At 46.9% G+C, this 287,619-nt stretch overlaps 6 protein-coding genes across 10 annotated transcripts; 4 read left to right on the forward strand and 2 right to left on the reverse strand.

Moving 5' to 3' along the window:
• Nucleotides 1-4,989: 4,989 nt before the first annotated feature.
• On the reverse strand, nucleotides 4,990-25,821 carry ABRAXAS2 (abraxas 2, BRISC complex subunit). Its single transcript, XM_057417259.1, has 9 exons — nucleotides 25,701-25,821; nucleotides 24,415-24,505; nucleotides 21,116-21,152; nucleotides 18,680-18,746; nucleotides 16,275-16,465; nucleotides 15,438-15,557; nucleotides 14,694-14,778; nucleotides 12,567-12,681; nucleotides 4,990-7,228 (listed from the first exon to the last, which is right to left on the reverse strand). Exons 1-9 carry the CDS (start codon nucleotides 25,770-25,772, stop codon nucleotides 6,762-6,764), a joined length of 1,245 nt encoding a protein of 414 aa, XP_057273242.1. The 5' UTR covers nucleotides 25,773-25,821; the 3' UTR covers nucleotides 4,990-6,761.
• Nucleotides 25,822-26,651: 830 nt separating this feature from the next.
• Nucleotides 26,652-36,605, forward strand: EEF1AKMT2 (EEF1A lysine methyltransferase 2). The gene is given in 7 exon segments (XM_057417380.1): nucleotides 26,652-26,811; nucleotides 27,092-27,157; nucleotides 27,912-28,026; nucleotides 34,241-34,348; nucleotides 35,168-35,384; nucleotides 36,143-36,240; nucleotides 36,243-36,605. Coding segments are annotated over 7 exon segments (690 nt in total). The 5' UTR covers nucleotides 26,652-26,749; the 3' UTR covers nucleotides 36,267-36,605.
• Nucleotides 36,606-46,476: 9,871 nt separating this feature from the next.
• FAM53B (family with sequence similarity 53 member B) lies at nucleotides 46,477-94,035 on the forward strand. 4 transcript variants are annotated; one of them, XM_057417374.1, is made up of 5 exons: nucleotides 46,477-46,603; nucleotides 65,692-65,924; nucleotides 69,276-69,327; nucleotides 78,990-79,705; nucleotides 93,587-94,035. In XM_057417374.1, the coding sequence occupies exons 2-5, from the start codon at nucleotides 65,856-65,858 to the stop codon at nucleotides 93,893-93,895; spliced, it is 1,146 nt and encodes a 381-aa protein (XP_057273357.1). In that variant the 5' UTR covers nucleotides 46,477-46,603; nucleotides 65,692-65,855; the 3' UTR covers nucleotides 93,896-94,035. The 4 variants fall into 4 exon arrangements, with proteins under 4 accessions (XP_057273357.1, XP_057273358.1, XP_057273359.1 ...); XM_057417375.1 differs by lacking the exon at nucleotides 46,477-46,603 and adding an exon at nucleotides 53,800-54,280; XM_057417376.1 differs by lacking the exon at nucleotides 46,477-46,603 and adding an exon at nucleotides 61,675-61,874.
• Nucleotides 94,036-99,974: 5,939 nt separating this feature from the next.
• On the reverse strand, nucleotides 99,975-172,405 carry LHPP (phospholysine phosphohistidine inorganic pyrophosphate phosphatase). 2 transcript variants are annotated; one of them, XM_057417378.1, is made up of 7 exons: nucleotides 172,258-172,405; nucleotides 160,622-160,809; nucleotides 159,798-159,951; nucleotides 155,875-155,938; nucleotides 154,576-154,668; nucleotides 147,100-147,191; nucleotides 99,975-100,233 (listed from the first exon to the last, which is right to left on the reverse strand). In XM_057417378.1, the coding sequence occupies exons 1-7, from the start codon at nucleotides 172,374-172,376 to the stop codon at nucleotides 100,143-100,145; spliced, it is 801 nt and encodes a 266-aa protein (XP_057273361.1). In that variant the 5' UTR covers nucleotides 172,377-172,405; the 3' UTR covers nucleotides 99,975-100,142. The 2 variants fall into 2 exon arrangements, with proteins under 2 accessions (XP_057273361.1, XP_057273362.1); XM_057417379.1 differs by lacking the exon at nucleotides 99,975-100,233 and adding an exon at nucleotides 146,292-146,485.
• A 3,442-nt stretch (nucleotides 172,406-175,847) lies between these two features.
• Nucleotides 175,848-178,171, forward strand: NKX1-2 (NK1 homeobox 2; the record flags this gene model as incomplete). The annotated part of the gene is made up of 3 exons (XM_057417331.1): nucleotides 175,848-175,956; nucleotides 176,058-176,219; nucleotides 177,099-178,171. Coding segments are annotated over 3 exons (840 nt in total), but the record flags the coding sequence as incomplete, so codon positions are not given.
• Nucleotides 178,172-191,899: 13,728 nt separating this feature from the next.
• On the forward strand, nucleotides 191,900-203,621 carry OAT (ornithine aminotransferase). Its single transcript, XM_057417258.1, has 9 exons — nucleotides 191,900-192,152; nucleotides 193,103-193,327; nucleotides 193,455-193,550; nucleotides 196,067-196,194; nucleotides 197,843-197,965; nucleotides 199,040-199,168; nucleotides 200,729-200,842; nucleotides 201,619-201,763; nucleotides 202,690-203,621. Exons 1-9 carry the CDS (start codon nucleotides 191,948-191,950, stop codon nucleotides 202,848-202,850), a joined length of 1,326 nt encoding a protein of 441 aa, XP_057273241.1. The 5' UTR covers nucleotides 191,900-191,947; the 3' UTR covers nucleotides 202,851-203,621.
• Nucleotides 203,622-287,619: the final 83,998 nt, after the last annotated feature.

Here is a 287,619-nt window from a genome sequence, read left to right on the forward strand (position 1 = left end):
TGTTTGTAAGGTCAAGGGGCTGGTCCAGTGAAAAGCCACCAGCAAGGAGGCACTGTAGGGCTGCAGAAGAGATGGGCACTCGCTTGCACAGGGTGGATGGAACTCCGGTTGTACAGCTTCCATGGGCTGTGGGAGTAACCACAATGAACATACATTGACCTAAAGCCAAAAGTAATTCCGCATCTCGACAGGAAGTTGCACAAGTGAGATCATTCCAGCTTCATTTGCATTTACTTAATTAAAAAAGCTTCAGAGTGCTGCTGCTCTGCTGCTTCACAGCCACTGCACTCTGCTGGGGATAAAACCCTCCTCATTTCCATGGCCTCACTTTACAACAGAGAGAAACCCTCATTCACATTGCTGCAACCCCATTACCCTTTGCATTAACACTGAAAATGAAAGCCTGACATCTGTTTTATGCATTACAATACATAGCAAGGGCCTGCCCAGTTCAAGGCCTCATAAAGACAGAGATTTGAAGTTCTTCAAAGGAAGAACAGTCAAACAAAACAGGGGTGAAGGGACAGTAAAGCAGGGGATGGGTGGAGGGAATAAGAGCGCTTGTCCTGCAGATGCATTCAGCATCCCTTCATAGTGCCCTTAAATCAAACCCAGCCATGAAATGGGAAACCAAAATCAAACCAGTTGTACCTAATGACAAAGACATGAATGATAAAATAACATTCAAGCCAAGCAGAAAAGCCACATGCTATGAAATGATGGTTACCAGGGGCTTGATACGGACCTATTTCTTTTGCTGAGGAAGTACTTCTCAGATGTAATTCCCAAGGGATGAAATGAGCTATGGAGGAGTTTCTAGGACAACCAGATAAAGGGAATCACTTGGCTTTCCATGTGATGTTGGTATTACCAACATGGATTGCCATTGACACGGGTTGTAACCTGCACTGGCTTAAGCTGAAGATCACAGCAATCCTACTGCTCTGCCTCCTCCGCTGTGGTTGCTCCAGTGTTACAAAAGGTTTTACTCCCCAATCTGGTCTGGCACAGGGAGCTCCTGGTGTGTGGAAATCACCAGTTCAAAGGGGACAACCCCACTGGGGGTTAATTCAACACCAGGTTGTTTTCAGATTACCCTTCTCACACCACTGAAGGCCAAGGCTGTTGTTTTAAACCTCCCTAAATCAACTGCCTTCCTTTGGAAGGCCAGCACAGAAGTAATGGCAGAGATAAGCCCCATCCCCTGTCACCATCAACTGCACAAAAGCACCTGCACACGGAAGAGAAATGATCTCTTGCTCTTGGTACCCTTTTAGTGCTTCACCTGCTTTGAATTGCAAATGATAGATGAACTGAGGAGTTCCCCGGCTCCTCCGCTGCATGGGGAAGCAGCTCAGCATGAACTACCAAAGCTACAGAGCGATTTTGCACAGCAGTGCTCACTGAATCACTGTGGAAGCATCTGCGCCCTTTCCTACACCACAAACACCAGCATCTCCAATGCTTTCACCACCCATTTACACAAGCTTTAACAAGCTAAAAGCCCTAAAACCCCCAAACCCAGCTATAGCTAACACCACCCATCAGTTATCCTCAGATCTGACTGATTTAAGAAGCAATTGCTGGAGAGATAAACGTACATCTTCTCTAAGCATACTCATCACATTGAGTATGAGATGCTCAGACAACCTCACAGTGATGTACCACATGCTGAAGGAGTAAATTCTAACCTCTCTATAGGTTTACTTAAGACAAAAACTAGCCTAATAGAGCAAGCAGTACCTATTCAACCCACGCATCTTACTGCTCAGACTAGAAAGTTACAGCCACATTTAAGTGATACAATTCTGTTTAATAAACTTTTTTTTTCCATGAGATTGAGTAAGAACATTTTATTTGAGGCTCCATTCCTGGCTAAAATTAGCAGTTCCATATTGGTCCTACAGACCACCAGTGATCTCTGCTCACAGCTTAGGGATGGCAGCTATAGCAGCCTCTCGCTCCTGAAGAACGTGTTAGAAATCACAGACTGGCACGACAGAATTTGTTGGAGCAATCTCTGTGGTGGAAATGTGCCTTGTGAAGGGAAAACCCTTCACAGAACTCATTTTCCTGCTTTGGAAACAACCATTTGCCTAAAGAAAGACGCTGAGCAGGAAAATAACTCGGGTAAGAGTTATTAATACTGCTTAGAATGGAAGAATCTCAAAACATGTGTGTAATCTATTACTGACCTGTCTCTTGACGATTATCAGGTTTTTCCTTCCTAACATCTTCTCCAATAAAGGCAGAGGGGATAAATGTATGGTACACAAATGCACATGAGGGAAATGTGCAGCTCTTCTCCTTGGTAACAGGTGAATATGGAAAGCCTGGTGCCCCATAGGGACTCTGGAGAGCTACAGATAATGAATGCAAAGCCCCACAGTGACCTGTAAGTGCTGCAGAAGCAGAATGTTTCCCAGCCTCGGTGGCCTTGAGCTCCTTCTGCCCAGCTCTATCATCATCCTGTCCATCATAAAGGCTGAAAAAGACAGCAAGGTGTTTTCTTTTAATTGAATGATGCTTAGGGAAAGACAAGGAGTTGCAAGTTACGATCTTGTTTAAAGGTCAAAGAGGAAAGACCTTCCTCCCTAGATTTCCACTGCATGCAGCCTGCTGCAGGGTTTAATCCTGACCCAGCCACACCAATAAATGCTGATGGGTGTCCTTGCCTGGTGGCAGGGGTTGGGAACTGGATGAGCTCTAAGGTTCCTCCCAACACAAACCATTCTAGGACCTTGTGATTCTTCCATGATTCGGCAGATCTGCTTTAACATCCATCTTCATTTGCAGAACTTCCCCTGGGAAGTTGATCCTGAAATTCTCTCAAGGAGGTTGAGCTCCTAACACACACTTTACCAGGCCTGAAGCAGCTGGTGAGCTCTCCCAAACCTCTGCTTGCTCTCTCTGCCTTCCAAGCTGGTGGAGCACAGGAGCTGCTCCTGGAGAAGTGAGCTAACCCACACTGACCGTGGCAAAACCCTGCAGGGACCTGTGAGATGAGGTGTGAAATGTGAAACAGGCAAGAGCTTTGCAGCTGACAAAGGCAGAGTTGAGCAGCAGGATACTAGTGCCACTGCTCTGAGCACAGGCCAGGACAGGCAGCCAAGTATTAGTGATTCACTAATGAAACTCTAAATAAGCTTCAGTTATCTTCCTAAATCTGTAAGCTATAGAAAGGAGCAGTATAAAGGTGTATGTGCATGCCAATACACACAAGTGTATATGATAAAGAAATACTGCTGAACAAGCCTATCTCTCTCAGCCTGGCTCCAGAGCAGAGCTGTTTCATCCCTCACAGCATCTCCGTGGCCTCCTCTGGACTCAGATGCTGCTGTCAATTTGATCCAAGGCAACAATGCTTTCTCTAAACATTATCTATTGCTGTAACAAACAAAGGTTTTAAGTTTAAATAAAAGGAGCCAAACAACAGAATGAAGCGTGCTGATCTCAGTTACCTTAGGCATGGTCTGAAGCATCTTTCCACTTAAGAGGAAATCTAATCACTCTTCTCATAGCCTATATTGCTGCAACACAAAACAGCAACAGCTTCCATTCAAACTTTAACTGAGGTCAGGTCAGAGCCAGTGAACTGTCCCTGAGTAGTCAGTTGATGCTAGACAAGAACTCAGAACCTGCATAGTCACAAATATGCCAACATTAAAGATGCTCACACTTCTTTCTGCCAACATGCACCATTCCATAAGCAAACAGAGGACTTGGAGACTCCCCCAGTGTCAATCCTAATTTCAGAAATATTTGGTGATGCTTTCTCTTGTAAGCATATGGGATAGTTCTAACTGATTGAGAGGTTCCATATGGTACATTCCTCTTGTAGCTATAAACAATTAGGGAGGGGGGTCAAAATAAATTTAGAAATAAAGAAAACAGCAATTCTAGGTTTCTTACAACAATAAACCAGAAAATATTTCCTTGTACCAGAGAAACTACAGGATTTTGAACTGAAAGGCACAGAAGCCAGTTTTGAACAGCTTTTCTTCAATCTTCCATCCCTGACAGTGTCCAGGGCCAGGCTGGACAAAGCCTTCAGCAACACGGTCTATGGTGAGGTGTCCCTGACCATGGCAGGGGGTTGGAATTGGATGATCTTAAGGTACTTTCCAACCCAAACCAGCCTGTGATTCTATGCTGCCTACCTTTTAGTGATGGACATGGCTACAGGCCTGGTTGCTGGGTTCTGTGCTTCTGAGAATCACCAAAAGAAACTCTCCATCAATCAGACGTGGAAACCTGGCACCTCCTGGGTATGAAGCTCTGGTTTCCTTTACGGTTCAAGCTGCTCCCTATTGCCTTCAGGTGGATCACAACTCAACACTGTCATAAAAACAGGACTGTCATGAAAGCTGCAGAGTCTGGTCACATGTATTTTTACCAGAGTATTACCTGAATGTTTAAAACATTAAATAAAAGCACATCCTTTGCTCTTATGAGTAAACAGTTAAGAGTGAATGGAATTACTCTAACAATACTCTGCACCTGCAGATAAGTGCTGGCACAATTACATATTAATTTCTCCTCCCATCACCTACATGTTGTAGGTAAATCCAAGTAGAACTTAAGGCTAAAGAACTTGAAGTTCTTTACTGTGAGGGTGCTGAGACACTGGAATAGGCTTGCCCAGAGAAGTGGCAAACGCTCCACCCCTGGCAGTGTTCAGGCCAGGCTGAACAGAGCCTTGGGCAACACTGTCTAGTGTGAGGTGTCCCTGCCCATAGTAGGGGGTTGGAACGAGATGATGTTAAAGTCCTTTCCAACCCAAACCGTTCTAGGATTCTAATACATTTTTTGTTATTAAAAGCTTCAGAACTCAAGAATCTTTGTATTAACGTGATCACTTATGGCAGGAATGTAATACGCACGGTGTGGCGCTGCCCTCTCCCCCTTCCATCAAATCCCCGTCTGTGCTCTCCCAAACCATCCGTTTTGAGCTGTGCTCCAGCACGGAACCTGACAAAGAGTAAAATATAAGTTACAGGATTAAATAAGATTTTATTGTCACATTGAACTGCTTTGTCAGAGATGTACATTTTGCAGGTTTCTGTGCGGAATAAAACTTAAGAGACGGCAGCTGCCATCTTGTCAATCCTGATTTCAACACACACACGGACACCACCTGGACCACGGGCGCCAGCACAGAGCCAGTGGTAACAGCAGAGCAAGTTCTCTGTTCAATGGATTGCAACGCTCCAACAGAAAATGCATCAAGTTAAGGCTAATGAGAATAATGTCAAAGAGTTAAACCAGCCCACGAGATGTTTAAAGGTGGAAGCACTCGAGAGAAGAGCGGCAACTCGAACACCTCAGGTTTTCCATCTGCTTGATTTAGTACAGGTAAGAGAGGCTAATGGACAGACTTGTGCCTACATATACAATCCATACTGACATTGTAGGCTTTTGTAAATCCAATATATTGCAACTTTGAAGCAACTGCTTTGTTGTTCTGGGTGTAAACCAAAGAAGTGGCTATTTACCCCCCCCCCCAAGCAATAAATGCTTACATGACCTCATCTTAAAATGTGTGGTTTCCCATTGACAGATCAGGGATAGAGTCCAATAATACAAACATCTCAGTGGCACGATTTCACATGTTTTGGGCAACGTTAGCATACAAGCAGTACTTAAATAAAAGTAAGTGCATCCAAACATGAAAGTCTCTAAATATACCACACTTCATTTATCCCAATTTTCTGATAAGAGCTGTAATTCCAATCAAAATAGTCATTTACATGTTCCACCCAAAGGAAAAGAGGTAATAAACCCAGGGGACTCTCCACCCAACCGTCTCCTACCTGTCCCCTATGTATTACATAAAATAACTCATCTAGGAGCGTAAATCCAATACTCAGATGCACATAAAATGCGAGAAGCAGCCTCTGATGTTTGTAATTTGCAGACTCCAAAGTCCACTCCTGATGGAATTAACTACTTCTCTCAGTCATTTACTCCTGTATGTGCACTCGGTGTTGATGCTAATGTAACAAATGAGACAAGAAATGAGGCTTAGTGTGGCATAAAGTCACTGTAAACCCAGCAGAACCAGAGGAATTCTATTCATGACATTCATTTGGATGATTTACCAGTCGTCCCACCCCCCCAAAAAAACACCCTTTACAGGAAAAAAGGCAACCATCAGTTGAAGTGAGACACACATTCTGCTAGTAAAAAAAGTGGAAACAAACCCCTTCTCTGTTCAAAGAGCATGCCAATAAAAGAAGGTCGACCACATCTCCTCCCATCAGGCTTCTCAGGATTATCAGAACTTCTTTGCTTGCAAAGGCCAATTTGGCTTACCATAGAAAGCTATTCTGAAGGCGGCTGATACATGTATTCCCTTTCCAAACTGAAAATTCAAGGCATGATAGTGCAAGAGGTAAGTTTTGATTTGAGAACATTATTTGTAGACTAACTGTGCTTAGTTACTACATCCCAATTTATCGTCTTAAAGAAAATACGGCAACAAAAGCTACAAGATCTCTATAAATCTCATCAGTTTGCCTAAATTTACCAGTACATCCATGAAGCTCATCAGTATTAGTACAACTTGATTATCCTAATGATTCCATTATAAAACTTGCAAAATGTATCACAAGGTGAATAAACCCTCTAGTGCAAGTCTTCTACATGTTGTGTGCACAGTTAAATCCCGTGTAGTTCATTTCCTCCAGGTTAAATCCCCAAAATCTCTCGGTAACAACTGTGAAAAAACAGTGTCATGTGGATTTTTAACCCCCTCCCCATCAAATCTGAGATGTTTGAGTGTTCCTGGAGTCACCATCAGGATGTGGTGAAGGTCGGGAATCTCTTGTCTGTGAGTATTCACTGTCAGAGGACTCTGCAGGTTCAAGCAAGTTTTCATAATCACTGTCTTCTGATTCATCAACATTGTCACCAACCGCTCTTTGGGAAGATGGCATGGATGCTCCATTACCAGAATATTTCAATCCTGTGTTTGTGGAAACATAACTGGAAGAACCTACTGCTTGAGGTCGAGGCATAAAAACATTGCTTTCTAGGAGACTGGGACCCACAGTACTTTCTTGATTGCTTGCATTGAAATCGGAATAGGGAGGAGGAGGATCGGAGACATCCGGATCTTCAAGCGTGCAGCCTTCCACAGCAAACCCAGTGTAGGACATTCGTGGAACAAACATAGGTTCCAAGTTATCTGTTGGCATCTGCCTGCTTAAAATTGCTTGCTGCATTCCTACAAAAGCAAAGAACATTGGTGTACTTCATGCTTACTTTGCAATATGCTTTACATAATCTAGGTGTAACACAGCACACCCTGCCCTTAGCTGTTCTCTCTCTTGCTGGCTGGTTGTTGTTATTAAATGCTCATCCCTGGCATTGCTTTCAAACTCCAGCACTGGATATTTTCCTCTCAGTCTCCACTATTCATCCTTCACAATTCTGATTTCTACATTGATGACTACATAAGACACTAACCATCATCTTACATCTTGCTTCTTACTAACTACATTGTCCTTTGAGCTTGACAAAGAGTACCTTCCCTAAATTTAGCAGGGCACCCATGACACTCATCAATATTAGCACAACTTCATTATCCCAGTGATCCCATTTCAAAACCAAAAGATGACAGAAAGCAAATTCTACCCAAGAGCAACTGTGCTACATTGTTATGGGCACAGTCATCCTGTACAGTTCATTTCCTCCAGTTTAACTCCCCTGAAAGCACAGCTACAAGAAGTGTCCATAACCTGCTGCTCTTTCCACCTCATCCTCTCTCTGTATTTCTCTGTTCCTTCTCTCATCAAAAAGTAGCTCTGCCAGGTCTCACTGTGCTGCTTGTCCTGGTTTCAGCTGGCAGAGTTAATTCTCTTCCTAGTAGCTGCTGCAGTGCTGTGCTTGGGGTTTAGTCTGAGAACAATGCTGATAACACACCGATGGTTTAGTTGCTGTTAAGTAGTGCTGACCCTAATCAAGCATTTTTCAGTCTCTCATTCTCTGGGGGGGGGGGGGGGGGGCAGAAGAAGCTGGGAAGGAGCACAGCTAGGATCTAAGCTAGCCAAAGGGGTATTCCATACCACAGCATGTTATGCCCAGTATAGAAACTGGGGGGAGTTGGTCAGGAGGGGCTGATCACTGCTTGGGGACTAGAATGGGTCAGTGGGTGCTGAGCAACTGTATTGTGCATCACTTGTGATTTAGGTTATAAATGTTCATTTCTCCCTTTTTTTTTTGTTCCCTATTATCAATGATATTATTATTATTATTTCTATTATTATATTTTACTTTATTTCAATTATTAAATTGTTAAATTTCAATTATTAAACTCTTGAAACACACAGGTTTTACCTTCTTGCAATTCTCCTCCTCATCCTACCAGAGGTGAGGTTGAGCAAGTGGCTGTGTGGTACTTATTTGACACGTGGGCTTAAACCAGGTCACTGCTCCTCCCCACCTATATCTTACTCAGTACAGAAAGCTTGTTTCACTTTCAATCAGACCATAATCAGCTTCTGCTGCTGATGTTACATCTTGTAAATCACACTGTGTACTTTCTCTTACAATGCCCCTTGTGTGCTCATGAGCACCAGCAAAGAAGTTCCTTGTCATCTCCCCTCAAATCAGTGTATTAAAAGCTTGCCCTCCCAGTATCTGTGATGAGACTACCATGTATCATGCTTACCTTCTGATAGCATAAAAAAGTCTATACTCCCATAACTCAGATTTCCAATTAGCTAGCTTAGCAAGACTCATCCTTTGAAGCTGTGTTTCTATAGCCCTGGCACAGCAATCCACAATCAGGGCTCTGGCACTACTGTAACACTGCTATGTTGTTTGCTGTACCTGGAAAAGCTGGACACCATCACTGATATTTGCTCCCTATGAAAGGCCACACATAATGGGTAAAACTACCACTTCCACATTTTGATTTCTATTTAAGTAATTGTACAGTTAGACAGTGGCTATAAATATTGTTTTCCACTAAGGACAGGGGCTCTTTCCAAGCCATGTGATGTTAACAATTAAAGCAAGAGCAAAAGCCACAGGTATGTGTTGCCTTTAAGGATTTCACAGCACCTCCATGTTTCATAAGGAATAGACAGTAATATAAGCACTGTGAGGCTAAAAATAAATAGCTGAAGAACTGGTTAAAGAACAACTGCAATGGACTCATCAAGATGAAGCTCCCACAGCTCTGCACCAGAACTATACTCACATTAACCACCTAAATGATGGAATTTAATCAGTACATGCTTATTAAAATTGGATGGCACCATGCTAGTAATAGCTGCAAGTGTATCAGAGCAGGAATTTGAGCTTAAATGAGATGATTTAGACAATCATTTCAGGAAGACAAGCACAGGAATAATGAACTGCACGACCTGCAAGATGAGGAACTATGACATCCTTCTGCAGCTTTAGTGGTGATTTATGTATGCTATGAATCTCAACATGCATTAAGCGTGCTCAGTTGTTGAGAAACAGTATTATTTCAGTATGTACTGCAATGGTTAGGACTACAACTGGGATACTGCATCTCATTTTGAACAACACAATTTAGTAGGGAAAAGATGGAGGAACTCTATAAAAGAAAAGGACTCGTTAGAAGTCCAGATATCACAGAATCAGACCGCAGTTTGGGTTGGAAGGGACCCCCAAAGGGCATCTAGTCCAAGCCCCCTGCAATAAGCAGAGACATCTTCATCTAGATCATGACCTAAGAGGAAAGACTGCAATAAGAGGGATATTATGAGAAGACTGAGGAGGCAGTTTCAGTCTTCAAATGTATGTAAGAGGCTGCTGTGGAAAGGCAAGCAGAAAGCTGCTTGAATTAGAGGAGTATACATTAGACATAAGCAGAAACTTCCTTGTAGGAAGGTTTCTTCAGCACTAGGAGATACTGATGTTTTAGACTGGTTTCTGACTGGTTATTAACCTCCAAACATCTGTCAGAATTGACACCTGTATGTGTAAAGGTGCCTTGCAGATAGGGGATAGACTTACTGCAACACCATAGTTATGGAAAAGGCAAAAAACAAGGCTGAAGAGTTCCTTTAGTCAAGTCATTCCCTTCAGGAATAAAAATTCCCTCAAGTGGCTATGTAACAGCCTCCATTTCTGGTCCACAATACAGGAACTGGGAGATTTCCTGGCACCTGGGCAGTGCATGGCACATACTATCCCCTCAAACATGCTTACTACACACACAAAATCATTTCAGTGATGTGGCAAGTAAAGTCTAAGCTGCCTTTCATGCAGGAGTGTTAAAGTCATAACCTGGTAACCAAAAACTCAGAAGAATAACAAGCTTTCCCACACCACCACCACAGGAATTTGAATCCCTTTCCCTCCAGCTCAGGGAATGATTAAGTGGAAAATTAACTCCCTAAACCCAAGGAACCTGAGAAAAGGGAGAGAACAGAAGGCCAGCTTCAGTATTTAGCTACTCACAGCTAAAAATACTGCCAGGATCCAAGCTGCCTGTTTTCTTGGTTCAGCCCTCTCACATGATTTTCTGCTCTGGCATAAATTTTCAGTGCAGCATTTGCATCTTTGCTGGTAGCACCTAGAGGCTAGCACCGACTGCTCTTCCTCTTCCTCCCCCATCTTTTGCCATATGGGCTGGGATCAGCTCCAGTCACACTAAATACCCAGCTCTATTCCTCACTCGCACATGTAGTAGCAGTTCCCTGGCTGTTTTATCTACAGCCAAGCAGGAAACAGCAGTGACTCATGCCACTTCCACCTTTCACATGGGCTGTGGTTGATGCTGCCTCTTCACCTTATCTCTGAGGTTCAGAGAAGGAAGAACCTGGGCTGACAGGTCAAACTCTGCTCTGAAATGCTCGTGATCACAGGAGAAAACAGCCAGTTATAGCAGCAGAGGGGCCTACTGTACAGTTTAGGGTGTTAACCCATCTTTCAGTCTGAGATATATCTTTAGGTAACAAGATAAACAGATAAAAACCATCTTGTAGCTAAAATGTCAACGGTTATTTGCTTATCATTTCAACACAAGGAAGAAAGAGGCAGTGTTTGTTAAAGTTATGTGCTTTTTTGCCTTTTTTGCCTATCCTTTGCTTCTACTCTCCACCTTCAGCCTTCCCTTACACTCACAAATTAAAGTAGATCAGCAATACTTCCATGGCAAGGGCCAGGCTCTTCACAAAAACCTATCTACAAGCAAAAGTCCCTTGAAGCCACATTCCATTTCTAGGAAGGACAAAGCAACCAGCCAAGTATGTTCACTCAACAGGTCCCACTGATACAGAAAATCACGGAGCAGCAAAAGAGGGTGAATATACATCTAGTACTGCCTCTCCTTACCAGTCCTGAATGAATATTTTGAAAGCATGTATTGTTAATCCAAAATGCAGAATCAACCCTAATAAAACCATGGATTTTTAATGGGACTTACTTGCACCATGGAAACTTAAACCCAATCAACTTGATACTAACATAGGTCTTCAAAGCACAGCAGGAGTATAGTTTCTGCATTCAGACCTTCACTAGAATTACTGTACAGATTGTACTGCCTTGAATAAATTACTGCATACATATTATCTTGAATAAAAAATTACTCAATTCAGCTTCCCTCAACACACTGGCTATAGAGAGTAGCTATAAACCTGCAAGAAGGACATTATTTCTATAGTTTCATGGACTTAAAAGTACTATAGACTGAAATTCCTACCCATGATGATATGGTACTTGAAATAGGCAGGTGAAGTCCAACACTATTCTACATTTAAATAGTTTCTTCCGCTTTCTAGCAGATACTCCTGAAGACACAAATGACTTCAAAATAGACTTTTGGAAAGATTTAGCTTAACATTGAGAAGTGGTCATGTTCTTCACTAAGTCAGCAAATAATGCAAAAATGCTAAGTTAGGATTCAGTGACTATGAAGTGGGAGAAAAGGATAAAAATGCAGATGCTCTAAATCAGTGCTGAAAGACCCAATACAACCACTGACAGCTACAAGGTCAAAACGCAGCTAGACAGCACTTGAGATGACCTATACCAATGTTCATCACTCATGCACTCATTGTCCTTCATGCAGTTTGTCTGGTGTCCAGTAACAGAACTGATCTCTAACTTCATTAATGCTGGGCTCATATCTGGGGATAGGAAAAGGGAATAAAGATTTCAAAAAGCCACTGATAGCTGCTGGCCTGTGAACACAATACCCTGTTCTCCATGAAATACTGCAAATGGAATCTCTCCAGTGTTTAGCTTTGCTTTTTCCATTCATGGCTTTGCTCCACTTTTCCTTTCCTACAACTGATGTTTTCCTCTGTTAGTTCCAGAACTGACTTATTTGTTCTTTCTCTATAGCTCTCTCCTATGTTTAAAGTTTATTCACACTGGATGACTCCTACAGACACACCTGAAGTACACGTCCTTTCACACTTCAGTTATCACTCAGTGTAAATCCATCCTATACCCATCCCAATGTGATTTACTTTTCCTTTTGCTATGAGCTATCAAGAATACAACTCAAAATAATTCCACAAGATATTCTGTCCTTACAACATCTACTTCCGAAACAAAAGAAGTAAAAGGCAACTTACTTATTTCTTGCTCCTTTTCGCTTTTCTTCTGTGCGATTTGCCTTTTTAACTTGTCTACTTCAGCTTGAAAAGATTCAACCACACGTTCACTTTTCTCTACATCTATACATACTGCCTAGGAGAAAACATAAAGATATGCAAAGATATTGCAAAAATACAGGAAAGACTTTCATGACCACATTAATAAAGCTATTACCAGACAAGAAACCATTCAAAGCACAAAACTAAGAGCAGGAGATAACTATATCACAGCATAATACTCAACCTGAAGATGGGATTCTTCACTGGCTGTTGCCAATTCCCAACTGCTGCACAATAGGAAAAGCATTTCCAAATAATTCATCATTACAGGAAGATTTATAGCAAGATCCAAACTTAGTTCTTCCTGCTTAGTGCAAGAGACTTTTTAATACACTGTAGTTAGCACAATAACGATAACTATAGTAGCATGATCAAAATGTACTAGACCAAATTTGGACTGAGGTATGAAAAAGTGATTGAGGTATGAAAAAGTTGACTCAAGACAAGTGTTCCAAGCTCATCTCTTGGCTGATATCTCAGGTAAATAAACAAGACCATGGATTTTCAACAAGATTTCCCTATACTGGTTGGAAATTGATGTAAAATGCTCATAGAAGGAACTAAGTTTAAAACCAGCTCTGGATAATAGTGATTTCTAATCTAAACATGTTATAGTGAAGATTTAGTCTTCTGTGGAGATAATAGTTTACTTACTGCCTCAGAAATTCAGTACTGGTCATTATACATATGAACAGTTTTGAAGAGTACACAACTCTAAATGCACTGATGTGTCTTAAACCAGTGCATCTCTACCCATTTACCAGCTCTTCTCCAAAAGGTTACTAGTAGTGATCTTACCTACAAAGCTGAAACACATTAACCATGCTTTCTGCTCAACATCTAATTTTTATAGAAGATTATATAAACCCTCCCAAGTAATTCTTGATGAATATCACATTCCTTATACTAGAAATAAGCAAACTTGTTTGCAGTCTTGTCACATTCTCTGTGAAACAGTCACCTTAAAGATAAGAGTTCCTGGAGTTAGCTAACACCTAAGTTACTTTTAAGCCCTGCAAACAATGCAGAGCAGCACAATTTACACGGTGAAACACAACAAGGTCATAGTTTCAACAGGTAGAAGACAACTCCCTGATTGATGCTGCATTTTCCAGACACTAATGCAAACAGCAGCAAGAGCATGAAAGGATGTACGTGCTCTTGGCAAAAACAACCTTACAGAATGCCATTAGCTAATGGGACAGACCTCTGACAATAAACGTGCATGCCTCCTGAAGCTGGCACAAAAACTGTCTCCCTTCCTATTGCGAGCTGCTCACCTTACAAGGCAGGGTAGAAAGTAGCAACCTCCATCAATAAATAGTAGTTCTCCAGTGCAAGGTCAGGGGATGGTTGGAGGAATTACTATCTTGCTCTCTCCTACATGTGCCAACCAGCAAAGCTGGAGCAGAGACACAAATCCCTCCAGGGCAGATGCAAGGGGAAAGCCTGGAAATAAGCTGTGACTACAGCACAATTAGCAGATGTGTGTGCTCCTGAGGGAGCAGAGCTACGCTGCTCTTCACACAGGACAAGCTGTGAAGTGACAAGTTCACATTTAGTAGATTTGACACTCCAGGCACTTTCAGATGCTTTGCCACATTTGGAGCAGGATTCACTCATGTTCTACACAAAACATTCACAAGTTTTAACTAACAGATGGAGCTCTTTGCTGCATGCTACATACTAAGAGCCAGGAGTCATTTTTAAACTGAGACAGGCAAGCCTTTAAACCTGTGCAAATCCCCACAGCCTTCAGCAAGGCTTTTCTTCAACACATACTCTTAAAAATAGCTGATGTCTCCCAGAAATCCCTGAGCATTAAATCATTCTCACTTGCAAAAGAGAAAGAATTGGTGCTATTTAGATCAACCACTTCTACAGCAGCCTTTGCAAATGCACACATTAAATAGAACCTGACACATTTCATCATTAGTCAGACATTTTCCTACAGTTCACGATGAAGTATGAGCTCTAACCACTCCTGGTTTAGCCAAATAAAAGACACCACATCCAGAGTGAGCAATATTAACTGCAGGAAGTTACCTGTACTTTTTCCTGAAGTGCATTATAAACCTGATAGATAGCCCTGATGTCCTTCATCACTCCATCTTTGTCAAAAAAGTCAGTACTAAAAAAGAAGCAGAAATCATTAGTCAGAAAAGCCAACACAAGGTTCCAGCTCATGCTGCCTGTGAATTGCCTGTGAATATATATAGCTACATATAAAAAATGTATTTTATGTTACATTGCTAAAAAAATACCATACCCTCAAGAACCAAAATTGGACAGCAGCATATTCAACACCAAAAATTCCTTCTGGATCAAGAAAGTTCCATTTGATGAGACTGAACTTGTGCAGAAATCTTTAAGCTTGTATAATGTCACTGTTAACAGTCAGAAGAGCTACTTCAATGCTGCATTTACAGCATTTAGTTAGAACTACTTAAGAAAAAGAAGAAGATTTCAACACTCCCAAGTCAGAGTTCAAGTTTTAAACTGAGATTGCACACACAATTCTTTGGAGGGGGTGTGGGTGGAAATAAACCAAGGAACTCCCAACCACAAAGCCCACAGCATCAACTGGCCATAGGAACTCCACTTTTTAGATCAGTGCACTGAATCCTCTTTGTTCTAAAAGATTCAATTCTAAGCAGGAAAAAAGCACACTAGAGCTGACCATTTTCCTCCAGTACTATTTTTGTCCTGCTTGAAATGGGTATTTGTAGTGGATGGCACAGAAGGTAGAGCTTGATGCCTGCACTTCATTTGCAAAGGAAAAGTCCTTACCCGTGTTCCTTAATAACTTTGGCATAACTCTGAGAAGTATTTGGCACTGAAGAAACTTTGTATTCCTGTTGACTAGTGTTGCCTAGATTTGGAATAGTAAGTGACACTCTTTGATTATACCTGCAGAGAAAGTGCAGAAAGACTTCTTAATTCATATTCAAAAGATTATTTACAATAACCTTGGTATCATTATCCCACCTGTCTGATGATCACACGTCATCTACGTTTAAAGCTTCTGTGTTAGGTTTATTAGAAAAGCTGCTAAATATTACGTGTCATGGTCAAAATAAACACATGATCAGCTCCCTTGAGATGAACCTACCTCTGTGCCTTTTAAAACCTTTTAACTGTGCATTCAAACTACCACAGATACAAGAGTGAAGCTACAGTCAGGTCTATTATAATAAACATAGTACTGACACCTGATTTCTCTTAAGAATATTTTGTTACTGTTGTTGTCTGAAGATTTAAAGACTGAAAAGAATTTTTGCTCATCCCAAAACTTTAATTTATTACTTGCACAGGAAAAATAACTCAACTGTCTTAGAATCCCAGAATGGCTTGGGTTGGAAAGGACCTTATGCTCATCCAGTTGCAACCCCCTACCATGGGCAGGGATGCCACACACTAGACCATGCAGCTGAAGGCTCTGTCCAGCCTGGCCTTGAGCACTGCCAGGGATCCCTAACAATTGGACACCAAAACATCACTTGGCAAACACAAAGCCTTCTTTATGTGGAAAGAGACTGTACAAACTCCAAAACAGTTCAGAGTATAAAGAATAGCAAGAAAAAGCAGAGCAAAACATGAGGATTGGTTCATACACAGATTACTTACCTTCTGTTTGGTCTAAAAAGCACATATTCTAAAGCATGTGTTGAGTTATTTGCAGTGGAAATGAAGCTGAAGAGGAGGAAGACAAGATCAGGCACTCCAAGAATATGGGTCAGCTGTTTATGGATGATGTGTTCTCTATATGACATTTGCTGCTGAGTGTTTCTCCTAAATCTGTACCACCCAATAACGTTCTGTAATGAATTACATCAGAAATAAAACAAAGGATTAACTGAGAGACAGAGATTTACCTTCTGATGATGAAGTTGCTGAAACTCTGCTATCATGTGAATTAGCCAATAGCTTTATTACAACAAAATCAGCCTGAATTACTACAGGTTTGCACCTATTAACCTGAAACAAGTGACATCTTATTACAACATGCCTACTTACAGCTCCACCTTACTGTGCTACAAACACCCAAGTGCTATTCAAGATCCCACTGCCAATATCCTTCAACTGTCTCATTTTAGCAACAAAACCTTGGAGCATCTTCACCTTATTAGACTCAAGCTGTTTTCACACACAGCAGATGTGGGTTTTCTGTAGCACTACATATTTCAACTGCCTATTCACTTGTATTGATTTGTAAGGCATTTCCAGTGCTTCACAAACATGTTTGCAAACTCATGGCTGCTGATGAAACACATGGGACTAATCTGCTGTGTGCAATAAAATTATCTCCTTGTGTGTTGAATTGTGAAAGATTCTTACGCAGATCAGATAAGATCCATTCTAATTCCATGATTATATTGTATACAACACGTATTGAGCTCCTTTCCTTCATGCAAATTAACATTTAATTGAAGAGATTAATGAAAGCAGATACCTCATGAGCAATGTGGGTTAGGAAGAGTCCCAGGAATAGGTACTATCATGTAGTGATGTATTAAGACTGCATATATATATATATATATTCAGTGGAATAGAGCAGATTCTAGATCTTCTACATCTTGCCAGAGCCTCCCTGCAAGGTAGGTTCTACCACAGTAAAATTCAACTGAAAACTAGTGGGAGACAGTTTCTACTTGTCTTTTGCCTGGTCTCCTGAAATGGGAATTTAATATGGTGCTCTAGAATACAGTTATGGGGTTACAGAATTCGGGATCTGAGACTGGCAACTCACTCCATCATCAGCATATAGACATACATGTCTGTATGTATAAACAGACTCACAAACCACCTATGTACTCAGCATAAATGTTATTATACACAGAGGAGTTCATTCTGAGAGCACTTGCTGGAAGAAACAGACAAGAAAGCAGCATTACAATCATCCGTGTTGCAGAAGTTGCACAGATTGAGGACTTGCTTCCCTAAAGATCCCTCCTCCTTGTCTGCAAGCAAAAGTGAACAGAAAGTAGACTGCAAATGCAATTAGCAATTGAGCAATGCTTTGCATAACGATTTACACAGTAGGCATTCTCACTCAGAGGAGTAACAGTTACACTTGAGTCGCCTGTAGGGGACAGAAATCCCTAGAGTTGGCCATGCCTTGATAGTTTGCTACTACTGTAACACAACCAGCAGTGCTACGAGCAGATGGAACGATGTTGGTTTGCTGCTGCTTAGTAAAAATGAACTGAACAAGAACAAAGGTCTTGTTTTAATCCCCCTTACCTTGTACTAGCTGTGGCACTAACCAGACCTCATCAGCCAAACTCATGTACTAGATGCTTTCCTGCTGGGTCTAACAAGGTCCACAAGTTGCCATAAATTGAACCATGCAAGTTGTCATCCATCTTTTTACTGGTGGATTCACTTCACTGCCTGAGAAATCACATCTTCAGCTCTGCTCTTTGATGTATTAGTTCAGAACTTCTGAATCAGTTATTCAGTAAGCAGAAAGACAGTGCATTACAAGTGTGGAAGAAAACCTTGAAAAAAGGTTTGATTCTTCTCCATATAGCTCCTAAAATTGGATCTTCTTAATACTAGTTGTGCTACTAACAACATACACATGATGTAAAGCTATGACAGCACCCAGCATAACTGATAGAACAGTTTGGCCAGTTTAAACCTGACAGGGCAAGAACAGCAATTATCATTGCAACTCTTTAAAACAAATTATTTAGAGCAGGTTTTCAAGTCAGCTACATCTTGCTTGGTTTCAGCAGTGGAGGACACAATCACTATGCTCCATGTGTAGCTCAGAAATGAGTGGGTTATTACCAGCCCTTCACTTTTGGAAATACAAGCTTAAATCCTTTGCATTTCTTCAGGGAATTGAGACATTACCCCCACCCAAGTACCACAAATCCAACTGCCGTGCAGAATAAACCTTGGATCAAACTAAACCATTAAATTTGTGAATGAAGGTATTGCTTCTAGTTAGCTACCTTGGTTTTCCAAACCCATCTTCTAGTTATAGGCTCTACTGACCAGAAGGAGGAAAAGATAGAACTTACTTTTCTTCGGTCTTTAAGAATCCTGTCCAAACTCTCCTCATTAACCTTGCCTGCATAGTCATAAAAGCTTGAACCAAAAAGGAAGAGAGAAAGGTAGGTACATAGTTTACACACACATATTATACATAATTTATACTGTTCTTCAAAGAGATGACATTCTGTACATTGCAAAGCGGCTTCTATAGGTTCACCTTTATCAACATAGGTCAGTATTCACACCACCTACTTGGGACATCTGACTGGTGCCATATAGAGCACAGTTAGAAGCCTTGGTTTGAACAGAGACAGTTGCTTACAGAGGAAGGTGCAGAGCATTGCAATTAGATGCGTAAGAGTAGCTGGAGCAAAAACTCTAACCACTTTTAAACCACTAATAATGAAATACAAGAGGCCTGTAATTATTAGGTTTAAAATGCTTTCATTGCACACATTTGTTAGGTGCCCAGTATTTCCCTGGCAGTCCCTACAACAAGGAGCATGTACGTCATGGACTGTGTCATTTCATTTTGACCAGCATCCTGCTTTGAGAAGGAGGTCTCCCTGCCAAAGAAGAAAGGAAAGCAGAGCCATTTTCATGCAGTTACAGATCTATTTCTTGAGCTCCACTCCTGCAATTACACTCATATGACTGGACCCTTGTAGCCAAAGCAGCTATCCTGAGGTCAGCAAGAACCCAAAGTATCACCATCTATCCATATGGCTCTGCTTATGAACCCCAGACCCAACCCCTAAGGTGTTACTCTGAGGCCAAGAGAGATTTCAGAATTTATAAATCTATCTACACAGGTTTATAAATTCAAGTAGATCACACTTCCTGAGCAAAGGGAAAACACCTGAAAATCAGTTCCTCCCTCACTTACCTGCCAAGTCCTCAGTCTCTTTCAAGAGCTGATATCACTAACAGCTAAAGCAGTGCAGGAAAACACTCTGGTTTAGAGGTCTATGATCTCAACTCTTGAGTGTGGGGGATAAAAGAAACACAACAGAAAATCCTAAGCTCAGTACTTGGCTGGTAAACAAGGGTGGAAATAAGATTTGTTCCAAGTTCTTGTGAATCTTAAGGCTGCAATTAATTACTAATTTGAGATACTACATAACATTTGCATAACCTTTTCAATTCATGCTCACAGTATTTATGCATTGCAGTAAGCAGTGCATACCCAATTCTTCCCCTTCTTATGGGATGAGCAACTAGTACATAACAAAACACCTTCATTTCAGAACTGCACAGAGAAATCAGTCCTTTTAAAACCCTTCCTTCTTATTCAGCTCTCACGTGCTGGTAAAAGCACTGGAACCAAGCCTGTTATTCTCAACATCAGCAGTGCCAGTTTACAGGAACACAGTGGATGAGCATTAGGCCTCCTCAGACTGGCTACACTGAAGTCAAAAGGATGAAGCAGAAAGCCCCAAAATCAGCATCTGCTACAACTAACAGAAACCAACAGCCTGTTCCAGTGTTATAAAAGCTCTATGGGCTGTGAGAGTTTCCCCTATGCTCTGAAGTAAATGAATTCATCAGTTTTCTGGTGCAGAAAGCATGCAGTGAAATACAGACTCCTTCCTCCCTCAGCTCAGTTACTAACAACCAATTTCTTGACTGGGAAGAAGCAGTAAATGTGATGGGGTTTGATATGAGCTGCACAAAGGATCCCTGGGAACCACAAAGAGCCTAGGAGAGCCTGGGATGTTATCTTGATGTGGAGAGTCTAGCATTTAAATCACTAGGTTGAGAGTATCCTCTCTGTAATTATCAGACAGCAAATGATAGACTGCAGCTTTTCTTTCTAATGCAACCAATGTCAAGCCTAATATCTAAGGTACTGACTCTTAACTAGTCAGAAATCTCTAAAGAAAGGCAAGAGGAGAGTAATTGGAAGCTCCTTTCACAAAGATTAATTGGGAATCCCTTCTAAAAGGAATTTCTAGAGAGCAGTTTAGAAGCCATCACTGTATAACAGTGTACAGGAGATCAGAAGGCAGAAGTAATGAGTAAGCTGAAGGTTCCAGAGTATTAGTTGGTGCAAGTGAATACAACTAACTAGAAAGCAGTCTGTTAACCCAGCAAGTTACTAAGGTGTGTGCCAGGCCCAAGCACAGCTAAGCTAAGACTACAATGATTCAAACTGGTTTTGACATTCACCCTAATTATCAGAGTGGGATGATTTGATCTGATTGCTACACTAACTACATGAGGTGGAAATGCAGAGGGATAGAGCAAAAAGCCCATAGAGGCCACCTTGGCACCCTCTCTAACCTAAGTGCCACTAGAACTATAAACTCACACTTTTATTGCCAGGGTTGGTGCTATTTACATGTATTTCTGTAATACCATCAGATGAGTAAGCAATGCAATGATAGATACATTTCAAATGCTGATATATTTCAGTCTTTATATTCTGCAGGCACCCCAGGAAGACAACAGAAAATGCTTACCTAAAGAGTTTTGAACAAGGCTCATGGTTGTGGATTTCTGCAACAAACAAACAAAAAAGAGACATATGTCCAAGTGCTGAAGGTAAAGAGGAATTCCAGGGGCAAATCTTGCATGAACCTTCCACATCACAGCTACTGAGCAAATAAACATTTGTGTCACACCACACACTGCCCTTAATGTCTCAACAAGACCTGATGACACAGCACCAGACCTGGAAAACAAACTTCTCTTTCTAAGCTACTTTAACAGTGAGCAAGACAGACACTTGTTCAGATACACCCAGATCTATCTGAGCCTCAAATACACACTTTGGGTATTATTTTATACTTGTGAACTCCTCACAAAGACATTTATGATTTTTTTTTTTCTTTCTCATACACCTTTCCACAACAGTTTTCTTCCTTTTATATACACTGTTTATGACAACAGCAATGAATAAAAGGGATGGGGGGAAGGGAGCCACTGAAACATTATACACTGGAGTATTTATGAGGCAAAGCAAATAGAATCTATGATGAGAAAAGGGGCTAAACATCACTCCAAAAGAGCTGCAATTTCTGATGCTGTTATATGAAGATTTAAGAAGTCATTAAAAGGCAGAATATTTTACATTGAAGAGGTTGTAATAAATGCAAATATAATAAAATTAATAACATGTAATAATGTAATAATTCAGAGAATCCCAGACTGGTTTGGGCTGGAAGGGACCTTAAAGCTCATCCAGTTCCAACAGGAGCAAAGAGCCAATCCACATCATCTCTTTAACACCAAGCATGACTTACAGATATTTTGTGGTATTTAATACTTCTTTTAAGCTCTCTTCTACTCTTTTTACCAAATACAGTTTGTCATTTATTAGTTTATCATTTATTCTCATTAGTATACCTCAATCACATAACTTTTGTCTGAAACTGTATTTGCTCGGCCTGAACAGTACTTCTGTAGCAATATTACTTCAAGCTCTGATATTAGAACTCCACTGGAGTGTTTGGCAACAACTTTGTGTTCAGACTCTTCCTTCCTGGAGGGTGAGTCAACCACAAGCTGCTCTGAAAGGCAAAGCCTGCTCATCACTGCAGCCTCAGCACAGGCAGAATCACAGCTTCCAGGAACAACAGGATATACACGTGAGCATCTCAGCATATTTAGCCACTGTCAAAACAAGGCCCTGAACACCCATGGCAGGCGTACTGCTGATAAACTGCATTCCAACTGGCAAGAGCTCCTCATGATGCTGCTGTTGGAACTACTGACTGACTTTATTTAGTTGTTAGGAAGGAATTCTTCCCTGTGAGGGTGCTGAGGCACTGGCACAGAGTGCCCAGAGAAGCTGTGGCTGCCCCATCCCTGGCAGTGTTCAAGGCCAGGGTGGACACAGGGGCTTGGAGCAAGCTGCTCTAGTGGAAGGTGTCCCTGCCCGTGGCAGGGGGGTGGAACTGAATGAGCTTTAAGCTCCTTTCCAACACAAAACAGGTTGGGATTCTATGAAATGTTTCTAAGTGTAATCAACCCCATTACTTCCACACTGGCATCCAGGAACCTGTGGAAACAATCTGCTAAACAAAATCAGCAAGTGTAATACTCCAGCTTAGACCAACCCCTTCCAGCAAATACATTGACTACAACAACTGAGAGTACATACTTGAATCTTGGGCTATTATGTTGCTACACGGACCTTGTGCTTTGAAAAACAGGAAGCATGAAGCCTACTGCTCAGATTGCATGAAGCAGCTATCATTCAACATTAAAGTTTTGCATACTGATTTACTTTTATATACATATATAAAGTACATACATATTTTTATATACATCTGCTATATATATATATACACACATATGTACTCAAACAGCACCACTGAGCCTTGAGACAACAGACACATAAGGATATTAAAACTCATCTGTGTCAATGCCACAAAACTGTCAATCCCAGTTCACGAGTGGAACTGGGAATTCAGGAGTTAATGTCAATGGATAAATACTGAAGTAAAAATTTGGTAAACAAAAAACACAAGCAGCAGATCTGCTGGGTCAGACATTCCATTCCAGATATTAACTGTAACCAAGGATGTGACAAAAGTTATCTAACAAGGGAGTAACTTTTAACACCACAAACACTTGGTTTATGAAACCATACTGAGGCTGCCAGTCGTAAGAGTGCTGTATCACACTGCCAACAACTCAGAGCAGTTATCACTATGTCTGGTTTTGTCTGAGCAGAGCAGTCAGCTGCCTGCCCTTATACAAGGCTTTGATAGTGATTATATGCCCACAAAACAAATCCCAGGCCTCCGGGTTTTGTGATTTAGCTCAATTGTAACAAGTTGACACTTCACGCTGTCACTGTAGCACCCATGTTTCCTTAGGAATAACTGGAACAGAAAACTACTGCACCTATTGGATTCTTGGATCCACAACCATCACTAATTTAAGGTGGCAAGCATCTGGAGATGCAACAGTGTAGTACACACTGTCCATTAGTTCTGCATCAGAATAACATTGCAGAGTCCATTACGAGCCATTTGTGTATTAGCTCAGCTTTATGCAGACCCTGCTAGCTGGAATCAGATCCACACAGCCACGTACACACTCAGGTCTTTAAAGAAAGTATTTTAACATTGTGCTGTATATATGTAAACAAAAGGGGCATCTTCATTCAAGGGGTTCCTATTTTCTATAAACCACAGAGCTAAAAACATGCAACAGCTTTTCACTGATGTGTAAAAATATCTACTTCAATGAACAACACAACAGCAAGACCTTAGATCATCTTTTGCTTTTCACAACACCAACTGCATCAGCAATCAGCTGCACAGTCCCTGTATTTAGCAATAAACTACTTGACAATATTCCCTGGTGAATCTTGCTGGGACAGTGCAGGATGTCACCAACCACCAGACATCCATCCAAACCCTCCACTGGAAATCTGCCCTTTCAATGGCAGGAAATCAAGTAATGCATTTTTATATTGAGCACATAATTGTATTTAGGGAACTGACTCTAAGAGGCAACTCCCTGAAGAGCCAAAAGGCAAATGAATAATTTCTCCATCACAAAACACAGATAAATGTCTTCAGTGATTTTTTCTCCATAAAAGGAGACGCATAAAACCCTGTACGCAGCAAAGGACCATTTCCTTCCCTCACATCTCAACCACAAACACACAAATACCGTAGCAAACGTGATTCTGAAAGCCTGAAGCATCTTGGGCTGGTCTCACAAGTAAAATAATTCTCACTGAATTGTGCTGAATATTGAAAAACTGAACTTCTTTAGAGTTTCTCAAAGTTCTGTTACTTACCAATCACTTGCAGGAACTCAGTGTTGCTGATCTGCGAATCGCTAATGCTAAAGGTTTCTTCTTGCCTCACCTCTCCCAGCAGAAATCCTTCCTACAGTTTTAAAGGGAGAAAAAAAAAAGACTAAAGATAGAAAAAATACCCACTATCTACATTTGCTTGCTGTAACTTTCTTAGCATTCAATGGAAGAATTCAAACAAAGACTGAGTTTGAAATACATTTCTGAGCTGCAGTAGGTATAACCTGTCCTCAGATTTACAGACCGAGCTGCTTATTTACCAACATCCTTTCACAACAGCTTGTCCAAAACTAATGTTCCACAGAAAGCTTCCATACATAACACAACTCACAAAAGGCAAACACAGGTTATGTAAAGGAGAGCTCTGCCTCCAGTCCCAGCTACACAGGCATACACTGGATGAGGAAGGCACCTGAGCATCCTGCTGTAGTTGAAGATGTCCCTGCTCATTGCAGGGGGGTTAGATGAGTTAGATGGACCAGATGAGCTTTGAAGGTCCTTTCCAACCCAAACCATTCTGTGATGCACAGCACCACTGCTGCTCTGGACCTTCAAAGCTAACGGGAAGTGGTGTTTAGATTACTTATATTTACATCTAGAGATTGAGCTGGACATTGAATAACAGCAGGAATCATAAAACTCACAAGGTAACTCAAAGCCATCTTTTATCTTCCATCCCCACCCAAAATGAGGAAAGAGCGTAAGCGGGAATCGGGTCCTTTTGGCATAAGCATCGAAAGACAGGTGCATCGTTTCCTGGTGTAGCGATAAGGGAACAAGCTCAGACCGGAGATCTGTCACCTCCACAAGATTTAGCTTCCGCACTGTAAGCGGGGTGCGTTGCCTGTGCTGCAGAACCAGCGCTCTCACCACACACACTCACGCCGCTTTTCCACACACGTTTTCCTGCCTGGACCCGATTCCCTGCGCGTGAAACGAGAGCCCCGCACCCGCGGAGAGCCCCGCGTCCAGCCCAGAGCTGCCACAGCTGCGCAGGGCAGGCCCCGGCGGGTCTGCGAGTCACACCCCCAACACCCCACCTCCGAACAGGGGGCAGGCGACCCCCGCAGCACCTCCGCGGCGATGGGCACCGCTGTGCCACCGACAACACCACAGCGGGGCCGCTACCGCCAACCGGTACCCGCGGCTGGGGCCCAACCGGCGGCGGCCCGGCCCGGCCCGGCAGCGCTGGAAGGATGAAGCCGAACGCCGTAGCCCCAGAGACGCCCGCCCCGCCGCGCCGGGAAGCGGCAGCCCCCGGAACCTACGTGGTCGGCGCTGCTGTTGGCGCTGTAGTAGCAGACGGAACTGAACGTGTAGCCCGAGATGGAAGCCGCCATGATGGACACCGCCGCCGCCACCGCCGGGCCCACAAGCCACCGCGCGCGCTCGAGGGGCGTCACTTCCTGCAGCGGCGCGGGGCATCATGGGAAATGTAGTTCCTCCTGCAGCCTGAACTGGCTCGGGGCTGGCCGCGTCCACGCAGTGCTGGGGGCCTGCTAGCGACCGGGAATGTGGTGAGGAGTGAGTGAACACCCGCACGTGGTGAGTCCTGTGCAGAGCCTGTTAAAATGAGATCACAGAATCCCAGCCTGGTTCGTGTCGGAAGGGACCTTAAAGCTCATCCAGCTCCAACCCCTGCCATGGGCAGGGACACCTTCCACTAGAGCAGCTTGCTCCAAGCTCCTGTGTCCAACCTGGCCTTGAACACTGCCAGGGATGGGGCAGCCACAGCTTCTCTGGGCACCCTGTGCCAGCGCCTCAGCACCCTCCCAGGGAAGAGCTTCTGCCTAAGAGCTCATCTCAGTCTCCCCTCTGGCAGGTTAAAGCCATTCCCCTTGGCCTGTCCCTACAGGCCCTTGTCCCAAGCCCCTCTCCAGGTTTCCTGCAGCCCCTTTAGGCACTGGAGCTGCTCTGAGGTCTCCCCTTCAGGAGCCTTCTCTTCTCCAGGCTGCCCCAGCCCAGCTCTCTCAGCCTGGCTCCAGAGCAGAGCTGCTCCAGCCCTCGCAGCATCCCCATGGCCCTCACTTTCAAGAAGAGTTTTAATTTCAATTTTACCCTTTAAATGAAAACACTGCGCTGGTTCAGCTGACCCATACGGACTGCAGCCATGAAAACCCCGTCTTTCAGAGCGTCTCTCTCTCTTATAAATAAACCTACAAAGCACTCGGGTTGTTTTAAGGGACGTGACCCCCCCCACCCTCAGCTCCCCCGCGGGGCAGCGAGCACCAGTCCTCCAGGCGCCAGAGCGGCGCCCGCCGCCCCTCTCCCGGCTGTTCTCTATGGTGTGGACGTAGTTCCGTGTGCGGGGCCGGTGATGGCGGGGCCGGCGGTCGGGGAGGAGTCGTTCAGCCCCTCGGTGCTGGGCACCAGAGAGCAGTGAGTGGGGCGGGCGGTGGGGCGGAAGGGTTCCTTCACCCCCAAACCGGTATTGGTGGCCGGGAGCAGGAGGCCCGAGCTGGGCCCTGAACACTCGCTCGTAACCCGCAGTTCCCCTCAGCGCATCTCCCGGCTCACAGCGTGTCCCCGAGCAGTTAATCTGTACAGATGATACAATAAGTGGCGTTGCTGTATAGATACAGTGTCTCTCCCGTCTTTCATCTAGACCTTTTCCAGTATACATTGCAATATCTTCTCCTTTCTCTCCCCCGGACCCCAGCTGGGATGCTGCCTATGACAGAGAGCTGCAGACTTTTCAAGACACCGGAGATGCTGGGGAAGTTTGGTAAATAAAATAGCTAAATTAGTTATTAAAAGTAAATAAAATAGCGTGTTTCTATTATTTCTTTATAAATGTAGACATTGCAAAAACATGCAATGTCTGGATAATTCTGGATGTTGGGAAGATGGTGGGAACTTTAGTCTTGAAGCCACCAGTTCCTCTCTTGCCTGATTTTGCAATGGTGATTTCTCAGTTTCACATGGAAAACTGTCATTGTGCAGAGAGTGATGTGTGGTTGTGGTGTATGTGACTGATGGATGTGTTCTTTATCCCTGAGCTCAGGTTTAACTACACAAGTTGCTGGTGCTGATGCCTGTTTTAATATATAGAGTCATGGAATGGTTTCTGTTGGAAGAGACCTTAAAGCTCCTCCAGCTCCAACCCCTGCCACAGGCAGGGACACCTTCCACTAGAGCAGCTTGCTCCAAGCCCCTGTGTCCAACCTGGCCTTGAACACTGCCAGGGATGGGGCAGCCACAGCTTCTCTGGGCACCCTGTGCCAGTGCCTCAGCACCCTCACAGGGAAGAGCTTCTGCCTGATCTCTCATGTAAATCTACCCCGACTTGGTGTTTTGGTGAATTTTAGGGCCATGCAATTAATTTATACAAAGCAATCATGGAGCTGTGACAGTTGTTACCCAAGTGCTTCAGTAAAAGGTGCTTTGCAGATGCTGGAGGGAGGGAGTGATGAAGTCAGTTTGCTCTGCCTTTTGTACAGTTTTGCTGTCTGACTTACCTGAGCCCTTGTTTTTCATAGGTTTGGAGAAGAAAGCATGGCTCGCATCATCAGATGGCTGGAAAAGCAAAAGGTCCCCGTTGATAGCCCTGTGCTTGACATCGGAACTGGGAACGGTGTTTTACTGATTGAATTGGTTGGTATATTACAAACATTCTGCTTTTGATACAGAATTGATGCTTCAGATGGAGTAGTTTAAATACAGCACTTGCAAGTGACAGTAGTAATCATGGCAAGCTGAAACGTAGTTGAAAACCAAAAAGCAAGCAACCAGAAGTGAATCATAGAATCATAGAATCACAGAATAGTTAGGGTTGGAAAGGACCTTAAGATCATCCAGTTCCAACCCCCCTGCCATGGGCAGGGACACCTCACACTACACCCAAGGCTCTGTCCCACCTGGACTTGAACATGTTTTCTTCTTTCCCATCAACAGAACACTGGTTACTGTTCATCAGTTTTTATATTGTCATATGGTTTAAGAGTATGAGTGAAATTAACTTAGTGCTGTTGATACGCCTTGAAGAACATCCTGTCACAAAGACAAGTGGTTCTTAAACAGCCTGGGGGACTTCGGTGTGTAACTGCTTGAACAAGCAGCGCTGTTAGGGGGTGCAGACCTGGGACCAGAACTTGTCTGTTGCTCTACCAAATGGAGACAAGCTGCTTTTTTTTCCCCTAGACGTGCTCCAACTTGTCCTTTCTCAGTGCTGCTCAGAGTGTCAGCACTTCAGATTACAAAATATACAGTATTTCTTTACATCAGTCAGCCTGAGCACCCCATAGTTTATCTTTACCTATTTTCCTACATTTAAAATGCATTTCTTGCTGTTGTTGTGTAAACTACGCCCAGACAAGGAAATGAAGTGGATTAATGCACAGAGTATTCTCCTGTGCAAAGCCAGACCCTTTCTTTGCACTCGGTTCTGATAATAACTCTCACTGTCAATATAAAAAGTGGTTAAAATGAAGGGGTTTTCTTTATAAATCACTTAAAAATGACTTCTTTTCAAGAAGTGTCTGTATCTGTCAGGGTGGAAACCCCTTCCCAGACATACTCTGAAGTGATGTCATGTTTTTGCAGTGATACAATGTGTTTGGAAGTTCCCATTTTTTTTTTCTATTCTTTAGTAACTCCTTTGGTCTAATACTCAGGAGAGCTGGTAAGGGGAGGAGCTGTCATTCTGTCCTACATTCTCCACTGGCTCCACTAGTTACTGTAGAAATGGAAAGGGCTGGACGTCAAAGTCGGGTTCATAATGGAATATTTTAAAACCAACTTTGATTTTTTAAGAGTGTAAAGCCTTTGTAGGCACCAGCTGCCCCACTGCAGCACAGAAATTATATCCTCAGAAGTAGAAATGGCTCATCTCAGTAAGAGAAATGAGCCAAATAACAACGATTCCAGAGGGACCGTGATGCGCTTGTGAGGTGGCCGATGGCAACCTCATGAACTTCAACCATGCCAAGTGCAAGGTCCTACACCTGGCTTGAAGCAATCCCAGGCACAGCTACAGGTTGGGCAGGGAAGAGATTCAGAGCAGCCCTGCGGAGAAGGACTTGGGGGTGTTGGTTGATGAGAAAATTAACATGAGCCGGCTTCAGTGTGCGCTTGCAGCCCAGAAAGCAACCGTATCCTGGGCTGCATCCAAAGGAGCGTGACCAGCAGGTCGAAGGAGGTGATCCTGCCCCTCTACTCTGCTCTTGTGAGACCTCACCTGGAGCATTGTGTGCAGTTCTGGTGTCCTCAACATAAAAAGGACATGGAACTGTTGGAACAAGTCCAGAGGAGGCCACGAGGATGATCAGGGACTGGAGCACCTCCTGTATGAAGACAGGCTGAGGAAGTTGGGGCTGTTCAGCCTGGGGAAGAGAAGGCTGCGTGAAGACCTCATAGCAGCCTTCCAGTATCTGAAGGGGGCCTGTAAGGATGCTGGAGAGGGACTCTTCATCAGGGATTGCTAAATGCAGTGCTCACCAGCTCTATCACTGTGGAAACATCCAACAGAAAAATCTAATTTATAAGCTTTCAACTTTACACTGGCCCCACTTGCAAACCTGGAATTGATTTTCATCCTCTAATGGGAACATGACAACCTGTGAGCTTTTAAAAAATATTAAACTGCTTAAGAGCACCCTTACGTTAAGTACCTTAAAGCACTGCTTGCTTTAATAAGAAGCTTTCAGTCCAGTTCCCATCTGAAAAGTGGCTTCAAAAAAATCACATTGTTTATCGGTGCTAAATAATTCAGGATCTCCCTCTCCTAGCTGATGTAAAAAAAGAATTTTTGTGTTAGCTGCTAGGCTTTGAAAGTCATGTTGGGATTCTCTTGGCAAGCACATTGGTTGCTGTAGAGCAGTTCTGCCTTTGGAGCTGGACTTGCTAATGTGCTAGAAATGGCAACACTGGGAAAGGCAGTCAGACTTCAGCCATGTAGAGCATTAGTAGCACCTCCCTCAAAGGTAGATGCTTGGGGGATGAATTAGACCATGGTCAGAACAGGTAGAGGTGCTGTAGAGTACACTTAGTTGTGGAGCACTAGGCCCTGAGTACTGTTAACAGTAAAGAATATAAATGGGAGTAACAGTAAGAAAATGACATTAAATGCAGGTAGGTCCGGGTAAGACACTGTCAGATCCAGTAGGGAATATTGCACAAAAAGGAGGCTGAAAAGCCACCTGAAAAGCAGCTAATAAAGTGAAAACAGGAAAGACTTTTATACTGTGTAAACTGGCCTCAGTGTCCAGCTAGAAGGCAGAACATCCAGCACACTGCTAAATGTCTTCTACCTACACACTGCAGGGATCTGCCCAACAGTAAGCTTCACAAGAAAGGCTGCTGGAGGTTTCTTCTCTTCTTTCTGCTTGCTTTGGGGGTCTCACATACATAAGAGGGACCCTGTGCTGCGTTTGTAGGTGCAGACGGAGGTCCTACCCCTATCAACATCAGGAGTCTGGAAGGTTGCCCTGCTGACCTAATGTGTTTACCTTCCAAGAATTCCAGCTCTTAAGGAAATGTTCCTGCTGCCACATAGAGCTCTGACCTCTTTTTTATACCCTGAGTATTGTGGGAGCAGACAGTATTAGAAAACTTCTCTAAATGAAGGGTGTTCACCACCCAAGTAAGGGTGTCTACCTGGCTGCACCACAGGCCCAACCATAGCAGCTTTCCAGTACCTGAAGGGGGCTACAAGGATGCTGGAGAGGGACTGTAGTGATAGGACAAGGGGTGATGGGTTCAAACTGAAACAGGGGAAGTTCAGGTTAGATATAAGGCAGAAGTTCTTCCCTGTGAGGGTGCTGAGGCACTGGCACAGGATGCCCAGAGAAGCTGTGGCTGCCCCATCCCTGGCAGGGTTCAAGGCCAGGTTGGGCACAGAGGTTTGGGGCAAGCTGGGCTACTGGAAGGTGCCCCTGCCCATGGCAAGGGTTGGAGCTGGATGAGCTTTAAGGTCCCTTCCAACCCATAACCGGTCTGTGACTCTATGGGGCAGTGCTGATCACACTGCACACTCCCTTCTGCTATTTAATCTGTTAGAAATAGCAGAAGCGTGTTTATAAATAGCACCTTCAGGACAGGAGTCCAGTTGCAGGATGCAGTGTGGTCACGTTTGGCACTTGAGTGAATGATCCCTTCCTGTCCCTCCATAGTCAGGCCATGCAGGTTTAGCAGCATTTAATGTTGTTTATCCTTAAACTTTCCTTCTCTGCCCAGGAGACTATAGGAGTGAATGGGAACTCCCTGAAGTGACTCAAGCTCTTCCTTTTCCAACAGACGAGCTGTTGTGGGAACTCCTCTTCCACCCCCAGGTCTTCAGCACAGGCATCTCAGGAAGCTTGATTTGCTCTGGGGAGGAACGTGGGCAGAAGCCTGAGCAATCCTCTGTTGTTCATTAACTGCAAACAACAAGATCTTTGTGTTCAGATGAAATTACTCCTCAGTTTAGAACAGCTGGTGAGCACTGAGCTCACACAGGGAAAAGGGCTGTGGGAAGGAGGGAGGGTTGTCAAACTCTTGCTGTTGAGGTATCAGCCTTTGGAGCAAGTAGAAACTCAGCTGATTGCTTAATGATAGTTAAAGTCTGTGTATTGTTCACAACCAGACCAAACCTGAGCCTCCTCCCTGTCTCTGCTACTGTCTGCAGCTGGCCTTAAGATCAGAGCTCTTCCTGTTAGCTTTGCATCCAGCCAGACCCACTGACACACGTGATACCCGCATCTGGTCTCTTCAGCTTCTACCTCAGGGTAAAAATGTGTCGCTGCCACCTTCCCACCTGCTTTGCACAAGGGTTGTTGGGATCTCACTGCCTGAGTTTGCTGAACTGGGTTATCATTATCTGCTCTGAAGTTACATTAACAGAAAGTCTCTGTACACTCTTTTATGTGGTGCATAACCTGCCTGAAAGTTGCTGATACAAAGAGCTTGTAGCATGCAAATGATTGCATTCAAGTAGGCATTAGCATGAATAAATTAGAAACATGTAAAGTTTTTGCAGTGGATTTCTGTACTGATAAAATGGGTTACATATTTTAGCTCTTACCATTTGAGAGTTAGAAAACAATTGCTCAATCTCAGATGTTACGTGTCAGAGAAGTTTTCTTCTTATTTTGAAGCATCTGGCATTAGCACATGTTCTCCTCACTGGAAATTCCTGGTTTCTAGGTTACTTTTGGTGCAGATAATAGAGCCTGTTCCCCTCCAGGGTATTCCTTTTCACAGTTCTGCTCCATTTTCCACTTGTTGATCTAAGCCAGCTTTCAGTCAACAGTTCTTTTGAGGAGGTATTGGGCAGAATGGAGTTGTTTCAGCTCATTCCGCCAGCTGTTCAGCTCTTGTAATGCTAACAGGAATACAAATGAGTAAAAGAGGGGGGGGTTCAGTCATTAAGAGGAGGAGAATCATAGAATCAGCCAGGTTGGAAACGCCTTTAAGATGATCAGGTCCAAGCTTTACCCCAGCACTGCCAAGGCCACCACTAGCCCATTTCACTGAGGGCCTCGTCTACATGGTGTGTGAAAGCTTCCAGGGACGGTGACTCCAGCCCTGCCCTGGGCAGCCTGTTCCAATGCCTGAGCACCCTTTGGGGAAGGAATTGTTCCTCAGCTCCGTCTAAACCTCCACTGGTGAAGCTTGAACCCCGTTTCCTCTTGTCTCATCCCTTGTTCCAGGCAGCAGAGACCAGCGCCCTCCTGGCTCCATCTTCCTATCAGGCAGTTGTAGAGAGCAATAAGGTCCCCCCTGAGCCTTGTCTTAGAATCATAGAATAGTTAGGGTTGGAAAGGACCTTAAGATCACCCAGTTCCAACCCCCCTGCCATGGGCAGGGACACCTCACACTAAACCATATCACCCAAGGCTCTGTCCAACCTAGTCTTGAACACCTCCAGGGATGGAGCATTCACAACTTCCCTGGGCAACCCATTCCAGTGCCTCACCACCCTAACAGGAAAGAACTTCTTCCTTATATCCAGTCTAAACTTCCCCTGTTTAAGTTTTAACCCGTTACCCCTTGTCCTGTCACTACAGTCCCTAATGAAGAGTCCCTCCCCAGCATCCCTATAGGCCCCCTTCAGATACTGGAAGGCTGCTATGAGGTCTCCATGCAGCCTTCTCCAGGCTGAACAGCCCCAACTTTCTCAGCCTATCTTCATACAGGAGGTGCTCCAGCCCCTGATCATCCTTGTGGCCTCCTCTGGACTTGTTCCAACAGTTCCATGTCCTTTTTATGTTGAGGACGCCAGAACTGCACACAATACTCCAGGTGAGGTCTCACAAGAGCAAAGGGGCAGGATCACCCCCTTTGACCTGCTGGTCATGCTCCTTTTGATGCAACCCAGGATACGGTTGCTTTCTGGGCTGCAAGCGCACACTGAAGCCGGCTCATGTTCATTTTCTCACTGACCAACACCCCCAGGTCCTTCTCTGCAGGGCTGCTCTGAATCTCTTCTCTGCCCATCCTGTAGCTGTGCCTGGGATTGCTCTGATCCAGGTGTAGGACCTTGCACTTTGCTTGGTCTTTTCTCCAGACTAAACCCCCCCAGGTCCCTCAGCCGTTCCCCATCACAGTTGTGCTCCAGGCCCCGCACCAGCTCCGTTGCCCTTCTCTGGCCATGCTCCAGCACCTCAGTGTTCCTCTTATAGTGAGCAGCCCAGAGCTGAGCACAGGATTCCAGGTGCGGCCTCACCAGCACCCAATACAGGGGGACAATCACTGCCCTGGCCCTGGTGGCTACACTATTGCTGATACAGGCCAGGATGCTGTTGGAATGAGATGGATTATAGGTAGAGAGTACATTTGTTGGGTAAAAATACTGCTAGCACACTGATCAAGATTCTCTGCTTCTGTCCAGGCAAAGAATGGCTTCATGAACCTCACAGGGATTGATTACTCTCCTTCTGCAATACAGCTGTCAGAAAAAATAAGAGAGAAGGAAGGGATGTCCAGCATTAAATTAAAGGTAAGTTCAGAGAGAAAGCTGAGTGAGGAAATAGAAAGCAATTGAACCCAAGATTAAACAACCAAACTGCTACTCAGATGTACTCAGTGTACTATATTAGTGTTGTCTTTTGACGTTCATTTGTGGGAGAACTCTAATCTAATAAATCTCTATTTGCAAGAAGATTTTTGGTCCCTTTTTTATTGCTGTCTGTAACAGTCATTAGGGCTGACAAGATTTCCCTGCTTCTACAGGCAACATTTGGCAAGTTCTCTATTTTAGCTGCTATATTCTGAATGTCACATCTGAGACAGAGGTTGAAATCCTAAGGTGGTAGAATCCAAACAGTAGCTGTGCAGCAGGAGGTTTGGGAATCCCTGCTGGAGCAGGGGGTAGGACCAGAGGTTCCATCCCATGAATCAGCCTTTCATCCTGAGCTCTCTCTCTGCTGAGCTGTTTTACCCTCCAGCTCTGGATCTGCGTCCTGTCTCTGTTCTTGTATGTCAGTTGTAACCTCTTTGTAGCAGCCCTGTCTATTCTTCTCCATTTGTACAGCACCCAGCATGCAGCACCTGCACTTCAATTGCACTTCAATTACGTTAGTTTGAGTTTCAGATGGACAGGTATATACACAGGCTTTACCACAAATAGATCATCACATGATACGTAGAGAAGAAAGAAGCTGTCAGGACATTTTAAGTGTGAAAGGCTGTGAGTTATCCCTTTCCTAAGCACACCTATTGTCAAGTTTGAGGCTTTGTATTTTAAAGTGTTTGCATTAAAGATTCAGGAGCTGCTGAGTAGAAGATTTGTTTTCACAGTTGCAGACTTCTGGTTTAGGTAGAAGACTTCCTGGCTCCATCAGCTGAGCTGTCAGGATTTGAGATCTGTATTGACAAGGGGACTTTTGATGCCATAAGCCTCAATCCTGATAATGCGGTGGCAAAGAGGAAGCAGTACGTGAGATCCCTCTGCAGTGTGTTGAAACCAGAGGGCTTCTTCCTCATAACATCTTGCAACTGGACCAAGGAGGAGCTGTTGAATGAGTTCAGAGAAGGTAAGCAGGTGAACAGAACCATCTGTCCATGTATGGTTGTTTAAGGATGAGTAAATTTTAACGTCTGTGTTAGCATATTGACTCTTTTAGATCAGGGGTAGACAAGGTAAAGCGACCAGTAAATGCTTCAGCCTGTCTTCCCTCAGTTTTCCACAGAAATTAGAACTTCAGGGTTTGCCAGTGCCAACACACTGAGGAAGGACAGGTTTTGTTATACTTTGGAGGATGAGGATTTCAGCCTAGTTACACTGGGGAAGTGTGTACCTGGGTGACACTTCTCCTTTGGCCCTTTAGTACGAGCTCCAGTTCACCCGTCTGATGGCTTTGAAATCAGGACAACATTGCTACCCATATTTAGATGAGCTGGCAAGTCTGTGACCATGATCTTTCATGTCACCTCCTCAGAGACCTTTCTAAGGGTTTTTTCCATGACACTTAGCTCCTCAATCTCATGCCTGAGGCTTGAAGCTCAGTGTGGATCTAAACCAACCATCCCTTCTGGGGAACTAAAACCACTGGCAAATTCCCATCTTTTCTGCCATTAATTTGTGTGAGTCAGCCAGCTAAGAGTTTTATTATCCATGGAAGGCTTTCAGCTGTAGAAAGCAGTGGTGCAGTGTAACAACACAGTCCTATAAACTCCGAGTAACTGCCTTGCAAGTTTTCCAGAAGAATAAAGAATGGTTTGCAAAGGGTTATCCAGGAGGCGAATAAAATGACTTCCTTCTAATAAAAGCATTTTAATTTCTGTCTGGCAGGATTTGAGGTTCTGGAGGAGCTGCCAACACCCAAGTTTTGCTTTGGAGGAAGAATTGGGAACAGTGTAACAGCATTGGTTTTCCAAAGGAAAAAAAAGGGAGGCCATCCATCCTGGACAAATGAGATGAGAAAAGCCTGAACTTTAAACCTGACAGAAAACCTCAGGCGTGTATGTAAATAAATGCTCTTTGAATACACAGTAAAATACTACGTATGGGGCTCTAAGGGGCTGTAAAACATTGCCCTAGGAACATTTCAGCTTTGCATAACTTGCCTGTAAATTCTGTCCTTGCTACAACCTCACTTGTTGTAGGGAAGCTGCAGGTTTGGAAGAGAGAAACGAGGCATTTGGAGTACGGAGACTAACAGAAGTGGATGACATCTGTGTTTGGAACACAAAGATTAACTGTATTTAATGCCTGTATCTCTAATCAGTGACCAAAAGAGGTACAACAAAAACCTCATTTCTCTGTTGTGTGGTTTAGCATGGAGAAGAGAAGGCTCCTTAAGGGGAGACCTTAGAGCAGCTCCAGTGCCTAATGGGGCTGCAGGAAACCTGGAGAGGGGCTTGGGACAAGGGCCTGTAGGGACAGGCCAAGGGGAATGGCTTTAAGCTGCCAGAGGGGAGACTGAGATGAGCTCTTAGGCAGAAGCTCTTCCCTGGGAGGGTGCTGAGGCTGCCCCATCCCTGGCAGTGTTCAAGGCCAGGTTGGACACAGGGGCTTGGAGCAAGCTGCTCTAGTGGAAGGTGTCCCTGCAGGGGACACCAGTGAATGGTCAACCCCCCTTCCAGGCAGGGGGTTGGACCTGGATGAGCTTTAAGGTCCCTTCCAACCCAAACCATTCTAGGATTCTATGGTTCTGTTGTTCTGCATTTTCAGAACACTATTGCTTGCAAAGTAGGGAAATGAGATTTCTTTCTGCCTTTACAAACATGTGTGGGTGACAACAAACTTGTTCTTTCAAACAAAAAGGAGGCCCTATTAGGCAATCAAGTTTTGTTTCACAGGCAAGGTCATGTTTGCTTATCAGAGCATTGCTTCTGGTTTCCAGAGTTCCCCTAGTTCCCAGTGTTCAAGAGCTCTTTAAGCACCAAGGAATACTTTCAGCCCTTTCCTGTGATAGGAAGTAAGGGGTTATTTGCACAGTGATGAGCCTTTTCTCTGTGCTCCCTCTGGTGATGTCTTAAAGGTAGGAATCCTAAATTCTACATCTTTCTGCAAAATGGGATATACTGGTTCTGCTGGAAGGATGGTCTACCAGTGGTGGTGAGAGCATTTAGTCCCAGTGAGTAGCTCTTTGCATGTTTGGTCAGTTGGGTTCCTAACTCAAGCTCTTGCTATCATTTAGGTAACTAATGTAGTAAAATGTACAGTATCTGCCCAGCAAACTTCCAGCAGCCGACGGGAATGCTGTGACATGCGAATAGTGACTCAGACAGAGGATTTTTGATGGATTAGTACAAAGGATTCAAAGTAAACTACTGATAACCTCAATCAGAAGAGTACAGCATTTTTGTAGCCAAGTTGGCATCAGGTACAGTTAAACCAAGGAAATTGTAATTGGCAAGTGCTCTGGCAGGATACATTTAAGGCATCTGCTTTATTCCCATCTGTAATCTGTGCTAATGAAGGCACGGTATGTCTTTGATCATGGAATGAAAAGAAAGTCATAGCTTCTCCTTTAATCAATTAAGAGGAATTCAACTCCAGATTCACACTCCAGATACGTAAGGTTCAGGGCAAGTATTGTTTTCTCCTCTTTCTAGGATAGATGATTAATACATTTTCTTCCCTAGCTAATGTTTTTATATCATTTTTAAGGCTAAAAATAAGCTTCCTATAATGGTTCCACAGACATTTTAGCATCAGAAATCATGTCCATGCAAGTTGTATGATCAAGCATGGGTTTTAACAAGGCATTTGGAAGCAATGAGAGTAATTCACTGTTTTCTCTTGCCGTCATGTGGCTGTTCCTCAGATGTTCTGGAGAACTACTGTGTTTCTTTTTGCCATTATTTCCTCCTATATGAATACAGTTTCTATCAGGGAGGCTTCTTAGTGTGGGGAAAGAGAAGCAACCTTCTTTTGCAGCCTAACTCATGGTCATGGCTTATGGAGGGCTTCCACTTAAAGCATTTCCCCACCACATCTGGGCTACCTATAGCTCCATTGGCAGCAATTCTTCAGATATGTGGTTCTTCTGCTTTACATTTGGCATTACAGGATCCAGTGATAAGGTGGAGATACACACACTAATGTCACCACTAAAATGGAGTGGAAATGAGTGGAAAAATGGAGTGGCTTTCCCATGTGGAAAGGTTTTAATTCCTAAATTTGTCACAGACTCCAATAAGCACTCAAGTTATTGGTTGAAACCAAGGATTTCTGCATCTGGTCTATAGTTTGCATATTCTTTCACAGGCCAAAGCACTTTCAAGTATCACTTGAGAGTAGAGAAATGCTTGTAAAACATGTTACAGGAGATTTATTTTAAGGCAATAATAACCAAAGAGTTACTATTTAAAATCTGCCCTGTTGGAAACCTGATATTTGATGAATAAGGGAGTCAAGGTACAGCTCTGATACTGACCTAAGCAATGGCATTTTTTCTGACTAGTAGGGTTTGGAAATGACATGTTAAAGAATGTCCTTAATTTGGGGTGGTTCGTCATGGTAGATGGCTCTTTATGAAGGTATGATCTCTATATGGATGCTGGATGTGGCTGCCCCATCCCTGGCAGTGTTCAAGACTGGACACAGGGGCTTGGAGCAGCCTGCTCTTGTGGAAGGTGTCCCTGCCTGTGGCTGGGGTTTGGAACTGGATGAGCTTTAAGGTCCCTTCAACCCAAACCATTCCAGGGTTCTATGATAAATGTTAATGCTGTTCAGTGAAAAAAAACCTTAAAAAAGAGGCTTCATAGTAGTTCACAAAGGCTGGGATCTTCATGACTACCCAGTTGTGTGACTCTTGGTCTTAGCAGAATAAATGCAGTAATAGCAATACAGTTTACTCCTATTGTTTTGCTGCCTGAAAACTGTATATGTGATTTTACTGTCAAATATGAGATTTGTGGGTAGTAAAACTAATGTCTTCCATGGATCTCAACAGCGTTGAGCCCACAGGTTTTTCCCACAGTACTGGGTTTAGGGTGGGATGATGCTACAGAGCTGGCAGATCTTTCTGGATCTGGGTATAGTTTTGCCTCAAATATAGGCAGAGCACAAAGGGTTTGTGTTCCCTTCTTGATGGACAACATGCTGGAGGATATGATTCTCTCAGTGCCAGTGGGCTTTGCATCTGGTGTCGTGAGCCACATGCCAAACTCAATGAGATGCCTGGATAGACTGGAAAGGGAAGGCAGGTGTTAGCCAGTGTCCTCCAGAGGGATCCAGAGCCCTGGAATGAAATTTCTCCCTTTCTCCTTAAGAAATTAAACCTCAAGATCAGTTGCAGGCTAAATCTCACTTCAGTCAGGTTTGGTGGTAGTGTATGCAACTCCAGTGATACTTGAACCACTTGGTACTGGTAGATGTGAGCTGGCTTGGTGGATTGTGGTAGCCTCTCCCTCTGTACTGAAAAGATTGCTACTGAAAGTGCTTGGAGTATTCTACCCCGGATTTTATGGGGTGTATCAAGGAAGTGAACTGCCAGGATGAAATACCTGAAAGAGGAGACAAGTGAAATGAATGAAATAATTGGGGAAGTCAGATCTTGGGGATGTCAGATCTAGGGGAGTTTCTACACATGGGACTCTGCTGGAGTGGAGGGTAAATAGGTTCTCAAGACAAAAAGCCTTTGTCCTTTCAGCATCATTGTACCTTCTTCAAGCAAATACTTCTATAATCGCGTTATATAAATTAAAAAGTGAGAAATACCAGACACAACTGAATGAAATGGAAAATTCACAGGGAAGGATGTTCCTTTAGTCCTTGATTTCCCTTTTGGTGACTTCCTATCTGTGAGAAAGTAATGGTCCTTAAGAAGCAGGTATAGTGAAGTTCAGTGTTATCTATAGGCTGTTTTATGAATGTGTTTGGAAGGCTTAGAAGATGTGGAATTACTATTCTGTTCTTGAAGTTCAGTGTAGTTCTGTGCTGTAAAATGAAGAATATCCACAAGTTATGGGGTTTTCTTTGAAGAGCTGTTGGGTTCCATCAGAAACACCAATGGAATTATGGCAGCTGCTCTTTCAGGCAGGGCCGGCAATGATGGAGTACGTAACAACAGGTTTCCTGTCCCATAGGAGAATATTTCTTCAAATCATTATTGATATGAGAGCATCAAGTTGAAATAACTTTGCATTATGGGCTCACCCTCTCAACTTCAAATCCAGTGTTGCAGCACTATTTCTGAACACCAGGAATGGCACATGGATTATGTCACAGGATTTGGGGTATTTCAAAAGGACACTCTCAGCTTTTTTACTTTTTAATTTATCAATTAATAAATTTTAAAGAGGATTTTAAACTTTGGCTTTAACCTGCCAGAGGAGAGACTGAGATGAGCTCTTAGGCAGAAGCTCTTCCCTGTGAGGGTGCTGAGGCGCTGGCACAGGGTGCCCAGAGAAGCTGTGGCTGCCCCATCCCTGGCAGTGTTCAAGGCCAGGTTGGACACGGGCTTGGAGAAAGCTGCTCTAGTGGAAGGTGTCCCTGCCCGTGGCAGGGGTTGGAGCTGGATGAGCTTTAAGGTCTCTTCCAGCACAAACCAGTCTGGGATTCTGTGAACTGGCAAATGAGGCAATGAACTGAAACCTAGAACTTAGAACAACTGGGCTTTGTATCAGGTGTGCAGGGTGAAGCCATGTGTATCTATCCATATGTATATCTATCCATGCATATATCCGTGCATGTATCTATCCATGTGTGGATAGATACCTGTGAAGCTACAAAGCTGAGCTGACACAGCTTCTTCAGGGTTATTTTAATGTGAGGATGAGTTCTTGAGTAGCTTTTCTGGTACATTAGGCACAGCATGCTTTTCTTCATTGCTGACACTGGCTTCCATGTATTTCCATGTTCCAGGAATGCACTGGCAGCACTGGAGCCATTGTAAGGCAAATCTCTGTATATATATACTCCACTATGTCCGTTTTACTGTGTTCCAGGGTGCCTAGTAAAAGACTGCCAAAATGTATGTTATTTCATACCAGACAAAATCTTTAAGTACAGTATTTAGCAACATACAGCACATTTTTCAGTGTTTTGGCACTCACATTGCTTTCCTAATCTTGGCATGCCAAAAGGTAAAGAACACGACTTGTTACAACAAGAACTGCTTTATTTTATAGCCCCTCTAAGCACTGCTACATATCCAACCGTCTCCTGTGAAATATGTGGGGAGCACATAGAGAATAAATGGGCCAGGGCTTTGCATTGCCATGAGGAGATCTGCCACTGGGTTTCCATTGCTTGCTGCTTTTGGGGGGGGGGGGGGGGGGGGGATAAGAAAAGGGGAGAGCTCTGTCTTATGCCTTGGCTGGAATTACATTGAGCACAACCTGCCCCTCGTTGGTAGCAGCTAAACTGAAGAACAATTAATGGCTACCTAAGGCTTTCAGTGAAGATGAGGTGGTGTAGCCTCAAGACAAAAGAGGAAAAGGAACACTGGTGTATTTTAGTTGACACAAAGAAGGAGAAAGCAACCTGTGGCTTAATTTCCATTTGTTAGGTAACAACAGAGCTTCAAATGAGCCCATTTTAGGTTACTGGAAATTAAAGTGAGTGCTGTCAGGCAAACAAATGATGTAGCCACAAGGCAGCATATAAATTCAGGATAATCTCAAGTGCATAAACCCGTACTGGAGAGCCAGAGCTAATAAATGCTAGTGAGGGAGCACAAATGAACCTCAGCACAGTCACTCCAGCAGCCAGGTATTCATGGACAGTGTCATGTGTCAGAAGTGAGAAGAATGTGTATTTATTGAGTAGTTTGTAATGTTGGTAGGGTTGTGAACTGAAAGCTCTTATTAGTGGCACAGAGACATGCACACATGGTGTGATAAGCCCACATCCAGCCCCAAACAAGGAGTTTCAAGAAGGATCTAGGCTCTTTTGCCCCAATTTGCAGTGGTACTTCCCCTCACTGACTGCTGTCCTACCCAAGAGCACCTCAACTCCCTGGCTGCTGCATGCCCAAAGCATTGTGTGCTGCTTTTGGGGATGCCCACAGCTGCCTTGGGTTTTGTGAATGATGGACAACTCACTCTTGGCTTTTCTTAAGCTGATTCATGGCTGACAGAGTGATGAGCTCACTCAGGTGAGAGGTCTAGTTGTTTTATCCATCAACTGTTCCCAGGGCAGATGTAGCTCAGCAGTTGTGACCTCTGCCAAGGCACAGAGGGAGGCAGTCAGCAAGTGAAGGGGAGAGATGAAAGACAAAGCTGTTGTGTGTGCAGCAAATAACCTGTGAAAACCTTGTTCAGCCTGGAGAAGAGAAGGCTCCTGAAGGGGAGACCTGAGAGCAGCTCCAGTGCCTAAAGGGGCTGCAGGAAAGCTGGAGAGGGGCTTGGGACAAGGGCCTGTAGGGACAGGCCAAGGGGAATGGCTTGAACCTGCCAGAGGGGAGACTGAGATGAGCTCTTAGGCAGAAGCTCTTCCCTGGGAGGGTGCTGAGGCACTGGCACAGGGTGCCCAGAGAAGCTGTGGCTGCACCATCCCTGGCAGTGTTCAAGGCCAGGTTGGACACAGGGACTTGGAGCAAGCTGCTCTAGTGGAAGGTGTCCCTGCCCGTGGCAGGGGTTGGAGCTTAATGAGCTTTAAGGTCCCTTCCAACACAAACCATTCCAGGATTTCATGATTTTATGAAAGGATTTTAAAGTTTGGTGCAAATCCCATCGTATGCCAAGTGTAGTAAGAACTACAGTCCTCATATACCCCTCTCTGCACAGCAACACTTCACTTGTTTAGGGAATTGGGTCTCCTTGGTTCAGGTACTCCCTGACCTAGAATACACTGATCACAGTTCAGTTCAGACATGTGCTTGTTCCCTGGGTATGAAGTACTTGTTGAAGATACTTCTGCTTCCTGTTATGTAGGGTCTGCGGGTTTCAGGATTTCCCCTGAAACTGGAGTGTGGTGTCTGAAACTGGTCTGTGTTTTGTGCTGTTGGAGACCTTCAGTGGAGCCACAGTGTCCCTGTGAGTACAATACCAGGCAGAGTCAGGTGACTGGAACATCATCCTCGGAGCAGGACGCTCCGACTCTCTCCTTTGCCTTGGGCGAGTCCCTTGTGTGCATTCCTCACCTGGCAGAAGAAGGATAAAAGCATAAATAACTGGCATTGCAGAGGCGCTCAGAACAGCTCAGAGTTGAGGGTCATTGTGGAAAGGACACTTCTGAAATTACTAGCATTGTTCGTGTGACTTGAGTAACAACAAACTGGAGCAGACAGCAAAGCGTTAGAAAGGCTACACCAAAAGCAGCCAAATCCTGTCTGCTGGAAGGGAAGGAAATGGTGTCAGTCCACAGGGCCTAGCACCAAAACATCTAACTGTTTTAATGGCTTGGACCCCAGTATCATTTCAGAAGGCCCATGGGGATCTTGAGCTTTTTCTTCCCCATCTCTGTAAGGAAGGCTCCCAATCAGTGGGTAGCAAAGGCGCTGACATCTGAGACAAAAACACAAATTAAATCAGCTCAGCATTGAATTGCATTTGCTGTTTGCACTGACTAAACCCTCATGCACAGCTCCTTAATGCTTGAAAATGATTTCCACCTCTTCTGACAAGGACCTTCTGCACTGTCACCAGAGCAGGGACCAACCTTTACATTTAATTAATGTTACTGAAAATACTCTCTGTGGAAAACAGGCTTATGCTTTGGCATTGGTCTTTCACACACACTGGGAATGCTGCACAGCCAGATCATCTGTCAGGAAGCACAAGGATGAGAGGTAGAAAATGCTGGGTTTGGACCGAGCTGCGGAAGCAGACAGGAAGTAACTTTCTGCTTGGTTCTTGGAGCCCAAGCCTGCACTGCAGCCATGGGAATGGATTCAATTATGCTGCAAGCTTTATTACTGAAATATTCAGCAGGGAAACCAGAAGAAAACATTTTCAAACTTGATTCCCGAAGTTTCAGAAAAGGATTTTGCAAGCATTTTATTTCTCCCAGTTTCAGTATGTGGTAAAAAGGGCAAATATTGAGTGGGATGGAGGAACTTCATGCAAAAGCCCCTTCAGATCAATTAAGCCCTTCCTCCTGCTCATAGCACACTCACACCACACTCCTGTCTAATTTTATATGTACTGGCTATGGAGCCACTTTTGGTGGGATAAGTTCCGGCTACCCTGGCAGGAGCTCTTCCCCTGTTAAATTTTCTCCCACTGCTTGTGCTTGCCTACTTTCTCTATTACCTGAAATACTAACCAACAGTCTTCCTGCACATTTACTTCACAGAATCCCAGCCTGGTTTGGGTTGGAAGGGACCTTAAAGCTCATCCAGCTCCAACCCCTGCCACGGGCAGGGACACCTTCCACTAGAGCAGCTTGCTCCACGCCCCTGTGTCCAACCTGGCCTTGAACACTGCCAGGGATGGGGCAGCCACAGCTTCTCTGGGCACCCTGTGCCAGCGCCTCAGCACCCTCCCAGGGAAGAGCTTCTGCCTAAGAGCTCATCTCAGTCTCCCCTCTGGCAGGTTCAAGCCATTCCCCTTGGCCTGTCCCTACAGGCCCTTGTCCCAAGCCCCTCTCCAGCTTTCCTGCAGCCCCTTTAGGCACTGGAGCTGCTCTCAGGTCTCCCCTTCAGGAGCCTTCTCCAGGCTGACCCAGCCCAGCTCTCTCAGCCTGGCTCCAGAGCAGAGCTGCTCCAGCCCTCGCAGCATCTCCATGGCCTCCTCTGCACTCGCTCCAACAGGTATTTATCCGGTATCGTGGGCCATGGCTCAGCAGGGCAGGACATCCAGGGTGCTGCTGAGTGACACAGCTAAAGCCTCCCTTGCCACTCAGTGTGCACATGTCCTTACTTGTTCCTACTCCTCCCCAGCAGTGTGCCCGGTCATCCAGCTGGGTGGGTGAAATTTAGCCCCAGATTCATTCCCGTTGACATCTGTGCTGTCTGCTTGCATATGCTCAAGATTAATGTTTAGGCTCTGTTTTGTAATGAGCTCTAAATCTTCCTTCTAGCTGTCATGTAGTTTCCTTGTTCACTAATTACATTCACTCTTGGAAGAAGCCTACGTGCTGTGCGCAGCTCAGCTTGGATGGAAGATGTTATTGTCACAGCAGATTGCTTCTAAGGGCCGTCTCCCAAGTGAAGCTGAGCAGACGTGGCTCTAAATACCACAGAGGACCCATCGCCACCTTCAGTTCAGCCCGGCAGCATTTTGCAGAGCTTGTGTAATGTCAAATACACCTTCCAAAAAGAAATGCTGGAAAAGCGGTTGGAGCAAAGTGCAGAGGAGGCCATGGAGATGCTGCGAGGGCTGGAGGAGCTCTGCTCTGGAGCCAGGCTGAGAGAGCTGGGCTGGGTCAGCCTGGAGAAGAGAAGGCTCCTGAAGGGGAGACCTGAGAGCAGCTCCAGTGCCTGAAGGGGCTGCAGGAAACCTGGAGAGGGGCCTGGGACAAAGGCCTGTAGGGACAGGCCAAGGGGAATGGCTTTAACCTGCCAGAGGGGAGACTGAGATGAGCTCTTGGGCAGAAGCTCTTCCCTGTGAGGGTGCTGAGGCGCTGGCACAGGGTGCCCAGAGAAGCTGTGGCTGCCCCATCCCTGGCAGTGTTCAAGGCCAGGTTGGACACAGGGGCTTGGAGCAAGCTGCTCTAGTGGAAGGTGTCCCTGCCCATGGCAGGGGTTGGAGCTGGGTGAGCTTTAAGCTCCCTTCAACCCAAACCGTTCTCGGATTCTATGAACAATGGTGGAACATAACGGAGTGGGATCATTTGCCGACCCCCCCGGTGTGTCTGTGGCTGATGCTGTGCACCCGTGACGCCCTAAATCACCTCACTGCGGGGACCCGCCGTTCATGTCTGACAGAGCCCACCTCTGCTCCTCCCCGTCCCGGCCGTGCCACCAGGAGTCACTCTCGGCCTCCGCACGGGGCCGCGCTCCCCAGCCGTGTCCCCGCCGGTGCATGACCGGGCCGGGGATGGCCGAAGGCTGCATCTCAGGGCTCCCCTCACCCCACCGCTCCCCACATCGCTTGCTTCTATCATTTAGGGGATTTATTCCCCTCACACGCTGTGTCCGGGCGCTGTTCCCCACTGCGCTCTCCCGCTCCTCCCCTTTACCTCACACGGCCGCTCCTCAGCGTGGGTCCCCTCCGCGCTCCTCAGGTGCGGGCCGGGCCGGGCCCAGCCTCCGCCGGCGCCGCTCAGGAAGTGACAAGCGCATTTCCTCCTCCCTCCTTCCCTGCTCTCCCTCCCTCCGCCCGGCCCTGCGCCCGCCCCGCCCGCAGCACGGCGGCGGCGGCGGCAGAGCAGCTCCGAGAGCCGGCCCGGCCGGGCCGCGCCGCCGCCACCACGGTAAGAGCCCGTGCGGAGCGGGGCCAAGCGCGGAGCGGGGCCGGGCCGCGCTGACACTCGCGGTGCGGGGATGCGCGGGGGGTCCCGCTCGCAAGGAAGCACCCTTTGTCCGCACCATTCCGCGGCTGCCCTGCACGGGGGGCGGCTCGGACGGCACTGGGGGGGGGGGGCAGCCTCGAACCGGTTGCTGCGCATCCTCCGCCCGGGCGGAGCCGCCTTTGTGCCCCGGGGACAAGCGGGTCGCGGCGAGCCCCCCCCTGTGCTGCGCGGTTCGGGCGCGGAGGAGCCGCCCCAGCGCCCCGAGGGAGGGTGATGGGCAGCGGGTGTGTGTGTGCCCGGTGCGGGCGGAGCAGAGCCGGGGGAAGGTCCCGCTCTGCGAAGTTTCGCCTTTGGGGAGCGAGCGTTCCGCTCCCCCTGCGATGGCACTGCCCTTGCCTCTGTAATCTCTTCCTCCCGACGCTTCAACACGTGCTTTCCGTCCTCCGGGCACCGAGTGATGTTTAACGGGGCTGCGCCGCGGGTGTCGGTATAGAACACCCAGCATGAGGGGTCTGGCGGCCCAGGGGAGCGGTAGACGTGATTGAGCATCCCTGCAGAGATGCTCTCCGGGGCTGTCGGTGCCAAGCCATGCTCTTCGTGCCTGGCACATACAGCCGTAAGAGGAAACAGGCAGCGACGGAGGGGTGCAGCCCTGTGCCCCCCATGGGTCCCAGCATAGCGTCCTGGCTGCAGAGTTGTCCTATAAAGTCCATCGGTCTTGTTTGCCCGCTCCCTGACGCCAGGTTGTTCAAGTTGCACAGTGTCGAAGATTCCATGGATAAAGGTTTCATGAATACGGGTTTTCTCCTCAATAATCGCAATTCCTTGTTGGAAAGGGAGCTTGCAGCACCACGGTGCCTGTCCCGCGGTAGCGCCGCCGTCTCTCCCCGTGCCGTGCGGTCTCCACAGACGCTGGTGTACCTTGGCAGCTCATCCCCTCCTTAGGAAATCCTCTGGAGTATAAAGCGAGTGTAATTTGTTCTGAGCTCGGCTGATAGACGGAGCTTCGGCTGGCGATGGAAACCAGATGTGCATATTTTCCTTTTGAATCCTCAAACGATAACTAAAGTCTTATTTTGACAGATGAAAAACTCCTTGCAGACCGCAGAGGTAACACAGTGAAACCACGGAGGGCTCCGAGCACCTCCGCTCTCCTCTCACCAATACTCTGAGCTCAGGAGGTTGCTGCGACATTCCCCCCTATGGTAAAGCACAAGATTCCCTTGGCCTGCCTCTGACATGGGCAGAAATATGTACCAGGGGTTGGCTGAGGGCTGGAAAGAGAAACAAAGAAACCCCAAAACAACGCCGATGGTGTTTCTAGGGAAAATATTTAGGGTGGGTCATGAAACAGATTAATTGGAGAGATAGTGAAAAACCTGAATTTCAGAGCGGTTTGCCCTGTCCTTGCCTGTCCTGGCTCACTGTGGGTTTGAACAGAGCTTCTGGTTTATTTCTCTGTTTGTAAAAGTCCTCTGGAGGCTGAAGATGCTTGTGGTGGTGGGTGTGCTAGACTTGGCTCCAGCATGGCAGGCTCAGGAGTGCAGGATTAGGGCTGTGCATGGGATCATAGAATCATGGAGTGGTTTGTGTTGGAAGGGACCTTAAAGCTCACCCAGTTCCAACCCCTGCCATGGGCAGGGACATCTTCCACTAGAGCAGCTTGCTCCAAGCCCCTGTGTCCAACCTGGCCTTGAACACTGCCAGGAATGGTGCAGCCACAGCTTCTCTGGGCACCCTGTGCCAGCGCCTCAGCACCCTCCCAGGGAAGAGCTTCTGCCTAAGAGCTCATCTCAGTCTCCCCTCTGGCAGGTTAAAGCCATTCCCCTTGGCCTGTCCCTACATCCCTTGTCCCAAGCCCCTCTCCAGGTTTCCTGCAGTCCCTTCAGGCACTGGAGCTGCTCTAAGGTCTCCCCTTCAGGAGCCTTTTCTTCTCCAGGCTGACCCAGCCCAGCTCTCTCAGCCTCACAGCCTGTTCACCCCATGCTGGAGGCACTTTAATGGGAGAAGGACACAACCTCCTTGCTTTCAAAAGTGGGGGAAAAAACCCCAAGCAGACACCCCAGTCTAAACAAACTGCTGTGGAATCGTTTCCAGCTCTCCGCTTCAAAAGAGAAGAGGACTCCCCACCGAGCACAGCCACGTGGAGCATGGCCATGCGTGCTGGCGGCTCTGCAATAGAATCCCTGGATCCAGACTTCCTCACTTCCAGGTTAAACGCAGAGCAGGGAGGGAAATCTGGCGATTCCCAGCTCTGCACTGGGCCAAGGTGTCTAGAAACCACACCAGTTATAGAAAGCAGATGGCCTTTGGGAGAAAGATCAGGCTGTTGAATGCAGAACTTTGCATGGAAAATCAGGGAGAATTAATGCAGCAGATAATTGATTTGTGTGAGTGAGATCCAGATGTTTATCTATGGAGATCAGGCAGACTGTGGGGCAGAGCCAGTGCTGATGGAGGCTAATTTTCAGCTTTGGAAACCTGCATACATCAATACATGTGCATAAACATGCAAATAGAATCATAGAATCCCAGACTGGTTTGGGTTGGAAAGGACCTTAAGATCATCCAGTTCCAACCTGCCATGGGCAGGGACACCTCACACTAAACGATGTCACCCAAGGCTCTGTCCAACCTGGCCTTGAACACTGCCAGGGATGGAGCATAAACCACTTCTTTGGGCAACAATAGGTGGACATACACTGATATAATTCCCCAAATCTGCTTCAGTCAATTACATGTAATTCACTGTTTTTAGTATCACAGGCTTGCTTTGCTTGTGGACAGATTTAGATAGAATGAGACATACACCTTTTTGCCCGAACACCCATATTTCTGTGCAGAAATACGTGGCCTTAAGGCTGATGGAGAGGGGATGAGGTTTAATCCAGTTTGTCCATTTTATTATTACTGGTTGACTCCTGAATTCTCAAATGACAGCTGTGTGGTTTGAGGCTGTTCTTCCTTTTCACTTCCTTCTTATCATGTGCTGTAGAGTTTCTCGATCTTCATTGCGATGGACGCAGTTGGTCGTTCCCTTGTCAAATGTCAGGTAGAAAAGAGGATGCCCTGGGTTGAAAGGGTTGGTTTTGGGTTTGTTCCCTTCCCTTTTCACATGGTTTATAGAATGGTTTTGCTGGGAAATAGCCCCAGTGAAATGTTAATCTGTGGCAGAGCAGACTTTGGACCGACTGGCTGGGGCAGGGCTAGGTGCCAGAGATGCTCACAGCTCCTTGGAGAGCTCAGCCTGGAGGGCTTGGGTCTCCTTCCCACATTGCAGAAGAGCAAGAGGGGAAGCAGAACCTCTGCATCAGGTCTGCACTCAGCAGGACTCTCCCCTAGGGTGAAAACACCTCCAGAATGACAATCCACATTTATATCTGTGGCCATGGGGGGACCAGTCCATCAGAGGAGCTGAGGAGGTCACTCCTTTGAAGCTCCTCAAGCAAGTTCTCCTCTTGGCTGACTTATTTTTGCTCTTTTCTCCCCCAAAACGGGCAGGAGGAGGAAGAGGAAGCAAAGCTGCTGACTCGGGGAAACACAACGAGAAGGAGGAGGGCTGTTGAGCAGCAGAGGGCTGTGTCTACCCGTGGTCCTCCGTGCCTGGCCCGATGCAGTGGTGGAGCGTTGTAGCAATAGCCATCCACTGGCAGCCTCCCCTAGCACGCTGTAGGTTGTGTTGCAGGGGTCCCTGTGGGGCTGTGCTAAAACACCACCAAACCAACAGCTCCTCCAGCACGTCTGCTCCCCAGAGAGCTAAATATAAACTGATCAGGCAAAGGGAAGGGAATTTTCCATCCTGCTACTTACTCATCTGGGCCTGACGGGGCAATCAGTCTTCCTGGGCAAGGCTCCCTGCTTGAGCCCGCTCCCCAGCACAGCTCTCTATGGAGATGAGACCTTCCATAAATTCCTTGGAGGAGGTCAGAGCAACCCTGCTGCACTCAAGTATCCCTATGAGCAGTGTTGTAATGTGAAAAAGGACTTTTCCAAGGTCACAGTGCACCCGGCTGCCCACGACCCGGCTGGGTGTGCAGAGCAGCAGTGCAGAGCGTGGCTCTGGTGCGGTGAATCGGGGAGCAGATCCACGGGCTGGTTTGTTTTTCCAGACTTTATGAGTTGGCTGCCTCCAGAGAGACAAGAATTCCCAAGCAGGAGTTGTTTCTGAAGGCCTGCCAAGCTGGTGTGAGCTCTGATAGCGCAGGCTTGCATGTGGGAGCCTTTAGTCATCAACTGGCGAAGTGGGCATTGAGCATTAAGTGTCATCATGGAGTTAATTTAACGCAAGCGTTTGTTCTGGCTTCAGGTGGTTGATCCATGAGTCAAAGCCTGTGAAGTTTGATATGGTTCATATGTAAGATACCACATCTTATGCATCTATCTTGAGAGGGGCTTTGGACAAGGGCCTGTAGGGACAGGACAAGGGGAAGTGGCTTTAAGATGAAATAGGGTAGATTTGGATTAGACATTAGGAATAAATTCTTCAGTATGAGGGTGCTGAGGCGCTGGCACAGGGTGCCCAGAGAAGCTGTGGCTGCCCCATCCCTGGCAGTGTTCAAGGCCAGGTTGGACACAGGGGCTTGGAGCAAGCTGCTCTAGTGGAAGGTGTCCCTGCCTGTGGCAGGGGTTGGAGCTGGATGAGACTTAAGGTCCCTTCCAACACAAAGCAGCCTGGGATTCTGTGCTCTAGCATGTGCTATATAAGACAAATAAGATGAGATATGTTAAAAGTTGAAGTGCATGGAAGGAGGAGCCTGCATCAGACTGACCTGGAGGAGCCCCAAAGCCTGCATGAAGTGTGGCTGCTCCGGCACCACAGGCTGTGGGTCCCTGCACCCATGGGTAGGGGAGCACTCAGGCAAGTTTGTCTCCATAATTGCCATATTTGAGTAGTATTTTAAGAACTGGTTGAGCCAGTGCAAAAAAAAACTGTTCTGGTGCATTGAGTTTCTGTGCATTTTCCCTAAACCAAAAAGCACCCAAGAGAAACTTGGTCATGGTTTTTGCTTTTGGAGGATTAAATATAGCAGCATCATTGGTGTCACTCCTCTGTAGTCCATTTGAAGCATCCCTTGGGCTGTATCATTCCCTATATTCATGGATCTTGGCCATAGCTTTTGCTTTCAGCAGCCAAATTTCAGGGCTTGTGCTGTGCGGTAGGTATGGGACCGGAGCGAAAGAAGAGTTTCACTTTGTGGCTGTTTTGTGCTATATATCGTTACGTCTCCAAGGGTTTGTAAAGATGGAATCTGGCAAGCTCTGATCCAGCAGCTGGAAAGCCTGCTTTCCCTCACTGCTCAAAACCAGCCCTCAAAAGCAAGGACCAAAAAGCTTTCTGATGGCAGAGGAGAAAAGGGGCTTGGGGTGACGGTACAGGACATCGCTGCTGTCAAGGTGCATTGGTGTCTAGTCTGGACTGGGGGGTCAAGATATGCACCCTGCATCCTGCTTCTAAATGCAAGGGCTCCTCAGGGACAAATGGAAACACGTTATGCACTTAACTTGCGTTTAAGAAACTTCTTTTCTGTCCTTGATGCTCCTCTGCCTCAGTTGCCCCAGTTGTTCCACTGCTGTTATCGCTATTCTGCACCACTGGGAAATGTTAGGGAAGGAAAACTGTTAATGAAGACAACTGGTCATGTCTCTGCTTAGGACAGCTGGGGTTATTCAGCCTGGAGAGTCTTCTAACACCTAAAGGGGGCCTGCAGGAACTCTGGAGAGGGGCTTTTTGCAAGTGTATGTAGGGATAGGAAGAGGTGTGATGGCTTTAACCTGCCAGAGGGGAGATTGAGATGAGCTCTTAGGCAGAAGCTCTTCCCTGTGAGGGTGCTGAGGCGCTGGCACAGGGTGCCCAGAGAAGCTGTGGCTGCCCCATCCCTGGCAGTGTTCAAGACCAGGTTGGACACAGGGGCTTGGAGCAAGCTGCTCTAGTGGAAGGTGTCCCTGACCATGGCAGGGGATGGAGCTGGATGAGCTTTAAGGTCCCTTCCAACACAAATCAGGCTGGGATTCTAAGGCAGCCTAGCAGCACAGTTAGGCCGGGTGCTGGTAGCTATTTTTTGTTCCAAGTGATGTTGGAAAGTTGCAATGACTGAGTTTTGTATTTGTGTGCTTACATGTACGTTACTGAAAACAGCCTCCTGGTGTGCTGCATAATAGTGGTCGATGCTGTAAAATCACTTCAAGTATATATTAACCCCATTATCTCATGCTTTCTTTGTCCAAGCTGTTAGAAATGAATACTTTTGAAAGGGCAAGTTTTAATACTGTTCAATAGATGCCAAAAGCTACAATTGTGTGCCAAAACTGAAGATCCGTTGCAATTATAAAGATACAGAAAGTGCTAAAACCATCCACATTCAGTTTTGTTTCCTCTTCATTAATTTAGGTAAAGATTGGCTCACTATTGGGCTATCAGTTGTGTTATAATTGGAATACAGTGTGGTGGATGGTACTTCCTGGAGTAAAAGCATCATGGTTAATGAAGACTTAGTTACTATAGAATCATAAAATCCCAGCCTGGTTTGGGTTGGAAGGGACCTTAAAGCTCATCCAGCTCCAACCCCTGCCACAGGCAGGGACCCCTTCCACTAGAGCAGCTTGCTCCAAGCCCCTGTGTCCAACCTGGCCTTGAACACTGCCAGGGATGGGGCAGCCACAGCTTCTCTGGGCAAAAAGCTCCATTTAGAGACTCTCACCCACTTTTTCAGTTGCCCATGGTTCACGTTGTTGATAGGTTACTTTTCCCATGGAGGTTTTGGGTTAGTTATTAAGTGTTTTAAACTTAATTTAACAAAGAATCCAACTGTCCAATGTGATGGATTGTGCTGTCAGTGCCCTTCCTGTGCCTATCTTTTGTGTACCCCTTGGATACACCATGAAGGCGGCAGGTTTAAAAGGGGCTGTGTTAGATCCAAACCAAGATCCCATCCAGCCTGTGGAGGGGCTGCTTTGCAACCTCCCTTCTGGTCCTCACTGTGCCACCCCAGTGACTGTGCTGGGACATGATGGGAATGCAGCAACAAACTTAGACAAAGGGCATTGAGGCAGGAGAGTCACGCTCCTGGTGACTGCTCCATGTATCGTATCACCAGTTTTAGTAGTCCTCTGAATTAATTCTTGCTGGAGCATGTCTTCTAGAAAAGCCATCCAGTGCAGAGATGCAGACAGAGTGCTGATGGAGAACCCACCGCAGCCATTTGTTCTGCTGGTCATTTATTGCATGGGCTGTTCAGGAGCACGTTGCACTTTGCCCTCACTTGGAATCTGCGTAGTTCTGACTTCCCACAGCGCTGGGTGCTGTACTGCTGCTCTGCTCCCTCTGAAGGACCTGCTTGGACCTTCTTACTTCTCTGAAGGCAGCCAGGGTGTCCCTGAGCAGTTAACATTTCCCCCATGGAGCTGTACCTGTGTCTTAGGTGCTCCTCAGTTACTCCTGGGATCTTCAGACCTTAATCAGACTTTACTTAAGGCTCTAGTAGTGCCTGAGTGCAGTGCCTGTAATGGTTGTGGGGTGCAGAGCACACAGGCAATGCCATCTCTTATCCTCCTGGAGATCTCACATTTATCCAGCCCATGGTCCCATCTCCCACGTGCCTGTGCAGTGCTGGAGCCTGGGGATGTGCCCCTGTCTTTGAGGTTTGTGTCTTTTAAGCAATATGTTTCTTAAGCAGTATCTTTAATGGCTTTTAAGTTTTAAAGAGGGGAGACTGAGATGAGCTCTTAGGCAGAAGTTCTTCCCTGTGAGGGTGCTGAGGCGCTGGCACAGGGTGCCCAGAGAAGCTGTGGCTGCCCCATCCCTGGCAGTGTTCAAGGCCAGGTTGGACACAGGGGCTTGGAGCAAGCTGCTCTAGTGGAAGGAGTTGGAGGAAGGAGCTGCCTGTGGCAGGGGCTGGAACTGAATGAGCTTTAAGGTCCCTTCCAACACAAACCAAGGCTGGGATTCTAGGATCTTAACATCTCCATTAAAACCATGCTGCTTGTTTCTCTCCATTCTGTATTGTCACTTTGTTCTCTGCCAGTCTTGAGTCACTTACACAGCACTGATTTTCCCCTTTCCTACCCAATTGTTGCCAGAAATACTACATGGCAGAAGGTGAAAGCCCAGTTTCTGTTGAAGCCGGTTTATTTGCAGGCCTGTCTGAGATGTGTCAGTGAAGTAGTTATCGATAACTGTCACCCATGTCTGTGCGCTCTGATGAAGTCTGTTGTACCAGCACTCCCCTCTCCCAGCACAAAGGCATCAGTGAGCTGAGAGCTCATTTCCCTATGTTGGTAATTGTGCTTCCTGGCTCCCCGTCCTTGCACAGAAACCTGAGCTCTGCAGGGCTCCTTCTCAGGGCTGTGCCTGTCCTCTGGGAGCATCGGCGGTCACAGCTCCGGAGGGGTTTTGGCAGGATCTTATAAACTTTGAAGGTGTAAATTATTCGGAGCTATTGTTTAAGGAAGAGCTATATTTAGTGCCTGCTGTTTAATATCATCCCCAGTTACTCCTGACAAACCTGACCATATCATTCTACTTTCTCCTTAGCGTGGTGTTAAAGTATATATTGACTGTTTCTTGCTTTTCTGCTTCATGCATGGTGTTCCTGCCGTTCTTTCTGATTGAGCAATGTTGTCAGTATTGTCCTTAATGTCTAGAAAAGGATCTGTGCCTTGTTTCGTAGGATCCTAGCATGGTTTTGGGTTGGAAGGAGTCTTAAAGCTCATCCAGTTCCAACCCACTGCCATGGTTTCCTAACAGACTGATGTTTAACTTGCATCCCCATGCGTTTTAAGGTGGTGGTGTTATTTTAAGGGCTTCATAATGAGTGACAAACTCTAGGATCCATTAATTCCTTCACTCATTAGCGTAGGAAGTTGCTATGTATTTTTCCATGGGATGAAGGTGGACATTTTTGCTGCCCTGTTCGTACTGGGCAATCATTCATGTTTGTGCACTGGCGCTGTTCCCTTCCCGATAGCCCACTGGAAGCTCTGGAGCCAGGATGGGATGCAGCATGATTTAGGTCAGTTCTCCTCAGGATGCTTCCTGGTTCACACCACGCTGCTGCTGGGACCAGACCTCTCCGTCCTTTGGGCTTCTCATTTGCACAGCACAAAGGAATCTGTTTCTCCTCCTAATTTTCACCTTTGAGGTGGGAGAAAGAGGGATATATGGAGACTACCCAGAGATGGAGACTCTTGGGGTGGAAAATGAAGCTGGGTTTTTTTTCCCTGACTTTACTGCATGTTCACACTGCCATAAATGAGCTCGAGGAAGGCTGGGCAGGATGGTGTTTCTGCCAGCCCAAATAAAAGCAGGGACTGTTTTCATTTCCACTTACTTTATTATTTTTAACCCTTTTTTCCCCCATCTCCAAGATGAGCTGCAAAATCTGGGCTTTTATGGCTGCCAAGCTACAGTGGGGCTCATCCTGCCCTGCTCCTGCTGCATGGGAATTGGGCATCCCCAGGGAATAAAGCATACTAACACTGGGAATATTGTCTTCTGCAAGAATTACTTGTCTGCGCTGTGGGTACCTCTCTTTGGGGCACTGAGAGGCAGCTCATTGTACCCCATGGAATGGGGGAAGGCATTTCACTGCCCTTCCCTTGGCGGGCACCCGAAGGAGCCAAACCTGCAGGAGGTTTGGGCTCTACGTGCTGCTGACACCTCGCAGGAGTTCACAGTGTGTTAGAGCAACAGATTCTCGATTATTCCAGTCTCCCTGCTATATTAGAAGCTGAAACCCAAGTCCAAGCTCTCAATGAATGACTCCGTGGAAATGCTGTCGGGCACGTTTCGGTGCTGCTTTGGCTTTGATTTGAATGGGTAAACATGGTGAGAGGGTGTTTGCTTTGACTTCTTCCTTGTAGCGAAAGGCTTCTTTTGAGGGAAGGTGAAGCCTCCAGTGCTACTCCTCATCACAACATTCTGCCCATGGCTTGGTGTTGGCGATGCCTTCCTGGCATGCTTGGGCCCCAGGCTTGCCCAGCAGCAGTGAAAAACTCCAGTTTCAGGGATGCTTTGTGCCCAGGGCTCTGCTCACCAGTGTGAATAACCCTCACAGAATCCAGTTCTCCTGAATGGAGCATCATCATCCCAGTTTGGATGATGCTGCAGGGCATCCTTGGCTTTTGAAGGCATCTCCCTCTGCTTGTCTCACACTCTTAAGCTCTGTTCCCTTTGAAGCTTCCCAAAATTCTACAAGGATGCTGGGGAGGGACTCTTCATCAGGGACTGTAGCAATAGGACAAGGGGTGATGTGTTAAAACTGAAACAGGGCAAGTTTAGGTTAGATATAAGGCAGAAGTTCTTTACTGTGAGGGTGCTGAGGCGCTGGCACAGGGTGCCCAGAGAAGTGATAAATGCTCCATCCCTGGCAGTGTTTAAGGCCAGGTTGGACACGGGGGCTTGGATGACATGGTCTGGTGTGAGGTGTCCCTGCCCATGGCAGGGGGTTGGAACTGGATGATCTTAAGGTCCTTTCCAACTGAAACCATTTTTGATTCTGTGATTCTATGCATCAGGTTTACATGTCAGAGACAGCCTTTGCCTTGTGGTGGGCAGTTGCTGGAGGAGGCAGGGTGGATACAGCCCATCTTCTCCTTACCCTGCTGCCTTAGGAAGAGCCCTCCTCTCCTCCTCACACATTCCCCATCTCCACCAGCACTATGAAAACCAGCTCCTTGGCAGCCCATGCACATAGGAACTGTCTTGTGGTAACAGATTGTTATGTATTTAATGAACCCGAGGAAAACAAGAGATTCGAAGGCTGCGGGGTGATACAAGTTTGCTGTTCAGTCTGCCAGATTCACACTAATTCAGACAACTCACAGATGTTTGGCTCCTCGTTCCTTAAAGAGATTTATGGAAGATGCAGGCCTTGGAAATCCATTCCCAGTGTGCTGGAGAGATGGAGGTGGCAGCGTGGGCAAAGGTTTCCCAGCCCCAGAGGATTCCTTCCTTCCATGGCCGTGCCGCTGCTGTACCTTCCTCTTGCCAATGTTGATGGCAACGACTGGACAAACAGCAGGGAAATGTGCCTTGCAGTCGCTGGGAGGATTACTAAAGGCTTTAGGTTTGTCTTTCAGGAGCCAAGGAGCTCTTTGAAAGCTATTTCTCAGCTGAGGAATGAAACCCCAGAGGTTGCCCAAGAGCCAGAGTGCTTTTGTCTAATGCAAACAGCGGCCTCATAGGGTTTGCAGGCGGTGGCGGGTACGTGTTGTACCCTCTGTGGGCACAGAAGCTGTCTGGGGGAAGCATTTGGGACTCCTAAAGTGTTGCCTGCCTAGTTCAGGTAGATCACTTCAGGTTTGGAAGGTCCTAAGTGATCATTTTGCTGGGCTTCAAGTGATGGTTCTGCACTCTTGAGGTATTTATCCATGAAGGAGAAATGGTAGGAGATGATGTGAAGTCTGGCAATCAATGCATACACCCAGTAGTGCCCTGCTTTAAATTCGGGTCATTCTTTAGGGGCCTTCAGCCTTTACCAGCTCTCCATCTCAGCCTCAAAAAGGGAGAAACCTGACTTGCAAGCAGTATCCAAATCTATTCTGAGAGCAGTGATGTTCTTGCATTTGTCAAGGTTTCCTCAATTGCACTATGAGATGTCCCAGATCTTGCTCGTGCTTGGTCCATGCGATGGGCTTTTGGTGGTCAGTGATGAGCAAAAAGCATCACAGTCACTTTGCAGCCCCAAGATGTGCTTCTTACAGAGACCCCAAGAGCTCTGGAGCAAGGAGGGAAGCCCAGGCTGGCCAAGAAACCCCCTTAGCCCTCTGAGCATTATTACCTGGCTGTAAGTAGGTGAACATTGTGTTACAGAGGTAGGCATTAATGTGCTATTTGGAACTGTTTATGCTTGAGAAGTGAGTCAGTAGAAGTGGCATGGTGAGGCTGTGTTTGCTGTCTCCATCTCAGCCATTTCAGGTTGTATATGGGCAAAGAACATAAGGAAGAAACAAGAACTAGTGGGTTTTGTGTCTGTTTACTAGACAGCACGCTCTGAGAGGTAATTAAAAGTAAACTGGACTCTGCTGGCTTGTTCAGCATCCCTGGTTGTTGAGATTAAGCAGTAGAGCAATTCTCAATTCAGCAATTCCTCAGCTTTTGGGAGCGTGGCCAACACTCACAGTGTCTCACAGAGCACTGCAGATTCTTGTCGTAAATCTCACAACTTGGGGGGGAAGCAGAAAGGTGAGATGGTTTGCGAGACCTGCTGCTGCTACTTCAGCTGCTCTGCTTCACAGACAACCCTTGGTCCAGTATTTCCAGTATTCCTTGGAAATACTACTCAAAATTGGAGCAGATTAGGCAATGATTGCAGGTTTGCTTGAAGAGAATGTGCCATGTATACAGTTGTTTGGACTAAGAGCATCCTGTAGGATACTTTGTCCATATGGTGCCCTGCCAAAATACTGGCAGTGTGTGTCTCCAAACCAGTTGTGCTTCCTGGGAGGGCTGCATTCCCGTGGGGCCAGTCCTGCTGGGCTCATGGGGCTGAGCTTTGCTTTGTTTTGCTCCCAGTGCTACAGTGGGTCTGTGTTAAGTTGGCCCCAGCCTTGCTCCATGGCAGAGCGATGTGCTGAGAGTGCACCCTCAAGCTGGACATCAGTCCTGCATGTGGCCAAGGAGGGAGTGTTCAAGGCCAGGTTGGACACAGGGGCTTGGAGCAAGCTGCTCTAGTGGAAGGTGCTTCTGCCCATGGCGGGGGGCTGGAATTGGATGAGCTTTGAGGTCCCTTCCAACACAAACCATTTGATGAAGATCTGATGCTGGTCCTCCTGGAAAACGTGTGTGCAGGCTGGATGTGCAGCCAAGGGATATTGGAGTTAGTGCTCCAGATGTGTGTGCTCTTCTCTTTACCTACCATGCATGAGGTTTTGTGCAGCAAGCTGGGTCCTGTACAGCCTCTTTGCACATCTACTTGGCACCTCTCTGCTGGAGACTGGCCGTCTCCTCGCTCACACCTCTCGCTTCCCGGTTGCTGTTTTGCAATGACTAATTTTGCTCTCTTCTTTTCCTTTTCAGTTGCCAGGGAGGAAAAGGCAAAGTCACTGCCAGCACCATTTTCTTCAAGCTAAGATGTTGAGACAAAGCACCTCTGCCCCTTCCTTATCCTTTCACTCCCTTTCGCCCCTCCTATGTAAGGGAGTCTTCCCCCTGCCACTCCTATTCTCTGAGAGCACGGGGGCAATAAACCTGATGTGTTTTACTCAACTAGATGGTGTGTAATTTTCCTTAATTGCTCTTATTTTTGGTGAGAGCTTGCCTGTCCGTAAGGTCCAACCCAAACATGTAGATCTGGGTGTGAGCCTGGATTCCAGGCTCTCCATAAAGGCTAGGTAGGTTTGGATGTGTGGTTTGGGGTTCAGGGTGTTGGAGACCTGCTGCCTTTGTCGTCAGGTTGAAGCGATGCCCAGGCATTTGGAGCAAGGGATTGGATCGAAATAAGACTTCTATTTGCTTAGTAATTAATTGCTGGTGTAGGCAAGGCTTTTAGTTATTAAGTAAAGATGCTCAAAGTGCATCTTTATCTTGTTAGCCCTGGAAAAGTGTCATCGAGCTGCAAGCAGGAGGCAGAGGAAGACATTGCGTTATTCCTTGTCTTTGGCTGGTGACTTCTGAGTACCTGGAGCATGTGGTGAGCCTCAGTCCTTGCCAGGTTGGACGGGAGAGCCTTGCAGGATGCATGGTCTCCTGCACCAGAGCCCTTCTCCTCCAGGAGCTGGGGATGACACTGTGGAGCAGAAGGAGGTGACTGCAGGCTCAGGGTGAGACGGGGCAGGGCTGCAGCTTTTGTGCACCGATGGCTGGGCAGCCTGGGCAGCTCTTGCCTCTTGACAGGGTCCCAAGGGATGATCCTGACGCGGCTGCATCCGTGGAAATTCCAGTCCTTTGAAGTCCCGTGTGCTGACTCATGATCCTGTTTACTCAGGACCTGTCCACGAGGCATTTTCAGAGTGTGAAGGCTTCTTCTCAGGCTGTGAATGGCATCTTTCACTCTTACTGGAGGATTGTAACCCATCAATGAAAGCAGGATTCGCTGATGGTGTGACAGAGTGCTTGAGCAAGGGGAGCAAGCCTCCCAGAGCTGAGCACCTCATAGTCCTGGTGCAGAAGGCAAATTATTGCCTGAGTGAAGGAATGAACCCACATCTAGTTACCTGCAAATGACAGGCTTCCAGGATTTTTCCAGATTTATAACACAATAAACCAACAAGCTGAAGATTGACCTCTTGGCATTGTCCAAAGCATTGGTGGTGAGGCAGGCAGTGCAATGAGGAGACTCAATGTGGCCCCAAATCCCTCCTAAGAAGCAAAATGATGGGGAATGGGGGGAAGGTTTTTTGTTTGGATTAAGATTGTAACGTGATGCTGTAGAAAGCCTTAAACCCCACGATTTCCACTTGCAGTAACCAGTTTTGTCTATTTCTCCCACTTCCTTGTAGTCCCCTGTAGTGTTTGAAGGTGGGCTGATTGACTGTGGTGTGCTGGGTTCCACAGCCCTTTGTGCGCATGGAGAACTGGGGCTCTGCGTAGCAGGAGGGGAATTTGGATTTAATTGGTGTGAGGAGAGGGTGGTTAAGCCTTAGGACCATGCTCAGAGTCTGGCCTGGAGCGGTGAGGTTTGGTTCTTCAGACGTGTGGGTCTAAACTGCGTTAAACCAATACCGCAATCACAGCGGCTCTTTGCTCAGCCCCTTGTTTTCCGCTCGGAGGTTGGTGTTTTCCTCTGCCAAGCTGCATTTATTGCATCTCCTCTCAGAGAGCTGTGTAGATCAAACTGCTGTGTCTTCCCTCTCTCGTGTTTGTTGCTCCTTTGGTGGCATTTGAAACTTATGAACCGGCGTTACCAAACCCTCCTGCTCTGGGGTAAGCCTCAGGGCAGCGGCTGCTGGAAGACGCACTGAGCTGCGACACTTGGCTTGCTCCAGCCTTGCCTCCCGAAGTTCTGTGTGCCTGTGGATAGCATCAGCGTTGGCTCTCTAGAGCCAGACTTTATGGTGTGGAAATAGGAATATTTCTTGCTAAGCCAAAGCATTGCCCTAGGTTGTGCTGTAGTGTTTTGGAATGACGCTACTGGTGGTGATGGAGCCAAGTCCGCAGCTACGCCAGGGACGAAGGCTGGGCTTGGGTGTTTGTCCTTCCTCCTCTTTCAGTGCGTTTGGGAGCTCTTTGGAAGTGGCTGGGAATCCTCTGCCTGGAGACGGATGGGCACCTCTCGGTTTTATTCAGAAGGCAAAGGTGAGGAATGCTTCTCTTGTCCTCTCGCAGGAAGACTTTATGTGCAGTCCTGAAGGAATATTCAGGCGCAGCACAGGGATCAGTGCTGGAGCATGGGGTTGGGAGCAGGGTCCTGTATGGCTCGTGGCTTTTCACTGGAGGCTTTCAACAACATTAATAATTCACAGGGGCAGATGATTGATGTTCCGAGAGTGATCCTACTGTATGGCTCGCAAGGTGTATCGGCATGCAAAATACAGCTCAGGCTCCTCGTTCTTCTCATCCCTTTCTGCCTGTAAATAGATTTTATGTCAGTGTGTGTGTGTCTGGAGATGCACTATTAGAGGCTGAATGTTTTCTGTACAGGGGCTGGCGATCCCACAAGTGGAAATGTGTGATTCTGGTCTTCAGTCTTCATGAAGAGTACCACTGGGGTTGGATTGTGGGTTTATGATAGTGGTTACTGTTCAGGCTCCCTCCAGCCATGGCAGAGACCCAACAGCTTGCTAAATCCTGAGGTCTTTTCTTCTCAGACTGTATTTTGAAGCAATGCCCATGGAAAAATCACGGTTTGGGTGTTTCCATGCGCTAGAGCTGCTTGTGAGTGCTCCGTACAGCTCAGGAGATCCTGTTGATCCCAGTGGCCATGGCCCATGTCTGAACTTAACCTTGATGACAGGATGAAGATAGTTCCTTTATCTGATTGCAAGTGAGGAAATACATGTCTTAAAATAATGAATGGTCCCTGAAGAGCATCTTTTCATTAGCATATGTGTGTGTGTGAAAGCCTCCAGTCTATAAATACGCAGTAGTTTCCTCCTCTGAGTTGATGGGGAGCCCATCCTGGCTCTGCAGAAGTGTTTCTATCCCACAGCACTTGTTTGCATCCCAGGGACATGACGGGGCAGGAGTGTGCTGGGTCACACCATGTATCAGGAGCCCGGTGAAGCGGGATGAGGAGCCAAAGATCCCATTTTGCTGGAAACTTCTCCTTTTTATTGCACTTTCTCACTGGGGATGGTTTCAAACCCCAGCCAAGCGGTACTTAACAAGAGCCCAGACCTAAAAGTGCACCTCAGACCCAACATTGGGTGATGTTAACTGCTGATTTGTTATCACTAGGGCTGTGTTATTGCATTAGATGCAGTGGAACAGGGGGGTGTGAGTGGTGTGTGCTGCAGCCTGTCCGGCGCGGGCAGGGAGCATCTGCCTGTACTTGCTGCCATTCTTGCCCGCTGGCTGCCGCACGCCCGGGTGTGTGTAGGAGTCTGCAGCACCAACATTAACCATTACCCTAGGGAAAGGTAATTATTCCTGAGGAATCATACCCTGTTAACGAGGAGCTGTGCTTAACTGCTTTTGTGCTGTTCGGAAGGTTGTTTCATCTTCGCTCCCCACGCTGCCAACGCGCTGGGGATGGCCCCAGCATCATCCCAAGCACAGTGAGTCCAGCCCTGCAGCATGCATCCCTGTTTGGTGCTAGGATCAGGGACAGCCAAGATTGTGGCAGATAAAAATATAGACCTTGAGTGGTTTTAGTCCCTGTCCTGTGTTTTAGGCATCTACGCTATGGTGCAGGGAGCAGCAGGGCACCACTCTGGGGGTTTTCCTTAGTGCTGGAGGAAGGCTGGAGCCTCCCAGAGCCCCCTGCTCCTCATCTTCATCATGTCAAAAGGAGCGTGAGCATCAGCAGAAGGAAGGGATTCTCCCCTTCTACTGCACTCTGGGAAGACCTCCCCCTGCAGTCCTGGTCCAGCTCTGGGGCATCAGCACAAGAGGGACATGGAGCTGGTGAGCTTTAAGGTCCCTTCCAACACAAACCAATCTGAAGTTCTAGGATCTTTTCCCTCTTACATGCAGCTCTTTTTAGGGAGCAGCTCCTGGCCTTGTGTTTGCTCAGAGCCTGGTGTAAGAAGCTATGCCTCCTGAACAGGACCTGTAGGTCTTGCTGCATGCCAATAGGTTTGATGCAAGGACCATCAGAATGCAGCAATGTAGAAGTCCTGTGGAGCTTCTTAATGACCGTACAGTGGCCCTATCTACTTGTTGCTGTCAAAGAGCTTGATGTCCCCAGGCCATCCCCAGCAATGGGGGAGGCTCCTGAGCAGAACTTGGGGGTCCATCTGCTGTAACAGAGGTGCCTGAGCTGCCTCCAGCATCGCTGGGGGTGATGGGGACACGTTGCTGTGTTAGTCAACTGGTCCTTCGGCCACCCCATCCTCCCTTGCGTCATAATCTCCTCGCATGAGCCCGGGCTACCATAAATACCATATATACAATATATAAATAGCATAAACATGTGATCTGGGCTCACAGACTGTGTCATTTTGATGGTCTAAAAAGCTATACTTTTCCATTTGTCGGTTTCCATTTGGTCATTGGGCTGCCCAGAAGTTAATGATGAAGCTACCAATAAATTGCATATCATAAACCCACCAGGGTCTCATAAGAAGCTGCAGACTGTAGCAGGGGCCCTTGGGAAGGGTAAATCTTTGGGATATGTATTGATTCCCACTCCTGGCTTTGCACTCTGCATGAACTTTATCCTCACACAAGAATAGAAGGTGATTTTTCTTTACCAGCCAGCTGGCCTTCAAATGAGCTACTGATAACACCATCACAAGCTCTAATCCCAGTAAACACAGGGAAGATGATTTATGAGCTGGGAACAGAAGCCGTATCAGTTCACAATGAGGTTTAATACTTGTTTGAGGCATACTCTCAAATATTGTCCTTAAATGTCACAGTTGGGTTTTGACTGCATGGAGCAAGATCAGTGCAAACGGTGGTTTTGGTTGTTAACTGCAAGGCAAATAGCAAAACACGATTAGAGGAGTGATTTGGGGAAAACACTGTTTTCCATAATCAGATTTGAAGTGCAATCTGTCTGCTTTTACACAGAGTAAGTTAATGGGTGAGGATGGCAGGAGGTGAGGCAGAGCTGATGGTCAGGTTTGGGTGGTGCTCTGTAAGCCTGGCTTGCAGTTCTTGACATGTGCTCATTGTGCAGCCGTTAGCTTTTCCTACCTAAGGAATAGGTAAGGATCAGGAGGTCTGGTGTGGCCCTGAGGATGTCAGGGCTGGGAGCTCTCCGCTTCCTTGTAGACAGCTCTTTGCCTTGCTTTTTCCCCAAAGGGCTCTTCATGGTTTGGGAATCAGGGAGTAACTGGGATGGGATGGGGGCATCCAGGGGATTTCACAGTCCTGATAATGCTGGAAAGGCTTTTTCTGCTGGACATCTGCTCCCAGTTGGTGTGGGGGCAAGGGCTGCTGGGAGATCAACCCTGGGGCTTCAATGAGCCCTTCTTTCACAGCTTGGTATCTTCGGTATAGGAGATATGAGTTCCCTTTATTGAAGGGAAGATTCAGAAGAAACTTTATCTGTCTATCTATCTATTTGTCAGTCTGTCTATCCATCCATCTATCAATCAATCTGTTTATCTATTTATCTATCTATCTACCTACCTACCTGCCTACCTATGCATGTGCCTATCTGTTTATCTCTCTGTCTGTCTATCTATCTACCTACCTGCCTACCTATCCGTGTGCCTGTCTATCTATCTATCTGTCTGTCTACCTAAAATACTTCTGTACCTGCGGATCACCTCATGCACTTTACGTGCTTCCACCAGCTCGCGCCGTCACTCGTCCTGTGAAACAGCTCTGCACTGATGAGGTGCAGAGGATCACCAGCAATGTTTCATACTCTAACATAAATACTCGGGTGGAGGAGCCACCCTCGGGGTGTTTTTAGGTCAGCTCTCACCCCTTGCTCAGCGCACCCACCCTCCATCCCCCAGGCACGTCCCTTAAAGCTGTTCTCTCTGTATGCACACAGGGAGTTTTCCACGCCCAGAGGCTGTTCCTGCACATGCCCCAAGGAGCTGGTGGGGCTGAACCTTTCCTGGAGGAACATGGACTGAAAGAGGAGCTTCACCAGACCTCAGCTGCTGGTGCCCTTCGCCTGGACCCTGATGGACTCCACGTCAGGACTGCATTACCATGGTGATGATCTTAACCAAACCGCGGCAAAACAAAGGTGCTGACTCCGTAACAAGCAGGACTGAGCTGGTAAGCTTCCTGAGAGCTTTCTTCCAAACTCTGTTGCCACAGCTTTGCCATAGATTTATAATAAGGGCTTCTTGTGCTGCAGGGCTGGATCTTCACACTGTGGAATCCTGGAATGGTTTCTGTTGGAAGGGACCTTAAAGCTCATCCAGCTCCAACCCCTGCCACGGGCAGGGACACCTTCCATTAGAGCAGCTTGCTCCAAGCCCCTGTGTCCAACCTGGCCTTGAACCCTGCCAGGGATGGGGCAGCCACAGCTTCTCTGGGCACCCTGTGCCAGCGCCTCAGCACCCTCACAGGGAAGAGCTTCTGCCTAAGAGCTCATCTCAGCCTCCCCTCTGGCAGGTTAAAGCCATTCCCCTTGGCCTGTCCCTACAGGCCCTTGTCCCAAGCCCCTCTCCAGGTTTCCTGCAGCCCCTTCAGGCACTGGAGCTGCTCTCAGGTCTCCCCTTCAGGAGCCTTCTCTTCTCCAGGCTGACCCAGCCCAGCTCTCTCAGCCTGGCTGCAGAGCAGAGCTGCTTCAGCCCTTGCAGCATCTCCATGACCTCCTCTGCACTCACTCCAACAGCTCCTGTTGCCCCAAAGCTGAACACAGGAGATGGTTTATAGCACTGTTTTCTACCGAGCTGCATTAATATCCAAGGAGCAGGGGATTAGGGACTGATTGGAGTGCTGTGGCTGTTGCATATATGAATTTCAGTAAGCATGCAATGAAATAAACAATAGAAAAAACATTATATCAACACCTTGAATAACATGGGTGAGAAGTTGCTTCACCAACAGTGAACAGATGCTCATCATTAATAGATGGATGAGTAAGTGGGGAGCAGGATTGAGTGTGAGATGGCAAAGGGCAGTGCTGTAGTACATAACAGTTGCTGGCAGCCTGGACTGATGCAAATGCAACCACACTGGTTGAGCAGGCAACAAAAGAGCAAGTGAAGAGCAGCAGACAGACTAAATGATGCTGGAAGGGACAAGCAAGGCCATGGGGCTGAGAAAGCCCAGAGCTGATTGTGGATGTTTGCTCCTCTGTCCTCCAGGATAGATGGCCATAGCCAGAGAAGGAATTAGACCAAAAGGCTATTCTTGCACTGAGAGTCTCAGATAATGGTGTGCAGGAGCACAGCAGGAAGCATCTGGGAGGATTAGCCCTAAATGGGCATGTTGAGCATAAAAGATATATAAATATCTTAAGTTTGGTGAGGATGACAAACTCTCCAGCTGGGCTTCCTGGGCAGATAGTGCAGTGTGCTGGGTGAAGGGCAACCTGCCCTGGGAGCGCATGGTGGAAGAGAAGGCAAGCAAGGTGGAGGCAGCGTTAAATCCTGCCTTAAAAGGGGGAAATTTGGGAAGGAAGGATATTGATCTGTTGGAAAAATGCCCTTCTTTAGTGCTGGCTCCTGCTGGGAAGGCAGCATCTCCTGTGGCTGCTGCTCTGGGCACCAAGAGGCAGCATCTGGTGGTGGCTGTGTCCTGCAGGTGTGCAGGGCAAGAGGAGGGAAACTTGCTGCAGAGGCACATGAGAAATGGTTTCTTCTGCTCCTGCGGGAAGGGATGGGCACTGGGGCTGGCCGATGGCAGGGAGTGGAGGTGCAGAGCTGTAATGAGAAACTTTGCCCCCACGTGTTTGCCGAGTGCCTCCTGCAGCCCTGGAGCTGGGTCAATAGTGCAGTGATAGTTCTGGTTACACAAGGTGGATTGCTGGGTTGTCTGGGCTGTTGAACTGGGGCAAAAAGACTGGTCCTCCAAAGAAAGAAAGAGTTCTTCCATTGACTTCATGGGAAAGGCCAAAAAGCAAAGCCTAAAAGACATAAATGTCTGAGCAGTGGAGCACCTACCAAAATCTGGTCATAGAATCCCAGACTGGTTGGAAGGGACCTTAAAGCTCATCCAGTTCCAACCCCTGCCACAGGCAGGGACACCTTCCACTAGAGCAGCTTGCTCCAAGCCCCTGTGTCCAACCTGGCCTTGAACACTGCCAGGGATGGGGCAGCCACAGCTTCTCTGGGCACCCTGTGCCAGCTTTGCCCAAAGAGTTATACTCAATATGGGACATGTCACATAAAGTTGTTGGGCACTCTTTGGAGACAGCTGCTTGTCCTTGCTGTCTCCTGATTAATTCTAACCTGCTGCTTCCTAAGGTGGGGCTTGACAGCTGGAGATACCCTTATTACACATAGAAAAGTGGCACATGCTCCAAAGAAGATGATCAGCTCTTATTTACAGTATGTCTGGATCCCATCGTTGTTTTCTGCCTCCACATCCCTCTATATTCACTGTTTACAGTATTATGTGTATAAAGTGGGATCCTTTTATTGGATTGCTCTGTGGAAGCAGGTTCCAGCATTTATTATTATAATTATTATCATTATATATTACATTATTATTATCATCATCCTCATGTGAGCAAGCAACGTGTAAGATGTGGATGAGGAGAGAAGGTGCGAATGTGGTGGCCTAACGCCAGATAAACCGCAGCCGTGGTAGCACGGATGAACAGAGAGGTCATGCTGGTGCTTCCCTCAGATGATGTAAAGCCTTGCTCAGTGGTGTTGCCAGGAGACACTTCAGAAGCAGAATATGGATATTTTGGGGGATAATAAAAGAACAATTAGTATGGAAGTGATTTGCAGGCATAGCTGAAATGGCATGTAGCTGCAGATGACATTGATTTATTGCGTATAGAACTGTCCATGCCCATTTTTAGAAGTCTGATGATGTCTCTCACACTGTCAAGAGGAAAATTCTTGGGGAAAAAAAGAGCATATAAAACAACTGGGATTGTTTTGCACCCGTATAGTTGCATTTCCCCCTATTTTTAGTGCAAATCAGCACAATCTGAATGTGGACTCCCCAGAAGCGCTGTGGTGAGGGCCTTAGAAACGCTCTATGTTTAAAAACCTAAATAGAATCATAGAATAGTTTTGTACCTAGATGGGAGGACTTAATGGGCTTGGACGGGGTTCAGATGCCACTGCTGCTGCTTACTTGTCAGTGAATTCAGTACAGAACTGCCACTGAATTCCAGCTCCCAACTCAGTTTCTCCAGTGTTTTGGGTCCTGGGGCTGGGACCTCACTGCAGCTATTCCCATGGGTAAGGACTAGCTGCAGGACCCATAATCTGCAAGTTTGTGCCTCACCACCATCCCCAGAGTTAATGAAATTGGATTTCATTGATGGAAGATGACTGGGTCTGTCCCCTGGTCCCTTCTGAAACAGGACCATTGTGGGCACCCAAGGCTCTTCTCCCTCCTGGGTGCAATGTAGCATTGTCAGAGCTGGAGGCAGGGTGGTTTCTGGTGCCCCGTTCGAGTCTGCGGGAAGTGAACGGTTTCTCTGGTTGTTTGCAGCACACTCCAAAGATGAGTCAAGGACCTACCCTCTTCTCTTGTGGCGTGATGGGTAAGTAGGAGACACTTCTGTCTGTGTTTACTGCACCTCCGTTCCTGCTTTCATAGTATCATAGAATGGTTTGGGTTGGAAAGGACCTTAAAGCTCATCCAGTTTCAACTCTGTGCCATGGGCAGGGACACCTCACACTAGACCATATCACCCAAGTCCCATTCAACCTGGGCTTAAACACTGCCAGGGATGGAGCATTTATCACTTCTTTGGGCAACCTGTTCCAGTAAATAGCAACAGGTGGGAAGATGTCCTGAACAGTTCAGTCTCCCCCAAAACACTCCCCTGTAGCCCCTGGGGTGGGCATCACCCACCTGCCCAACACAGTGTGGATGGAGGGGCACCCATCCCACCACCCGCTAGTGGTGTCCATCCTGCTCATGCCACCCTCCTTCCCAGAGGTTCTGCCAGTTACCACTGCTGAGTGAATTGCTTATCTCCTTCCCCCTCCCCTTTGATACATCTGCTTATTTTTACAGTAACAGTTGAGATTATAAGCACTTTGGGTCTGAGGTTGTGTTCGAGTATCCAGCCCATGACCATGGCTCTTGAACTGTTGGCAGAGTGCAAGTAATATATATCAGTGTTATCACTAAAACGTTGTACCACTTGGCACAAAGTGTTTGGACAGGCCTCAAACAAGAAGGAAAATGTCTTAATTTTGCCTTTGATGGTAACCATGGTATAGGATGTTGAATAACTTTTATGTCAGAGCTTACTATCAATTTTTATGCTGAACAGCCCCCAAAACTGACGGGGGATTGGTGCCTTGGCCCATGATGCTGATAGTGCTGGAGGCTGTGCTGGTACATTGTGCTCTTTGGGCTTTGTAGGGGGAAGCAGTCACTCGGTTAAGTCTCAAAACCCCATTAAAACTTGCAGGTCAAGTTTTACTTTGAGCCAAGCTGCTTGCTGTGAAAGCCAGGACTTTACAGACAAAAGAGCTGCCCCTTTTCCTCATGGACACAACTCTCATTAGTGCTAATGGGACCTGAGCATTGACAGGAGATATTTCCCAAGCTCTCTGCTAACTCCGGGCACTTGGAGGCAGGGAAAGATGGAAAGCATTTGGAGTTTTTCAGATGGAAGTCACAAGCTTCTGAGTCAAGAAGGGGTAGAGACAGCCCGTTCCCTTTCTCCTGCCTGTCAAGCATGAGTGAGGAACAAAGAAACCCGATCAGATGGTTTTGTCTTGCACTGCGGCACTGGCAGGCTCTCCAGCAGATCTGATGAGTCTATGCCTAATTGAAAAGCAGCTTGTCTTAAAGAGCTTTTACAAAGCCTTCTGTGTCTTCCTAGCGCTGCTCTGATCTTCCTTGGCTGCCAAATGATCCTCTTTCCGAGGGGAACAAATGTCACCTCCTTGATCACAGCTTGCCATGTAATGGGCTTCATCATACCCAGTCCAGAGGAGCCAGTCTCTCCAGAATGCAAGGGCATCACTTAGCTTGGGTTTCATTTTAGGCATCCTTCCTGAGTGTTGTTCTTAATGTCTCTAAACGTGGCTCACAATCAGACTTGCTTGACTTTTTAAAGAAGACCTATGGTTATAGTGGCACCGAATGCAAAACTTAGGGAATGTTCCAGATCAAAGGGTAAAGTCCCTGTTGGTGGAAAGCACTGAGATAAATGAACACAGTGGAGTTTGGACTGGCAGCACAGCCAGCAGAAGGCAGAGACTTATAGTCCACTGGGTGATGTTGGTGGGATGGGGGGATATTGGCTTAATTTTCCAGGTTTTTACCTGGAAGAGGCTGAGGTTCTTGGCATGGGATCCTCCTGGCTGCCTTTGGAGCCAAGGGCAGCTTTGGCAGGAAGGCAGCTTGTGGCTGGTCCCAGTGGCCATGGGTCAGCAGGGCAGGCTGCTGGGAGAGCATCATCCAAACCTGGATGGTGGCTCAGGAGCACATTCTCCAGGAAGCAGAAGGAAGAAGCTGGGTCAAAGCCCCAAGGGGTGTGTAATGCACCATGACCAAGAAACCAGCTGGGGTCCTGCTTACCTGTGGCATAACATGGGGAAAAAGAGTAAACTGAAGCCCTTGCATCTTAGATGCACCTTACCTCATAAGGTTCTAAACAAATCAAGAGCCTGAAAATTGGTTATAGATTGGAATGTAACTCAATATATGAGTAGACATTATGAAAGACTTATACATCAGATGATGCAATGTTAGATCCACTTCTCAACGTGGCCTATATAACCTTCTGATTTTTAGATTTTAAAGAAATACTCCTGCCAGTGTGATGATAATACTAAAAAGATTGGATTTATCTTTATATAGCCCTTTGCTGGAAGGAAGATTAGAGGTGAAATGCCTGGAAACATAAATGCAACAACTTATTTTTTCCTTTCTCCTTGAAGCGTCTGGAAGTATAAGAATTGTCCTGTGGCATAAGGATCTTTTTCTCCTCCCCTTTTCTTCCCCTGCAGTCGCATGTGAATGGCTGTGCTAGAAAAAGAAGGTGACATAAAGTTGGGGCATTACTTTTGAGTTCCTCTGTTGAAATTGCTCAGCCTTTGAATGGATGGCAGAAGAAAATTTAGGCTATTTTAACAAGGCATTGGCAGCATCACCTTACCTTCCCCTAGTGGGTATATAAGAAGTGATCAGCACCAGAGGCTGCACTAGTCTGGTCCTGTATGAGAAGCTCAGCAGGAACATGCTGACAGCCTTGGCCTCCTGGTTTCTGCATAAGCAAGAAGTTATCTTTGAGGCAAGCTGCAGGCTGGGGTTTATTGAGGCTGTGACAAGGTGCTTGCAAGTGCAATCACTCTGGATGTAGGATGGGAGTCCCGGCGCAGAGAGTGTTGCACGCACAGTCCTGCTTGTAAAAGGGAGGAGGAGGATGGGTTTGAGCCCATTGGGAATGGATGCTGCATACATCTGTGAAATGCTCTTTTAATATAACCATCATATGCTTTTTCCTTGGAAAGCACCCCCAGAATTTGGCCTCATAGAGTGCTGCAGCAGAGCAGGATGATGGATGAAGCGCGTGGGTCAGTTCATACGTCCTTTGGAACACTCCACCACTGGCATGGCTTGGCAACACCTCTCATCCAAGGGGCAAGCATACCAGAGAGGTTGGAGCCTTGGTCCTTGTTGTTGCACATCTCTTCATGTGGAAGTGGCATTTCATCCTGCATGGGTGATGGAGGAAAACCAAGAAGCCAGAAGAAAGGCCAGCCCCTTGATTGTATCCCAAGAGCACCCACAGGGCTTGCACCCTTCTCGTTTCTGAACTGTGATTTTCAGGGATTTCAGGGGATTTTTGGAAAGGCCATTAATGTAGAGCAGTATCTTGGTGCATCTTCAAGCACAGTCAACCTGGAGACAGAAAAAGCCATGCAGGGAAATCCATTGAGGCTCCTCTGGAGCAGGGAGACCTCACCAGAGGCTCACGGTGAAGAGCAGGGCACGTTTTGCTGTTCAGATGGGGAATTTCCCTCTCCAATGCCAGCTGCTGGCACCAGGAGCCCACAGCACTGGTGTGTTTATTCTCCAGCGGTAGGTTTGGGGGTTGTTTTCATTTCCCATTGAAGCAAAGCTCTGCACATCATATTTTAATCTCATTTCTGCAATGGGAAGGCTCCACGGCACTGCCACCAGCTAATTACAACCAGTACATTTGTTCCACATTTATAGAATCATAGAATAGTTGGGGTTGGAAAGGACCTTAAGATCATCCAGTTCCAACCTCCCTGCAATGGGCAGGGACACCTTACACTAAACCGTGTCACCCAAGGCTCTGGCCAGCCTGACCTTGAGCACTGCCAGGGATGGAGCATTCACAACTTCCCTGGACAACCCATTCCAGTGCCTCACCACCCTCACAGTAAAGAATTTCCTCCTTATATCCAGTCTAAACTTGCCCTGTTTCACTTTTAACCCGTTACCTCTTGTCCTGTCACTCCATTCCCTAATGAAGAGTCCCTCCCCAGCATCCCTATAGGCCCCCTTCAGATACTGGAAGCTGCTCTGAGGTCTCCACGCAGCCTTCTCTTCTCCAGGCTGAACAGCCCCAACTTTCTCAGCCTGTCTTCATACAGGAGGTGCTCCAGCCCCTGATCATCCTCGTGGCCTCCTCTGGACTTGTTCCAACAGTTCCATGTCCTTTTTATGCTGAGGACACCGGAACTGCACACAATACTCCAGGTGAGGTCTCACAAGAGCAAAGGGGCAGGTTCACCTCCTTTGAGCTGCTGGTCACACTCCTTTTGATGCAGCCCAGATCAACTCCTGAACATAAACAGGGGGCAGTGGAAAATGCAGCCTGATTTTTCCCCCGTGAATGGGGACAAGGAGAGTGCAATGCAACTCGAACAACATGTAGACAAAGGGACTTGGCCACGCACCTGTGTGAAGAGAAATGTTTGGGTGAGGATCCAAACAGAATTCATCTGCCAAGGAAAGGAGAGAAGGAAAATGGGTTGAAACCTGTAATTGTTTTACAAGTTGCCATAATAAATAATGCATTCATGTAAATTATTTCACTGGAAAAGAACGTGGAGGGAACTTGAGCAGAAGGATCATGCATTATGCATAAAAGGGAACTGTAAAAATATTATAGCAGCAGATTTGTGTCACTGCAGTTAAAGTTGTGTCAGCTCTGTGGGTTTACATCCTCCTCTGTGGTTATAGATGCGGTCATTACAACTTACTCTGTGTCACCAGAGGAGCAGTCACTGAAAGAGGCCACCTGAAGCTGGAATGTGCCTGATGTTTCCATGAGCTGCTCCTGCAAAACCTGGAGCTCAGCATTTGGAAAGCTGCCTGTGATGCTCTGAGGATGGATCCTGTTCTCCATGGGGCTGTGCACAGCTCTCGGGGATGTTTGGAGGACAACACCCATCTCCTTGATTTTGGGATGTGCCCCGTCCCCTGGACCACTGGGTTTGTTTGATGTGGTGAGGGTTGCACAGGAAAACAGATGGATGTTGTTACAGGTTCATGCAAGTGCATGTCTTGGTTTTACTTGAAAGGAAACTCGGGAACAGATAGCGGTGCGGATGTGTTTGAGCATGCTGTCAGTGATCCCAGGGCAGGTTGGGCCCTGCTCACATGCAGGTGGCTTCTGGTTTGTCTCTGAAAATGGAGAGGAGAGAAAAACCAGGTGAGGTTTAATGCCAGGGCTTGTTGCTGCTTGCCCAGCCTGGTGAATCCTGCTGGGCAGTGGTGGCCACTCTTCACCTGCACCCCAAATGCTCCTGCTGTTGGACACCCAACATCTTCTTTATAGAGCATCCCTAGCAGGGCTGCTCCCCATCACCCCAGGGTAAATGGCCCTGCCACCAAACTATCCCCAAGGCTGGGCAGGACAGAGGGAATGCATGCAGGCTTAGGGGAGTGACACAAGAGCCAGGGCTCAGATCACCCTTTCTAGGGATGAATCAGAGCTAGCCATCACAGCCTTGCTTTGGAAAGCAGAAATGGTTTGGTTTTGGTTCCCCCTGGGGCTGGGCAGCCTGGGAGCTGGCAGCTCCAACCTGAACTGGATGGTGCTTCGTGCCTGTCTCTCTTTCCTGCTGCTTCATGCATGGTTTGCAAGAGGGTTCAGGCTCCTGCTGCCATGGCCAGAGGCCAGGTTGGATGGGTCTTGGAGCAACCTGCTCTAGTGGAAGGTGACCCTGCACATGGCAGGGGCTGGAACTGGATGAGCTTTAAGGTCCAACACAGACCATTCTGTGATCCTGTGAAAGGGCAGGACAAGAAACTCAGTTTTCCCCAGGCTGCTGATACCACCCCTCTGTGTCTTGGAAGCTGGAAAGCTGTTGCACAACCAAAGAGACGCCAGGAAATTCACTTTGTGTAGCCTCACCCTGGAAATACAGATCTACAGCTCAAAACATCTCGAAAGAAATGTGCTGGATGTGCTCTCTGGGTGATTTGAAGTTTTCGTCTTAGCAGTTCTAAGTTAAAATCCAAAAGGAAGATGCTGTTTCATCCAAGGGCACAAACAGGGGAAGAGCCCCTCATGCCCCACTTACATCATGCTCTGGTTGTATGGCTTCTCCTATCGTTTTTCCAGATGGCAAAGGAGGGTTTTCCAGAGAAGTGACTCACTTGTGAACCAGGAGGTTCTCGTGGTGGGTTTTATCCTGGAACAAATCACTGCCTTGGAGTAAACCAGGCTGAGGTTTGTAATGTGAAAAAATGAATACACGCTTATGTGCAGCAGTATTAATGGTTCCTCTGCAGCTGTCATTATCAGCCTGCTCAGGATATGAGTCTTAGTCACAGAATCATAGAATGGTTTGGGTCTGAAAGGACCTTAAGATCATCCAGTTCCAACCCCCCTGCCACGGGCAGGGACACCTCACACTAAACCATGGCACCCAAGGCTCTGTCCAGCTTGGCCTTGAGCACTGCCAGGGATGGAGCATTCACAACTTCCCTGGACAACCCATTCCAGTGCCTCACCACCCTCACAGTAAAGAATTTCCTCCTTATATCCAATCTAAACTTCCCCTGTTCAAGTTTTAACCCATTACCCCTTGTCCTGTCACTACAGTCCCTAATGAAGAGTCCCTCCCCAGCATCCCTATAGGCCCCCTTCAGATACTTGAAGGCTGCTCTGAGGTCTCCACGCAGCCTTCTCTTCTCCAGGCTGAACAGCCCCAACTTCCTCAGCCTGTCTTCATACAGGAGGTGCTCCAGTCCCTGATCATCCTCATGGCCTCCTCTGGGCTTGTTCCAACAGCTAAACAGCTGTTAGCTCACAGCTAAGTCTTAAAACCTGAAGAGAAACCAGCACCTTTTCCTCTGTGAGGCTTTGCTGAGGCTTTTCCCTCAATTACATGCTTACCTCTTGGACTGCCCCATGTCCAACTTGTTTCAGGCTGAAAAGTTTTCTATTTGCTCTAAAATCCCCATTTTCTGGGTTTTGTGGTAGCCTGGGACCCATCAGTGTTTCTGGCGGGGCTGTGCCATGGTCTTCTCCTGCCCTGCCAAAACCCAGCTCTCACAGTGCAAGGGGAAGAGCAAATAACCCCAAGCTGCTGCTGGGGATAACGGTGCAGTTCCCGCTGTCTTTGCAGGGTTTGGAAGATTTATGGCTGTTTGTGCTGCAGCAGGGGTGAAAGAGGAAGGTGTCCTGTATCCTCCTCACCAAGACCCTTTGTACAACGTGCCGCCTCCGGCTGGAGGATGGTGGCAGCTTGCCACGAAAACTTGGCGTCTATTTCTGTTCCTTTTGTCTGCTGACCTGACCTGAGGAATCTCTCTGCTGGCAGCATAATGCAGAGGGGAAGATAATCAAGATCTCACCATAGATGTAGTTGTTTAGCGCAGATTTCACACTTTCCATTGTGTTTATTCCAATGGGGACAGCAACTGTTGGAATGCTGTGTGGTTGCTGAGGGCAGAGCCAGGGAGGGATGGGGCTGGAGCTCTTCTGGTGGCAGCTGGATGCAGGGAGAAATGGGAATAGTGGCCAAGAGTGCGCTATGCACCTCAAATCTGACCTCCTGACTTGAAACCGAGCCTTGGTTGGAAATGTTCTGCACTGCTGCATCTTCCCTATCAGCCTGGTACCTACAGCTGTGGGCTGAGTACTGCTTTTACTTCATCCTTCACTTGCCAGAGTGGAAAACCCCAAAACCCCTACGAAGCCTTGCATGATTTAGATATGATCATATGAAACTTGGCAGCAACAGCAAGCACGGTGTGCTCTGTTCACAGCAGCAGTTACGGAGAACTGGTGACTGGTTTTGGTGATGACTTTTTTCCACTGCACAGCCGATGGGGTTGTCCTCTTCTATCATGGTTTTCCTGTTGAGTATCAATGCCTGCAGGGAGCCTGGGGAACCAGGCCTTGGTGCTACTTCTGTTATTGTCAGTGGGATGTGTGTGGGGCTGAGGTCATCACCCTTAATCCTCTCTTTGGACACAGTCATCAGTGGGATTTCTGGATACAGCTGCCTCTGGGTTTGCAGTCTTCCCACATGGAAGACTTTGCACCATGCCCGTAGCTACATACATTTCAGGCCAAGGTGCAAGTTTCTTGGTTCTTTACCCATCTGATAAAATGAATATCTTTAGGGTAACCCCAAACCCATGCAACAGATCACCACCATCTTACACTGTGCTCTGTGCTCTGTTGGAAGACTGTTAAGGCAGGTTTGCAGGGCAAATTCCCATGTAAATAAGCTGAATGAAAGAGAGGGAGAACATCTTAAAAAGGTGTATTAAAATAAGTGTATTAATCAATTTGTTCCTTTAAATAAACATTTCAATGTTATGTGTGTTAAAGAAATGCAAACAATTGGCTGTGCTAGGTACACATGGGGTTTTCAAGGCAGCCCCAAAGAGATGCTGACCCCAGGTTGCTGCAGTATAGTTGGAGTTCTTTCGTGCTTCATAAGGGTAACTGACCAGGGGTATCTGGGCCAGAGCACCCAGATGTGGGGGACAGAGAGGACATGGACAATGAGCCTCACAACAGGGACCTAAGGACAGCATCTTGCAAAGACTTGCTGGAGGTTTATCATGCATCTATTTTATATATCTATATCTATCTGTATGTCTATCTTATCTATATGTATGTGCATACACCCATATATATTATCAGCCATCTTGAGCTTGTTATATGCACCCCCTGTTTTGCACAGTGTCTTTGGGTCGGTCTGGGAGAGATGCTCAGAGCCTCAGTGGCGTCAGTTGGTTCCACTGGAGCAATGCTGTTTTAGCAGTGTCTGAAAGCAGGACAGCCCAATCGGTGTCGGGTTGATTTTGGTTTCCCATAGGCTCTGATGGCCCTGCTGGGATTTCTGTGTTATGACAGGTAGCGGGATGCTGGTGGGATCACCCCTGTAGCTGTTAGGACCATCCCAACTTCTATTTCATCTCCTTCTGGTGTTTGGTCATAAAATCATAGAGTAGTTAGGGTAGGAAAGGACCTTAAGATCATCCAGTTCCAACCCCCCTGCCATGGGCAGGGACACCTCACACTAAACCGTGGCACCCAAGGCTCTGTCCAACCTGGCCTTAAACACTGCCAGGGATGGAGCATTCACAACTTCCCTGGGCAACCCATTCCAGTGCCTCACCACCCTCACAGTAAAGAACTTCTTCCTTATATCCAATCTAAACTTCCCCTGTTTCAGTTTTAACCCGTTACCCCTTGTCCTATCACTACAGTCCCTAATGAAGAGTCCCTCCCCAGCATCCCTATAGCTCCCCTTCAGATACTGGAAGGCTGCTCAGGTCCTCAGGTCCCCTGAGGGCTATCTCACCCCAACAGTGCTACATCTTTCTGGGGAACTCGTCAGGCAATTACTCATTGTGGAACCCAGGACAAACCACATGCGTGTGAGACATGACTTAGCACAGAGCTAAGGCAATGGCCATACATTTTATACTGCTGCATTTCCCTTAGCTAGTGCAATCTGGAGACTCAAAGGCATGTTTTGATCTTCTCCTAGCAGCTTTGCTCCTGCTGCGATTATCACTTTGTCTCCCTCTCCATCTACACCGCAGCAACCGCTCTGCTGGCAGTTTGGAAAACCATATTCCAAGAGTTAATTTGTTCAGGAGAGCATCCCATATGCCGCTCCTTTTGTTTTACGGCCGTAGAAAGCGGATCGCCGAATTAATGAATGCTAACGCCTGTGCGTGTGTGTTTCTTACTTGGGTTCCTTTATTCCCCTCTCCTTTCTGAACCAGAAAATGACAGATGGAGAGATCTCAGCAGGAAATGTCCACTCCAGCTCGAGCAGCCGGGCGCCAGCATCTGGGACTGCTTGTCGGACAAGGGCGAGGAGGGCTCGCGCTGGCCCAGGGATACAGCCACCACTTGCTCCGTCACCAACCTGATCAAAGACCTCAGCCTCAGCGACCCCCATGGCAACCCCTCGGCCCCCCCCAGCAAGCGCCAGTGCCGCTCGCTCTCCTTTTCGGATGAGATGTCCGGTTGTGGCTCCTCCTGGAGACCTTTGGGCTCCAAGGTCTGGACGCCGGTGGAGAAGCGGCGCTGTTACAGCGGGGGCAGCGTGCAGCGCTACTCCAATGGCTTCGCCACCATGCAGAGGAGCTCGAGCTTCAGCCTCCCGTCGCGGTCCAACCCGCTGTGCTGCGAGCATCCCGCCCTCAGCAGCCGCCTGGGGTGCCAGCCGAGGAGATCAGCCACGGGCGGGCGCGGGGTGGACATGCAGAGGTCCCTGTCCTGCTCTCACGACCACTTCTCCTCCTCGGAGTACTGCGTGCCATCGGCGAGCAGCACTCCTGCCTCCACACCGGAGCTGGGCCGACGGGCAGGGGGGCTGTCCCGGAGCCGCTCGCAGCCCTGCGTCCTGAATGACAAAAAGGTTGGCGTCAAGCGGCGGAGACCGGAGGAGGTTCAGGAGCAACGGCCCTCGCTGGACCTTGCCAAGATGACGCAGGTGAGAGGTGGTGGGGCTGGTCCTGCGCATGGGGCTCAGCGCTGAGGTGATGCTGTTCACTGATAAAACTCCTTTTGCGTCCTCCTAAGGATGGGAGTGATGCAGATGTGATGGGGAAACGCATCCTTCTGTCTAAGGAGAAAACACATTCCCTTCCAAATGGATTACTTTAAGAAATTCCCACATTGCTGTTCTGTGCTGAGTTTTCCACACTGATCCCACCATGGCATCGTTTCCTCCTGGCATGTTTTTCCAGCAGGATTATGTTAAACCCCACGTTTTTGAGCTCAGGAGAGAGGAGCCCCATTGCTGCCATGGAGAGGTGAAGGCAGCACCCAAGGCACCTAACCTAGGCCCCGTTAGGAGTTGAATTCATACTGCTACAGTATGAATATCTTAGCCTCTGTAATTTTCCACTCTGGAGATGTTATCATATTCATATTCAGTTGCAAGCACAGAGCACAACCTCCCACATCAATCTGCTGCACAGAACCAGATAACACATCTGAGCCATGAACTGGGGAGGGGTTTGCTCCCGGGTCCTCTCCCTGCAAAACCAAGTCACTGGAGTTTGGTGAGGGCCAAAGAGAGATGATGCACTGAAGGACAGTGTGAGCAACCTTTCCATTTCACACTCATGAAGCTTCTCTTTCTGCAGTTTCATGATTCAGCATTTCCCACATCAACAGTTTATAGTTGTAAAGTCAATGACACCACCCGTGCTGCAGAAGATAGAGATAATGGGGGGCTGAAGACCCCAGGGCTGCCACTGTGGGAGCAGGGAGCTCACCCTGGCCACCTCCCATGGTGGGCTATCTCCTTCTGCTGGCCAGAAAACTCACCCCTGGTTTTGGTTTAGTGCAGCTATCTGCTGTGCTTCATCCTGGAGGCAGCCATGTTGGGAGCATCTGCCCTGATTTTCATCATCGAACCATAGAATCACAGCCTGCTTTGGGTTGGATCTCAGAGATCACCCAGTTCCAACCCCTGCCACGGGCAGGGACACCTTCCACTAGAGCAGCTTGCTCCAAGCCCCTGTGTCCAACCTGGCCTTGAACACTACCAGGGATGGGGCAGCCACAGCTTCTCTGGGCACCCTGAGAACATGGCTTTGGCATGGGCAGGTGACCCAAGGATTACAAAAATCAGGTTACTCAGCCTCTGCAAGCACAGATACCATAAAGAAAGGGTCCCAAAGCCCCTTGGTGCAAGGCATGAGCACTGTAGGAATGGGGAAGGGATTACCTGGCATCTGCCCCAGTGCTGGTGGTGACAGGAGCAATGGGCACCCCCTTTCCCATCCTCTCCTCACCCGCTGATCCAGGCTGGGTGGCTAAATACCCAGCGGTTGCTACCACCAACATCCAGCACCACCATTACCAAGGAACTCTGTGACTGGGATCCAGCCCAAGGTACATCCTGTGGAGCATCACCAGTTTCCAGGGAGGAAACCCAGCCTGGTTTAGGTTCCCATGGCAGCGGGTGGATCCCGGAGGCAGGGATTTAGGACTGCAGGATGGGAAGAAAGGGAAGCCAGGAGCTGGATGAGGCCAGGGTTTTCATAGCTATTGAGCTATGAGGAGCAGTGCTGGCAGGCTGCTCTCCACGTGGGAGGACTGGCACAGAGGGAGGAGCAGGATTAGGCAAGTTATGGTGAGCATTCTTGCCTTTGGTGGGGCGTGGGGCACGGTCAGAGCCCTCCCCGGGATGGGAATGCTGTGAAAAGTAACTAATTCCTCGTGGGCAGAAGGACACAAGGGATAAGTGTGCTCAAGGAAGCCCTGCAGGCTTGGGTATTCCCTCAGGCTGTTTTAATGCCTCTCCTGGGATGAGACTGGAAAGTTAGGTGTTAAGAGCTGAGATTGTGGTGAGGTGTCCGCGTGGCTGCACGTGTCCTCTAGTCTGGCTTTATACGGAGTAGGAATGACTTGTGTGCAATGGTCCTCATGAGTCAAAGCAAAGGAAAGCCAACGTGTCCAGACTGGGTTTCCCAGTGTAACTCAAAGCATTCACTTTACAGATAGGGAAACTGAGGCATGAGGCATGCCATGAATCCCTGGGAATGGAGCTCAGGGTGCTGGGTGCTGGATCCACATCCAGCTCTGGCAGTGGATTGGTTAATTCTGGGCTTGTGCTGTAACCACATGTGTTATAGGCCTGAAACCTGGTACCACAATCGAAATAGGACTAATTTGACCTGAAAGCAGTGTTTTCTTCATAGCAGGAGGGATATTCAGGCCAGGCAGGAAAGGAGGGAGCCACTCCTGGAAGCAATTACATGGCCACATAACTGGGCTAATGAAGAAAGAGACCTAAATGTTAAAGTTCTGCTAGGAGGGAAAATCCTGGGGAGAACATTGCTGTTAATTCCTCAGAATCCTGGGTTTGCCTCTTCTCTCAGCAATTCCCATAGCTCAGAGAGGGGAGGTGATCCCGTATCACTCCCCTTACTTACTCACACAGCATCAAACCAGAGAGGCTTTGGCTTCAGGCAGAACCCAAACCAGGGACATAGTGGTTGCTGAAATAACGGCAACTTTTAGGAGCCACAGCAGCATGAAAATCCTTCTGCATGCCTGAAGTGCCTGTAAATGCTCTGCTTTGGGCCTTTAAAGTGGGTATAAACCTGGTGGGTGATACTCAAGCAAGTGGGTGATGGTGATGTGTAATGTATCCCCAGTGTCCAGAGGCAGGTGAGATGTGAGGAAGACAGTTGCTATGGGCTTGGGTACCAGGGGAGCTGCCTGGCATCCCTGACCACCCTTAAACAAGGACATCAACCATCCTGTCATTTCAGTGCGGGGCTTGGGGTTTGCTTTCCAACGTCAGCTTTCATTCCCCTTTTCCATGTGAAGCACAAGCCTGAGGAGGACAACATCCAACCTCTGGAATCCCATCAGTTGTTCTGTTGGTGTGTGGCTTAATCTTGCAGCACTGTGCTCTCCTTCCTAGGTGCAGTGCTTGGTCTTGCAGCTCCAGTGACTGTGTCCATAAGGCAGGCTGTGCTTAGAAATGGTCAGGGTTAGATTTCCCCATGAATTGGGATGTTTCTCAAAGAGCTGGTGTGGATGCACCTCAAAAATGTGGGAGACGGGCAATGTTGTAAGGGTGGCAGGAGGTGGCTTGGAACCCAGCTGTCCTGGCTGGGTTGATTTTGGCAAGAACGGGTGCTTTCACCCTTTGCAAGGCACCAGGAGAAGCTGTTTGGGTGAGAAAACATGGATTTGCTAAGCAGTCTCCCAGGGATGCTTTGTGATGGAGAGACACCTGCTTGGTTTTCCTCTCCCGTGGTCTGGTTTGATTCTTCTCCAAAGGGTACCTTGCTATGTGTTGACCTGGGGACTGGTCATGGCCCACCTCCATGTCCACCACTTTCCACCATCTCTATGTCAGCGTTTCCCACAGGATTTGGGGTGTTGTGTGCCGGAACCCTTGCAGCAGCGGGTTTGTCTGAGTCATCTGTGGCAAGCAGAGCCATGGCCAGCCCTGGTGGAGCAGATTGCTGTCCTCACACAGGCTTAATGTGAGGATGTGACGTGCCTGTCACAGCAGTGACAGCCGCCTGAGTGACAGTTTGCAGTCGTCCCCGGCAGCGGCAGAATGAGCCCTCGCTATCTCCTGCCCCTTCTGTTTCCTGCCTTGTAACACTTTGGTATGGGTGTTCCTGAGAGATTTTCATTTGAGATAGCACATTTCCAGACCCAGCTGTCCTTCTTGCAGATGTTTTTTAAGCAAATCACCTATATGTATAAGTGGTATATATATATATTTTATATATATATATATAACAAGTCATATTTGTATAACTGACAGAAGGGAGACTGAGATGAGCTCTTAGGCAGAAGTTCTTCCCTGGGAGGGTGCTGAGGCGCTGGCACAGGGTGCCCAGAGAAGCTGTGGCTGCCCCATCCCTGGCAGTGTTCAAGGCCAGGTTGGACACAGGGGCTTGGAGCAAGCTGCTCTAGTGGAAGGTGTCCCTGCCCGTGGCAGGGGTTGGAGCTGGATGAGCTTTAAGGTCCCTTCCAACAGAAACCATTCCAGGATTCCACAGTGTGAAGATCCAGCCCTGCAGCACAAGAAGCCCTTATTATAAATCTATGGCAAAGCTGTGGCAAAAGAGTTTGAAGAAAGCTCTCAGGAAGCTTACCAGCTCAGTCCTGCTTGTTACGGAGTCAGCACCTTTGTTTTGCCGCGGTTTGGTTAAGATCATCACCATGGTAATGCAGTCCTGACGTGGAGTCCATCAGGGTCCAGGCGAAGGGCACCAGCAGCTGAGGTCTGGTGAAGCTCCTCTTTCAGTCCATGTTCCTCCAGGAAAGGTTCAGCCCCACCAGCTCCTTGGGGCATGTGCAGGAACAGCCTCTGGGCGTGGAAAACTCCCTGTGTGCATACAGAGAGAACAGCTTTAAGGGACGTGCCTGGGGGATGGAGGGTGGGTGCGCTGAGCAAGGGGTGAGAGCTGGATGAGTTTTGAGGTCCCTTCCAACACAAACCAGGCTGGGATTCTATGAGAAACTAAATTTCTGATGGCTCCCACAAGGGTTTGGCTTCTCTGTGAGCCTTCAAAGCATCTGTAATTTGAAGAGCTCCGTCTCTCATACAAATACTGTACTAATGTCTTCTTCACCTGAGTTTTCTCTAACCTCCTTCCTTTCCTGTGAGGGTTTAGCCATGTACACTGAGGAGTCCCAGACAGCTGGCAGACTACTTCTCCATGAAGCTCTGTATTGTACAGCGTGGCCTATAGTATATGGGACAGAGAGTAGCGGCTACAGAACGATAAGGCAATTAAAGCACAATATGCTCTTGTATCCTGTGGTTATGAGTTCATCATAAATAGCTGTGAAGGGTGGAGGAGAGGGCACTGGCAGCAGTGGACACCAGCTCAGAAGGTGGTGAGGATGAAGCACTGGGTGTGCCTGATAAGGACTTGTTATAGAGCAGACTTTGTGCCTGAAAGGTGCCTGTTACGGGAAGGGTGCTGAGATGCTGGGTACAACGGGGCTATTCATGCTGCGCAGTGGCTGCTGTGGGCACACAGTGCCGTTCATGGGGTAACTTCATTGTCCTCAAGGAGCACGTGCCTTCAGAGGATGGAGTCATCTGCACCAAGGATCACAAGACCGTCCTCCTGATGTGTGGTTGTGTGGTTTGTGTGTTTTTCAGCATTAAAAACACCTTCAGCCTGGGATGGAGATCCAGAGGAGCGGGTGTGTAATCATGGAACCCCAGACTGGTTTGGGTTGGAAGGGACCTTAAAGCTCACCCAGTTCCAACCCCTGCCATGGGCAGGGACACCTTCCACTAGAGCAGCTTGCTCCAAGCCCCTGTGTCCAACCTGGCCTTGAACACTGCCAGGGATGGGGCAGCCACAGCTTCTCTGGGCACCCTGTGCCAGCGCCTCAGCACCCTCACAGGGAAGAGCTTCTGCCTAAGAGCTCATCTCAGTCTCTCCTCTGGCAGGTTAAAGCCATTCCCCTTGGCCTGTCCCTACAGGCCCTTGTCCCAAGCCCCTCTCCAGCTTTCCTGCAGCCCCTTTAGGCACTGGAGCTGCTCTAAGGTCTCCCCTTAAGAAGCCTTCTCTTCTCCAGACTGAACCAGCCCAGCTCTCTCGACATCAGTAATGCTCTTGATGGTTGGGAGCGGGCTGTCCCCTGCCTTGTTTTCCCTTCCAAACTACGGAATAATGGCAGTTTCCATGAGGATCCATGCACAAAGGAGCTTGCACACTCCCAAAGCTGAAATAAATCAGCCCTCTAGTTGGAAACGTATTGGGTTGGTCTTGATGCTGAGTGGGGACAAGTTCAAACTGCGGGACAGGAGAAGCGACCTCTCCTCCCTGACGACCCAGCTCTTTCCTCGAGGGGTAAAATTCCCTCCATTTTCACCTAAGAAGTTTTTCTGCTCCGGCTTTGGCAGTTGGAGCCTTGCTGGTGAAGGCAGGAGGGGCAGCAGTGACCTTGGAGCAGCGTCAGCACCCACTTGAGCCCGCGGCAAATATTGCCAAAAGGTAGTGAAAAACGGGAGGCTTTGAATTCCAGACGTATCCCAGGAAATAGATTGCTGTTGATGTAACTCCTGAGACAGATTCCAGCTCCCAAGCCCTGGTGTTTGTTAAATAAACACGAACGAGAGCCTCCAAAAGGTCAGCTTGTGGCTTGGTGGGAAAAAGCCTTTGGTTCAGGATGCAAAGGAAAGCATCAGTTTGGAGGGCGCAGAGGACCTCGAAGGGTGCCTGGTTTTGACTTGGTCAGGCTCTTCCACGTGCAGCCGTCGTTATTCATTGCCCTGCTACTTATGTATCTAAAGCACAAGCAGTTAAAACAAATCCAAGTTCAGATTGGAAATGAGGTTCATAATGATGTTTGCTCCTCTGGTTTTCTCCCCCTCCCTGTTCCTTTGACAAACAACTGTCTATTCACTGACGTGCAGCAAACCTCATCTCTGGTGTCCACCAACACAGGGTAGACCAAGTGCTACTCACTGAGGTTTCCCTGCCTCAGTTTCCCAAATGGACCAATAAAGACAATGCATTTTTTCACCTACCCCTATCCCCAAGCTCCTGAGGCTCATGTAGGATGCCATTTGGGTGCTACCACAGCAATAAAACCTTGCTTTTAGGTACCAGGTCCTATTGCTGCCAGAAGCAGCATGAAGGAAAGATCCATCTCCCTATAAAGGGCTGATTTGTTAGTGCAGCCCCAGAGTGCCCATTTCATGTGAGGCGCTTTAAAGTCAGAGGATGCTTGTAGGAGCTGATTTATTGCAGCAGCCTCTATTTTAGTCACCCGTCAGAGCTTTTAATAGCAATAACGTGGAATGCCATGACATCCATTGTTTTGGTTTTACAGTCAAAGTGGTCCCATCTGCCCCAGTTATGAATCTGTGACTCACCAGACACAATGGGCTGAAAATAAATTCAGCTGTGGAAGCAAGAAACGCGCTGTGCTCTGGGACATGGCTGGTTTTGCCATGAAATTACTTTTCCAGCATGGAACGGAGCTTGTGCACACAGGCTCCTCCAGCAGCATCCCTTGCTCGTGCAATGGGGGTCTGAGTGCTGAAGGGTCCCTTGGTATCCAGGGACCATGTCCTACCACCCCTGCTCCCAGTTCCATCCTCTGCTCCCAGCTCCATCCCACCACAGGGCCCGGGGATGCAGGGTTGGGTGCTGCACCCTTGTTCGTGCTCACATGGAAGGACAGGGCTGGGAATGCAAACAAAGCTTGGCAGTGTTTGCCCCAAACACGGACAAAATCCAGTTGTATCCCAGAGATGCACATCTGGTCCATGGCCTGCTGTTTAACCCTCTGCTCCCTGGGCTCGTGTGCTACACAGACCCAAAAACCAGCTTTTATAAGGCACAGGGATTCATCCTTGACTCAGTTAACATGCTCAAAAGCAGTGGCCAAGAGTGGTTGTTCTGTTTTAAATAAACCACCCAAACCCCAGCATTCCAGGACATTTCCAGGCTCGCTGCTTCCTGCCATGGTCCAGGAGGATGCAGTGGCATCGGGATTTGCAGACAGCAAATCTCAGCAGGTTTTTCTCCCCTTGAAGGTGCTTCATCCGTTGCCACAGGATGTTATTGGCATTGGAAGGATGGAGCAGGGGGCAGGGTTTGGATCTGTGCTAGGCGCAGTGCAGTGGTGGGAACGGCTCCTTTGGGCACTGGGGAGCCTTTTCAGTGCAGAGTTGTAGTGGTGATGATGAGAACAGTTCTTTGGGAGCCTCTTTCTTGCAAAAGCCTCCCAAAGCATTTCAGGAGGTGGCCCTAAATAACCCAGGAGGGCAGTTCCCTCTCTGTTTCACAGGGAAGGTGCTCAGCGTTAGCCTGGAATGGAGACTGTGTCAGAGCAGTGACTTGTATTTCAAACCTGCCTTTACTTTGCAGGAGGCCACAGTGCAGCAGTGGGTGCAGGTGCCCCAGGGGCAATTACAGGAACATGACTCCAGTTTACTTATGCCCCTCACATCTTTAATCCATCCTAACCTTAATTTGATGCCTGGGGAAAAGCAGGCTCCTGTTATCACCTTGGATCAGTCACTGTGTGCTGATTCTGCTCCGTGTGTGTTGCGCTCGAGGCCAGGTTGCAAGCTGCTCTAGTGGAAGGTGTCCCTGCCCACAGCAGGGGTTGGAACTGGATGAGCTTTCAGGTCCCTTCCAACCCAAACCAGTCTGGGATTCCATGATTCTGTGAAGTTTTGCCTGCTCTGGGGATGAGCTGGGTTCAGGGTCCTCATTGCTCATGGCAGAACCACTCCAGCTAAATCTATGGCGTTGCAATAGGATCATGAGGAGAGCAGCATGGCCCTTCTTCCACCATCTCTGCTAGGCTTTCAGCAGAGCATGTTGGCATGAGCCTGTGATGCTCTAAGGATGCTCAGCCACAATCCCTTGGGATGTGAAAGGCCGGGTGCAAGAGGGATGTGCAACCTGGAGATACATAAATACACAGTAATCACTCATGAGGCTGCCTGATGGCGGGTCTGAGCAAACCCATTTCCCCAACTCACAGTGAAGGGCTCATTGTCTTAGGGAAAATATTTGGTTTGGGCGGGAAATGAGGATTTCCTCCAATTATCATTGGGAATGGGAATGGGCTGGGAGGCTGCACTGGGACTGAGTCCTGCATGTGGGGTGCTGCGGGATGCTGTGCATGGATTGAACCCCATGAGAGCATCACTGCTCTCTGACCCTTTGCACAAGCTATGCCTGCTGCATTCCTCCATGGTTTCTGGGATTCATCTCTCCAGCATGTCCCTGGGGCTCTGTAGCACCAGAGGGATTCCTGTCAGTGGCCCATATAACACCTTTTCCTTTGCATTTATAGCAGCTCACTAAACACCCTCACTGTCACTGGGCAGCTACAGAGCCCCAAAGACAAGAGCAAAACTGCACTAAACCCAAATTAACTCCCCAGGCTCCAAAGGCAGCGCTAATACTACTGACTTAAAACCTCCTTCTTGCCTTGTTTTGGGTTGTTTGTTTAACAGTGTGGTGTGAAGTGACGTGGTGGGATAATAGATATTTCTGAGCCTGCTCTTGAAAGCTGTTTTTCACACCAAACAGCTAAAGCTGAAGATTTCCCATGCACCATCTAAGCACTGGTGCCTGTTACGGCAAAATTAGGATCGGGGCTATGTAAATACTCTTCCTTAGCAAAAGAGAAGAGAAGAGCAAGGAAGAGCCTGAAAACGAGGAGCAACCTGCTCTAGTGGCAGGGGGTTGGAACCGGGTGAGCTTTGAGGTCCCTTCCAACACAAACCAGTCTGGGATTGTATGAAATGAACAAGTGGCAGGTAATAGATGATAAGTTGAAGGTGTTTTACCGATGTTTGCCTCGGAGAGTGATTTAAACCCAAGCCTGTTAGAGGAGCCCCAGCAGAGGTGTGTTTGCTGATGGGGAGGGCTGGCACAGGCGCATCATCCCTGCACAGAGCATCACTGCTCACTGCCCGCTTCCCCCTTTCCTTCTGGCACCGGGTTATTTTGAGCTCTATGAAGCAACTGTAGCCCAGTGTGCACACAGGAGGTGCTGACAGCTTGGTAGGTCAGGCCGGTGGTGCTGACAGCTTGTGGCGTTACACCTTCCCCAGGCAGTCACCTGGCAGGGTGGAATGACACAGAGAGTGCTTGCGCAAAAGCTGGGATGACCGTGGGGATCACAATCCTGCCAGTGTTCATTCCAACACATGCACTGTGTCTGCAGGGATGGGGATCAGGGAAAAGCTCACTGCTGGGGATTTTGTGATACATGTTGCTGTGTTCTTCAGTTCGCTTGTTGTTGGGGCTGCCAGCATCCAGACCCTGTCCCCAGTGGGGACACATGCTCGAAGGGAGGAAAAGGATGGATGAATGAGCTCCTTCAGCCTTCCTGCGTTTTAGCTGGGGTCCCTGCACAGTGTGGAGCATCACTGAAGGAAGGAGATGTACCCTAAGTTTGGTCACCACCATTCAGGAAGGGCTTTGTTCTAGAGGTCATCTGACAGCTTCATGTCTTATCCCAAGTGGCCAAGGGTTTCTTATTTGTATGTATAGATGATTTTTCAGGTGGTTGCTTTAGCATCATCCCATTTTATTCCTTTCCCTGAGGAATCGTCCATGAAGCTTTGGGGAGAGCTAGGGACTAAAAAACAGCACCTCAGATGGTCCTAAATGGGTTACTGTGGATGTGAGTAAAGGTGTTTTGGGTGGAAGGTACATGACAGATGCTTGCTGGGTGAGGTCAGGATGGCCAGAAGCAATCTGGCCACTGCTCCATGCGTCAGATCCATGATGGTGTCTGCATTGCCACAGTTTCCTTGAGACCAGCAGCGTTTGAGATGCTCGACACCCTGATATCGGTTGGTCTGGCACAAAAGGACAAGGTTTTGGAGAAGCTTAGAGGGGTCCAGGGCTGCCTTGTCCATGGGAAAACAAGGACCACATTGTGCCACCCAGACTGCTTTTTGGCTCATCTCAATGGAGGACTCGACTGCCCAGTTTTGCAGCTCGGCACTGCAGAACGCGCTGGGTTCACCCAATAAATTAGGATATGAGTAAAAAACTCCTGATGGGTTGAGAACAGACACTGCATTGATGGCGGTGGCTGATCCACAGCCAGCACAGGCAATGCTAGTGCCGGTTATCTCATCTTGAGGGTACCATTCCCCAGCGCGTTCATCCATGCACCGTTGCAACTCCCCACACCGGGAAGGTGAGCCATGGGATCTTGCCACAGCCAGTGCCTGTGGAAACTTGCTTTCCGAGCTGATCACCGTCAAACCTGCGTCACAGGGAGCGCCTCCGCACGTGGCCTTCCTCTGAGAGCTGCAGCACTGGGAGCAATGGCACCATCGGAAGGGTTTTTCCATCCTCTTTCAAGGGAAGGTAAAAGTACTACCTGGAATGACTCCAGGTCTTGGACTAGATGATCTCCAAAGGCCCCTTCCAACCCTAATGATTCTGTGACTCAGCGCTGCACGTGGAAGATACTGGGTTGCAGCGTGTGTGGATTTGAGCAGGGAAAATGTTGGCTTGGTTATCTTGCCAAAGTCCAATAAAATGCAAAATATCCCTGGAAGTCAAGTACCTTCATGGCTGTTCTCCAAGACATGTCCAAGCTTGGAAGCACTTTCTGTTTGGATGGGAAGAGCATGCCGTGAGCCTGTTTTGTTGGTCTCTAGGTTGCATCCTCCTTCATTCATCATTATGGACATCACCCATCTCCTTCTCTGAAGTGCTGTGCAGCATCCTGGCATGCCCGTGCCTGGGTACCAAGCCCAGGGAGGCACCGGGGCTGGGAGATGAGCTCCTTTAGCAGGAGGAAAATGAAGGTTCTCAGAAGTGCCAGAGTTTTGTTTGTAGAAGGGATTTGCACTTCTGAGAGGGCTGTTGACTTTCAGGAGGCTTGGGCTTTCAAGTGCCTAAATCACTGTTGAAAATATGCTTGCAGATGTTTTCTGAGTACTTAGAAAATACTTCTGCTATGTCCTCAGGCCTTCTCCGGCTGCAGTGGTAATTACAGGTTGTCCATTAACCACAGTGTGCAGATCTCTGCTTGAAGCTGTTAGGCATTCAGCACCTGGAAGACAGGCGGCATGGAGAGGCATGGCTTGTGTTTAACAGGGTGACGTGGGGGCAGTTGCATTTGTAAAGGACAAATGCATGTTCTTTTCATGTGGGCTTAGGGGTTATGGGCTTTTGGAAGGTTTCAGGGACTAAAGGCCATGGGAAATGTATCCCCACCAGCTTGGGCAATGGCCAGCTCCTCCTTGGGCACCAAGAACTTCTCCTTTCAGTTACAGCAGCTTCTGTATCATCTCCTGCAAGGACTCGTTTCACCATAGTGTGTCATTTAGTGTCTAAAGTCTCTTGGTGACATGTGGTCAGTGGGTGTGAATTCATCACAAGTACCTCTGATTTCTTAAGAGTGTGAAGTAGGAGGAGCTTTGACCTGCATCCTCAGGGAGGATGTAAATGGCTGATTCTGCCTCATTCACAGCCTGGGGTGAGTTATTTCAGTGGAGTTAGTCCCAGCTTACCTGGATTTGAAAGCAAAAAAAGCCCTTAAGCAGATGTGCATAAATTTCCCAGGAACATTGCTGGGAATGTTTGGAGCAAGGCTGTATCTTCAGGCTGCTGCATGTTTGGTCCTGAGTTGTGCTGGAGCAGATGCAGGCAGCAGCAATGTCACTCCATGGAGCGATGCTCTGTTGGGTACCAGTGTTCTGGCTACTGCAGCTTCAGTCTGGCCCAGGCTCTTGGAGATAAGGTGTGATGGAAACAGCAGCAGGCTTTGACTTCCCCTGGGTAAATGAGTGCAGGAGACCCAAAGAGCTCTCCTACACCCTCCTGCCATCCACAGGCAACCCAACATCCGTGTTAGTTTAACAACATCTGTCTAACCTATATTAAGGCCCCTTCCAACACAAACCATACTAGGATTTTATGACACTAAAAAAGCCTCCCCTGAGATTGTGATCTTTAAAAGCAAGGAATCCCCTCACCCAGAGCTTCATTACTTCAAGATATCCTTCAGATACGCTTCATGTTTCTTACTGCATGTAAATCATATGTCAGGAGGGGAAATGTAAGGAGGAGGGAAGCGCTGATGCTCATGTGCTTATGACAGCTATTTATTGCTGTGGTTTTAGGGGCTGTAGCTCAGGTGAATAGCTTTGGCTATCGAGGGGGCTGCTTCCCCCCAGTTGTTTATTGCTCACCTTCAGGCCCTTTGGTTGGGACATGCCCAGATGTGAAGTGTAAAGTGAGTGAACCATCAGACACTTGCTTGCAAACCGGCTCTTGTGAGAGGCTTGCACAAGCTGCTGAGCTGCCCACGGTCTCCTCCTGCTCCAAGCACACGCTCTGCAAACACACCAGTGGCTTGGCCACGTTATTTCCATTGGCACTCACTAATAAGGGTTTTGTTTGCTCTGTCAAAACCAGCCTGGTAAGAGGCAGGCCCTGCCCGGTGAGCACGCCTGTGGTCAGGCGGCATCTCGGGAGGTGGTGTGTGCTCTGCTGACAAGGGTTCTGCATGCCCGCAAGCTCCTCAGCGCTGTCAGAGCTTGGAAGTGTTTTGAAGTCGTGGCAGTGCATAAACTGCATCAAGTTTCTGGCCGGGGCAACCAGCCATGGAGCCTCTTTGTTGGAGAGGTGAGGGACAGAGAACTGACCTCGCGTGGTCTTTAATAAGGGAGGAGAGCCACGAGCCACAGCAGGGGGTTAGCAGTACATGAGCTCCAGATACTTGATGGGGCTGAAGTTTGCAGCCCTGAGGAGAAGGACTTGGGGGTGCTGGATGATGAGAAGCTCCCCCATGACCCAGCTTCAGTGTGTGCTTGAGCCCAGAACCCCCCTGTGTGCTGGGCTGCACCCCCAGAGCCTGAGCAGCAGCTCAGGGAGGGGATCCTGCCCCTCTGCTGTGCTCTGGGGAGACCCCCCGTGCAGTCCTGATCCAGCTCTGGGACAGCAGCACAAGAGGGACGTGGAGCTGTTAGAGCGAGGCCAGAGGAGGCCATGGAGATGCTGCGAGGGCTGGAGCAGCTCTGCTCTGGAGCCAGGCTGAGAGAGCTGGGCTGGGTCAGCCTGGAGAAGAGAAGGCTCCTGAAGGGGAGACCTGAGAGCAGCTCCAGTGCCTGAAGGGGCTGCAGGAAACCTGGAGAGGGGCTTGGGACAAGGGATGTAGGGACAGGCCAAGGGGAATGGCTTTGAACTGAAAGAATGCTGGAACCAGCTGGTCTTTAAGATCCATTCCAACCCAAACCATTCTGTGCCTGTAAGTTCCTCTTTGCTAGTGTAATAAATGGCGTTGTTGGAGACATTCACGTTGTTGAAGAGCTCAGAACAGCCTCTCACCATCTCACCTGCCTGTTCCCCCTTTCCCTTCACAGAACCGACAGACATTCAACAGCCTCACCTGCCTTAGCGCCGCGGCCGAGGATGGCTCCCGCCGCATCCCAGCCCCGCATCCATGGCCTGCAGCCCCCTGCTCCCCGGAGGTGATGCCGGGCAGGACCCCCGCCTGCACCCCAGTGCCGGAGCCTCCGCGCTCGCGCGGTGAGGATCACCGGGCCAGCAGGGATGACCTGTCCTGTGAGGAGGAGGAGGATGCTGCAGCATGGCACGGCGCTGGGACCGGCACCGACAGCCTCTTCCAGCTGGATGGAGAGATTGACATCGAGCAGATAGAGAACAACTGAAGAGGGAGCGGGTCCTCTCGCCCGGGTGTCAGCAGAGCCGGGCAGGGCTCCCCACTGCCAGCAATGGGGCTGTGGGGTCCTGCCACTGCTCCCCTCCGGAGGGGACGAAGCAGCTTTGCCAAAACTTCATCAGGTATTTAGAGCAATTTGTGTGCATGCGTGTGTAAATCTTGACATTCTTTGTAACTACTGTAGCCAGAGCTCAGCTAGGTGGGTAGGACTGCCTTGTCCGACTGGGAACTGCCTTGTCCAACTGGGAACACCAGGCATGGGGATGGCCAACAGCTCGCCTTTAGTGAGTAAATGGCGTTTACCAACCTAGGGTTGGAGCTGATGGGGCTGGCCACGCTCCCCTGTGCTTGTTAAAGGGATGCACAAGGAGAAACCACCACCCGTGGGACTGGAAAAATGGGGGGAAACCAGAATATTGAGGTTTTCAAACCAAGCACTGGCTGCAGGGGAGGCTGCGGCTCCTTCTGCAGCATCCTGTGCAGCCCCAGCACCCCACGTCCCCGGCAGTGCCATGAGGAGGAAATCACAAGTGAAGAGTTTTGCTTAGATTTCATATTGGTGAGAGCTGGATTTTTACTTCTTTTTCCTTATTTTCCTTTTCCTGATGAGGATTTAAAGGGACCCCTGGCCCTCGTGCGGGGCAGCATCCGCAGCCGCACTTGGTGGGCACAACCCGAGGATGCTGAAATGCCTTTTTTCCCTATATTCTCAGTCTTCCCTATTTTTCTTCCTCCCAGCCCCCTCTCTCAAACCCATTGGTGACAAAGACCCGATCAGGCTCGGTGCCACCCTCCCCAGCACCCAGTTTGGAGCAGGGCTGGACCGTGCACCCACTCACAGTGGCTGTGCCCTCTTTGCTACCTGAGGCACAGCTGCCGCCCTGGCTTGTGGCTCTGTCTCACTGTGAAGGGGGGCACAGCACGGGCTCACTTGACAAAGTCAGCTGGCCAAAGGCTGAAACCCCAGGTAGCAGCACTGAAAGCTTTTCCTCTCTCTGTGCCTTTTCTAAGCACAGATAAAGTGGTGACCGTTGTGTTTGTACCATACGAATTCTCTTCGGTCAATATAAGCTGTCCCCTTGCTAACAGGTTTAGAAGGACGCATAGGTTTTTGTTTCCCTCCCTCTTGTTCTAGTTTTCTGTTTGTTTGAAGCTCCAGGAAAGCTGTACGAGTGGCTTCCAGCATCTTCTGCAGGTTCTCGTGTGCTCAGGATTTAGTTGCTGAGCTCTGCAAAGCGAGAAAGGAGAAAACTCCTTGATACCAACAGCAACTGAAGATGCGATGTTAAAAGGGGGTTTAGCACCCCCTTAAAATAGGGTTCAGCACCCTCATTGGCAATGTTTTAGGGGCCTGTAGCTCAGACAGGGCTGAGCCGCTGGTACAGGTTTTATTCCTTATTCCTGGTTACATTAGTGCACTTTCTTCCATGGTGGGTTGGGATGTGTGTGGCGTCTCCCACCAGCTCTTCGTTATCCCTATCCTGTACCCACAGAGGTTTTGCTCATGGCAGTGGCCACATCCACTCCCTCCAGGCAAGCAGAGACAGCCCAAAATACTTGGGTATGACAGGGATGTCTTTTCATTTTGGGGACTCATAGAATCCTAGGATGGTTTGGGTTGGAAGGGACCTTAAAGCTCATCCAGTTCCAGCCCCTGCCTCTTAAAGCACCACTTAATGCAATCAGTAAAAGGAAAATACACCCTAGCATCATTTTGAGCCCTCCTGCCACCCCTCGGTTCTCAGCTTTGAGTCTTCCTAATGCTCCATCTCCCCTTCCACTGACACATCCCTGGCATCTCTTCCCAATTGACTGAAAAAGGGCAATTTCACCCCACTCCAGGTCCGGCTGCTGCCACAGAGCTTGGGATGGGTTCTTGCATCACCGGGGCTGTAATTCCTAAGGGCTCCCGTTTTCTTTCCAAGGGCTGCTACCGGTGCCATGCTAAGCCCACCAGTAGGAAGGTGAGCGATGGAGCACTCCCCAGCTGTACTCACCATAGCCGTAGCATTCAGTTTACACACAGCACAACCCGTTTGCCTTACTAAAGATGCTTCTCCAAGGAGTCATGGCCTTAGACTGGGCACGTTAGCGTAGGCACAGACTACAGTCAGCCACGGTTTTGAGGCCACGGTGGTGTCCTGTTGGGTGTTCTGTTGGGTTTGTATGATTTCATGTACTTATTCTCAGTTTAAGAAAGCCTTACTTTTTAAATTTCTCTCTCTTTTTCTTTTCTCTCTCTTGTAGAGGTAAAAAAAAAAAACATTTGTGGATTTATATATATATAAATATATATATAAATAAAGTAATGAAAAAGATTAAATATAATATAGTACGTGCCTCAGATTCAGGGGACATCCTGTTGATTGTAAAGTCCGATTGCTCCCTGGCACCAGGAGATCCCTGTGCCCACAGCAGCAGAGCAGAGCATCCTGCTCTTGGTTTGTAATGGACTTCACCTATTCCACAGGTGCTTTTGTATTGGTACCCCCCCTCCCCGGCTAATTCCTGCCGGCTGCCAGAATGTGATATTAAAGTAATATGCAGACAAGGGATGTTATTCCTTGCTAGGTAGCTAAAACAGGCTCGTGATTGTGAAGAGACATGGTGACTTGTACAAGACGTGACCCAGTCTGGCCAGCAGCAGCTGTGCCAGCAGCAATAAGGGTTCATCACCTTGCAAAAGAACAGGGGTTTTAATAGGCAATGTCATAGCCCACATGGTGTGTTTGCAGATGCAGCTCTTTGAGCTGCGATTACACGGAAATCAAAGCAAAACAGCTAAAGAAGTATTTGTAAAATAGATTGTAATATTTCCACGTTATAGCAGAGCCTCTTTGGCTGGTGGATAAAGTTGTGTTTCAAGTGCATTGTTTGAAAGCTCCTGGCTGAACAGGCTAACCAGACTTACGTAGGATGTTGTAGGATCGTAGCAGTGCTTCACGGCGTCGATGGGTTTGATGTTCGAGGAATGACTGGAAAAGAAGAGGATGGCCAAAAAATAACCCATGCAGAAGAAGGAAGGAAGGAATAAAGCCTTCTGAAGCTATGACCTGTAGTAGCCAAGCAGTCTCGCTGGCAATTGCACAAGCACAGCGGGACGTGCGTGTCCGGGGAGGAGGTGCCGGGGTCCTCTCCCCACTGGTGAGGAGGTTGCCCACTCGTACCCCTCCATGACTTGATTGCACTAGAGCAGCTCAATCTCAGGAAATTGCTTGTTACTTTTACTGTGTAAATAAAGCTTCCTGGTTCAATAACCCCCGGGGGTGTCTCGCCTCTCCGTGCTGTCCTGTGGCTGCGGGGAGGAGGGAGTTGGGGATAGTGCTGCCCCTCTGGTTGGAGTCTGATGGGTGCAGGAGCCCTTCTATTCAATAGCGGGTCTGGATGAACCTTCTTGGCATCTCCATGGGTGCTGGGGATGCGGGTGGTGATGGTGTCCCAAAAATGGGTGTGGGTTGGGAAAGCCCCCCATCTGGGACCCTCCGTTGGGGTGTCTGTGTTAGAAATAGCATGGGAGTCCCAGCCATGGGTTGCATCTGGAAATGGGCATTTTGGGATGTTCACGTGCAGGCAGATGTAATCATAGTGTGGTTTGTGTTGGAAGGGATCTTAAAGCTCATCTAAGGTCTCCTCTCTCAGCCTGGCTCCAGAGCAGAGCTGCTCCAGCCCTCGCAGCATCTCCGTGGCCTCCTCTGGCCTCGCTCCAACAGCTCCACGTCCCTCTTGTGCTGTTGCCCCAGAGCTGGATCAGGACTGCAGGGGGGCCTCGCCAGAGTGCAGCAGAGGGGCAGGATCCCCTCCTTGAGCTGCTGCTCATGCTCTGGGGGAGCAGCCCATGCCCCCCCACCTGAGACTGGCTGTTACGTAGCTGTAACACAGCCAAAGAGCCGACAGCAATATCCAAGTCAATATTTAAGCACCAAGCAGCACGTTACACTTTGTGTTTAAGGACAGAGATGAAGTCCTTCCCCTTAAAAGAAAACCTAAACTCATGCTTGGCAGGAGCTCCCAGCAGAGCAAAGGCACATGGAGGGTGTTAACTAAATCCTTGGGGAAACAGGGCAATCTCCCTTTGCAAATCCGAGAGGAAAACTGCTGCGTTTCCTTGAGCCAGCAAACAGTTCACAGAGTTTCATGACAGATGGCAGGATGTTTATCTGCCAAAACTTAATCAGATTGAAGCGACAGGCTGAGCGTGATGGAATACAAAGGAAGAATTAGGGGATAAAGAAGAAACTCTCAGTGGTCCATCACAGCCCTAACGCTGATCCAGGGTTCACAGCATCCTTCATGTGCATGGATGTGGTCGGTACCGTCCCCTTTGGCTGAACCACTACCCAGAGGGTAAGAGGTACAAAACCAGACCTCAGACATGCACCAAGGTCATTTTCCCACGTGTTTTGTTTTATCATGATTTAATTCCTTAGCCTGCCGTCTCCAAGGGGTGCCCTGCACCTCCAGTGCTCACAGGCTGCTCCAGGAACACAGAGCATCATCCCCCCAGTGTCCTGCAGGGACCAGGGTCATCTTCAGCTGTTGGGAATGCTGGAAAAATAGCTGGAATTGCCATGTACCTCCTCCTTGCACATGCAGGAAGCAGTAGCTGTATGAAAACAGTGCCCAGAGCATGCTGCCTAAGTGTATGTATATATAAATGCATATAACGTATATGTAATTGCACACCTTTCCATGGTCCCATGGGAGGTCTGAAGTAGGTTAAAGCCCAAATGGTCTCATTTCATTGCACTCTAAAGCACAAAGTCTTGCCCAAAACCCAGTCTCATGTCTGTCCCGGCTCAATGGAGCATCATTGGCAGCCTGACCATGCTGAGCACTCCCCTGGCAGCAGGATGGGGCTGAGCTGGGGCTGAACTGATGCAGTGGGTCTCAGTAGGCACGTGCTGCTGGAGCAGGATCAAGCCACGGGGATGTAGACCAGGTTCAGGTAGCTACAGCCATGGGAGAGTGGTGTGTGCCTGTGTGCTTTTGGTATCTAGGAGAACAGCAATGACTATGAGAAGGAAAGAAGTGGCTGAACATTTATACCTCGTATTTATAGAGCAGCATTTATAGTCCTGGCAGGAATGATGGAGCCGGTGCTTGACACAGACTGGTTCCCAGCTTGGACCATAAACGTAATGCCAGGAGCACCAGCACTGGCTGGAGCCAAGTCACCTGTGCTGGCCCCCATGGCAGGGCCAGCTGTACCATGCTGTGCCGTGCCATGCAGTGATGCTCCCATTGGAGCACCCAGTGGTGGATGAGCTGGAGCTGGGTGGGACTCAACACCAGCAGTGCCCTGGCAACAGGGCTGGGATTTTAATGGGAAGAGGTAGGAAACCCACATCCCCACACATACAGCCACTGGGAGATGACCCCACAGAGGGAAGGAAAAGCCCATCAATCCCATGGCCCTCACCAGAGTATTCCAGGTAGTGAAAAGCATTTCACATTCCTCTAAACATCCCTATTAGGGCTGATCCAACTGAACACAGTGATAAACAGCCCAGATCCACAGGATGGGGTTTATTCCTGACTGTTACTCCATAAAGTGTCGCAGTGTTACCAGATTCCCGTGCCCCATCCCAGGGCAGTGCCAAACAGGGGCTTATCATGGGAGAAACACAGCAGCTTGCCAAGGGATCGGGGATGTCCCCTGCCCCACAAGGGTGTTTGTGCGTAGGAGAGGCACAAATGGGACCCCACAGAATGGGGCTGGACCGGTGCACCCCAACCCAGGGCTTGGTGGCCTCCATCACCCTCCAAGGACACCCCAATCCAATCCCAGGCACCTCAAAAGGCACAGTATGGGTGAGAGAAACAGGAAAAGCTGTCTGTGAATGGCTGGGACCCCATTTCCTACCCAGGCACCCCCAGGCTGGGTCCCTGGTGTGAATAAAGAGTTAAAGGGGGTTCAGCCCCCCCCCAGCATTACCCTCAGGGCTCCCCTTGGGCAGCCAGGGAAGAGCCTGACACTGTGGGAGAGCTGGCAGGGGCTTGGCCCCAAGGGGAGGACACTCAAGAGGCGCAGGAGGACAGGTCTGGTGTTCACGATGAGCTCAGTCCATCATTTCAGTCCTGTTCCGTTGGGTATTCAAGGATTCCCCAGCCCGGGCAAGGCTGGGGCTGGGGCTGTTAATGTCAAATGGAGGTGGGAGAGGAGGAGGTGGCCTCATGGAGGGGCTGCTGTGCAGCCTCAGCCCTGTTCCTTCCAATCACCCATGGTGCCATCAGGTTTAGAGCTGCTGGAGGAGGATGTCAACCGCTTCAGCCAGGTTGGTCACGTACGCATCGGGCTTCACATGGGGGTGGTTCTCATCACAGGGCCTGCAGAGGACACAGAAGGGCACAGCTGAGCACTGACAGGTTCCCAAGCGGGTTCCGTGTCCCAGGTCTGTCTTGCTGCTGTGGTGATCACAAATGGCAATGCCAAGGTTCCCTCTTCTACCCCTACCTCCCCAATGCTCAGGTCTTTCCAGCACGTTACAGTAGATCCCATGTCCTTGTGCAACAGAGCTGGGAAAAGCCTCATATGGAAGACAACTACATCATTAAGGAATGCCTAAAGGTAACTTAGGTTATACTTAAGGGGCTACAGGAAACCTGGAGAGGGGCTTGGGACAAGAGCCTGTAGGGACAGGAAAAGGGGAACGGCTTTAACCTGCCCGAGGGGAGACTGAGATGAGCTCTTAGGCAGAAGCTCTTCCCTGGGAGGGTGCTGAGGCGCTGGCACAGGGTGCCCAGAGAAGCTGTGGCTGCCCCATCCCTGGCAGTGTTCAAGGCCAGGTTGGACACAGGGGCTTGGAGCAAGCTGCTCTAGTGGAAGGTGTCCCTGCCCGTGGCAGGAGTTGGAGCTGGGTGAGCTTTATGTTCCTTTCCAAAACAAACCATTCCAGGATTCTAGGACACCTCCAGCACCCTGCCACGTGCTTTGCAAACCTTCAGCAGTTCCAGTTCCCTTTGCAGAAATGATTCTCTCATGAGAGTGCCATTCAGAGCAGCAGCACCTCCAGCCACAGACTAACCCTGAAACCCCAGCTGGTCTGGGAAAGAACAGGGTTAACTCCAAGCCTGTGTTTTTCAGGGCATCTTTTCCACTGTCCCTAGCAGTGCTCTGTTCTGCATGCATTCACTTCATTCACTTTAAGGACTCCTTGAAGTTGCTGCCCAGGACTTTGCCAAGCAGTGTAGATCCCTTCATCCCTCACACATACTGAACTGCATCTCGGTGAACCATCACAAGACCATTCCTAATAGGTGAGTCTAGCCAGGGAATTCAACCTGTCAGAACAGACCTATCCAAGTGGAAATCTGACCCAGACAGCAAGTGAACCTTCTTGTTCCTGCAGAAGCTGAATTTTCACTGCCCCTTATGACCTGAGATTTGATATTATAGAATCATAGAATCACAGAATAGTTAGGGTTGGAAAGGACCTTAAGATCACCCAGTTCCAACCCCCCTGCCATGGGCAGGGACACCTCACACTAAACCATGGCACCCAAGGCTTTGTCCAACCTGGCCTTGAACACTGCCAGGGATGGAGCATTCACAGCTTCCCTGGGCAACCCATTCCAGTGCCTCACCACCCTCACAGGAAAGAATTTCTTCCTTATATCCAGTCTAAACTTCCCCTGTTTAAGTTTTAACCCATTACCCCTTGTCCTATCACTACAGTCCCTAATGAAGAGTCCCTCCCCAGCATCCCTATAGGCCCCCTTCAGATACTGGAAGGCTGCTCTGAGGTCTCCACGCAGCCTTCTCTTCTCCAGGCTGAACAGCCCCAACTTCCTCAGCCTGTCTTCATACAGGAGGTGCTCCAGTCCCTGATCATCCTCGTGGCCTCCTCTGGACTTGTTCCAACAGTTCCATGTCCTTTTTATGCTGCGGACACCAGAACTGCACACAATGCTCCAGGTGAGGTCTCATGAGAGCAGAGTAGATCGTGCTTCACCATGAGGAATCCTTCACTTTCTCTTAGCCAGCAGCCCTGGTACCACGCTGCAGCTGCTCTTACCAAGTGACCGAGTGAAGAGTTAGAACTGCAGAGCCAGTTCCCGCAGCACCCTGCTGCTTCCTGGATGTCTCAGGCTGAAGGATTGATCTGAACTAACCAGTTTAGGATGAGCAGAGGAGCTGGCTCAGAGCACACGGGGCTATAGATAGCTGCTCAGCTGCTGCAGCACCGACAGCTATGCATGGGCCCTGGGAGAGGAGGATGTTTAGTCATCTCCTGAGGAGGATCTGATGGATGTGAGTAGCTATAGAGCCTCCAGACCTCTACCCATGTTGCACTGTGATAAAGATGCTTCATATCTTTAATGTGCTGTAACGCACTGATCATTTTGGATGGCTTTTCCCTCTCCTAACACTGCACTGTGCGCAGGACAGGCACTGATCGTGTGTCCCTGTAGGGATCAGGAAGCACCACACCAGGTTTCAGAGGGTTCCTGTGCTAAGCCACGTATGGCTCCTTTTGATGCAGCTTGGTCCTACCAAGCTGGGAGCCAGCCATCCCACCAGCAGCAAGGACGGGCTGTCCGAGCACCAAACCCTCACATCATGCTGTCCAAGGACACTTCATATACCAGTTGGAATGACTTTCTCAGCACCTTGCGTTCGTTTCTAGCAAAACATACGGAGAACAAAAAGGAAATAGCTGGATTACGTGTGGACAAAGTATTTAGTAGATAAAACTCCAAGTGGAGGCAGCTGACATGGATAGTCATGGCCACAGGGATGGAAAGAGCCCCAGAATCCAGCTCAACCTGAGACCTGCCACAACTTGACTTGAGAGAACACGAGCAGACAGGGATTGATCAACATACGATCAGTATCACAGGTAAAAATTAGGTTTTACATCATGCTTTACAAATGGGGGTGAGGAAAACACCTCGCAGGGCCAAAGCCCAAAGCAAGGCACCAAAGTGAAGAAGACAAACGAGCTCACTTTCCAGTGCAGAGCTGCAGTCATCTGGCACACCTGGTCTGTAACACTGTGCATCCCAAAATCACTGACCTCTGCAGCAGCACAGCCTTCGGTGAGACAGCAAACCCCAGCTCACAAACTGCTCCTCTGTTAGAGTCACAGAATCCCAGACTGTTTCTGTTGGAAGGGGCCTTAAAGCTCATCCAGCTCCAACCCCTGCCACAGGCAGGGACACCTTCCACTGGAGCAGCTTGCTCCAAGCCCCTGTGTCCAACCTGGCCCTGAACCTCCCCTGTTTAAGTCTGAACCCATCACCTCTTGTCCTGTCACTGCAATCCCTGTTGGTACAAAGGATCTCTCTGTGTCACCACACAAACTCCCCAGCTAAGGAGCACACCCCCCTGCTGCATGAAAGGAGATAAAAGAGCTTGAAAGCGTTTCTCCATCAGCATATTCTTCAGGGGCTCTTATCATGGCTGTGAAACGCGAGACAGGGTTTGACAGGATTCTCTTTATGAGGAATGCAAACGGACACTGTAACCACTGCTAGCTTCTTTGGACTGACACAGTCATTTTCCATGGTGCCACGTGTGAAACTCTCTTCCTTGTAAAACGGGCAGCTTAATGTTTGGCACCGAGAGCCCAGATAAATCACCGGGACTGACAGCACTGCTGATGGGCACTTGATGAATGGCTGCAGAGAACGTTTCCTGCTGTTATGATGAGAAACAAACCTGCACCAAAGCTACTAAATGCACCCAATGGCGGAGCAGGGCCCAGAATTTCACAGAACACCATTACCTGATGGTCTTTTCCAACCCAGCTGATCCCACGATTCTATTAGTGACATGGTTTAGTAGACTGGATGTGGAAGTCCTGGGAGAAATGTTGGACTTGATGATCTTTAAGGTCTTTTCCCCCCTGGGTGTGATTCTATATCTGGACCCCACTTCTTATGTCACAAACAGATGTCCCTGGAACAGGAAGAGAGGCTTTTGTGGTTGAAACACCAGATTTTTGGAGAGCTGCTCTGATGGGGTGTGTGACCCAGGGCTGAAGGTTTGTCCTCACAAGGCAGCTACCACATCCTTTGCTTTCCTGCTGGCTCTTGGAAAGACGCTTTTGTTTGAGACGTCGGCACCATCAACAGAAACTTCTAAGCACAAGCCATGCAGCTGAGGATGCCTTCTACGCTGCTGCAGAATCACAGACTGGTTTGGGTTGGAAAGGACCTTAAGATCATCCAGCTTCAACCCCCCTGCCATGGGCAGGGACACCTCACACTAAACCATGGCACCCAAGGCTCTGTCCAACCTGGCCTTGAACACTGCCAGGGATGGAGCATTCACAACCTCCCTGGGCAACCCATTCCAGTGCCTCACCACCCTCACAGTAAAGAACTTCCTCCTTATATCCAATCTAAACTTCCCCTGTTTCAGTTTTAACCCATCACCCCTTGTCCTATCACTACAGTCCCTGATGCGCTCCCAAGAAGTAGGTGATCTCCAGAGATGACCTTGCCATACCATCTCCTCCTGGCCAATGCCCACAAGAGCTCCAGGCAAGTAAACCCCAGTCAGAGCAAACCAGCATCCTCCACTGCTTTTCTCCTGCCTCGCAGAACTGCACACAGAGCTAACTGTGTTTAACTGCAACTCATTTAAAGTCAAACAGGTAGAAATTAACAGCCAAATTGTTTGCTAACATCTGAAGGAAGTCCATGGGCTTGCTGCTTAATCTTTCCCATTTATATTAAACTGCTACAGCTTTAACTGAGCAGAATAAACCAGCTTCAGTACAACCACTTCTCCAGGCAATACACCTCAACATGAAAGGCAACGCTGAGACTGAGGGGATAGGGACTTATTTTCCTTCATGAATTACCCAAAGCTTGGCAAATACCAGCAAACATTCCCCAGATCTCTGTGTTCCTGAATTCCAAGGCACTTCCTGGGGTGAATACTTGTACTTTTCAACTGTACAAGAAGGTTTAATTTGGAGTGTTACGGTAATTTGTTCGTTTCTAACCAGTTGGTTGCTGGTGATGTTCTAACTAATGAGCTCAGATACACAGTTCCAGAAATAACTGCTTAGAAGAGGATGCTGTGAGTACTGGTAGAGCTAAAATGGGTGCATGATGGAATGCTTGGTGTCCCTGCTGCACTTTGATCTATCAGGTCCTCCATCAGGTGTTTTGAACCTGGCACTTGGCAAGATCTGGTGGAGGACATCACATCAGGGAGCAAGGAGGAGGTTGGAGATGATGATTATGACTGCAGATTTGTAGTGGTCCAGGGAGAACAAGTGGGGCTTTGTTAAAATACAGAAGTAAAAGGGGCAGAGGTGACAAGGACAGCAAAAGCTGGAGGTTGGCAGTGGCAAACTTCCATGAATAATGGAATGGTTTGGATTGAAAAGGAAATCATGCTCATTCCCTTTCAACCCCTGCCATGGGCAGGGACACCACACACTAAACTATGTCACCCAAGACTCCATCCAGCCTGGCCTTGAACACTGCCAGGGATGGAGCTCCCGTCCAAGGGAGCAATTACCCCTTGAATAACCCCAATTCCTGCCATTTCTGCAAGCCACAGTGCACCACCAGGCCACTGACGGTGCTGAGGAAGTGGATGACGCAGGGAGTTGTTTTCCTCCACCCATCCCTATTTATTTTCTCTCTCAGGAAGCACAGCACATGTGAACATGACAGATTAAGAGCTTTGGAGATTAAAAAGCCCTGGAAGTGTTTGTACAGGCTGTGGATTGGACATATACAGATTCATCCACGTACTTGCTTAAGCAAGAACAAACCAGAGGAAATACCACCCTCTTGACACCCTCCCTTCAGATACTTATATGCATTGATCAGGTAATTGAAAGACCTTAAAGCTCCTCCAGCTCCAACCCCTGCCACGGGCAGGGACACCTTCCACTAGAGCAGCTTGCTCCAAGCCCCTGTGTCCAACCTGGCCTTGAACACTGCCAGGGATGGGGCAGCCACAGCTTCTCTGGGCACCCTGTGCCAGCGCCTCAGCACCCTCACAGGGAAGAGCTTCTGCCTAAGAGCTCATCTCCCCTCGTCCCGTTTAAAGTTAACTGAGATAAATCCTATCTCATCTCTTGCATTCCTGCAGCCTGCTGGCATGTGGTGGAAACAAACCGTATATGCCAGGAGTGTTTAAGTGGCCCCCAGGTTGGATAGGGATGGACTGGGGGATCAGAAGCTCTGCACAGCATATATGGATGCACCTAGTGCTGCAATGCAAGTACAGTACAGCTGTTTTCAATAAAAGCAAGTTTCCCTCTCCCCCTTAAAGGCACATTCACTGTTTGCAGAGCAAACCTGAGAGCTGGCTCTGCTCTGCCAAACTCTCCTGTCTAACAGGGTGTTTGCAAGCACCGTGAGACTCAGCACAGCCTGCCTGGATTAATTATTGATGACCTGCATGGCTTTGCCAAATGACCTTACTCAATTCAGTAGAAAATCATTTCAAATGCCCCTGAGAAAGAATTTGGACATCAATATTTCCTTTGTGCATATATCTGAACAGATGTGCATCTTAAATGCAACTAATGCATTAGCTATTAATGGGACTTAATAGTATAAGAGTGGGAAAGATTAATTTTAAGGGCTGAATTGGAAGCTTAGTGGTGCTCAGGCACCTTACTCTGTTTGGCACTTTAAAGACCTTCACCTAAGAGAATATTTCATTGCTTGCTTTTAATACATTGCTTACAAAATCCATATGAAAGGTGTAAAATGAATGCTGCCTTCTGCACGGGCAAAGCATCGCATGGAGATTTAAGCCTCAGAATCCTGGCAGATCCAAACGCAGGCAAGAAAGGAGCTTTGCTATAAAAGAAGTCTTCATTTAAGATTTCAAATGCTGGTTGGAGAAGTTTAATTTAAAAAGTATTAGGCCAACTTTGTGATAATATAACCTCCAAACAAAGATACAGCATTAAAAACTGCTGCTCACCGCACAAGAATCTGAGCTACCCTAAGGATATTAACACTGGTCTTCAGATGGTGCTCACTAAATCAGTCTTAATTTGAAATGAGAATGAAACCATGAGATACCTGTGCCACTCCCAGGAAACCCAAGCAGGCAGGCACGCACACAGCCAGCTCTCCTTCCAAAGGGCAGGAACAGCCAATTCAGGCACGTGTTGGGCATCGGTACCTCCCTGCTCCCAAGCCTTCCCCACGTGGGAAGCCAAAAGAGCACCTTCACTGGAAGATTAAGGCATGTTCTGCATCTTTGGCTGCAAAGGTACTCAGCCTGGATGAGGAAATGAGAGGATCACACACAACCCCAGCACAGCAGGATGTCTCCTTGGGGTCTCTCTGATTTCTCCTCCCAGAGCAGACAGGAATATTACATCCATCCTCACTATGCTCAAGGGTGTCAGGAACCCACCTGTTTCTAAACATGCTCATGCTATTGACTGATATAATGAAAGGAAATACATATTTGGACTAGCAAACAAGAGTTCAGCCTAACCCTGGAGTCAATGCATTATTTATACCTTCTGAAAGGGCTCAGAGCCACCTGAGCATGCACAGCTCCCCCAGATAACTTGGATGTGCTCCTCAGGAACTTCTGCCCCTTCCAAAGCAGAAGCAGAAGCTTTGCTACAGTTATTCCAAATTAAGGCTCATTTGCTTAAGCCACTCTGTAAATAAGATCTCCATAATCTGCCTACCTGCACTTTCAGTGCCCACAGTGCCAATGGATCATAGAATCCCAGACTGGTTTGTATAGGAAAAGACCTTAAAGCTCACCCAGCTCCAACCCCTGCCACGGGCAGGGACACCTTCCACTAGAGCAGCTTGCTCCAAGCCCCTGTGTCCAACCTGGCCTTGAACACTGCCAGGGATGGGGCAGCCACAGCTTCTCCGGGCACACCAGCAGTAACTCAAAGCTTTTAAATAACACATTTCCATGAATTATTCTGAGGTCTTTCCAACCTCTGCCAGTGACAGCGGACTGCATGAGCCGGGAAAACAGCTCCGTGCACATCACCCAGACAGCAGCTCCTGGTCCTCTGGCATCTGACATCTAAGGTAGCGTCTCACAGAGCTGTTTATTTTTCAGAGCCTGCTTCAGCTGCTTAAAGTGATGGAGCTGATCAGCAGCTTTGCTCTTTGCTTTGTTTTAGGGATGAGAAAACCAGGCCTCCCTGGCAGCTGAGCAAGTAATGAAGTAAAGCCTTGTGCCATGTGCCTGCAGCCTCTGAGCTACTTTATGGGGCTGTTGGGGAGCAAAGCTCCTAAAGCCAATAGAAAACAGCACAGTTCTGTACGGACCAGCAATAAGAAGCCCACACTGAATCCCTTTTCTTAATTGGCAATGGAGATCTTAGGCTAGGACACCTCCCTTAGAGAAATGCAGGATGTCCTCTGTCAATTCCATCCACAAAGATGGGAAGCTGTTCAAAGAATGATGACATACTGTATATATGCACCACGCTTCAGCCAAGTATCTCAAGCTCTTTGGAAGCACAGCAGGAAAGATGCAGCACCACTGGCCTGGACACACACTTAGTATGGCTATGCAGGGGCAGCAGGGATGGCCATGGGGTCTTCCTTCTCCTCCTGGCTCTCTTCCACGTGGTCCTCGCATCAGGCAGGACACGGGAGGGAGCAGTGGGCTGGGGAAAGCCAGCTAGCACATTTTCCAAGGTGTCAAACCACATCGATGTTCGTGCTTAAGAATGGATTATGGAAAGCATGCTAAGCTAACATTGTTAGCGTAAGGATTAAATCCCCGGTGCTCCTGGCACTCGGCCCTCTGCTTGCACTGGGAGAACAGCCCGAGGTTTATACCCACTTCCTTCCAGCTTTGAGTTACAGCTCCTCAGATGAAGGTCGCTGGTGCGTCCAGCTTGTGGGCTACAGCACATGCTTAGTGCAGGGTCAGCACAAACCCCTGGTCTTGCTGAAGTCTTCCAAGGGCTTTGTCAAATACCTAATGCCAGTCAAGGCAATGGGGAGCTTGCTCTGCGTGGCCAAATAAACAATCCCAAATTTGAAACAACTGAATCACAGAATCACAGAATTAATTAGGTTGGAAAAGACCTTTAAGATCATCAAGTCCAACCATTCCCCCAGCACTGCCAAGGCCACCACTAAGCCATGTCACTGAGGGATGAATACTTGGGTTGGAGCAGTAAAGCATTCATAGAATCATAGAATGGTTTGGGTTGAAAAGCACCTTAAGATCATCTGGTTACAATCCCCTGCCACGGGCAGAGATGCCTTCCACTAGAGCAGCTTGCTCCAAGCCCCGGTGTCCAACCTGGCCTTGAACACCACGAGGGATGGAGCATTTACCACTCCTCTGGGCACTCTGTGCCAGTGCCTCACCACCCTCACAGTAAGGAACTTCTTCCTTATATCTAACCTGAACTTCCCCTGTTTCAGTTTGAACCCATCACCCCTTGTCTTATCACTACAGTGCCTAATGAAAAGTCCCTCCCCAGCATCCCTATAGGCCTCCTTCAGATACTGGAAGCTGCTCTGAGGTCTCCATGCAGCTTCTCTACTCCAGGCTGAACAGCCCCAGCTTTCTCAGGCTGGGACACCTGGTTTCAGCTCCGGGTGCTGCAGCCCATCAGCTCTGCACAGGCAAGGTCTGCACCCTTTGCTGAACTTGCAGAGCCTCCAGCACCATCCTCTCCATTGGTCCCCATCCATCACTTCTGCAAATGTGATGTCTAATAAATGCCATGGCCACCTCCAAATAGCTTCTTTAAATTAGGTTGAGTGGGACTGACTAGATACTTCCCATGGCAGTTTATTGCTGGCTGTTACAGCCTGAAACCACAAGATCATCAGGACTCCATCATTACTAGCTTTGTACCACACCTACCCTGCTCAGAGCAATGGCACCAGGCACCACCACTGCCATCACTTGTTTTCAGACCCTGCCACATTCATCCTTCTAAGGTAAAGATGGTTTCTGAGTCAATTCTTCACAGGCCTCAAGACCTAGAAACCAATGATGAGGTAGTGCAAGGTACCCAGAAGAGCTGTGGATGAAAGGGGGGCACACTGGGAATTCCATCCCCACCTCCAGTGCAACACGCAGTGCGAGAGTTTTCCAGTGCAGGTATGTGACCTCTCCCAAGGGAAATCTGAAAGTCTGCCATTCTAATGATGGCCTCAAAGCATCAGTAAGGCCATAGCAGCAGCTCAGTTTCCTCTGCTTAGCGATGGTACTTAGTATTTATTAGGATCCGACTGAATTTGGTACATTTCTTACATACTAAATCAATAACAAAGGCTTAAAGTTTTAGAACAGAGGAGAAGAAAGAACAAATAAACAAGAACAGCAGCATGGAGACTGCTTTACCTTCTTGGTATCCAAAGTATTTGCTTTTATCTGAGTATTTCTGTTGAGGCTGGTTTCCTCCCTTTGCTTCAAGTGGGGAGTGAAATCCTTTACAGAACGAAAGGCCCATCATACTGGTTATAGTTGTGGACTGGCTGCTTCTGTAACCCAGCCTGGCTTGAAATGAAGTTTATTTACATAGTGTGCTCGATACCTTTGGGAAAATCTAGTATTTAAAACGCTTCAAAGGATCACTTTGTACTGGAGGTGGAAGAGCCAAGAAGACTCTATCCTCTGCACAGATTGCTAACTTCTCGCAAGGCATCTTAGGGTGGAGATCTGCCTCTGATGTTAAAAACAACCCAACAAAGCCAATCCCTTCCAAACTGCATTCAAGACCGCGCAGAGCAATCTGTGGAGGGCAAATCAATCCTTTCTGATGGCTTTTCCCTAGTCTGCAATGAAGCACTAGCTTGAAATGTAAGCTTGGGGTGTGTGTGCTATGTGGGTATGTATAATACAGACATTTCTGAAACAAGCCCTTGCGTGGAAAGGACTTAAGACCATAAAGAGGGAGGCTTCATCTTCATTAAGTAAAACATTAAAGGAAATGTTCTGACTTACAGCACTATACATTCATGCCCAGCAATGTAAGGGGTTTAACTGCCTGTTGCTTTCCCACCATAAATTACTACCTGCAGCTAATGGAAAACCTTCTCCAGACCTGTTTATGCACCTTACTCCCATTCCATACATTCACGCTGGATGGAAACAGCCAGGCAGCCTGGAGTTGTCCCAAGTCCATACAAATGGGCATGTCTTGAGAAAGCAATGAATGTTTAAGTGTATCACACATGTGCAGTATAAACTGTTTGAGTAGCTCTCTACATAGGCAATACTCTGCAGGTTTTATGAGTGCACATATCTGTATTTAAGCTAGTACAGGTTAAAGATGTCCTGTAGTGTCCAACTACAGCTTTTCTGCTCTGTAAAGTCAAGGGTGAAATCCTCTTGCAGTCAAATCCCGAGCAGGAGCCCTGACTCCAACCCAGGCTGAAGAAACCCATCAGGAAGAAAAAGCACTGAGAACAAAGCTCCTCAGGCCTCCTCCTGCTCCACAACCTAACGAAATATTGACTCAGGTTCCAAAGAGGAGGCTAGGACCCGCAGGCTGTGCAAACCCTCCATCCTGCCACCTGCATGAGCCTTCGCTTTGGGTGCGCTTCAGGAAGTCGTTTTCCAGCCTTCCCTTATGGAGATCTACAATGCTGGAGTAAAACCAAAGTAAAAACGCCTATGTCTTAAAATAGCCCTCTGAAGTCAGCAGGACAGGCTGGGTTCTCTCCAGCACTTAGGAGGTCTCTCGGTTACTTTGGGTATTCTGGTGTAGGAATATTTTCCTGTGCTTCATCAGCCTTCATTCTTCTGCTACCAACCCCCCTTTTTACACTTCTCCTTTTTGCCCAATTTAGAATGCCAGGAATGGGGCATTTTAGTGATTTAACATCACTAAAACCAACTCTAGGCTGATGTGGACTTCAGGCTTCCACAAGTACATTGCTTTTAGTGATACTCTCTGACACTTCTCCATCGGCCGCTCTTGTGTGCTCCACGGGTGTGTGTTTGCGACACACCTGTACTCAAGAGCCCTGCTTTTGCTATGGACTGATATGATTTGGTTGGTAGTTTCCTATACTTGATTATTCACTAACATTAAGCAAGATGAGACAAGCTCCTGAAACACCACGGGCGAGGACACTGGGACAGGTGCTTGCTGTTTCCCACCCGATGGGACCCATGGGAAGTAACACATAACCAGGTTGCCATCCACCAAGTATCCACACTTTGACTTTGAACAGCATCTGCCCAAGTCCTGGTTCCAGGGTCTCCAATGTATTTCCTAACACTGGAAGTCACTTGTCCAGCTTTAGAAGTGATGTGTTAGTGATGCTCCAGCTGGGTTTGCTGGAACACATTTATCTTGTAGGACTAAGGGCCTCAGTAAAGCTTTCCATTCACCCTGTGACCTCTTACAGCTTCTGAAGCTAACTCTGCCTGCATCACTGTAATCTGATTTTAACTCATTAGCCTCTAAGGCTAATGGTAGCTTGCATCCCATGGCAGTCTTTCACATACCAGCATGCTGACTCCAGACAAAGCCTCTTTGTGCTTTCACAGCTAAGCCAACAACCACCACCCAGAGAATACAGAAGCTCTGGAAATTCCAAGAATCCAGATAATATAAAAAAGGGCCTGAAAAAAATGTTTAAGTAACATTTATGCAGATAAACTGGGGGTCTCAGGTAAGTATCACCAGATCATAGTAAATGCTGTGGTGAAATCGTGCTCTACTGAAAACTACTTGCTTACGAAGACAAGTCAATTCTAACCCATGCTGCCATTCAACATGATTAAAAACAGGCAGAAAAAGGAATGTTTGATACCTTCCTAATCCATATTCAATAGCCCCTGCCAAAAGCAGCCAATATCTGTACAGAGACCTTCTCTTTCCAGTTGATTACTATCTCTTGAGACATTCAGACTAACTACCCAGCATCCATTACCATGTATTACTTCATGAGAGGAATAAAACACTATTTAAGCTAGCCCACAAGTGTTTGTAGACTGACAAGCTTCAGAGTCTGGTAGCAACAACTTCATTTGGGATAATGGAGCAGGCTGCCTGAAGGAGGAAGGAATATTGCCCATTGGAGAGCTGCAGAAACGCACGGCAACATTCGGACCTGAGCTTCGCTGCTCTGAATGTGGGAGATGCTCTTTAGCTACAAACCCGAACCAAGCCCGGATCCCAGCCACTTTCCCAAAGGATTAATTAAGGCATCCTCCTCCCACCTCCTCGTCTGAAAATCTGGCTGAAACTGAAGCAACAGCAACTGTTTCCCTCATCAAAGCCCTGCAGTACAAAACAGCAGCCTCCTAGCACTTCCCACATTGGGGTGAGATAAACATCTCAGTTATAAAGCATGAGCCTCTCCACTTCTATTGACAGGCAGAAAGTGCCAGAGAATGGGAGCAGCTGAAGCCAGCCTCTGATTAGCAATTAACCACTCTGAGAGGAGCAAGCCCCTGGGCAGCAGTGCCCTCCCCATTGATTCACTGGAAACCTTCTCACATAAATTAGCTGTCCCTGCGGTTTCAGTGCTTGGGTATGCCCTTGACAAAGGAGCCCTCACAGGGCTCTGTGCAGCCATCAGCTCCAAGCATTGCCTGCTTGGAAGGCTGGCAGCAATCCAGAGGGCTGAGGATTGATCTATGCATCCCCCCTTGCCGTGCACGTGCCCTCCTATGGGACAAGCCCTTGGAGTCACTGTGAAGCCCCAGCGGGCCAGGGAGCCTCCTGGATGCCACATTGCATCAGGTTCCATCCCTGTGGCTTGAATTCACTTACACAAATAGGAAATGCATCCTGGTTTTGCAAGCACGGGCGATGCACAGGGGCCATGAGTGGATGTGCTGGAGCTCCCCGGCTTCCTCATGCACCATGGGCTGGGGTCCAGCCTCCCCAGGGAGCATCGCCCACCCCAGCTGTGATTTACGCTGGTGGATGGAAGTGACATCGGGGCATTTATTTCTCCATGGAAAGGTATCCCATAAAACCAAAGGGCTATTCACATCACCAGCCCATCTCCCTAATTAAAAGCTGCAAGACTCGGAGCTCTGAGCGAGCGATCAATCCTCCCCACACAATGTGCCCACAGAGACGTCTGCAGAACACGACTGATGCTGCTGAAGGCTTTGTGTCCCCCATTCCTCCTTCCCCAGGCATAAAGAGCTGTGATCGAGGAGCCGTGGTCATTGGAGGGAGCACTGGTTTTTATCAGATGGGAACGATGAGGCCGTCGTGGAATCATTTAATAGTCATCACTGAATGCATTGCTGGAGAGCAGGCCTGGTTTGCAAACAGCCTGCCCTGGGTATAAATAAGCTGCACTTTGCTGTAACGCAGCTGGTCGGGAGAATTAATGTTTTGTTTTCCATAACCTTTGTACTCTCCCTTCCTCTGCTATTACGGCAAAGCTCAAGGCGTGTGCAACTTGAGCGTTCCCGGGAAGAGGACGCACATCCCAACGCCTCACATGGACCCGGCAGCGGAGAGGCAGGATCCCCGTGCTCCAGCTTCCCCAAAGCCACCGCCCTTCCATGTGGATATAACTCCCTATTTCCCAACAAACCCCACCAAGTGCTCCCAAGCAGACTCGCCTCTGTTGCGTTTGTGCTGGAAGTGCTGCTGGAACAGTGTATCCTGGTAAGTGCAGGTCCAACAACACTGATATATTTAGCACTGCTGCATAACATTCCATCCTTTAAAGGCCAGTTTTCCTCTTTCTTTTGTGCCCAGGGAATAGGACAAAAGCCACTCCAACCAGATGAACATCCGTATTAACAGAGGAACTGGAAGGTCATTGTGACAGTGGCCAGAGACACCTTTTAATGCTTTTATTAACCGTGACACCTAATCCTAAGCAAACACTTCATCAGTTGCATAATGCTGGGGTTGTTTCAATAGACCTTTCAGTCCCAGCACAAGGTGTGCACTGTGCACGTGACTGAGCACTGGGAAAACTGAGCTTTCAGAGCAGCCAGATGTTGGGGAGGCTTAGGAGGGAGCCAATTTCAGCAAGGACAGAGAGAAGGGCTTTGCCGTCATATGGTTCACATCTGGAATTTACAGGCATGATAATTTTATAACCCTCTCCTTGCAGTTTTGCAGCAATGCAATATCCTTCTCCAACCCAGCTGAGTCTATGATTCTCCCTCGCTTTCCAAGCCTAAGCTATGATTTAATCGCTGCTGCAGGGACAGGGCTGCAAAAAGCATCCTCTGACAACTTTATGGGACCCCAAGACTGCACGTCGTGTTGTACTAAAGGGAGTGGGAAGGTGGCAGAGCCAGTGAGATGCATACAGGCGCTTGTATTTCAGAGGTATTAAAACGTAAAGTCCTAAAATCAAAGAGGAATACCTGGTTTTAGCTTACTTCTGCACACAGCAAGTCCCTTTATATCTCATTCAGAGACTGCTCCGGTTGCTTTTATGGTATATATGAGCCTTTCTACATACAAGCCACTTTCTAGTGACTTTATGTATTTGTTTTCTGGTTGGAACCAAGAAACCTCTTACTCAACCAACCATTTTTCATGTGTGCATCATACACAAGGCTGTAAAATCACTGCAAGAAGGAGGTTCCCATGGCAGGAGGACTCAGAGCACTGGGACAGCCAAGAACAAAACAATGTGAAAATCACCTCCAACCACAGCAGGAAATGTGGAAAAGATTAATCTCCTCTAACACTAATATTGTTACATGTCCATAGCCCCAGCCCCAGCATGGTCACAGCTGTGTGCACGTTCCAGGCACTAAATCTGTGCGTGGACTCAGAATCTGCCTAACCCCAAACATCAGCTATCATTGAGCTGAGCTTAGCCACACATTTGGAACCTAATCCCAAAGAAATTAGGAGCATTTTCTTGGGAGGCAACGCAGGTTTTGGCAACTGTTATTGAGTTTTAAGCATTTGAAAGTAATTGCTAATGCACAAAGAAACTGGAACGGAGGAGAACTGTCCTCAGGTTGGAGAGCAGTGCTGGTCTCCAACAGCTATTGAAAATTCAGCCTTGGTCTAATGTGTCCCATGCAGATGTTAGCACCATCCCAAAAACACAGATACACACACATATACATGCATTAGCATTTATGTTACTCATTCTGAATGCTCCTCTGTCGATGAAGGAAATTCCTGTTCTTCTACTCATATTCAATTATTTTCTTTTCAAATGATGCATAAAGCAGGAAGACAACTTGCTTCAATAGGAACAATTTATGGGTGTAATTTATAGGGCGTATTTATTCAGAAGACAAATTTTTTCTAAGCCTGGTGATGGATTAAAGTGAATGTGACCTGAAGACTCTGGATCTTCTCTCCTACTAGTTCCTGTCTCAGTAATTAAGAAAGATCTAATTATTCCTTGGAATTTAGCTATGCAAATATCTATCCACTTTGCAGAGCTCATTAACTTTGCACTGAGCCACAGTGAGTCCATGGTTTATCTAAAATCACATTTTTCCTGCTATGAACCTCTGTTTCATTTTATTGCTATTTGGGTTTATGAGAGAGGAATGGAGAACATGGAGAACCCACTCTTGCCTCTGCCACTGGCACATCACTTTGCCTTCCATGAACTGCTTCTCCATTTGAAACATGAGAATAACAATACTTGGCTCCTTTGCATGAACACTTTGATACTTCATTATGGAAAAGCCATAGGATACTTCATTATGGAAAAGGAGTAAGGTGTTTCCAGTCCCTTCAAGATTAACATGGATAAGATTCAAGTGATTGATGAATTTGCGGCCAAGCCTTAAAGCAGGGGTTGCAGGAGTCACAGACTGCTCAGGATGATGTCCTGGCCAACTTGGAGGCATGAAAGGGTTTTGGCATCGACTTCAAAAACATCAGAGCTTCACCTTTTACATTGCAGGGCCTCATCTGTAAACCAGAAATAGAGGATTTTCTGTCTTTCCTCTCCCCAGTACAGTGTGCTGACAAAAGCACTCCCTGAGCATCACCTAAGCATACTCCAGGTCCCCTTTTCCCACCTAGACATCCTTTGGACATACTCTCCAGGCTCCAACATGCTTTAGAGACGTCTGAAGTGTCAGGATTATGATCATAAACCGCTCTCCTTCCATCTGGTTCACCTACTCCTGTCCAAACCCCTGGATCAGCATCAAATTGGTTGGTTCCCCCTGGACAGGAGGATGGGAGTAGCTACTCCTGAGAGCAAGTACTTACAGACACTGCCTCCAGGGAACTGAGCTGCTGCCAGGAATTAAAGGCATCCAACCGTTCCTTGCTCACCATCAATATTTTGCAGGCAGTAATTACAGCCCATGTCAATCCTCCACCCTGGAAAAAGCTCGCTGTTCCTAAGGCAGGGCAAATCAAACTGTCAGTGACTGCTCCTTCAATACTTACCTATGGAGTCCTTGTGGGAATCCCCTTCCTCCAGCCTCCAAAGGACCATGACCAACAGTCTGAGAGTCCCTGAAGGAGGTGGTGGCTTTGGCTGACAAGAGATGCCCAACCAATGCTCCAACAGGCCAAGCTCTTCTTGCCCAAACAAGTGCCACCCCATAAAGAGTTAAAGGGAAGAGTTCCCCTAACACTTCAGCATCACAGATCTTTCCTGTTAAAATAAATTATTCAGGAGAATATGTCATCCTCCATCAGCACCATCTGAGCTACATTTGTAACAGTTCTGTGCTCTGAACACGTTCTGTCATCCTATCAGTGATACCAGGGCTGCAAGACGAAGGGGGAACAAGCGCATTATTGAACGTGAAAGACTGAGCTGCTTCCACTTCCTGGCCATGAAACACGTCCTGCCCAAGGCAGGGGAGAGATCAGTGGTGTCAGTTAAGTTGCAGAGGAGTAAACCACACATCCTGACCTCAGGAGTCGCAGGAACCACTTTATTTTCCCTCAAAACCACTCTCCCTCCCAATGGATAACCCACCAGCACCTTCCACAGTCTTAGATCTCACTCGCAGTCAATGAATGCACACTGTGACTCCACTAGATGTTTCCAGAGATAAGCTGGAATCCGGGTCTACCCTAAAGGCTGCATGGATAGTAACTAAACAATGTCTTCTGTTCCATGTCTCTAGGAATAATAATAAGAAGAGAAGGGAGCATTTCTCTTTGTCCCAGATGTTAAAACAATCACCAATCTGCCCACTGACACCCATAATCATTTACTGAGGGTGAGGCATCCCTGCCCATGGCAGGGGGTTGGAACTGGATGATCTTAAGGTCCTTTCCAACCCAAACCATTCCATGATTCTATGGTTTATCCAAATCACATACACATGCAAAAACGAATGTAACCAAACACTACAAGCACTACAGGGAAGCAGATTTGAGCAGATTTGAACTCATGACACATAGGAGAACGCGTCATGAGTTCAGTGCCTGTGATGCCCACATTGCCCATGTGCCTATAGCATGGACAACGACTATGATGATACTCAGGACACAGTAATCAAAGCCTTGGTTGTGCTTGTAAATACACTCTCTACTTTGAGAGGCAACACAGGAGAGGAGACTGCTCCATCCCCATGGCTTAGATTGTCTTCCATGGTCAAACCTCTCTCCCCTCTTGGTGTGGGTGGAGAGCAAGAGCAAAGGATCCCTGATGGAGACAACTCGTGATCTTTCCTTATCACTCTGCTAAACTCCAATCAACTCCAACCATGTCCACCTGGCCAACATCTGCTCCAAAATCTGCCATCCCTGTCCTGCTCCAGAACACGGAGGAGAGGAAGAAGGCCAGGTTTCCCATGGGGAAGCCGTGTGAGGCAGGATAACCCCAAGAGAAGAACCCATGGCAGGGGATTGGAGCTGGATGAGCTTTACGGCCCCTTTGAACCCAAACCATTCTGTCATTCTATGAAGGTGTTTTGCTAACTGGTGGCTCTTCTAAGGCAGGCTAAGAAATAAGAGGTGGCTGCTCAGGCCAATAGGACCAATAAGGAGGAAGAAAGAACCAAGATTTGGCAGAGCACGAGATGTGAAAGCACTCTGGATGCCCACAGGGACTCCCACTATTCACCCTGGCATCTCCTTGGGACTTGAAAGAATCCTGCAATGCAAAGAAATGCTGCGGTCAGTTCTGAGTGGGCTCCATGACTGAGCAGCAGCAAAGGAAACCCTGCGTGCCCAGGCTGGAATGAAGAACATTCAAACACAAACAGGATGAAGTATCGCTCGCAGCAGTCAAGGCCCCTGGGGAGAGGCAGGATGAACGTGTGCCAACACAGTGGTGGCTTCTGGGAGTTAAACACATACCCAAAGGAGAACGGAGTGATGCCACCAACCCCAGGGAGCACAGTAAGGGCACCACAGCCTGAGTGTACACCTGAACTGCAAGCTTGAGAGGTGACAACGCTCTCTACAATGTGCAAAAGAGAACAGCAGCACCGTGCAACACAGCCACAACTCCATCACTGTTTCCATCTTGATTTAGGCTTCCTCAGCTGTCAAACAGCTCAAGGTCAAACAGCAGATAGGTTTCATTCGCCATGGACATGAACATCCAAGTTTGTATCTCATAAACATGGATGCGAGGAGGAGGAGCTGGCCCTGTGGTCAGCAACAGCACACTTCAGGAAGGACCATCTGCATCCTGGAGGAACATCATCCAACAGCAATCCACCATCCGGAGCAGAGCATGGAGGATACAGGTGGGGGCTCAGAGTCAGCTATTGTGTGGGTGCACCTATAGAGGAGCATTTGGTGGAATAAGGGTAAGGAGGCAAACAGGAAGCCTGAGCCTGTTCGCCCAAGGACAGGGCGCCTGTCTTTATAGCATACAATGGATGCTCCTGCAAGACTGTCACGTGCCAGGAGGGGGAACATCTGGAGAAACATCTTTCTTTGGGATACCTGGGAGGGTGAGGAACCTTTATCTCATCAAGCGTGAGGTGGGCAGAGCACCAGGATGGAGAAGCAGCGCAAGAGTGAGGATGGGAGGGAATGGGGAGAGACAGCTGCTGGTTTTGGCAGTGATGCTGCCTGAGGTATTGAGAGGTCACTTCCCTTCCATGCTTCCCGCTCGTCCCATGGGAATACAGTTTGTTATCTGACAGTCAAGAAATAAACACTGACCTTTTCCAGTGGTGAATCAGCACCAGGATCTACCACAATGAGTTAATTCTGTGCAGGACCTGGTACTGGTTATGGAACCTCCAACAGGAATTGTGCTTCTCTAAATGAAGTCTTTGCCAAGGATAAGCTAAGCCCCTGCAGCACTGATCTCCTCAGGGAAAAACACATTTCTGGGTGCCCTCCAGCAAACTGTTCTTTTGCCTTGTTGCTTTAATACCCATCCTTTCCAGCACCAGCCCCACTCGTTCCCAGGGAGGCTGAACACAGCTCTATGGATTCCCATAGAAATACACCTGGCCTCTGTTAACACAAGCAGTGGAGGTGAAAAGAAGCTGGGAATGCAGAAGGCAGGACCAACTCAGAGTATCATTTGGAGACACCCTGGTGTGGCTGCAATTAGAATGCATGGCCTCTAATATGGAGCCTGTGTTTGGTGGGAATAATAAAGCACCCGAGCAGGAAAGTTGAGCTGTTCTTGTTCATTGCTACCTCTCTTGGCAGCATCAGAATTGCTTTCTGGGTTATGATGCTGAGGGCGAGAGCATGCTCAGGAAGGTTGGTGGGAGGTGTGTGGGGTCCATCCTGCCACCTGTCCCCACAAAGTACACGGCAGAAATAAAAGGATGGGTGGGAAAATAAGCACCAGTGATGGAACCAACAGGATTTCAAAGCATCAGGAAAGCTGAGAACATCCCAGCTGCTGCTCGCTCTGCCTGAGCCCTGGTTTTGACTTAAACCCCTAAAATCAGTCAGCGCTGAGTCCCTGGGTACTCTCTCAGGGCAGCTTTTTTGGATTATACGAAACACTCCAATCCACTTCAACCATTTAGAGATTGAGATGAGCTCTTAGGCAGAAGCTCTTCCCTGTGAGGGTGCTGAGGCGCTGGCACAGGGTGCCCAGAGAAGCTGTGGCTGCCCCATCGCTGGCAGTGTTCAAGGCCAGGTTGGACACAGGAGCTTGGAGCAAGCTGCTCTAGTGGAAGGTGTCCCTGCACATGGCAGAGGTTGGAAATGGATGAGCTTTAAGGTGCTTTCCCACCCAGACTGTTCTGGGATTCTGATTCTATGATTAAGCATCCCTGCAGCAGCAACTGGGAGTGGGGACCACCGAAGGTCCCCAGTGGAGAAGGGTCCCAGACCTGGGTGACTGCTCAGGAAAAGCGATGCTCTGGTTCAGAGCACAAAGCCACTGACATGGGAAGGGTTAAGGGAACTGCAGTTCAGGCTTGTTTGCCCGGCGCATTAGACAGGGATAGTTTGCTGTGGACACGCTGATCAGTATCTCCCAGCTGCCAGTTTAATCAGGATTAAGTGAGCAGCCAGTAATTTTGTTCTTTTCCAACAACATTTAGCCACTGTGTGCAAACGTTTCCTCTATCACAAACAAATGAAGCTCGGTATCCAGACATCTCGAAGGGACTTATAAAAAGAAACCCCCAAAGCAAAACACTAACAAGAAGGGCCAAGACCAATAATCTGGGTTTAATTAGAAGTTTTCCAGCTCACAGAAGGATGGAGCAGTGGTGGGGTGTTTGCGCTGAGCCAAGGCATCCTTGCCTGCAGCACCCAGCGGGTGTGTGTCAGGGTGAAAGCTGGATGGACACCTGCAAAGCCACCTTTGAAGTATTCAGGCATTCAAACACAGCACAGAGCACCCAGGTCCCAAGTGCATCCCCAACCCATGGGGGCTCCAAGGGCAATCAGAGCAGTGCCCCAAAGCAGAGACACCGCCCTGGTCTGCAGGGATCACACAGCCCCAGCCTGGTTTCTGTTGGAAGGGACCTTAAAGCTCATCCAGCTCCAACCCCTGCCATGGGCAGGGACCCCTTCCACTAGAGCAGCTTGCTCCAAGCCCCTGTGTCCAACCTGGCCTTGAACATTGCCTAGGATGGGGCAGCCACAGCTTCTCTGGGCACCCTGTGCCAGCGCCTCAGCACCCTCACAGGGAAGAGCTTCTGCCTAAGAGCTCATCTCAGTCTCCCCTCGGGCAGGTTAAAGCCATTCCCCTTGGCCTGTCCCTACAGGCCCTTGTCCAAAGCCCCTCTCCAGCTTTCCTGCAGCCCCTTCAGGCACTGGAGCTGCTCTCAGGTCTCCCCTTCAGGAGCCTTCTCTTCTCCAGGCTGACCCAGTCCAGCTCTCTCAGCCTGGCTCCATAGGATGTGGCCAGACATGGAGGTCTCACCACAGCAGGAGGTGAGGTTTGACTCCTCCAGCGCTGTTTTAGTGCTGAGGAAGCAAATCCTGCAGCCCTGCAGCTCCCAGCACAGCTCAGGAAACACTTTAACACACTGCTGGCACGGTCTGCACCCACAGGCACTGAGTATTCATCCATGTGCAAACTGCTCCTCTGCTGAAGCACATCCACCTTGAGCAAGGGGTGGCCAGCAGCACAGCGCACAGCAATGCATGCAAACACACTGAAGGGACTGAGCTTGCACTACACCAGAGCTCTTTGGGACTGAACTCCCCAGGCTACAGATGACAGATGCTTGCAGATCCACCACCAACCAACCACGGCACAACAGCTCTGAAGAGCCAGATTCTGCCTCTTGGTCCTCTTAGCCCTAAAATGTCTCTTACTCTCACCCATGGAGGAAGAGAACTCATCCTAGGAAGATGGGAAGCAGCACACACAGAAGGCCAGCTCTGAGCTCTGTAAATCCCTTTCTCTCAGCTGTTCCGCCCATCATGAACACATCAGAAGCTCTCTAAAGGAAGGCTGACAGACGGGGTTGGGCTTTCTTTCCAAGCTTCCTCTGAAATCACACTTGGCAGAGTAGCCCCTGTTGGAAAAGGATGGGAATGTGCGTGGCAAGAGCTGCGCCCAGGCTGGAGCTCTCTTGGTCTTTCTAAGCCATGTGAGACCCAAATGAAAAGCCAGCTCCTCATCCATGGGTTCAGCTTGGGGCTGATGGCCGAGGCTGAAGAACTCAACAACTCCTTCATCTCTTTTACTGCATGGGAAACTGAGGCCCTGCGGGAGTCAAGCCTAACTTGAATGCCTGAAGTCAGGCAACGCATCTGCATGCAGAAATCATCAACAGGTTTTACTTTTCTTTTTGCAAATCAGCTTAAAGCATCACAAGGCTGATCCCCTTCCAGACAGCTTCGTTGGCTGCTTTATGTTTCAACACTTGGATTTTGCCCACAGAAAACACCACTGATGTATTGCAGGAACCGGACCGTCCGCTTGCATGTGCTCAGACACACACAGAGCCCTGAAAACGGCAACAACAAAGAAGTATTGCCCACAGAAACAAAAATTCCCTTTGGATAGCAAAGCTGTTATATGGAATATATACTTACTACTGCGTAATTAAAAACGTGGGCAGCTTTAAGGGGTATTGCCCTTGATTATGTGGAAGCAAAAATGAACAAAATCATCAGGAGCTACCTTATTCTTGTAGCCTGTTATCACAGTGTAATCTTATTAAAGACAATTCGTGCTGGTGCAGCCTCTTACCTTCGCCACTGACAGAAGAGCCACGTGGTGGATTTCTGAGTGCACAGAGATAATGAAATTACAGGGAATTATGCAGCCCTCCTATAGAAAAGGGAGCATATTCCACCCCTTCGAGGAGGGATGCTGTTTTTTTTCTCAGGGAGGAGAAACCAGCGCTACTTGGTTCTGAAGCACAAAGGGACCATTCATCAGGAGCTGCAGACAAGAGATTCTGGAGAAGATCTAGGGGCTCCCAGTGCAAAAAGGCACAGCTTGCTGCCATGGCTTGTCCAATAGCCAGTGTGCTCGCTGGCTTCATGGGCACTATCAGTGTCAGGGTGTGGACCTGCCACCCAACAATGTGTAGACCTGATACAGCTCGTGCTGCCCTTCCTCTGATGATCCCCTCCCTGTGTGGATGGTCCCAGGCAGAGGAAACACCTTGGTCCATCACTCGGAGAGCTTCTTCTCTGTGAACATCCCTGTGATGGGTCCCACTTGGCTGATGGCACTAACTGAGTGAACTCCATCACTCTGGCTTCCCCATGGCTCAGTGTCCAGCCATGGCTGTCCCTGTGAGTTTTGGCTGTGCTACAGCAAGGTGCTGCACTGAAGCAGGGCATGGAAATCCCACCTGGGTCTGCGTAATGATGAGGGCAAAGGATGCCAGAAGAGCCCAGGCATAACAGATCCAAGCAAGCTGTCAGCAGACAAGGGGCTGGAAGCAAATCTGGTCCTATAATTCCACGTTCCACCGAAAAAACGTGTTCTTCACGGGTCAGTATTGGGACTGGTCCTGTTTAACATCTTCATCAGTGATTCTATGATTCTATGACTTGGGCAGTGGGATCAAGTGCACCATCATCAAGTTTGCTGATGACACCAAGCTGTGTGGTGTGGTGGACACACTGGAAGTAAGGGACAGGATCCAGAGGGACCTTGACAGGCTGGAGAGGTGAGACCCTGGGAACCCCATGGAGTTCAAGAAGGCCAAGTGCAAGGTCCTGCACATGGGTTGGGGCAATCCCCAGCACAAGCACAGGTTGGGCAGAGACTGGGTGGAGCAGCCCTGAGGAGAAGGACTTGGGTTGTTGATTGATGAGAAGCTCCCCATGTCTTCAGTGTGTGCTGGGCTGCAACCCCAGAGCATGAGCAACAGCTGGTTATGGTTTCAGGACACACAATATGGAGCTTGCAACCTGATTTAAGCACCAGCAGCTTAAGGGAGAGAGGCCTCACATCCCTCCTCACCTGCTGTGAAGGACATGCAATTAGAAGTTTTCTGTAAATATTAATTACAGTGGACTTGGTTGGTGACCATGGATCTTTTAACTGTATTAAGTTTGTAAGTGTAATAAACTTAACTGAAGTATGGATTAGTCTTGCTCTAATTAAATCAAAAGCGTGTAACATGTATTAGCCAGCAGAAGGGGTTTTAATGGCTGTTTGGGGTCAAATTGATGAAAATATTAATGTGTTGTCCAAAGCCTGCAGCTCAGTTAGATTCTTCAGCTGAGTAGAATTCATGTTACTTCAAATGATGCATCTAGATAAGATTTTCTTGCGTGCTTTATATTCAGAATAGCTGGAATATAGATCGGGACCATTACTTCCCTGCTGCCCTCCAGTTATAAATCCTGACTTCCTCAGTCCCTTCCAATCCTGCGGCATGGGGAAGAGCTGAGGAAAGCTGGAACCACTCGGTGCAAGTGCATTTTGCACGTCACTGCAGTAAGAGCTGGGCCATTTGCTACCCTGCTCTTGAGCACAAGGTGTAGAGCAGGGAGGTCATCATTATCTTGCAATAGATATAGAGAGGAAACCACACATACTGCTACCAGCAGCCAGGGGGAAAAGCTGTTTAGTACCTAGGTAGCAGCCAAGCAAAGCTCTGATCAGAGAAGTAAAGCAGAGCTCAAGAGACCCCAGGGTTGAAATGCCAGGAGCCCTGGAGGTGAGGACTGAGAGGGGAAGGGTTTGCATCTCCTGTCTGTGCCGTGCTGCAGCTCCGCTTCTCGCCTTTGCAGCCCTAAGAGGAACTGACCTACTTTAATCCAGCTTCTCAAGGCCAGATGAAAAGGGGAGTTGGAACCAGGACATCCTCCCTTGAAAGACATGGACTTCATTTCTTCCACACCTCTGGCAGCACCTGTCTCTGCACTTCTTTAAGATAAAACACACAGCCCCTTCTTTCTTCTGGATGCTGCCTGAGGCAGGAGAAAGCATTTGCTGCAGGTGATGTCTTCACCCAGCTCCTACCAGAAGTGACACGTTTGCTCTCCAAGCACTAAACAAGTGTTTTCAAGTCACTATGATGATCCCTTTTCTCCCGCCCATGTAGAGTCTTCAGTAACCGTTCCTGTTTCTAAACCACCTGGAGATGCTTGCGTAGACACAGGGGAACAAGGTCCCAAAAGCACTGGGCAGACTTGGGACAGTTAAAGCACTGCCAGGCTGGTGCATCACTTATTTAAACGTGGTGCCAGGGTTTGTGTTGTGAGGAACAGCTTGGGAAACCACTCTCTAACCTGGCTTGCCCTGGACAGTCAGCAGGAGCTGATGGGAGCATTGGAAATGTGCATCTCCCTTCTGGTCTCTGGGCCATGAGGAGTGGTGAAGGGGCTCTGCAAGAGCAGCAGTTGCTCAGAGGCAGGGCTGGAGAGGAAAACGTGTGAGCTCAGGAAGAGCCTGTGGTTATGAGTCAAGGTGTCACAAAGCAGTGTGAGAGGTGACACTTCGACCAGTCTGAACCAAAGGCTTCCTGCCATCAAAACACCTCATTCGAGTCACGCTGAAGGCTCAGCACAGCCACGCACCAACACCTCTCCTCCAACACACCACGGGGATGTGTGACTTGCTGCAACAGTTCCGATGGTGCTAAACCCTTCTGGTCTTGGTGGCACAGCACCTACATCGGCACACCCACAACCATGCTCATACCACTTCCCTCACACCATGATTAAGGTCTTTTTGATGGTGTTTTACAGCAGCTTATTAGTATTTTTATGGTCACCTCTCTCATCCCAAATAACTGCCTGGATGGGGAGTGAGGGATCAGCAGAGCCTTCTCAACCCTCCTGACACCACCCAACCACTGCTGAGCCCTGCCATGGCAGTGTCACAACATCTGTGAGTCCTTCAGTGCCAGGATAATCCCATTCTAGACAGCATTAACTGGCTGTGTTAACCCAGTTAGCAACTGGTGTTTACCCAGTATATTGAGTCATTGACGGTGCACACCCGGGTGTGCATTAATACAGGGAGGAGATTTTACACTTGAATTTGGAAGCTGATTTAGAATCAGGCCTGCCTGCCTGATGTAGAAGTCTACAGTACGAGTTTATGAGTAAGGCAGAGAGGGTTTTTGGCCATTGTAACCATCACCTCTGAAAAGAGAGATACCCAAGTAGAGAGGAGATAACACCGAGGGGATACCGAAGGGAACAGACCTAATTACGGGCCTATTAGGTTGCCAAGAGCTGGAGAGACACAAGATGCTATAAGGTGAGCACATTAGCATGAGATCACATCACTCGTGCTGGCAGCCCCAGAAAGGAGGGAGCCTGCAGCCAGAAGCAGCCACATCCAAACAACTGAATGCTGAAAATTCCTTGAGAAATAAAGACAGGGTCAGGTTAAGGAGAAGATGATTCAAAAGACCAAAGGCTTGAAGTGAGAGGAAGCTGCCGGGAGTTTCTACTCAGCATCCAGCATATTTCTGTGCATACAAGACATTCTCCGGCAAGAACTAGGCATGATCGCAGGAGCACACTGCAGCTGAACACCCTGAATAGAACTGCTCTGATTTACTGAGGAAACAATGGATACCTTCCTCCAAAAGCCACAGATTTTGCTCCAGAGGCTTCTGTGTGATAAATCCCATTAGCAATGGGATTTACATGTTGAGATGAGGAGAGGTAAAGCGGGGTTAAGGAAAAGATAACACAGATGCTACTTCACAGCCCCAGCTAATTTTCACTCAATTCTGGTACTAGATAAGGAGTCTTCCATTGGGTTTTGTGTAAGAACAGTAACATGGGCAATAATACACCTTCTCATGGCTAAAGTCACCTGCTTCCATAACATACAGCCTCAAGGAGCAAAGCATGGAGTGGCTTCAACAACTGCTGCCAAACTCAGTCTCCTCCCTGAGACCTTTCTTGGCTCCAGCTTTGGGGCAGACAACAGGACAGGATGATTTCGTGTGAAGCCCTTACTTGCTAACTGCACCTTGTACTGTCAATGGATTACGCTGAGAACCAAGCAGGAGCAAATCTAGTCTGTATTAGGGAGTTATGGTGAACATCAAACCCCACACAGACCCAGTAAGGGACAGATTAAGGCTTTGTTAAAGTGCAACACTTAAAGTTAAGTGTTTAACAGAAGTGCAGCAACCACGGGTGGCTGTTTCCACAGCCCCTTAAACTAGAGATTGAACACAAGGAAAAGAAAAAACAGAGTAAAGAAAGGGAAATCCACTTTAGCGGAGATTGACTGAATTTACACATCTACATACCCCAAAAAGCAACCAGAGGCATCTCACAAGCTAAAACGAGCTCCTCTTTCCCAAAGGTGTCAGGTATGATCATCTGTGACACAGGAATGAGAGCTGATGTTTCCTTTACTAAAATGCTGGAATTAAAGGTTATTTTGGACAAGTTTGTATAAAGCAAAGTGAGCAGGAAAATCCCAGCCCCTTACAACAAACCTCTGCCATCTCCTAACGCACGTAAGGAGGGAGGTGGAACCTCTGTGAGCGCAGTTCTGTCCTCACGCATCCTTGTGCTCTCGATGTGGCTCTGAACCACTGCCCGCCCCTCAATGTAGATCCCTGGCACAACTACATAGGAGGTTTTGGTGTTAATCTCTGCTAAATCGGAAACACAAATGAGGTGGCTCAAATTAGGCTGTAAAGCAGCATCCTCCCAGGGCCCAGCGCTCCTATGCTCCAGGCAGGTAATGTGCTGCCTTCACTGAAACAAGTAGGTGAGTTCCAGACTTCCCCAAAACCAATGGCCAAACCCATGAAACACAAGAGGTGAGCCCCATCAGTGCAGGGGACAGCAGCTGAATCCTTTTGTGAGCCAAATAACAAACTCACTTGCCACCCTTATGTGGCCTCAGCACAAAACCAAGCCCTTCTGGCCTTTCTGTTCCCTGGCAGTGCTCAAGGCCAGGTTGGACACATGGGCTTGGAGCAAGCTGCTCTAGTGGAAGGTGTCCCTGCCTGTGCAGGGGTTGGAACTGGATGAGCTTTAAGGTGCCTTCCAACCCAAGCCGTTCCATGAAACTATAACATGTATATATGGATGATGTGGAAACTAGACAAGGATAACTCAAAATGGAGCTGCTTCCTTGTGGCTTTTGCAGAGCACAGGATCCTTTTAGCTCTCTCCATCAGACAGACTTTGTCCCGTGCATGGGACAAGGCTTCTCCCCCTGGGATGGAGAGGATCCCCTCTCCCTGCCCCAGCCAGCCCCTGGCTCTGTGGAACCCAGAATGCAGGATTTGGTTACATGACTATAAATGGTGAATTGCATGGGCCAGGAAGGGTTATTTATTTATTCTTTCATTCCTCAGTGCATGCAAAGCCGAACAGCGCCTGTCTCTTGGGACCGCATGTGAGAGTTAAGGGCTATGGGCTGGTCACTAGAGTGAAGTCCCCAGGTACTGTCAAGCAGGCTGTTTTATTGGGCAAATAAACCTTCCTGAAGCCACAAACCACAGAATCCTGGCTTTCAAAAGGAAAGCTGCTATTCTCACCCAGTAAACCCATGAAGTATTTCCTTGCTTTCACTCTGGTCCAGGTTCAAATCAGTTGTCCATACACTGAAGGTTCAGATCCAGTTCAAGGACTGAAGCCCCCAAAACCCTCGCATTGCTCCCCAGACCACAACAGGTCAAATCCTGCCTGCTCCTGGCTGCAGCCAAGGTTACCTTGAGCAGGTGGGGAGTGAAGAGTCAGGCCCAGCGTATGTAATGGTATCTATGGCCTGGAAAGAAGGGAAGGCATTTTCTGGTTTCTTTCAATTCACAAATAGATGAACGCAGCAGGAAGAAATTCCAGTCCTTTCCTTTCAGTTGAAAATAGATCCATAAAATCTTGCTAAGTCTATTGGCTAATGCAAGCACTGGGAGGCAGCTTAAATACGCTTCCCAAGGGCAGGGTATGCTACGATCATTACATTTAAAAGTCACCGGGGTCTAAGTTTAGAAATGAAAACTACACGTACATTCCCTGCTCCGAAACTTCACCAGGGACCCACCTGCTGCTCCTGACCTCCTTCTGCTAATGCAGGGGATTTGATTTTGGAAACATTCCCAAAGAGAACAGAAATAACTGTAAGTCAATGATCAGATTTTAAATGCAATGTGTCAATGCCGGTGCAGCGGAGTGCCCAGGTGTGATAAACCTGCTGATCATGGGAACTCCTACATGTGGGAGTTGAGAATCATAGAATCATGGAATGGGTTGGATTAAAGGGTCCTTAAAGCTCGTTCAGTCCCAGCCCCCTGCCACGGGCAGGGACCCCTTCCACTAGAGCAGCTTGCTCCAAGCCCCTGTGTCCAACCTGGCCTTGAACACTGCCAGGGATGGGGCAGCCACAGCTTCTCTGGGCACCCTGTGCCAGCACCTCAGCACCCTCACAGGGAAGAGCTTCTGCCTTAGATCCAACCTGAACTTCCCCTGTTTCAGTTTTAACCCGTTACACCTTGTCCTGTCACTACAGTCCCTAATGAAGAGTCCCTCCCCAGCATCCCTATAGGCCCCCTTCAGACACTGGAAGGCTGCTATGAGGTCTCCACGCAGCCTTCTCTTCTCCAGGCTGAACAGCCCCAACTTTCTCAGCCTGTCTTCATACAGGAGGTGCTCCAGTCCCCTGATCATCCCCATGGCCTCCTCTGGACTTGTTCCAACAGTTCCATGTCCTTATGTTGAGATGGGATTTCTTCATGTCCAGTAGGTCAATGACTTCCAACAACTATCGGGTCTAATCAGGGTTCACAAAGAAAAGGAAGACAAATAGTCTTTTCCTACTATGCAGGGCACTATATATGCAAAAATTATATATACCTATGAAAAGTATATACAGAAAATGACATTCAGACATCAAAACCAGCACCTGAAGGTCTATAATGGTTTTTGTTCAGCTGCTTCAAAGAGCTTGCGGTTTCTAAGGAATCTATGTTCTAGCACTGTAGGGAAATGGGACTGTGGGGACAGAGGGATGGGGAGCTGGGAGCTGGGTCAGGCAGAGGAACTCACTGCCTTTGATGCCATCTACTGGAAAGGTGGCTCCACGACCTGGGACCTGCTGCTCTGCTGGGGACCACTAAATTATGGCCTTCTCCGATGAGCCGCCGGATGCTGTAAGCAGGATGCAGGCTTGGAAAATGCATCCTGCAAAGTGATGTTCTGCAGGGTCCATAGATGCTGTGGGACTTCCAACAGTACAGTGAGGTTTTCAGAAACATGCTGTGCTGTGAGCCCATTAAAACCAGGCAGGAAAGTAGAGCCCAAGGAATGAACACTGCCATGGGAAAGGAGGGCAAGGGAGAGGAACCCCTGGCTGTAAGGATCAATCTAGAGGAGATTATGGCCCTCCTAGAAGGGGAAAGGAGGGATACAGCAGCCAGTTAAGGGAGGAAGGGCTTCCTTCACTTCCAGCTACAGCCCAGTACAAATACAAGTCTCCGCAATGAAAGCTTGGCTGCTGCCCATGAATGAAGGAGAAACAAGATTTGGAAGGTATGCCTGAAATCCCTGGCATTTTCCCATGAGGACGGACTAAACTTGGTCCAGTCACTCCACGGCACCAAGTTTTCCTCCCTCCCTCCCCGTGTGCTTCCCAGTGCATCAGACAGGCTCATGACAGGAAGAGCCAGGCTCATTTCACACTGCAGTTTCACTGATGCTGACGCTGCTGTCAGATGCCACACTCTGCAACACCGACGCTGCCTGCAGTACCCAAACTACTGGAGGATGCTCTATGCAAACACTCTGCAAGACAAAGAAACAACCCTGGGGTGCCTTTTTGAGCTGCTGCTGTTTTAGGAAGCTGTAAATACCATATTTATCTCCTTATTCAGTGTTTCTGTGTTCCTTTTCTTTAAGAACACCAGCAGATAAGACCCAGACTAGCCCAGGGTTGGGTTTTTCCCGTCCCAGTAATTACAATTTGCAGATAGGAAAATCCCTGCCAAGTGTCCCAGCTCTACGACATGGGCTGGCTCTGGATGTGGAGCCAGCACTGACTTGGAAAGCAGGCACAGGAATCTCAGTGTAAAGGACGCTTCTCCCACATTGTCTTCTGAAAGGAGCTTGACAACACAGCGACAGTCCCATGGCTCTCTGGAGACAGTGGAATGTCTTGTCCATAGGAGTCTGGCTACTCCAGAGAGTATACACCCAGCCCTGCCTCCTCCTGTGGTTTTACAGTCACATCGTGCTGTGCCTTTGGGAAGGTCCTCTTTCCTCTTGCTGTGTGAAAGATCCAGAAAATAGGCTTTGCTCCCTCCAGCGTTCCGTTGACATCTGCCACGGAGATCTGGATCCATACAACAAATGGGATTGACTGAACTCTATCACCCCGTCAAGGATTTCCATAGACGTACATCCTATACCTTTGCAATACAGAGATCTGACCAAATTCCCACTGACTAATTGTGATAGAAAACTGCTGGTGTACTGACCAGTCCATCTTCTAGGCGTTCCCTATAAAGAAGCAGCTCCTGGATTTACTGGCAGTCAGGCACTTCCCAGATGATGGCCACTTGGGATCCAGTTAGTTTGCTAGCCAGTCGACACAGCAGGCAGGTTGTGCTTTATTCACTCTCAGCCACACACTGTACCACAGCCCTCCCATTCCATACAGGAATGCTAAGGCAAGACTAACACTGTGGTTGCTTCTTGTTTGTTGTCACCTCCTGCCAGTTGCGTGCCTGGTCCCATCGATGCCACCTCACAGGCTGCCTGGAGAAGAGGAACAGCCAGTAATGGAGTTATGGAGCACTGGGAAGGTCAGGAAGAAGTGGGAAGGATGCTGCCAATTACTCTTGTGTCTAAGTTGTTTCTTGTCTCCACTGCTTGCAGTGCCCTTGCAGAGGGATATGAGATGGGGTTTCCCTCTAGTCACTCTCACAGGATTCCGGACTTTTCCATTCAGAAAATGTTCCTGGATACAAACCCATCTGGCTGCGGGTGTGCTGGGAGCATAAAGGGGCCCTGGAGCACAGGCTGGGCTGGTCCAGCTCTCCGCTTCCAGATTCCTTTCCACCTACAGAGCCCACTTATGCTTTGGGCTGCTTTTCCCCCAAACCTCTCCCTACACCCTTCCCTTAGCATAGCCTCATTCCTCAAATGAATGAGGAATTCATTGCAATGAAGCTTCCAACACAGCCTCAGTCCTCAGACAGAGTCAAGAAGGACAAAACAACCCTCACCAAGGCACTTGGGTATTACAGCATCCTGGTCAGAAGAGCGTGACTTCCTGGATACGGATGTCCCCACAGCATCCAAAGGGGACTGCGTGGGAATGGCTGTTACCAGTAGCAAGGAGGTCCCTACCCAGTAACTTCAAGGGAAGGAGAGCAGAAGTGCACACATGGGGCACGATGCCTGTGTTAGAGAAGGGACTGGGGGAAGTCTTCCATTGCCCTGGTTTGCCCAGAGCCACCCAGAGCTGATTTGTGCCCCCCAAGACATGTCACCCTTCATGACAGCAGTGACCCACAGCCAGGCAGGGACAGACACTGGGACCTGAGCTGCAGGAACTGGGAGCTGCAAAGCTGTTTACCCATTCCCATCAGATCCAGTCGCTCCTTTTGATCCAGGAAGCATCTGTGTGGATGAAATGAAGCTCTGCATTATTATGCAGCATGGGTAAGCCCTAAACGTTTATATGGCAAACTCCACTGCTTCCTCTTAATTGTGTTTTGCTTTTGGTAACAGGCTGTGCTTTGGCAGGGACAAAGCCCTTAAGAATGGCCACATTAGTGCACAAGGGTGTGGGAGGAGGGTGGCAGAAGAAGAATTCTGAGCTAAAGAATGCATGCTGCAGAGGGTCCAAGGCACCCATGGAAGGCAAAGAGGTTACTCCACCCCTCCTCTGTGACCATCCTATTCAACATCTCCATACTGTCCTTCCCAAAACCTTTCAAGAGCCTCACTGAGCAACTTCTGACATGAAAGTGAAGTAATAACTTCAGTTATGAGATTAAAATGGTACCAGTTAAAAGGCATCATGATCCTGAGACATACTGAGTGATCTGAGTATCTGAAGGGGGCCTATAGGGATGCTGGAGAGGGACTCTTCATTAGGGACTGTAGTGATAGGACAAGGGGTAACGGGTTCAAACTTAAACAGGGGAAGTTTAGATTGGATGTAATGAGGAAATTCTTTACTGTGAGGGTGGTGAGGCACTGGAATGGGTTGCCCAGGGGGGTTGTGAATGCTCCATCCCTGACAGTGCTCAAGGCCAGGTTGGACAGAGCCTTGGGTGCCATGGTTTAGTGTGAGGTGTCCCTGCCCATGGCAGGGGGTTGGAACTGGATGATCTTAAGGTCCTTTCCAACCCTAACTATTCTATGATTCTATGAAAACACCCTCCCAAGGCGCAGCATGAATCACGTCACAGTGGTTTTTGTAGCTGAAAGCAATCCCAGGTCAGGAATTCCAGAAAGCCTCTGCCTCTTGTGACTGGGGTGTGCAATGGATTAACAGTAATAGAAAATACAGGAAGAAAGCCACATGTGGGAGTTGCAAAACCTTTTTCAGCTCTTCAGCAGTGATGGGAAAGCTCCCAACAGCTTCGGATGGAGAAGGACCAGACCTGCACGAGGAGGCTGCCATGGGCAGATGGCACGCTCCTCCATCCATGGCCACACCACAGCCAGAAGCCACCCCTAACCCTGCCTCCTGCTCTCAGATACCCACTTGTCTAAGTTATGCCAAGGCTGCAGCAGGACCAGTGAGATACAAAGACCTTAGGAAGGGGGTTGGAACTGGATGAGCTTTAAGGTTCCTTCCAACCCAAACCATTCCAGGATTCTGTGATTCTAACGTGCATCACCCACCGAGGTGAGGGGCAGGCAGGGATGGCAGCAATGGAGCTGGGAACATGGAACTGTACCAATACTGCTTCAGCAACCAAAGCACTGAGGCTTCCTGAAACACCCCAGAAAACACATTCAGACCCCTCTTTCCCTCCTGCCTCCTCAATTCCCCAACCCATCTGGAGCTTGTGCCTTCCAAGGGAAAACACAGTGGTACCGGTGACAACGCACCCCTCCAGCATGATCCTATAGGAAGATACAGCACGTGACAGCTGCGGCACCAGTTCAGACAGGCAGCCCTGGTGTACTGGTGCATTCTGCTTTCAACAGTGGCCAGTTTCTGACAGCGGTTTAGGAAAATGCAGGAGGTTTTATATTATTAGAATCTATGCCCTGAAGGAAAATTGCCCTTTGAATTTTATTAGTGAGAACTTGGCTTGTGTCATGAAGCACAAAGACTTTACAGTGCTCCTGAAGCCCTTGGACTCACACCCTGACTTAGAAGGAGTCAAAGGAAATTTTCCTTCTCTCTTCTTTGGGCCATTATTTTCCTCTTTCATGGTTTGTTGTTTGGGGATTCATGTGCGCTTATAACAGCTCCAAAATCCCTCAGTGCTTTAATGCTGAATGGGAAATCAAGGCTATGCATTTCAGCTCCTGCAAGGCACGTTGGACTGGAAAAGACACCTACTTTTGTGGTAAGAAAAGAGTAAATACTCAGCCAAAAGGCAGCACAAGCTCATAAACCCACAGATGCAGACAGGCCCAGCAATTACTAACATGCTGCAAAAACAGACCAGCAATGGTTACTAAACCCCAGTCCGGGCATTTTCCTGTCATATTAAATGATGATCTCAAAACTGCTTCCAAGCCCATAGCTCTGCTCCACTGCTTGCCTTCATCATAGAATCCTGGAATGGTTTGGTTGGAAGGGACCTTAAGGCTCATCCAGTTCCAACCCCTGCCACGGGCAGGGACACCTTCCACTAGAGCAGCTTGCTCCAAGCCCCTGTGTCCAACCTGGCCTTGAACACTGCCAGGGATGGGGCAGCCACAGCTTCTCTGGGCACCCTGTGCCAGCGCCTCAGCACCCTCACAGGGAAGAACTTCTGCCTAAGAGCTCATCTCAACCTTAATGAGTTGGTTTTCTTCTTACCAGCTCATTCATGGGACATTGCTTGGGGAAGATCACTAATGTGGAACACATTGTTTTAAGTTTAGAAATAAGGGACTGGATTCTCACCTGCTATAAAGAGTTATATTTCCAGGCACCTGCTGGTGCTGTGGCCCACTGGGTGCCTGGAAATAGCTTAGCAAGTGTAAAAGGAATAAAAATGGTTTCTCCATCCAACTGGAACACACTGAATCTATCAGGAGAAGGAGAGGCAGTTGGGAGAGGGAACTCTTCATTTATCAGTGTACGAGCTATTGAAAAGACGTGGATGGAGCTGGGATCATTATAACCAAGATCAGTCTTCTTGGAATGGGAAAGTAACGACAATCCTAATTTTACCAAAGGCTCTGAAATTTACTGTCTATTTATTTAACACCCCAGACCCTTTCCTGCGGCAGAGCATCAGCCAGATTTATGGAGGTGCAGCTGAGAAACCTAAATACTTGGGAGTTCATCTTGGCTGCTCTGGTTATTTTCACTGTCACCGCTCGGAGGCCGTGGGAACCGGGAATGCAGATGGGAACGCAGGGAAGCACAGGCCAAAACTCAGTCAGAGTCACTCGGAACACTCCTCTTCCACTTGCTTTGCAGGCAAGATGTACACAGCCTTGTAGGCAGCTTTAGCTGTTAGTGCTGTTGGGACTGGACACATTCTCCCTTGGCTCAGCCAAGCTGTTCCATCATGATTCCCATGTATTTCTTAGGGCACTGTGGTTTTCCAGGCATCTGCATGGGACCAGCTAGGAGTCCATTTGTAGCAGAGCTGAGCACACACAGATGTCCCCACCGTGGCCACGAGTGGCATTTCCAACACGTTTACATGGAATGTTCATTTACTTTCAAACTGTGTGAGCAATTGACCCTGTGGCCAGTGTTAGTTTTAACCTCTGCCAGTATATTTAAGGCAGGACCCCAAAGCCCTGCTCCATAAATAAATCATTAATGTCTGATTTTAACTGCTGGAAAGACATGGTAGAAAAACCCACATGGAAATCAGTGACTGCCAAGGGGAAAAGAGTTGCTCTGTGGGTCCCCCATATATGAGGCTGTGTCTGCTCTGAGTGATGGAGAGATGAGGATTTGGTGTGGGGAAGGAGACGTGAGAGTTTCATTAAGGACATTCATTCATTAAGGAGTGCACAGTATGGTTGAGTTCATGCTGTAACAGTCTTTTATCATGTATTGTTTTATCTGAAAGTTACCTGACAACCTGTGCTATGTTCAGCAGCGCCGGTCATCACTGTGTGTCTGCCAGAACCTCTGACCACCATCTCACAGCCCCTGAGCCCTCTTCCCAAGCCCTCTGCACCCATCTCCATGTGAAGCTACAGGAATGCTATCCGGGGATGTGTTTTTAAAGACACAACTTTAAAAGCTTATATATGCATAGAAATAGAGCTTTGTACAAAAACGAAGCTCAGGGAGTGCCGAGAGCACAGTGCTAGTCATGCAAAAACTGCAGGAAGGGACTTTTCAAAGCACAAGTCCATTTGCTTTGGTAAAAGCCCACTCCCCACCTCTCCACATAGTTTAAAGATGACAAGGAAGGGAGTGTTTGCTAGAACATCTCAAGCAGCAAAGCAAAATAAAGAGTTCTGTCTGCAAGAATAAAAGCAGTGTGTGCTTCATTTCATTTCTGTCAGCTCCATTAACACCCCGTGAAACAACGGGTCTGTAATGGAGCAGCTGATGTACAGCAGGACTGGCATTCCCTGCTGGCATACACGGGATTTATTCCAGCTGCTTAGGTTTAGGTCCCTGCCTTTCACATGGTTACTTCATAGAATTGACTAGGTTGGAAAAGACCTTTAATAGGTTGTACTTAATAAGAAGTATCAGGGATCAAAAGCTAAGGATTTTCACAGTATAGCTGCAAATAGAGATCCATCTCAGTCAGAAGGGCTGCAAGATTGAACATTAAAATGGCTATAACATGGAAAAGCTGTCCAAGCCCCTCTCTGGGCCATACAATTAACCCTGGTATGGGAAATCAATCCCAACCTGCCTGGGCTATCACCTGCCTTCCACGGGCACAGTTGATGCCAACGAAACACTTCTGCAGCCACAGCCTGGTCATTTCCCAGCAGACAACCAGACAGATCCTCATGCTTAGTCTGGCAAAGCCTCCCCAAAGGCTGAGGAAGTGGCAAGCAGCTCGTCCGTGCCTGTGCCGTGGCAGATGTCTACAAACCGGGCTGTCTGCAGGAAGAGTTTCAGTGCTGTGATGAAAACCCAAGAAGGGCTGGGATGCCTCAACACTTCCGTCAGTCTCTAACCAAATCAATTGGTTCCATATCAGATTGGGCATTGATATGGTAAAACTTTCCCCCTCTTCTCATCAGTATTGTTCAAAAAGGCCCAGCAGGATGCATGAAATCAGCTCTTGCCACGGTGTTTACACAGCAACAGCAGCTTCCTCAGCTTCAGTTGGGACTCAGAAACCAAACACTGCCCACGGTTGTGCTTTAGGCATCTTTGCTGTTATAAATATGTAATGAGAATTTAAAAGGCAGAAGGGTAACAGGCAACAGAGACACCCCATGTAAAAACCACACTGAGCTCTCGCCATCTGAAGAGAGCTTCAGATTCCAGTGTGCACTCACCAGCACACCAAGGTAAAGGTGTCCTCATTAGAGGATGAGCATAGGAGTTGCCTGGCAGCATCCAGAGCGGAAAAGACATCAAGTTTCAGAGGAAAAATGCCTACTGCATTTTTTAGACCATCCCTTTTAAAGAACAAGAAGCTTAGCACAGAAGCATGAGGATCGTATTTGAAGCAGCTTGGATTTAGAACAGCAGCAGTAAGGTCATCCATGCTACCTGAGCACAGATCTGGATCAAATCCCTGAAGGTTAGTCTGAGCAAAGTCGCTTTCTAGTATCAGAGAGCTGAAACCAAGGGAGGTCACTCAATACCTGGCATGTCGGATGCTTCCATGGCCACTGTGAGCAGTATCCATGCACTTGCAAGTCTAAATCACTTAGACTCAAACCACAACCGTCATTAATATCACCAGACATCACTGGGCTGATGAGTAAGAAACATGGAGAGGGGCTTTGGACCAGGGCCTGTAGGGACAGGCCAAGGGGAATGGCTTTAACCTGCCCGAGGGGAGACTGAGATGAGCTCTTAGGCAGAAGCTCTTCCCTGTGAGGGTGCTGAGGCACTGGCACAGGGTGCCCAGAGAAGCTGTGGCTGCCCCATCCCTGGCAGTGTTCAAGGCCAGGTTGGACACAGGGGCTTGGAGCAAGCTGCTCTAGTGGAAGGTGTCCCTGCCTGTGGCAGGGGCTGGAACTGGGTGAGCTTTAAGGTCCCTTCCAACCCAAACCAGGCTGGGATTCTCTGATTCTCTGATTCTTCCCCATCCCTCCTTCCCCCAGCTCACGTCCACAGCAAGTGAGCCTCCTGCTTACCCACTGACACACACATTTAGCACTCCGCACTGAAAGCAACAAATCTGGGAGCTTTTCCGACTTCCTCTCCAGATGATGTCACCTGGGCGGGCGCCAGGCTGGCTTACGAGTGAAAATCCTTCACTTCAGGGTCAGACATGGCTCTATTTTTAGGCCTGATTTCAGTGTCATGCAGTCAAGGACTGAGCTGAACGTTTCGTGTTATCCCACTGCAAACGCCTGCTGGGGTCTGTAACAGAGCTTGGCTCTGTGGCAAGTGGAGGGGCTCTGCAGAACAGGAGCCCCTTAGGAAGGCAGGAAGGCGGCTGCTCTGCTCAGCACACCAAGATGAAAACCACTTCAGGCTCCCACCATCCACAAAGTGCAACTGGAAAGCCAGAGCCAGGGGCTGCATGGGATCGGGCCCTGCGGAGCACGGCTGCCTGCATCCCGCGCTCTGGAATTCCACACGGTGAGGAACACATCCCCTCCAGTACAAACCGGGAACCGGCAGCAGCCCAGGGGATGGAGAATAAGGGCCCTGTGGCTGCAGTGTGTGAAGTGCAGAAGCTTGTGCAGCTCACAGCCTCCCCATCTCCAGTACTAAAGCCTGAATACTCATAGAATCATAGAATGGTTTGGGTTGGAAGGGACCTTAAAGCTCATCCAGCTCCAACCCCTGCCACGGGCAGGGACACCTTCCATAGAGCAGCTTGCTCCAAGCCCCTGTGTCCAACCTGGCCTTGAACACTGCCAGGGATGGGGCAGCCACAGCTTCTCTGGGCACCCTGTGCCAGCGCCTCAGCACCCTCACAGGGAAGAGCTTCTGCCTTATCTCCAACCTGAACTTCCCCTGTTTCAGCTTGAACCCATTACCCCTTGTCCTATCGCTACAGTCCCTAATGAAGAGTCCCTCTCCAGCATCCTTGTAGCCCCCTTCAGACACTGGAGGCTGCTCTGAGGTCTCCACGCAGCCTTCTCTTCTCCAGGCTGAACAGCCCCAATGTTCTCAGCTGTCTCCACATGGGAGGTGCTCTCAGTTGTTTTGTGCACGCAGGGTGCCAGCACACGGTACTGCTCCAGCACTGTGGCTCCTGAGCTTGTTTACAGTGTGAGCAGGAGCCCAAGCCAGGAGATTAAATTCCAGATACTGAACCATTTGCTCCAAGGGAGTTACATCAGCAGCTCTCTTGGCTGGCCTCCCTCTTGTTTGTGTCTCTCTGCCTTTGAGAACAACTCTCTGTTTTGCTTTTATCAACCACAGCGGTCACCCCTTTGCCATGCTCCTCGTGATGCTCAGTGAGGGGACTCCATGAACCACAGGAGCTGGGATGACATTTCACTACAGGAAGAAACCATGCAGAGAAGAGGAACCTGCCTTGTAAAAAGAAGGAAATCTCTACTGAAGCCACGACCGAGCAGCTGTCCCAGCTGTGCCACTGCTGCAGCACATTTCAATATGCTCATGAGCAGTTCTAGGGAAATAAAGCAGCTAGTGATGGGGATGGTATGCATCAGGGCTGTCAAATGTTGAACAAGCTCATACAGCTCAGCCTTCTGCAAGCGACAAGTGTTGAGAAACACTGCTGCACATCCAGGCCGCCTCCCAGGCTTCTTCCCTGTGGAACCTTCCTATTGCAGCCTTATGCTGGTGCTGTGAAAAGGCACCTACATCTCCCCTTCCACTCCACTCTTCTCCCCCTCTGCTGCGCTCTGGGGATCCCCCCTTGCATCCAGCTCTGGGGCAACAACACAAGAGGGATGTGGAGCACCTCCATGGCCTCCTCTGGACTGGCTCCGGCAGCTCCACATCCCACCTCAGCTCATGAATTACCTGTCTGCAGAGAGGAGAGAAACACAAATGCCACTGCCATGGGCTCCGGTGTTACTCGTGTAGATGTGTGAGTTGGGTGGAGGATGGCTGCCAACCCAGGCTGAAAGAGCAAAAGCATGTACTACCAAGACGTGGAGACACCAGGGCAAAGGAGCGTGAAAGCAAAATGGCCATTACCTTTGGATGCTTTCTAGAGAGGGTCTGGAAGTGCTTTAGTCCCATACACCAAGCCCACCTGAGCCATGTGCCCTCTCGGGCCCTCTTGCTTCTAGTAGCAGATCCTGGTATCACCTCCTCCTCTTTCAGCGCTTTACTGATCAACTTCAGAAGAGGAGAAATGGAAACGTTTTGGACTCTGCTACTGCATGAGTGTCCCGGGTTCAGCTCAGTGTGTTGTGTGGATGTGAAGCAAGAGGCGAAGCAAAACTGCAGCACAGGCTGATGTGGTCACTACCATCTTGATCTGCAAGATGCAAACTGCTTCCTTGTGTAAAGGTTTGAGATGTGACAATTGATTAGAGCAGGTCCGCTAAGGAAAAGTCAAGTGTTAGAGAGCAGCACTGTTGAGACTGCTGAGTAATATTGCTTTTCCTTACTGACCTGATCCATTCCTCCCTTATTTATCCTTGTCCCTACTCTCATCACAGACAGATCCCTCTTCTCATATTCAGACTAATTTGTTCAGAACAGCACATGAGCACACACACAGCACTGAGCATGACTATGCCCTGAGCTCACTCTGCCTCCTCGAGGTGTTTTACGGTACCAATAAATGCCAACAAAAAATACCAAATACTAACAAAAACCCCACAACCAAAACTCCCTTTCTCTTTTAGACTGCAGAGAATCAAATTTACACATTAGCTACAACACAGCAGAACTCTCTATTCCCCCAAACACTCCTTTCAGGTGTGTTTTAGCTCAGGTATAACCTGCATTTAAGAGCAGAGCAGAATAGGCTGGAATAGAGTAGAGTAGAATAGAATATACCAGAATAGAATAGAACCAAATAGAATAGAACAGAACCGAACAGAATAATTCAGCTGAAAAGAACCTACATTAGTCATTTAGTCCAACAATAGTTGGAGCTCAACAATAACACATTGCAACTGGTTATTCTGCATTTCAATTGGCTATACCCTATGCTGAAAAGTGGGTGGTGGGACCATAACACCATACTTACAGCATCAAGAACTCATACCTTACTTACACCTTCTCATAGGCTGCTCATTGGTAAAGTACCAGATACCAGAAGTATAATTTCTGTGTCTGGACGCTTGAATGCACTGGGAAAAGTTAAGGCTGTCACCAGACGAGGGTGTGTGCTGAGGGACTGCAGCATTTACTCTCAACTTCCTCTTCAGAGCTGACTCAGAGATTATGGCAACCAAACCATGGTCCAGAAACTGATAAACACATGTGAAGATCCTCATGTGGACAGAGCAAACTGATGTGAATGTGCAATAAATGGTGGTTAAGACTACGCCTCAGGATTGACTGCAATCAGCTACCCTGCTAAGATGAAAACCAACCCGCTGGCACTAGGCTTGAATAAACATTGCTTAAGAGGTTAACAGGAATTACAATGCAACTTTTTATGGTGCAAATACAGGTTGGAAGCCTTTCCATTTCATACTTGAAACAGGCGTAATTACCAGGACTGTGAGGCCATCGGAACGCCCCTGGTTCTCTTTCAGCACACAGGGAGCGCCTCCACCTGTTCATTCCCATTACACACAGCTTGTAGGCTCCATCAAGCAGATGTGAACAAACCAGCAAACTGGTTGGCAGTGCAGCGAGCAAGAACAGCAGGGTGGAAGGATGCTCCTTCTCGGCAGAGCACTAAGCTGTGACTATTTCTTTGCAGGAGGTATCATGAGCTTCCATTGACTAACACAGGGACAGCTGTGAACTTATCTATGAGTGGAAAGACTTGGAGGATAACTTTCTAACTTCATTTAGGAGGTTATTACCACAACCCACCCTGGTTGTCTCATCCTTTATCAGTCGGTGATGGCAGCCTAAAGGATTTTTTCCTCTGTCACAACTCGACTGTGTCTGGATTTTTATTTCTGGCAAGACAACTACCCATAAATCTGTGCAAATTCTGTTATGTTTTCTTCCATCAGATAAGAGGAGCACATCAGAAGCCACTTTAGTAAGAAAGCCAGGATAATTATTCTCCGAGGATAATTATGAAGTGGGGAAACTGAAGAACAGCAACATGAAGTAACTTGACCCAGTTCCCTCAGTGGCAGAGCAGGAGAGAGATGACAGCTCTCATGCACCTTGATCCTTTTATCCTCCATCCCTGGCGCATCCTTTACGTCCTTAGCGAGGCTGCACAGGGATGCGGCAACATCAGCCATGGCCATGAGATAAATCTCCAGTCAAACAACGAAAACCTCATGTGGGCACAGAGGGGGGATGAACCCCTATTGCCAGACTCTGGAACCATTTCAGAACCCACAGGAGAGCAGGGGCAGTGAGTACCACTGCCGTGAGCATTCCTGACTCCTGCCACACACCAGAGATGGAAAGGTCTTTACTTACATCAAGACCTGTAAATGACAACAAGGAGAAGGGTAAATAACTCCTTCACCCTGCCAAGAACCACCTGCAACAGGAAGCACTGATGCACCTAAAACTGTTTCCAGTGTTGCAGGGAGACAGTTGGAAGAGCCTCAAAGTCATTTTTCTCTGCTCTAACTTGCACGCTACAAAGAGGAACGAGGATATTCCGCAGCACTGCAGAATCAATAGTTAGGGTGGAAATGTTTGGTCTGATGTCAAGGCCAATTAGCTGCAAGCGGAATTAGCACATACCCTGCACATGTTCTTCCCTAGATGGGAAAGATGTTGCTGTGAAGGGCCTCCATGCAGGTGTGCACAGAAGCTCTGGAATTAGCATCAGATTTCCCAACGCTGAACCACCCAACACCAGCTTCTTCTCTCGGCACGCAAGAGTCTGCAGCAATGACCTGGTCTGTAGATGGGACAAGCTGAGGGTGGACAAACCTGCAGACCCTCTGACTGACCCTCTGCATTTGGATTTTATACCTCAGAAAGGTCAACCTGCTCTAGTGGAAGGTGTCCCTGCCCATGGCAGGGGGTGGAACTAGGTGAGCTTTAAGGTCCCTTCCGGCCCAAACCAGTGTGGGATTCTATATTTTCATGGACTAATCTGTGCTATGTCTGGTTTGGCTACAGAGAAAGAGCTCAACTCTTAAGTCCTGCTGGAAGATTAAGTGCATTCGAGGAGAAGATAAGTATGGACGCAGGAGTGAAGTCTGTCACACTAAAAGAAACCATCTCCACACATTTCGTTAAAGATCAAAAGAATCAGGACAAAGGAACTGATTTTCAGGACCTCCATGCAAGGTGATGTAAACCCAAATGTTTCTGCAGCAGCTTAATCCTCACTTTGCATCTCACCCTCGGAGCAGCCAACACAGAAAGTGACCCTGCAGAGGCCAGGAGGGGAGAGCCCATGGAGGGAGGCAGTGCGGGGCTATGCCAGCTCTCCATGCACCCCTTCTGCTTCTCCTCTGGACCTCGACCCACCTGCAAAGCCAACATCCTCCACCCTGCATTGACAAACCCAGACCTCAAAGATGTCGATGTGAACTGCACCAATGCCTAAAATAAGGAGAGCTGCCCCAATGCACATGTATGCACCAGAGGTGACAGCATCGGCCAGTCAGGGACAGCGTCTGGGTGAGGCTGGAGGGGTACAACGGGATCCCTTGTACCTACAGAACGACATCCAAAATGCCTTCACTGGGATAACTTGGTCAAATGATGTCATTTTCACATACCCAGTGGTAAATGCACCTGCAGCAATGCCTTGGGATGGTTCCTCTGTTATCTTTTACTTTATTCTCGGACCAGCTCTGCTTCTGTTTTGCTGAAGTGAGGCACCACCACTGCGGTGGGATTGGGAACAAAGCAGAAACACAGAGACAGCTCAACCGGGGTGATCACCCCTGTCCATAGCCACAAGACTCTCACAACTGAAATCCCACCCCACCAGCACTCAGCAGATACAAATCCCAAGGTCTTTGTGCTTTACATCTATGCAAAACCAGCTTCAGACACTGGGGAGGTCCCGAAGCTGTGGCTAATACCGTACTAACGGTGCCATCCAGAGGTACTTGGATGTAGCACACAGCTCTCTGACAGGATTACCACACAAGCAAGAGACGACCTGTGCATGATGTTATATAGCAGAATTTAAACTAAGCCAGCCATAAAATAAAAATATTTTCTGTTATTTTTAATGTAAGATGCCCATCAGCTTTCATTCTTTTGTTTTTCTCCCCCCTTTTTCAATATGCACTGTGTATTTTGATTTTCCATGAGTGCTAAATCAGTCATTCCGATAAAGACATACATCCCTGACCTCTCTTCGCAAACAAGAGCTATTTCATTTTACTCCCAGTTGCTAACAACAGGTCTGGCACCACTTTTAGAGAGACACTCCTCTGTATACAACAGAACACTATTTCAGGTGACAGCAACCACACATTAAGACAAGAAACACAGCAGCACAAAACAATCTCTTTTCCCCATCTAGAACAGCTGATGATTCCTTTTCAGCTGTGAAACCATGACTCAAGCTTGATACAAGATATGTTTTTCCAGCAGATGATTATACATATTTATGTGTATGTGTGTGTATATACAGTTTGTGTCAGTTGCCTGAACAGTTTGGATGCAGAATCACCTGTGGCATATTGTGGTGGGCAAAATACATCACAGGAGATATTTGTTTAGCACAAAGGTCTAATTTACCTCTATGTGCAGAGATACCTCCTTCACTGACACCTGCATCTGAGTGACATCAAGATGTAGATTCATTGAGTGATCCCCTTAATATCAGAATAGAATCAACTGTTGAATCCTTCTTTTCTCCTTTAGGAAATTAATGGCATTACACAGATTATAGACAAATAATCCCAACAGCACAAACTCTATACTTAATTTTTTAATCTTGTGGATTTTTGGAGCTTTATTCTTGTAGAAAACTGATTTTGAGATGCGCTACCTTACAGATACACAAAATACAATACACTTGTGTGTCTTTTTTCCTCAGAAATCATCACTTACTGGTCCATCAGATTTAAGGCACTGGGTATTATTTCATCACCTCACACAAACTAGAAGGAAACCTGAGAAACAGATTACTCGAAAACTAACGCAGTAACTTTTCAGCTAGCCCATGGCAAGCACCATTCTCACGTGCTGCATCCCTCCCAAAAAGAGCATCCTTCTTTTACATTCTCAGTATTTGCAAACCTACCAACTGACAGATGGTGCTGCTGAACCTACCTCAAAAAGGCCCCGGTTATGGTTAAGAGGAGATGATGGTTAAGAGGAGATTTGGAGTGTTATGGAATCCAGACACTAAACATAGGGACCAATGTTTCATTGCGTTTGGAGAGTCACCTTGAGATGACCTCAAACAAACCTGGCCTGAGCATGAGATCATGGCTTCATTTTCCGCCAGTCAACCCTGGGCCGTGCCCTGTCAGGTCTCCCATCAGCAGCTGCAGGGAGGTAGCTCTTGGGTCAATGAAAGCACAGAATGATGGAGACAACTGCATGGAGAAGGGTTTGAAGGGTCATTTGAAAGAGATGAAGCCTGCACTCTGATTAGATGAGAAGTGGAGAAGCAGCTCACGCATTTCAGACATCTCAGTGCTGAATACCTGTCTGGAGGAGATAACTGACATACGGAGTCCTTCATAAGGCAGTGAGCGATAACCCAGAGAGAGCACTGAGTCGACAGTCAAACGTTACGATCTTAACCCTGCTACAAGTTTCAGACACGTCTTACAGCAAGTGAGCAACACCTTCAGCTGCAGGAAAAGAAAGCAGCAAGCCCCAAGAAACACTCCAGTTCTGTGCCCCGCGATGGGGAAATCATAGCAGCAATTTAACAGCAAACACTTATTAGAAGCTGAAAGACAACGTGTCTTCCTCTTCCTGCCACTTTTGTGCATACAGGGTTTCCCTAAGCTGTGTTTTGCAACTGAGAATGCTGTCACCCGCCCAAGCCTAACTGCTGCCCAAGCAGCTGTCTGTTCAGACAACAAATGCAAGTGTACGTTGACTGCAAACCTGTGCCACCAACAGGAAAGGCTGGGGGAAAGGCATGGGATTTTGTGCACTCCCTTTGAACAAGTACCACGTTCCAGGGTGGAATTCGTTTTCTCTCAGAAAGGAATGTGTTGTAAGGCAATCAGAGCACAGTGGGATTTGTCACAACCATTACCTGCGGTTCTTCCCCCCCTTTCCATGACTCCCCCACGGAGCGCAGGGTGTAGGATACGCACTGACCTGTACTTCCCTGTCCGCACTTGCACGGCTCTCATCCCGCACTGCTGGGCACCTCCTACATCGTTCACAATATCATCTCCGATCATGATGGCCTGTCAAAGCAATGACATACAGAACAAGTGGCATCAAGCGAGGTTTATTTCTGCCATACGTCACCCTCCCCTGACATAACAAACAGCTTGATTTGATGTTTAATACTGCCATCAGACAAATTAAACAAGATAATATTGTCATCGTATTGATTAAAAGTCACCCTACCTTGAATTTAATTCATGCTATAGCTCCTCCAGCAATGTACTAGCGCAGCACAGAGCCGTGTGATGTGTAATCAGGAACATAAATCAAAGCGATCTGGCACGCAGGTCAAAGGGAATGGTGAATTTTAGGAAGTTAGGCCTATGCTGGTCCTAACGGCCCACTTATGTCATGCTCCAAGTGGTTTAAATTAAGCTTATCTTTTTAAACAATTCCTAAAATTGGTATTCTAAAAGCCACTTATAAGCTTCAGATTGTGACCAGCGAGATGTGTAAGTTGCTGAGCTTGATCCCAACCCATTCTCAGGTTGATGCAGCAATTCGGAAATCACTGTAAAATCTCATTTGTTCAGTTTTGCATGATGTAACAGGATGATTATAGAATCATAGAATGGTCTGGGTTGGAAGGGACACTAAAGACAATCTAGTTTCATCCCTGCTGAGAGGGCTGAGCTTGTTCAGCCTGAAGAAGAGAAGGCTCTGGGGACACCTTACAGCAGCTCCCAGTGCCTAAAGGGGCTGCAGGAAACCTGGAGAGGGGCTTTGGGACAAGGGCCTGTAGGGACAGGCCAAGGGGAATGGCTTTAACCTGCCAGAGGGGAGACTGAGATGAGCTCTTAGGCAGAAGCTCTTCCCTGGGAGGGTGCTGAGGCGCTGGCACAGGGTGCCCAGAGAAGCTGTGGCTGCCCCATCCCTGGCAGTGTTCAAGGCCAGGTTGGACACAGGGGCTTGGAGCAAGCTGCTCTAGTGGAAGGTGTCCCTGCCCGTGGCAGGGGTTGGAACTGGAGGAGCTTTAAGGTCCTCTTTTTTTACACTCCTTTTTACATAGAAGGCAACCATACAAGAACCAGCTCATCTTCTGTGTTCCCTACACTTCAGTTCCCACTCTGCAAGCAGTCTGCTGGGCAGTACTAAATCAAACCTACTGAACAAGTGTAAAACCACTTAAGTTCCAGAGCTATTTTTATTAATCATCTAATTACACCATAATCTTCTCCCCCGTATTACACGGCACATAAAGGAAATGCTGCAGCTGAACGGAAGATTTTCTGAAAGCATTTATAAACCATGAGCTATGAGCAAGTGCATCTGGAACGGCTTCAGCTGATAACGACTAATTCTTCTTTTGAGTAACACATCAGGTGCAATGTGCAAGATTAAACATAATAGGTAGCAGCCCAGTCTATCTTCTATGTAGTTCTGTAATACTGCTCATGTGAGGGATGATGATCATCCCTCAGGTGATGGGATGTTAAGAGGATGCCCTCTCAAGTCAAGGCTCATTTGTCCAGTACCACGCTGAAGTAGTCTATTTGGAAACAGTTTACACAAGCCCACCCTTGCTCCATTCTGCCCAGAAGAAGCACGTCTTGTCAGGCCAGGTTGGATGGGGCTTGGAGCAAGCTGCTCTAGTGGAAGGTATCCCTGCTTATGGCAGGGGGCTGGAACTGGATGAGCTTTAAGGTCCCTTCCAAATCAAATCATTCCAGGATTCTATGATGGGTTCATTTTAAGTAATCAGTAAATAAAGCATGCATATACAGATGAGGAAAACAGAACAGTCCCACTGTTACCTGCAGAGCTGCAAAGAACCCGGCAACACTGCTCCTAGGCACTGGGATTCCAATTCCCATTGCAACTCCCCTTCAAGATGCTTTGAGATACACAATCATTCTCAATGCCTGGATTTAATAGTTTAGAATCCCTTCTTCTTATACAGTTCCTTCTAACACCTCCCCAGAGAGGACAGGGAAGAGCACCCAGAAGCAGAGCTGCTCTCTGCCCTTCCTCAGCCTGAACCCAGATGTTCAGGATGAGATTCCTGCAGCAAAGCCAACTTCATTCCTGGGTTCTCAATACCCTAAAACTGGATTTCCTCTGGAAACAGGGAAGGGCAGAGCGGGGCAGAGCAGCTCTCCCTTGTTCCCTGGGGCTGTATTTCCCCTGTCTGGGCAAGTTTTCCTGCAAGAGTCCTGGCAGCTCTGTGAGCAGCGATGAGCAGCGATGCTTGTCCAGGCCAGCTTGTGGCATCCGCATACAAACCTGTACTCCAGCCCCCAGGGATTTCACAGATTTACTATCGGTGAAGGGCAATAATCACTAAAGGAGGAGCAATTATTCCCAAATCATTTAGGATTTAAAAAATCATTGGCAAGAAGATAGGGGTCAAAAGGTGTGCTGCCGAGGGAAATGAAAAAACCCTACCTGTCAAACCTGGGTTTAACTTCCCCTCCGACTGCAATATGGTAAGAGGAGAGAGAAAGAGATAAAACTGAAAGGTCACATAGCCACTGAGAGCAGGAATTGAAAGATGCCTGCTTGTCTTCATGTTTTTTACAGGGATCACACCATTAAGCTGATCAGTTAGTCCATGGAAGGTCCTTCTTTTAGATCAGCTAAAACTTGACTAAAAAAGGCCAAAAATTAAGTGAGACATTCTCTCTGGTTTAAGGCAAATCATCAAAGAATTAAGATGAGTGTAATTTATACCTTGCTAGCCCCTATATCTGGTGAGGGGTGTTGTGTGTGGTTGTACACATGTAGTAAAGAAAGCACACGTGTGCCAAAGCTGAGTGAGGCCACCGCTCTCGAAGACTCCCCATCAACCTCAACTCTGACTGACAGTGCTAATGGAGGAGATGAACATGACCTCCAAGAATTTGGGGGGAGGAAGGCACAATATAATCCCCCCTGGACAAACATCTGTGGCACAGAGATCACCATCAGTGTCAGCAATCTGCCTGGTGTGGTCTGGGCCACAGACCCAGAGCTGAGTGAAGGTGGGGACTGACTCCTCTCATGCACAGAAGTAGCCAACGCTAATAAAGTTTCAGAGATGCTTTAGGGTGGTGAATGGGAACCTTGGGGTATTTTTTGTGTGCAAACAAGAGGTCTGGTATTCACTAAAACCACAGAAAAATGAGTGATCAGAAAAGGAATCGTGGAGTAAGGAAAAGAATGAGGTAGAAAGATAAACACACCCTGTATTCCCCAGCCAGACTCCATGTTTACTAGCACAAGCTCCTTAGGTACTTAGGATGCTGAAGGCTACAGAGGATGCAGAGATGCACAGGATCCTGGTACTTAGGATGCTGAAGGCTACAGAGGATGCAGAGATGCACAGAAAGAAGTGTGCCAACTTTAACAGACTATTCAACACAGGGAATGCTTCTGGAGTCAAACGTATTCATACCTGAACAGATTCTTGCTAGAGACTTAATAACCTTAAGCTAAATGTGTCAGGGGCATAAGGAAATAAAGTTTATACACAAAATCTTCATTAATGTATTAAATCCCTTTACAAGAAGTACAATGCATTCTCTTTTCTCCCTGTTCCTGGTCCAACTGGTAATCTCCGAGGCTTCAGGATCCTGTATTACTGTTAATTATGTTTCTGCCTTGGAACTACATCAAACATGCAAAGGCTTGGTGCCTGTGATAGGAGAAAACGTACAACAGGGCAGGTAAAACACAGAAATACATTAACCCTCCAGGGCAGGTTTCCACAGGCTGCAAGACCAGATGGGTTTCAATGTGCTTTCAGCAGGACTCCAAACTTAAAACTTCCCTTGGCCACTTCCCACTCGTTCTGGGGATGGAAAAGCTTCCCTTGTGGTAGCCAGGGAACAAAGAGGGGATGCTGATGCCCCTCTCGGGGTGACCTCCCTCTGCTCTCACGCCCCACTAACTCCCATGCGAGACCTGCAGGTGGCAGGAATGGGAATTGCTTAACTATGTGTAGTTTATGCACTCCAGCATGACCTGCCATAACTCCCATTAAACCAGGACCATTTGCTACAGAGAGAACTTTTTATGATTATATAAAACTACCAGAACCTCAACATTATTTAGGTTTTATTATAAAGCTGTAAAAATCATCCACTGTTACAGCTGCCTTAAAACATATGAATTAGGCATTTCAGTAACCTTTAAGACATGTTATTCTTTGTCATACTACCAAAGCAGGAGATAGGTCTGGTTACCTCTAAGAGGTTTAAATTTCCAATCTATTAAAGTAATACTGTCAATCTGTTATTTCTAGGCCATTGAGGAAAGGTTAAAATGAAAATTGGACTTTGGGGACTTCCTTCTATTCTAAGTGCAGGTTGAAAACATCTTAGCAGCAGAAGGCAAAGTCAGGGCCTTGGAAAGAAGCAGTTATCAAGGGAAATGACTGGTGATAACTTTATTGATTGAAGCAGGTTGAGAAATGTAAGATTTGCCGCTGTCTGGAATTACAGCTTCATTAAAAGGCAGGTGAATGAAAACTGTAATATGTTTTCAAAAGTACAGCCCACCTCAAATGGTTTAATGATGGATTAAATGCATTCCACCAGTGGAATAAATCATTGGCAAGCATTTTCTGAAAGCAAAGGCAAGTAAAATCAGCCCTTTTCATATCATTACAAATGCAGAGGAGTAAAGAGCTCCTTCAGGAGACAGATTAAAATCTATTGCAGTGCATTACTAAAGAACTTACTGAACTGAATATACTGAGTTTCTATTATTATGTATGACAAACTAAAACAACCTGCAAATACTTCTCAAAGAACCCTAAGGTTGCAAGATCAAGCACTCAAAGTTAGGAAAAGGTGTTAGAATTAAGGTAGTTTGCTGTAATTTGCTCCTCCTACGCATGTGCATCCTGATGCAGGTTTTAACTCCTGTTTTTTACTTAGGCAAAACATGGAGTGACTGGTGCAATTAGGCAGTGGTGTCTGCTGTGCTGCTTCTGGTTAGGCACACACCCCCTCCATCTCCAATCTCTCTGAATACAAAATATCACACCTACAGACTAGCTGTATTACTACAACAAACTGATGGCATTTAACACTAGAAACTAGATAGGAAAAGAAAAATCTCTGTCAAAATACAAAGTTAGTCACCATTAGCACTATGGCAAACAGCAGACAACGAATAAATAGTCTCTGCTGGGGACTTTTACTGCTTTTATGTACCCAAACCAAATCCTCCTGCAGTTGATGGGAACCACTCACTGAAGCTCACCCTATGGGGCTGGTTTTGCCAGTTTTGATGCATTCAATCAAATCTGTTTCCTGGGGCAAAGTTTCTGAGACAGGAGTTGTGGTGCCCTGTCACATCCCTGTAATGATGCCCTCCCTTGGTGCCATGTGCTGACACGGTCCTGGCATAGCGGTGTCTGAGGACAACAGCACCATCCTGCCTATGGAAAAGGGCAAGGAATGCTGCTATGCAGGGTCACAAGGACAGAGAGCTCAAAAATAACAGAGTCCCATGCTGGTTTGGGTTGGAAAGGACCTTAAAGCTCATCAGTTCCAACCCCTGCCACGGGCAGGGACACCTTCCACTAGAGCAGCTTGCTCCAAGCCCCTGTGTCCAACCTGGCCTTGAACACTGCCAGGGATGGGGCAGCCACAGCTTCCTTCCTACTTGTGTGTACTACTCATTTCTGGTACAAGCAGGAAGGAAACATGACCCTTCGTGCATCTGATTTACACAAAGAGCAGCCAAGGGCTGAGCTCCGTGGGGCTTTTTACCCTGTGCTCTTTTTTCCATCTACTACTTATCCAAATGTCACTCTGTGTCTGAAATGGACTCCTTGGTTTGTTGGTTGGATGAATGGATTGAATAGCTGCCGTGGCTGTACCTGGGATATTATGTCCAGTCTGAGCTCTCTTGTTACTGGGAAGATACTGACAAACAAGGGATCACTGCAGGGGGTCAGGGTGCAGAGGGACCGAATCCCAAGGGAAGCCTTGAGAGCTAAACACACGGTTTAGTAAGAGACAACTATTGTAATGGTAACAAGTCTGGAGATAATCAGAGGGAGAAGATATCCAGGATGCCAAGCAGTTATTGTGGTTGTTACCTGGAGCAAAAGTAGAAATGAAGAGATGCAGTTTAAAAGGGCCCATAAGACCTACTCTGCTGTGAGCACTGTCCCTAAGGCCCTGACAGAAGCCCAGCTGTCTGGCTCACTGCAAACTGGACAAAACATTAATAACCTGGAGCAGGGAACACTCCTGCACAAAGAAGGAGATGGATTATATGGCCTACCAGGTCTTTTCCATCTCCCCTCTCTATAATAAAGTAAAACCCAAGCACATACTGAATTACAGGGCCATAATTTCATCTCTGGGCTCTAGGGACCTAGAAGCCACCCAAACTTCACTCTGGTTGTTTATAATGTCACCAAAACCCCCTGGTGGAATTATTATGCTGTAATTCATTGCTGCCTGGGAGTCATCTCATACTCATCCTGATGTCCTGTGTGACATAACAACAAATCAATAAGGAAGATCTGGCCACAGCTACAGGGACGGGGGGAAAATGGTCTGTACTAAGCAAGCAGGGAGCATCACACACTGGATGAATTCATCAACATAGCAGGAGGTTTTGAGTCAGTGCTTCCCACTCACCTAAATTAGAAAGCATTTCACTTCTACCTTTCTCTTTTAAGTAGTCAGTGTGACACCAAAGGGAACAAGCAATATTTTGGCTGCAAATCCACCACACTGCAGCCTCTAGTTGCCAAGCAGAATGCCACGTATAGCAGCAGCTCTCATCAACATCTTCCATAATTCCTTGGGAAAACTAACTTTCACTCTTCTGTATTGCTTTCTTTAGTCTCCAAATATAGGAATGTCACAACAGAAGTGTGTGTTCTTTTGAACTATAAGGTTTGGGAGGAAGGTGAGTTAGACAGTGCAACATGAGTACAAGTAGGAGAAGCCACAGCAGAGAACGGATACAAGACTCAAAACTGGGTAGAGGGATGGAGAGCACAAGCCAGAGCAAAGAGAGACAGACAGAGGGAATGTAAAGGGAAACAGCAGGCAAGCAATAAGAATCCCCAAAGCAAGCAGAGAAACTCATGGCATGCCTTTGAGGAAGGTAGGAAGCACAAACAGGGCAGAAGAAATGCAGCCTGCTAGCATCTACCCTCTTGGCTGCCAGTTCCCTTTCGTCTACTTCACATTATCTAACAGAATGGGCAAACATATTTGGCTTTTTTTACCTCTGAAGCATTTTTTCAATCAGTTCTCTCTTCCTTATGTTTTTTGGAGTCGTTCATAGGGAGATCCCGTGTATTAATATTCTCCACACCGTGTGTAACGCACTGGCCACATTCCATTCAACCTCTTTGATAACTTTACGTGACAGCCAGCAAACCAGAGAAAACGCATCAGTGAGCAAACCTGTATGGCACAGCCAGGGGTCAGAGCATCAGAAACTCACCTGCTGTGGTGGAACTCCCATTGCTGCTAAGGCTGACTCAAAAAATGGCTTTGCTGGTTTCCCCACCACCTCAGCTTCAACATCACAAGCGTACTGGAGAAAAAGGAGAGGGACGCACACAAAACATGCCGGTCAGAAAAGCAATTTTCAATCCCATAACTCCAGTCAATTATATAGAATAGGGTTGGAAAGGATCTTAAGATCATCTAGTTCCAACCCCCAAAGTATATAAAGAATGTGATTATTGATTTTGCCCTTCAATAATACAGTGGGTGAAGGTGAGTATCAGAGAATCAGAATAAAACAAGTCTTTCATGTGCTCTGGCAGGAGAGAAAGTCCTCTTGAACAATCTCAAGTTACAAACCTCTTACATTCTCCCTCATGAGAGCTCAGAGACTCTGTTCCAGTAGCTCCCATTTTTTAAGAGCATCATTCTTAAGGAAACAGCAAATATCCTTCATATGAAATGATCAAAAATGCTGGAGGGCCTTAAAAGATTGTAGAGGGTTTCTTCAACCACCCAGCCTATTATTAATGATTCAAGTGACCAGCCAGATTTGAGGTTATTTTCCTGCAAAGAAGCATCAGTACTAGGCTGGAAAAGGCATTTCTAGCTTGTCCCTAGACCATTATAAACCTAAACTTATCTGGGAGGCAAAACCTCCAAAACTCAGAGGTACAAATGAATGTGCTGCAAGCATACATTATCTCCACTATTCTCTGTGCTTGTCCAGTACCCTACCCTGCTTTGTTCTCTGCATTCGCCATGTATTATTTTACATCTCTCTGCAAGCCTATAAAAGGGAGAGTAACGACTCTCTCCTTCTCTCAGATTGGCTTAGCCATTGGGTTCCACTTCTGCACAGACTTAATCAGGCTTAAAACTAGGTTTGCCCTTAAGTATCTTGCTGAATCAGGGCCTTTTGCTCTCAACTGTTAAGGGCAAAGGCTGTGTTAACGCTACATCAAACATAAAACGGACCTTCAGTGTACCTTACAGACTATATTCCATGCTTTTCTTTCCTGACTCCTTCCTTCAAGGGCCTCACTTCATATAAAGGTACCACCACATGGTAAACGTTCACATTTGAAAGTAAAATGTAAAAACCCCTGGACAAAGCCAGAGAACAAATGAATCCACCTTTAGAATCCACCAGTCTTTCAAATGCAGCAAATGAGTTCCAATCTGTGGAACCTTTCCTCCACCAAGGTGAGTAATTACAGAAGATGACCCATATTTATCCCAGTTACTCTTTTAACAAGGTGTGCAAGTAAGCATAATTCAAGCTATAAAATACCTCTAATGCCTTCATATATGCTCCAACATCAAGTTTCAGACCATCAGTTTCTTTATAGTAGCGTCTGGAAATGAGAGTGATAAAGTTCCAATGAAATGAAAAGGTTTTATGATTTCTGTGCCTGTATAGATGTCCATATGGCTGCAACAAAAAGTCAAGTAATCAGAAACTCTGGAGCCTTAATTTAACACCAGGAATTAAGTTAAAGGACAGGCTCAGTAATGTGCAATGCTTGGGGAAAAGATCTCAGACCAGATGCCCATCTGGCCCCCGGGACACGACTCCACTGGTTCAAAGGGATTTCAACTAAGTCATATCAAGGATTTCAACTACCTTAAATGAAGGCTGAACTTGGCCTGTATTTTATTGCACAGGGACTAGCTGCTTCCAGAGGACAGCAGTTGCGTTGCTCTTCCTTTAATCAGCAACAGAGACCCCTTGGCATATACAAGATGATAGCTGGCACCAACCAGCAGCTGCAGCATCTTTTTCAGTATATCTGGAAGAGAACCCCAAATTTAGATTGGATATCAGGAAAGAAATCTTTACTATGAGGGTGCTGAGGCACTGGCACAGGGTGCCCAGAGAAGCTGTGGCTGCCCCATCCCTGGCAGTGTTCAAGGCCAGGTTGGACACAGGGGCTTGGAGCAAGCTCCTCTAGTGGAAGGTGTCCCTGCACATGGCAGGGGTTGGGACTGGATGAGCTTTAAGTTCCCCTCTAAACCAAACCATTCCAGGATTCATTCTTTCATTCCAAAGAGTTGACCATCATTGCTTGTCACCAGTCTTCCACAAGAGGAAAGCTAGGGACTAAGAAAGCCCTCCAAGTTAAATTTGTCCCTCCTAAAAACATTCCTATTGCCACAGAGCTCATAAAATTAGTATCTTCATAGTGCTTTTCTGGAGCAGCAACTCACATTAAGGCAGGTATTCCAAGCTTTCCTGATCAGAGTAAAGACAGGTTTCTATATGACAGGGAAACAGGCAGGATGAGCAGTCAGATAAGATTTGATGCCTTATCTTTCTGCCATTTCCGATTATTCAGCACTGCCTCCCTTTCAAACGGCCACTTGACCTTTGCTAGAACAGCCATTAACCTTCTACAGTCCAGCGTAAACAGCTTAATTTTCTGACAGTGCCATGACAGAAGGAATTACAAAGCCAATTCCCACTCTCAGCCCAAAACAGATGCTAAATGTAAATCACCCCGTTTTCAGGAGGAGGGCATTCTGCTTCAGTGGCTGTGACACTTTTGTTTTCTATGGAATGAACTCAGACTTGAACCAAAATGAATGGATTTGCCCAAAGAAGGCACCTTGTTATGGTCCACCCAATTACACTGGTTCTGCCCTTTAAAAATGAAGCTGGTTTGTGGCTGGGTTTTGCTATATGGCCCTTTGCATCAATGAGACTTCTGTTCATCCAAGTTATAATCGCCCTTCTTCGAGTCAGAGAACTTCCCTAACTGGGGTAACCCATGCAGAACTCATGTTCACATTACCTAAATGATCAATATCTAAATAAAATGATCAATATTTAAATAAAATAAATGCTCATGGCAAAAACTGAGCTCAGAATATCCACAAATCTGTGTTTGGAAATGAAAACTAACATTTCAAACAAGTAACAGGGACTTCTTTTAGAGCCGTCTACATCAACGGATGACCAAATAAAGATATACTGTTACATGCACAGGGTACAAAAGCAATTTTGCACTGAACACATTGCAAATCCTAAAGATTTGTTTCATAACACAAACCTTGGTTATCTGACATACACTAACCATTCTGCTGTTGGCTCAACATCTTTTCCTCATTCTCCTAACTGAGAAACAGGAAGGATTTTTCGCCCATGTTGTAGGATCAAAGCATGAGCATCAAGGAAGGCCGCACTCCTTCTCTCTGGGAAGTTCTACCCATCCAGATCAATAACCCACAAACCAAGAAGGGGTTTCACACCCGTTGCAGTCTATTGAAGCACTGAAACCAAGCTGTCACTCCAGTTTCCTCAAACTAATCATGTACAGTGGTTTTAAGCCCCTACATTGCACAACAGGTAAGAAGAACTCCTTCAAAGCCGTTGGGATTTGTCATTATCCACTGCTGGCACTGCTAACCTCCTGTTAAAGTCTCAGAAAACTGAGTTGTATTTAGGAGAACATTCAAATTCCCTGACTGGATTTTCCCTGCATGTGGAAGCAGAAGCTCAAAATGTGCCTTTAATGTTCAGAGAGTAACTAAGCATGCCTTTTGATACTCAAACTGTCAAAGCAGTTGATCTGTCACGTCAAAACACAGTCTTTGCTATACCCACCAGCCCAGCCATTTCTCTTGCATATCCTTGGGCTCTCTCGAGGTCTTCATGGCCACCACACCTTACTCATGGCCAGAGGAACATCCATCCCCATCTCCAACATAGTTTGGATGGAGTTTGTGCATTGCAGCTGCTTTCACGCATTGGTAGGGTTTCTATATTAGCAAATAAAAACTCTCCTGGCTTCTTGTTCCTCACATACAGCAATTCTCAAGCCACCAGCATGAAAGTGCTCCCGTACGTCTTGGCATGTTCATACATATGAATCAACCTGCAGAGATGTTAACACCAGCTTTCAGAGGTAACACCTTTAAGCACCACTCAAAGAGCAAGACATCATTTAGGTCACACAGGCTGTTAGCCACAACCAGTATCACATCTCAACCACTACAAACATGGGCAGGATTTGAGCCTGGAAGAACAAACCTGGCTGTTGGCTGAAATAGAGCAATTTTGGACCACCTGCTCCTCCTCACAATTAGTAACTTCCGGATGCTGGAAGATTAAACTGCATCCCAAATCTACATCAACAGCACTTTATCCAAGCATGGCTTGTTGGATTTTCTTGTCAGCTTTGGGTTTCTGTCACTGTCAAGCTCATTTATTTTCAGTTCAGACAGGAACACATGGCTACAGGCAGCAGTTCAGACAACAGTTCTCATTCTGAGATCTTGCAGGGGCAAAGACAAGATAAGCAGTGCCTGTAATCCTACTGACCTCATTCACTTGGGGGCTGTGCACATCAAAATCCAAACTCTGCACAATTTCTATGGGGTATTTTAAGATGCTCTTAGACTTGCTCTTAAAGCAAGAAAAGTCCTTTTCTTGGTGGCTTACAAACTACAGCTATTTAAATGTTGGAGCAGATGATCTTTGAGGTCCCTTCCAACCTAGCATCTATGACTCTATTTAACACCCCCACTTCCACCTGCAAACATGTGGATTGTTTCAGCCAGGTCTAGCTCACTCTTAAACACTCACCTTAAAGGGCTGGAGGCTGCCATTTGCTGTGCTCATACAGCAGAGCATCTCCAGTTTCTCTAAAAGCTGCTATGATTCCTCCTTAGAACACCTATATCCCTCACCCTCGAGAAGCCAATGAAACACATCCACACAAGTGCTTCCTCCGCACTGTCTACAGAAAGAAGACCACTGAGAGCTGATACTCAAGGGATGCTCACCCAGTGCTGTAGCAGCACAGACCCTACTGATGAGTATCTTCAAAGTCAACTGGAGGATCTGGCATGGCAAGTTCAGTACCTTCCAGTGCCCAGGAAGCATCAGCACAGGGCTGAACTGTGGCTCATGTCAAGCATCCATACCACCTTCTAGAGACCTATTCCACTGTGATCACTTCAGTTTTCCCTTACACCCCTAGAAAGACCACAAGTAAGTGACTTGGGACAGGTAAATTGACTGCATTACCCACCAGGGACTGTTCAGTGACAGATACCTGAGCAGATCAGCCTCCCAGTCCAGGCACATAGATAAATGCTTAGAAGTCGGTACTGTGAATGCCCACACAATTATCTGGCCTCCATTAACTACAAAGACACCGGGGGGGAATTAAAAGCTGTAGAGACTTGAGGAAGAAATGATGCTTAACTCACCCTCTTCCAAGGGAGATCAAAACAGGCTTCTCCATCCCAATGAGAACTCTGAAAGCTTCATTAAGGTTTGCATAGGTGAATTTCTCTGCTGCATCTCCAATAACCACACAGTTTGGGTTTGCTTTATCAAGCTCAGCAAATTCAGGAACAAGATCTAAAGGATGCAAAAAATAAATCACAAATCCCTACTTCAGATCCCATTGGAACTGACTGTTTCGCCCCAGATTTGTGTTTCACTTCATCCATGACACAATGCTTTAAAAAGATTAAGTAAATCCAAGTCTTAATCAAGTGTTCTTCAGACCCCTCTATTCCACTGGTTCCTGCTACTCATCTGTCCTATGACAAAGAGCAAAATAAACCATTTCCTACCCTTACTTTAGCTCCTGCCACCCATGTCTCAGCAGACCCAAGGCAAACATGGGTACCCAAATGAAAATGTGTACCAGTGAGAGCAGGATTCATCCCTTTTCTCCATACCCACACTCCATAGCAGGAAACACTTTAAACTTAAAACCTCTGTCATGGTAACAAAGACCTCACCTATCTCATAGTCACTGTGGTTAAGCAGCAGACTCCTCTGAGCACTTGCTGCCTCCCAACACAACTCTATCACTGCCACAATGGAGAACCCACTCAGACCAGACCACTAAGTTATATCCCACATTCTCATGACTAAGGAAGAAGCTTTTCTCTGTAGGAAAACAGCATCTGGGAGCTCTTCCCCACACGAGCTATGGGAACTCACTGCTCTATCGCAAAGACCCACATCTCCCTGAGCTGTCCCCCTCCATGTCCCAGCATCTGCCGCAGCGTTGCCCCACCATTGTGCACAAGCAAGTGTGGCCTTAAGCCACGCTCCTTCAAGATGCGGCAGGCTGCTGGTGCTGGGGCAGTGACTTCAGCCACAGAGATGTCAAAGCCCAGGCCCTGGAGCTTCTTCACAAACTTCTCCCGGGTCGCTTGGGTTTCATTAGTGCAGAACCGAAGCTTCAGACCAGATGCTTTGATCCTGTTGAGTAAAGAGAGCAGAGAAGGGTTAACTACACACAGAGCATCAGTTCTGCTGCCCCACGCCTAACTTGGGTAATTACAACGAACATGCAGTGATGATATTCCAGAACAGGAGCAGCATCTCTTACTGTGACCAGGACACACCTAAAATGCTCAGAGAACTTCTGCCTAAGAGCTCATCTCAGTCTCCCATCTGGCAGGTTAAAGCCATTCCTCCTTGTCCTGATACTGCATTGCCCTCGTCAAAAAGACGTCAACACTGGGGTGGCTTCAGTTACAATTACCATTTAATCTCTCATAAAACACCTTTGCTGTTACTTGGTGGGTAACCCTGAAAAATATGGTACCTCTAAGTGATTCATTAATGAATGTTTACTGGTAAATGGCTTCTCAAAGGAAGAAAACATGGCCCTAAGTAGCCAAAGTGAGGTTAAGGTTCCTGTGGACCAGTACTCTGCAACCCCATCCAAGTCCTCCCTCTTCGTTTCCTGCCCCAAACTGTGGTGATCTAGTGAGGATGTCACAAAAAAGGCCTCTTCTCCAAGGATGAGTGGTCAGCTGTTTGGAGAACCATTGTATTTCAAAGTGGCCATGGACAATCCGAAGCACTGAAAATGTACCACAGTTTATAATATATAGATATTTGCCAAAGGGAGCATCACTCAGCTCCTCAAATATATTAAAAAGCCTCAAGTTGGTCAGTTTCAGTGTGAATTTGTAGAGAGTTATCTTTGAGGACCTGAGCTCGTACAGGTGCAGTTACCTTGGTAAGTTTGGGGCTAGGCTTACAAATTCTCGTTAAAATATTACTTTTCTTCGTGTTAGGATGAAAAAGGACTTTTCTATTAGGAAAGCCCCTGCACTGCTTCTCGAGACACCAAAACACGCTGTGCTCCTTTGCTCAGGAAGATGACCCCAGCTGCTTGATGCACACACCAAATCCACCTCGAGGTAATGCATCCAATGATGAGCTCTCCATCAAAGGATCCTTAGATCTCCAGTCCTGACCCAGAAAGCCCCTTCTGCTTGCTACAACCACGTGCCAGTGTCTTCTCCAATAACACTGGTGATCCATTTCTTTCTTATTATTTGTCTTTCCTAATCAGAGGTATGTGAATTATCAATTACACTTAGTGGTTAATTGCCCTTCATAAAGATAGCTTTTCTCTTTTAAATTAGGCAGTTAATATATTGTAACTAATAGCATCCACTTGTACATTATAAATGTATCTTCATCGATCGGAGCGGTGAATGTGAGATTCACTCACAAGTTAATGAAGCAATTGAGTGAAGGAGTGCAGGGGGTACGCAGGGAGTAATTACTGTTAATGAATTATGATGTGACCTTCTCAGAACAATGAGCAATCGGTGCGACAGCGGGATGACAGTATTCCACATCTGTATTCCAAACACAGTTTCGGCTGCAGTTAGAAAGCAAAGCAGCAGAATTTGGATACGTAACAAACTATCACAGAGTGTGCATGGTTAAAGAAGTATTATTCTAAATACAAAGCCTATCTGCATACTCTTAGGAGAAAAACCCCATGATGCACAACTGCTCTGAAGCAGACATTTGTTGAATGAGAAGCTACTCCTTCACTCCCTAAAGGTCAGTGGAATGAATCCAGGAAGAGCACTAACCACTGCCTTGCCGAAACACCCTCCCCGGTCAGCCTGGTGAAAGCAAAGACTCAGTTTTCCTATACCACAGATTTAAATCCCTTCTCAGTATTCAGATGAAAACCAGTTACACTTTGGAAAGCAGAAGCAGTCTGGACACATCCTGGACTGTTTCGTGCCTCTGCAGCCACCTGTAATTACTCCCTCAACAAATGAGCTCAGTAAATGCTTAGGATAAGGTAAGGTCTACAAAGACTTAAGCCAAGTTGGTCAGCAAATGGGAGACCTATGGTGGAACATGGAAAGGAGTCTCCAAGATATCCTGGAACACTAAACAAAGGAAAAACCATCAGGAACTCCAGACAAGATTTATTTCTACCAAAAAATGATGCATTGAAAAGCCACCTTTTCCTTCAAAGTTATATGTCTAGTATCTGCCAGTTCTCTGCCAAAGTACAGTCACACTGACTGGTACATGCACAATTACACACACACTGGAACACACCTATCCCTTAATGCTCAGCATGGAGACCATGAGCAGAGCCTGCATCTCTACCTACATCAGCAACCCACTATTAAGTAAGAGATTAAATACTGGGGAGAGCTTTTAACAATGCTACATAGGGGGAATACTATTTCCTCTTGTGTTTATAGCAGAACTCACGCTCAGTTTGCATGGTCAGGCTTTGCACCAGCAGGTCAAGGGAGGGGATTCTGCCCCTCTGCTGCGCTCTGGGGATTCGCCCCCTGCAGTCCTGATCCTGCTCTGGGGCAGCAGCACAAGAGGGACGTGGAGCTGTTGGAGCGAGGCCAGAGGAGGCCACGGAGATGCTGCGAGGGCTGGAACAGCTCTGCTCTGGAGCCAGGCTGAGAGAGCTGGGCTGGGGCAGCCTGGAGAAGAGAAGGCTCCTGAAGGGGAGACCTCAGAGCAGCTCCAGTGCCTGAAGGGGCTGCAGGAAACCTGGAGAGGGGCTTGGGACAAGGGATGTAGGGACAGGCCAAGGGGAATGGCTTTAATCTGCCAGAGGGGAGACTGAGCTGAGCTCTTAGGCAGAAGCTCTTCCCTGTGAGGGTGCTGAGGTGCTGGCACAGGGTGCCCAGAGAAGCTGTGGCTGCCCCATCCCTGGCAGTGTTCAAGGCCAGGTTGGACACAGGGGCTTGGAGCAAGCTGCTCTAGTGGAAGGTGTCCCTGCCCGTGGCAGGGGTTGGAGCTGGGTGAGCTTTAAGGTCCCTTCCAACACAAACCAGGCTGGGATTCTATGAGAAACTAAAAGATGGCTTGAAGGTCTCTGCCCAACAGAGTCAAGATGCTTTGTACAGAGAGTTTATACTCCATGGGGGACACTGCTCCTAAGCTGGCCAGCTTAATGGGAAACTTTGAACAACTGAGCTAACCCAGGGTTCATACTTCAAGAAGCACGTGCAGAGCTACTGCAGTTTCTAGTGTTGGTAAGTGTGGGGCTTTTAGGAGAATAATAAAGGACAAAATCTATAGTATGATGTCCTGTAAGATAAAGAGCAGGGGATTAGATACCAGCAAGTACAGAAGAAAGAGGCAACAGCAGATGTAATACACAACACACATTTTATCAAGATCTCCAGGGTATTAGAGGTTTATCAGCATGTGTATTACAGAAGCACAGGCACACCCAGGAAACCCAGTCAATCAGGGCTTCCACACATCACAGCCTGATAAAGATCCCACTGAACCTCCAGAAGCACCAGAAATCAATCCTGATTAGAGAGCAAGCTGAGCACATGGACAGGCAGCACCGTGTTCTGTGTGCAGGGACCCTGTGTGGACCTGATGTGGACATCTTGAAGACACCTCTTGCTCCCCATTTAGGGCCATCAACAGGGTCACCATCAGACAAACCCACTCTTTTTCCAGCAGGACTGCTCATACCACTCCTAGTGCTAGGTTGGACAGGGCTTGGAGCAACCTCCTCTAGTGTGAGATGTCCCTGCCTGTGGCAGGGGTTGGAACTGGATGAGCTTTAAGGTCCCTTTCAACCCAAACCAGTCTGGGATTCTATGATTCTATGAACAAGCCACAAAAGAAACCTCCAAGCCCCAAATTCTAAGCAGACAGACGAACACCAATGTAATCAACAGGTGGGTAAGGAGACTTTCCCTAAGCCTTCCCAGAGGAGGGGTTTAAGCCCACTGTAGACCAAAACAACCACTCACAATCCCTAAATCTAAAACTTTCAAGGATGCTGGAGCGGGACTCTTCATCAGGGACTGTATCTATAGGACAAGGGGTGATGGATTCAAACTGAAACAGGGCAAGTTCAAGTTAGATATAAGGAAGAAGTTCTTCCCTGTGAGGGTGCTGAGGGTCTGCCGCAGCGTGCCCAGAGTAAATGCTCCATCCCTGGCAGTGCTCAAGGCCAGGTTGGACAGAGCCTCGGGTGCCATGGTCTAGGGTGAGGTGTCCCTGCCCATGTCAGGGGGCTGGAACTGGATGATCCTGAGGTCCTTTCCAACCCAAACCATTCCATGATTCTATGAACCAGGGCACCCACCCGACTCCGGGCATGCTGTGAGCACAGGTATAGGGGAGAGATGGAGATGGGGCTTTTCATGCCAGCCCTGGGCTGCCCCTCATGCTATACCAGCTCTTTGAACTGACCTTTACCTCGCTGCGCTGGTGCAGGACACGACGCTGAGTGACAATGTCCCACAATGCAATTACCATGCGTCAGATGAACCGGTCCCTTACAAATCACCTCGAACTTTACACATCTGCTGCCTGTCAGCATCTGCCAGGTTCACTCACCCGAAAATAATGAAAAAACTCTCATTATTGTTCCATAACAGGTAAAGTGGTAAGACAATTATTAGACATCCCAGCTGACCTTGTGCAGACTTCACCAACTGCCCTTGCCAACTTTTGCGGGCAGCCTCTGGGCACATAAAAAACAAAACCTGTTCTTTTTAGATGATGTAAAGGTTAAGATACCAACAGGAAAAGAGAAACAGCTCTGGAATCCAGGCTGGAAGGCATCATTCCTTGTAAAATTCGCATCGTCCTGCATGTTGCAGAAGCAATTAACGACATGGTATAAGAATTCCCATCACTGGCTTCTACAGGAAAGGGCTTTGCTAACATGGAAAAGAGAAAGCTGATACTCCTGTAGATAGGCAGGGAGGGGCAGAAAGCAAAACCTTTCCATTCCTCTGATTCCTGCCACCCTCACAGTAGGTCCAAAGCACTGAAATTTTGCTGGGGCTTCCCTGATGCTGCTTTTGTGCCCTGATCTGGTGTCCCCATTTGCTGATGTCCGAGTACAGACAAGCTCATTATCATTCCTGCTCTCTGGTGGCCCAGCTTTCTGCTCCATATAGCAAGGCTGGCCTGAGAAATCCTTACATACAGCACTTTTTGCCCCCACTCCCCCTTAGATTACTGTGTCTGAAACTCATCTCTACATCTGCTATCTCACAAGCACAATTTCCTTCCCAGACCCATATGGCTCACCTTTTTCTAGGTACAGAAGTGCACAATTTGGAGGGAATCCAAAGGGCTTTAAAAAGGAGGAGGGCGGTACCTTTGAACATGAATGAAGGCATGAATGAACATGAAAATGGGCACAGATGAAGGAGTCACAAGGAAAGAGGCCAATGTTATTTAAGGGTGGATAAGGGTGAAATAAGGAATGGTACTGTTATAAAACTAAAGATTCTGGAATCATCACTTTTGAGACACTGTTTAACAGCAAAAACTGAAAAAAATCACTGAATTGTAGCTCACAGGAAGCTTTATTCAGGTATTTCAATCATTTGGAATTTTGCAGAGGTAGAAATTAATACTGGAAGTTGTACATCAAACCTACCACAAAGCCTGTTTTGCCCTGAACTCCCTACACAGGCTGCCTCTCTCTCTGACCACCAAATACTGGATGCCAGGATTACTGAACAAACCACGCAGTACCATAAATCACATTCCACCTGCCTAACAGAAGGGTGACCAACAGATTTGCCTACAGATTTGTAGACCACATGCCACAAGGGTGAAAGCTAGAATTACTTATTTAATAAATATAACATATGCTTTTGAAGTGAACCTGCAGGAAGGAAGTACAAAGCAGAAGGAAAACCCTTCTGGTCCATTCCATTCAGTAACAAGATGCATCTAGCTGCTGCAGGTTACCAAGTTAGCTTAAGATATTACCCCTAGCAGTCCCAGGCTTTAACCAGGCTGCAGGAACTGAATCAGGGCTTCTCACCTCACCTTGTAGTGCCTGGCTGTGTTCCATCACAGCAACACACCACTGAGTAGATTCAAACATCTGGGTGTATTTTGTAACACAAGTAAACTCAGGGGGATGTTAAATGCTTGGTAACTCCACTTTGGAGCTGTCATGAAAAAAGTGTGAACTTTGGGGATTCAGTTAGGATGAACAGGTCTGAAATATGCCTGTTTGCAATATAATGACTCATATTGCAATAGCTTTCTTTCTGTGCTAAAAACAGTCGGGGGTTTTGCCTCTGCAGCTTTTTTATTCCATTTAAATTTCAGACAACACCAAGTTCTCTTTGTCACAGTTGAACTTACTTTATATACAAACAGCATCCATTTGTACGTAAATCATTCCATTTCTCAGAAAGTAAATTGCCAAAAGGTTTCGTTTCACCTCTATTATAGAAAAGAATTCACTCTTGGGTGTTCTGCTTATCTACTTCAAGAAGCGCCACATATTTCATTGCAATAGCTCAAAGACCAAGCTGCATCCCAAGAAATTTAGTGCGATTTTGATCTGGGAACATCACTTACCAAGACAGCATGGAATCTGAATGGTGATGCTGCTGCAAAGATCTTCGCTGATATGCAAAGAATCAGGCTCAATTCTAAGATCCCAGGCTGAGCTCAGCAAACAGGAAAGATGAGGGGAAAAAAATTACTACTGCAGTGGTAAATGGAGACAAGCCTCAAGTTCTAAAGCACAGAACGAGGCAGAGTGCTGCTCACCCATTTCAGGGATTAATCAGTGTTTACACAAGGTAGTGGACAAACAAGCACTTAGGTAGGTAGGCAGTAGGTATCACTGTAATATTTCCTATTATGCTTTGCTGGTCAATATTTGTAAAGCACATAATTGTGTAGCTCAAGACCCTAATGATGATTAAATTCCAAAAGCATAAGCACTTACTCATGCAATTTGTGTAGACAGCACTTGGAGTCCCCGCGACTTCAGGGACAAAGATCTTTTTAAGGAATTAATGAACGCTGCTGATCAGGAACGCAAACATGGGTTAGGAAGGGCCACTGAAAACTGAGGCCACAGTTAATGTTACAGACTGGAATGAAGCAGTGATAACTGCACCCACTGAGGATCAACACCTGGATCTTCTGGCTCTGCATGACAAAGTGCTTCAACTTTTTGTGTCTGCGGCTTCACAAAGGGCAAGTGACACTACCCTTCCTTGGGATCCATGGCTAGAAAGGGCAAAGAGTTAAGTGCAAAGACAAACAAATGGATATTTGCACAAGAGTTTGTATGGTTTTATTTCAAAGCTTCTTTCTAGGAGGAACAACTCCTGTGCTATTGCATGTTCTGGAGGCACAGCAAGCCTTGAAACTTTGAACATCTGCACGCACTGTGCTAAGCCACGCTTCATTTATCTTCTGTGACAACAAAGATTCCCTGCTCCTTGTCACACATACACTTTCAGAGGGCTCTTTGTGACCTCCCAACTGTCCCAGGCAAACCCCTGCATGCTGAATTGCTTTACAGTTCCAGTTCCGCTTGTCCTCCTCCCAACCTACCCCTTGTTAGACTCTCCAGGTATTCTACTTCAACAGGACTGTCCAGCTGCTCCCCAGCCTCCCTGCTCCCCAGATTTCCGTTGCTCTTTTAAAGGACCCTGTAGTAAGTTGTGCTAACAGATGCACTATACCGGCCAAACAACAGGATGTTGTAAATGTTCAACTCCCGTGTGCTTTTCATATGGATATGCTAATGGGAATGCTATCAGCACACAGTTATAAATGCAAATAACAGAGCAGAGCCTTGACATCTTTTATGGGTGTTTAACCACCTTCTGTCTTGTAAGAGACCAGCTCCCTGCTATTTGTAAGCTAAAAAGTGAATAGCTCACCTCATGTCAATGCTGTGTAAATCAGTTAAGACAATAACAGCACATGCAGAGGCACTGTTAAGGCTGACTCCAGAAGAAGCCTTTAAGTCCCTGATGGGCTTTCTGATCTTGTCCATGGGCTTTCCAATCTGCTCCACCGTGTCTGCCAGTTAACTGCACACACTCAGAGATGGGTTTTATTTAACTCTGTGTTTTATTTGACTTCATTAAAACATATGCCACAGTAAATTAAACAAGCAAGAAACATTATGGGTTTAAAAGTTTTAAAGAGCCAGATTATCTTACCAAGCTGCTCTTGGATTTTCCAGTCATCCAGCACTCAATATCCCCACCTAAAGTTAATATTAGCAGTCCCTGGTGGATTTAATAACATTCCTGGCACCATGGCTTCTGGGTCAAACCAGGGGTGCCAGTGCCCTTAGGCACGTGGGTGCCTGTTTGCCATAGTCCGGATGAGTTACAAAGGATCTGGATTCACTTCATCATTACTTAAGCACAGGTGGTCTGCTCTGTACAACAAATACTCTGTGGTTCATCCTTTTGGTCTCTGATTTACCAATTCCTTGTCAGTGCAGAGTGAACATTAAGACATTTCACACTTAGATTGATGAGTGATGCAGACATGTGAGCAATAAATAAAGCCTTCCCAGATGTAACACTCTGTGTTTCATCACAAGTTGTACCAGCTTTGATAGTGACTCCTGATGCTTTCCTCAGAAGAGTCTCTACAGCACTGGGGAGTGTGTTACTGATCTCATCTTGGTCAGGATGTTTCAGTGTCCATCAGCTCCTTCAGTCACTTTTCTGTTCCACCTGACTGTACTGCTGCTAAAACCAAACAAGAGAGAACCGCCCCCCTGCAGGCATCATAAACATACAACTGGCCAAATTCTGCTGGTAGAAATCACATTGCTACTCCCTCAGATACAAACTCCAATAACTGCAGAATCTGGCTGAAAACAAGGAAAATACTGCAAGCATAGTTTTAACAAGTGGAAATGGCTTCACTGCAAATCAAAGTGTTTACTTATTACCTTCACTGCTGTGTACTACACGTTCTTACACTGAGTTAACTGCTGCAGTGGTGTGGGAGATGACGTAGCAAGAGCAAGTTGAAGAGAACAGGTCAGCTGTCATATTATGAGAGTCCATAGCTGCAATATGAATGATCAAAACAGCATTTAAGACTCCTATACATGTGCACTGAAGGATTTCAGACGTGTCTCGTAACAAAAGATCACATCAATATGAACTAGTTCTAAAGTTCCCAGCTATTTGCAATTATGACTTAGTAATTGACATGAATTCATTAAAAGAAGAGCTGTTTTTAGCTTAAATCCATCTGCCTGAAACCACCAACCTCTGCTGTGACACAGACACAACAATTAATGACCAACAGGCAATAGGATAAGAGTCAATAACAATCTTAAATGGTGGGAGCTGGAACCATAACTAAGACAGATAAATACAGCTGCTTAACCCTACCCAAGGAAACTAATTATACTGAACCACTTATATGAATGCCACATTCCCAGGATTTCAAGAAAAAGCCCAGAATATTTTACATTTAGCCCAAGGCCAGAGTTTTACTGTTGTTTCATCACTGTATTTCTAATATAGCTGTAAGACAAATTGCAGCTAATGTTGCCTCCACACAGGAGGTTATCAGCAAAGGCAGAGACAAAAGTTATTTAATACCAGCCTGCAACACAGCATAAAATAAAGTTTAAAAACCTCATAGAAAAAACAACATTATGGCAAAAGTGGTTCAGATATTGTAGAGTATGTCATGGTTGTGAAAGGAATGATCTTCTCACCAGCAGCTATTATGAAGTTATTTATGTTTGGGTTGGTCATGCCAAGAGGTCCCAGCATATGCCATGTCCCAGCAGAAAGTGTGTGAAAGGAAGGTAGGAAGATGTGCTCCTCTGCAAGATGGAGAGCAGAAGACTTCCACCAACAAACCACCTGCATCAGCCTCAGCAGAAGCAACATTACCAGGAGGATTTGAGCAGGACAAGCAGGAAAGACAGAGAAGTTTAACCCAGGCTGTGCCTGTCCCTTTGCAGTCAGCAAACAGGCTCACAAGGGGCAGAGCAAAGCCTGCCTGCGCTTGCACAAAGTGTTCAACACTGTCCCATAGGAGACAGGATTCACCTCCCTCTTGTGCTGTTGCCCCAGAGCTGGATCAGGGCTGCAGGGGGGGTCTCCCCAGAGAGCAGCAGAGGGACAGGATTCCCTCCGTGAGCTGCTGCTCATGCTCTGGGGGTGCAGCACAGCACGCAGGGGGGGTTCTGGGCTCAAGTGCACACTGAACTTGTTAAGCTAAGCTTGATAAGCTCATGGTGAGCTTATCATCAAGCACATCCTACACTAACGTACCTCATCTGTACATTCAATCTTCCCCAATTCTGCCTCTTCCATGGTGGCTCCACCAATGTTAAGGCACATATTTAGCTAAACTCATATGATTAATTTTAGCAATTTCATAATTTCTTGCTGTACATTTCCCTGCTTGATAAAGCACTTGCCACAGGTGTGCCCGTGGTGGGGGGCCCCAGAAGCCACAGAGATGCTCACCAAGAAGGCAATCACCAATTCACAGGGGTTCAGCATTAAGACACGTACCTTTCAAACGGGTTACACATGGCAGCACTCCCCACAAGAAAAGAGATCTGGATGCTCTGCAGCAGGTTACTGAAACATCACAGAGAGCCAAAGGCTCTTCCAGAAACCTGTGATCTCCCTCCTCCAGCAGAGTAGGCCCAGGAATCAATACCTCTCTTTAAACAAAGACAGCCCTGTGGCCATTGCTCTCCTCTGGCCCCATCCTGCTCCTCTGGTCAAACAGCGCTGATACGAGCAAGTCAACCTAGTTAACTGCAGTCAGTTAACTTCACCAAGTGAAACCACTGCTGTTTAGCAATGGTTACTTCTCCTGTGTTAACTGGACTGCATTACCCAGCTAAAAGTGAAAGGGTTCACTACCTGTGGACACTAGTGAGTAACTTGCCATGACAATACTTTGCTTTCGAGTCACTTAGAAGCTGAGCAATCATTAACGGCAGCGCTGAAGCTCTCAATGTCTGCTGGGGTGTCAGTTCTCTGTGGGAAGTCCCACCTAAATTCATAGAACCATAGAATCCCAGACTGGTTTGTGTTGGAAGGGACCTTAAAGCTCATACAGCTCCAACCCCTGCCACGGGCAGGGACACCTTCCACTAGAGCAGCTTGCTCCAACCCCCTGTGTCCAACCTGGCTTGGAGCAAAGCTGACAGCAGCACCATACCAGCGTGGGCAGTACCTTAAAACTGATCACAAGGGAGCAGGCCAGACCTGTGCACCACCAGCTCCCACTACATGTGTGATGACGACTAAACAATACCCAAGCAGGGTATGAGCTGCCGGTGCTGCTCACGGTTCATTTCCCCATCAGCCCAGCAAACACACCCCCCCCTACACCTTAAATATGCCTAATACCAGCCCGTTCGCTGTGCTGTCCCGCTCAACTTCGCACAGCAAACACGGGGCTGAGCAGCCGGGGGGGTAACCCTGACCCTGTGGCCGCTGGGTGCAGCTCCACAGCCCAGGGCCGGGCCCGCAGTGGATGTGCTGGGACATGTCTGCAGTGTCCCCCCCTTCACACAACCCGCCGCGGGCCCCGCCTCGGCCTCCTCCGGTGAGGGGGTCAGTGCCAGGCCTGGCCCCGCCTGTCACCCACCTGCGCACGGCCTCGACCGAGCCGGCGATGGGCGTCCCGCCGCCGTCCCCGCCGCTGTCGTACAGCACCCCGCTGATGTCCAGCAGCACGCCCCGCACCGCCCGCGACCAGGCCGCCATGGTCCGCACGCCGTGAGGAGCCGACCCGAACAGAGCCGAAGGGAGGTGCCGAGCCGAGGAAGGGAGCCGCGGGCGCTGCTGGGAAATGTAGTCCGAGGCGGGCGGTGTAACCACGCGCACCTTGCGCGACTGCCTCCCATCATCAATTAACGCGTTCATTTCGTTAAAGCACCTCAGGCGGGTGTAGTGAGTGTGGGGTTGGCTTCCTGATTTGTGATAAACTCCCTCAGACACACAGAGCCCCAAACTGGTTTCTGTGGGAAGGGACCTTAAAGTGCAGCCAACTCCAACCCCTGCCACAGGCAGGGACACCTTCCACCAGAGCAGCTTGCTCCAAGCCCCTGTGTCCAACCTGGCCTTGAACACTGCCAGGGATGGGGCAGCCACAGCTTCTCTGGGCACCCTGTGCCAGCGCCTCAGAACCCTCACAGGGAAGATGTCGTGTCTCTGAAGACGGACATCACCTGGATCAGAAGGCATGGGGATGCCTTCCTAAAAATCCACCCTGCTTTTGTCACTCCTAGAGGGGCTCCTGACCCTCAGCAACACCTTCATATGAGTGAGTTTGGGGTGGATGGGCTGCAGCAAGGTAGGATTTGGGGAGCAAGGCACCTATCACATGGCAGCAGAAGGCTAAGGATGCTGACAGGGCCATGCCCTTCCTCGATGGCATCTTCTCATCCATGCCCACTACTTCATACAGACAGACAAGAGAGAAAAAAACACTGTCTCGCCATGTAAAGACTTTCACAATCACAGATAAGATGTTATCAAATGTGATGCAGCTTTACAGATAATACTGTTACCCCCCTCAATAAAGTCCAAATGCTTTCTTATGGCTAACATTATCAATAGCATGCCACAATTCCCAGAATATATAAGGATCTGCAGTGGAATTATAGTGCACTTTAAGAAAATCCAAGGAGACTTGGCACAAATGATTTGCATCACTGCTTCTGGAATAGCCTCTGGCTTTCCCTTAAAGATAATATCTAAACTGTGAAATTCATTAAATAGACTCAGAAATGGATCAGGTTATTTAAAACAACATTCCTAATGGTGCAATATCTCAGCTGTCTCCACCGATAGCGAACATTGTCTTGGATGGTGTTATCAGCCCAGGACACCCGCTATGAATATTGATCCACAGCTTGTTACAGCCATCACTTGCCATCAGGACAGGTCAGGGTTGAAACCCACCTAGCATCAAAGCAATTTGAAGACAGCACTTGGGTGGAATTTTAATGCTTGAGCTGAGAAACCGATCAACTTCAAACAGACTGCTAAAACAGATCCGTGAGGGTGGGGGATTCCATGTGTGCCTCTGCACAAGCGTGTCTGTGTGTTGGTGTGTGTGCACATGTTAAACCGGTGATGTTTGGATGTCTCGAATTCAGTGCTGCAATTTACCTTCTCAGCTCCTGCAGACACAGCAACTCAACCAGAAATGTCTGTATTCTGATTCCAGGGCTGGAGCAGCTCTGCTCTGGAGCCAGGCTGAGAGAGCTGGGCTGGGTCAGCCTGGAGAAGAGAAGGCTCCTGAAGGGAAGACCTGAGAGCAGCTCCAGTGCCTGAAGGGGCTGCAGGAAAGCTGGAGAGGGGCTTGGGACAAGGGCCTGTAGGGACAGGCCAAGGGGAATGGCTTTAACCTGCCAGAGGGGAGACTGAGATGAGCTCTTGGGCAGAAGCTCTTCCCTGTGAGGGTGCTGAGGCGCTGGCACAGGGTGCCCAGAGAAGCTGTGGCTGCCCCATCCCTGGCAGTGTTCAAGGCCAGGTTGGACACAGGGGCTTGGAGCAAGCTGCTCTAGTGTCCCTGCCTGTGGCAGGGGTTGGAACTTTGTGAGCTTTAAGGTCCCTTCCAACATAAACCAGGCTGGGATTCTATGAATTACTTGTAATTATATCACCCTGAACATCTTCATCCTCTCTTTTTCCTGTTATCTTAAGGCCTGTGCCTTTGCAACAGCAAACAGGAACCCCAACTCTGCTGGATCACCTGTTATAGGAGGAGGGTTGTGCTCTGCACCTCTTCCTAGGGGTAAAAGCAGAAGCAGCAGATTCCCACCGAGGGCTGCCTTCTCCAGTCAAGAAGGAAAGGCTTCCTCCTGAGCAGATACAGATGTGCAGAAATACACTGCCAGCAAGTTTATAATAAGCACAGCTGGCTACCAGTGGCCATGGCACTGGCACAGGGCAGAGGCTGGCCCTGCTGTTGCCCACCCTGTCCCAGTTACAAGTTTGAACAGACAATGAAGTGTCTCAAGGCAAGGAGAGTCTGTCAGGGGGCTGCCACATGGGGCAAGTGCTTCTCCAGCACCTTGTGCCTCAGTTTCCCTGCCTACTCACTGAGTTTGAGTTCAGGCCAGCCCTCGGCCCAGGGTCTGAAACAAACCAATCCTGAGCTGCCCCAAAATGAAGAGTTGCTCATCTCTCCCTCTGTTTTCATAGAATCCCAGACTGGTTTGTGTTGGAAGGGACCTTAAAACTCACCCAGTTCCAACCCCCTGCCACGGGCAGGGACACCTTCCACTAGAGCAGCTTGCTCCAAGCCCCTGTGTCCAACCTGGCTTTGAACACTGCCAGGGATGGGGCAGCCACAGCTTCTCTGGGCACCCTGTGCCAGTGCCTCAGCACCCTCAGAGGGAAGATTTTTTTCCTAATATCTAATCTGAAATAGATATTAGTTATCTAATATCTAATTAGATAACAGTTAAAAAACATTTCCCATCTGAAAGAGCAGAGCACTTTGATCCTGGAGTCTGCTTGGAGCAGCGGAGGGATGCAGGAGCTGTCCCTCCTCTCTCGGTCCCTTTGTCACAGAAGGTTGAGGACCACTCCTGAGCTGGGGGCTGCACGCAGGTCAGTGGGGGTGGGGGGTGGTGGAGAAGGACCCCAGGGGACAGTGGCTCCACCAGCAGTGACGCACTTGTGCCGGCCAAGACCCGGCCCTCGGGCCAGGGCTCCTGTCTACCCCGGCACATCCCTCCACCCAGCCTGCGGCAGGGAACAGGAAAGCCTGGCCACAGGTAGGCTGGTATGGAGGGACAGAGGGATGAGGGATGGAAGCATGGAGGGATGGAGGATGGGAGGACAGAAGGATGGGAGGATGGAAGGATAAGGGACAGAGGGATGGAGAAACGGAAGGAGAGAGGGATGAGACGAGCGAGGGATGGAGGGATAGGGGACAGAGGGATGGAGTAATGGAGAGCCGGTGGGATGAAGTGATGGACGAATGGGAGGATGGAAGGACAGAGGGATGGAGGGACAGAAGGATGGAGTAACAGAGGGATGAAGTGATGGAGTGACTGAGTGATGGAGTGACTGAGGGATGGAGGGACTGAGGGACGGAGTGACTGAGGGACGGAAGAAAGGAGCCGGCGGGGAGGGGGCTCGGGGGCGGCGTGCCAATGGCTGCGCTGCCCCCTCCTCTGTTCCCCCCCCCCCCCCCCCCCCGCCACCTTCCCCTCCCCTCCCTACCCTCCTCCCCGGCGCTCACTCCGCGCCCAGCGCCCCGCCGTGCGGCTCGGGAGGCGGCCCGGCCCCGCGCAGCCTCCGCCGGCTCCGCGCTGGGAGCCAGCAGGTCTCCGGGAAGCGCGGAGGGTGGGGGGGGAATGCCGGAATGCCCGGACCGCGGGGGCAAGGCGGCCCCCATCCATCATAAAATCTCCTTCTCCATCTTAGACATCCTGGATCCTCAGAAATTCAGCAGGAGACGCGAACCGGCCGCGGGGAGCTGGGGCAGCGCCCCCCGCTCGGGAGAACGGGAGGAAAGTTTGGGAAGAGTTGAAGTAGGAAAAGACGCTGCTGCTCTCGGCAGCGGGAAGAATAAACTAGAGGCACATGGTAGGAACGCGCTCGAGTTTCTCCGGCCGGTGCTGGCGGGGCGAGCAGGTGGAGGCGCCGGCGGACGGGATCCTCATTCCCGGTCCTTCGGGGTGCGCTCCCGGTGCAGGATCCCAGTGCGGGGCTCCCGCAGGAGGATGGAACGGGCAGCGCGGGGGAAGGGAGGGCTGGAGCTGGATTTGAAGCATGGATGATGCGAAGGGAAAAGTTCTCGGTGTGCGTCCGTCAACCCCAGCTCCTGAGGCATCCTCATGTCCGCCCCGGCTCTTGCCCCTGGTCCCCGTTGCCCGGGGATGGGTATGGAGGGGTGGGCTGCCCCGGCGGGCCGGCCGGGTAATTGCTCAGCCCGTTCCCACCGGAGGATGCCTGAGCTCCCGTTGATCGATATCCTATTACCGACTCCCGCCTATCTCCTGCCCGCAGCTTGCAGGTGCCCACTTCAAACCTCCTTCCCCCAGCCTGATCCTAATATTGTTCGATTAAAACTTACCTTTAATAGATGACATCTATCGATCCGGCCCTCGCAAATCTGAAACTCCATTAGCGCGGGGTTGGGGAGGAGTGGGAGGGAGGAGGGGATTTATTTCGCTTCACAAGGGGGACTTTAATAACTTTCTTTTTTAATTGGTAAGAAATCCATACCGCCGCTTTCCCCCTCCCCACCGCGGGTGCAGTGGCACAGCGGGGAGCGCGGTGGGGAGGGGGGCGTGGGGGGGGTGGGGGTGTTTCGCCTTACCTTTATCTTGTTTTAACGATTTCTCTTATTTTATGGCTCTGGGGGGTGTCGGAGGAGCAGAGCCGGGACCCGAGGGGTGTCTGAGGGGAGGTGCGGGAGGAGGGTGCGCAGACCCCCCTGACCAGCGCCGCCATCTCGCCTAGATGCGTACCCCGCGTTGGAGAGCGGCACCGAGCGCGACGAGGAGGGTCCGGCCTCGGACGGCAGCGGGTCCGGAGCTCGCCCGGGCGTGGCGGAGGAGCCGGGCTCGCCGCGGGGCGGCAGGCGGCGGCGGGCCGAGCCGGGGTGCGGTAAGCCGCGGCGGGCGCGGACGGCCTTCACCTACGAGCAGCTGGTGGCCCTGGAGAACAAGTTCCGCGCGACGCGGTACCTGTCGGTGTGCGAGCGCCTCAGCCTGGCGCTGTCCCTCAGCCTCACCGAGACGCAGGTGAAGATCTGGTTCCAGAACCGGCGGACCAAGTGGAAGAAGCAGCACCCAGGAGCCGACGGGGCGGCCCCATCCTCCCCCCCGACGGCGGCGGCGGCGGTGGTGACGGGCGGCGGCAGCCCCAGCCCACCGGGTCCCGGCGCTTTGCCCTTCCAGACTTTCCCTTCCTACGCGGCTGCCAACGTCCTGGTGCCGCCGGCAGCCCCCTTCGCGCTGGGCGCCGGCGCCTTCACGCCCTTCTTCGGCCCCGCTTTCCTCGGCCCCTTCTACGCCCCGCACCTCTGAGGCGGCGGCGGGACAGCCCGAGGCCAGGTGTGGGTCTCAGCGCCCTCCCTTCTGGTGGTTGCATGGTGATTTCAAGTGTAAGAAAGTTCATTTCTAAGCGTCGCAGCAGCATGTTTAAGGCACACTGACAAAGAGAAAAAGCCGCTGGATTTTATTAGCACATTTGAGATGTAATTATAGGTGTTGGAGATGGGAACAGTGACTCTCTTTACACATGCCCTGCACTAATTCCCTCCAGATTCTTCTCTGAGTTGGTTTCTAAAGCACTCCTCGCTGATGTTTGGCTTGTTAGCACATGTCTCAATTCTCAAGGGCTTGGGAGCACTCCTGACCACTGCTGTTACCCTGCTGCTGCTGCTGGTGATGGTGAACATGGACGTTTCAAATCCCAGGGATGCTCACCAGTGAAGATGTCTCCTGGCTGTGAGTTTGCTCTGAATTCACTCCTTCGACTCAGTTGTGCCCTGTTTGACCCCTGTTCTAGTCTCCTATCTGACTTGTGACCTGAAAACTACATGCCATACACTTGGTCTCCTACCTGGAGAAGAGTTTTCCTTTCTGTCTGAGAAGAGATGGAACTGCAGCTCTGTGTCATTGGGTGATGAGCCGGGAATCTGCCTGTGGGTCCGTGGGACTTCTCCTTTCAGCTCATTCCCAGTGACTTGAAAGGTTTTGGATGAGATGTCTGAAGATCACTCTTTTTGCAGAGAACAGTTGTTCTTGTACTAACACAGCAAATGAGGCAGGAAAGAAACCATAACTCAGAGAATATGACTGCATTATTCATTCCTTTAAAAATAGGGCATTTGGGGTAGAAAATAAGTGAAACACAGAGGTTCCAGCATGCTGAGACCTATTTTCCATAACACAGAAACACAGGCTTTTTCTTCTTTTGCTGTTTGGAGTGGTTATTAGAAGGGAAAATCACATTTCATCTTCATCGTTCCAAGCACTGGGATGAAAAGGAATTCTGTCTGGGGGTTATCTGTCCTTGAGTGGATGGGGAGTAATTGGTTTAAAAAAGTCTGTCTCATGCAGTTCTCCACATTATTGCAACACACTGTTCAAGACTGTGTCTTCTCGGTCTGTTGCGATGCTTTAAAGTACATATTGGCTCTCCAATCAAAAAAACTGAGCTCATAAATCCTATCTGGCTCTTGTGTTTGTCTAAATAAAAAGGGGTTTTAAATTATTCTGTGTTTAATTGGTTTTAATTGCACTGGGATGAAGCAGTATTTGCTTCATGGGCAGCTGAGTGCAGATACAGTCCTTGAGTGCGGATGCCCTGGCTATGAGGGGGGCTTCACGGGACACCCCTCTCTTCCCAAAATCACCTTCCTGACTTCCAGCTTGCTGGGAGCAGAGGTGTGGAACCCACAAAGCCAGCCTTGGGGAACAGGAATGGCATGCAGTTGGCTTTCCACACCACAGGGGAGGTATCAGTTTCTTCTTCACTGTTTGCAAAGCTACGAAGTTGCCTCAGGTCATGGATATGGAAGTCGTAACTACTGCATGAATGTACTTACTTGCAGGTTAATTACAGTAACTTTTAAACTCTAATTTGGTTGAAGTTAGAGTTACAAAAGGTGGAGTTGTTCCAACCACTCAGTGTATTGCCAGAGCTGCTGTTGAAAAGGCAATCCCGGTGTCTGCACCATCAGGATGCAATGCTGCCAACAACCTGCTGTCCCTTGCTGGCTGCCTGTAATCATGGAATTGTAGACTCAAAGAAAGATTTAGGTTGGGAAGGGACCTTAAAGCTCATCCAGTTCCAACCCCTGCCACGGGCAGGGACACCTTCCACTAGAGCAGCTTCCTGCAAGCTCCTGTGTCCAACCTGGCCTTGAACACTGCCAGGGATGGGGCAGCCACAGCTTCTCTGGGCACCCTGTGCCAGCGCCTCAGCACCCTCACAGGGAAGAGCTTCTGCCTAATGTCTAATCTCTGGTGGAAAAAAAAACAGATTTGTGCCAGGGCATTTTTCATATGACAGGAAAAGGGGGAATGGCTTTTAACTGACAGAGGGTAGACTTAGATTAGATATTAGGAATTTCTTCACTGTGAGGCTGTATTTTTTCCGTTCATAAACATCTTGAGGCTCTCTGGTTCATGAGCAATTTTGCCTTTGGCCCAACTCCATCAGCTTTACAGGAAATGGGAATACTTGATTCCCATGCAGGAAATGCCAGCCCTTTTTCCCAACCACTCCATTAGGTCACTTCTATAGCACAGATTCACAAAGATGTTGTAGGGCTCATTCCAGAGAAGGTACCAGTCATGTTTCCCACTTTGCATGACTCACACCTCTGCACAGTGTGGGAAGGGTGCTGCATAGCACTGATCCCAGTCCACCAAAGCTTTTCCGGCTAATTGCTTCCAAGCCTTCCTGCTTTGTGGAGCTCAGGTGGGTGAGCTCTTCAGCTTCTAGCTGGGTATGTGCTGAATGGCCACTTATTACAGCAGCAATTCGAAGCAACCCTGGAAATAGCAATTGCTGTTAAACACTGCATTGTCCAGATTATACCATTCACACTGGTAACACTTTTGGGAATGTCCCACTGAGTATCCATTATCTCTAACAATTCTGAGCTCAGATTTGTGTAATAGTTACAGGCATAGACAAAAATTGACTTTCCTCACAGCTGAACAGAGATGTTAGAGGGAATCTTAAGTAAGTTCTATGTATAAAAAGAAACAAAAATGCATCTACATTAAGAGTTTTGAATTCAAAGAGAATTGCTCCAGAGAGAACAGAGTCAATTGCTCCCCTTATAGCACTGTAACATCCATAATAACAGTGTCTGTAGTGAGCAGGCACCAACTGCCTGGTTTCAGACTGCCCAAAACACTGTTAAGCTTTGCTTAGACACCTTCATTTCCATTCCAGAACATAACATAGCAGCTGGGGCACTGGGCCTGCAATCTCACCTCCAGCAATGGCATGTGCTTGGGGCATCATAGAACAGCAAGAAACATGGACAGTGCTTCAGCTGCAGGAAGGGAAAGCTCTTGACTCATAGTGTTCATCTGTGCACAAAATACTTAATTCTTATTTCGTACCTTTTTTCTACGCAGGCAACATTAGTGGTCTGAGAACCACAAAAGCACCACAGAAATGAACTTCATTCCTACTGATGAAAGAAGTGCATGGGGGAACACCATACCATCACACCTAACAATGTCAGAAACCTCAATTTAACCAGGCTTTCAGATCTGTAGTTGAGAAAAAGACCCCAAATAACTCATACAGTTGGGTTTGCAAAGTCTAAAGAATAGACTGAGCAACTAAATACACTGAGAAATGACAGATAAAATACATTTGTTGAAATGTCAGTGATTTTTCATTAAGAAAACCAGTATGATTTGTTGTGTAATACATGACTGGAGAATTAAACTCTGTTTCCTTCCTAACAATCAGTCTCTTTCTCTCTCTCTCACACATCATTATTATTTGCTAAAACATTTGTAGTAAACCATATGCTACCTACACACAGGTTCCTGAGCTGAGGATAGAATCCACTTGTGTATTTCTCCTCACTGAGATCAACTAGGATCAGGTAGAGAGAGCCCAGGAAGACCCAACACAAGGAGCAAGCAGAGAGTGAGCTCAGAGGCCTTCTGCTACTCTTCCTCTGGTAGAACAGTTCCTTCAGAACAGTCATGACCACTGATTCGTGTTGTCGCTGTGGAACATCAAGTCCCACCTCCTGATGGCAGCACAGGTTATGTTGAGAGGTGCATAGAGATGTCTTCTGGCAAACGTTCTTTTGTCCATCCTCACCCACAGACATGCTCCTGTGGTGTGTAGAATGGCTGATGTGCAGGGGATGTGAACATGGAGGTTTGCTGTGGCTGTTCTCTTTATCACCTGCCTCATGGGCTCTAGGTAGCTCTCTCTGGACTAAATGAGCTCCTTGCTCTTACTACAGAAGGTGTTGACTAGGAAGATCTGCCATAGGAAATGTACCAAACATTTAAAACTCACTGTGGGCTGGATTTCAGCCTGCAGTTTCTCTGTAGGATATGCACAAAGCAGGTTGAGTCCCCTTTAAACATATTGCTACCTAATCCTTCCTCATTTTCTGTGACACATATCACAACAGGTATGTGCAAACCTGGTTGTGGTATACTCAGGCCAGCAGTCAGACCCTTTGTATTGTTCACCTCATTTCATAAACACTATCTCTTTGGCAATCTGCCACTTCTGTACCACGTTGAGAGCAGCAATGAAAGTCAAGGTACCCATGTGCTCATCACAAGCCTCACAAAATACAACAGCTGATCTATTAAATGCCTCATCAGCCCACTAAGTGGTCAGGTGACTCAGGAATGATGGAGTTGGTCCCATACATCAGTTAGGAACGAGATCAAAGTCTGATCTCCAGCAGCTTTACAGCTCATGGGCAGACCAGACGTCTAGAAAAATATTTGGTGGGTGAGATTCTCCTGAGGAAAAATTGATAGTGGGGTTCTTGCATTACTAGACCTGACCACATCTATTTGTTTTCCAGTACGACTCCAGGATCAGCTGAAGTCACCTTGAAAAGCACTTTTTTGACATAGGAAACTCATGGTCTGGGCCCTGTTGCTGGCAGTGTGCTCAGTAAAAGTCTCTGGGAAGATAAAGATGTGGGCAGCTAGTTTACAAGCTGCATGTTACAGGTTTGCTTTAGCCTCTCTGTTGCCTTCTTTGCTGTTTTACTCACAGGAGCTGTTTTGTGGTTCCTGTGATTCATGTAGCCTGTAGCAACACTACCTTTGCTTCACAAAGTATTAAACTCAATTTCTCTCCTTCAAACACTGAAGAGTTCCTAAACAAGATTCTTTCTCAAGATGATCACCTCATTTTCTACATTCTGTGGAATGCCACATAAAAAATGTAATTAAAAATGGGGCTGAGGCACGTTGCAACACTGCAGAGGGATGTCAGAAGTATCCCAGATTCACGCTTTTCCACAGAGCAGCCTCTGACATACTGAAAATACTTTCAAAGATACCAGATCTGTGTACAAGATAAAAATCAATACAAATAAAAGATCTTACTTCTTCCTACACATGCTAGCTTTGATCATGGGAGTTACTTTACTGCTATTTTTTAAAGAAAGAAGCCTTAAAGGCCAGGTTGGATGGGGCTTAAAGCGACCTGCTCTAGTGGAAGGTGTCCCTGCCCATGGCAGGGGCCTGGAACTGGATGAGCTTTAAGGTCCTTTCCAATCCAAACCATTTCAGGATTCTATGATTCTAGATTAAACATTCATTTATCTTTTTTAAAGGAGAATATACAGAGATACGTAGACATTGCAAAATGGGAACCTTAAAAGATACCAGATTTTGTATCTGTAGATCTTTAAGAATCTGATGTGATGAATTAGAGTCTGGTGAATTGTACCTTGTCCTCTCAGGTTAGGTCAATTCCATGCTGATGTCCCAACACCCAATAATTGTGCTGACACCTCTTGTTTAGTGCTTGTAGGTGGCCATTAGCCTGACAGCTTTTCTTATCGTTCAGTCCCTCCCTGAATCACTCTGGAAGTCCCAGGTATTGCTGAATCCAAGAAATGCTGCACTTCACTGGAACTGCCTGAGAAGAGCATTAGTTTGGAGAAATGGTCAGTGAACCGCAGAGAGCAAAGAGTTTAAATGCTTTACTAGTTTGTGTGTCCCTTTTAAGGAACACCATGTGGTAGCTTCAGAGTAGGTCATTTCTGTCAAGATCTTTCTGCTTTGTGAGCATCATACTTCCTTTTGGCATATGTTCTCCATACTTCAGATACCTCAAGTTGTGTGATTTTTGACAACAATTATTATCTTGTGTGACATGGTCTAGCGTGAGGTGTCCCTGCCCATGGCAGGGGTTGGAACTGGATGATCTTAAGGTCCTTTTCAACCCAAACCGTTCTATGCTTCTATGAAAGAAATTGTTTTAAAACAATGGACTTCAAAGCAAAGCCTTTTGTCCTAACATGTATCAAAAAAAGCCTGTAATTTTCTGAATTATCTGTATTCTACAAAATCTATCGCTCTTTTAAAGTCCTGAATGGGGAAGTTCAGGAACTTGCCACATGTCATCCTAAGGAGGCAGATGATACAATAGGCTCCTTTGCTAATCTTTCACTGCAATGACACCAAGTTAAAGTCTGACTTGATCGAGGCATTATGTAAGTTCTTCAGTTTGAGACTCCTGAGCACAGTGCTCTGCATTTAGCAAGGTCAGCAATCTTTGTTGCAGCAATGTCAAACACTTGAACTGTAGAACACAGTGGGGATGTGTCCTGGTACAATCCTGAGAAGAGTTTCCTAGTTCCTGAGAGAAAATGTATCCAGATGTTCAGTACTCAATCCTGAGATTAACCAAATTGACAAGGTATTTATTCTTATTACACAGTTAGATGTATTTATGTTCATTTTCTCTGTGCTCTCATCACAATTATAGCTGCCATCTGGGTCAGATTTTGGAAGTCTGGAGGTAAAGTTGTTGTCTCTTCCAGAAATCACTGGAAAAGAATGAAGAATCCAAGAATGAAGAATGGAGGTCAGGAAGCAGAAGGTCTGCAGGATTCAAATCAAACTACATTTGTTCATGGAAGAAGCAAGCTCACATATGAGGCACTTGAAAGCCTGGAATTCAAACTGACTTAACCTCACACAGATTTTCTTTGTTTTTTATCTATTTCTGATTTCTATGCTAGAAAATGACATTTATCAGGCTCTTGGGGATTCTCAGGCTCCTGCCCACTTTCTGCTTTCATGGATCTCACACTTGGGTCATGTTGCTGCAGGAACTTCAGGCGCACTACTGTCAGAGTTGCAAGTCAGAACTAGAGAACAACCTAAAACTCATCACTCACTAGTGAGCTCTTTTAATCTGCCTTGGTACACTGAAAGTTGTTTTTCCCAAACTCTCTCAACTGTGTGTTTTCTTGGTAGTATAATGCACATAGAATGTGCTGCTCACCAGAAATGTATATAGAAAGGCTCTTTCATTTAATTTACTACAAGATCAAGAAATAAAGAGCTTATAATTTACCTTTTAATCTAGGTTTTTCATACAAGTAAGATGTCTCATCTCATCTGTGGAAGGCTCTGGACATAAGTTGCAAAGGAAAATAACCAAATGTAAGTTCAAAATTGGAAACAATGCCTAACAAAAGACAGTAACTTAAACTGTTTTGAGTCTTTAATTCAGTTATCCATGCTGTCATCTAACAAACAGAGTCTTGTTGAGATATCTGTAAAATAAGCCAACACACAAATCAGGGTGGATAAGTATTAACTATAGGTTTATACTGCAATAGGAATATCAGCTGTAAGGGTTGTTGTTGTGCTTTAAGCTGGGTTAACTTGCCTCCATCCAATAGAACAGCATGATTTTGAGGGAGTTGTACTAAGCTTTATCTTTAAAGATATGATGTGAAAAACAAATCTCTAACTGAACGTGAGAGGTAGATGTGCTTTTCATACATTACAATTTGTTGCTCCTGTGTTCTGACACATTGCACTGTAAAATATTCTGGCTGTGGTGCAAGAAAAGCTCAAGTTACTTGTCCTGCAAGAAATGTCTTAATGTAGAATTCTGCTGTCAGCAAATAACCAGAATGATGTAAACATGGGCCATGGAAAGCATTTTTCTATATAAAGCACTACCAAAAGTCTGCATCAACTTCACAGAATCATAGAGTCACAGAATGGTTTGGGTTGGGAAAGAAGCTCATCCAGTCCCAACCCCTGCCACGGGCAGGGACACCTTCCACTAGAGCAGCTTGCTCCAAGCCCCTGTGTCCAACCTGGCCTTGAACACTGCCAGGGATGGGGCAGCCACAGTTTCTCTGGGCACCCTGTGTCAGGGCCTCAGCACCCTCCCAGGGAAGAGCTTCTGCCTAAGAGCTCACCTCAGTCTCCCCTTTGGCAGGTTAAAGCCATTCCCCTTGTACTGTCCCTACAGGCCCTTGTCCAAAGACCCTCTTCCAGGTTTCTTGTAGCCTCTTTAGGCCCTGGAGCTGCTTTAAGGTCTCCACTTAAGGAGCCTTCTCTTCTCCAGGCTGAACAAGCCCAGCTCTCAACTCTCACTGATGAAAGACTGAAGTGTAGAAATTTCCTGGTATGACCCATCCATCATTGGAATCTTACCACCTTAATCTCCTCCTGGGGTCTTTTCCAGACATATGTTTTCAAATAGGAGATACGTGCCACAGAAAAGTTTGTTATTGCAGGGCAATCTCCAGGGCAATACGCTCAGCACCAGGTTTGCCTTAAAATCTGCCTTTGGCTCAGAGAACTGTAATTTTTTTTTTTGCTGAGTGGCAGCACAATTTCAGCAAGAGGAGAAAGAGTGAAGACTACACTTGTGGCTTTCCCAGAGATGGGAAAAGGGGTGGGTCTGCCTTGCTGCCAGCACCATAGACTTGCATTGGTTATAGCTAATCATGAACTTGCACCTTGAGCCTCAGGACTTGGATGAACTCCATATCCAACCTGCTGACTGGTCTAGGTCTTGCTCTGAGGTAAAGAACTCCTCCTCTGACCTGAGTAAGAAACTACTGTGCCATTGAAGAACTGAACGCTGGTGCCACGTGCCTGAACATCAGCTGCTGAGGCACTCTGGACATTCACTGCAGCAGAGGTAAGAGAGTGTTAAACTCACTGTGTTAGTGCCTTCAGCAGCCTCCATGAACAGAATGTTAATCCCTGGCACTCCCTGAACTTGTGCAGCCAAATCGACTCAGGAGGCCCAGGCTGTAATTCCCTGGGTTTGTCCCCACCTCCAAATAACCACAGTAACTGGGATGCAATTCCTCAGTCTCCCCACGCGCCTAACTCCTGATGACTTCAATGAGCATTTCTGCCAGAGACAGAGCTGCAGAATTACTCCTAACAACTGGCATGACTTAACTTGTTCTTCTTACAACTGTATGGTTTACTTACATGTCAAATTGTATTTTCTGGATAAGCAAAATGAATATAATAACCTTGTTTTCTCAAGTAGGTCAAGATTTTCTTCTTTTCTGCAGGGCAAGTTTCTGTCAAATGTGAACTTTCATGTCTTCTGTTGATCAGATTTTGGTTACAGTCATGTGGAGTCTTTCAGGTATCTACAGGTAACTAATCAGTACCCACTGAACTTCTGCTTTCCTTTTTAAGTCACAGGAAATAGTACATGTAGCTGGGAGCAGCTGCTTCAGGATCTACAGTAATAGCTGCCACTGTGCACAATGTGAACAATTTAAAATCCCAACATCATAGCATTTAAAGAAGTGGATATTTTCTGTGTCTTCATTATAAGTGCCTCCCTTTCCCCCCTAAAGAAAGGGAGGAAAGAAAATGAGCCACAACAGGAATATGCTGATCCTATATAAAACTTACCCACCTCTGTGGCCTCTTCTGGACTCGCTCCAGCAGCTCCCTGTCCGTTGTGTTGTGGGGGCTCCAGAGCTGGATGAACTCCAGGAAAGTACTTAAAATTAAAACAACAAATACATTTTCAGACTTAAATTTTAGGCATTTCAGAAAAAAAATATATCATAAGGATAATAATAGATAATAATCATAAGGATAATAATAGATAATAACTGCTTCTGGACTTAAAAACTTGGCACAGTACAACTATGTATTCATTCAACAATGACTGTGAAATGTGTTTTGCAATTTAGCACCCAAGGCACAACCTTTTGGTGCTTTATGCATTCAGCTTTGGCAGCAGATGTAGGGCACTATATCTAGTTTATACCTAGTAAGAGCTATAACTATATTAGCAAATTGAGCCTAAGTATATGTGTATTTACAGCGAGCACAGCAGTTGTGCTCCCAACCCTCGCTGCATCAAGCTGACTGCACACTGGGAAATGTTTTCTCTGAGGGCATTGCTCTTCAAACACATAAGCAATGCTGCTCCCTGACAGCCGAGGTTTGAGCAATTTGCTTAGAAGATACAACAAGATTCAAGAGTATTTTCAGTTGTAGGGTTGCAGGGAAGATATGCAAATGGCACATCAACCTTGGACAGCATGCTTTCTCTGTGGCAAAAAGAAACTGTTTTCCAGCAGTGATAAAATCGTTAGGATATTTTTAGAAGTAAAAGCAAGAGGCAGCTAGAAGTTATCACTGCTAAGACTGAGGGGTTTTGGGGTCCCCCAGTCAGGTGGGTAACAGAAAAACTGAAATATTTTCAATGTGTTTCTTTTGGATTAAACCCAGCATGTATTTATCAAACACATCTGACAGCTCCTTGTAAACATCCAGATTTTCTGGGTGTTTCCAAATGCTCTCCAAGTGTAGTTTAGCCTGGGGAAAGGTCAGGGTTGTGCTGGCTAGTTACAGCCCGCCCCTGCTCACCTGCTGCCTCCCTCACGAAAGCTCTAAGCTGGGCTGTCCTGTAATGGACCTCACTCCCTAATGCTTCCATCCCTCCAAAGGCAGCAGGGTGTCAAGGCCGGGCCTCCATCAATGCCACACCACTAGCAGGGACCAGCAGCCTGCTCCTGGCATGGTACCACGGTGAGGAACTGCGGAGGAAGTTGATGCAAACTACATGTGGGCAGAGAACAGTTGACACAGGAGCCCTGTGAGGAATTCATTAGCAAACTTAGTGAATCCCTGTTATTTTAAATTATTTCTTGTAAGCCACAAGCATAAGATCAGGAAAAAGCTTGTTGAAAAAAGATCATAGCAGCTTCGGTGAAAATGTATCTCATAAAATAGCAGGGGAGTGATGACCAGGTTGGACAGAGCCTTGGGTGCCATGGTTTAGTGTGAGGTGTCCCTGCCCATGGCAGGGGGGTGGGACTGGATGATCTTAAGGTCCTTTCCCACCCAAACCATTCTATACTATGACCTGCAGATGCTGCTACCCATGCAGGGAGGCCACCAGACGAGCAGCAGCCAGCTGGCGGTTACCACAGATATCCCCCAAACTTCCCATTTCCAGGAGTGTCTTTCCTCTCAGGTTTTTATTTCCTTGCTCACCCTTTTCTACAGCAGCTTCCCAGACGGGAGCAAGCGCGGCCAAGGGCCGACCGGCACAATGGAGGAGCCGGCTGAGCCGCGGTACCCGACCCGAGGGCGGTGATACCGGACCGGAGGGCGCTCTGTTCGGCCCGTCGAGCGGCGGAGGGGTTCTGTGGCTGCTACCGTCTCCCCGAAGGCCGCTGTTACACCGGGGCGAGCGGAGCCCGAGGACCCCGGCCTGATGGAAGGGGCGAAGAAGCGGGCGGCGGCCCTGAGGGAAGACAGCCAACGGACAACTGGGCGGTGCCTTGGCGCGCGGGTGTGCCGGCGCCCCATCCTGAGCGGTGACAGTTGCCGCGGGCCGGCTCCGCCTCTTCGCCACGGGCTCCGGGTCGAGCAACAACAGCAGCGGCAGCGGGGGCAGCAGCGGCGGCGGCAGCAGCAGCAGCAGCAGCAGCAGCACCACCACCACCACCACCACCACCACCAGGTACAGCGCTGCGGGGGCACCCGGGCCGAGGGGTGCGATTCCTGCCTCCCGCGGTGCCGCCTTGCCCCGGGTTCCGCCCCGCGGCGGGGCCGGACAGCGGCTGTGCAGCCGAGGCCGCACAGGCCCCGTCACTGAGGCGGCGGGAGCGGTCGGGCCTTCCCACTGCGGCTGCTTCCCGGGACACGGCCCCTCGGCGGGGCCGGCAGCGCCGAGCCGCATTGAGGCCAGACCCGCCGTCGCTATGTGGTCGGGGTATGGGCAGGCCAGGCCTCCACCGTCACTCTTCTCTTTGTGTCTGTTGGCAGCGCTGCTCCGGTCAATGACACCTTTGCAGCGGCCTTGGCCGGGGGATGGAGAGAGGGTGCTGGTATTCCAGCGCTGCGTTTCTTGCTCGCTCTTGTCTGCTGGGCTAGGTCCCGGGCTGCCTCTGATGTGGTGTGGTCTGAAAAGGTAGTTTGGCATGTCTAGACCGGTAGCCCTCCTGCTATAGCTCTTGAACGTTCACCCCCTTTGAGTTGGTAAAGGCTGCAGCGTGGCACGGATTCCTCTATGCTGTATCAACATGAACCTGAGTGGTTTTCATGTATCTGATAATACATGCCATTTAGCTTGGGGTGTATTCCAGTGCATGTCAGAGATGGGGTGCATACAGCTGGTTGGTGGGGTCTGCAGGCACAGTGTTCTTCTCTGGATGTTCTTGCTCAACAGTTCAGCAAAGTGATTCAAGTATGTTTTACAGCTGTGCTTCGTGTAGCTTTTCTATTCTGATGCAAGACCTTTTCCGCTTGGTGAAACACCCTGGCTTCTGATTCCAGTACTGCGTGCTGCAGGGCACGATCATATTTCTCACTTCCTCACAGTCTGGTTTTTTTTCCTTCTTCCCCCCCTTCATTGTGCCTCTTCTCCATCCCAAAACTTCGTTCATCTTCTCATGTTGATCATCAAAACTGAATTCTTCTTCACCTTTTCATTCTAGATGCATCCATAATTCCCAGCTTCACCCAGCCCTACTCCATGTAATCACCTCAGCTAACATGATGTGACCTCACTAGCACACTTTGAGGGGGTTTCTCCTCATGGAGGGGGGAAAACCTTTGGATCATTTCTGATTAGTATTTTCCAGCCTGAACGAAGTAAGAGAAGAACCTCGTATTAGTGGTCTGTCATTTGTCCTGCAGAACAGTCGCTCTCTGATGCAGGGCAGCTTCATTTCCTTGCAGTTTTCATTTCAGGAATGAGAGAGTCCCCAAAAACATGGGAGCCTGTGGCAGAATTATCTGCTGTGCCGTGGAGGTGTGCCAGGGGCCTGGATATCACAGCACAGTTACATTTTGGGAGTTAAGCAAGTTGTAATTTGGAGTGGCTCAGTTCCTGTCAATTCTTTTTCTTGCACAGAGAAATATTACAGTAATCTTACAGTATTAACACAAACGGCTAATATGTAACAGTGGTGATGATAGCTGGTGAAATGCCCAGAGCTGTGAAGCTGCTATTCATAACTTGCTGGAATGGAGACTGTTGATGCTTCCTAAAGACTTGGGTTTTGGCAGATGCAGAAAATAGTCTCCTGGCTTGGCTTTGCTTAGAAGTGAGGAGCAGCAATGTAATATCTGAGGACTGTGCTGAAATAAATGCCTCTCTGTTAAATGTGACACATCCAGAGTGCAGACCTTTTCCAAAATAAATTTAGAAAATAGCTATGACTTAATATTTGTCTCTGCAAGCAGCCTGAAATAACAACAGCCTTGAGTAAACCAGCCTTTCATTCATAGAATCATACAGTCCATTTGGGTTGGAAGGGACCTTAAAGCTCATCCAGCTCCACACCCCTGCCACGGGCAGGGACCCCTTCCACTAGAGCAGCTTGCTCCAAGCCCCTGTGTCCAACCTGGCCTTGAACACTGCCAGGGATGGGGCAGCCACAGCTTCTCTGGGCACCCTGTGCCAGCGCCTCAGCACCCTCACAGGGAAGAACTTCTTCCTTTGCTTCTGTTATATTTATTTATTATAGCATTCTCATCTTGATATTTAATAAGCGTATTTTGGTTAAGTTTTACAGTATGCTTTTATTGTTGCGTGGTGCAGCAGTATCAAGGCTACTTACCTCTTCAGTTTGCTACAGAGTATGTGACAAAAGAGTCTACATTTGATAATCAAAGTACTTGTCATTATAATCTGTGATTTTCCTTTGGGCCTTACATCTTTTGCCAGTTTATGTGTGATGCTCTGCAAGACTAGGAACTCAAGCTTTGAGAACTCTTGCCCTTGCTAAAGCAATTGTGGTTTCCTCAGGGGCTCTGTGCTGCTCCCAGTACTTGGTGCTGTAAGAAGAGCTTGGTTGAAGAGCTTTTAGAATGCCAACTCAGTTTCCCTTCTGTCATACCTATCTTTACATTGACTGAGGTGAAGGCACAGGAGGAAATGTGTTTGCCCCATGAAATTCTACTCTCAGATAATCCTTAGACATTACCAGTACAAGGTTATGGATTCAGGGGAAATCACCGAGTTCTGCTATAGAAAATACAAGATGCCATAATGATCATTAATATCTGACGTTATTACTTTCCATCTGTTTTTTGGTGGTCTTAAAATGCTGCTCACTGAGTGCTTTATGTGCACGTTCTTGTAAGTGTATGTTAAAACAGAAAACAATACTTATTTAAAGTTACTACTGCATTCATTTCTACTTCATAAAAGCTTGATTAAATTGCACAAGAGTCGAAAAACCTGTAACCTGGCAATATAACCACCTCAATCGTGTCATATTTTTCTCCTGAAGTATTCTTAGTGCTAATGATTAACTTTCTTTCTTTCTCCCCAGATCTATAGCAGCATCCCTGAAGTCAATAATGTTTTCCAAGCTAACCCGCTCTCAGAGCATCGCTGTTCTCTGTCGAGGTGTTCACGCCTCGCTCAGTTCTGCCACTGCCACCTCAGTTGCTACTAAGAAAACCATTCAAGGACCTCCATCCTCCGAGTTCATATTTGAACGTGAGGCTAAATATGGTGCCCACAATTATCACCCACTGCCTGTTGCTCTGGAAAAAGGAAAAGGTATTTTATCTAGGCTCTTCCCTGGGTGGTGTCGATGGGGTGTGTGTGTGTAGATGGGATGGGATCATGGCATAATCATGTTGAGCTAATCAATTTCTGAACCTTTGGGTTTTTTGGGGGCTGGGGTGGAATTGAGATAGTTGATGAAATAAAGACTAATTGCTGGTTAGAGAACTGGATCGTTACACATAAAGCTGCCTGATAAAGTTGTAGTCTCTGAAATAATTCACCTAAATAGCGGTCTAAGTTCATAATTCAGATCATAATTCAGAATAACTCAACAAGAAAGTTTCAAGCAACTCTGTTTCTTCTGTTACCTTCTGTGGAGAGGTTTAATGCTCATGTCAACAGGAAAACGTGCACTCGAACCCTATTTAGTCCTTTTGTACTGTTCCTGCTCTGATCTTTAATTATGTTTAAGGGACCTTTGTGCTCTGCCCATTAAATTCTATGAATTTATACTGAAATGCTATCAGCATAGTGATCCAATAGTTTTTCGTTTTCAGCACACAGTTTGACAGCTCACAGCTGACCATCTCTTAAATTCTGAGACTCTTTGGGTTCTGTTGGTTTTGTTCTTTCTTTTATGACCTCCAGTTCTTATTAATCCTCTTACAGAAATATTCTTTAGTTACATTTTAGGACCCAAAACAGGGACTTGGAGGGGAAGTAATACTCTGATATTACTTATTAACATAGTGGAACAGCAGCTTTACATGTGAAATGCTTTTTTTCTTGATTCCTCCTTGGGCATTTATTTGTACTGTGCTAATTTGTTGCTCAAGCTTGTCAATTGATTATTTTCTAATTAGAGGGCCTTTCAGATATGCCTATGGAATAGCAAGAATACCATTTATATTTGACCAGGCTGTGTTGTAGCTCTCAGCTTCCACCGTTTAGCATTATCTCATGTCTTCTTCTGTGTATTGACCATACCTTTGTTTTCCTAGGTATTTATGTGTGGGATGTTGAAGGTAGAAAGTATTTTGACTTTCTGAGTGCTTACAGTGCTGTTAATCAAGGCCACTGTCACCCAAAGATCGTGAATGCTCTGAAAACTCAGTCTGAAAAACTGACCCTTACATCCAGAGCGTTCTACAATGATGTACTGGGTGAATATGAGGAGTTTGTCACCAAAATGTTCAATTATAACAAAGTTCTTCCAATGAACACAGGTAAAAAGATAACTTTATTTCCATTGTATTTCTTGTCTGTGAGATTCAACGGTCTTGTAGCATTTGGTTCTGCATTAGTGACCTGTTTCATGTACAAGTGTGATAATGGTTCTGCTTTATGTTTTAGGAGTGGAAGCTGGAGAAACTGCCTGTAAGCTGGCTCGGAAGTGGGCATACACTGTGAAAGGAATTCCAAAGTACAAAGCAAAAATTATTTTTGCAGGTATGTGAAATGTGTTATGAGTTGAAGTACTGAGGAGGAAGAGACCTCCAGCCACTGCATATAGCACTCTCTTTTGTCCTATAGCTGTAGTGAGTACTTTGCAGCATTCTTAATGTTTCAGTTTTGTCACTGAACCAAGTCTGTTGAAGGTTTCTGTAACCTTTGACATTTTAATAATGTAAGCTAAGTTCTCAACCTGTTAACAGGTTATGTTGTACTCATGTACCTATAGCTGGTGATTCTGTTGTGGTTACAAGAGTCTTTGCAAGACTTTAGGGTTCGGCAAGTGCCTCCTTCTAAATTGTGAAGTTCAGTCTTAAAATACATTCTGTTGACAAAACATTCTACCTAAACTTCTAGCTATTTGGTTTTAACCTTAAATAGTTACAATGAATTAGAAACTTGTTGGTTTTTTAATGTAATGTCCTTAAAGAAACACATGTGATCTTAACAGAAGTGATTCTGTGATTCTATATGATTGTAAAAGCAAGAGATGTGAGTATAATTCCTGTGACAAATCAGTTTGAGATCCTCTCCCTTGTGGAGGTGTATGCATCAAGAGGCAATGAGGGTAGTTGTGCTGTGTCAGGAACTGCTGTTAATGTCTGGTTTTGCAAGGGAAATGCAACAATGAACTTAAATCCAGGGAGGAAACTGTTGTTAGTAAGGTGGTTGATAAGGCTTTGTAAACAGCATTGAGTATTTAAAGTGGACCTTATTTGTCCCACTCACCAATTTTTGACAGCTAAAAAGGTTGAATGCCTGGGAAGCACATTCAGTGCTCCACGCTCTTTTAACTGCTGCTTGGGTGTCACTAATTGGTGAATTCATTCTTCTCATAGATTCCACATCAGGGTTAAGCCTGTTTCCTTCTTAGGCTTTCACTGCCAGTAGTTTTCTTCCGCGTTCTTAAGGTCTTTGAGAAGTTGGCATTAACCCAGTAAAGCCATATTGTAGCCTTGATCACACAATGACAGTAAAAGCAATGTTGCTAAAATAGATATGGGACCCTGGAAAAGCCCTTGATTATGTATTTGGTGCCCTTTATCTGCCTGCTCTGCTTGGCTCTGTAACAGGAAGAAGTTACCTGCTCTGAAGAGATTGTTGTGCTTTATTAGGGAAATAAATAAATGTTTAATTCAGATAACTGACATTTGGTGGTTTTGGTTATAGGTGAAGTATGTTTGTCAATTCTAATGTTGTTCAGTGGTTCTGTATTTTATAAAACCTTCCAGAATAAAGCTTATTACTTAAATATTGACTTCTTTTTAATTGGTCCAGCTGCAAATACTGGTTTTGACTTTTGGTATCTATAGTACCTGAACCATAAACTGTGATTAGGCAGCATTTCTAAATTGCAATTCGTAGTTAAAGATTACATTATGGTTTATGGGATTAAATAGATGAGGTGGTTATTTCTTCTGGGAATTCTTTGAACAAATATATTTCTCCCTCCTTCCCTTCCATATATAGTTTATTTTGCTCTTCATACAATTAATTTTTAGTAAGTGCTTTCTCATCTTGATGAACTGGATATGCTCTCCATTTTTATGATCCAATCCCCTGAACCACAATATGTCATTATGTGCCAAGTAGCTAGGAAAAAGACCCCAGTAATCCTCCTGTCAAAGCCAGCATTTTGGCAGAAAAAAGGCCCTCTTGGGTAGCCTGGGTCAGAACAAAATATGGCTTTAAACATCAGTCTAGAAAACTTGACGTAGATTCTGTGCTTGACAGGGAGCCAGCACGGAGACTGGAGTGGTGCTAAGGTGGAGAGAGCCTGCCATCAGCAGCCAGCCTGCTCTGCTCTGAGTAATGCAGTCCTCAGGGCTTTGCTTCAGGATACAGAGGGTTGCTCTAATATAACCTTGAGGTGACAAGCACGTGACTGAGCAAAGCTTGGCAGGGATTGTTCCCTTAGGAGGCATTGCTGCGGTGAACACTGTAATGCTGTTTACCCTGGCAATGAGACAGAGGGGATGCCTAGAGCTGGCTGCTTCGGTAACAACTGACTTTAGGGTTTCCTGCAGATTGAGAACAATCTTTGCCCCTGGGATCACAGCTACATACACAGAAATAAGAGGAGAAAGAAAAATACTAGAATGCTGTGAAGGTGTTGAACCCTTAATCTTAGTCTTGTTAAGCACCTTCTTACTGATTAGCTGAGAGTATGTTGATTTAACTGAAATATTAAATGTATATGTTATGGTCTTGGTGATAGATGGTTCCTAGACATTTTAACTCATGTTTCTATAGGAAACAGCACAGTGTCACAATGTTCTGTAAATCTAAATGGGTTCTCCTTGAACTTTGTGAATTAAAAAGTTGATATGTGCTTTTGATACAGCAACACAATGTATGGCATCAATATAAAATGCTGACAATTAGCAGAAGGATGTTAATATGCTAATGTTAGACAACTCTTAAACCACATTACCAGATGGAAAGTGTGATGTCCTCTAAACTGTTCTGGCTCTTAGTTTTGTAACAAACTCACCCCTTTTATTCTTCTGTAGCTGGCAACTTCTGGGGCAGAACAATGTCTGCTATCTCTAGTTCTACTGACCCATCCAGCTATGATGGATTTGGACCCTTCATGCCAGGTTTCGAAGTGATCCCATACAATGACCTACCAGCTCTTGAGGTATTTGACCATTTTTGTTCTCTTGTCAGCAATTCATTTTACAGCATCTCATTGGTAAATAGCAAGGCAGGAAAATCAGTTTATCCTTTGAAATGTGGTTTGACACTACTTATATATAGACATATATAAGAAATATATATATATTACAATACATATAGGAGATGTGTGTAAAATCTGCTTTCAGTTTTGCTTTAGGATGTAAAAGGAAAACCACACAACCTGTTTCATTTCCCACATCACTAAGATATTCAAGGTACAAATGAAGAACAGCAGATACAACTTAAGGGAATTCACATCAGTAGCATACATTCCAAGGTCAGGACTTGGATTCTGAAACTAGTATCTTTAACTACCTACTTTCCCACCCTCATAATTTCGGCTAAAGTATGAAAGGGCAGATGGTGCTTGATGGCAGCCGTAGGGTGCTAGACTTGGAACGTGGGAGGCAAGAGGGCTCCAGCCAAACACAGGTAGTCCTGAAGCACTAGGAACATTGGCATTGCCACTTTTCCATCATCTGGGAAATAGAATCACAGAATCCCAGACTGGTTTGTGTTGGAAGGGACCTTAAAGCTCATCCAGCTCCAACCCCTGCCACAGGCAGGGACACCTTCCACTAGAGCAGCTTGCTCCAAGCCCCTGTGTCCAACCTGGCCTTGAACACTGCCAGGGATGGGGCAGCCACAGCTTCTCTGGGCACCCTGTGCCAGCGCCTCAGCACCCTCACAGGGAAGATTTTTTTCCCGTTATCTAATCTAAATCTACCCTTTTTCAGCTTAATGCCATTCCCCCTTGTCTCCATGAGTGATGAGTTGGTTAGCCCTCTCTGCATGTTGGGTCTGCTTAGTACAAGTGAGTCGCCATGGAAGTCGGAGGATTTAGGACAGAGATGCTTGCCTCCTTAGAGTTTGGTTAGAGGAAACAAAGGTCTCTCAGTGTATTATAGTTGCTGTGTGGAAAAGCTTATTCAGATTTGAACCTACATAAAGCTGCCCATTGTGAAAGCCCTGTAAGTATTTAGTGGCTTTTAGCCAACTTTATCAAGCCTTTGAATAATGTGCTGTGGAGACCTGAAACAGCGATCTGTGTCTGTCAGAGTGATGACTGAATTCATTCTGTTTATGGGGCCATACTGAGAAATTATGTAGTAAATTCATGCTGGGAATCATTATATCTCTTGAGTCTCATGGACTTCTAAACCTTTTAGAACTTGATGGTGCAAGAATATAGCTATGGACTTTGCTTTAAGGTGACAAAACTGTTCTGGAGAGGCACCGTTTTTTCTTGTTTGAATAGAGTTGAGCAACTGTTTGTCCTGCATGGGGTAATGCCAAAGTGGGTGTATTTCTGAGGTAATTTAAGAACTGGCCTGATAATCTGCTTGTCTGAGTTTGCAATTTTTAAGCTTTGTAATTTTCCACGCAAGCACAGCAACTGATTTCTCAAGGCAAAAATAACACAGGCTTTTGTGTTGGAACTGGAATGGCATTTGGGGGTAACTCCTGGTATAGATACTATTATCACTTGAGGCAGAACTCCAGGCTTAGAGCTAGGTTCTGCTACATGTATTCAATTCCATATCTTCTAAATTTGACCTAATAAAAGCTTTTTCTTCTTGTCTTCCCTATCCATGTGTCCGTTTTTACAGCGGGCCCTTCAAGATCCCAACGTAGCAGCGTTCATGGTCGAACCCATTCAAGGTGAAGCAGGTGTAGTCATTCCTGACAAAGGTTATCTCACAGGAGTGCGGGACCTCTGCACAAAACACAATGTAAGGAATTCTCCGTAACAAAGTGGCTTAAACATTACACACCGAGCTTACTGGTGTGTTTTGTAAGGTCATCCTTGTATGCAAGGTACAGGACTTCATGCACTATTTAATAATTTCCTTTTCTTTCATTGGAATAGGAGAGGGAGACTTCTTTCCTTACCCGGAAGTACTTCTTAGCAGTGCACATTTTTCTTGCTGCTGTCACTGACTGAAGTTTCTTATGAATGCTCTTGAAATTGCATTTAGTTTATATTAACTTTTCATTTCTTTTTCACATTATAAGTTTCTTAGGCCAGAAGCTAGTTCCTGCAGTGCTTCTACCATGGCTGTCAAGGGACCTTGTTATGGAGTGCTTAAGTGCTACCAAGAGCTAGTAGTGGGTCACAGAATGACACAGTGAAGAAAATATGCTTAAGGGTGATCTTTTAAATTTTCTGATGACCAGGGGTCTCATAATTTTGTCCTTTTTTCAGGATTTTCTTAGATTCTCTTTCATGCCCCAGTCCTGACTCCTATTCTCAATATTATATCTTGTCTGAATTGTACTAAGAAATGTTTAGTTTTGAAAATGGAGTGTTGTTAGATCCATAACTGTTCTCTGCGAGTGAAGAAAGACAGACTTGCATTCAGTGTCCCTGGAAGGGTGGGAAGATATGTTTGTTGTGCATTTCCATGTCCTTCAACTTCCAAAGGTACAAATAATGCATTGGGAGTAGAGATAGATGAATCCTAACTTTTTGGAAATCCTACTCCTTGTTGTATGGCAAACAGATATTGGTTGGACAGTGTCCAACCATGTGTGGACTATGCCTTACGTAGAACAGAATGTGCTAAAGATATCGGAGAGAGAGGACAGTATGTTCACTTGTTGGTAGTTTCACATTTCATAGAACATGTAAGCCTCCAGGAGGTTTAAAGGAGCTAAAGGAAGTACCATCATGTACTTAAAGTAATGCAGCTGGAAGGTCTTTCACTTACTGCATGCAATTATGCTGTATTATTTGAACTGAGTTGGGAATGGGAGTTAAAAGTCATTCTTTTATGGGCGGATTTTTCCTCTTTGTCTCTCTAAAGGTTCTCTTTATTGCTGATGAAGTACAGACTGGTTTAGCCAGAACAGGGAAGATGCTAGCTGTTGACCATGAAAATGTGAGACCTGATATAGTTCTTCTTGGAAAGGCCCTTTCTGGTGGCTTATATCCCGTGAGTAACAAAGAAGTATCTATTTGTAGAATAGTGATTTCTAAGTAATTAACACTGAAAATCTACTAGTTGGAAGAACAGTAAGTCTGATGTTTGTTGTACTTGGAAAGCAGTGTTTACAAGATTAACTATGATTTATGAGACAATTAGAATCATAGAATCATAGGATAGTTATGGTTGGAAAGGACCTTATGATCATCCTGTTCCAACCCCCTGCCATGGGCAGGGACACCTCACACTAAACCATGGCACCCAAGGCTCTGTCCAACCTGGCCTTGAACGCCGCCAGGGATGGAGCATTCACAACTTCCCTGGGCAACCCATTCCAGTGCCTCACCACCCTTACAGGAAAGAACTTCTTCTTTATCCAATCTAAATTCCCCCTGTTTCAGTTTGAACCCATTACCCCTTGTCCTATCACTACAGTCCCTAATGAAGAGTCCCTCCCCAGCATCCCTATAGCTCCTCTTCAGATACTGGAAGGCTGCTCTGAGGTCTCCACGCAGCCTTCTCTTCTCCAGGCTGAACAGCCCCAACTTTCTCAGCCTTTCTTCATACAGGAGGTGCTCCAGCCCCTGATCATCCTCATGGTCCTTCTCTGGACTTGTTCCAACAGTTCCATGTCCTTTTTATGTTGAGGACACCAGAACTGCATACAATACTCCAAGTGAGGTCTCACGAGAGCAGAGTAGAGGGGCAGGATCACCTCCTTTGACCTGCTGGTCAAAACAGTACTGCCATATAGTTCAAGTTGTGAGAGATACATAAGAAAACTATGGGATATATATTACCTTTATAGCTGAAATCTCTATATGGTATCCTGAACTTGCTATGTTGATACTCGGCTCGTTAGGGTGGCAAATTATTAGATGCCATCTTCTTAGGCTGGTGATTTTTTAGGTGTTTCTAGCCCTTGTCAACTAATTGAAAAATTGATCTCTGTTTTCTTCAGTTTGATATTATCCTGTCAGGAAAATAAGTATCCGGTGGTTAGCTTTTCACTCTGGAATTACTGGTTAGTCTGTTGTACTCTCTCTGGAGAGTATTTATCAGTGTCTTGCTGTGATTATTTCTAGGTGAATTCTGCAAAGGGAAAAAAAAATACCAATGTGTGTTAAAACATACATTATCAAGCTATTTGTGAACAACTTTCATCTGCTTGGCATACCCACGACTGATTTTTATCCTCTTGGAGTGATTTAAATTCCTGCTGATTAGGTTGGAAATTACAATATGCCTTGAATGATTTTGCCTGATTGGAGGTATTTCTGAGTTGTTACCCAGAGTATTTGAAGCTGAAACTCTTGAAATACTATTCAGTTTGGAGAAATGCCCTTCAATGTTAATGTCACCACTATAGCTAAGTGTATTTAAGGGATTAAGTTGTAATGTGATTGTCAGAGACACTCCTCTACACAGAGCTGGGAATGTAAATGTAATTTATCACCACAGACTGAAAAATACCCTTTCCTGAGCCCTGGGGAAAAGTATACTTCAGAGATATTTAAGTTTACAATATGAATATTTATGTAAATCAATGGGCTGATCTTCCCATTTCAGGTCTCGGCAGTACTATGTGATGATGAAGTCATGCTGACCATTAAGCCTGGTGAACATGGATCTACATATGGAGGAAATCCATTAGCTTGTCGTGTTGCAATAGCAGCACTGGAGGTTTGTGTGTTGTAGTAGAGATTTGGATTCCAAAGGAAAAGAAGTGTCACACTGACATGATCGTTGCTTAAATAAATGATGTTATTTGTTATGCTACAAGTAGAAATCCAGCTTTTAATATGGATAAAAAAGTGGTAGTTGTTAACTTTGCATAGATCACAAAACAACTTCTAAAGTCTTTACTGGGAATGTGTCCTAATTGTTATGTTCCTATGGTCTCAATGTCTTCAATGGCAAAATTTACTTAAGGGAGGTTTCAGTAAAACAGTTTCACTAATTTCACAAAGACATTTTAAATTGGCTTATTTTACTGGACCATATTGCAGAGGCTGCTGCTCTGTGACACTGATAACATATGTGCTACTGGGGCTCAAACAGAAGCTAGCAAAATGCCTTGTACAGAGTCCATATTCTAATTAGTCTGTGACTATATAATTGACTACATGTAATGCAAGTCACTCTGAAACCCTCATCACCCAGTCTGTGGACCTGGACAGATTAAGAGTCTTCAGAGCCTTATGATTTACTTGTAAATAACAGCAAATGAAAAGCAGTTAATTTAGAATAAAATTTCAAAGAGATTATTGTTTCTTGTGAACAGGAATGAGTAAAGGCTTAATACTAATCTGCTTGGATGTACAGCCTTCGCAGCGATACTTCGGATGCAGCAGCTTTTGTAGCTCAGCAGTTGTAATGTCCTTAGTCATCCATTGCAGCATGGTACAGAAAACAAACGCAGTGCCCTGCAGTTAACTGGAGATCTGACTTCCCTTTAGGTAATTGAAGAGGAAAACTTGGCTAAAAATGCAGAAATAATGGGTAATATAGTAAGAAATGAGCTCATGAAGACACCATCAGATATTGTAACTTGTGTACGAGGAAGAGGACTACTAAATGCAATTGTAATTCGGGAAACCAAGGGTAAGGAAATAAAATCAACTGCACAATCATAGCACGAACAAACATTTTTCAGCTTAAATTGAAAGTATCTTAATGGAGTAGGGGGATGGTTTATAGGCATCATGTCTGGGTTCAGATCTTGGCTATAGTATTGTAGTACCTACTGAAAATCGAGGCAAGTCACTGTGTGATACTAAAATAAGGGGTTTTTTACTAAGTAAGTCTGAACAATTATTTTTAATGAATTAAGTTCTTTTATGATTTGATAATGTTCAAACCTGATGGTGAATCTTGCCCCCAACAAATACGCTTTTGTCTCTCCATCAGAATAAAACTGGCCACATCTGGAACACTAGTTTCTGTCAGATTATGGACGGATTGGCTGAGGTTGGTTGTTTCCAGGATAGCTGGAAGAGTACAGTGAATCCGGGAAAGTACAAAGGGGGAAAAAGCTGACAACTGGGAACACATTTCTAGGAATTAACACCTTGAGTTGTATCAGAAAACTGCTTAGGACCCAGAGCAGACAATTAATATTTGTTCTGAATACATTCTAAGTGACTCAGTGCTGCAGGGAGCTGTTGTAGAAGACATGCACATGATGCATTGAAATCCAGGCATAAATGTAATGCTTTTCACAGTTCCCTGTTTTAACCTTATTGCTACAAGGCAAGCACTCAGCTGTGAAGAAGCAAAACTCAGTGTACATGGAGGCAAACTTGTGAGTCCCTTCAGACAAACTGCAGTTCTGCAGCAGTCTTGCACGTTCACTGCAAATTGTAGGGGATGGCTCAGAAGCGACTGCTTCATTTGTGAACACACTTTATCTTCTCACTGCCAGATGGCAGGCATTTTACAGTCTGGCCCCACATACCACGTGCTTCAATTGTGCTGCTTTTTGTGCTGTATTCTAAGTGTCTTCTGTTTCTTTTTACCTTCAATTGTAGACTACGATGCCTGGAAGGTGTGTTTGCGGCTTCGTGATAACGGACTTCTTGCCAAACCTACTCATGGTGATATCATCCGGCTGGCACCACCCCTTGTCATTAAGGAGGATGAAATTAGAGAGTGCATTGAAATAATTCATAAGACCATTCTGTCTTTCTGAACAAGTGGCTTTCCAAGTGTATCTGCTGACTGACCCAAGGTGCTGCATGGAAATAAGCGCGATGAAGGCCTGTTCTTGAAGCAAGCATCTCTCATTCCTTTTATCCAAGAGGACTTGACTCTTCAAACGTAGCTATGCCCTTCAATTACAATTGCTCTGAAGAAAATACAGAATGATTTTAAAGAGTTTCCAGTTTAAAGAGTTCCCAGACTTGATGAGATTCTGTTCATCTAGTTGTGTACCTACTGAACAGTTAAGTCAGAATGTTTGAGGGGAGATACCTATAGAAATCTGGTTAATTGTTGAAAGTCTTGGCCAAAGTGTAATTTATATATATTTTACTAAGGGTGATCTTGCACTCTCATCCCTGCCCATGGCTAGGGTTTGGAACTAGATGATCTTTAAGGTCCCTTCCAACCCAAACCATTCTATGGTTTTGTGGTTCTATATCACTCTCCAAAATGTTATATTTGGCAATTCTGCCCCTTGGTGAGGTGCCTGTAAGATAGAAGCACTTGTATTATGGATGAATAATACAATCTGGGTGTTATGCTGGTGAACCTGAGAAGCATCGAGCTGTATTCTGTATGTACAATATTCTGACTGTATGACAAGAGATGCTGTTTTCAAGCCTGGCCTCAGTGTTTGGCTTTGCAATCTTGTACAATAGATCTGAGCAGACAGACAGGTTTGTACTGTTATAAAACTTTCCATAATCTGAATGTTTATATTAAACCATGCCTTGCATTATTAAAAGAAGTTAATGTGTAATTATAATACAGAGTGTATTCAAAAAAGAAGCAAACTCCGCAGAAACTCGTAGTTGCCTCTGTCCAGAGCCAGAGGAAGTGCTGCCTTTGCAGTCTATGTATTTCTATCAGTCTCTATATGGAAGCTTCTGCTGTGCTTTTTATACAGGGTGAATGCTTCTGCACTTCCGTGCCTTTGGATGCTCCCAATGTGGTATTCCATATGAAATTGTGGAGTTGGCTGCTATTCCTGTCCTAGGTTGCTTTTTGTATTTCTTAACTGACTTGGGTTTAGCTGAGACTAAACCCTGATTAATCGCTGTTTAATGCAAAATGTTCCCTTTGCCAAGCATAGGGATTAAATGCAGTCACATGTTTGTAGTAGGAAGTGGTAAATAATCCCTTGGGGTTTTAAAGGCAACTTGGTTTGTGGGAATGAACCGAGCTGCTAGTTAGGGGCATATAACAGTTTACCCTACCTTGTTTTGGGTGAGAAAAAATGAGCACTTACCTGCTGTGGATAAAGTAAGACTGATTTCAGTTTGAAAAGGCCTCGTTGTTGCAAGGAGTGATATGTCATTGTTACTGTTGGTTAGTCTTAGGAATAAGAAAAGTATGCCAAGAGGTGTTGCTCAGGAAGTTGGGTATTTCTGAAAGCTGCACTTAGGTAATTTGATTGAAAAGGAGTGAAATAACTGAAGGAAACCATAATGTCAACAGCATTTGCTGGAGTCCTTTCACAGACCAAAAAGGTAAACCCCAAAAAGTCCTTAGCAGCCAAAAAGTTTACTTTTGCAGAGTAATAGGGCTGGCAAGGATGAAGGACACACTCAGGTCTGTTCCCCTGCCCCAAGTTACATCTATGTTATTACATAATGGCCTGAAAGGGCTGGAGGGCCTAAGACCCTAGTCTGTGTTTTAGTGCCTCCCTGTCCTTACTGTCAGCAAGTCTCCCACCATGTTCTCCATCTGTCTCTCCTGCTGCCCATTTACACTGTCCATCAGACTGCAGAGAACAGGTTATTTTCCTTCTATGCAACGGCCTTTTACATACCTAAAGCTTGTTTCAGTCGTTGCTCCTCTGCTTAAAATTCCAACTCTTTGCAGAGGAGTAATGTTTCCCAGAGCCCTGTTTGATCTCCTGCTGTGATTCACTGCTCCAGCCATGCCCTCATGTACTTATGCTGTACTGTACTTTATGCCCTGGTATTGTGGTTTGGGTTTTCCTCCAGTAGCACATTTTTATTTCTCATACTGTGTTCCCAGACTCCCTTTTCATACAGACTGCTCTGAAGAACAGCTTTGAAGCTGTTGCTCCCCCCCCCTTATTCGTGCAATAAGCAGGAATTACAAGCATGTAAAATTCTGGTCTGCTCTACCGATTTTCGTCTTCTATTTCTGGAAGTATTTCTCTAGGTTCTGGTATTCAATTTGAGCTCTCATCTTGTCCAAGTCACTTTCTGGTTGCAGATTTACTAGGCCAAGGCAGTTTAGAACTTGAAGTTTTTCTACATCAGGCCATTGCTGACTGATGTCTGGGCTTTTCAGTCATCTTAATGTTTGCTTCATTTATCCAATTCCTTGGCAAGCTTATGAACATCAAGGTATGTATAAGCCTTTCTGAACAAAAGTGAAAAACTGTCATCCTAAATTGCTCTTATTTAATGACAGGGTAATTGAGGAGTTCTCTGTTTTAACCTGAAGGTTCTCTCTGCCTTGCTTTCAACCCTGTGTTGTTCCCATAGCCACAGCTACCTGTGTGAGGAAGGTAGGTGCATGTTACCTGCCTAAGCAGCTCAGAAATTCAGGAACAGGATGGAGGATGACAGTCCCCAGAGCTTGTAAGCATATTCAGACCCTAATTACATGTTTCAGGTGGCCAAAGCAAGGACAAGGGTGTATGGCTGTGGCCTAGGAGCTAAAGCAGACAAAGAGCATTTGATGTTTGCTTTAATTACAGTTCAATGCTGGAACAAGTACAGAATTATATGTATTATTTCAGGAGTGAAGACAGGAACCCAGAACTTCTCTTCCCAGACACTGAGCCTGTCACCAGTAAATCTCTGCTTCAACAACAATAGAAAACATCTTGACAGTTGTCTGTGTGATAGCAGGAAGAGATGGAATGGCCAAAGCAAATGTCAAAGCTCCCTCTCTTTTAGTGTGCAAAATTACAAGCTATCAGAAAGACCGTCTGCATTGATATGTGTGTCTGTTGGGAGAAAAAGAGGGAGCAAAGATGAATTTGCTTCGTCATGGAAAGTTTTTTTGTCAGTTTTCCACCAAACATAGACTGGGACTTGGCTGAATGTGACACTGCTTAAACCTCTCAAATATAGCTGCTTGTATAGCTAACTGCTTGTAAATCAGTCTCTTTTGTTGTCTGGGATCTTAATTAGCCCTAGAAATTGTCTTCAGGGCTTTTATTACCAAAAGACTGTAGACAACCAAAGGGCCCTGACCTGCTTCGTGCTAGAAATCCAGTGCTGTTGGTTTTGTACTTGTTCCACTTATTGCTCAAGTGCCTATAGCTCACCCAAATGCTGGTGCTGAGCAAAGCTGAATTTGTAGGAGGCTGAACTGCAAATAATTCACAAATTAGTGTAGTTTATACACTGGAATGTGCAAAGAAAATATGTAAGACATCTCATAGGACCCCAGACTGGTTGGGGTTGGATGGGACCTTAAAGCTCATCCAGTTCCAACCCCTGCCACAGGCAGGGACACCTTCCACTAGAGCAGCTTGCTCCAAGCCCCTGTGTCCAACCTGGCCTTGAACACTGCGAGGGATGGGGCAGCCACAGCTTCTCTGGGCACCCTGTGCCAGCGCCTCAGCACCCTCACAGGGAAGAGCTTCTGCCTAAGAGCTCATCTCAGTCTCCCCTCTGGCAAGTTAAAGCCATTCCCCTTTTCCTGTCCCTGCAGGCCCTGGTCCAAAGCCCCTCTCCAGGTTGTAGTATTTAATAAAAATATGAGGGGCCTTTCTTTGCAACCTAACTTCACAGGAGGTGAAGAAGTGCAAAAAGCAAGCTCAGAGAATGCCCCTTCTGTACCTTCCTGGTGTTTCTCAATTACTTTTCTTAGAAATTTATTTCTAAATTTAATGGAAATATATTTTTAAAGTGGTACTAGAGAGAGATCTGTACTGCCTATCCAGAGGGCTTAGGTTTCTTTAACAAGAACAGTAAATGTTGTAAAGGTATCTCTATGCACCTACAACACGTTCCTTTAAGTATTTGGCTGTAAAGGCATAATGTGTCTCCATCACATCACCTGCATGTATTCTGGTGAAGTAGCTTGATGCTTCTTTGCATCAGGCACATGAAATGCTTTCCCAAATGAACAGTGGCTCTGCGTTCAGTGCTGTGCAAACACAGCGAGGCAATGTAAGTACCCCAGAGCCAAACCAGCATTCCTGGGGCACCCGGGGCAGCCCTTGGCTTCACTGGAGGCTTTGTTTGCAGGAATAATGCCTAATTGTGCTGGGTACCTGTGCACTTTGGCAGGAGAAGTGTGCGTGGTTTCTGGCATGAAAGCAGGGAATATATATACTGGCATTAAAATTAAATCATGCTATTTATGGCTAAATGTAAGCCAAGATTTAAAGGTACCATGTGGAACGCTGAGAGCAGCTTAGTGACCAGTGAGATAGGGAAACATACAATGCAGGTTTTCCCTTTCCTGCATGGGAACCATGCTAATGACATTGTTCTTTATCTGGGCTGCTTTTCAGCTATAACACCACGAATTGATGTCATCAAACAGTATTTCGTGAAGTTAAAAATCACCAAAATAGCTTACTTAATAGGCCCCAAATGCCTGTTGGTCATGACCTGGTAAAGAGCCGCACATCTTGACCCTGTTTGTTAGAAGTTTCCATGATGAAGCGATCTCTGTTTTGTGTTTCACCAGCAATGTCTGTGGATCACTGAAGTAGAAAAGCAGGCTGTAGCGGTGCCTTTCAGCTTTTATTTCTTTTGGCTGGTGCGGCTTCTTGTTCCTTACTCCTCTTTTCCATCAGGTGGAGCCAGAAGCTCAGTTTTAAGCTAAGAGCTCGCTGCTGGGTGCAGTTTTGGGTGCCTTGTGAGGCTGAGCGGGGTTCCTTTTGGTCTTTACTGGTACCAAAAGGTGACACAAACTTCAAGCTCCTCCCTGGGCTCTATTTTAAAGTGTAACTTGTGGCGACTATTGTGGCCAAATTTGTGTAAAGGGGATTGTGAAAAGGATTCCTGTATATCCACTGCAGCTTTCCAGAAGGAGAAAAAGGCGTTCCTCATAGCACTGAAGTAGACTAAATCAGAAGATAGAGGTTTGAGACAAAACCTAAAGGGGCTCCAGGAAACCTAGAGAGAGGCTTTGGACAAGGGCCTGTAGGGACAGGACAAGGGAAATGGCTTTAACCTGCCAGAGGGGCTTGGAGCAAGCTGCTCTAGTGAAAGGTGTCCCTGCCCGTGGCAGGAGTTGGGATTGGGTATGCTTTAAGGTCCCTTCCAACCCAAACCATTCTGGGATACTATTTATTCTATATACCAGGAATATTTTCAAGGAGGGTTTCCCCAGTGTTTGGGGGATTCCCAGCAGCTCAGCCCAGTCCTGGCCCTGTTACGTGGAACTGATGGAGAAGCACCATTTTTCAGCCCCTTTTCTGCTCTATCCTCAGTGGAGCCCTGGGTTTGGGTTAACTCCACCTCCCTCTCAGTGCAGTGACCCAGCTTCCCCTGGGGCCGCCCCCCCCCCCCCCCTAAGCTCACAGGAGCTCATGTGCCCGGCAGCAGAGGCCCCAGCAGTGAGCATGGTGGAGTTGGACTCCCTGGTGCCACCATTGCTCCGGCCCCATGCACCCATAGCAGAGCCTTGTTCCCTCATTGCTATGTGTGGGTTTGTTCATCCAGCAGCGGGTGTCACAGTGGGCAGTTGGCTCTCTGTGGCAGTGCTGTGTGGAACCAGCCATGTCTTTTTGTTTTGTAGCAGCCATGTCACTGCTGTCACCGCGGGGCTGTGACACAGGTGCCCTGGTGTAGCGCTGGGCTGCTTCCAGAGGTGGGGAGCACCGGGAGAACCTGGGTGCTGCTGAGCAGGAGTGGGAGAGAGACAACAACGACCTGTGGGGTGTCGCTGCGCTGGGGAAGGGCTTTAACGAAGGCGAGAGAGGAGCGTCTGTGCTGCCAGCGCCCGTGTCAGTGCCCCTCACAGCCAGCACTACCATGGAGGCGGCAGAGGTGAAGAAGTCGCTCGGTGTGCTCGTGGAGCAGCTGGAGCAGAGTTGTGCAGAGTCCAGGAGGTGGAAGGAGCGGCTGCAGTGCTGGGTGGGTGTGGAGGGCGCCTGCACAGCCTCAGCCTGGCTGAGGCGGGGAGGGAGCTCTGGGCATCGGCTGCTCTGGTCCCGTGTCCCTGCTGAAGCAGCGTCACCCAGAGCCGGTTGCTCAGAGCCATGTGCTGACAGGGACAGGGAAGGGCTTGCAGCCTATGGTGGGTGTGGAGGGGCTGCCGGTCCACACAGGGACGGGGAAGGGGGTGTCAGTGCTGGCCCGAGTACGCCAGCAGCCACGGGCAGCGGCATGAGCGGGCAGGACATGAGGGAAGATCATGACGGGAGAGCAAGGGCAGCCATGGGGTGTGGGGAGCGTTCCTGAGGGGTAATCATGAGGGGAGATGAGAGGTGGCCATGAGGGGTAGCGGTGGCAGCTATAGGGCGTGTGCCACTATGGGTGGGAGACGAGGGGTGGCTGTGAGTGGAGATGGTGAGGGGCAGCCATGAGGGGAGATCTTGAGGGAAGATCAGTTTGCGCTTAGTTTAGTGGTGGGCTTGTCAGTGCAGGGTAATGGTTGGACTGGATGCTACAGTTCTGTACCAGCGCAGTTGATTCTGTGATTCTGTGACATTTACTTTACGGTCTGTTGCCTGCAATGGAATGGGCCGTGCCCCTCCTGGAGACACTCTTGTTCCCTCTCCTCTCCTGCAGGCAGCAGAGGCCGACGGAGCAGCCTTCAGACTGGCCATGCAGAGATACTCAGAGCAGGCCGGCAGCAAGGAGCTGCTGCAGGACATGGTAGGTGTGGAGGGGCTCCTGGTCCATGGGCTCTGGGGCTGCAGAGCCTGAGCCCGTGCTCTCCTTTCCCCACGCAGGACGGGACTCATGAGGATCTCTCTGATGCTGTGCAGGAGGTCCGCAGCCAGGTTGGTGTCCTCTCCCCTAGCCATGTCCTAGAGCTGTGCCGGCTGGGGCTGAGCGGTGTGCCGGGTCCTCGGGGGTAGTCTTGTCCAGCGCCCCCCCCTGCTGAAGGAGGGTTCTCTGGCACGTGTTGCCCACTGGCTGCGGGCAAAAGGGTGACTGGGGAGGAGGACACATTGCCCAGGAGATGAGGCATCCATCACTTAATTCCCTGTGCGTGGCCTGGAGTCACCCGCGCTTCTCAGTGCCCTGTGGCGGTGGGGTAGTGAATGAGGGCTGGAGGGGGCTGAGTGCCCGACGCTGCCCTTGTTTTGCAGGAGGAAAAACACCTTGCCTGCATGGGGGCCTGGCTGCGGGAGGAGCAGCAGAAGGACAAGGTAGTGCCAGAAGGGCCAGGGCAAAACAGGCCCTTGGGGAGTGTGAGGTTGGAGGAGGCCCCAGCAGGTTCAGAGACTCCAAGCCTTGTTTCTCCCAGATTCTGGATCAGCAAATTGAGAAGCTGGAAGAGGCCGTGGCGCAGAAAGAGGAGAGGGACTTGCTGGCCAGGAGACGTGGTTTCTGCTACTGGCTGCAGTGAGTTTCCCCTCGGGGTGCCCTGTACCCCGCTCCAGGCAGTGGCAGGGATGTGCTGTACGCCTGCTCCATCTGGCCAGGCTCAAGTTCAGGCTGATGCTGTGTGCTGCTGCCCGGCTCTGGGCTCTAGCTGAGCATTGGCCAGGGTCAGTTTTCCTTGAGCCTGGGTGTTTCCTGGGATTGAGGAGTCTCAGGTCTCACTCTGCTTAAGGGTGCGATGAGAAATGGCTGGGGGCAGCCCATGGCCCCCTCAAGTCCAGAGGAGACCTAGGGTTGGCATCATCCACCCTGCCCTGTCTCCCATGGCTCTTCTTCTTCACAGGATGCTCTCCCTGCTCTTGGTCAGCCTGGAGCTGGCCGTTGGCATCTGTGTGGCTGCTGCACTTGTCTGCACCTTGCGCCTTGACCTTGAGTTCTTCTGCTGCGTGCTCTCGTGTGGACTTCCTGAGCAGATCTACAGCAACCTCGTGTATGCACTGGGATGGATTTTCCCTGCGGTCACTGAGGGGCTGCTGCCCTGTTGACATCCCTTTCCCCCCCCGCCAATAAAGCCCAGGGACTGTGACATGCAAACCGGCTCCTCTCAGCTTGGGGGTGCTATGAACAGGGTGGTCTGCAGCGGCTGCTGTGTGCTGGTCTCACCTCAGGACTCCAAACACCCGTGGGGCAGGCGCTGTCCCCAACGTGTCCCTGGATGGGGGCCTGGAGCTTGTGCCCCTGCACACCGGTGCACGTGGTAGAGGGGCCATTGTAGTCCTCTTTGGGCACCTTTGGGCTTCAGCGTTACTCATTGGGAGGGTGTAGGAAACAGCTACCATTGGGCTCCACCGAACTGAGCGTAGGCAGCTGTGATGTCCCAAGAGGCCTCAAAGACACCAACCATTGAGTCGCTGTCTCGTGCGACGAGGCAGCACAAGGTGGCTGTGGGAGAGCAGCCGCTGGCCTTGGAGCACTCTGGGCAGGGCAGGGGGCCTGCAGGGACACTCAGAACATCAACCCCGTCTCCAGGTCCTCTGCGGCCAGCGGCTGGCCGGGCTATGAATGGCCAGGGTGGCCAGCAGCCACACTGTCCAACACATCAGGTCCAGCAGCTGCAGCACAAGCAGGTGCTGGCTCTCTTCAGGAAACCCTGCTCTTCCTTGGGGGCTCTGAGATGGGATCCTGCAGCTTCTTGCCTACCGGTTTGCCCTTCCTGGGCAAGATCTTCATCTGGCCCTACTGCGTTTTGCTGGGTTGGAACTGGACGAGCTGGAAGGTCCCTTCCATTCCAAAGCGTTCCACGGTTCTAGAATTTCTCCTCTGGCATGTAAGGAGGATTTCAAGGAGGGTTTCCCCAGTGTTTGGGGGATTCCCAGCAGCTCAGCCCAGTCCTGGCCCTGTTACGTGGAACTGATGGAGAAGCACCATTTTTCAGCCCCTTTTCTGCTCTATCCTCAGTGGAGCCCTGGGTTTGGGTTAACTCCACCTCCCTCTCAATGCAGTGACCCAGCTTCCCCTGGGGCCGCGCTCCCTAAGCTCACAGGAGCTCATGTGCGCCGGCAGCAGAGGCCCCAGCAGTGAGCATGGTGGAGTTGGACTCCCTGGTGCCACCATTGCTCCGGCCCCATGCACCCATAGCAGAGCCTTGTTCCCCTCATTGCTATGGCTGGGTCCCCGGCTCAGCGCCTGCTGCCAGCAGCGGCCGTGTCACAGTGGGCAGTTGGCGGCCATGTCACAGTGGGTAGTAGCAGCCATGTCACAGTGGGTAGTAGCAGCCATGTCACTGCTGTCACCGCGGGGCTGTGACACAGGTGCCCTGGTGTAGCGCTGGGCTGCTTCCAGAGGTGGGGAGCACCGGGAGAACCTGGGTGCTGCTGAGCAGGAGTGGGAGAGAGACAACAACGACCTGTGGTGTGTCGCTGCGCTGGGGAAGGGCTTTAACGAAGGCGAGAGAGGAGCGTCTGTGCTGCCAGCGCCCGTGTCAGTGCCCCTCACAGCCAGCACTACCATGGAGGCGGCAGAGGTGAAGAAGTCGCTCGGTGTGCTCGTGGAGCAGCTGGAGCAGAGTTGTGCAGAGTCCAGGAGGTGGAAGGAGCGGCTGCAGTGCTGGGTGGGTGTGGAGGGCGCCTGCACAGCCTCAGCCTGGCTGAGGCGGGGAGGGAGCTCTGGGCATCGGCTGCTCTGGTCCCGTGTCCCTGCTGAAGCAGCGTCACCCAGAGCCGGTTGCTCAGAGCCATGTGCTGACAGGGACAGGGAAGGGCTTGCAGCCTATGGTGGGTGTGGAGGGGCTGCCGGTCCACACAGGGACGGGGAAGGGGGTGTCAGTGCTGGCCCGAGTACGCCAGCAGCCACGGGCAGCGGCATGAGCGGGCAGGACATGAGGGAAGATCATGACGGGAGAGCAAGGGCAGCCATGGGGTGTGGGGAGCGTTCCTGAGGGGTAATCATGAGGGGAGATGAGAGGTGGCCATGAGGGGTAGCGGTGGCAGCTATAGGGCGTGTGCCACTATGGGTGGGAGACGAGGGGTGGCTGTGAGTGGAGATGGTGAGGGGCAGCCATGAGGGGAGATCTTGAGGGAAGATCAGTTTGCGCTTAGTTTAGTGGTGGGCTTGTCAGTGCAGGGTAATGGTTGGACTGGATGCTACAGTTCTGTACCAGCGCAGTTGATTCTGTGATTCTGTGACATTTACTTTACGGTCTGTTGCCTGCAATGGAGGGAATGGGCCGTGCCCCTCCTGGAGACACTCTTGTTCCCTCTCCTCTCCTGCAGGCAGCAGAGGCCGACGGAGCAGCCTTCAGACTGGCCATGCAGAGATACTCAGAGCAGGCCGGCAGCAAGGAGCTGCTGCAGGACATGGTAGGTGTGGAGGGGCTCCTGGTCCATGGGCTCTGGGGCTGCAGAGCCTGAGCCCGTGCTCTCCTTTCCCCACGCAGGACGGGACTCATGAGGATCTCTCTGATGCTGTGCAGGAGGTCCGCAGCCAGGTTGGTGTCCTCTCCCCTAGCCATGTCCTAGAGCTGTGCCGGCTGGGGCTGAGCGGTGTGCCGGGTCCTCGGGGGTAGTCTTGTCCAGCGCCCCCCCCTGCTGAAGGAGGGTTCTCTGGCACGTGTTGCCCACTGGCTGCGGGCAAAAGGGTGACTGGGGAGGAGGACACATTGCCCAGGAGATGAGGCATCCATCACTTAATTCCCTGTGCGTGGCCTGGAGTCACCCGCGCTTCTCAGTGCCCTGTGGCGGTGGGGTAGTGAATGAGGGCTGGAGGGGGCTGAGAGTGCCCGACGCTGCCCTTGTTTTGCAGGAGGAAAAACACCTTGCCTGCATGGGGGCCTGGCTGCGGGAGGAGCAGCAGAAGGACAAGGTAGTGCCAGAAGGGCCAGGGCAAAACAGGCCCTTGGGGAGTGTGAGGTTGGAGGAGGCCCCAGCAGGTTCAGAGACTCCAAGCCTTGTTTCTCCCAGATTCTGGATCAGCAAATTGAGAAGCTGGAAGAGGCCGTGGCGCAGAAAGAGGAGAGGGACTTGCTGGCCAGGAGACGTGGTTTCTGCTACTGGCTGCAGTGAGTTTCCCCTCGGGGTGCCCTGTACCCCGCTCCAGGCAGTGGCAGGGATGTGCTGTACGCCTGCTCCATCTGGCCAGGCTCAAGTTCAGGCTGATGCTGTGTGCTGCTGCCCGGCTCTGGGCTCTAGCTGAGCATTGGCCAGGGTCAGTTTTCCTTGAGCCTGGGTGTTTCCTGGGATTGAGGAGTCTCAGGTCTCACTCTGCTTAAGGGTGCGATGAGAAATGGCTGGGGGCAGCCCATGGCCCCCTCAAGTCCAGAGGAGACCTAGGGTTGGCATCATCCACCCTGCCCTGTCTCCCATGGCTCTTCTTCTTCACAGGATGCTCTCCCTGCTCTTGGTCAGCCTGGAGCTGGCCGTTGGCATCTGTGTGGCTGCTGCACTTGTCTGCACCTTGCGCCTTGACCTTGAGTTCTTCTGCTGCGTGCTCTCGTGTGGACTTCCTGAGCAGATCTACAGCAACCTCGTGTATGCACTGGGATGGATTTTCCCTGCGGTCACTGAGGGGCTGCTGCCCTGTTGACATCCCTTTCCCCCCCGCCAATAAAGCCCAGGGACTGTGACATGCAAACCAGCTCCTCTCAGCTTGGGGGTGCTATGAACAGGGTGGTCTGCAGCGGCTGCTGTGTTCTGGTCTCACCTCAGGACTCCAAACACCCGTGGGGCAGGCGCTGTCCCCAACGTGTCCCTGGATGGGGGCCTGGAGCTTGTGCCCCTGCACACCGGTGCACGTGGTAGAGGGGCCATTGTAGTCCTCTTTGGGCACCTTTGGGCTTCAGCGTTACTCATTGGGAGGGTGTAGGAAACAGCTACCATTGGGCTCCACCGAACTGAGCGTAGGCAGCTGTGATGTCCCAAGAGGCCTCAAAGACACCAACCATTGAGTCGCTGTCTCGTGCGACGAGGCAGCACAAGGTGGCTGTGGGAGAGCAGCCGCTGGCCTTGGAGCACTCTGGGCAGGGCAGGGGGCCTGCAGGGACACTCAGAACATCAACCCCGTCTCCAGGTCCTCTGCGGCCAGCGGCTGGCCGGGCTATGAATGGCCAGGGTGGCCAGCAGCCACACTGTCCAACACATCAGGTCCAGCAGCTGCAGCACAAGCAGGTGCTGGCTCTCTTCAGGAAACCCTGCTCTTCCTTGGGGGCTCTGAGATGGGATCCTGCAGCTTCTTGCCTACCGGTTTGCCCTTCCTGGGCAAGATCTTCATCTGGCCCTACTGCGTTTTGCTGGGTTGGAACTGGACGAGCTGGAAGGTCCCTTCCATTCCAAAGCGTTCCACGGTTCTAGAATTTCTCCTCTGGCATGTAAGGAGGATTTCAAGGAGGGTTTCCCCAGTGTTTGGGGGATTCCCAGCAGCTCAGCCCAGTCCTGGCCCTGTTACGTGGAACTGATGGAGAAGCACCATTTTTCAGCCCCTTTTCTGCTCTATCCTCAGTGGAGCCCTGGGTTTGGGTTAACTCCACCTCCCTCTCAATGCAGTGACCCAGCTTCCCCTGGGGCCGCGCTCCCTAAGCTCACAGGAGCTCATGTGCGCCGGCAGCAGAGGCCCCAGCAGTGAGCATGGTGGAGTTGGACTCCCTGGTGCCACCATTGCTCCGGCCCCATGCACCCATAGCAGAGCCTTGTTCCCCTCATTGCTATGGCTGGGTCCCCGGCTCAGCGCCTGCTGCCAGCAGCGGCCGTGTCACAGTGGGCAGTTGGCGGCCATGTCACAGTGGGTAGTAGCAGCCATGTCACAGTGGGTAGTAGCAGCCATGTCACTGCTGTCACCGCGGGGCTGTGACACAGGTGCCCTGGTGTAGCGCTGGGCTGCTTCCAGAGGTGGGGAGCACCGGGAGAACCTGGGTGCTGCTGAGCAGGAGTGGGAGAGAGACAACAACGACCTGTGGTGTGTCGCTGCGCTGGGGAAGGGCTTTAACGAAGGCGAGAGAGGAGCGTCTGTGCTGCCAGCGCCCGTGTCAGTGCCCCTCACAGCCAGCACTACCATGGAGGCGGCAGAGGTGAAGAAGTCGCTCGGTGTGCTCGTGGAGCAGCTGGAGCAGAGTTGTGCAGAGTCCAGGAGGTGGAAGGAGCGGCTGCAGTGCTGGGTGGGTGTGGAGGGCGCCTGCACAGCCTCAGCCTGGCTGAGGCGGGGAGGGAGCTCTGGGCATCGGCTGCTCTGGTCCCGTGTCCCTGCTGAAGCAGCGTCACCCAGAGCCGGTTGCTCAGAGCCATGTGCTGACAGGGACAGGGAAGGGCTTGCAGCCTATGGTGGGTGTGGAGGGGCTGCCGGTCCACACAGGGACGGGGAAGGGGGTGTCAGTGCTGGCCCGAGTACGCCAGCAGCCACGGGCAGCGGCATGAGCGGGCAGGACATGAGGGAAGATCATGACGGGAGAGCAAGGGCAGCCATGGGGTGTGGGGAGCGTTCCTGAGGGGTAATCATGAGGGGAGATGAGAGGTGGCCATGAGGGGTAGCGGTGGCAGCTATAGGGCGTGTGCCACTATGGGTGGGAGACGAGGGGTGGCTGTGAGTGGAGATGGTGAGGGGCAGCCATGAGGGGAGATCTTGAGGGAAGATCAGTTTGCGCTTAGTTTAGTGGTGGGCTTGTCAGTGCAGGGTAATGGTAAACCAATAACAAGTAAATTAAAACCAAAACCCCGATAGTGCTGCGAACCACAGTGGTGCCTGGAACCTGCTTCCCCATGTGGCACAACTTTCATTGTCTCATGGCTGGCCTATGCAACTGTGCTGCCACTTCTCTGTGACCAGAGCAGCTGAGATCTCAATCCTGAAATGAAGATAAAGTTACTGAACAGGGAACAAAGTCTGGGGTGAAACCCAGCACTTTCAGAGAATTCTTAGTGACTGCCTCGCCTTATAAGAGAGCACTGAGTCTCTTGGCAGAGCTGAAAGTTTTGCTTTATGGAGACTGTGCTTTTGCAACTTGAAAGGATCCTGGAATGTGATCAATATTTATGTAAAGAACAGAAAACTAATGAGGATGTGAAAATGTGAACTAGCTCGGTGGGAGGAAGCACAGCTAGCTGAGGTTGCACAAGAGAGATGAAGCATCTTTTCAAGAGCAGAAACAAAGTGCTGGCAGAGGCAGTAGGTCACGGAGCTCCTTCCAGCCATGCTTTTCCAGGCCGGAGCTCCCTCCCCTAATCTGGGAAGCCACGAATAACGCTCCTCTCTGCCAAGGGGGTCTGGGCTGTCATCTCCATCACTTTCATGCCCCTATTCCATGCTCTTATCACTCAGGCCTTGGAGTACACTTTATTATTGTTTTAAAGGTTTAGCACATGCCCTCTCACTCTTCACTTAAGGCTGAACTATCCAGATGTTGGACTGCTTCCACCAGTGTTGTGTCTTCAAGCACTTCTGTTGCTCTCTGGGGTGCTCTCACCCTGTGCTCCCAAAACTGGCTACAGATGAAGACTTTCTAGGGCTTACACCTAGCAGCAGCATACCTTCAAGGCTGTTCTCCTTAGTTAGACGTCCAAGCATGGGTATTTGCTTTCTTTTTTAAAAGACTTGGCTTTTATTTCAGACTGAAAGAGGGTGGAATTAGATTACATATTAGAAGTTATTTACTGTGAGGGTGCTGAGGTGCTGGCAGAGGGTGCCCAGAGAAGCTGTGGCTGCCCCATCCCTGCAGTGTTCAAGGTCCCTGCTGCCATGCCTGTTTCCAGTTTGTCAAGATCTTGTTGAATTTCATTCCTGACACCTTTCTAACCACTGCCCATCCTGTCATGACAGCAGTGACCCAAGCCAGGTCATGGACAGACCCTTACTAAATGCTTCATCCTGTTTTCCCAGGGAGCCATTGGTAGCTGCCAGCAGATGTATTTACACTTGATCCTACCACAGTTTCAAGCAGAACCTCATTTCCAGAGCTTAATTTTGAGAGCAGCAGGAAGAGCCTTCCCTATGTGAGGATACAGGACAACCACTGCTTTCCCCTCGTTCACAGATCCTGTCAGTCTGCTATGGAAGGGACTAAAATTGATTCAGATGGTGTTTTCCTGATACATCCATCATGCTTGCTAATCAATTTATGTGACTTTTGTCAGAGTATTCCATGCAGGGCTGAGAAGATTTGAATGTCTTAGTGGATTTGAATGGGCAATATTAAAATCGTAGTGAAGCAGATAGAAACTTGACAGTTGAGTTCAGCCCATCTTGTGGATAGGAAACTTTGAAATTAAGGAGGGAGACTAGTCACTGAGAATGAAGGCTATTAATAGCACATAATCCCTGCTCATTACCAAGATGCAAGCAGACAGTTAACATTAAGAGCACATCATGCCAACATGGGTAACCGCTGGACCCATGGGCTTGTATCTCCCAGGCCCCAGTTTACAGCTGTCTCTGCAAGATGGTGATTCAGACAGCTTTCAGAAAGCAAATTAAAGCATCCTTTAATATTGATAAGTGGCAGGGGAGGTTGCAGGTGGAGTGGGCTGCTGGATCCCTGCTAGATCCTTGCTAGATCCCTGCAGCCATTGGGATCTTCATCCTGCCCGGGTTGCATTACACTACAGGCTGGTTTTTCTGGCTGAGCTTACTAGGATCACTGCACTGCTGCCTCTGCAGCATGACCTCCTTCTCCTCCTCCTCCTCAGATCCCTAATCTCTGTGACAAGCTTTCTGCTGTCTTCCTGTTCATCGATAAAAGTTTAAGGCAGCATGAGGTGAAGCTGATTGGAATGGACCTGCTGCGCACAGGTTTCTACAATAAAAGCATTTGCTCGGTTATCTGACTGTTCCCAAACCTGATTTCCATGCTGTATTACACACTGTATCCTGCCTTTAGGTGAAATTCTGGCTCATCAGTTGGCTTTGGGCTGCTTTAGCCTAAAGTTGGGCCCCTGTGAGAGCAGCAGGTTCAGCTTCTGCCTCTTGGCTCCTGCCTGTGGCTGCCTGTGCAGGCAGAGCACTGGTGTGCAGAAAAAGGTGCTGAGAAACTTCCCCAGGCTATGACGCCCCGTTCCTCCTCCACTCCTCTTTGCATGCCCTGGCAGAGGATGAGTGGGAATGGGGAGTACCCCTCTGCCCCGGGCAACCTGGTGCTCCTGGAGTAACCCAAATGAAGGTGCATTTATCAAGGCTTAAAATACAGGCTCAGAAGAAAGTATAATGTCCAAAACCAACATAAAATGTTCTCTAGGCTAGATATACTTAGCATGTTCTTTGAGGCTGAGTATGTGATGCCTCATCTTTCTGTATGATAATTTAGCCCTGTTAGCCATCCTAACTCTCTGAATGGGTCTCTTGTCTGCACACACCAGAAATCTGGGCCTGTGCCCCATCCGAAATGCCCAGATCATGGGTGGATCATACTCAGCAGCTGACTACAGCTGTTATTTGCAGCCCTTCCCACATAGATCTCTATCTATCTCTATATCTCTATAATCTATATCTAATGTGTCAATATCTATACCTGTATAACTGTCTACATATTTATATTTATATCTATATATCTATATTGATATAATCTATATCTGTCTATATCCATATCTCTCTATATCTCTTTCTATATCTATTAATCTATATCTGATAAATCAGTATCTATATATCCATCTATGTGTCTATACTAATCTATATCTGTCTATCTATCTATCTATTTCTTACAGTAAGCGGAATTTGGAGACTTTTCAGATAAGAAAAACCTCTGCAGAGCTCCCATCTCTTTGGGGTCAGCTCTAGCCTTAATTCTTGAGCACTTTGGCTTTTATAGAATCATAGAATAGTTAGGGTTGGAAAGGACCTTAAGATCATCCAGTTCCAACCCCCCTGCCATGGGCAGGGACACCTCACACTAAACCATGCCACCCAAGGCTTTGTCCAACCTGGCCTTGAGCACCACCAGGGATGCAGCATTCACAGCCTCCCTGGGCACCCCATTGCAGTGCCTCATCAGTCTAACAGTAAAGAACTTCTTCCTTATATCCAATCTAAATTAGATTGGATAAAATAAATCTAGATAAATCTAAATCTATCACAGCTTTAATGTGATTTTATATTTAGGGAGTGTACATGTGGAGCATGCTGCTGTCTTCCTAGTAGTCCCAGAAGACCTGAAAGAAGCAGTTGCATAGCAGGAGGTGCCGGGGGGAGCTACACCTGTGTCCTTGGATGGCACCATGCCCTGCCCAAAGGTTTTATTTCAAGTATGTGTCATGGTTTAAACCCATCCAGACAGCTCGTTCACTACCCCCCCCCTCCCCCCCCAACCCCTTCTTGCCCTCCCCCTACTCCCTGAGGGACAGAGAGGAGAATCAAAAAGAATGCAACTCCCACGGGTTGAGATAAGAACGGTTTAGTAATTAAAGTATGACACAAATCACTACTGCTACCACCAATAATAATAATGATAAAGGAAATATCAAGGGAAGAGAATACAACACCTCAGCATCCGCCCTGACTGATAACTCGCTCCCTCAGCCTGACCAAGCACCGACCCATACCTCCTCCAACCCTGCAGTTCTAGCCCTTCCGGGTAACTCTCAGTTACCTCCTGGGCATGACGTGCTGTGGTATGGAATACCTCTTTGGTCAGTTTGGGTCAGGTGTCCTGTCTCTGCTTCCTCCTGGCCTACCCTCCTCCCTGGCAGAGCATGAGGCTCACAAAGTCCTTGGCCAGACCAAAACATCAGTGTTACCAGTTTTGTTCCCAGGCTGAAAGTCAAAACACAGCACTGCACCAGCTACCAAGAAGGAGAAAAATGACTGCTACTGCTGAACCCAGGACAGTATGAAATGAGATTTGGTCCAGTGAAGGGGTAATACTATCATACACACTTCTGATGCAAGAGAAAGACAGCTGGAAACCCACAGACAGCTTCTTTTCCCATTCCCCACCCTACTGTGAACGTGGCCTTTCATGTAGAATGAGGAAGATCCAACCCTTGTGTTTCTTGAAGTGCCCTTCCCATAGTGATAAGCTTCCTCACTTTGCTATATCATCTCACTTTTTCCTCAAAGCCTGAATTTGTGACCTGTTAGCCTGAATAGGTGCTGACCTATTTACTGGTCTGCTGAAAGAAGGGTTTGCCCATGCAGAGGAACTGATTTATGTGCTGCCTTACACTCATGCCTTCACAGCTCTGGCTGTGCACACTCAGGTTTGGATGTGACTAGGATTTTTCTCGCACAAACCTATAAACACCGTGTGTTGAGTATGTCTGATACAGTTCCATGGCTGGAAAAAAGAAGGAATACTGAGGGCTAACAAGTAGTTGGAAGAATTGTTTTAAAATCTGCATTCCTGAAAGAGTCCATCATCAGCACGGACAATGTAATGGGCATGATTAAATAGTTAAGTCATATGTAAAAGCAGTGGGAACAGTGATCTTTCACATTATGTCCGATTACATCATTTTTCCCAATGAGATTCAGTGCAATTCCCAATATTTTCCTTCAGGAAACACACAACATAAATTAACACAATATATGATTTGCTCTGTAGCAAGCAGCTACAGCAGATTTTGGAAGGAGATCTGAAAATGTGGAGTGGATGTTCTGCTGTTCACTTGTCTTTATTCTTGATCCAGGACAACTGGGCTTTTCCAGGAGGTTTTTCCTTCCTGTGAGTCTTCCTGGTAATCTTTAAGCCTTGCTTAAATGAAAATTACATTCACTAGAACTTTGTCACCTTTAATTTGCAAAAGTTCTGCGAGATTATACCCATAAATTCATCAGGAGAGGAACTGTAATCAAACATCATTCATGCAGCATCCACCGACACTGAAAGCTGCTCTCTGAAACAGTGACTCATCTCATTCTACATGCCAAGACACATGCCTTGCATTTCTAATACCTGAAGTAGTCTTTAACTTATAAAAGCTTGGCTTAGCAGCCCTCATCAGATAACAGTCATATTTAACAACCGTGTTTAGAACCCATAAATCAGTGCACACACTGCCTTGATTTAGGAGAAGTGGCGCGCAGGGCTTCCCACTCCTCTTCTGTATCTCACTCACTGTTTCCATTTCTGCATCCCAGTAAAAGCCGTCATTGCTGATGTCCCGCTCTGTCACCCATTTTTATGGATCTTCCTATTTACTGTTTAACTTCAGGGCATTTCAGACATCCTCGAGGACATCTTGGGAAATCTTGGCCATGTTTCCCATGTAGCGGTGGCTTCCAGGGGATAGCTTTTGAAGATGGATTGGTGACAGATTTTGGTCTGGATGCAGCAAGGATGGTGCAGTTCTGCCTGAGAAATCCCAGAATCTCACATGAACATGCCTGGTATTGCATTTCCTACCTTCAGACCCAGCTATGCCAGGTTTTCTCAGCACGTGGGGGGTGCACGTTTCTGTATGTTTTCCATTCCACATGCTTTCCAAATCTGTGGAAAGCAGGAAGTGAAGGAACATTCCTATCTTGTTCGTTGGCTTAGGAACTTGATCTGGTTGATGCCACCTGATGACATTTTATTAAGCAATAAACTGCTAGACCTGGTTTTGTTAAGCCAAACAGGAAATAAGAAACTCTGCATTAGGCTGACTCTTATCCTATTGCCTGATACTCTGTCCAGCCCAAAGTCCTGCTCTTTTGAACCACACTTATTCCAAATGTGATTAAAATTATTTCTCCTATGGAAAAGTTACCCCAGCATAAGGATAAAGGTTTTGGAAAAAATCTTTACTTAAGTGTAGGAAAAATGGCCTTTAATGTGGACTGATAAAAACCAACAGATCATTCTTTTTCAAAGTAAATCACAGCACTGGGGCAGGACAGCAAGGAGGGGGTTATGGTTTCTTGGGGTTGCATAGAAAGGTCTGCTTTTTGCCCTATTTCATCTGGCCCCAGCTGGTTTGTATCAACTGCAATAAGCATTTACTTCCACTACTTGTAAACCATTTTGCCCTGTGCAAATCCTCCTCAAAATGACCTTTTCCTGGATATATACAGATTACTCAGCCCAGCATCCTCTAGGGCTGAGGATGAGCTGTGACTGCACCCTCTGTTATGGTTTCCCTGGTGTCCCAGCTCTCCTGTGTGTTGAATCATAGAACAAATCATAGAATGATTTGTGTTGGAAGGGACCTTAAAGCTCATCCAGTTCCAACCCCTGCCACAGGCAGGGACACCTTCCACTAGAGCAGCTTGCTCCAAGCCCCTGTGTCCAACCTGGCCTTGAACACTGCCAGGGATGGGGCAGCCACAGCTTCTCTGGGCAACCTGTGCCAGCGCCTCTGCACCCTCCCAGGGAAGAGCTTCTGCCTAAGAGCTCATCTCAGTCTCCCCTCTGGCAGGTTAAAGCCATTCCCCTCGGCCTGTCCCTACAGGCCCTTGTCCAAAGACCCTCTCCGGGTTTCCCTGGAAGTCCCTTTCCAGAAGCCATTCCCTGGAGTCCCTTTAGGCACTGGAGCTGCTCTCAGGTCTCCCCTTCAGGAGCCTTCTCTTCTCCAGGCTGACCCAGCCCAGCTCTCTCAGCCTGGCTCCAGAGCAGAGCTGCTCCAGCCCTCACAGCATCTCCGTGGTCTCCTCTGGACTTGCTCCAACAGCTCCACGTTCCTCTTCTGTTGTTGCTTCTCGGATTGATTGTAGTATTCCCTCTCATCGCTCCACAATGAACACCTGGAGAAGGTATTCGTGAGGATGAGCACCACCTGTTTCAACAAATCCATGAGGAAGATGAAAAACCAGCAACAACCAGTTCAGCAAGCTGGCACAAACTATCCTCTTGCAAGTGGCTGTCACACTAGTGTTATCAGGGTATGGTACATCCTATTTTCCTTGCTACCCTATATATTCTGGAATGCTGCTTTTGTAAAAGGACCTGTTACAGGTATTTACCTACTGTGTCTGTTTGGCACTTCCCAGCTAACTGCCTTAACCCAGGAATTGCTCTGAAGAAATCTCTTCTCTTGTAGTTGCCTTGGCCAAAGTCGGTCTCCATCCTCCTTCTGAGGGAAAGATGCTAGACCAGTGAACCCATGACCAAACAGAAGCTCAGATACACATAGCTAATGCATTCCAAATATCATGGGGTAGGTTGTCTCTCTTGTATAACATTACAGCAGTGCTTAATGTTGCAGTGATAAAGCATATACCTTATTGCTTTGCCCTCACTTAAAACAGCTGATTTGAGAGGCACTTCTCAAGGACCAATCTTTAGTTTCCCATTAGGTGTTTTCAGTCTGTTAAACCAGAATCTGCAGCCCCAGCCTCAGCTACTCAGCCATTAAATAAGCATACATAACTCAGTAAATGGCACACATGAATAACATTCCTGATGGATGCCTGGGCTTGCAGGATTTTGACTCAACACATCTCCATGGCTGTGCAAGTCCTTTCTCACGGAGGTACCTGGAGCAGTTGGTATTTACAGACCTACAAGGCAATTAAGGCGAGATTGATGTATTCATGTCAGTTCTGCCCCCACTGAAGACAAGCAGCAAATTATATTGAAGCAACAGCAAAGCAATCTGAAGATAATGTGTCTATTGATAAAATAATTGCAATATAAAGTTAGTTGGTTTTCTTTCACAAATCCCATAGAAAGCAAGTGGCACTATGTAAAGCAGATGGTGTCTTGTCAGTCAAGGAAACAGAGTGAACCAAGCTTGCAGGGATTCAAACCTGTGTGAAGGAAAACCTCTGCTGCGGAGTGGAGGTGAATGATGAATGCCGAGACAATCATTAAAAACTGGTGATCCTTTTATTGCCTTTATGTCTGTGTCTTTGTCTCCAGGGACCTGTGCTTCTCCCCAGTGGTTTTGTGCAAACCATGCAGAGCTTTGTTTCTTGGCAAGAGTTTTCAGTGGATAATGCAATGTTACTCACCCCCTATTTATCACCCGATCTGCACATTATCTGAGTGCTCAGGCACTGCAGTGTCATAGGGTCAGTCTGCTTTTCTTTCTCTAAAATACGTCCAAAGCACCCAAACAATGCATCCCACGTGTCAGGGCTTGTGCGCAGCAGCACACAACCCGCTCCCTGGCTGCCTGGTTTCTCACCATCATCATCATCATCTCCTGGCTGAGAAAGAGGGAAGGCTTGTCCCAGCAGGCTCACCATGCAGCTCAACTGCACTGCAAGGAGTCAGCTTTCCATCAAGGCTCTAACCATGAATCACGGTGAGCCCATGATCCAGCAGAAGCTCAGATATCCATGCCCCATCCCTGGCAGTGTTCAAGGCCAGGTTGGACACAGGGGCTTGGAGCAACCTGCTCTAGTGGAAGGTGTCCCTGCCTGTGGCAGGTTGTTGAAACTTGATGAGCTTTGAAGTCCGTTCCAACACAAACCATTCCACAATCTATGCTATACGTAATTAATGCACTCTTGGGGGCAGGCTCTCCTTGATCACAGCAGTGCTTAATTTTGCAGTCATAAAACATACACCCTATTGCCTGTGCCTTCAGTTAAAATAGCTGACTTGTGGGGCAATTCTCAAAGACCAGCCTTTCATTCCTCATTAGGTGTTTTCAATCTGCTAAACCAGAACAATAATTTATTACATTCAGGGACTTTTGGATGGTCCTATTTTGCTTTCTGCAGAAATTTAGAAAGAGGGAGAGAAATGTTTCTGGCTCAGACACTGAAGTGTTAATCCTCATCTGAACTCAGGTAGCAGATTCCTGCATCATGAAGGTAGGCCTTCAGGCTACTCTTTAATAGAGGTGAACACTTTTAACTCCTGCATGGTGGTGATTCACCACCAGTTCTCCAGCTCTGCCATTAAACTTCCTTTGCTAAGTGCTCTGCAAATGCAGGTCCTTGTTTATCCTGTGATCACACACTGTTATTCCCCAAACAGCCCTTGGTCATGAACATCATCTCTGCATCTTATTATAGAGTGAGCCTCTTGTTAGACACAGATAATGCTATTCCAGAGCTTGTTACTGTTCAACCAACAAATGAATGCATTTACAAAATAGAATACTCAGCAATCTAGTGTTGCTGGCTGTACTTTTCCACACGACTATAATTAGACAGGTCCTAACCGAACTATGTGTAGGAGTCTGACTAGGCCTGGAAATAATAGACTTATTCTCTAGAGACCCATCTGCTGTACTGCTCTAAATGGGCACTGAGTATTTTTGTTGTTTACAGAGATGATTTATTCTTACTGCATGCCTAGATTTCACCCACACCACCCTACCTCCTCCTCCGTACCCTCTGCATTACCTTTAGTAGTAACTTGACTTCAGAACAAGCTATTGGAGAAGCCGTAGAAGTTTGAATGTAATTGGTTTGAACCTGCCTAACAGGAGAGCTCACTGCAGATATTTGGTATTTAGGCAATGCTGTGCTCTGAATCTCTCAGCAGAAAGATGCTGCTGATGCTTTTTTCTACCACCCTTATGGCTGGTCATCCTCAGCTGGTGCAAACTGCCTAAAGATATGTCTTGGAACAAAGTTAGTAGATACTTGGATCACAGAGCCTGTCAGAAAGCTGGAGAGTTGGGAAAGAGCAACAGAGCCTGGCCCGAGGTAAGCAGAACCACTGATGCATGCAGGCACTGTTAATGTACATGATATACACAGAGGACCAATGCTACTTTTTGTGGATAACTGCCATCTTGGCAGTTATCCACATGTCATATTTTCCAGGCTTACGAAATGCCGCTTGTGTCCTGGACACAGTAGCTACTCTTGCTTTTCCTGTATTTTGATTCCTATGTATTTGTCTTGGCCACTGCAAGGAAAAATATCTTCCCTGATGTAGCCTCATTTCCTCTGTGCTCCCCCTCTTGGCCTGTGTGAGATCCTAACATACCAGTTCTTGAAAATGATGAGCAGTATGATAGGTTCACGGCACAGACCACACTGTGTAGACTCACCTGGAGGTCACATCCCTACATTAACGATCCTTTTCCACTTGAAATCAGGAGCAAAACGTCAGGTGATTTTTCCACATGGTAATAGGGAATATATTCCTGACAGCAGCAGAAGGAAAATTTCTGCTTGAACACAGGGGGAATAAAACTCAAAAGGGGCTTTGCAGAGAAATAAGACCTTTTCAGTTCCTTTGTGCATTGCTCATGCAACAAGCCCAAACGTGCACAGCCTCTTACATCCAAGCAGGGCAGGGCACAAAGATGCCAAAGCCCAGGTGCATTTCAATATGCTGCAGGTATGGACCAGGATGTGGATCTGGCATCCCCAGGGAAGAAGGAGAAAAGAGGAGGCTGTGTCACGGGGAATAAATGCTTGGTCCTTGAGAGGCAGGCTGATGCAGGGGCTGTCCACAAATGCCGAAGGATCCAGCTTCAGCCTAGAGATAGAGGCTGGATATTAATGGTAGTTGTGCAGATGTAACCAAATTTAAGTGCAAGGTGGGAAATCATGGACAACCAGCAAACCAGCCTGGAAAAGAAAAAGAGAAACAAGATATTGGAGTAAAGTATTCCAAGATAAGCAGCTTTCCTCCCCCTGCCACATACAGGGAAGAAATGGAAAAAAAGGTCTAAATCTCCACCCCTTGTCCCTGCATATCTCACACAGATTTGCCAGACCATTGCCTGATATTGGTGGATAATAGTAGATTTGCCTTCTGATTTTCTACCCTGTGTTCCCCTCTCAGAGATGACTCCTATCAGTGATTGCTCCTCTCCTGCAGCAAAGCTTTGCCCTTTGTGAATAAAGAGGACAAACCCAGCATAGAGGATTTGTGGTGCATCTGATAAAAAATGCCTTGTCTGTTCAGGTTTTTGTTACTGACCACAAAAAACAGTTGGATTATGGCATATTACAGCCTCCCAGTAGCTGGAACTCAACAAGTTTTATAGCTGGCATTTTACTCCTAGTGGTTCAGCTATTGATGTAAAATTGGATTTGAGCATCAACCCTGGTTTTATGAGTGTGCATTGGGTTAAACACAGTGAAACATATTGTGCACCTGCCAATGAGGCAGGAACCTGCATTTATAAGCAGTGATGTTATCAGGAGTAGCAAAGTTGGCTGGAGAAACACATTCGACCTTGGAAGTGCTGAGTTTTAGTGCTGGAAACCATAAACATTACTGCTTTGATTAGGAAACACAACTGCATCAAACGACCATCCAGTTGTAAGGGCTTGGCGTTTTATCACTTGCTGGTGATAAAAGACTATAAATATTATTCTTCTCTGAAATACTTACAGGACTTGCTTTCCATACTACATTACAAATCTTAATTCCCTCACCCTCAGCCTACCCCTTGTATGGGGAGCACTACTACTGCTTTACAGATAGGTTACAAAGGCACAGGGGAGCTGAACCTTGCTTCATGTTAGACATAAAGTCTGCTCCAGAGTAAGAAGACTTGGCTTGGAATTGCAAACCCTGGCCCTCATCACTAACCAGGGCACAGTATTTCCTTGTTCTTCTAGCTTCTGAAAGGGCCACTGAGGGTTTGGATAAGAGCCCTTTTTTAATAGATGGGGGGAAAAAAGAGAAAAAGAATGAACACTTTGGCCTATCAAGTGTTATTTGCTGAAACTGAGCACTGGGTTGTGAATCTTCCACATCAGAGGTTGGCTCTATTGTGTGTTTGTTTGTATGTTGTCTAACACAGTGGATAATTAGTCCCAGTTGGGATACTTTGGATGTACAAGTGATGCAAATATATTTATTATGAATGATAAAAAACAGTTAAAAAAATGGGGAAAACCCTCCTGCTCTCTAAAAGAGTTTTTCGTTTGAACCATGGCATTTTAGTTAACATTCCAACAATTCATTCCGTATAGCCACCTTGGCTTCTAGGTCTCTAATCATCTCCTCTGGGGAAGTGAATTTTCCAGTCATTTTCATTTGATTTTTTCCTAGATAAGAGAGGGCTTATTTATTCCCAGCCTTGCTCTATCAATAGTCACTCAATCTCTTCATACCCCACTCTCATTCTGCTCAGGGCTGGCTCATAATCAGGTTGTGAACAGAAACACTGCTCATGAGTGATGAGGCCAGTCAAGAAAAGATGGGGGTTTAAAAAGGCTCAGCTTGCTCTTTGCTCCCAGTGACCTTAAAGACGATGGGAAAAGTTTTAGAGCAGTGACACATGATTTTTTTAAATCCCATATGAAAATAGCTATGAAAATAGTTGGGTTAGAAAAGTGTTGACCAGTCAGATGCTGGGAGAGATTGAGATTTACAGTCTGAGATGTATGGTGTGAATCACCACAGCTTTACTGGCTCAGTGTCATGTAGCTTCTCAACTTCTTTCTCTTATTTGAATTATTTAATGTTTGGCCCCAAAGTAATGTCATTAGCAACTCTTACTTGTGTGGCCCCTATGGCTCTCAAAGTCTTGAAAGGAGAATCAATGTTAAATTAATTCTCCAAGTTTTGACCCTATCATAGAATCATAGAATAGTTAGGGTTGGAAAGGACCTTAAGATCATCCAGTTCCAACCACCCTGCCATGGCCAGGGACACCTCACACTAAACCATCTCACCCAAGGCTTTGTCCAGCCTGGCTTTGAACACTGCCAGAGATGGAGCATTCACAATTTTCCTGGGCAACCCATTCCAGTGCCTCACCACCCTTACAGTAAAGAACTTCTTCCTTATTTCCAATCTAAACTTCCCCTGTTTAAGTTTGAAGCTGTTACCCCTTGTCCTGTCACTACAGTCCCTAATGAAGAGTCCCTCCCCAGCATCCCTACAGCCCCCTGTCCTGGGTTCAGCAGTAGCAGTCATGTTTCTCCTTCTTGGTAACTGGTGCAGTGCAGTGTTTTGTCTTTCGGCTCAGGAACAGAGCTGATAACACTGATGTTTTGGTTTGGCCAAGGACTTTGTGAGCCTCATGCTCTGCCAGGGAGGAGGGGAAGCCGGGAGGAAGCAGAGACAGGACACCTGACCCAAACTGACCAAAGAGGTATTCCATACCACAGCACCTCATGCCCAGGAAGTAACTGGGAGTGAGCCAGAAGGGCTGGGAGACTGTGGGGTCGGAGGGGGTGTAGGTCAGGGCTTGGTTGGGCTGGGGGGGCGAGTTATCGGTTGGCTGGTGGTGAGGTGTATTCTCTTCCCTTGTTATTTCCTTTATCGTTGTTATTATTGGTGGTAGCAGTAGTGATCTGTGTCATACCTTAGTTACTAAACTGTTTTTATCTCAACCCAGGGGAGCTGCATTCTTTTCGATTCTCCTCTCCATCCCTCTGGGAGTAGCGGGAGGGAAAGAAGGGGGGGAGTGAGTGAACGAGTTACCTGACTGGGTTTAAACCACGACAGTTCTTTTTGGCGCCCAACGTGGGGCACGAAGAGTTGAGATAACGACAGATCTGACCGGATTAATAGTCACTCGTCACAATGCTGATTTATTGGGTATCAGAGCTGTTCCTCTTGATCTCACAGCTTCAGAATGTTGTAACTTAGAGCCGGTATTTGCTGTGTTAATCAAGTGTGGGGCCTGGGCTAAGGTTCTTGTCTCACTGTGCTTTATGGCAATGGCCTGTAATACGGCGGGCTTCAGCAGCAGGGCGGGACGGACGTGGCGGTGGACTTGTACCTGGCCGTCCGGCTGCTCTTCACCGTCCTGGCCCTCGCCCTCGCCTCCATCTTTATGAGGCCGCGGGGAGCCGAGGGGGAGCGGCCCCGGGAGCCGGCGGCTGCTGAAGCAGCCCGGGAGAGTGGCCCCGGGGAGCAACCGGTGGCTGGAGCGGGGCCGCAGGCCGCGAGGGGACGGCTGCCGGTGGAGGAGGTCGGGGCGGTCGAGGAGAGGAAGGAGGCGGCTGCCGAGCAGCGGGATAAGGCGGCGGAGGAGCCGAGCCCCGCGGAAGAGCCGAGCCCCGCGGCCGAGCCCAGCCCCGCGACGGCCGAGAGCATTCCCCGGAAGCCGCCCGCAGAGCCCCAGGAGGACGCAGGAGACCACGCAGCATTTCCCAGCAAGGCAGAGGAGGAAGAGCTGGACGCAGGAAAAGAGAAGCAGGTGGTGGGAGAGCCGGCAAGCACAGCAGCTACAACAGCCCCAGTGACAAGTACAGCAGCATCGTTTGAGAGTTCTGAAGGCTCTGAATGGCCTTTGGGTATCCTTGGGACTTGCCTGCTGATTGTGATGGGGATCAGCATGTTGGCACACATACACAGTGTGTTTTACCCACCACCATTTTGTCTGATCTCAAAGGTTAAGCAAAGTCAGGTTTGGGTCTTGTCTGGGGTTAGACGACGATGCAGGGGGACCAAGAGATTTTCCCCAAGGCTGGACAGTCATGAGTAGCAGGGCACGTGGGACAGTATGGGCAAGCATCTAGTCCACTGGGCCCCCCCAGTGCTTTGGAAGCGTCGGAGATGGAAGGCAGCTGTATGGAGTTCCCAGCAACAAGCTGCAGAAACTGCTGAAGGGGACAGTGAATTTTGAGCCTGATGGGCCCATGGCACTTCAGGCCATCAGGGCAGAGATGCAACATAGAGATGGACTCATGATCAAGGGGTAGACTTAGCAATGGACGCTATTGCCCAGGTTATTCACGAGTGTGAACACTGCACACAGTCTCTCCTGCTCTGGAAGACTGTTACAAGAGATGGAGCCTGGCATCATGGACCAGATGGACGCAGCAGCTTTATAGCTATTGGTCCATGCACTTAGATAAGAGAGATGGTATATTGAAAATGTGGGATCTGAGCATGACGTGAATGGTATGGAATAAGGGGTGGATAATGTCTTGGGTTCAGCAGTAGCAGTCATGTTTCTCCTTCTTGGTAGCTGGTGCAGTGCAGTGTTTTGTCTTTCCGCCTGGGAACAGAGCTGATAGTGATGTTTTGGTTTGGCCAAGGACTTTGTGAGCCTCATGCTCTGCCAGGGAGGAGGGGAAGCCAGGAGGAAGCAGAGACAGGACACCTGACCCAAGCTAGCCAAAGAGGTATTCCATACCACAGCATGTCATGCCCAGGAGATAACTGGGAGTTAGCTGGAAGGACTGGTAGACTGTGGGGTTGGAGGGGGTGTAGGTCAGGGCTTGGTTGGGCTGGGGGGGGCGAGTTATCGGTTGGCTGGTGGTGAGATGATGTATTCTCTTCCCTTGTTATTTCCTTTATCATTATTATCATTGGTGGTAGCAGTAGTGATTTGTGTCATACCTTAGTTACTAAACTGTTCTTATCTCAACCCATGGGAGTTGCATTCTTTTCGACTCTCCTCTCCCTCCCTCTGGGAGTAGGGGAAGGGAAAGAAAGGGGGGAGTGAGTGAACAAGTTACCTGACTGAGTTTAAACCACGACACCCCCCTTCAGATACTGGAAGGCTGCTCTGAGGTCTCCACGCAGCCTTCTCTTCTCCAGGCTGAACAGCCCCAACTTTCTCAGCCTGTCTTCATACAGGAGGTGCTCCAGTCTCCTGATCATCCTCCTGGCCCTCCTCTGGACTTGTTCCAACAGTTCCATGTCCTTTTTATGCTGAGGACACCGGAACTGCACACAATACTCCAGGTGGGGTCTCACAAGAGCAAAGGGGCAGGATCACCTCCTTCGACCTGCTGGTCAAACTCCTTTTGATTCAGCCCAGGATACGGTTGGCTTTCTGGGCTGCAAGTGCACACTACTGGCTCATGTTCAGGATTAGATGATGTATAGTGCATTTTCCAGTGTAAAATGGAGAACTGCAATTCACAGTTTCAGTTGTTAACTGTCCTCAAATGTACTTGTTTAAAGGGAAACATGCAGGTGAGCATAAGAGCAGATACATTCATGCTGCAGCGTCATGTTTCTTGGTGGCCTTGCAGATCTTTGTGCTGTGGTGGGCACTAAGCATGTTCCATAGCTGAAAGAAAGACATGCTAGCAGAAAATCATGATTTTCCTGAAAAAAACGCCATGCTTATTTCTACAGGATTTATCATTTTGATTTAGCAATTGACTTCAAAAGACTGACCCAAATGCTTTTTCCTCCTGTTAAGGCCAGAGACAGCAGGTTCATGGTTAAGATGATAACACAGCCTTCAACTGCTGATGCATAACAATTCATCATAATGGTTCATAATACTGTTTCTTTCTTCCTGATCCTTCCCAAACTGGCCTTTAGAGGCATTCAGAGTCCCTCAGCTGGTCCTTTTAATGGGAAAACCCTGCAAAACACCGATGTGTTTGACTTCTAGAGAGTCAAGGCAACACTTCATGCTTTATGGGTGGTTTGAGAGAATAATGCTAAGCACTGAGTCAGTGAGCACTCTTCCTACCTGGCCTCTGCTTTTGGAAATCACTGTTTGTCTCACTGCCTTTACCAAACCATTTGGGATAAACAGGAAAACTAACACAGCATAAAAGTAATTTCCTTAGTACTTCTAGGAAACATGGAGCCAGTTTAAAAGCAGGTGAGACTGGCAAAGCCCTCCCATACTTTGAGCTGTGTTTCTCTAGTTTGACTGGAAAAGAAATGTCAAGAATAAAAATTGTGAGGCTGACAAATAACATTTTATCAGGAATAATGTTTTTGTTATCCCAGGACATTGTATTTTACACAGTGTGGTTTAATCCATGAATTATGGAATTACTGACACTCCACTATCCTCAGTAATACTGGTGTGGCTTCACACAACTCTTAGCTGAATGAGTGATGCTCATTTCCATGAAAGCTTTAGTGAATGGGTATTTTATTAGGAACCATTGAAGAATATTCACACTAAAGCAGTAGCAGCTTTCTAATGGAAAATATTCCCATCAGAAGCCAGGCCACTTAGACAAGATGCAGTAAACAGCTTGCTGGATAAAAAAAGAACTATAAAGTAATATTAAGTGAGAAGCAACAACAAAGGACAGCTTGGTTTTGAAAAACTACTGAAGGATTAGTCACAGGAATTTCTTGATGTACAAATTCAGTCAGGTCCCAGATCATTCAAGAACAACGTGATATATTTCACACTGTGATCTTCTCCCAGGTTTATTTATCATTTCCCATCTACTTTTCTCCAAGGCCTCTTATTTTCCATGTTGCCAGAGTAGCCAATAGCAGCCACTTCCATACCTTTAATATCAGAATGACACGATGCAGATAAGGCACATATAGTCAGGACCCTTCACATCAGGGAAGCAGAAATGCTGTAGGAGAGCTACTACTGACTGCGTAGTCCTCAGGACCCCTAGTATCACTTACTCATCATGAGATGGAGCTCTGCTAACCCACCCTGGTGAGAGGGGAGGGTATGTGTATGGGATGAGGAAGCCATGGTCTCCTCCCCTGACTGGAAGCATCTGGGGGTGGCCTATGTACCCCATGTGTACATGTGCCCCATCCCCAAGGCACCACCTGGGTTTTGTCGTCATCTGCCACTCACTATCCCTGGGGGCTTCCCAGCGAAACCTTCTGGACTTCCACTTTTGCTGGGGCTTAAAGCAACCTGGTCTAGTGGAAGGTGTCCCTGCCCATGGGAACTGGGTGATCCCTAAGGTCCCTTTGAGCCCAAACCTTCCTGTGAATCTGTGACTTTTCCAACTTGCCCCTGGTGCTCTACCAGATACTGCTGTCTTTGCTCTGTGGGCAGCAAAACTGCATTTACCAACATTGCTGAGAAGCCTTGATCCTCTTCCATTCAAAGAAGCTTAAAGCCATTAGATCCTCCCACCAAAAAGCTTTATTTGGAGCCATGAAGCTCTCTGCCATCGGCAACCTCAGTTTCTACTTGTTTTGGACTATGATTGGCACAGAGCAAATTTAACTGCTGTGGAAATCAGATTCTTATTCCTAGTCCCTGTTCAGAGTTTGTAAGGATGCTATTGCTGTCACTCTAAACAGAAGCTTAGGTTACGTTAAAGCCACTTTTGAAGCCAGCTCTGATTTTTCCACACATGGCACAATGATGTTATTTTCAATCTAAAAGACTTCTACTACCCTTCAGGGAAAAGAGCAGTAAGAAAAACAGCACAAGTCAAAGCTTTTAGGGAAGATGAGCGTTAGGATTTGTGTCTGCTCTCTGACAGCCTCCACTGAAATGAATGCAAAGTGGCTGCCAGGCGTGGTGGTGAATGAGGGGATGGATGCCTTCGAGATTTAAGAGTGCAGTGTACCAAAATAAAGACATAACAGTTCCACGGGACATGCACCACAAATCTCCCTAAGTGTAATTCCATAGAAACCTGTAGGAATGGGTAAATATCCTGCTGCCACATGTTCTTTATTAGTGGAATCTACAAAGTTGCAGGATAATTAAAGAGTAAGTTACGTGGTATTTGTGCCCAGTGACTCAGTAAAATCACTTTTACAGCTGTTTTGACATAACGTTCACTTTATTTACAAAGAACTTGTAATACTGGAACAGCTGTGAAATTGCTTTCAATGTTGCCTGGCTTTACATCTATTCATAACTGGGAGACTCATAGAAATCCTATTTATCCAAATTATCCTGTGTGTTGAATAAACTACGGAGGATAACATTTTAGGAGTGTGTTCATGGGTCTGTGTGTAGTGAAAACACCTGCTTGAAATTCTGTAGTTCTCCCTGTGTGTAGGAAGAAGAATTGTTTATAAAGGTCTTTTAGGCCCATTATATAAACAGAAGCCAATTACCTAACAGTTAAAGAAGTGCAAACCTGTGCACTTCTGTATTTCATGTCGTATTTCATGTCACATTTAGTTACAGCTGTATTAGGCTGGAGAAATTATGCTGAAAGCAGTTACCTTCCACCACTACAAAACTGGCAACAGAAATGGGGCAGTGAATGTTGGTTCACAGGAATTAGAATCATAGAATCAGCTAGGTTGGAAAAGACCTTTAAGATCATTGACTCCAACTATTACCCCAGCACTGCCAAGCCCACCACTAAACCATGTCACTAAGTGCCCCATCTTTTAAATGTGGTGACTCCACCACTTCCATGGGCAGCCTGTTCCAGTGCTTGACAACCCTTCAAGACATAGCGTCACTAATAATACTACTGCTGAAAGCCAGGAAAATGCTGTTCCTTAATAAGAAACACTGAGAAAAGAAGGTAGAAATCATCAAGAGGAGCACTTACATGATCAAAGTTTAAAAGTGAAATAGGGTGGTACTTTGATTTTTCCTTCTTGTATGAATGCACCGTATAATTCAGGGCTAGGTCCTCTCCTGGAGTAACCAGTCACTGGTTACCTGGTTTCCATGGTTCCTAATTGCATGATGACATGCCAGGCTTTCCCTTTCCTCTTTTTGCATGGTGGATGGTGCTCGTGGATCAGCTGAGTTGTTCAGTAGCTATGTTTAGCCCTACTCTGTTGCCTTACTCTGCATACACCCAGCTCTGTGTTCAATAGGGCAGTGCTCCAGAGAGCCCCCTCGCTATCATCACACGTGTGAAAAGAGGGAAGAGCAGCAACCCTGCAACTGGGTAATTAAAGACTGTATTTAATGAGCATGCAGAGCCACCCAGTGCTGTGGAGTGATGTTAACTTTGATTCTTTTGGACTCCAGATTATGTATTATTCAGGAGCTTTAATTCATTTTTAATAGTTTTCTGTGCAGGGGTTCCAAATCAAAGCAGAGCCCAGAAAAATAATTTCTGAAACCTGCTCACTGGATATTGTCTGTTCTGCAAAGGTATGCATTCAGGAAGATGGGGATGCTGAATTTCCCAATTCTTTGCAATTACGCATCATCCAGACTCACTGTCATGTTTCCTTTTGAGAAGAGATCTGGCAAGAAGAGCCCAGGGAAAGCAAGGCTTCAGGGCTGTCATGGCACTTTTAAGGGACAGTCTCCAAAGTGATATGTTGGACGTTGCCCAGAGTCTAAATTAATCCATTTTAACTGAGATTGCAAAAGGAGACATTTAAAGAAAACTGGGGTGAAAACTCCAGCTATATAGAAAGTGCTGTGATGCTTAGAGCTCTCATGATTTTGTGTCTGCATATTTGTCAGAGGTCACGTTTGCCTAATCAGGAATGATCAATAGAATCATAGAATCATAGAATGGTTAAGGTTGGAAAGGACCTTAAGATCATCCAGTTCCAACCCCCTGCCCTGGGCAGGGACACCTCACACTAAACCATGGCACCCAAGGCTCTGTCCAACCTGGCCTTGAACCCTGCCAGGGATGGAGCATTCACAGCTTCCCTGGGCAACCCATTCCAGTGCCTCACCACCCTCACAATAAAGAACTTCTTCCTTATATCCAATCTAAACTTCCCCTGTTTCAGTTTTAACCCATTATGCCTTGTCTTATCACTGCAGTCCCTAATGAAGAGGCCCTCCCCAGCATTCCTATAGCCCCCCTTCATAGAATGGTTTTGATTGGAAAGGACCTTAAGATCATCCAGTTCCAACCCCCTGCCATGGGCGGGGATGCCTCACACTAGACCATGCTGCCCAAGGCTCTGTCCAGCCCGGCCTCGAACACTGCCAGGGATGGAGCATTTACAGCTTCATCTGCCAGCGCCTCACCACCCTCACAGTAAAGAACTTCTTCCTTATATCCAACCTGAATTTCCCCTGTTTAAGTTTGAACCCATCACTCCTTGTCCTATCACTACAGCCCTGATGAAGAGTCCCTCTCCAGCATCCTTGTAGCCCCCTTCAGACCCTGGAAGGCTGCTATTACCATTACCTTTTGAAAACAAGCAGAGGGCATGCAGCAGCCCATGTGGTGACACAGGAAGATGATTTCTGTCTATGAAAAATCAAATCCTTGGCTGTAACAGTTAGTGTTGGTCAGCCTGGGCTCGAGGGGTTCATGAGACACAGGAGCTGTAAGAGTTTCATTCATACAAATCACCATCACCTCTGCTAGGTGTGATTTATACGAACTGATGTTCTAAGGGAGATTGATAGGCAGTGTTTCAGAACAATAAATCATAACACTCTGAAGGCAATCTAAGCAACATACCTGTGCTGTGCATCTCAGCTGAGGGCTTCAAGTACTTTGGGAAGTGATTTCAAGCTTATACATTATTCATTTGCAATAGCTGTCTTTTATACCCAGCTGTTAGAGGTAACAACCATCAGTGTGTATTCACCACTGCCATCACTGCCCTTAACAAGGTCTAGACTGTAATTTCATTGCACACTAATATTCCTGAAATCTCTCCCCCTTCTCAGGCTCTTACAGGGAATAGTAACAAAATCAGGCTGCTTAGGGGTATCCATTCCATGGGACTTCCTCAGCATCACAGCTAGTTTCAGTGCTGAACTGTGCTGAAAACTTGGTGAGTTGAAGCCCTACAGTTAAGAGAACTGTAAGTCAGAGTTCTAAGGATGTAAAATAAAGCTCCATTTTTGATGTAGCAAAGACATTTCTCCTCTTTTCTTTCAGCAAGGTATGTTGTACGAGCTGGCTTCTGAGGATGAATGCAATTGTGTATGAAAATAAGAGAAAATGTCCCTTGCAGCTGTGCAGCTGAACAGTGCACATATGAATCTGGGGGCTGTAATGAGGAACAGAAGATGAGTTCCTGTTCCTCCAGGCAGGAATATAATAAATCCTTCTCCAAGGCCATTCAAAAAAGAGTATCTATGAGTCCTGCTGGGATCACACATGGCCAGAGCTCATCATCTCAGCAGAGCACATAACTCACTGCTTTGAGGAGTATGTTTTGAGGGATGTTAAGGGCTAAAGCTTGCAAGAGCTGAAGCGGACTGAAGCCCTTCAAGGCTCTGAGGAATGAATATTGAAGCTGCAATTATAAAAGCTTAATTTTCCATCAGGGATACTGTGCAAGAGCAGGGAAATCCACACTGTATGCTCTACTTCTGCTCAAACCGTGCCATCCTGCTTTAGAGCAATGACTTCTTCAGAAAGCAATAAATGTGACAAAGGGTGTTGGCACCACTCCTTGGTCGGCTGCTTGTAAGCTACTGATTATAGTGTGTATTACTTTTTTAGTACTCTTTACTCTCTGTCTGAAGGTGTTTGAAGCAAAGACTCCCAGAGAACAGAGTAGGCAGTAGCTCTAAGTACGCAACGCTTTGGAAAGCCCAGTCTTATTTAGGTCCTTAATGGGAAAACCGTTCATATACAAAGATGCTTTTGAGTTTCTTGCCCAGGTTTCTCTGGGGGTAAATGTGATAGAGGGTAGCTAAACACAGGTGCATTTTTACTATGAAGATAATGTCGGCTGTGGTGTAGTTCTGAAACTTGGCAAAATGGAAATGCTTTCAGTTTTAGCAAAAATCCTTGATGTCAATGCAACTAAAGGGAAAAGGAAGTCATGGTCTCACTCATACGTTGGTGAAAATCTCCTACCTTTAATTGCCAAGTGACATATTTCCAATCATTTTGGATTCATCAGCTGACACCCTAAAAGCAATCCAAATCCATAACCAGAACCTCTGCTCATTTCCTACGTGCTCCCAGAATAAATGTCCAAGAAATTGGAATTTCATAGATCAAGGAAAGATTAATGTAGCAGTAAATGGGCAGAGGCAGAGGAATGTCTGAGCAAGCTGCTCTTCCCTCATCTTGACTCTCTCATCAATACTTTTCAATCTACTGTGCTGAGAGGGATATCGCTTTTAATGCCCTGAGGTCACTGAAACCACACATCAGATCTGTAATCCCTGAGCTGGCAGCACGGCAAATGGTTTCTCTATTGCTCTTTATAACTGTAATTGCCACTGAACAGAATCTTTATGTATTTCTCACTCTAAATGATGTGACTGATGACACGGATGGTCTCTCTGCAAAGATGATACCAGTGCTTTCTGATGGCGTGAAGCTGATGAACAGTGCATGCTGGTGGCTTTTATGTCTTTCAGAAACAATTTCTTGCCAGATGGTCTTCTGAGATTGCCTCATCTTCTCCTCTCTAGTTGAGGTAACATTGACATTGCAGCATAACCCTTAATTTCCAAGGTGTTGTAACCTGTAGCCACATAATGGAAAAGAAAGAAAATAAAATCGTTTTCTCTCTTGTTGTCGTAATAGAACAGAGAAGATTGCAATGGTGAATGGTTGTGCAGGTTTGTGAAGCTACTGATTCATGGAGTGTGTGTGGCTTGGGGTATAATTAACAAGATGCTGAGTTTTTTCTTCATTTGTGTCCTCACTTCACACATGCTCTGGTTTAATCCTGGCCACTGAAGAATTGTGATGTCTAACGGCTGCTCATTCACTTCTTCCAGGTCATGAAGGCTCAGAGGTGACAAGCAGGCACATCACATAACCCAACAGCCATTAGAAAGGGGTTCAGCAGTCACCCCTACATAAGCAAGGGTCTTCCAGGCTGGTGTGGCACTTTGGGGTGTGTCGTGGTTTAAACTCTGTCAACCAAGCAGTCTCGCTCGCTCACTCCCTGCCCCTTCCTCCTCCCTCTGCTCCCAGAGGGATGGGGAGAAGAATTGAAAGAATGTAACTCCCATGGGTTGAGATAAGAGCAGTCCAGTAACTAAGGTATAACACAAATCACTGCTGCTACCACCAATAATTATAATGATAAGGGAAATAACAAGGGAAGAGAATACAACCGCTCACCACCCGCCGACAGATACCCAGCCCTTCTGGGTAACTCAGTTTACCTCCTGGGCATGTTGTGCTGTGGTATAGAATACCTCTTTGGCTAGTTGGGGTCAGGTGTCCTGTCTCTGCTTCCTCCTGGCTTCCCCTCCTCCCTGGCAGAGCATGAGACTCACAAAGTCTTTGGTCACACTAAACATTTGAGCAGTAACTAAAACCAGCACTGTTTCCAGGCTGAAAGTAAAAAACACAGCACTGCACCAGCTACTTGGAAGGAGAAAAATGACTGCTACTGCTGAACCCAGGACAGGCTGATATGACTGGGGACGAATAGAATCATCCAAAGCCTGTTCTCTACGTGCTCCGTGCCTAATCTGACTTTCCTGGCTCAGCTTTGTATGCTCTATTAGAAGTAGTGTGCATGAGTTGCTGTATGAATCAGTGTTTTATCTACTATCAGTAGAAACACCAATTAGACAGCTGTCGGGCCTTAAACTGGAGGTGGGAATGAGAGTATTTAGCAATACAACTCAAGTTTGATGCATATTTATTTAATCAATCTCCTTCTCCTGAGGTTGTCTGAAAACTGGTGTCCCTTCACTGCCCTCTTGGTCTTGGGGAAGACGTGATTTAATGGTCTCTTAACAAGACTTAGGTCAAGTCATGATGAGCAAAGCTTGAGATGAATCAGTATGTATTTCATGTAGTACCTGTTCTCCACCATCTATGCATCCTCCCAACAAGGAGCATGAGTTCCTTGGCTTTATTGTAACTCTCCATCTTGCTCCAGTGCTGGCAGGACCTGTGAAATGGGTTCCTGGAAATACCCGGCAAAGGGATTGTTCCCCTGCTATAGCTGGTAGCAGAGGAACAGCAATTCAGTTCCTCTTTTTAATCAGGAATGAGTGGGAAATGACTTTTCCTGGGTGCACTCTGCAGTGCTGAGCTCAGCAGCAGCAAGACAGCTTTCCTTTATGGGTAAAAAAGTGCCAACCTTTGAACTGCTTGTCAGGTAGCCGAACTTTAATGTTGAAAGACTTCTTTTTTTCTTTCTTTTCAGCATTGATGTGGAAGCAAGGGGCTGGATTCTCAGCTGGTTGAGCTGTCACTGTTGGCTCAATAAGGATACATAGATTTAAAGCGGCCGATAATCTGGTTTTATGCAAAACTTATTAAAAACATAACCCGCCCCCCCCCCCCCCCCCCCCCCCCCCCCCCCCCAATCACTGCATCTGATCCTACTAATCCTTAGTTGTTTCAGTGAACCAAGGCAGTGTTTTTTGCCAATAGCATTATGCATCTCTCCTGTTTAAGATGTCTAATTTTGGGAACAACTCTGCCTTTAAATTCTCTTTCACTGAGGACCAGTCTATTGTATTCCCTGGTAATAAGAACAAACCAAATTAATACATTCCCTGTGAGACAACACTCCAAATGCTTTAGACACAAAGTGATTTGTGGTGGAAGGCACATATTTTTCTGAAGGAGACAATCACCAGTACAGAGCAGCACAGAGCTCACAGGAAATATGGTTGCTTTTAGAGGAAATACCGTATGTCATAAAGCCATGGGGAAACACTCAGCTATGTCATAAATGTGTCCGTGGATGAACTCAGGGAATATATCCAGAAAGAGAAGCCATTCTGGGGAAATTCTGCTTCTTGAACTCATGGAAGTGACACAAGGAAGTATTAATCCTTGGGAAAATGTTCAAAGCAGTTGAAAGGTGAGAAAGGAAAACAGCATATGGGGACAAAATACCATGAATTAAATATATAACAGGAACAGAGGTAGCTCCACAGTCAACAGCACAACTGACAGAGCAACCAGCCAGGAAGCCAGATGCTATGGCAATAGAAAATATCTTCCACCACTTGGCATAGACTCCTGTAATTGCCAAGGACAATGGAAAAGATTTGTGTGGGGGAAGTAGCACCACAGGATCCAGAAAGCAATTGCATCCGAAGAGAGCTGGGTTTAAAAAAGGAATGACTGGTTTTTTGGAAGGGAGAGTGCCAAAGGAAAAAGGCAAGAGAGCTTTTGTGCAGGAGAAATGACATTTTAAATGTTTGTCCATGTAATTTCTAGCCAGGGTGATGTATTTGGGTGCTTTAGGTAGCAACCTCAGTGTAAGGTTTGATGTGCATGGCGTGGCAGTGATGTATAATGGGTTGCCGTGAGTGATGGGCACTATGTATGGTGGGCCCCAGGAGGCACAATGTGGGGAACAAAGACCAGTTGAAGGCAATTATTATTATTTAGGGTGTTTTAGGGATAAAACCACACCATTTCCTACAAGAGCCCAGCTTCTCTGTTCTCTGTGCACACAGACACCCAAAGCTTGCTTTTACAGGAGGAGGCTGGGGATATCAGGGAAGAAAGCTCTGCCATTACATGCTCAGGAGACTTTAGACAGTGAATTGGGCTACACCTGTGTGAGCTAACTTTTAGTCTTAATCTGCAGAGATTGACATATGTACCATAGCCATGAGAAGCTAGAGCATGAATCCCTTATTTTCTGAGATAAGCTATAATTAGCTCTTTTAAAAAATGATATATTCCCAATGAGAGGGTGATCTGAGGTTTGGAAGAGTCTATTTGCTGAAGAGGCAGGAGAGCCTTTTTTATGCATTCACATATGCTTCTGTCTGCTTGCATTCATTAAATAAAAGAGAAAAACAAACCACAACTTTAATGGCTTTTCCTGTGCAACAGGAAAACTCATTTGAAGCAAAAGATGGGGATTTGCAGTGATTCTGTTGCCTCTGCAGGTAAGAGCCTAGTGGACAGTGAACCTCGGATACGCACATGCTGTGTCCGTTGTCCAGCAGCACCACCTGAGCTCTGAGTGTGGATGGAGCTGTATAGGCAGCCACCCCAACCAGCATCACTCCAGACAGTCAGGTCCAGGAGGAGGAATGAGGCAACTCATTTAAGGAACCCCTCCTAGCTCATTGTGTCAAAATGTAAAGACTTCCCCAGCTAAATCACAGCTTTGCAGTAGAAGGATTTTGCTGTCATTAGTTATAAAACCTTAGCACTGTTCTCATTGTTTTTATAATAACACCCAGGTCGCACGTTTTTAATTACTAGCCTTCATTAATGCAAAAATGGCTAAATCTGTTCTTTCAGTCACCAAAGAGACAAAAAGCTTGGCAAGGAGGCTTTATGCTGCTTCTACTGGGAAAATTATAGCAGGACAATATGTGCAAAGCACCTGCTGTGGTCTGGGATCAAATCCAGTGTGGATTGCCTACTGTGTCCAGCTTTACAACACACCAGCACCATGGGGATGGCTATCTGAAGGCTATAAAAAGATCATAAACTTCTCTCCCATGAACAAAAACAAATCAAAGGCAGAAAAGGGAAGATGGGTCCAACGTAATCAAACAGCCTGCGAATCCTGGGGCCTTGGCTCTGGATGACTCTCAGCCAGGTTTTGGTGATCAAAGCACAGTGGATTTTTGTGGCTAGAAGGGAGATGGATCGTTGGAGCTTCCTCCTCCAGCTGGAGAGTGGGGTGGGAACCACTGGGATGGAAAATGCTCCGGGACCACAGTGCCCATTGCAGCAGGGGCGTCCTCTGAACCCAGGGAATGCTGTTTCATTAAGGGGGATCCTGGGTTTATTCTGCTGTAAAACTCAACAGCGTTTGCTGGAAACCCAGAATCATTGAGGCACCCACTGGTAGGAAAAAGGAAGACATGAGGGACACAGATCTCTTGTTGGTATTTTTCCACAGTTGATCTATGTCCACAAAAATGACCGGAAACCAGCTGGGGATGTAAATTCGAGGTGTTTGGATATTTCCTGCCTCTTGCTGTGTTTTCCCACCCTGACAGACTGTTTTTGGCACAGGCAAACTAAAATGTGTGCTAAAAAATTAACATTAGGAACATGGCCTTTTGATCTTCCTCCTTTATTTTTTTTCCCCATATGAGGGGACCCATGTAAATGCACTTAGGAAAAGAACATTCTCTCTTATTCATATTTACCTGCATTGACAGGGTTGCTGCTAGAAATGAAACTTGTATTCTGTGCTTCTGATGACCTGATGTCAGTCCCTGTAATCCCATTAATCAGTGAGTGCCATGGTCTTCCATGGTAGTTTCCAGCACAGCGGTTTCATAAGCTGCACTAATCAATGTGTCACCTAATTTAGCATCAGTTTGGTGCTGCAAAGGGAAGCTCTTATGAGGAGCATGGAGGTGGTTGGTAGATCTGGTTCTCAAGGTTCTGTGGCTTGTCCCATAGGACCATCGTGGTCATCCTGCTTCTTCACATGGGAGGTTCCTCCAGTACAAGCAGCTCATAAGCTCCAGACCTCAGTTTGTCTGCTGTGCAACTCCCTGCCAGAGAGCTACAAAGAGGGTATGAACCAAGAAGAGCAGCAGCACCAACACATCTCTGAAGTGTTTCTCTCCCACTTTGTAGCAGTAAACATATATTAATCTGAGATTCAAAGCAGTGATGATTTTGCATGAAGCTTCTTTTTTCCTTTTCATAAGAATAACATAATATCCTGTAAATTGCTACTCACTGGAGACTTTTATGATCATTTCAAAGTACTTAAGCCCACACTACCTGACACAGTTACTTAGATATCTTCCTTGTGACTAAGCTAGTGCCAAGAGAAACTGAAAGACTTATCCAGTGCAATTAAACCTCAAAATTTACAGTGACAGGCCCATTAAAAATTCAGTTCACTCCTCACAGTTTCAAACAAGCAGTAGCTTGACATGTGCGTAGCCTGTTTCCTGAGCAGGTTTTCAAAGGGGAGAAAGATGACCTCTATAAATGTCAGTGCAAATAGGACATGCGTTTGCAGTGATGCTCCCCTGGGAACCCGTTAAGAAAGCGGCAGCAGAATGCCTGGTGTGAGTAAGTAACTCTCTTCTAGTAGAAGGGCATGAAGCTGGATGTAAAGGGCCCCAGGTTCATCACCAGATCCTTTCTGATGTGGAATTTCAGTGGGAGGTTGCGAAAAAGGAGTGAAAGAGAAGGTGGTTGTGTCTTCAATAAAGCCATAAGCTGGAAAAACCTGGCTAGTACCTCTATAAGGAAGGCTTTAAGAGACAAACCACCATGCAGCTGAAAACAAGGAGAGTGGACCTGAAGGCTGGCGTCACCATCGCCCTGATGAATGTCATTGCTCCGTTCCTATGCAGCTGTTTCCTCACACACACACAAGCTGTCACCCAGCAGACACAGGAGCAATGATCAGCTGCAAACCCCGACCTGTTTTGCATTTCCTTTCTTCACAACAGACTGGAAAGCACAGAATGTTTGTGCTCCCTACCGCGGTACCTGTCACTGACTTCACTCAATACATCAAGGAAGGAAAATGGTGTTTATCGTCTCTCAGGACAGGAAAGTGAGGGTTTAAATCATTTTGCTTCTTTTAACTCCTCTGATTTCTCCAGCACGGGTGAAAGAAAACAACACATCAAATATTAATACGATAAAGATTTTGAATTGTGCTTGCGCTCCATGTGCTCCTGAAATTACGTGACACTTTCCACTGTCAGTACCCTGATGCTTCCAGAACAGCCGTATGCTATACAGACCATTATTCTGACAGCAGTAGGCTCATAGAAACCTGAACATCCTTCTTATTAGAATGCTAGGAAGCATGTTAATAGCAGATAGCACTGCCTGTGTTGTATAAGTATGTACTGCAACAGAGAAGATAGCTATTTCCAAACAAACGTTAACGTGTCTTCACTGTAAGAGTTGTCAAGCATTGGAACAGGCTGCCCAGGGCAGTGGTGGAATCACCATCCCTAGAGGTATTTAAAAGATGTGTAGATGTGGCCCTTAATGACATGGTTTAGTGGTGGACTTGGGTTAACAGTTGGACTTAATGATCTTAAAGGTCTTTTCCAACCTGGTTGATTCTATGATAAGACCTAATACTTGGAAATGTTAAGCTGTACTGGGAATTGGACAATCTCTGAAGACATGAAAAATAAGGCTGTTGAAGCACATCTCTTAGCAATCTCTTCTACTGCCATCTCTTGGGTATGCCAAAATGAAGGTGGTCATAAGCTTGTCTCAGAAAGTATAAGGTGCTGCTGAGGAGGAAAAGCGTGGGAGGAGAAGTGCTGGTTGCAAGGGAAAGGTGAGGTTTGCTGAGGAGAACAATAGCTGCTGGACATGAGCTCACCCCTTTGTGCCACTGCATGAGGGCTGTGAGAAACCAGCCACAGGTCACACCAGGACATCCTCTGCTCAGCCCTGGGGCTGCCCGTGTGATGATCTGCAAATACATCAGTGCTACCCGATAGACAATACTTGCCCAGTTTCTTATACAAGAAGAAAACCTTTCAGTTCATGCCTACGAGACCCTGGTAACAATGGATATACACAGTATATAATGAGTTCATGCTTGTAGGAGTACTTTTAAGATTTATGGTGTGTACTGAATTCATTTCATCACTACAGAGATTACGTTAATGTGGTTTTCTACTACATTTAGCTCAGAAGCTGTGGTTGCGGCTGATGGAGCATGCAGGCTGTTAACCAGGAAAGATGTAAGAAAACACAGACATCCAGAGGATGTTTTGCATTGTAAAGGGCAGAGAACATTGTTAGGTAGCAGAGGAATCAGTAATCTTAGAGAAACATGATCCCTCTTTGAGAGGAATTTAGAAACCCTCATAAAAAAGGGAAGAGTGGAATAGGACAGGAAATAAAAGAAGGAAAAGCCTGTGCCCCCGTACTGTGCAGGAAGCCCATCTTCTGTGGTTTAAATGGCCTCAGATAAATCACCTGAATTTCCTGCACAGACTGGCCAGCTGTGGAAAGGACATAAATAAGTTGCTCTCCACCGGTGTCCTTTGGAACAAATTAGTCATTTCCACTTGAAAGAACAAGAACAAAATGGGAAAACAAATGAAAACAAGGCTATGGGGCTGGAGCTGGTTGCTTGTGGGACTGTGTGGTCCCTTCTGAGCCATGCGGGAAGGACGTGCATGTCCCACGTCCTGCTGCTCCATGAGGTGGAAGGGACATCCTTCCTAGTGTCCCCATCACATCCCAACCAATGCCTGGAAGGAGCTCTTTTGTGCTGCTGAACCTCCTCAGTTCCTGTAGGACAGAGGGGTAGAGACACCTATTTCTTACTGAGGTTCCCTCTACTCATGCTAAACTACATGCTGAAGCATACAGTTGAAAAGGAGCTGTGAATCAGAGGACTTGTGTGACTAATTATGTGGGTGCACAACCCTCCACACCACTCAAAACCTCAACTGCTGCTGAATTTTCCTCAGCTCATCACGGTGCCGAGCTCCTCTAAAGGAAAATTGGTGGTTTGTTGCCACATAGTTCTGTTTCCTGTCATCATCAGCTGGAAATAAATTGTTCTGACAACCTGGGAAGCCAGCCCTCCACCATCCTGAACATGGAATCTTAGGATCACAGCCTGGTTTGGGTTGGAAGGGACCTTAAAGCTCATCCAGTTCCATCCCCTGCCATGGGCAGGGACACCTTCCACTAGAGCAGCTTGCTCCAAGCCCAGTCCAATCTAGCCTTGAACACTAATGTTAAATATATAGAAACACATCCCCGTGCTACTGAATTTGAAGCTGTGGCCAGTGCAGAAATGTATGATCCTCCATCAGAACTGAAAATCCTTTCAGCATCTACTCATTTTTAACGTGTTTACCATTAAGAGCTGGCAAAGTCTTCTGCTACAACTTCAAAGCAGATAGGTTGGGGGCAAGACAGTGATAAAAACGCTTGCTGTCAAATATATAAGTAAAGCAGCCTGGAGTTTTGGATGACTGTCAGCACATGGAAGGATTCATCAGCTTCAAGCACAGTGGCTGCAGGGTGAGCTTGAAAACTGATCAGAATTATGGTTTTTGGATGATCTATGCAAGCTTTCCCTCTTGGGAGGGATGTCTGATTAAAATCCAGTATGGTCACAAGAGAAAGCTTATTTTATTTTGCTGTCTGATTTACAAGCCATTTGGCTGACTTCAAAGGAATCAATGAAAGCGATTAGAAGCAATATAGCACTGTGATTTCAGGAACGTGTATGTGGCTTTCCAGGGGGATGTTTTAATAGACACTCTCCTGACCATCTGCAAAGAAACACTGGAACTAGTCTTAGTGAGAGTCACAAAGAGGGACTAATTAGGCACTGCAGGGTTTTGATACGAATGATGCTGACTGCTTTGTCTTTGATTTTGATGCATCATAGCATCCTAGAATGGTTTGGGTTGGAAAGGACCTTAAGATCATCCAGGTCCAACCCCTCTGCATGGTCAGGGACACCTCACACTAGAGGGCTTTCACATTGTGTTTGGCAGAGCTCATGAGCCATAGCTGAAACTGAACCATGGAATACAACCAAACTGCTGAATCACATCTTCCCTTGTCAGATTACTTCCTCTTTATGACGATGTTCTGCAAAATCAAGGAGAAGCCTTAGTTCAAGCTACCTGTTGAGCAGGAGATATGATAATGATAAACACTAAACCCTTCTGTCTCTAATGTCAGTAATACAGTTTATGGATCAGGGAGAATGTTGTGGGTCCAAGAGCTTTATACAAGTATCGGAGTGGAAACTATTGCAGAAGATCATACTTACAATTTTGGTCTTAGGAAGCAAATAACTGCAATTAGAGAAACTAATTAATGAGGATCTTTACATCATTAAATTAATGACCTGACTGTGGCAAAATGTCACATTACCATTTCATTGATATTCATGTTTAGTAGTAGAACAAGTGTTCACTAGTGATACATTACGTTTTCAAGATACTTCTAGAAAGAAAGTAGTGCACTGCAAAGGAGTTTGCTTTTTCATCATCACCTACCCCTCTCCCTGGGTAGGGCACATGATTGCACGTTTGAATACCCACATCCTTTCCCTGAGAGTAACTTTGGTTCTTTGACATTAGACAAGCCGTTAAGCTCTGTGTGTACAGCTGAGCTATTCCAGCATATTACAACACCCAACTGTCTCCTGTGCAGCAGTGCAGTGGTTAATTTGAGTTGTATTTTGTTGCTGTAAAGTTACTTAAACGCCCTGTTCCCTCTTTGGCTTTTTTATATCAGGAATATTTTTTCAGTGTCTGGGCATCCCTTGAGAGAAATAATGTCTAAGATGGTTTGTGATTTTATTGCTGGGCCTATGCAAAACAGATGGGTTTTGAGTAACATGGGACTTGGTAACTGGAGGATTAAAATGCTGATATAAATGAAATATGTAAAGGCGTAACCCTGTAACCTAATGCAGGAACTCCTATGACAAAAATGTGGTGGTCACATTGCTCCTGGCTAGCTGGGGACATGCATTAGGGTAACATTACTGTTAACAAGCAGTGGACTTAGGGAAGATGGAGGGGACTGATTCTGCACTCCTCTACCCAGAAGTGTAGAGTTGCCTGGTGTGCATTTCCCAACGCCTTCTCCCCTTTGGGCCTTTAGTGCTAACTTTTCCATCAATTCTCTTAAGAAACCACTAGGAAACACCTATAGCATCCACTGTCAGGAAATTCCCCTTGATATTCAGCCTTAACGTTTCTCTCTGAAACCTCATCTCATTATTTTTATTTATAACCTCTTGAAACACCTTGAATAATTCTCTCCCATCCTTTCTATTTCCAGGCACAAGCAGACACATTCACATTCCTCTCAGCATTCACCCAGCCAAGCTATTCAGAAGCTTCCTTTAAACTTCCTTCAAAAGCCTCTGCTTCTGCAAGTCCTGTCTCATTCACTCTTTAGCAGGATTTCAGAGGAGGAGGAGAGTCTGGGGGAGAAGCTGTGCAGCAAAAAGAGTACAGACAGTGTGTCTATTTGGGGAAAGGAGAAGCAGAGGAAGGCACCCAGCAAGAACCAGTCTGTGCCGTTTCTCTCATAAAAGCCTCTTGTGTTGGAAAGGAGTTTCTTGGTTCTCTGATGCTCTTGTGACACCCCAGCATGGGCAGGTTTCCCTGGAGAACAATTGCTGCAGCAGCTTCATGCCCTCAGAAGGATGATGGTGGGGACAGTTTCTGACCCTGTGAAGCCACAGCATCTGTCAAAACGAAGTCTATCCAGTATGAGACAGCATTTCCTTGCTGGCAGCTGGTTTTATCTGCTTCTTACAAATGGACTTTCCGAAAGCTCATTTAAGAAGATGCAGTGGAAAAAAGGAAAGTTTCATCCAAATGGTGGTTGGCTTTTGTGGCTGAACAAAGGAGTCGGCCAGGTTTTTGTTGTTCGAATGTCCTTGTCTGAGTTCACAACTTGTAAACCCATTTCCCTCTTCCAAACTAATTCTTCCTGCAGGGGATCACGCTCAAAAGCTTTTGTTAGAACTGCTGGAGGAGTGGGAAGCCTTAGATACCATAGAGGTATCTAAGTGCCTAATTGCCACCAATTTCAATAGGAGATGCCATAAATATAGCTTGGAGGATAGATATCAAAGATAGATACTTTTAAAGGGGTTTGCTCTCTGGGTTGATCATGTCCTTTTTTCCTGACAGGGTTTTTTTTAATTGAAAAAGATTCAATTCTCTCATTTTTCCTTGCTGGTTTTAGTGGAGGAGGACTGCAAGGTTGGCAAAAGATGGCTGCAATAACCTGTGAATCCTAGAAAGAAAAGGGCCATTTGCTACAGCAGTTACGTTACCCACCGATTTAGAAAGGCCCAGCCTATCTAACACATGCCCAGCGTGCTCAGCTTCCTTGGAAAGAATGTGCTCTTGGCCTTTGCTCTCAGCCCATATTGTTTCAGCCTTCAGAACACAGCTATGTTTTCAAGGTGCCTTAAATTAGTTTCTCCTGTCATAGTGGTATGGAAATAGCAATGAATTCCAGTGATCTTCCTGCAGCATTTAGCAGGCAGTGTCACTACAGCTTGTTCCTTGACTTTCCCACAGAGGATGCCAGGCAGTTTTGGAGCCCATATGCTATGACTGTAAGGTAGAAGCTCATGACCTAGAGTTGTTCTCTTCTGGGAGCAGCAAAAGCGGAGTAGGTGAGAGGGAAGAGCAGAACAAATATAGAGTTGGTTAACACATATAGAGAAGTAGGACATGCCAGTATTAGCTGGGGTGGCCCAACTGTTCTGCAGCTCCTTCGAGGTACCATAAGGAGATGTTCACGACAGCTCTTTTCCATACTTCAATGGGAGATGTTGCACCAAGTGGCATGTTACCCCAAACACTCTGAAATGTAAATCAGTTACAGCAATACCGTCCAGGGCTATAATTACCCCAGAGCTATAACCCTCTTTGCTAACATAAACCAGCTTCTACCACTGATAATACATCTGTACTTCGAATGGCCCAGAAGGCACCACCACACTGAGAAACTGGTGCTTGTTTCTTTGGTAGGAGCTACTCCTACTTCAAATTCAAACCTAAATTAGATATTTGGAAGCAAATGGAATAGTGGGGGTATTTTAAGATATCTGGCTCACATCCACCTTCTAGTAAAAATGCTGAACAACCGAAAATGCAGTTACCTGATCTGACTTGGGCTACCATGGAATTAATAAGCCCAATAAAATCAGTCTACATCCATTTCTAGTGCAGAGGAAACCACATCTACACAAAAATGATTTCACATCCCACTTGCCCTCACTGCCTGAGCCTTGAGCAATGTTAGTTGCCTGAATTGTCAAGATAATCTTCCAACCTGTGTTTTGGTAAACACTTGACAAAAATAACACCATTCCACTTAAAAACAGTTTCCCTCTTCTTTCTATTTTGGTGGATGCTCCAATGTGCTGAAGTGTCTCCTTGTTGCTAATTTGCAGTGTCGGGGGGGGGGGGGGGGGGGGGAGCATGGCCATAGAGTTGATCCTGAGTTAATATTTTATTTATGAATTTGTTTTTACAGACTAGATAAAAGAAGCTGGAACTTCCCCATCTCCTGAAGGTTTCTGCCCTTTACGGTCCTGCTCTGAACTATCCTTAATACATTAGAGGGAATGCCCTCACCCGCTGGTCCTCAGTAATGCCTGGTGGGATTTGCAGCAGCATTTTGTGGCTGCCCTGCTTCAGAAAGGAGGGGTTTCTATTCGCTCTTCATGGAGGAGGCTCTGCCCTTTGCTGGCCTTTATGCCAAGCAGCATGAACTCAGGCAGCCCACAGCCTTTCATGACTTTGCATATTTCATTAAAGCTGCCAGTGTCAGAAAAAAGTTAAACTAAAATGGAGCAAAAAAACCCAGGAAAAAGAGTGGAAGGTTTTGGGAGGTTCTCCTCCTGTTGGGCTACCTCTCATGGCCATGGCAGCTATGGAGAGATGCAGCAGGACAAAGAACAGCTGAAAGAGGGGAGATTGAGATGAGCTCTTAGGCAGAAGCTCTTCCCTGTGAGGGTGCTGAGGTGCTGGCACAGGATGCCCAGAGAAGCTGTGGCTGCCCCATCCCTGGCAGTGTTCAAGGCCAGGTTGGACACAGGGGCTTGGAGCAAGCTGCTCTAGTGGAAGGTGTCCCTGCCCGTGGCAGGGGTTGGAACTGGATGAGCTTTAGGGTCCCTTGCAACCCAAACCAGTCTGGGATTCTATGATTCTATGACATGCGCTGCCAAAATGGAGCCCAAAAGAGGGAAAGCCCATTTTTTTGGAGCCATTTGTTCATGTGAGTTTCCTCCCAATGATAATACTTGAACCCTGTAGAGTTATTTGTTAGGGTTGCAACACAATGTGGTCAGCATGTGCCTCCTTGTGAAACAGCTGCCAATGGCAGAGCTGGTGAGTGCAAGAGGGTTTCACCCTTAACTGCTGAACCTCATTCCAAGGCCATTTATATCAGCACAACTCATCAGCACTCGCCCTGCCAGAGTGTCTGGATACCTGATCCTTCAGGAGCTGAAACACAGGATGAGTCTGGTTGTCTTGACTTGGAGAAGGACGTGTCATCGATGAAGTGATAACTCATGGCAAACAGCATGACTATAGAACCAGCATAAGCAGCATAGTCTGGGTAAAAAGAAACTTACAGGAAGTAGTTTTCAATCAGAGGAAGGAGAGTTCTTCCCATCTTGTATTTTTCCAGTAATTATGTGCAATTTCTTAAATGCCAGCCAAGGGAGGGTGGCAGAATTGGCTCCTCAAATAAACGTGCTCACCTTGCCACTGCTGGAATATAGTGAAGTATGTGGAGCTTGAATTAACGTGTTTGCTGAACTAGCCTCACATTTTCCCTGGAAGTTCCTGTTTTACCTGGGGTTTGTTCCTGTAATCCGTAATGCTGGATTTGATGAAGGCGATTTTTACAAGTTGTTCTTTATTCATCCAAGAAAAAAGAATGGAATTCTTTTTCACCATCGCTGCACCACCATTTACCAAGCCAAAATGCTTTCCCCAGCTCTAGCTCCTAACACTGTCAGTCATGCCTCGAATGGAAAGTGCTGGGTTTTATGCACATGTATTTAAAACAATCTTCTTAAGGAATTTTTGGCACCCTCCTACATACCCTTTATTATTATTATGGTTTTTTTTAGGTGCTTTTTTTAGGTCTATGCAATTGTCACAATGCAGTTGAATATATTGAATCCTTTCAGAACAAAAACTGAATGGGTTGGACTTGGCTGACTAAACACAGCTAAATCCAGAGAGCTGCTTTAGAGGTAACTTGGACTGTTATGAGTGGGATTACTCAAATGGGATAAACCATCATTAGAGCCTGGCTAAAATACCTGCTGAAGGGCTCTTGCCTTAGGAAAGTCAGTTTAGGGAAAAACAGACTAAAGGATTGTATTTTATGAGTTGACTACAACTTGGCCCAGCCCCATCTATGGGAGCCAGCCTGCACATACCTTTCATGAACAGGCAGTTTTGCAGATGATTATGTTCCAGTGGGACTCCTTGTGCTAATGACTTTCCAAGATGACTGAGGTGTCATCACCTATCCCAGGAAATATAAATCAGCCCTTCCAGTGTCTGGGGAGCAACAAGAGAGGCTCAAAAGCACAGTGATTTGTAAGGCATTGACAATACATCCAGCTTTCAGTTTGAGGGGTTCTCTATGAGACAGAGAATGCAACAGCCCCTTTTCCCTTTGGGGAGGAAAAAAATATCCTCAATTTAGAGGGTTTTCTGGTCTTTTCAAAGTATAACTCAGTTGAATTTTTCTGGGAGATGGGAATTCCTGGCAGGGACAAGACCTCTGATTCTTCACCTCTTGGAAACAGAGCTGATGTTTTTTGTTCCATGGTGCAGCCTGTTCCTGCTTTGTTGACCTGGATATTCTTCCTTGTTTAGAGAAGTTTTGTCTTCGGCTGGAAAAAGAAAAACACGGGCTTTTGCTCATCTTTCATCAGGATAAAGCGAAAGGCAGAAAACAAGCAAGCCTTTGGGTTTCCAGAGAATTACAGGCATTCCTGATATGTTAAAAACACTAAAAATTCCGAGTCTGGCAAGTGGAGTCAAACGAGTTCAGATGATGTTTATTTCCTTTGGTCTTTTAAAATCCATCTCCTCCCTTGTGCTTTTTTATGATGGTGAAAGAATAATTCAGAAAACAACAGTAGAAAAGGACCATTTTTCCCTATATATCTGAGGGTTTTGACTTTGAAACTCCTCACTGCCTTCAGAGGGAGTGGTGCAGTATGAAACAGTCTGCAAGCAAGCACTCACATAGCAAAGCACTTGTTGCCCCTCTTAGGAAGCATAATGCAGTGATGGGAATAGCAGGAGGAGGTGTCCTTATCCTAAGGGCATTTCAAGTTTCATTTGCACCTCTACCACCACGCAATTAAACCTCCTCAGCCTGATGTGTTTTATGGTAGGAGCAGGGCCAGAGGAAGAGGGGAAACAAACAGCAGGCTGGGATAAAACAGCCTCCAAGTATTTAGCTTGCTTGCTTTCCCTTTCCATTCCTGGCTCCAAACACAGCACTGTCTGTAACAGGCTGTCCTCATCCATTCACCATCCCTGCCATTGCACCTAGTCAAGCCCCTGCCTCACTTGGGGGCCTGACATTTAGGTTATATACCCCTTCAGTTAGAATCACAGAATCCCAGGCTGGTTTGGGTTGGAAGGGAGCTTAAAGCTCATCCAGTTCCATGCCTCGGGCTGGGACACCTTCCACTAGAGCAGGTTGCTCATAATTGCTGCTGACCTCCCTCCATTGTGCAGTGCTGGTGACCACTGCTGGCACATACGTGGTCCCTGCAGGGTGACCAGCCACCATCCGAGCATGGTGCCTTGTGGATGCTGTAAATCCAAGGAAAACACTGAGCTCAGCATTACAAGGAAGTGTCAGGGGGGAAAAGGAGGACTTTGACAACTAGTCAGGAAATGAGTGCTGATTAAAGAAGTCCCTCTTATTAATCACACAGTGTGGGTGCATACTCCGAGGTAGTTTGGGATAGATAATATTTAACAACACCCCATCTTTTTTTGTTTGCCAGCAACAGAACGCTCTCAGCATTTCTTTAAAAAGCAGCCAAGGGAGGGTGGAAGTGGGTGAGCAAACAGCAGCTCTCCCTCGTGGAGCACATGTTGGAGGGACAGCATGGGGACACCTGAAATCCTGCTCAAAAGAGAGACATAACACTGAAAACATGAGCTTATCCTTAATTATGGAGTGTGTGGATTCAAGAAAACTGAGAAGAAATGTGACCCAGGATAGTTAGGTGCTTGCAGTCAGCATCTTCCTAGCTATTGCATCACTTGCAATACTGAGCATTAAAATATTCAATGGGCTAATGTTTCAATCAAACTCTGAATTGATTCAGTTCCTTGTCAAGGTCTAAAGCTTTGATCATTGTACAAGAAGCTGAAACTGCAGCAAAGCTATTGACTGACATCCCTTGGGAGCACTGACATATGCCGTGGTCAGAAGAAGCTCAACTGAAAGACCAAAAATGTCAAGAGGTCAGAAGTGGGTCTAGTGAGGAACTGAAAAAGTAATTGGGATCAGGGGCAGGGGTGGGTAAAGCAACCAGGAAGGAAACAGGACTTTGTCAGGTTACTGAACTGACAAAGGAGCTTCTGCATCTCAGTTTGCAGGTATGAACAAGGAGGAAGCTTGCAGGGAGGTCTTGAGAGGTGCGGATGCAGAGGAGACGCATACAGAGCATCCTTCCCTGCCCACGGTGCCACTGAAGCAGAGTGTCTTGTAAGTGAGACTTGAGCACGGGTTTGCAGATACACATGTGGAGGTCAGCAAAGCAGTGCTGTAAATTTAGGGAGATGTAAAAACCAGAAGGGAAATGCCAACTACTGCAACAAAAGGACAAGAGCGAAGTTAATGTTAAAAGGTGAAGTGCTGCAAGAGACTAAGTGTTAATTACGTGCATGGCAATGCATATATTAACCTTTGGTTACACTGGAAAGTATTTCAGCAACAGGCACACATTCCTACACAGACTATAGAGAGTCGGCACCATGCTCTTGGTGCTCTGGCCTTGGATTCACAGGGTAAAAATGTGAATGCCTGAGAGTTGCCTCCTGTTTGATGGGAGCCATTGATTTAAAGCCCAACTGTCACAAACTGATGGCACACAGACTGGGTACTGCAGCACGAGGAGAGCAGGGCGATGCTTCCAACAAAGCCATCCAGGAGCAGAACATGGCATCAGCAGTATCACATTACGTTGGTTAGGCATGTGCTGCTGTTGACACATTAACTTATCACTGCTGCATCTTTAAGACGTTATCACAATAAATTAGGCAGCTATCCTGTCTTGCTTACACAAGGCAGGAGACCACTGCTGATACAAGATGATTTCCCTGAGTGAAAACTTGAGGATTAACTCTTGATTGCTTTGTGCCTGGGATCAACAACATTAAAAGGTTGGTTTCAGATCAAATGTTCTCTTTTCTATTAGGAGAGCAGGATTGAAAATAAGAGATCACCGGGGCTGTGAGGTCCATTCAGGTGAATGGATGCTCCGTATGTGGGTAAAGAGCTTTTAAAAGATTAGCATCATACCACACTTTAATCCCCACCAAATAGGAATGACACACACTGCCTGCATTGCTGTTTCAGTCAGTGCTGCCTGCCTGGACTTTTGTTTTAGTGCTGACAAAGTGCATGGCATTGCAACTGAACTCTCCAACAGCACAGGGGTAGAAAAATCAATCATGTCTCTGACACTTGCAGAAGGAAGGTGTTTAACACACAGGGGATCCATCACACACCACTCGCCAAATAAGCCACACAATGCTTGTAGTAACCTGATTATGCAGCATGCCTTAAATTAAATTAAGCTGGTATTAAAGGGTTCAAAACACACAGCTCTCTACCAGACCCCTTGTAAAGCACCCTGCCAATTCCTGCTCAGCATTTTAAAAGCACACCGCTCCTATGACAGGGTACAAATGGATTTAACTTGTGCTGAGGTTGTTTGGTTCAAAACTAGCAAATTCACCATTAATTATTGATCTGGCTTGTCAAGCTGTAGCATCAATTACTGCAGCCTTGGCATATGGGGCTTTGGAATTAAAAGCATCCATAACCTTTGTGTGGAAAGAGCTTACTCTTTTTTTTTTTTGGCTGAAGAGTACCATTTTTCTTCCATGATGTGTTTTTTACTTCTATACACATAGCTGTTTTGTTTCCCAGCACAGGTATCAGTTCTGAGTTGATTAAATAACAGTAGTAAATGGTACCCACATGGACCCCCTGATAAGCATAAGGTTGTTATTTCTGGAGCGGATGCTCTGTTCCCTGGGGAAAGAGAACCTGTATCACTGTTTTTGTTCCTCAGTATGAATGTCATTCAGTTTTAGGCTTGTAAGAATATCTTTGCTTTTCATCCATTCCAGCTATGATATATATTTGATAGGTAGAAATGGAAGTTATGGCCATCAGGGGTGGAAGATGAATCAGTTGACATTCTCCTTTTGTAATAGGATTCAGATTGACTCTGGAGGATGGGAGAATGACTCTGACAGGGAGCCCTGAAATCCTGGGCTAGGGAAATAAGGTTTTGTAATTGGACTTGTTGATGAGGACAGGATAGGCAAAGGATGGAGCAATATTTCTTCTGTGTCTGATTCAAGAAATGTTAGCTTGCCAATTTTAGAAATGTATGAAAAATCACCTTGTAGTTATTAGGGCTGGGAGTTGCAACAAGAATTACAGAAGCCTTAGAGCAATATTTCTGAGAGCTTTTATATAGACACATTTCTTAGCACTGAAAAACAGGGAAATAATACTTCACATGGGAGTTGTGGGTTTGCAAATGAAAGCAACACTTGCTTTTAGCAACATCAGTGCACAGAGGAGCCGAGTCTTCGCTCTAACCTCAGTGGATGTTGCAATCCACAAATTAATGCTCACATTCTACCTGGGTTTAGGCTGCTGCTCCAAAATGTGCACTTTAGAGGGACCTCCTCCTCCAGAAGTCTTGTTGGGTCTCAGGCTGTTTGGTCCCCATTTCATCTTGTGCTTCATGGTTGGATTGGGAATTTCTCTGCCTTCTGTGGTTTCTACAGCACCTGTTTCAAGACAATCTTCATCCTGTGATGATGCCATATATTAAAGCAAACGTGTTTATGAAGTGTTATAGAATCATAGAACAGTTTGGGCTTGAATGCACCTTAAAGCTCATCCAGTTCCAACCCCCTGCAATGAGCAGGGACACCTTTCACTAGAGCAGGTTGCTCCAAGCCCCATCCAACCTGGTATTTAAGAAGAAATTGCAGTGTGAGACTGGAGAGAAACTGCTGCATGTAACCCACAGCATCAATTATTTATCTTCAGAATCTTCCAGCTAAAGCAAATCAGCAAAGTCCTGCTGTTTTAAGCCTCACATGTAGCTCTATCCCATGACAGAAAAGGAATCAAGCAGCCCAAGGACATTACACTTGTACACTCGACAGGGAGGTGCAGCTGACAGCACCTTTGTATCAAATGCATCCAAGTGAATGAGGGTAAATTAAGAATCTCATTTATTTCAGAGGGGAAAGCCATGCACATTAACATACTTGCAGGAAAATGCTTCCATTTCATTTATCTGCTTTATTAGACAGGAAGAATTGGTCTCTAGACCTTACCAAAACACGTACCTTAAATCAGCCCATGCAGCTAAGGATATTAAGCCAGTGAACTCTTCGCACCCTTTCCTTTCATACCTGACCTGGAAGATACATTAATAGTTTTCTGCCTTAGCTGGCCAGTCAGCTGTGGGAGCAGCCAAGAAATGATGCTGAAGGTTGTTCCTTGAGACCCAGTCAGCACATCATGACTGCTTGAGGGATGCCTTCAGAGAAGGAAGAGCCACAGCAGATGGGTGCCCTGGCATCGTTCCATGGCTTCAACTTGGTATCAGACAAGAGGAATTGCTGAGATTAATGGTGAGGTCATGGAGATGGTTTAACTGCAGCCCAGCGTGGTGGAAATTCATAACTAATGACTTCACCATGACCTATGAATAAGAATCTGACCTTCCTGGTGGGACAGCTGAGTCAGTGGTTAGACCAGCCCTTACTATCCTACAAACACATAGCTGATGAAACAGAGACCTCCCAGAAGGGATGCTATGCCTGGGATTCCATGCTTTGAAAACCAGAAGCAGCTTTCAGCTACTGACCTCTGCCAAAGGCTGCTCTTGGAGGCTGTAACGGATGGAGACACACGGTGTTAAGGTAGAGCATGGGGAAGCTTTTGTGTGTTTGTGTGGTACCTTCCTCCTCCTGTCTCCTCACAGGAGCCAACACTCCCTGGGCTTTCAGTGTGAGCAATTACACCCAAGTGGCTCTCCCTTTGCTGTAGACAGCAGACAGAGGAAGTTAAAGATGTCAGTGGGCCACAGTTGCCTTTCTTCTCACAGGAAACAGAGAAGTTGCTGCTTCCTATTACTTGAGTCAGAATTTAGGGGAAATAAAGTTAGCATCAGCCATTTCACCTTCCAGGACCACTTCAAACCCCAGACACTTAGCTGGTCTAACCTTAAACAAGCTAGCTACCAGGTTTGGCATGTCTCTTGGCAGTGCAAGAGAAGGGACAGAAGGTTTCAGTGGTTTGCCATTTCCTCCTCAGACAGACTCACTCTATGATGGCTGAACAAGATGGAAGAGTTTGGAGATAGGCAACACAGGAGATCCCATGCCAGGCTGGATGGAGCTCTGAGCAACCTGCTCTAGTGGAAGGTGTCCCTGTCCGTGGCAGGGGGTTGGGACTGAATGAGCTTTAAGGTCCCTTCCAACCCAAACCATTCCAGGATTCTATGGTTTTTCTTGCGCTTTCTGGCCCCACAGATGTTTGGGAATGGAGAGTCTTCTGTGAGGATATGAAGGACAATGGAATGCACATAAACATTTCCATGCTAGATTCTGTCAATCCACTCACCTTCACCATCTTATACCTGGTCCCATACGACTCTAAATGATTGCGAGTTTATGGGTCACTTGCTCAAGTGGGGTGCCAGTCAACCACACAACCATCAGCACCATCAAAGCACCCTTGCTGCCTTCAGAAGAAGGGCTATGCTTGGGAAAGCAGGCATGCCAAAACTGGATTAGAGAAAACACTTATACCCTTTGACAAACTGGATTAAAAAGAAGTCTCATCAGAAGGCTCAGTTTAATTGCTAGGATTATGCTAGCAGTGGAGATGTAATGGGAGGAAAACTAACAGGAGATGTGTCCAGAAGAAATGCATTCCCTTGACTTCCCTCACAAACTGGAGGAGAAAACTGGCCGATGATTCAGTTTTGCCTTTGATTCAACATAATGACTAAATCCTGCACAGATAATTGGTGCTATGGCCATTTGTGCTGGCAGCTGCACTCCAGCACTCTTTAAAATCATTATCTGTTAAGACATTTGCAAATATACAGTGAGCCTGGCAATGCCTCATTAAAGCACTGAAGAAGACAGTCATAAATTTTATTGCCTCAGCATTATACGTTGAAGTTATAATGGTGCAGAATCTGTTCTGAATGTATAAATTCCCCTATTGCTTCAGCAGAATCTCATGTTCTTCTGGACAAGCTCTTGAGAAAGGCATAAAGATGAAAAATGCCATCAGCGTTTAAAGTGAGGGAACTCTGAGTGACTCCATTGCTTTTCATTTAAGGAAAATGTTTGCTTTAACCATGCAGGGAGTCTGTTTTAAAATGTAACCGCACAGAAACATCAGACAAATGCTATCCCTGCAGTGATTTCAGGCTATATACTTATCTCTGGTATTTCATTTCCAGTTCACTATTTCTCCTGATCACAGAATCACAGAATGGTTTGGGTTGGAAAGAACCTTAAGATCATCCCGTTCCAACCCCCTGCCATGGGCAGAGACACCGCACACTATAAACCATGTCACCCAAGATGCACATTAACTTCTATTTTGGGGTCTCTATCCAAACTTATTGAGGTCAGTGGAAAGACTATCATCAGTTTCCTTTGGTTTTCCACCAAACATTGATCAGGACATCTTGTTTTATAAGGGGAGAATACATTTGCTAGTGGTTTAGAAAAACTATTTTGCCATTGGCTTAGAAATATAAGTTGTTATTAAATGGAGCTGAAACAAGGAAATTCACGTGGTATCATGTTACATTCTAGGGACAGGCTTCTAGTCTGTGTTCAAGGTGCTGTTTGATGTTGTAAATTTATAAATATGGAAAAGAAACATCGGTAAGAGTTTAATTCTGTGAACTTTCCAGAATAACAGTGTTTTAGAGACCAGCAAATCCCACTGAGTGAGTCACCTCTGTCTTATTCCACATGAACCTGGATTTGGGCTCTAGATAAATGAACGTAGATAAATATTACTTAGCCTAATGGAATCCCCATAGGCTGGGATAAGCTTCTCACTATTACTCACACTGCTCCTCTCTGCAGGTCTTTGGATGTGGTGAGGGATTTTTAAGGGTGTATATTCTCCTTGATGTGCTTGCAAGTCAGCTCTTTGTGTGGCTGTGTATTTGCATGGGTATCTAGGGGAAAATAAATCACCTTTGTATAGCTTCTCAGAGGGAGTTAAACTGTTTAGGATTGAGCCATCTATTCTATAACACTGGAGACACTTGTATTAAATGACATGGATGCTGGAATATCCATGCTGGAGTTTCACTGCCATGCTGCTGTGGTGACATAAAGCCATGCCATGCCGTGGAGACATAAAGCAGGGACAATGACACTATTAATATAAAGCCAGATTTACCATCATTGTGCCCAGTGATTTAATTCAAGGGTATGATATCATCCACTTTGAGTTAATGCAGAAATACAGCCTGTATTTCAAGGCCTGAACACTTCCATATACATAAAAATACCACTTGCTCACAAATTGTTCAAAGCCTGTACATGCTTTTTGGAGATGGATTGCCAAGCAGCATCCTGGGAGGCTCTCCTAACCCTGCAGGAGAAGGGCATTCCTGCTCTTAGCTATTAACTGGAGCTGGGATAATGTAAAAAGGGATGGAGAGAGCAGGAAAGGTATAGAACCATAGAATCATAGAACCATAGAACCAGAGAATCAGAGAATAGTTTGGGCTGGAAAGGACCTTAAGATCTTAAGATCATCCAGTTCCAACCCCCTGCCATGGGCAGGGACACCTCACACTAAACCATCTCACCCAAGGCTCTGTCCAACCTGGCCTTGAACACTGCCAGGAATGGAGCATTCACAGCTTCTTTGGGCACCCTGTGCCAGCGCCCCAGCACCCTCACAGTAAAGAACTTCTTCCTTATATCTAACCTGAACTTCCCCTATTTCAGTTTGAGCCCATCACCCCTTGTCCTATCACTACAGTCCCTAATGAAGAGTCCCTCCCCAGCATCCCTATAGGCCCCCTTCAGGTACTGGAAGGCTGCTCTGAGGTCTCCACGCAGCTTCTCTTCTCCAGGCTGAACAGCCCCAACTTTCTTAGCCTGTCTCCAGCCCCTGATCATCCTCGTGGCCCTCCTCTAGACTTGCTCCAGAAGCTCCATGTCCTTCAGCCTCCAAAAGAATTTCACCTGTGCCATCAATGATGGATCCAGACATGAGCCGCAGGCTGGTACATGGCCATCGGATACCCAGTATGGCCACACTGCTGACCTCCACACAGCCTCTTCCACCCTTCCACATCTCTTTTGCTACCCCAGTCAAGAGCTGTTTTGAAGAGAGAGGAATAAAGCAAACACATTTAGGGTTTGTCATTCTAAAGGAAAGACAAAATCTATAAAAAGAAAACCAAACAAGGAATCGTAGGAAAATCTTACCAATGTAGGAGGCCCCTGAATGTTTTGATCCCTGAAGCTGTCCAGAGAGGCATTGCCAGATTTTTTCCCCAGCATGCTGGAAAAACTCTACCCTGGGATAGGTCTGCTTTGTCAAGTGTTAGGAGAATTGGTTTGGCCTTGCTGAAGCTGAGGGTGGAGTTGGGAATGAAGCCTGATTCTTGGTCAGATCCTGGCTTTGATCATGACTATAGAGACACTAGAACCTCCCGCCATAATTTAGGATCTGCCACAAACATTTAAGCTTTAGACTTCCCCCCGCCCCCCCCCCCCTTCCTTTTTCCATACTTTAAGTTTCTTCCTTTGCATGGACTCATCATTTCAGGAGCTTGACCTCTGAGCAATGTTGGCAGCTGTGTGTGCCGATGTTGACATCCCAGCCATTACAGCTGCACAGCCCACAAACCTCTGCAGTCAGAAGGTCAAATCACCTCAGGAAAATGATTCAAGAACTAATAATCGTCCTACCCCCAACACCTCCAGTTTGAAAACCTTACTGCATTTAAGAACAAAGGGTTCTTCATTCTTAGGGTTGACCAGCCCTTTGCTGCCACTTGGCGCTGCTACGTCTCACCCCAGCTGGGCAGAATAGGAGGGACAAAGACTTGGCTTAGCTCCCCAAAGTACTGGTCATCTTCCTAAGATACATCAAGGCAAAGGAGCTGGCTCAGGGTAATTCCTATGTATCTGGACCAAGAAGCCATCCAGATCAGGAGTCAGACTGTGGTTCAGGCCCTGTGCTTAGGATGTTATACAGCTGTGTACTTGTACAGGGACAGCCCAGCCCTCGGTGAACCTCAGAGGGTACAGTCAAGCATGTTCTTACCGAAACACCAAGCCCCTGAGGGCAGTAAGTACAAGATACAGCATCTACAGAAAAGAATCTTAGGATTAAAACCAGGAAAGAACTTTCTACCCTGTTTCAGTTTAGACTTGGAAATCAGTATGTTGTCCCTAGCTGCACAGTAACAGGAAAGACTGATTTTTATCAAATCACAAGCATTGCTGGTGCAGTACCTTTATTTCTTTTAAGCTATATTTTTTCCCCAGCATACGAGGTTACAGGACACCAGAGAAATCTACAGCTATTGAAATAACTGGGTAATTTCACCAGCATCCTGTGCTGATATTACAGCTTTCATTGTGTTCCTATTACAGCCGCACATTTCAATGCCTCCTTCTTTCATTTGGTGATGCTTTTCAATGCCAGGTCTCTCCCAGGGAAATCCATAAATCTTCCTGTGTGTTCTCTTCCATCCTCAGCGTACTTTGAGTATAAGAAGCTACCACAAGTAAAACCATGTGAGTAATATGCTTAACAAAGCTGATGTACAGAGTACATGCACAGCGATGGGCAGATGGTTCGAACTGAGATCTGTGGTACTGCTGTGAGTTGACATTCTTTGAACTTTATAATGGTGGGAACAGAGCAGCTCCAAATGCTTTGTAAATTGACCCGGCAGCACAGAAATGCCAAAGGCAAATTTCATTTAGGGTTAAGCAAAGAGGTCAAAATGTTCTGGTTGTGATGTGAAGGACTGCAAGAAGAGCCTGGGCTTTTCAAGGGTCATACTTGGGCTTATGTGACATGAGGCAGGCCTCAGCTCCTTGGATCCATACCAAGGAAGACTCTTGTTTATCTCAGTATAAACACTAAGAGCATCTGGCCAAAGACAAGAGGCTCAGCCACTCAAGCTCTTCAACAGTGTCAGGCATAGTGCTTATCACTTTTCAGTAACATCTAAAATGAAGCCAAAAAGGCAGAGCACAGTTTGTTCCATTTCCACCCTCATTAACTGTACTTTGTTATTTTCTGGATCATTCACCCTTGGTTCAATTTAAGTTTATTTTAAGGCAGACTAATCAGCCTTTTAACTCGAGAATCCTTGGCCTCCCACTGCTCACTTACAGTGGTGCCTAATCAGGTAGAAAGAGTGTTTCTGCTTTGTGTAAAGGCAAGGCTGATGCTGACCTTAAGAAGTGGCCTGCCAATCAGTCACCACTGTGGGCTGCCATGATGGACTCAGTGATGTGACGCAGATGCATCATGCCATGATAAAAGGTACATTATGTGTCTAAGCAAGAGGTAAATGACCTGGACATACATAAATATAGCTGTGAACTAGATCCACATCCCCATTACATTTCCAAATATAATTCTTTTCAAGTAAGGACCAAAGGAAATTCATGTTATGACCACATGCAGGCTGAAAATACCTCTTATAATATAAATATATCTGAATATATATCTGAAAATGCATCTTATCATAGAATCCCAGCCTGGTTTGCGTTGGAAGGGACCTTAAAGCTCATCCAGTTCCAACCCCTGCCACGGGCAGGGACACCTTCCACTAGAGCAGCTTGCTCCAAGCCCCTGTGTCCAACCTGGCCTTGAACACTGCCAGGGATGGGGCATCTTCTGATGAACAATTTAATGTCTCCTAAATTTTTAAGCAAAGCAGAATGCAAGTAGTACATATGGAAGAGGGAAAGCCAAGCATATGTGAATGTTAGTTCTTGTGCATGCAATGCTATGGGGAGACCCCCTCAGTACTTTCCTGCTGCTGCTATAAACAAAGGAACTTCTCTTAAGAAGTCATCTTAAAGAGAACTAGATAATAGACTCTATCTTACTGTACACTACCATAGCCCATTTTACACCACGAACACAAGAGCTCTCCAGGTAGTTAAAGTCTTTGCTCTTGATCTTTATTTCCCAGTCCTTATGAAGCAGTGGTGGAAATGGAGATGAGAAAGATGATGGTTATTTGGGATTCTGTACTGGAGCCTGAGGAGAGAGGGAAATTCTTTGCATGTTTAACTCTGCTAACTTCATGAGGGATGTTGCTGGCCTTGTGGGTCTATTGTCTTGGTACAATATGGTTTTATACTTTTATGAATGGGCTATTTATGTAGCTTCTATGGAAGATCTTCATTTGGTGGAAAACAATAGACAGTGATGAGGATCTGTTCCACAGGGTTACAGATCTGACATTCGAGGGCCCCATGAACCCATCGAAGATAAAGTCCATTGTGTTTAGATTTGAATAGAAGGAATGTTCAAATTTGAAATAAAAAAAGCTGCTTGATACCCTGAAGAAGCTTACACACTGCTTTGTTTGTGGGTGATGGGAGCACAGGTAGCTTCAGTTGCTTCTTCCTCTGAGCTATGCACAATCAAATAACTAATCTGAGGAAAGCAACCTATTAGCATCTTCAAACATCACCTTACAGGGTTGTGCATGGGCTTGGCTCACATTGCTTGTAGTGGGACTCAGTCTTTACCCCAGTAGAACCTCAGTTCCCATCATCTCCACCTCTCTATTGACAAGTTTCTACGTAGTGCAATGATAATTTGCTTCTGAGTGGAAACATTAATAGCATGAATATGCTTATATGCTCACCAGGAGATCTGGTGTGGATTAAACTATGCACAGTATTCTTCGCAGTTACTCTCAAATTTTGCACTTGGAAAGCATTACTATTTCCCTTTTGTCTGTAAGTCACTTTTTTGCCATCTTTATGCCTTCTTGGGTGGTAAACAATGGTTATTAATATGGAATTTGCGACATCGACATTGGTCAGGTTCCTAGAAGATGATTACAAACACCTTCTTTGATCTCCTGCAGAACCCAGTCTAAAGAAACCAAGTCAATAATTCTGTCTACAGCTCATAAAAGCCACTTGAAGGATAGCCTATCTCTCAGGGAGTTATTGTCTTGATGCATTGAAACAGAGACCTCAAAAAAATGGAGATTCCACCACATTTTCCTTTCTCATAGACTTCAAATATAAAAAACCTGGTGTGCCATCATCCCTGAAGCCTAATTTGCTCTACTTGCAGCACTGGCATAGACAACAAGTGGGAAAATAATGTCAGTGGTGTAAAAAGGATTACTTTTCAATTAAAATTAAGCTAGCATGATAAATTGACCCTTTTACACTTAACCAGCCTCTCTGCCTGCAGGTCAGCAGTTAGAACAATGTCCTTACCCCATCTTTTGAGTCAATGATATTTGTGTTTTCCATTGGCCTTGACTGAAAGACCTCACAGTAGGAGAAATTCTGGTGGTCTTACACCATCATCTGTGGCAACAGCATGTGGAAAACAACTTTGCATCACTTTCTGCAGTGGATAAGGGATAACAAAGAGAATAGAAATAAAGGAATTAAAGGTTGTAGGAAGACAACATTTTCCATCGCTGGGAAGAACCATTTGTAAACATATTTCCCCTACTGATTATAGGCTTTTGGCTCGGGGCAAGATCAAGCACTCTCCATTGACAGGGTAAGGATGCAGCAGAAAAGCCTATCCCTAGGCTTCCTGCCCCTCAAAGGAGGTAAAACCAGTGGTGTGCCAGCTACTGAGAGTGAAAAAATGTGTTGTGAACTCCTCCCTAGCCAAGCACAATTGCCTCCCTCCCTCCCAAGCATACTTCCATGCTGCGAACACAGTGTGTTGGTCCCACATCATTCTCCTGACCCACAGCAGGAAAGAGCGCTTTGGTCTGTTTGGGCTTACAGACAGAGACAGGCATGCTTGCGCTAAACCCTTCTTCTGGCTGGCAGGTAACAAGGCTGCCCAGAGGCAAGAGCATCTACCCCTTGCATGATACCTGCTTCTTGGAAATATCGGAGTCAGAGAACAGTTCGTGTTGCAAAGGACCTGCAAAGCGCATCCAGTCCAGCCCCCTGCAATGAGCAGGGACACCTTCAACTAGACCAGGTTGCCCAGAGCCACATCCAGCCTGGCCTGGGATGGAGCATCCACCACCTCTCTGGGCAGCCTGTGCCAGTGTTTTACCACCCTCATTGTGAAGCATTTCTTCCTCACATCCAGCCTGAATCTCCCCTCTTAGTTCAGAACCACCACCCCTCATCCTATTGCAACAGGCCCTGCTAAAAAGTCCCTCCATGGGCCTCTGCACAGCCTACTCACTGGTCTGCTGGAAGAAGTCTCCCAAGACTATTTGCTCATGAACAATGAGAGCAAGAAGGGGAAAAACTGTGATTCTAGTGCTATAATGTAGCACCGTATCTTCACGTGAGGCAACAGGAGCCTCTTGCTCCTGATAGATTCATGCCTTGTATCACCGCGTATGGCATTGCTGACTTCTTTTTTTTGCATAACCATAGATGTTTGGCTGCCTCTTAAAATTAATGACAGTAATCAGACTGGTGGATCTGTGGGAACAAAGTAGGACATACTGTTGGTTTCTCACCATGCTACTCCCTGGGGACACCGTTCTGGTGGCTGAGAGACTGGAAGACACCATCTTCAGCAATGAAAAAGGAGCTGATGAGTCACTCCAGCTACAAAAGGGATTAAAATATTTTTAAACAGAAGAGCAGTTATTAATAAAGTGCAGGAAATGATAGGGAGTTATTGCACTTGGAGCAAAAAGTCAACACGACTTCCTCCCACATAATACCTACTTTGATGGTGCTCTCCCTCCCTCCTAAGTCTTATTTTTACTCCCTCTCAAGGTTCTTTCAAAACTTGTTTACAAAAGTGTCCATGGTGTTATCCTCTCTCTGGCTGGATACTCATCTGCAGTAAGTGGTTTCTACTTCTCAGCCTTTAAAACTGGCCAAGGTTTGGAAGAACATCTCCACTCTTTTTTTTCTTGGTAATCTGTTTCTTAGTGAGAGGGTCTTTGGACAAGGGCCTGTAGGGACAGGCCAAGGGGAATGGCTTTAACCTGCCAGAGGGGAGACTGAGATGAGCTCTTAGGCAGAAGCTCTTCCCTGGGAGGGTGCTGAGGTGCTGGCACAGGGTGCCCAGAGAAGCTGTGGCTGCCCCATCCCTGGCAGTGTTCAAGGCCAGGTTGGACACAGGGGCTTGGAGCAAGCTGCTCTAGTGGAAGGTGTCCCTGCCCATGGCAGGGGTTGGAACTAGGTGAGCTGTAAGGTTCTTTCCAACAGAAACCATTGCATGATTCTACAAAATGCCCATTTCTTGGGAACATGACCCAAAATGTCAGTAACCAGTGCAAGTGTCCAAGCCCTCCTGAATCCTCCTGAGTCTCCTTTCTTTGCAATTTTCACAGAATCATAGAATAGTTAGGGTTGGAAAGGACCTTAAGATCATCCAGTTCCAACCCCCCTGCCATGGGCAGGGACACCTCACACTAAACCATGGCACCCAAGGCTCTGTCCAGCCTGGCCTTGAGCACCACCAGGGATGGAGCATTCACAATTTCCTTGGGCAACCCATTCTAGTGCCTCACCACCCTCACAGTAGAGAACTTCTTCCTTATATCCAATCTAAACTTCTCCTGTTTAAGTTAGAACCCATTACCCCTTGTTGTATTAATACAGAAAGTTTAACCTCTACCATATAAATATACAAAGAGAACTGCCAGTAATTTCAGTCATACGAGATAGGAAAGGTGCAGAGCTGCAGAACACGACTGCAGTGTTTTGCTGACTGCAAAATTATCACTGGGGAAAGAACAGTGATAAACATGTATTCAGAATCCTCTACCAGCCAAACCCTGTTCTCCAGCCTGTGTAACCCATTGTCTTCAGAGATGCCATCTTGCAGCAAGGGCACAACAATTTCTCCATACACTATTCTCACCTTTGACATTGTTTTGGAAGATAAATTTAATGTATTAAAGTACTTCAGAAAGCATCTTACCTGCTGCAGTTTTCCCTCGCTTCTGAATGTCACAATGCCCCTTATTTTTCTCTTGATAAATTTATGAGTTTACTTTAACTTCTTGAAGTATTTTGACTGCTTTCCAAAGAAATTCAACCTCAGTTAAGTGAAGTATTACTGAAGTGCAGTCTTGTTAGCTTGAGCGCTTTCTGGCAGGAAAGCAACTTTGCATCAGTTCTCTTTTTAACTCACTGGTGCTCCAAATCGAAGTGTTAAAACCATCCCCATCTAATCTACAAGGTTTTGCACAGCTCTGGCTTTCTAACTGCACGAATAACTTTGTTCTGATTTACTCTACTTCCTTCCTTTCATCACCAGTAATAGGATCCTGCCCCTGGAAACAACCCCAAACCTCAAGTTTAATTTTAGTTCATATTGCTTTACTTTTGTGACGGTCACTTTACAAATCAGAATTCCCCTCAGCTACCAGCTCATATTTATTGTTATAAATCCTATGAAGCATGAGGATACATGGGAAAAATGTCCTTCTTCATCTTGAAAGCATAATGCTGAATAGCTGGAACATGCTGAAATGGAAAACACAATTATTTTATGATGTATTTGATCCACATCTGGTGCAGTACAGGTAAGACAACATCCAGAAAGTTATGACCCACAAAATGGGTATTTCAGAGGAAATAAAACCAAGTTCTTATTTTTGTCCTTTTTTTTTAAAACTGATGTTTGTGTTACTGTAACTCCTCAAGCCCTTTATAAGGAAAACACATAATCATACAGTTACATTCTCTCCAATTTGAAAGATACGGCTCTGGGGCATTGAGTTTAGTATCCCTATTTAATATCCTTTTAGTCTACCCCTGCTTCCCTTTTTTAACATATTTTCTCTTTGGATTTCTTCTGAACAGCGAGATGGATCTTTGTTTAATTTTGGCTTTCTACCCCACTGCTGAGATTTTATTTCTTGATCAGCTGTTACAGCAATGATTTTCTGCAATGTCTCTCTCTTTTCTTTTGGAAACTGTACATCTGCTCTTGGCATCTGTTCTGTATCCTTTATGAACACTGAAGCAAAGAGCTTATTTTTCATGCAGAGGCTGAATCTATTGTCTAGAAATTATTGTCTTTGCCTTAAAAATCCCATGTCTCCTTCACTGACACTTTTCTCATACTGGAAACACTTCCTATTGCTCATCATCTGGTAAAATCATATTAGAATCTATATCACTACTTTCAGTGTTATTTCTTTGGCAACTTTAATTGTATTCACTAACCATTCAAGCCCTTCTCTGTTATCTACCTCTTTATTGCTCGAGACTTTTTGCACCTCATTGTTTTTGCACACCAATGTTTGCCTTTTTATACTGCTATAGTAGATTTAATGACATCCAGTCTCCAAGCCTCCTAGAAACTGCCTTTGAAACTGAGGCTTTTGTACCCTGCGTAATTTCTGCCTCTTTATTCAACACAGTTTCATTGCATTTCCTCTGCCTCAATGCAAACGCCTCATTTTTATCATTCATCCTTCCCCACAGTACAGAGCAAACCACTTCTGCTGAAGAGTTTTAGCCTCCATTGAAATGTTTTGCTTCCAATAGCACCAAATCAAGTGGAGAATCCTGCTCTCTGTAGTTTTTGCGTTAAGAAAAAATCCCTTATGCACCTCAAAGTGCTTGACTAATGCAGTTATTGCTCCAACTTGTTTGTATCTGTAAAGTTAACATCTTTCATCTTGAAATATTATTACACACTGTTGGCCAGTAAGGTGAAAATGGACAAACATGCAGCCTGGTTTATAATAGATCTTTAAACAGACATTTTTATGCTTCGCTGAAGAATTACTGACAGAGAGTTTGGTCTCTGGTGAGTGCCAAGATCTTGTAAAGCTCAACAATTATAATACATGCACACAGGGAATGCTAACACAAAGCAGACCAAGCGTTTATTAAACCTTCAAGGGCTGTTGGATGCACAGCTTCCCTGCAGCTGAATTCAGTGACCGTGCAAAGCTCAGAGACAGAAAGGGTACTGTGATGATGTGCAATCTGATGAGCAATTCAAGCCCTGGCCAAACATCAACCAGCCACCTGGAGACTCAAGCAGCATCATCAGCGTCTCTCATGTCTCTTCTTTTGGCCCTTTCAAAGAGTCTCAGAGGAAGGAGAGCTTCTCCCTCCTTCCTCATTCTCTCAAAACAGTGGTCAAGTGGAGGAAAGTTGATCTTGCCCCATGTGAATAACCAAGAGAAGCCTTGAAGCAGGAGACTAATACAATGCAAGTATAATACCAACACTCATTATCAACAAATACATGAGGAATTTATCAGCAGCTCAGACACATGGATTTATCAGAGCAAAAAGTTTTGCCTTCCAATACCTAAAGGAGCCGACAAGAAACCTGAAGAGGGGCTTTGGCCAAGGGCCTGTAGGGACAGGCCAAGGGGAATGGCTTTAACCTGCCAGAGGGGAGACTGAGATGAGCTCTTAGGCAGAAGCTCTTCCCTGTGAGGGTGCTGAGGCACTGGCACAGGGTGCCCAGAGAAGCTGTGGCTGCCCCATCCCTGGCAGTATTCAAGGCCAGGTTTGGAACTGGATGAGCTTTAAGGCCCCTTCCAACACAAACCATTCCATGATTACTCTTTCCCTATAATTTCTTTTCTATGAACTTATCTCTATCTCAAACCCCTTTTCTTTTCCTTATTCCTACCAACACATTTGGGAGGCTGCGCTGAAGTTTTACTTTTGGAAAGATTTAAAGCTTTCATATAGCTCTCAGCCCGGAGATAATTCAAGACCAGCCCAGAAAAGACACCAAACTTGTAAAGAAACCTGTTAAGAAAAGAAGCCAACTCCAGAACAGACCTTAAAACCTTTAGTAGCTAAACAACAGCAGGACTTGCTTTCTAAAGGAAATTTCACACAAAGAATTTTGTGGCCATTAAGAAATCCTTTCTCCTCATATCATTCAAACTCAAGACTCCAATCTACTCTGCAAGTTCCCTCCATAGGCTGTTTTCCACCACCATCATTTAACACCAGTGTCAGTAGGATGTACCATAAGCAAATGCTTGTGGAGCGCCATGGATCTACCTTTTCCTGATTTGTATCCAAAGCGGTTCACTTATTGCTCATGTTTTGGTAGATCATCTATTCTCCCTTTGGAATATGCTGAAAAATTAGAAGGGCATCAGAGAACTCATGTTACAGAGAAAACTTTGCAAAATCATCTAATACTAATTCCCCTGGATTTCACATTCCCCATTATCCTTTGGGATGACAGAACAGAGCCAGCAATACTCTTACACTGATGCTGAAAAGGTTTATTGTAATAAATGGGAAGAGTTGGAACTCCTCATCCCATTGGTGTTTATGGCTGTTGGTGGAAAAGAAACACCTCCTTTGGGGGGCAAGGCAAGAAGAGAACTGTGATTGCCAGGAGGCTTGGGCTGGGAAATCAGCCATATATATGCAAAAGGATTTCCACTGATATTTTCATGCAAAAACCTGTGAGAATGGTATTCAAATATTCATTTGGATAACACAAATAATCAAAGACAATCAAAACAGAAAGCAAAGGCTGTTTGTTGGCAGAGGGAAAATGACTGGAAAGCAAATGTTTTAGAGGAGCACTGCCCTACACAGTAATAGAGCACATCTGGTTGCACCCCTGTTGTAAAACGAACAATGTAATAATTGTGAACTGAGCTGGCTTTAGATGCTGTTACTGAGCAGTCTTGGAATAAAAGCTATCATCTAGATGAGATTAAACTGTATGATTTCCTTAGAGTGAGGAAATCCATGTCAAGGCAAACTCTAGCCAAGCCTGACAATATAAAGTTGTGTTCTATGAGCCACAGCAGAAAAAAAACATTCCTATCTTCCAGAAAGTATTAGAGAAAGGGGTTTCTGTTATAGAAAAGCCTATTGCAACGACCTCAGACCGGATCCCTCATTAATTTGGGGCTTATACTTCATCCCTTCATTTTTAACCTCTTATTTGGTGCAAATATAGATGTTTTGTGCATTTACATTTTAAACCTTTCCCACTGGAATGCAAATTAAAGAGGGCACTTCTACACGATTTAAGAAATATATTTCTCTGTTGACAAGTACAGTAGAATTTTATCAATTATACTAATGAAAAATTGGTATTCAGAGGCTGGTATTGAAAATAAATTTGCTATTTAGAATATGCATGATGTTGTTAACTTGTTGAGGCAGCTGCGAGTGAAAATTAATGATTCATTTCAGCACATGATCAAGAAGGCAAGAAGAAATTTCATGTGCAGAGGAATTATTGGTACAGTTTATAGAGGCCATGTGTTACCCACCCTCATTAACCCACTGAAATAAGTAACAGAAAACCTCACAACTACACTGAGGGTGAATGAGCAGCTAAATGGTATCGTTGGTGGTGCAGAGCTGAGGTTTCCAGGAACTGGCACTTCACCAAATTAATGTGACATCCCACAAAGACATGGCCAGGTCAATAGGGAGGGCAGGAAACATACCCTACTCCTCTCCCTCATTTACCAAGTGAGACCATTGGGCAGCCAAAGCCACCTGTGATATAGAAAGATGGTTTTGTCTAACAACAAATCATCCAGACAGCATGAAGGCCTCAATTATGTCATTATTCTAATTGTTTTAAAGCTTCATAAGTGCTCTACATTAAATCAGCTAAGCTGTTATACCTGCACCAGGTTGCTGCTTCTAAATCAGCCACTGATTCAGTGCAAATATAATCATCAGGAAAACATTAAATGTATTTGTCTCATCAGCTGCCACCTTTGAACAGTGTTCTTAAAGTTCTCATTAAGCAACAGAGGAACTTTCTCAAGCTACCAACATCACACTACACAAACCAGTTTATTTTCTTCCTAATGAAATAAATTATAATAAATAAATATAAGTGTACAGACACTTGCTTTTTAAATGAAACATTTCACAGATTTCTCTGGCGCAGCAACAAAATGAAAAGCAGAGATTTATGCGCTCCCTTACATTTTGAGCATATTCACATTGAAGCTCATGCTACAGCTGTGAACAGCACTGAAAGACTCCACTTACGGGTGCTAGTCTACAGGCTGCAGTGTTCTTTAGCCACCAGGAGGATGAAGACAACTCTTCTGATACTTTATGACTTTGCATTGTTAATCAATGCAAGTAAACTCTTTGCTTGCAGACAGGGGCATAATGTTGTAAATGTAAGGTCACAGCCGTGGGTGCTGCAGGAAACTGCTGGGAATAGCTCTATTTCCTTTGAGTGTGCATCAGAAAAGGTGTTTTCTGTGATTCCAATCTCTAAAGTAGTTCTGTGCCTCAAGAATTGTCTTTCATAAGTAAAACTCTTTATTCATCTTGATTATGGAAGTGCTGAATCTACACAACACTGAAATGATCAGCTATTTCTTCTGTATTTGGAGGTTGTTGAGAGGGGTAAAGTGATCCGCAGATACAGTGCAAGTCAGCAGTAATTTAGTGTTCTGATGCACTTACAAAGCCATGAAAACCATGCCGTGTTGACTGTACAATATTCCACCTAGGGTTTTTTTTTTAGATGGTTAGTTATGATTGAAACTACAAGTCACAGCCTACACCAGCAAAAAGGTTGGAGTAAACCCAGAGTTTTGAAGTTTTCAAAAGTGAACCATTACATTTAAAAGGTGTTAAATTCTTACAATAGCCCTGGTTTTCATGAAGCATAAAGAAGTGAGCATCAAGAATCTTCTCTCAGTTCCTACACTGTACTTTAAAACATTCTGTCACCTGAAGCCTTACAGCTAAGTGCTTTTGAAAGCCAAGAGAATACGTTCTTATAGACTGCACAGGTAGGAACCAGCTACTGAAGTAGTTCCATGTGTGTCATTAGCAAGCTGGTTTATGTTGTATGAATTAAAAACAGACCTGGTGGAAAAAAAACAGGAAACCCCACCTGATTAGCAGGTGCCCACAATAAGCAGTGTTGAATCCTGACATTTAACTTCTCTGTCTGAAATGCACCCTCTTTACCATTAGCTCCTTCACGTTTGCAAGGATATCTCCTCTCAGTCTTTCCTTGACTAAGCAGACCAGAATCCCTTCCAATGTTCCCAATGGGTTATTTTTATTAGCTGGGTGATCACTCCCATTCCTCTCACCTGGATACCAGCAGTGCAAGGGCAGGGTGGGACCAGTCTCGGCACCCAAACCAGAGGAGTTTAAATCCTATCTGGGCTTGGTAAAATACCTGAAGGGAGTAGAAGAGCAAGACAAGAACAACCAGATATCGTCTCAGCTCACTACTGTTCCCAAGGTGTTTCTGGTGTTCTGGTGTCACTATTGAAGCCCTGGGCAATCTCAGCCATGAGGAAGGGAAGCATTCTCCCACCACTGGCACATCCAGCATGGGTAAATCCCATCCTTTCCTCGGGGAGATATTAGCCCACAATACTGACAGGTAAGGCTCTCCTTCCCCAGCAGCCTGGCACTGCTGCCCAGTTTCTCTTCACCTTTCATGACAACAGTCATTTATCAACTTGCTCAAGCAAAACGGCTTATGCTGGTCTGCTGCTCATCTCAATGAGTCAATGCCTCTTCATGTCTTAAATAGGATTTTGGACGTGGGGAGGTCAGAGGTAAACAACACACCATGTCAGGCTAGATTAGATTGCATTTGAAGGTACGACGCCACTTTGTTTCTGCTATTAATGCTGCCAGGCACTAAGGAGTCTCATTCAGCTGCCTGCAGCAATGCAGCATGCATGTTTTGTACAGCAGACCTCCAAGCAACATGCACCAAACATTTGCATTAAAAAAATGGGTTATCTTGAGCTCAATGAATTTCCTTTTGTTAGTTGTCTACTTGACCAGCCCCTTAATTTTACTAAAGGCAGCCTACCTCACTTAATGTCCTTCACAAACGTTGATGCTACCTTCCTCTTGGGATTGCACATGGTGCCAACTTGTAACTTCAGCAGGCTGGAATAGCTCTGCCAGCTTTCAGAAGATGAAATTCTCTGTCGTATTCTGTTCCTTAGCTATTCTTTAGACTATTATAGCCCATTAACTTGCACCTTCTTTGTTTCACAAAGCTTTTCCTAAGTGAGTTTATCAATGGCTTTTTAAAGACCCCAATAAGCACCACCTGGTCCCATTTCATGGGTACTTAGCGGACACACAGAGAAGCAAAGTAGCAGATAAGGGTAGATATCCATTAACTTAAGATAAAATGCAGATGCAGGGGGTGATGGAGCAGCTTTACACAAAATCTCCCAAAGGATCCCTTTCCTGAGGTAAGAATTATAGGGAACAAAATTTTGGAGGATTTGAGACTTTTGTGTCTGAGTAAGCTTAAACCAGGAATTCAGTCACTATTTAGTGCCAGTGAGCAACATGGGAAAACCAAGAAATAACCCTGTGCATTTTCTGAGGAAAAAAATACATAGGAAAAATGAATTAAAGCACTAAAATGAATAAGCAGCCACAGGCTATGCAGAACTTCCTCTGCCCATTACACTGTAGCGGGCACAGTAAAGAACAGCAAGATAGAGCCACTCATACAATTGTAAACACTTGTATTCTAGTAAAAGCTGTTTCTTTCCACTCATTCTAACACAAGAAATGGAATTAAAGCCTGGAAAGCAAACAAAGAAGCGCTATCAAAGAAACAAAATACAGAGGAAAGGGGAAAAGCCCCCACATCTTAAAGCCATAACACACCTACCTCTTCACAAAGCATAGGCACATGGTGGGACCTTTTCTAAGAAAATCTCCACCCCCATTTCCCACCATGCTCTAACCTCATAGCTATATATAAGCCGGTGAACCAGTCAGGGTGGTGTATGCTTTTTGCTTTCCCTAGCTGTGGGAAGGTTGGTGGCATAGCTGGTGTTCCTAATGGGACAGCAACATCTAAGGCCCTCAGTGGGTAGAGCTTGTTCTTTAGGAACATACAGGTAAGCTACGAAGAGAACACCAAACTCACTCATGGTTTTTGAATTTGGCCAGGGTTAGCAAAGTGTTGGAGGTGTGGATTGTGACACTGTTAGCATTTACTGCAATGTTACTTCATTTGTTTGGGATAGCGTCTTATTGTTTAATAATTTGGTCTTTGAGTAAGGAGTAGCTTTCTTTCAGCATTGCATCTGATTAAAGGAATTCTTATGAAAGCAGCAGAAGTACCCATTATGTAATTAAAACTTTCCTGTTTACATGGAAAATTGCTATGAGACTAATGCTGTGTGAAGGCAAAGACTTTAATGGGTAGAACCTTGACTTTCAAGCTCTGTTAAAGAACATGACTCATGTTTGGGAATGGGTTTAAAGCAAATTTCTGCTTTAGCAGTAGGCTTACTTGTGACACTCCTTTTTTCTTTTTCTCTGGCTGCTTGATGTCAATGCTCAGAGGCCAGCTGGGAAGGTGAATAAACTAATGCTGTCAAGGCATTCTTGCAGAAGACTCCTTGATGTAATTAGGGATGTGAGACCTCCATTGCAAATAGCTCTGTTAGTGAACTGCTCAACTTCAACAAGACTGTCCGACTTCTGCAGTTTCTCTCTAGTTCTTTGTACTGAGTTGATGCTGCTGAGAGCTTAGCTTGAAGTCCTGGTGGTGATCCCCAAGCCAGTGATGGTCTGGGGTAGTATGTTTGTGGTTGGGTCTTGTTGGGGTAGAGCAGAAAAGGAGACTGCTGAAAGTTTGTTGTGCTGTTTTTCTGGTGTTGTGTTTCATTAACAGTTGTTTTCTAGATGGTATGTGAAGCATCTATTCCCTTAAAGGTTATAGGCAATGTAATATTTAGTATCAGCAGTCTGTTAAATAGGATGATACTCTCAAGTGCACAGTTAGCATAGGAAGGTCTAGTAGAAGGTGTCTCTGCCTTTGGCAAAGAGGTTGGAACTGAATGAGTTTTGAGGTCCCTTCAACCTGAACCATTCCAGGATTCTATAAGATGTAGCATTTTTAAAACCAGAACGACCTTTGCTGTTTGATGGGATGTGTATACTTTCCATTCCTCCTGAAGATGTAGGAGGAAGCTCATTTCAGCCGTAGGTTTAGTTGGCATTCTCCCTTCAATAAGAGGAAGAAATGACATCTGAAAGAGCAAGCCAAGGAATGAGTGTCTTGTGATGCCTGGTGCCACTGTGTCCTCTCCTGGGATGTGTTTGAGGAGCCCTATGGGGAGCAGGGAAAGAAGTGTCTCTCTGTGTGCCAAGGGCTTTCCTGGGAGGGAGGTTTACTTTCCCAGCAAAGGAAGACTGCCAGAGTAGATGCCATAAACCAACAACCTGTGAAAGATCAGGGAGAAATTCCCAGGGGAAAAGAGGAAACTACTTCAGAGAAAAGGGAAGGGATAGGAGTGAAAAGGGATGGGAATAGGAGATCCAGATGACTTTTTACATAGCACCTGTTTGGAAACTTGAGGAAGCTCTAGTCTAGAGTCCCTTGTGAAAGACCTCTTGCTCAAGATGTAAGCCTGTAAATGATGTGAAAGTTAAGCTTGACATTTCTAAGAAGCTGTTAGAACAGATTCTTTTATGTTCCAATGATTTCTACGTGTCTCTGAAAGTAGCTTTGTCACAATGAGCTGAAGTACTGACAGTGCAGTAAGATGTTCTGCAAATGGCATGTGGGGAAGGCTTGCACAACCTGCACTAAATCCATTTTGCCATATGTGCTAGCCCACATTGGAGTGGGGGATTCATGGGGATTTAGAAGAAATCAGCTGAGAAAATGAGAAGAATTGGGGGAAAGCAATTCTATGGGTTGTGTCTGCACAGAATGATCCTTCAGGAATATGGTGAATAAAAGAAACCTAAACCTAGAATGTTTTGATGAGCATCACTTTGAGAATAACACAGTATGTTCAAAGCAAGAGCTCTTAAAATCTGGTTTAGTGCTAAATAGGGATACTTGGTGGAGAAATTTAAGTGCTTAGCCAAGAACCCCATCAAGCAGAATGTACCCTTAAGGATGTCACTTGAGCTTTGAAATGCTCTTGCAGAAGGTGTATTCCCCAAACAGGTAATCCTGCTTTTAAGAAGGCAAATGTCAGTCAATTGCTTTTAGAAAGGAAAGGGCAGAGAGGTGTAGCAAGCACTCTGTGTAGGGGTACTGTTGAGAAATGCTATTGGAATCCATGGATGTGATTTGATATCTATTTGATAACTATTAAAGGAATAACTTGATTCTCTTGCAGTGTTGTATCATTCTGCTGACATCTTGCTGATATTTCTGGAACTTGCCTTTGTATAGGCTAAGCTAACTTCTGCTTCATGTTGTAAATAGTGATTTATCATTTTTGGTCTAGCCAGCTAGGCTGATCAGTTGACAAACAATAGATTTCAAGCTTCAGGCTTTAAATACAGAAGCCATTATTAATAAATATCAAGGGATTTACCTGTTCTTTCAGAGACTGACACTGTATTTGTGTCAAATCCAGATTTCCAGCCAAGCCCAGATTGTGCATGGATTTAATGGTGCTGAAGTGTATATACCAGTTCTGAAGTGAGTAGGACTCCTTGTAGCACAGGAAAGTCATGGTCTGTCCACAGTACCCTGCCTTATGGAGGTCTCAGATGCTGTAGAACAGGCAGGCAAGGAATGCTTCACTAGCCAGCTTAAAAAGCAATAACTGGACTCAAATCCTTCAGCACTGCATGGAAGTGTAAAATAAGCATGTAAAATAGGCAGCACTCTCCTGGTGACTCCATCTGCTCCATGGCAGCACCATGGCTGCTCTGCCTTATTTCTCTGGCAGATTCCTCACCTCTCTTATGGTTTATAGCTCAGCCAGCTTGCTGCAAATCATCCTCTCACCCAGGCAAGGTTGGAGACTGAAATCACTGCCCCCGAGTAAAAAAAAAAGGCATCTTAATCTCAGGCTCAGCCTCAAATCTCATTTTCCCTTTTGGTGCTGGACTCCTATCTCCACCCAGCTTTCTCAGCTGATGTGCAACTGGGTATTTGGCTTTGCTGTTGCACACTGTGGGTTTTGTGTTCTCTTCCAGCCAGGAATGCCATTACTCAGGGAGGTGTTTATGTGCTTCAGTGTTTTGACTACACCAGCTTTCCATTCAAACAATTTCTGGTGAAAACGAATCCAAGCCTGCAGTGAGAGAACAGGGCAAAGAATTAGTACAGCTATTGCCTTAGACTAGACAAGGGAAGAAGGCAAATCACAAACAGGGTTGTAGTGGCATGAGCAACAAAGGCGTGTTATTTTCTTAGTGGCTTTACCGCTGGGCGTAGGGATGCTCAGTGTTATCCACAGAGAACAGCCCAGTTGGAGACGAGTGATGTTATACTCCAGCCCCGAAACTGTGCTCTAGGATGAATCAATTCTGAGCTACAAAGTGAAAGAAAAGCATAGAAGAGTTATATGGTGTCAAGTTTATGCCCTTGAAAGTGCGGATCCCAGCACTGTGGACTGGTGGGCTCCACAGGCTTCAGTGAAGATACATTGCTGCAGAGCAGCTGAGAATAGGCAGCTTCATTGGCTACCAGAGAAGATGCTTGTTGCCTTGCAAAGTAAGGGCTATTTATCTTTCTCAAGTTACAATCAAATATAGAGGCAACTGCCAAGGGAAGACAGGCAGGCTTCATTCTTTTTCAGCCCATCTTAGATTTTGCTAATAAAATACAGTTTAAGTATGGTTTTGTGTGGCTGTTTGGGAAGCCCATTTATTTTTCTGAGGAATGATTTAATACTTTTTTGTGAGCCCATATTGTACTTGGGTGCTATAAATCTGAGCTCCTCTTCCCAGTGTATTTGACCACCATCCTGATTATACAGAATGGCAGAATTTGGGATAACATTGCAGGAAAAAAAAAAAGATTCCATAGATAATATTAGGATTTTTTTCCCCACACTAGCCTGACAACACAGCCTGACAGTCTTTACAAACTATTTAGATCAAGCTTTCCCATAATTTTCAAAGCTGGCTAGGTTTCTGGGGCTAGATTTTAATAGAAATCAATAGAAAGGATTCTGTCACTCTAAATGCAGTACCTACAGAGGTTTGTACATGACTGGGATCTTATTTTTGAGGTGTCACCAACACCCGGGGGTGAGGTGCACACAAAGAAATGAAAGTGGGTCCTGCTGGCCTTAATTCCTGTCCCCCTCACCTGTGGTCGCCTTCATTTCTGCAGTGAAATTCTGCTTTGTACTCCAGCTTTTATTGCTAAGATACAGCACTGCTGAACAGATACATGAATGGCTGAAATCCTGGTGGGATTCAGGGAGCTGGTGTGCTCCCACTTCTTCCACCTGAAGAATTCATCCAGACACATGAGCTCAGAGCATCCCTATGGTGTATTTTAGTGACCTGTTGTGGGAGGTGGGAAATGGGGGCTCTGTGCCATGTCTCAAGTAGAAAGGGCTTTTAAACCCATTGCTTTTTGCTAATTACAGGTGAAGATGATTAATCTGCTGCCTGTTCCAGAAGCCCATCCGTGCTTCTGCAACCACACTTGGGAGTTGGTTTACAGCCATGGATGGTGGGGCAGGCAGGAGTCCAGCTGTCTGAAGGGTGTTTAATCCATGCTCCTCAGCCAGCAAAGTCAAGTGTGTGGCAGCAGTCCTGTTAGCATTGTGTTTTTAGCCATTTAATTACTCTCGTGTATTTCAGGAGTTGTCGGTGCACTCTTGCATGTCTAGGTCCTGAAGCTGATGCGTAACTACCTCTTCTCTGGTAAACTTAAATGGATGCATTATCTGATGGAGTGCTTTTTGTGATTTAGAAGCAGCAGTGGGACTAAGCACAGGAATCAGTCAATATTGATTATCACAGTTTTTCCTGGGCTTAAGAGAAGTGTGCTGTAATAAGGGACTGTGGGGTTTCAGTGTTCTGAAGCCTACCTTATCCCTGTGAGAAATCAAAGCAAGGGTAATTAATGCTGTTGGCATGAACATTAATTCTGGACCAGTGATGATATGGACATTAAATGGAGGGTGTAGCCTTTCCCATAATGTATTATACTAAGTGTGTGCATAGTTGAGCTTGATGAATTATCTGCCTTGGTTCTGCCACTGAGGTATTCCTAGAGCTCATGAGTCACAAAACAGTGGCAGAGACACTGGTGTGGTGCACAGGGCTTTGGCTGCTGCTCATGGGCTGCTCATGACACGTATTTGTGCACCAATATGTGCTTTATCTCCAGCTGTGCAGAAGGAGCAATTGAGGCTCGTAAGTACTGCGGGCAATAAAGAGCTGTATTAAAAAGGCAAGACATACTGCTACAGCCTACATGCAGTCCTCCCAGGGAAAACAGCACTCGGGGGTTCCTGTGGTGCTTGGTGTTGGAAAGGGGAGCATTTGCACTTTGCTTCTGTTTGCCCTTGAAGTCTGTAACGGCCCAGCCTTTCGCTGTATTGAACTGAGGGAATAGTTGTGCATTCTGTCGCTGCTGGCCTGGGATGAACTCTGCTTTTCTGCTCTATTTCATGCAGGGTCCGGTCGCAGAGGCAGGTACAGATTTAATGCAAATGATCAGCTGAGCTGGGGGGGGGGGGTAGCATAAGAAAAGCTAGGAGCAGAATGGGTTACCACATCATGGTGACAGTCTCCCTCTTCTCCATGACTCCCTTTTGAGACAATAAAAGCTCATTTGTGTCTTTAAAACCACCATAGATTACAGCCTCATCTGCGTGCCAGCTTGTGCGGCTGCAGTAGTCTGAACACTTTCTTTTATTCCAGAGAATTCATCTAAAACTCTTCTGATTTGTTGTGGCTGCCCTGAAAAAAAGCCCCCTTTGAGAGGGTATAAAAACCACTTAAAGCACTGAGCCTTGTACCTGCAGCTGCTCGGGCAAAGCCCCTGGGATGCTAAATAGACACAGGGAAAGCCTGGCACATCCTGAGGCTGAGTACCAGCCGGGGTGGGGAAGCACAAATCTGCCTCCAGGATGAGGGCACAGAGAAGATCCTATGAGTGGAGAGCTGGCAGTAGTTTTGGGAAGCTGCCCTGCCTGGAGGGGCTGCAAAGTCATCAGTAACATCAAGAGTGGGAGAGGGTTTCTAACTTGGTGACTTCCCAGGCGGGTGTCCCTTTCTGAAGCTTAGTTTGCTGTCCAGGCCCTGAGTGTTGTGTTGTCTGAGGGTTCCCTACCTTTGGGGTCTGAGCTCTACAAGTAGATACGTGAGAAGCAGCTTTGTGGGCTACTTTGACCCTGCTCCAGCTGGGCTGTGATTGCGCTTTGGGTGGGATGTGTTCAGAAGAAGTTATCCTTGGCACCAGTGGGCTGCAACTGGTTATTTGTATGAGTTTGTCACATAATCTTGCTGTTGTCCATGGCCAGTCTTAATATTCCAAAGTGAAAAAAGCAGATTCTACTTGGAGCTCAAAGCAGCTTTTATCCACTCGCTTATGGGGAAACTGAGGCAGAGATTTCCTTTCCTTATGCACTGATCAGTGGTTACATCTCATTGTGGTACAATAAATCGTATGTTCTGAGTAGCTTGCTGAGCTCATGGCGTTCTATAGATATCTTCCAAAAGGTTAATGGGAAGACTGACACATACCCTCTAAACCACCTCAAAAACTTTGTCTCAAGCCTTTCCCTCTAAGGTGAATCCAATGGGGTTGAGCACTGTCCATCCATAAATATTAATAGTTCTGCAACTATAAAACTTGTTGCCAATGTGAAAAATAATCTCATCAGGTTCTCCTTTCACACTTTCCCCAAGTAATGTGTCTGGAGGTAAAATACTGACACACAAAATCAGTGTGACTTTCTGATCTGTGTTTGGATTAATTCCAAAGTTTTAAGTTGGGTTTTATGTATCTTTTAATGTTGCTTTATCAAGATGCCTGTCTCCAGTTATCTAGCGAGTGCTCAGCTTCTATTTTGAGTCTCTTAATAGCTTGATATTATCAAATTGAATAATTTGTTTGCATCTCAAAGACAAAGATACACGGCTTGCTTACAAAGCTAGATCTAATCTTGGACCTTGTGTTAAATCTTTGATCTCAGGACTTCCAGTGCAGTGTAAAACAACAAACCACAGCGTTTTCATTAAGATACACAAGTGATACCATTTCCTGAGGAAAATAAGATTTCATTGCTTGATCTTCTGAGGGGGTTGGTGAACATCAGCTCTATTAGCATGGACATAAAAAGGTCAGCACATCTACAAGGCTGTTTATGAAAGGGCACGTTTATCACTTGAGAAAACCAACTGTGAAGCAGGGCTACCTCTGTGCAACCCCAGCCTTAGCCTCTCTGATGGGGATGAACCTTGCAGAGAGCCTGGTTATGGGGGTCCAGGTAACAGGAAGGGTGAGCAAAGCATTTCTTATCCCACATGTCATATACAAAAAGGGTTAAACATGCTAAAGCGCCACAAATCTGATTTGTTGCTGTACAGTCTTTCTTAAGCATTGAGGTTTAAATACTCTTGGTTTGGTCTTCTTGATGAGAGCTACACAAGGAGGGAAAGGAATGAGCAAAAGCAGTGCAAGCGTGCAATCCAAGTCATGCTTTGCAGCACAAAGCTTGTAGACAAGACCTTTTTCCTCATCCTTAACTCGGGACTTCGGCTGCTGTTGGATTTTTCCCAGCCATTAGCCTAACTGTGCTCAGCCATTTGTAACACAGCCTATAAATGCTTTCAGTATCCAAAGAAAGGCCTGTGATTACCCTGGAATTCCCATATTTCCTCCTACAATATTAGTACCACTGACTGAAGCCCCAAACCCTCAGCCTGTGCTGTTGTGCTGGCCCAGTGCCTTGTGGTACCCAAGCTGGTGATTAATGGTGGTGAGATGGCCAGCACTGCAGTACAAAGGGAGCAAACCTTGAATTGCTGTTATCCTGTGCCCCCCTGGGAGAGCAGTGGGGCAGGATGGTCAGGAGGTGCTTTTAAGAAGGATTTCTTTGAAGTTGTTTGTGAAAGGCTGTTAGACAAAGGGCAGGATGTGTCAGCTGTGGGATGCAAGGTGGGTAGGGAGGCTGGGAGGGAGCTGAGGTCTGCAATTAAAGTCCGAGTGTTTCTTACTGAGGGTGGAAAATCCTATGTAAATGTGATTATGTTTTATTTCCTTGTGATAATGGTAGTGGATGGACCCTGGAAGAGTAATAAACCCCCTGTCACTGGGGAGCCAGGCAGGGATAGGACCAGCTGTGATCCATCTGGATAAGGGCAGTAAATGCAGGCAGTGGCCTTTCCCTGCAGCTGTCTGAGGATTTGGCATTCCCCTTGTTTCCCTTTGCCTTTGGGCCTCTTCTTGACATCTTTAGGGATGATGGACCCTGCATAGGAGATGGAGACAGACTGCATACACAGCCCAGGCTCCTGCCTAGCCCTTGGTGAGTCATTAGGGAGACTTTTTTTCTTGAAGCCTGGGAAATGCAGGCAATGGGTCACAGAACCCCAGACTGGTTTGTGTTGGAAGGGACCTTAAAGCTCACCCAACCCCTGCCATGGCAAGGACACCTTCCACTAGAGCAGCTTGCTCCAAGCCCCTGTGTCCAACCTGGCCTTGAACACTGCCAGGGATGGGGCAGCCACAGCTTCTCTGGGCACCCTGTGCCAGCGCCTCAGCACCCTCACAGGGAAGAGCTTCTGCCTAAGAGCTCATCTCAGTCTCCCCCCTGGCAGGTTAAAGCCATTCCCCTTGGCCTGTCCTACAGGCCCTTGTCCCAAGCCCCTCTCCAGGTTCCCTGCAGCCCCTTCAGGCACTGGAGCTGCTCTCAGGTCTCCCCTTCAGGAGCCTTCTCTCCTCCAGGCTGACCCAGCCCAGCTCTCTCAGCCTGGCTCCAGAGCAGAGCTGCTCCAGCCCTCGCAGCAGCTCCATGGCCTCCTCTGGAGTTGCTCAAGCAGATATGGATCATGAAGCCATTTTTTGAGAGCCATATTCATGATAGGTTCATTTTGGAGTCTGAGGTTCACAATCATTTCTCTTGCTGTGTATGCCATGGCTCAACCGGAATTGTCCTTCCAAAACCTTTGAGAAGTTAGATCTGAATTTTGGGGTAAAGCTGCATCTTTTCTAGATATGCTGCAGCTGTTTTCTGTTTTCTTTCAAACTACCGAGTTTACTCCTGCAAAAAGCCTATTTTTGCCATAAAGCTAATATTTCATAAGCTTAAAGTGCATTTGGCAAGCGCAAGGATGCTGCATTCATTCTTATTCTAAAGAGACAGCAGATGAGAGAAGATGCCTGCATTAACAAGCAGAGTCAGACGGTTTGCCATTTGTAGCTTGCTTAAACTAATCAATGATATGGTATTATGAGCAAAACTTGCCGAAAGGCTGAGGATTTTATTGGAGCGCTTGCAAATGGTATTAAAGTGAGACCTCCAACAATGCTATTGATGAAATTTCATCTTTCTTAACTACAGAGCTGTGATGCAGTTCATCACAAAACCCCCCTGGGTGCCTAGGAGCTGATTTCTGTAGCCTGAATAGGTGCTTGAGTCCCTGACATACACCATGGTTGATGCCTATGGGCTCTAGTCACATGAACTGAGAGTTTTCTTGTGTATTGCTCTGTTGATGTGATTTTACTTGTAAATGTCTCTGGACACATTGCTCTGAGTATTGAACATCCAGCCCTTCAGGTTTTTTTCTCGGCAGTCATCTTAGACAAACATGAAAGCATTCCTGTGCTTCATTGATCCAAATGCAGCAAGGATGTGACTAGAGCGGGTGCCTGCGGTCTGTTTGTTGTCAGGATGCTGCTCCGGATGGTAAAGGTGTGTGAGATGCTAATGGGGGGGGGGGGTGGGGT

This window comes from Pezoporus wallicus, unplaced genomic scaffold (assembly GCF_028554395.1).
Source record: "Pezoporus wallicus isolate ANWC-B61680 ecotype Strahan unplaced genomic scaffold, APGP_CSIRO_Pwel_v1 contig_8188, whole genome shotgun sequence".
Lineage (NCBI taxonomy): Eukaryota > Metazoa > Chordata > Aves > Psittaciformes > Psittacidae > Pezoporus > Pezoporus wallicus.

Bases quoted from the DNA above. Each gene is read 5' to 3' on its own strand.
- FAM53B (XM_057417374.1), top strand. From the start codon at position 65,856: ATGGTGATGATCTTAACCAAACCGCGGCAAAACAAAGGTGCTGACTCC. The intron at 65,925-69,275 runs GTAAGCTTCCTG...GGTTGTTTGCAG, and splicing joins TAACAAGCAGGACTGAGCTG to CACACTCCAAAGATGAGTCA. The intron at 69,328-78,989 runs GTAAGTAGGAGA...TTTCTGAACCAG, and splicing joins CTTCTCTTGTGGCGTGATGG to AAAATGACAGATGGAGAGAT.
- ABRAXAS2 (XM_057417259.1), bottom strand. From the start codon at position 25,772: ATGGCGGCTTCCATCTCGGGCTACACGTTCAGTTCCGTCTGCTACTAC. The intron at 21,153-24,414 runs GTAAGTAACAGA...TGTTTGTTGCAG, and splicing joins TGAGTTCCTGCAAGTGATTG to AAATCCACAACCATGAGCCT. The intron at 18,747-21,115 runs GTAAGCATTTTC...TTTTGGTTCAAG, and splicing joins CCTTGTTCAAAACTCTTTAG to CTTTTATGACTATGCAGGCA.
- OAT (XM_057417258.1), top strand. From the start codon at position 191,948: ATGTTTTCCAAGCTAACCCGCTCTCAGAGCATCGCTGTTCTCTGTCGA. The intron at 193,551-196,066 runs GTATGTGAAATG...ATTCTTCTGTAG, and splicing joins AGCAAAAATTATTTTTGCAG to CTGGCAACTTCTGGGGCAGA. The intron at 199,169-200,728 runs GTGAGTAACAAA...TTCCCATTTCAG, and splicing joins TTTCTGGTGGCTTATATCCC to GTCTCGGCAGTACTATGTGA.
- LHPP (XM_057417378.1), bottom strand. From the start codon at position 172,376: ATGGCGGCCTGGTCGCGGGCGGTGCGGGGCGTGCTGCTGGACATCAGC. The intron at 147,192-154,575 runs GTGAGTTTCTGA...TTGCTTTGACAG, and splicing joins TGGGAGTTCCACCACAGCAG to GCCATCATGATCGGAGATGA. The intron at 100,234-147,099 runs GTCAGTGCGTAT...TGTCCTCTGCAG, and splicing joins GTGCGGACAGGGAAGTACAG to GCCCTGTGATGAGAACCACC.